The 207,871-nt window shown below is 32.0% G+C and overlaps 25 protein-coding genes and 2 non-coding genes across 39 annotated transcripts; 11 read left to right on the top strand and 16 right to left on the bottom strand.

Annotated features, from left to right (window-relative positions):
* The first annotated feature begins 4,064 nt into the window (after nucleotides 1–4,064).
* LOC114408480 lies at nucleotides 4,065–7,972 on the top strand. Of its 6 annotated transcripts, none has more exons than XM_028371537.1 (3): nucleotides 4,065–4,452; nucleotides 4,547–4,625; nucleotides 6,994–7,428. In XM_028371537.1, exons 1-2 carry the CDS (start codon nucleotides 4,210–4,212, stop codon nucleotides 4,604–4,606), a joined length of 303 nt encoding a protein of 100 aa, XP_028227338.1. In that variant the 5' UTR covers nucleotides 4,065–4,209; the 3' UTR covers nucleotides 4,607–4,625; nucleotides 6,994–7,428. The 6 variants fall into 6 exon arrangements, with proteins under 6 accessions (XP_028227338.1, XP_028227335.1, XP_028227334.1 ...); XM_028371534.1 differs by having other exon boundaries at nucleotides 4,070–4,452; nucleotides 6,959–7,428; XM_028371536.1 differs by lacking the exon at nucleotides 6,994–7,428 and adding an exon at nucleotides 4,761–5,075 and having other exon boundaries at nucleotides 4,134–4,452.
* Nucleotides 7,973–16,005: 8,033 nt separating this feature from the next.
* Nucleotides 16,006–24,915, bottom strand: LOC114408479 (AT-rich interactive domain-containing protein 5-like). Of its 2 annotated transcripts, none has more exons than XM_028371531.1 (14): nucleotides 24,597–24,915; nucleotides 24,123–24,440; nucleotides 23,904–24,037; nucleotides 23,721–23,760; nucleotides 22,678–22,730; nucleotides 21,392–21,437; nucleotides 20,909–21,001; nucleotides 19,058–19,180; nucleotides 18,889–18,940; nucleotides 18,738–18,813; nucleotides 18,068–18,134; nucleotides 17,892–17,942; nucleotides 16,624–16,716; nucleotides 16,006–16,504 (listed from the first exon to the last, which is right to left on the bottom strand). In XM_028371531.1, exons 2-14 carry the CDS (start codon nucleotides 24,432–24,434, stop codon nucleotides 16,400–16,402), a joined length of 1,245 nt encoding a protein of 414 aa, XP_028227332.1. In that variant the 5' UTR covers nucleotides 24,435–24,440; nucleotides 24,597–24,915; the 3' UTR covers nucleotides 16,006–16,399. The 2 variants fall into 2 exon arrangements, with proteins under 2 accessions (XP_028227332.1, XP_028227333.1); XM_028371532.1 differs by having other exon boundaries at nucleotides 24,123–24,443; nucleotides 24,601–24,915.
* An 8,590-nt stretch (nucleotides 24,916–33,505) lies between these two features.
* LOC114408478 (polyol transporter 5-like) lies at nucleotides 33,506–36,035 on the top strand. Its single transcript, XM_028371529.1, has 3 exons — nucleotides 33,506–33,920; nucleotides 34,294–34,640; nucleotides 34,719–36,035. Exons 1-3 carry the CDS (start codon nucleotides 33,791–33,793, stop codon nucleotides 35,769–35,771), a joined length of 1,530 nt encoding a protein of 509 aa, XP_028227330.1. The 5' UTR covers nucleotides 33,506–33,790; the 3' UTR covers nucleotides 35,772–36,035.
* A 744-nt stretch (nucleotides 36,036–36,779) lies between these two features.
* On the bottom strand, nucleotides 36,780–55,241 carry LOC114408477 (phosphatidylinositol 4-kinase alpha 1-like). The gene is made up of 26 exons (XM_028371528.1): nucleotides 54,023–55,241; nucleotides 53,336–53,677; nucleotides 53,055–53,216; nucleotides 52,509–52,679; nucleotides 52,203–52,361; nucleotides 51,979–52,106; nucleotides 51,518–51,824; nucleotides 51,061–51,229; nucleotides 49,702–49,919; nucleotides 48,937–49,095; nucleotides 48,636–48,818; nucleotides 47,522–48,061; nucleotides 47,054–47,413; nucleotides 45,570–45,784; nucleotides 43,597–43,780; nucleotides 43,281–43,417; nucleotides 43,040–43,190; nucleotides 40,788–41,054; nucleotides 40,235–40,312; nucleotides 40,024–40,068; nucleotides 39,403–39,575; nucleotides 39,102–39,297; nucleotides 38,581–38,721; nucleotides 37,668–37,876; nucleotides 37,297–37,458; nucleotides 36,780–37,202 (listed from the first exon to the last, which is right to left on the bottom strand). Exons 1-26 carry the CDS (start codon nucleotides 55,013–55,015, stop codon nucleotides 36,944–36,946), a joined length of 6,108 nt encoding a protein of 2,035 aa, XP_028227329.1. The 5' UTR covers nucleotides 55,016–55,241; the 3' UTR covers nucleotides 36,780–36,943.
* Nucleotides 55,242–59,338: 4,097 nt separating this feature from the next.
* On the top strand, nucleotides 59,339–61,260 carry LOC114408476 (protein TIFY 10A-like). Its single transcript, XM_028371527.1, has 5 exons — nucleotides 59,339–59,572; nucleotides 60,142–60,229; nucleotides 60,417–60,661; nucleotides 60,756–60,813; nucleotides 61,010–61,260. The coding sequence occupies exons 1-5, from the start codon at nucleotides 59,449–59,451 to the stop codon at nucleotides 61,098–61,100; spliced, it is 606 nt and encodes a 201-aa protein (XP_028227328.1). The 5' UTR covers nucleotides 59,339–59,448; the 3' UTR covers nucleotides 61,101–61,260.
* Nucleotides 61,261–62,660: 1,400 nt separating this feature from the next.
* LOC114408474 (phosphatidylinositol-glycan biosynthesis class X protein-like) lies at nucleotides 62,661–65,208 on the bottom strand. 3 transcript variants are annotated; one of them, XM_028371524.1, is made up of 5 exons: nucleotides 65,115–65,208; nucleotides 64,894–65,034; nucleotides 64,500–64,815; nucleotides 64,240–64,397; nucleotides 62,661–63,459 (listed from the first exon to the last, which is right to left on the bottom strand). In XM_028371524.1, the coding sequence occupies exons 2-5, from the start codon at nucleotides 64,972–64,974 to the stop codon at nucleotides 63,193–63,195; spliced, it is 822 nt and encodes a 273-aa protein (XP_028227325.1). In that variant the 5' UTR covers nucleotides 64,975–65,034; nucleotides 65,115–65,208; the 3' UTR covers nucleotides 62,661–63,192. The 3 variants fall into 3 exon arrangements, with proteins under 3 accessions (XP_028227325.1, XP_028227326.1, XP_028227327.1); XM_028371525.1 differs by having other exon boundaries at nucleotides 65,100–65,193; XM_028371526.1 differs by lacking the exon at nucleotides 65,115–65,208 and having other exon boundaries at nucleotides 64,894–65,074.
* A 2,390-nt stretch (nucleotides 65,209–67,598) lies between these two features.
* LOC114408278 lies at nucleotides 67,599–68,456 on the bottom strand. The gene has a single exon (XM_028371319.1). It carries the CDS (start codon nucleotides 68,454–68,456, stop codon nucleotides 67,599–67,601), a length of 858 nt encoding a protein of 285 aa, XP_028227120.1.
* Nucleotides 68,457–72,820: 4,364 nt separating this feature from the next.
* On the bottom strand, nucleotides 72,821–74,697 carry LOC114408473 (BURP domain-containing protein BNM2A-like). The gene is made up of 2 exons (XM_028371523.1): nucleotides 74,289–74,697; nucleotides 72,821–74,015 (listed from the first exon to the last, which is right to left on the bottom strand). Exons 1-2 carry the CDS (start codon nucleotides 74,343–74,345, stop codon nucleotides 73,032–73,034), a joined length of 1,041 nt encoding a protein of 346 aa, XP_028227324.1. The 5' UTR covers nucleotides 74,346–74,697; the 3' UTR covers nucleotides 72,821–73,031.
* Nucleotides 74,698–79,161: 4,464 nt separating this feature from the next.
* Nucleotides 79,162–80,081, top strand: LOC114408472 (organ-specific protein S2-like). Its single transcript, XM_028371521.1, has 2 exons — nucleotides 79,162–79,311; nucleotides 79,514–80,081. Exons 1-2 carry the CDS (start codon nucleotides 79,267–79,269, stop codon nucleotides 79,760–79,762), a joined length of 294 nt encoding a protein of 97 aa, XP_028227322.1. The 5' UTR covers nucleotides 79,162–79,266; the 3' UTR covers nucleotides 79,763–80,081.
* Nucleotides 80,082–86,386: 6,305 nt separating this feature from the next.
* LOC114408050 (proline-rich receptor-like protein kinase PERK7) lies at nucleotides 86,387–89,812 on the top strand. Its single transcript, XM_028371177.1, has 8 exons — nucleotides 86,387–87,037; nucleotides 87,254–87,781; nucleotides 87,935–88,021; nucleotides 88,278–88,348; nucleotides 88,439–88,515; nucleotides 88,647–88,791; nucleotides 88,979–89,140; nucleotides 89,221–89,812. Exons 1-8 carry the CDS (start codon nucleotides 86,488–86,490, stop codon nucleotides 89,506–89,508), a joined length of 1,908 nt encoding a protein of 635 aa, XP_028226978.1. The 5' UTR covers nucleotides 86,387–86,487; the 3' UTR covers nucleotides 89,509–89,812.
* A 2,245-nt stretch (nucleotides 89,813–92,057) lies between these two features.
* Nucleotides 92,058–99,294, top strand: LOC114408471 (coatomer subunit gamma-like). Its single transcript, XM_028371520.1, has 18 exons — nucleotides 92,058–92,252; nucleotides 92,712–92,809; nucleotides 92,912–92,962; nucleotides 93,053–93,166; nucleotides 93,277–93,477; nucleotides 93,551–93,652; nucleotides 94,418–94,525; nucleotides 94,604–94,834; nucleotides 95,094–95,344; nucleotides 95,454–95,625; nucleotides 95,735–95,890; nucleotides 95,991–96,041; nucleotides 96,628–96,768; nucleotides 96,838–97,035; nucleotides 97,118–97,249; nucleotides 97,332–97,505; nucleotides 97,689–97,928; nucleotides 98,776–99,294. The coding sequence occupies exons 1-18, from the start codon at nucleotides 92,207–92,209 to the stop codon at nucleotides 98,968–98,970; spliced, it is 2,661 nt and encodes an 886-aa protein (XP_028227321.1). The 5' UTR covers nucleotides 92,058–92,206; the 3' UTR covers nucleotides 98,971–99,294.
* Nucleotides 99,295–100,889: 1,595 nt separating this feature from the next.
* LOC114408470 (guanine nucleotide-binding protein subunit beta-2-like) lies at nucleotides 100,890–106,721 on the bottom strand. The gene is made up of 6 exons (XM_028371519.1): nucleotides 106,506–106,721; nucleotides 106,329–106,423; nucleotides 104,444–104,868; nucleotides 103,693–104,050; nucleotides 102,050–102,163; nucleotides 100,890–101,439 (listed from the first exon to the last, which is right to left on the bottom strand). Exons 1-6 carry the CDS (start codon nucleotides 106,609–106,611, stop codon nucleotides 101,404–101,406), a joined length of 1,134 nt encoding a protein of 377 aa, XP_028227320.1. The 5' UTR covers nucleotides 106,612–106,721; the 3' UTR covers nucleotides 100,890–101,403.
* A 2,067-nt stretch (nucleotides 106,722–108,788) lies between these two features.
* On the bottom strand, nucleotides 108,789–108,860 carry TRNAE-UUC. Its single transcript has one exon. It is a non-coding gene; the product is annotated as a tRNA-Glu (tRNA).
* A 1,878-nt stretch (nucleotides 108,861–110,738) lies between these two features.
* LOC114408468 (glucan endo-1,3-beta-D-glucosidase-like) lies at nucleotides 110,739–115,483 on the bottom strand. The gene is made up of 5 exons (XM_028371517.1): nucleotides 115,308–115,483; nucleotides 114,471–115,135; nucleotides 112,220–112,546; nucleotides 111,835–112,111; nucleotides 110,739–110,994 (listed from the first exon to the last, which is right to left on the bottom strand). The coding sequence occupies exons 1-5, from the start codon at nucleotides 115,378–115,380 to the stop codon at nucleotides 110,957–110,959; spliced, it is 1,380 nt and encodes a 459-aa protein (XP_028227318.1). The 5' UTR covers nucleotides 115,381–115,483; the 3' UTR covers nucleotides 110,739–110,956.
* Nucleotides 115,484–119,166: 3,683 nt separating this feature from the next.
* On the bottom strand, nucleotides 119,167–122,800 carry LOC114408469 (probable receptor-like serine/threonine-protein kinase At4g34500). Its single transcript, XM_028371518.1, has 7 exons — nucleotides 122,164–122,800; nucleotides 121,060–121,164; nucleotides 120,848–120,970; nucleotides 120,448–120,618; nucleotides 120,211–120,340; nucleotides 119,911–120,120; nucleotides 119,167–119,541 (listed from the first exon to the last, which is right to left on the bottom strand). Exons 1-7 carry the CDS (start codon nucleotides 122,631–122,633, stop codon nucleotides 119,443–119,445), a joined length of 1,308 nt encoding a protein of 435 aa, XP_028227319.1. The 5' UTR covers nucleotides 122,634–122,800; the 3' UTR covers nucleotides 119,167–119,442.
* A 2,619-nt stretch (nucleotides 122,801–125,419) lies between these two features.
* TRNAQ-CUG lies at nucleotides 125,420–125,491 on the top strand. Its single transcript has one exon. It is a non-coding gene; the product is annotated as a tRNA-Gln (tRNA).
* A 1,370-nt stretch (nucleotides 125,492–126,861) lies between these two features.
* LOC114408467 (probable LRR receptor-like serine/threonine-protein kinase At2g16250) lies at nucleotides 126,862–132,595 on the bottom strand. Its single transcript, XM_028371516.1, has 5 exons — nucleotides 132,074–132,595; nucleotides 129,951–131,936; nucleotides 129,268–129,396; nucleotides 128,792–128,814; nucleotides 126,862–127,932 (listed from the first exon to the last, which is right to left on the bottom strand). Exons 2-5 carry the CDS (start codon nucleotides 131,876–131,878, stop codon nucleotides 127,310–127,312), a joined length of 2,703 nt encoding a protein of 900 aa, XP_028227317.1. The 5' UTR covers nucleotides 131,879–131,936; nucleotides 132,074–132,595; the 3' UTR covers nucleotides 126,862–127,309.
* A 14,688-nt stretch (nucleotides 132,596–147,283) lies between these two features.
* LOC114408466 (glycine-rich RNA-binding protein GRP1A-like) lies at nucleotides 147,284–148,442 on the top strand. Its single transcript, XM_028371515.1, has 2 exons — nucleotides 147,284–147,456; nucleotides 147,721–148,442. Exons 1-2 carry the CDS (start codon nucleotides 147,343–147,345, stop codon nucleotides 148,162–148,164), a joined length of 558 nt encoding a protein of 185 aa, XP_028227316.1. The 5' UTR covers nucleotides 147,284–147,342; the 3' UTR covers nucleotides 148,165–148,442.
* A 9,957-nt stretch (nucleotides 148,443–158,399) lies between these two features.
* LOC114408049 (protein RADIALIS-like 3) lies at nucleotides 158,400–159,604 on the bottom strand. Of its 2 annotated transcripts, none has more exons than XM_028371175.1 (2): nucleotides 159,077–159,604; nucleotides 158,400–158,614 (listed from the first exon to the last, which is right to left on the bottom strand). In XM_028371175.1, the coding sequence occupies exons 1-2, from the start codon at nucleotides 159,351–159,353 to the stop codon at nucleotides 158,607–158,609; spliced, it is 285 nt and encodes a 94-aa protein (XP_028226976.1). In that variant the 5' UTR covers nucleotides 159,354–159,604; the 3' UTR covers nucleotides 158,400–158,606. The 2 variants fall into 2 exon arrangements, with proteins under 2 accessions (XP_028226976.1, XP_028226975.1); XM_028371174.1 differs by having other exon boundaries at nucleotides 159,081–159,604.
* Nucleotides 159,605–162,607: 3,003 nt separating this feature from the next.
* On the top strand, nucleotides 162,608–163,572 carry LOC114408277. The gene is made up of 2 exons (XM_028371318.1): nucleotides 162,608–162,749; nucleotides 162,824–163,572. The coding sequence occupies exons 1-2, from the start codon at nucleotides 162,608–162,610 to the stop codon at nucleotides 163,570–163,572; spliced, it is 891 nt and encodes a 296-aa protein (XP_028227119.1).
* A 10,965-nt stretch (nucleotides 163,573–174,537) lies between these two features.
* Nucleotides 174,538–176,997, top strand: LOC114408465 (transcription factor bHLH63-like). Its single transcript, XM_028371513.1, has 7 exons — nucleotides 174,538–175,092; nucleotides 175,180–175,407; nucleotides 175,523–175,657; nucleotides 175,739–175,810; nucleotides 175,886–176,104; nucleotides 176,195–176,297; nucleotides 176,826–176,997. Exons 1-7 carry the CDS (start codon nucleotides 174,691–174,693, stop codon nucleotides 176,861–176,863), a joined length of 1,197 nt encoding a protein of 398 aa, XP_028227314.1. The 5' UTR covers nucleotides 174,538–174,690; the 3' UTR covers nucleotides 176,864–176,997.
* Nucleotides 176,998–181,404: 4,407 nt separating this feature from the next.
* On the bottom strand, nucleotides 181,405–183,171 carry LOC114408464 (universal stress protein PHOS32). Its single transcript, XM_028371512.1, has 5 exons — nucleotides 182,805–183,171; nucleotides 182,638–182,717; nucleotides 181,887–182,005; nucleotides 181,734–181,810; nucleotides 181,405–181,647 (listed from the first exon to the last, which is right to left on the bottom strand). Exons 1-5 carry the CDS (start codon nucleotides 183,046–183,048, stop codon nucleotides 181,622–181,624), a joined length of 546 nt encoding a protein of 181 aa, XP_028227313.1. The 5' UTR covers nucleotides 183,049–183,171; the 3' UTR covers nucleotides 181,405–181,621.
* A 4,505-nt stretch (nucleotides 183,172–187,676) lies between these two features.
* Nucleotides 187,677–189,996, top strand: LOC114408460 (isoflavone reductase homolog PCBER-like). Its single transcript, XM_028371509.1, has 5 exons — nucleotides 187,677–188,026; nucleotides 188,109–188,243; nucleotides 189,028–189,265; nucleotides 189,368–189,571; nucleotides 189,643–189,996. The coding sequence occupies exons 1-5, from the start codon at nucleotides 187,838–187,840 to the stop codon at nucleotides 189,807–189,809; spliced, it is 933 nt and encodes a 310-aa protein (XP_028227310.1). The 5' UTR covers nucleotides 187,677–187,837; the 3' UTR covers nucleotides 189,810–189,996.
* A 1,304-nt stretch (nucleotides 189,997–191,300) lies between these two features.
* Nucleotides 191,301–194,876, bottom strand: LOC114408463 (protein RER1B-like). Its single transcript, XM_028371511.1, has 4 exons — nucleotides 194,722–194,876; nucleotides 194,238–194,607; nucleotides 191,806–191,986; nucleotides 191,301–191,653 (listed from the first exon to the last, which is right to left on the bottom strand). The coding sequence occupies exons 2-4, from the start codon at nucleotides 194,585–194,587 to the stop codon at nucleotides 191,600–191,602; spliced, it is 585 nt and encodes a 194-aa protein (XP_028227312.1). The 5' UTR covers nucleotides 194,588–194,607; nucleotides 194,722–194,876; the 3' UTR covers nucleotides 191,301–191,599.
* Nucleotides 194,877–195,680: 804 nt separating this feature from the next.
* On the bottom strand, nucleotides 195,681–197,959 carry LOC114408461 (protein RER1B-like). Its single transcript, XM_028371510.1, has 4 exons — nucleotides 197,785–197,959; nucleotides 197,181–197,556; nucleotides 196,150–196,330; nucleotides 195,681–196,055 (listed from the first exon to the last, which is right to left on the bottom strand). The coding sequence occupies exons 2-4, from the start codon at nucleotides 197,534–197,536 to the stop codon at nucleotides 196,002–196,004; spliced, it is 591 nt and encodes a 196-aa protein (XP_028227311.1). The 5' UTR covers nucleotides 197,537–197,556; nucleotides 197,785–197,959; the 3' UTR covers nucleotides 195,681–196,001.
* A 1,604-nt stretch (nucleotides 197,960–199,563) lies between these two features.
* Nucleotides 199,564–200,479, bottom strand: LOC114408276 (SNF1-related protein kinase regulatory subunit gamma-1-like). Its single transcript, XM_028371317.1, has 4 exons — nucleotides 200,372–200,479; nucleotides 200,206–200,288; nucleotides 199,964–200,091; nucleotides 199,564–199,760 (listed from the first exon to the last, which is right to left on the bottom strand). The coding sequence occupies exons 1-4, from the start codon at nucleotides 200,477–200,479 to the stop codon at nucleotides 199,564–199,566; spliced, it is 516 nt and encodes a 171-aa protein (XP_028227118.1).
* Nucleotides 200,480–201,666: 1,187 nt separating this feature from the next.
* On the bottom strand, nucleotides 201,667–206,191 carry LOC114408459 (glucose-1-phosphate adenylyltransferase large subunit 1-like). Of its 4 annotated transcripts, none has more exons than XM_028371508.1 (15): nucleotides 205,972–206,191; nucleotides 205,583–205,861; nucleotides 205,370–205,492; nucleotides 205,075–205,245; nucleotides 204,818–204,910; nucleotides 204,626–204,709; nucleotides 204,476–204,531; nucleotides 204,248–204,341; nucleotides 203,629–203,814; nucleotides 203,414–203,494; nucleotides 202,838–202,924; nucleotides 202,648–202,752; nucleotides 202,458–202,564; nucleotides 202,206–202,266; nucleotides 201,667–202,122 (listed from the first exon to the last, which is right to left on the bottom strand). In XM_028371508.1, the coding sequence occupies exons 2-15, from the start codon at nucleotides 205,790–205,792 to the stop codon at nucleotides 202,111–202,113; spliced, it is 1,470 nt and encodes a 489-aa protein (XP_028227309.1). In that variant the 5' UTR covers nucleotides 205,793–205,861; nucleotides 205,972–206,191; the 3' UTR covers nucleotides 201,667–202,110. The 4 variants fall into 4 exon arrangements, with proteins under 4 accessions (XP_028227309.1, XP_028227306.1, XP_028227308.1 ...); XM_028371505.1 differs by having other exon boundaries at nucleotides 201,667–202,110; nucleotides 205,972–206,190; XM_028371507.1 differs by having other exon boundaries at nucleotides 201,667–202,110; nucleotides 205,583–205,815; nucleotides 205,972–206,190.
* Between the last annotated feature and the right edge of the window lie 1,680 nt (nucleotides 206,192–207,871).

Raw genomic sequence — 207,871 nt, 5'->3', positions numbered from 1 at the left:
TACGTCGTACAAAAAATCATGATATATAATCAATTTATTGATTTTTATGATCATACTTTAGAATTCATATTAATATTAATTTTTAATAGATCAACCGCGTAAATTTTTTATACTAAATTATTAATAGTGTATAGAAAATAAACATTTTAATTATTTTATTATTTCACAATTATTTAATTTTATCTAAGAGTTAAAAAATATAATAGAAATGTGATATAACATTAATTTATATAATTTTGTAAACAATTGATATATTTTTATTTTAGTTTGAGATACATTAACGGTGTAAATAATTTACATGGTTAACTAATTAAAACTAATAATATTTCGAACAATATATTGAAGTTAAGGTAAGAATAAATACAAAATAAAGCTATGTCACACTTATATTATATTTCTAATAATTATTAAATAAAAAATAAAAATTGATATAAAGAATTTAAAAATCAGGAAAACTAAACCTAAATAGTTAAGATTTAAAGGAGTATTAAAATTGTGATGGTGTCGTACTAGTATTTGTTTTGGATTCGTCTATCTAAAAGCCAACGCGGCTGTGATGGATATGCTGCATCTCCGGTGCAAGTGTTGGTGACTTGCGAACAACGCTTTCTCAGAGTAAGCCGTTTGATTAATTGGACAGCAGAAGAAAAGGCACTATTAATGGACGAAAAAATTTGCGTTCAATTATGTTTTCTGAATGTTCCCCACAATCTAATTGGAACTCAATTATATGAATTTTATAAATATATATATATATATATATATATTATATAAACACGTGTGAACAATCAATAGGAGTAGTATTATTTTTCCTCATATGTATTTTTTTAGATAATATTGTTTCCGGCATAGTAAAATAGTACATGTGAACAACATGATTATCAAAATCTCGAGTTAAGTCGCTAATTCTTTTGTCCTTACGAGTTGATTCTTGATTAAACTCTTTTTTAATGAATCCCTGAACAAACTCGGTAGACTCTAAGTAAACTCGATAAACTCTCGAGTTTACCACGAGTTAACGAGTTAGCAAGTTAAAAAAAATTAGATCAAAATGAAAGTTATTTTTTATTATTTTTTGTCTAGCATTCAACATACTTTCATTTAGCTTGTTATTCTCAAATACAAAATTGTATGAAACCCTTGTTCTCTAATAACATCAAACCCTCAATGAGAATCATTTACCACTACTATAACCTAGTTATGATCTAGTAGTGATGTATTATTACTAAACTTGATTATTTAAATATTTTGAATTTTATGGTTTATTATTTTTATTTATTATATTGTTGAAATGTTTAATTAGTATGTTATTTTATAAATATTTTGATATTATTTTTATATGAAGTAGACTCTTATGAGTCTACGAGTTGAATCCAGAGTTGAGTCTATAAAACTCTCACGAGTCTGAGTAAACTTTCGTGTTTGATAACCTTGTATGTGAACATCTCTTCTAAGAGATATTCAAATTATATTTTGTCATATTAAGAGAAATTAATTATTTCTATAGGAGTATTTGATGAGAAATTATCTCCCAACAGACAATATAAAATTCTCTTTAAACATGTATACAATTTATTTTCTCAATGAAACATAATATAAAGCTATTTTAAAATGGATAAAATACATATTTACTCTAGGATTAGTGTAAATATAAATCTTGACCAATAAGGGATCTTAGCCGATTTGTCTCTTAATCATTTAAGTATCATTTGTTTTCCTTATCCTTTAAGTCCTCCTTATATTAGTCAAAAATACCCAATAATTTCTTCCCTTTGCCTTATTATTCCAATTCATGCATGACGAGGGCATTGTGGGGCAGTTGAGTAACTCCACTATAGTTGAGAGTCACTCTCAATGTATACATGTATGTGTGTTTAGGGATCATAACTATAATAAATCTTAATACACATATTAGGTGAGTTTAAATAATTTAATAAAAAAAATAAATAAAACAAAGAGTGATGAAGTGAGTTCACTCTGATGAGTTAACCCTCTAACTTAACAAATGATGGGACAAACTAGATAATTCAATCTATTAGTTTTTTAACTTGTCCAACATAACATGTTACCAACTACAAGACAAATTAATCCACCAAATTATTATTTTTTTTAAAAAAACTTTCACTTATATTAGAGTTAGTAACTTAGTATTATTCTATCCAAGTGTTTCTATTTCAAACTCACATAATATAACATTTTATTTTATTTTTCGTTTCTCACTCAAGTATAATTTTATCATACTTATGTAAACAATATATGTAATATCTCAGATCTTAACAAGTAAGGAGTGATTGTTGGAACAAAAGACAAAAGGAATAATTATTAGTGAAAAAATAATTTTTTATATAAAAAATATTGGATGATATAAATATAATTTTTTTTTGTACAACCAAACTTTTAATTTAAATTTCTCCCTTTTTATTTCAAAATTTGAAGTGAATCACAAACTTTTCGTGACGTCCAATCATAAATAATTAAATTTAATTAAAATATATTAATAGTATAAGAGTGTTTCACATAATTATTTAATTATTAATACATCATAAAATTAATTATTTTTTTAGTAATTATTTTAAAAACTATATTTAATATAATTTCTAATTGAATAATAATATAAAAATATTTCCAAAAAATATTATACCAAAGTGATAGTTTATCCAAATGTTGGAATAATGGTAGTTTGGGGACTTATGTTGTCTTCTAGCGTCAATAGTCGCAATTTTGCTTCCGAGGATGCCGTGTGATATCGTGCAATTGTACCGTGCTGTTTCATTGTTGCTTGCATATGGAATTTTTGCATGATCTTGATCGACTTGTGTTGCTTAATCATATTTCATAGGTTTCACAAATTTTTCCAGTAGTAGTTTTCACGTCACTTGTACAAATTTGTGCTGACATAAGTTGCTTTATGTTGTTTTAAACAAATTTAGGGTAATTTTCTCTATTATTAAATAACTGAATGTTAATATCTTTTATATATTTTTTCAATTAAAAATCAAGTTATTATTCTAAGAATAACCCAATCAAAGGATTAACACATTCGATTATTCTTATAAATTGTTAATCTTTTTTTACTTTCGTTGAATTCATCTATCTTTTTAAATTTAAATTTAATAAATAGAAATTTGAATTTTTATTTATTTTATAAGACTTATTGTATTCACATGTAAGAAAATAAATTATTTAACGAAAAAAATTCACATTTAATTCTTATCATATATACAATTCTCTTAAGCCAAATCACGAGCAGTGATATCTTTTGTTTGATATCTCATCTAATTGATTGAAAATATATGTGATATTTTTTTATTAAATATTTGTTAATATCTTTTATATTATGATTTTTATTAATTAAGTTATATTCTATAGGTTTTACAATGATATATATATATATATATATATATATATATATATATATATATATATATATATATATATATATATATAATGGTATTAAACACAACAAAAAATAGTAGTAGTATATTTTATGTTGAGTTAAACATATTTAGGGTAAGTCCATCATGGCCTTTGATTTAGAGTTAGTTGGGAAAAAAATTAAATGGTTCATGTAATGATGTAAAATCTAATTGCGTTCACATGTTGTAAGAACGATCTATTAGATAAGAATAATTATGTGCAAATTCTCTTAAATTGACGACAATCACATAATATTGATGAGATTAGTTTATAATTTAGTGGATAAAAAGAAAAATGTGATTTCCCATTTAGAAAAAAAGAATTTGTTGGGCCCATTTTGACCTAAATTAAAAATATATGATTTAAGCCTAATTTATATACCTATTAAAGACTTATCAAGTGTATGAGAGTGACCTATATAAAAGTTTATCGTAACCTATAAACTTATTTTAAGGGTTTAGTTTATGATAGTTTAACATTAAAAGAGATAAAAATATGTATTTAAAATTTCATAAGATTCAAATATATCTTATTTATATGATATAAACTTATTTAACTAAATAACAAAAGTTGTAAGCATCAATAGCAATATTCTTAACAAAATAGATTTTACTATAAATCACCTGACTTATTTTCTGAAAAAATCTGACTTAGCTGGGACTTGATATAGATTAGACCATAAATTTGTGTGGAGCGGACTCACCTAGTTGTGGGGAGAACATTAGGCAGTCCAAGGTGTCACTCGGAGAAATCTGTAATCTGAGAGTGACTTGGTTGGGGTTATAAAATAGAATGGCGAGTAGCTGGAGAAGAACGTTTGGCAACATGAGGTCCTTCGTAAGCAATTCGATGGGTGGTCTCAGGGGCGGAAGCAACCTTGCTTCTTGGGTCGTCGCCGGAACCCTAGCTTACTTCCTCTGGATCAAACCCTCCCAAGACCTCAAGCGTGAACAGCAGGAGAAGGCCGCTCTTGCCGCCGCCGAGTCTGATCCTTATCGTTACGTTGAGACTCGTAAACCCATTCCCGATCCTCAGGTTCGCTTTCCTCTTCAACTTCTTTATTCATATTCATATTCTCTTCAACACTTACAAGTAAGTTACAATTAGTTCTCAATTTCAACAATTCCAGGTTACGGGTTTGATATATGGAAACAAGAGCAAGGACAAACCAACCAAACCAGAGGATTGATTCATTCATTAGCATTCATGTGAGTTTGTTGCCTTACTTCTACTCAGTCCTATACAAATACACCATTCCGAAGATAGATAGATCATAGATGTGAGTGTGTTTGTGGGCATGACTTCCGGTTGATTCATTGCTACATTTATGATGTTCTTGGCAGGGTTCAAAATGGAGATAATTAATAATAAGGCATATCTCGTGTTTTCATGCACGCTCTTATTCATCTTTGCTAATATATTACTACTGTTTATTGTATTCACGTTTATGTGTTTATACTGTAAATTAGGTTGTCTGTTTTACATAGCAGCACTGCTCTTCCGGTCATATTTGTTATTATTTTTATTTATTTTAGTTTTGAGTAAGACTGTAATAATCCATCCTTCCGAAGACAGGAGGCAAGTTATTGTAATGAATAAGTTCTTCTGCCATTATTCATGAAGCAATGTTAAAGTTTGGTACATGCTTACTGTTTTCATATGAGTTGTGTCAGCTTTTGTAGAAATTTTAAAAAGTTGCATTGCACTCATTAGGCTTTGAACTAAGTGTGCTTGTGTTTGCGTATTCTTTGAAATACACAAAACTGGCATTTGATTATAGTTATACCTCTGGTTTGCTCTCTAAATTTTAGGCTTGCTGCCTATTAAGCATGGACACCCCTTCAAAATGGCATGTCGGCTTAGATGCTAACAGTTCTTGGATGTAGGAAACCCCTCAACGGTGTCTCACTTTTTTAGTTTGAACACCTCTCCAACACAGGCCAAGCGAGTGAGTAGGCATGACGAAACCTGCTCTTGGCTAGACACTACTATCATAAAAAATAGGCTTATATTATAAATATTAAAAATTATTTAAAAATTGAAATCATTTAAAATATTATGAAGCGCATAAATCTTTCTTCCATTGAACACAAACATTTTTGCACACAAAACCCTGTTTTTGTCATGGATGTTAGTGGTTGCTCTGCTCCAGTGTGGTGGTTGCCTGCATTTGCGTTTTTGTCAGTGTCAATTGTCATTGTTTTCCATCGTTACTAGCCATGCCTCCGCCATTTGTGGTTGTCGGTACACTCCTCCAACTGGTGGTTCCTTCAGCATGGTTGTTGCTGACGTCTGTGCTTTTGTCCTTCACCTTCGATATTTTCTTTTCATTGTTTGATGTGATTTTCATATCCATTTGTGAGGGTCTATCATATGAAAATTGTAAAGCTGTAAAACATTGTTTTTAGAAGGTAATATATACTGTCATGATGTCCTATATTTTTGACATTAACCTGTATCATGTCGGAGTCGCTCTTCATAGCTCCTGGTGATGTAATATTGTAATATCAATCTGAAAATTGCAAAATAGGCTGCTTGCATGCCAATGATATTTGATTGAGTAATGATTGATGAACATCTCTCAACTCTAAGCAGGAAACATCTCATTAACACCTATTATTTATTTTTATCTTTCTTTTCCTATCCCATCGTATCAACTATCATAACTATATTTTTCCTCCTAGGTGTCCACTAACAATTTTTGTATTTGATTTCCTATTTTCTTCTCTGTTCTTCAACCGTGAATTGGAAATCTTACAACATTTGATCCTACTCAGTAGAAATTTATTGGAGGAGCAACCGTGCAACAGTTCCTCTATGTTTTCCCTTTAGATGATTAGCAATGAATCAAAATGTATTTAGAGCCGGATATCCCTCAGTAGCAGAATTAAATACCATAAATACTCAGCTACTTTAGTGAGAAGAAAATGAGTTTCTATAAATGTCAATTGGGGGCGATCTGTGTAGGGTATTGTGGATACTGGAATTGACATTCTTATGCTATGAAGCTACCTAGTACTAGTAGGGTTTACCATGTTTAATTATTTGTCTCCATTAGTTCTTGAGGTTTGTCATGGCATAAGGACTTTCTCATTTTGTTGCTCTAGTTTATTGACTCTCTAATCTCTGTTTACTGTTTGTGCTCTGGTGTGCACTGGGTTTGCACTTGGTACTACTTCCATGGCTGACTGAATATACTCAGATGGTCCGTTTGGAAGAGAAGAAAGTGAAAGAAAAAAAAAATAAAGGAAAGCAAACACAGATCAGGATGTCATTTCCTTTATTTGATCTTATAGAAAGTGAAAGAAAAGCAAAAAGAATAGTTGACTTCATGAGACAAAAATTTTAACTTTTCTTTTCTTCTATTTTCTCTTCAATTCAAATTTCAATTTTTTCCTTCCTTTCTTTTGTTTCATCTCTACCAAATGTTGGGTAAATCTATAAGAATAAGATGTCGAGATAGATTTGATATTCTTCTTGCTCTTTCTGGATGTAGTAGAACGATTTTCACTTGTGTACTTGTGTTGTTGACACTGTGCAGTCAAATTCAACTGGGCATAAACTCTTGTAATGTAGGGGATCATTAACAACCAAAATACAATGAGGATGCTGTGGTTACTTTTTAGAGAACTTAGAAAAAATGGACAGCGAACTTGAACTTGGGAACATACAGTGTGACTGTTAGAGTATGCTATATTTTCTTGTTAGATTATATTATATTTTCTGATGTATTAGTGACAGCAATAAAGCTATTTTAGTTGTACTACTCTGACATAGTAGACTTAGGCTTGTCCCCTATGTAATCTTGCTTTTCTCTCTCTCTGTAATCAGACCTCTTTCTTCTCTTGTGCTCAATGACCTTGGGTCTATATATATGAAAGTCCTGTGGCTGAGTGTTGTAACTCAACTTACTCAGATCTTGTCCAGTAATTAAGACTCTTAACAATGTAGCCCATTAATTTCACAGTGACAATGTGACAAGCAATCAATGGATGTCGAATTTTTGTTTTATTTTATTTTCCTTTAAAGAAGTGTGCATTCACTATGGTAACCCTCTAGCCCTGGTTTCTGCATTGTCTTTAACTTTTGTTTATATACTACTGTATTTAAGAATATGTTCTCCCCGTTTGGCAATGGCAGGCAGATGGAAGAGTTGCTGGAAATCTACCATTTGGTCACAAATAGTCATGTTCATCTTGAGTTCTTATTGACAATATCATTTTTCTTTTAACCGTTATTGATTACATGTATAACATAGCACTCTTTAACAACCATGAAAACAATCCTTTCAAAAAAAAATAAAAATGAAAACAATGTTTGGAATCTTGGATTGTCTGATTTCTTCATTGTTTCCCTTCGTTTAACAATTTTGGTCCAAGAATGTCTGGAAGCATTGTTTTTTGGGTCCTAGAATGTTTAAGCTATTTTTTTGGCCCAAGAATGTCTGAAGCCTCTTGTTTTGGTCGAAGAATACGTGAAACTCTGAAGCCTTAAACTTGCTTGTATCCTGTATTCTGATTTGAGGCTTTAGGAAGCACTTTTCATTTGCTGTTAATTTTACCCTTTTCAGTACTATTATTATAGGGTATGAGTTTAAGAAATGCGACACAAGTTCTAAGAGACATAACGTGATGAAAGGAGAAAAACTATTTGCTTCTATCTCAACGGACGTTTGACTGTCTCAACTCTGAATGCAAAACGATCTCGTTCTTAATGTTGTTTCCAGTCTACCCGCGTTATATCTATGGTCTACTCGTAAAGACCAGTCGTCCAGTGTATAGGTATATGACAAGCTAGGTTTTGTTTAAGCTTGATTTGACCAGTTTTGTAGTTTCGCCGGTCAACCCCAGGGTTGTCTTCGTATTTTTTGGGCTTTCCAATTACAATTCAAATATATAGTATACAGAAATATGAAATTAAAGTGGGTTTGGACGAAACAATAGATAAGAGTTATTTATACACAAGTATGGTAAAAGTTTAAATATATTTTTAGTCTTTTAAATTTGGATTATTATTTTTTTCTTTCAAAAATCTGTTTTTTAGTCCCTTAATTAAAAAAATAGTTTTTTTTAGTTTCTTCTAGGTTCGAATTTTAAAAAAACCAAAAACATATTTAAATTTGTAGTAAAATATAAACTTGTTTGATAGAAAAGAACATACAATTTCGTTGAAATGATATATTGTATTATATACAAAATATTTTTTTCTACTAAAAGTACATATAAATATAAAATATTATATGCAAATATACGTTTAATTTTCTAGAGGAAGTTAATTTTTTAAAACTTTTATCTTTGGATAAGTTAAAATTGATAATTAAAAAAAACTTTAAAAAAACGCCAAGACTAAGTTATTATTTTTTAAAGAGAGACTAAGTTATTACTAAAATAATTGATTTTTTTTCTTTCTCTTCTCATTAAAGTTTTTTTAATTGTGTTTTTGTCTCATTTAATCATGGGTCCAGGATTATCTCACCTAAAAACGCCTCTTAAGGTCAAACCTGACCTATTAGTTTATTTAAAGGCTCATTTTATATTAAGATTTTAAATAGGCATATGGGTGTATTACTAAGAAGACTTTGGCAAGCTTATTGTTAAACAAATAAAAAAAAATTACGGTCAATGAACCTATTACATTATAGATCGAGGTTAGGGTGAAAAAATTAACAATGTCTAGTCTTCTATTGTGGGAAAGTCTTTTTGACCGACAGATATGATGATTTTAAAATCAATGGAAGACTTAATAATATCTCCTATCGTGCTTATAAAAAAAATCTCCTATCATGAAAAATTGTTTTTGACCGATAGATATTATGGTTTCAAATCAATGGTTGATATTTTTTTTTCATTTTTCTTAATCTTTCTTGATTTACTTTTTTTTTCGATTTCTCTTAAACATACTTTTAAGGGGTAATTAAACATAATATTAAACTGATTTTATTTTGAAACATACTTTTGGAGGATCCCACTAATACCATCCTATTACTAAATAAGAATAGAATAGAAAGAATTTATAAATTTATATCGGAACATATTAATATTCAATAGAATAATACTAATAGTAGTATATTCAGATACTAGTCTAACAAAATTTATACTTTATAATTTAAACTTTAGACTAATAATTAATACTAATCTGATATATTTTTTACATTAAGAGGAATATGTTTATGTTTCTTCTTTATGAATATAATATTTTTTGGACATTTCTAATAATATTAAGTTTTATTCCTATTTTTGACATTTCTAATTTCTGGAATTTTAGCCCCAACTGAAAATCCAAACATATCCTTAGAAATGTTACTAATTTTAATTTTAATAAGTTTATTTCTAAATTCGAAGAAAGAGAAATGGGTCACACCAAAATAAGTTAATAAAGAAAGTATTTGGAAATGCGTGTTAAAGAAAGTATTGACTGCTAGCATTCCTCCTGCAAGTTTATATGATATTTTAAACTATCAAGTTTAACCAACTAGCTTAGTGTCCCATGTCCTATACATGTAATAATTTTATAATTTATAATTTTTTATATATTACAACTTTTTTACTGTATTTATCTATTATATTTTAATTAATAAAAAATATATATTAGTATATATATACACACAATATTTAACGATATTAATATATAATAAATATTAAATGTCATAAGAATCACACGAAAATTTTGTGGGATGTATACTATATTTTCATATACATACATCAAGCTTGTGTTTTTATAAAACTTGTACTTCATAAAAAAATGTATCTCCATAAATTTTATTTTATATTTAATATATTTTCTAAATTATTATATTAAAAATTTATATATTATTAATCAAAGAGATTTGAACATTAATCAAATAAGTTAATTTAAAATATAAAATTTTCTTTAATGGAATAAATAAGAAAAAGATTGATTTAAACAAAAAACTTATTTCAAATAGGTGAATGTTATTATTGAAACTTTAAATATTATTTAATATTTGAAAATAATTTTATCAATTAATGTTTAAACATGATTCGAGAATTTAATATTTCCTTATTATACTTCATTCTTATAATTTTTAATTACATGATTTAAAATATGAGTTTATCCTTATTTTATAAAACTGATATAACTTAATATATATTACCTAAAAAGATATATTGTTAACTAAAAAATTATTAAAAATGAATAAAATAAACTGATCGGTTATTTTTCTAGTACATTATTAAACAATATTAAAATCATTATTTAAAAATGTTGAAAGAGGAATAAAATAATTGATTAAGACTAAAAATTGTAAAAGTAAAATTGTTTGCATTTAATAGAATAATAATTAAGTATAACTCTAATAGAATAAATAATAAAATATAATCTATTTACATAATAGAATAATATTGAATTAAATTAATAATTGAATTGAATAATACCATTTAATATTTTGGAAGGAAATAAATATACGATTATCACCTGATATCATCTTATAAAACAAAATCTTATGTAAATATATATATAATTTGATACAGTAAATTACAAGTTTTTAGGTTTTAAACTCTCGGAAATTACATTTTACACCGTCATAAACGGAATTAATAAATAAGGACAAAATTCACACATTTAAAAAAATGAAGGATTAATAAATTATAAAAAATTAAATAAGGATAAAACACATTTTTTTCCAAAAAAATAAAAATGCTACTACTTCCATGTTATAAATGATCGAGAATAATACTATCTAACCATTACATAATTAACATGATTCCTCTTTTTTTTTTTTTCTCCAGTATATCAAAGACGAGGATCAAACTGAGAAATTCATCGACATTGGCTTAATTGGTAACTAATAAAACACAAGAAAAAAATAATTTGAGTGTTTCCAGGATATGGTTAAAATCAAAACAGCCAATAGTGTGTCCATTCCCGAACAGTTGAATTTGTAGTGTCTGCTACTTATTTCTTTGTTTCCTTTTCTTGTAAATTTTTTCAGTGGATAACAAAGCTAAAAGAAAACATGCTCCGGTAAGGAGTGGTCTGTGATTATCGTTTATGTCTTCCCAATAAAGCACATATTAAGAAGAGTCCTATTTTTTAATACTTATAAATTTCAAAACACCTAATTAATATTCTTATTTTTTTTCTCTATTATTCGCTCTTCTCTCTCAAAATTTCAATAGTATTGATGTCAAAAAATCTTTATTTTTTTATTAAGAACTAAGAAGTGATTGAAGCTTACTTATGTAGATAATTGTGACACTGAAATGCAGACATGAACCTTGCCACCTTGGGGTTTGGAAATTGGGTAGCAACAACATATGGCAGGAGTATTATAAAGCTCACACTTTAAGAAACCGGCCCCGGTCAAGTAATTCGGGACATAAGACCAACTATTTAAAGAAACAAAAAGAGATGCATTCACGGTTCCAAGAATATATTTTTACTAGGAGTAGGGTTTTTTTACTAGATCGAGTACTAGTACATTTTTTATAATTTCAAGTTTCAATGTCACTGGTTCTGGTAATTCCTTGGCTCCTTCGTGCTTCGTCGAAGTTAGCGGATATGGGTTTTCGTGATTTGCTTAATTTGCGTTTCCTCGGCAAAGCAAGCCCAGAATTGACATTCAAGATGTGTATATTTAAATGAAGAGAGGATGCGAAGTATTAAAAAAAATGCATACATGTTAATTTTTTTATTTATTTATAAAATATCAGTTTCATTATTTCAGACCTAGACTTAATATAATTTTTTATATTAATATTTCTCACCTTATATGATACACACATAAAATAATAAAAATCATACATACTTTGACGCTAAAACATCATTTTCCAGAATACATTGATGTTTTTGTAACTTGCAAAAGTGCGTTTTTCTTCTACTAGTCGTTAACCCAAACAAATTAAGTGTGAGCCTAACACTTGATTTGGTCAGAAAACTTTCAGTTGGGAGTAGGAAAAAAAAAAAAAGAAGCAATATGTTTGAAGTTCAACATCGATTGCTTGTAGCAAGAAAGAAGAAAGAAAAGGTTCAACATCACTTGCCAATGTTGAGATACCGCAATAGCAGGAACTAGGGTTACGTTTTCTGTGCTGTGTTCGTTCTCGAAGGTGCTTTAAAACATCAAGATTCATGAAAATAAAACTAGCTAGGTAAAGCAGATAGGACCATTACTATATTATATTCTCTATGTAGCCCATTTCCGATATTTTGTTATGAATTAATTAACAAAACTAGCTAGGTAAAGCAGATAGGACCATGACATATAATACATTTGCAGGGTGGCCAAAACATGTGTTGCACATATAATAATATTGATGTATATATATAATTACTAGAAAGGATGAGTTTTGGGTGGTGCAGTTGATGTAGTTCCAGCCCATCCAAATAGTTCACCCTGCAGCGACGCGGGGAAGGGATAGTTGCTTCCATCTGCCACCTATCCAGTTCCCATGACGCCACGTGGTGCTTCATGAGGAACTTGATCATCATGAGAGCTACGTGGAGTTGAGTGCTTCTGATGATGATGGTGGTGATGAGTAAGAAGAGAGGGGGCCATTGTTAAAGGTAATTGCTGATTATTTTGAATGATGACTATTGTCTAGTAAATAGGGAGAGAATAAACCACAGGAATATGAATAGGATTCTATCTAGGAATAGGAATAGTGAGGTGGATGCGGGTGCAACATGTCACGTGAGCAAGGATTGTAGTAAAGTGGGGTTGGTGGAACTAAGAGAAGAGAAGAAAATGTTACAGAAAAACAAACACATCTCTGTTTCTCCATCTTGCCGCAATTGAAGGAAGCACGGTCTTTGCAACTTCCGTCACATTCACATGGCCGGTCTCATTCCACTCCTTTCTCCAATTCAATTGCATGCAATACTATCATTGTTAATAACAGATTAATCATTAGTGTTAACAACTAGAGTGGTATAATATAGTAACAGTTCATCCCCTATGATGACTAGAAAGATATAGTTGATTGATGGGAAAATGAGATAAAAAGGCATTTGATGAACTTAGAAATCTGAATGAATCTGATAAAGGTGTAAATGTTTATTTTTTATATGCAGAAACATCAGGGAAGATTGTCCAAAACAGCAACACAAGTACTCTGTAAAAGTTCTTAATGGTAACTGAATACAGTTGAATCCTCTCTGCTCCTTTTCTTCCCATTGCCTTGTTAATTGTTGTACACAATCTATGTTGTGTATGTGTAGCATTTAAACAAAAAAGAATAAAAAACAAATCTTATCGTATTCTATTTAATTCTTAAGATCTTATTTTTCCTTTTAACACACATTAAAAGATTAACCATTTCATGAAAACTTCATTGATAATGGCTATATAATCTTTTTGCATTCAGTATAACGATGACTGTATACAGTAGAGTATTTTAAAGAAAGCTTCAAGCTACAAAAATCCCATCTTTTTTATTAAGACGGGTAGCATTCTTACATCTTGCACATTGACTTGTATATAACTTATTAGTAAAATTAATTTAAATAGGGACATTCGTGGTGTGGCTGTTGATGGTGTTGAGGGAGAGCCAGTTAACCTCACTGAACCCGTTGCCGAAGCAATAGGAGCTGCTTTTGCTGCATGGTTAGTAGAGAAAAAGAAAGCTCATGATTCTCAGCATTTGAGAGTTTCTATTAGTCATGATTCCCGAATATCGGCCAAATTATTACAGGTTTAGATTGTTCCTTATCTGCAGCAAGATGATAAACGAAGAAGAAAGCCAATCTATTTTGGTTAGTGGAGAAAGTGGTGTTGGTAAAACTGAAAGTACAGAAATGCTTATGCATTGTCTTGCCTTTTTGGGAGGGAGAGCAGCAACTGAAGAGAGGTCTGTGGAGCAACAAGTTCTGGCGATAAGAAACAAAATATTAAGGCCATGTTTGATTGTGTTTTTCATTTTTAAAAATGTTCTATAAAACAAATTTCAAAAAATGATTGTTAGACAATAGAAGTGAGGGAAGAAACTGCGATAGCGAAAAGAAAATAGAAAACCAAAATGTTTTGGTTTTAAAAAAACTTCTCTTATCAACTAATTAAGCATTCACTTAGTCTCTGTGGTTAAATAAGTTTTAATCCCTAGGAGGTTAATATTTTCCACTAGTTATTTTTTGTCTATATTCAAGATATTTTTCTCTTTGTTCACATATATTGTTGTCTAGCTAGTTTCCTCGATCGGATCACCATCTGCGCAAGTATATATATTTAATTAATTTCTTAATACGTATATAGTTCTTAAAAGCTTTGCACCCGATGATCTAAACATCAACTATGGATTCAAACAAGACGATGATGGGCCTTAGATACGCTTTCAGATTTATTGAGTTATATACAAGAAACATGGGATCTGTTTGCTTCTGAAATCATTAAGAGCTTGGAAATGTTTGCAAAGGTGTGTTAAATGGATCTCAATTGTTTTTAACTTAATTATTATTTTTATTTATTATACAACACATCCTGCCATAATAATGGATCAATTGTATGCGCGCTGCTGGAGGTAGGAAACATAAAAATGCTGAATATAGGAAAACAACTAGTGGTAACTGTTTACTACTGCTATTTTTTAAGAGCATAAATGCTGGATCAATTGATCTTTTAGTTTTGTCTCCTATTTATCAAGCCAAACCCCTTATCATGTATATTTTTTACTACTATTTTGAGTGCAGTAACTAAATTATGTGCCATTATAGTTAATGATATATAATCTCCATTATAATACTTAAAGTTGCTGCAAGAATATTTTTATAGATATAGTTAATAATAAAAGGCTGGGATGTTGCTGCAGGGGCAGTAGGGCAGCAGTGAAGCCAAATTGGCTAACAGTTAAAGTTTATTAGTACTCCAGTCTACATCATATTATTATTATTTCAGAACTTGTGACCTTTTTTAGTTAATATACACTTTGCGCGTTCTCATAATTGGCAGCCACTTTTTACATGTTAATATACACTTTCCAAATAAGAGCATGCGAATATAATTTAGAACAAAAATGTTTCTTCCATAATTTGTAATGCTTACATACCCTAAACCTATGAATTTCTGTATGTATGTATGGTTGAAACTGATATGACATTGCTTGTGTAAAATTTTGGAATTCAAATGTAATTCTTATAAAATAATATATAATTATATGGTAGCAGACACTGCTTACTTTTCCTGTCAGTCAGTCACTGCTTAAAATATCAAATTCTATTAACATATGTTTCAAAATTCAAATTTACCAGTATTTAATTTATTATAACTAGAATTTTCCATGTAGATTTTTTTTCAATTATTGGGTAGAATCTATAAAATTACTGTTATTTTTCAAAAGGACATAATTACCATATTCTTTTATACTCATTCATTATTTTAAATTTTTTTATTTTTTTAAAAAAATATTCTAAAATAATTCTCTGGAATATTTTGAAGCATTTAATATATGTTCGTGTACTTTTATTAAAAGGAATAACATTACATCACTATATATAGGAAAGCTGGATCAAGGGAAGTTAGGACGCGTCAACTTCTTTTAAAAGGTATCATAGTAGTACAAAGCAAGTTTAAAACTTTAGGAGTTAAGTTTAAAAGGTTGACGCAATGTGGAAAAAAAAGGTCCTAAAGAGACATGCTGGAAAAGGAACCAAAATCATATATACGATTAAAAAACTTGACCTGGGTTAAGGTTTATTACATTTGGATCGGTAAGCAATCATGAAAATATTTTCTGTCCACATCCACACGTAATTGAAAGACGATATACAATAGTGTTTTTAGCCAGAGTAAGCAACGAGCTTTTGAACGAGTCCTCCACTCCACTTCTCGGACTCTTGTTAATGATGCGCCACAGCACACAAAGTCCACTTCTGTCGCATACGATAAAAAGGCGTTTGATGGAAAAATTCTAGCATATAATATTAGTGAAATTACGTATTTTTTCCTAAAAAAATGTTAAAATTGCTGGTAGTTTAAACTAATAATATTAAGGAGGAGATTTCATAAATCAATGATTCAAGGGAGGAACATTCACACAGCTCCCTGCTCAAAAGGAACGCGTACAAATAGTCGACCATGCAAACTAACAACAGCAGATGTCTGAAGCGAATCAATTCTTGTAGGTAAGTTCACAACCTGAAAAACATCAAATTTCAGTCAATCACTTTCAACGAAGATGCCACGTCCTTACGTGACAAATTCTATTATTACTCTCAGCGTCATACCAAGATCTCTGTTAAGAAAAGGTAGTTTACCTTTTTGAAGGGGGTAATTCCCCATGGATTGTCAAGGTGTTCTGGCACACCAGTTATAACAAGACGTCCAACCGGATCTGATTGGACTCGCACCTGGATTTATTATAACAAAGTCAACAATAAAAGTAGAAACCAAGGAAGCCATTATCAATCACAAAGGAAAATACTCATTTAAATCTAAAATGAACAAATAATGTTTGTATTCACTATTCAGAATTTAAATCATTCAATGTGCACTTCATAAAATTAAGGGTGAATACACCCTTGCTCACTTAGAAGAACTTTTTTCAATCATTAAATACAATTAGTTTTTACTTTTAACATGACGACAAATTATCCCAAACATATATAAAATATTTAATTACTAATTTGGTCCCATATAGTTTCACGATTCATACTTTTTACTCCTTATAGTTTGAAAGTGATTTTTTTAATCTCTATAATTTATATTTTAATTCTCTTTTAGTCTCTATAATTTAAAAATGATCTTTTTAGTCCTTATAATATTTTAATTCTCTTTTAGTCCCTATAGCTTAAAAGTGATATTTTTAGTTCCTATAATTTGTATCTTAATTATCTTTTAGTTCTTGCTAAAAAAAATAATTAGCTACAAAAAAAAATAAAAATAATTAACTACAAATTAGTTATAAATCATCAACTATTTTTTTATTACAAATTATCTCGTTAATATTTTTATAGTTAATTGTAATTAATAATGTTACTCATATTTTGATGGTAAAGACTAAAATATAAAGTATAAAAATTAAAAAGATCTCTTTCAAACTATAGAGACTAAAAGAGAATTAAAATATAAATTATAAGAACTAAAAAAACCACTTTCAAACTACAAGAACTCAAAGATAATTAAAATTCAAATTATAAGAACTTAAAAAACCACTTTCAAACAATAAAAATTAAAAGGTATAAATTATAAAATTATAGGGATCAAATGAGTAATTAAATCTATATAAAACTATATAGGTAAAATTTTCCTCCTCACAAAAAGGCATCGAAAAACAGCCAATATAGATCATTAGAAATTGTAAAAAGTGATTCTACATCCTATTTTATATAGTTATGCTCAAGAAGAAAAATCTAAGATAAGATTTAATAAATTCAAGGACATAATAATTATCTTTAATGGTTGTCATTGTTGGATAACTAGGAGTGAGGATTTGACAATTGCACGGGCATGTGTTTCGTCCAGCAGAATAAGCCAGTTTTTCTGCATAAAAATAAACAGGGGATAAAGACACCATGGTGCTTACCTCCTCACGAAGGAGCCCAGGAACAAGGGCATACACCTCAAAACCATCCTTCTGGACATGGATACAGAAAACAGTAAAATTTTATTATTAAATTCTATTTACAGGAGAAAAGATCTGTCATTATGATACATAAGAAGGACATAAACTAGGTAAAGAATACAACCAAACTGACTTACAGTTTCCCGCACATTGATCTTCACCCAGTCAGCTGGGGGTCCAACGTCCACTACCGCTGTGACCAATCTATCAGATGAAAAACTCAATTAGCCTTGGTTCATTAGATACACTGAAACTTTATCATATCTCACAGTGCACACGTATCTTTTTCAGATTGAAATAGGCATTGTATGTGGTTGGATTGATCGGAGAATCAGTAATAATGAACAGAATCCTGACTGACATTAAGAAAATGCCAAACTCCCAGGGCACATTCACTTTGTCAGTTTGTCTGTGTTTTGGCTCACAAAACTTTGGGGTGGGGTAGGAAAGATGTAGATATAGAAACCTTTAGGGAGGAAGAAAGCAGATATATCTCCAAGGACTTGAATAAGACATGTATAGGGTAGTATCATTAAGGTGCACCAACTTGTTCTGGTTAATTCCTTATTTTAATTTGCTGAAAACCTATGAATCTCATAGAAAATAGCATTTATTAATTGTGTAACAGCAAAATTAATTTACTCAACAGTAATTGTTATAATGAAGAGAACTTCAAGTGGTGGGTGGCCAATGCCATGAATTAAGAGATTGTGGATGGAGAAGCCAACACTGAAACTGATACAAAGATCATGACTCTACGCACAGGACTATTATAGGTCAATTAACAGAAAAGACCAGTAACTTAACTGTTGATCTCCTTCAATATTTGCAGATTTCTCAGCATGCTCCAGACCAGACAGTGTCCTCTGTTTATTGATCATACCTGATTCATTGAAGCATAAATAAATGAGATAGCTATTAATTTAGAGAAAGTTGGTGATGTTTGTAGTGACCATACCAATACTTTTTAGGTTCTTTTCACGCTTTTGTGTGGAACTGAAGTTCTTGTCCTGTGCAAGAAAAAACAAACACTCTATCAGTAGAAACATTGCTATAAGAGAGTTACAGTGATCAACAATAAAATGATGCTAAGAATAAAAATGAAAATTGTAAAGGTCTCAACAGACCTTAATAACTGGCTCAGCAACCTCACCATATCCAAGAAGGCGCTGAGCATGCCAACCTTGCATTGCACGTGCTGCGGAATCCCTTCTTGCTCTACCTGAGCCTGGAGTCTGGTAAACAGCAGGCTGCAAAAGAAACTCATTATTTGATATATACAAACAAATGGTAGAGGTTGAAATGTTGTTACATGCTCCCAAATCTGTCCCAAATGCTCTTTTCTGTAAAATTTCAACTCTCCTTGCTTAACCAGCAGCAGCAGACCACCTCTGATGATCCCAAGACGAAAGGTCTCTCAGATTGAGAACTTTGGGAATTGGTGGCTTAGAAGTCAGAACATCCTTCCATATTTGATGGCACCACCAACAATGGTTGCAATTTCAAGCATTGTTGGCAAATATTTTGGTTTCTCCTTTACATTTTCTTAAATTACTTAATATGATTAATATGATGATATGAAGAATTTGAGAGACAGACTAATGACTTATCCCCTATATGCTGTTAGCAATTGTCAATTATGTAGAAACTCTTTAACCTCCATATTTCAAGCTATATAATATTCTGCATTCATTTTTTCTCAAATATTCTACTCCTTTATAGCTTTTTTTTTTTTTTTTTACAAAACAGTTCTTCAGTTTTTTCTCTTTTAATACTGTGACTGTGTGTTGCAAATTTTACATATATAAATAAATACTTTAGATATTTTACTTAATATATAATATCATGTGAGAAGATTGCTCCAGTACCTATGTTTTTTAAGCCATAAGGTTATTAATATCCAAGGTGAGTTGTCAATCATTTATTGTTTAAGTCATTTAAACTGTCAAACATCTTTCTAAGCCAACAACCAACAAATATTTGACAATTCAACCCGGTATAGTACCCATACAGGCACGCATATGCATATCTCAAACTTTTTAAAAAAAAATCCATGTTTACATATTGGAAGGGAATGGGACACACATGTATTTCTGCATGTTTTTAAGAATGTTATAATTTTTTAGAACAAAAATAATAAAAAATAAATTAAATATTTGAAACAAAAAAGGTTCAGAAATTCTTAAATTTTCCATTTTGTCCTCACAGGAAGGAAATGCGGGGTAACTTGATTTGTAGCAAAAACTCCAGTCCTTATATAGTTTCAATCCTTGAAGATTAGGAAGATGGTGATTTAGGATTTCCAGCAGTTGCTGAGCTTGATCAGTAGATAAAGTGGGGAAGTTCTCCTTTGTTATCAATCTGCTCTGTTTGATTACTGCACATTCATGGGTTTTTGTGAAATGTAGTCGTTCTAATAGATGAGAAATTACATAGTATCTTCCCTTATATTCTATTCCAATTGCATCTATGACTATTTTCTTTTTGGAAAAGGTATGCTAACTGTAAAGGCATCACAATAGAGAATATTGCATCTATGATAAGTTAGCTTTTGTTGATGGAAAACTTATGTGCCAAATTTTTTTGGTTTCTGTTTCTTCTCTATCATGATACACTTCAAAAGTTATCATTGACAGCAATGATTAAAAATACTCCCATTGATTACCTTAATCTTTCTAATTACTAGTACTCAACAAAAAACCTAGGACTCTAGAATTTATTTATTTTTGTCTCACACATAACCATAAAAGCCCAATGTTAGCATTCTAGCAGTCATACTGTTCAAAGTTCAAATCCAGTGGCCTTTTCTTTACAACTCAACTTTTGTGTCTAGCAAAATAGGAGCATAACTAAAGAAAGAAGGAGCTTTATTCAAGTTCAAATGACAAAGGAAAACAATAGATATAATAAAAGTAATCTTCATTTGAGCATGAAATCAAGAAATAAAAACGGGAAAAAAGAAAGAACATTATACAAACCTCTTTTTCCACATTTGAAGATTGATGGAATGGTCCAACAGGGAGCTGTAGCTCCCCAATCTCTCTCTTATGCCTTTCATACTCTAAAAGTGCCTGCAAAAATTGAAAATTCAGGAAAAAGGAAACCAGATCATACAAGAAAAGTAACACTTGAAAACGTTTAAGGCAGAAAAGCAGATAATTATGGCAAATCTAGGTTTTGGTTTCATTGGTATCCAGTCCTGTGACAAAGACAGCACGCGCCATGGAAAGAAGTAGAGACAGCATACACACTTCCCTTCTTTTACCTTTGAATTTAGGAACATGAAATAGACATCAATTCAAGCTGAAAGCCTGATACTGACGCTCATCAGATATTTCAGAAAAAAAATATTAGCCAATTATAGTATCAACACTCAACAGAAGTATAAGTTTACTCTAATATATCAATTATAACAATAACAAAGATGAAATCATTCAAATAATTAGAGATGAGTGCACTACCTTCTCATAAAAAATTCTAAATGTCCATGAGACTGTAGTGCAGGTCCTGTGAGAAAAAAAAAATCAATATAATAATGAGCAAAGGGATATATTTTTAAATGAATTGTTTCGAAAGAGTTTTTATTTTGACTTTTGCATTTTCCCTAAGTATGGGACACACATGATCATAGTCCCCCTAATATTTTTTAAGCCAATCAAGTCCCCTTACTTTTAAAATTAAGCAAATGTGATCCATTTGTTAAGTTACCATCAAATTTTAACACTGACATCATGACATGGCAATGAAATTGCATATGTGGAAATCAATTTAATCATTTGATACTCAATATGCCACATAGGATTGAATATATAAAATATAAACAATTTACAAGATTTAAAAAAATGAAAGGAACTTAGATCAAATTAAACCTCATGAAACTCGAAACAGAAACAATTCTATGGGTTTGCTAACAGTGAGAAAAGAAACCAAAGACTCAATTTCCTAGAGTTCTCCCACGAGATTAGGAATAGGATATCTCACCAGATAGTGAAAAAGGCATCTGACAAGGGGGACCGCAATTTGCTCTGGGTGGGTGTAATCAATGGACCAAAACTCAAATGATACAGTAGCAGAGATATGGTTAATTTACAGTAATTTGGTACTGATTTGATTTGTTAAATGATCAATGGTATATGGTTAGTTTGGTGCCCTAGCTTTTGGTCCCAATATATGTTCAGACTTCATAGTGGTTTATTGATATTCGGTTCCTTATATGGTTAACTTGCTACTGGTATCACATCACCCACTTGATTTGTTCTTTCATTCAACTCTCAAGATGAACCAAGTTTCAGAAACCCCAAAACCATTAACCAAGAAGCTAGTTTATATTTTCCAAATATAACCACACCTCCTCATTTGGCATATTTTGATTGGTTATTAATCCAAATCAGCACAATGACTTGCTACATTGCAAATCTGACAGCCACTGCATCAGCTAACTCTATTAACAATTGGATGGAAACTTAACATGTGGACCACATTTGCTTAATTTTAAAATTAGGGGGACTTGATTGGCTCGGGAAATCTTAGGGGGACTAAAATACATAGTCCAAACCAGGGGGATCAAAAAAGCAATTAAGCCTTTTATTTTTTAGAAACTAAATTATACATGTTAATAACAATCAGTTATAAGCCACTCAGCAAACTATAAAGAGTTCAACAGTGACAGTAAATAGCTTAAATATAGTATGAGGAGGTTATGAAGGCTTAGTAAGAACTACAAAACAATAATATGTTTAGGCCTTACTTTGGGGGGTGGAAAGACTCTCCTACTTGCCGCCACAACTTGGATCCAGTTACCTAGATATAATCAATCAATAAGGTCAACTTTATCACTTATTGGTAATGAATAACTGACAAAGGGCCCAAAACATTTAGCACCAACTGAAATAGAACTTATGGATTTTGATGGAAATTATGTAATTATAGTAATATTGTAAATATGGTAGAGTATATGTTATGTAATTATGTTAATTAGAGTTGAAAAATAAAACAATTCTGTAGTAATAAAACATTTAGCACCAACTGTATATTCATGTAATTCTGACACAATTATCATGTCTCATTCTCTTTCATCATGTCAAATAAACTAAACATGCAATGACACATTCTGTTCCAAAATTTATAAAATAAATTGTCTGGTAATCAAAATCAAGTTACAGGACAAAAGAATAAAGAATCTGGGCCACGACCCTACTATAAGGAAAGTACAAGACCAAATCACATAGGTTGAAGCTGTTACGAGGTCTCCACAAGTCAGATAACAACTATTTGAAATTAGCCCTACCATATCTTTCAAAATTTAAAAGGGATTTATTAGATGAATGACAAATACTAAATGATAGGATCTTTGTAAAGCTGACAAGAGGACTGAGAACCAAGTTGAAAAATGCTTGACTTCCACGGCATCAGTTCTCTGTGCTACAGCCTACAACTAGTGTCTGCAATCATTTGTGTAGCTCTGAGTATATCCACACTACCTAGGCCATCAAAGATAGGGAAAGCATAACAAACAGTAGTACTGAAAGCATAACTACAGTATATCTGAGCCTCTGAAGTTTCAACAAAGCCATCAAACATAGGGAAATCACGTGGATAAATCATCTGGACGTTTGCTAAAATGTTGAAATCTATATTCAATGAAAACACCCCTTTTATCTTACAAAAGGCATGAATGGGATAGAACTATTTAGCAATAACATTAACAACAGTCTTGAGTTTGAAGTAAGATGGCCTATAGGCGTACAAAGAGATGAGCTGTTAATAATAACACAGAAGATTAATCCATACCACATCATAGCCGCCTAGTCTGATAACAGCTCTCCACAACCTGCAGCCCAAGGAAAAGTAAGGAATCCGCTATCAAAAGAGTTAGGTAACACATTCAAAATTAGTATCAAGGAGGAAGTCAGGCCCACTTAAACTAGCCTTAAAGAGATTACATCAATGCATCACAGGGGATATTATACGTACTTAAGGCAATTGAGTGGCTCTCCATAAAACTTAGGAGGCTTAAATTCCAAGGACCGCTCTCTGTAGAAAGTCTCAAGCTCTTTCATGAATGTTTCTCGATCCAGAGGCGTGCCATACTCATCATAATCAGTCATCTGTGGGTTAATGTCGAGATAATAAAAAATCTACAAAATAAGAACAACAACAAAATGCTCTAATATCTTTACTGGAAGTAAGTACCTCAGTATCATTTAGCACATTCTTCATTTCTCTGACGTTTTTTTCTTTAGGCTTTGGAGTGGTCAGTTCCTGATGCGAAACGGTCTGAGCATCTTCAACTTCAAACTGATTATTGTTAATTACACTGGCTTCTGGCAAATGAGCAGGACCAGAATCGCCGTTTTTGATATCATGACCCTGTTCGACCATTACTTGATCCTGTTGTAGCGGAGCAGGGGAAGAAGCAACACGTTGGCCTTGCAAAGCAGCATCAGCAACATCCATATCAGCAATGCCATGGGAGTTACCCGTGGGTTTCTCATCATCCTCCATCTTACACTACACAACCACGTAAACATAAATCACTACATTATTAGAATCATCCCATGACTCATGGGGAAGAAGACGAAAATACTAGCCCTAAGCTAAAGTAGTGTGTAATAAATAAGTTTCGATGGCGAAACAAACACGGCCTCGAAAGTAGAAGCAGCGTACCTTAATTGGTGAGTGAGGAATAGGGAAACTGATCCGCCGTTGGGCGAAAATGTAGGGTTTGGGAATCGACAATGGGGTGAGGAATTGGGAAGAACGGAGAGGAGTGTGTTTTGTTCCTATATAAATATGAAATTTGAATGAATGGAGCACAGAGTCTATTAAACTAACTTAGTAATGATGAAAATTAAACGTGACAGCGACAATTGGCTCCAACATGATATAGCGGCTCCGGTAGCGGTGGTATGAGGCCAGAGAGAGAGAGAGAAAGAGAATTTTACAAACGCCGGTTACCTTCACTTCACCGCTTCAGTTGTGGATGATATATTTTAAAAGAGAAAAGAGTAACTATTTCTTTAACTTTATCTATTTTATAAATAAATATTTTAAATTTTATTTCCCCACAATTTATTCTCCTAATCAGCTTTAATTTCACTCTTTTTGATCTTTTCTACAAATCGATTAAATTGAGAGTTAAATTATTAATAGAAAATGAACTTCAGTCATTTATAATTCATCTTAAATCTATTCATTCGTTAATTTTTTTATAAAACATTTTTCTTATATGTAAGACCGGTATTAAATTATCGCTATGTGTGATCATGTGACCAGCCATAGATTTTCCTCCTGCATTTAAAAAAAAAATGTTCATCCTCACCATGAGAAGTTCCTCTGCGTTTGGTGCAGGAGACAGGATTAATTTTCTTCGTTGTTGCCGGCAAGAGTGTAGTCAAAGTCAAAGCATGAGGCAGCAAATACTAAATGAAACTCACCATTGCATTGATGTTACAAAAAATATACAAGTGCGATTATCAAATTATTCAAAACAAGCTCCTGTGTTTATCGCTCTTTTCTGTCACTGGGAAATTGTCTGCTCAACGAATACCCAAATTTATACATCTAACAAGGTAAAGAATTGTCCAGTATTAAATCAGTATGATAGTGCAAAACCTCAAAGCATGTAAGCAGAAAGATTAATTTCAAGAAAGAGAACCATGCATAACTCACATAATAACATTTTATGTTATAAGAAAAACTTGCTCTTTCTCATTCTCGTTGATAAATCGAGTTTGAATATATATATATATATATATATATATATATATATATATATATATATATATATATGTATAGTTAGTTAGTTAATTAGTCAGTCGTTGTTACTTTTAAAGTTCAATTGATTATAATAATGAAATTCCTAAAATAATTAATTAATTGGTCAATTAATAAAGCGAAATATTATACAAACCTTATTCCTGATTTGTCTGTAATAATAAGCAAGTAAATTTGTCACTTAATAAGAAAATCACGCATAATGATGAAATCTGTCATTATGAGTACACTTGTCTCTTGACCTAATTTTTGTAAAGTATTTTTGTTAAAATTTTAAAAAGAGAGGGAGCGGTAATAAAAGCAAAAAAGATAATGCGAATAGCATAGACTTGATTAAAATAATAGAGCTCAAATAGTAGGGCCTTGACAACTTGGACAGGAGGCCTGCATTTTGAACGCAGGCCCAGAAACTGGTGCTTATCATTGGGTTGTGGTCTCACAGCTAGAAATGGGCAAGTTAAGCTTTCGATATCAAACAAAAAAAAATTACTTAAAGATTTGTAATACAAAATCACTTAAATTATAATCAAATCACTTTTTCAGAATAATTTTTTAAAAAATATTGAAAAATTTATAATATATTTCTATGTGTTATGTTTTTTTTTCGTAAATGATATGTTTCTTAAAAAGATAATTTTCAAACACAAATTCAAACTACCTTATTTACTTGATATAAACTTTTTTAAGTTAGTTTTTTTTTTTAAATTTAGACTCTTCTAAAATTTTATTTAGAAGTATATATTTTAAATAATTTAATAAATATATCTTCAAATAAATGTTATTCTAAAAAACAATATAATAATCATAACAGTTATAATTTGTTATATTTTATAAAAAGAATATTATTATATTTACTTAAATAGAAAAGTCAATTAAATTTAAAAACTCTTAAAATAATATAAACCTAACCATTTTTAACTATATGGATTTTTTTTTAAAAATAATTGCTGAGTAATGTCAAAAGAATATCAGTTAAATAAATAATAAATATTTTTTATATTAAAAGGCATGATACAATGTATTAATAAACTTAATTAAATTAAATTTAATAAATAAATAAATTTAAATTTCCCTTAATATGTGAGCAAGGAACCTTGAAAAGCAATACAACATTGAAAGACTACAGAAAGTAAAAAACTAGATAGAAGAATTAGATGATCAACGAAACTGAAAGAGTTGATTATACGAAAATATCTATCTATCTATTTCTATATATATATATATATATATATATATATATATATATATATATATATATATATATATATATATATATATATATATATAACATATTAGTTGTTTATGTTGATTCAAAACTTTTTTTTAAATACCAATGAGGTTTGAATCAGAATTGAACCCAGTTTGCATGGTCAAATATAAAAATAGTTGCCATGCAGGCTGAGATCCCAATAGTTAATTCAAATTTAACTATAAAATAATAATTTTGATTCTTAAATAAGAAAGCAAACACACAAAAATTATGATTTTCAATTATTTTTGAAAATAATTAAATGCATTTTTAAAAAGGTTAAATAAAAAGTATATTAATGTTATTTCTCATTTAACACGTTTTTGAAAATAATAAAAATATATGTTCAAAAACTTAAGATGAGCGTAATCCATGACAACCTATGGTGAGAGGTCGTTTAATGTGGACAACATGCAACAGAACATCTTTGATTGCTGGAAGGAGAATAATATATTGTTCATCATCACCACCCATAACTTTATGGCAGCACCTACATGCATGTTTAAGTTTTAATTCTTATAAAGTAAGAAGTCATTATAAAATAAATATAGAATTTTAATTATTAGTTAAAAATTAAGTTATATATATAACAGAATATGAATTAAAATATCAATCATTAATTCGTTAGCTTATAGTTAAAAAAGAAACTTTGCCATTCCACCCAGGTTGAACTCGGATAAATATAATTCCAACTGTGACTTTTAATTCTCATTGTTATCTCAAAACTTTCAATTGTACTGATATTTTCACTAAATTCTTCCATCTAATCAATTTCTTATTATAGTACATGAAAAATGAGAGTGTTAGGTACCTAGCTAGCTAATGATATTTCATTTTCTTGGGCTAAATTGATGTCACATGTATGTGGTACTAACTACCAAAAAAAAGTCTTGTAAAAAAAAATAACTGGAAAAGAGAAAAAATGATTGGCACCACCTAAACATATATGGCAACGCAATACCAAATACAGAGAATCCAAGGCCAGAATTTGAGTTTCGCGCAGATCCACGCGGAAATTGATCGATGTGCGACTTGCTACAGTACCTCATCAAATACAATATTGACACATCAAGTCACACCAACAGGCAACAGTGACTCGCATATGCTGATACAAACTTTTCTCAAAAGTGATTTACGTTATTCTATAGCTTCATAATCATATCCGCCAAAGATATATTTTATATGCATGATTCTAGTTCATTCGGTGGGAATTTCATCTCCCATTTTCCTGAAAAAGGCTGATAAGCTACACATCTAGGCAGTGGCAGAGGTACGCACATAATATCACAAAAATTCATTTGAAAGTGATCTTCATCAATTATCAAAGGGAGTTGCGTACCACATTTTTTGTTTAAGGCTGTTATAGCCCCAAAACTGGTCCACCCATTACTCAACCAGATGATAACAGCACCAGAAATGCCTTCTTTTCCACCACCACTATTGGTGCCACATGCCCAAAAAGAGAAGTTATACACAAACGTAAACGAGATTCTCTTGCTCTAATGTACCAAGAAAGAGCCAAAGAAGTCACAACACTGATAAGTTGGAGTGAAAATCTTTGATCCTCACACGTATGTTGTTGTATGTAATGGGTTTTTGGTCACTCTGCCTGCAGAGTCCAAGTGTCAGCTTCTTATAACCGCAACGAATAGTATGATGGGACGCCATACTGCAATATATCTCCATAGTCCCTACCAAAGTTTTGGGAAATTCGTTAGCTTGGGTTTCAAATGATCGTGGCGAGCATGATGATCTATGATATATATAATATTGATATTTGATAACACTTGTTGAAATAAATAAATAAAAAAAAGGATGCACCAATATATTTTATGTCACATATAGGTATAGTCATGAAGTTCAAAAAACTTTTTGCTTACTTGTGTGCATATGGGATGCTGCAGGTAGCGAGAAATTAAATATCCTTCACAAAAACTATTGTCATGCGGGGCAGTTTTAAAGGCATTCAAAGATTGCTAAGTGTGCCATGGAAAACCATCGACAGAAGTTTATCAATTTCAATATTTCTTGTTTCTTCATTAACACAGTCCATGATGACGCATCAAGTATATCAAGAAAGTTTTTTTTTTCTTCTAACTCTGAAATACCGTTTCGCTTTAATATTTTGTTTTTGCATGCATATATTCAATAGAAAAAAAAAATTACAGCATCAAGTATCCCTTGATAGGGAAATAAATCAGTGCATGTTTGGATTATATATATATTGAGAAAATTTAATACTTTTATTTCTAAAGAAATAAAAAAATCTTTTTACATTTTTTGGACAAAAAATCTTTCTTTATTTTGTGTATTAAAATTCATAAGTGTGCATTAAAATTCACAAAAAATTGTACTCTCTAAATTTTTATCCCAACTTAGTTTTAATCTTGGGACAAAGCGCATCTTGCATTGTGATGATTAATTATTATCGAAAACAAGTTATTGAGCCCACACGAGTATTATCAATGTATTAATTTTAATGTAATTTGATTTCTTTTACTAACTCCCAGTCCACAACACTGCAGTCTGCAGCAGCCTGAAGCCAAGATTTCTTTTATCGCAAGAGGATAATTTTTTAAATAAATATTTAAAGCAAAAGAAATAAAAGATAGATTAATATAAATTTAATGAGATAATTTTAATTTATTTTATAAATATTATATAATTCTTTTAATTTGAAAAAGAAATCCCTCTAAAATTCAACTTTCAAACATATTATGGTTTATTATCTTTAAAGTGTTATAACAAATATAATTTGAGTGTTTTATCTAAATTTTTAACCATTAAATATAATTAGACTGTTAAAACATGTGTTATGGACTTATGGTATGTAAATTTGTTACCAAACTAAACAAAACAGACACTAGCTAGTTTTTACGTAAGAATGTATCTATTATCTATATCTGTTAGCTATGGTACTAAATCCATGTCATGAGTCACTTACATCATATCACTAATTTGGACCACGCAGGGAGTGACCTGTTTCATTCTTGATTTCTCATAGTTTCTCTAATCATGTCAGAGGAGCTTTGGTCTCTCCTCGTAGTCTTTTTCTAATATAACCCGTAATAAATTAAATCAACTCAATATTAGTTTAACACTTAAGACATTAATTAACTCCATGAACATAATATAAATTAAAAGAAATACTAGCAACACATCATTTAATACATATTTTTCCATACACTCTCAAATCTCACTGACTAAAATGTGGGTCTGAAAATGAACTCACTCATGATTTATACATTTCAATAAATTTTAATTAATAAGAGACAGTACAAAAATAGTATTGCTAACACTCCTCTAAATGGGTTGAACATCTATGAGGTGTAATACAAGTGACTGATAATTTGGACATTTTAGGAATATGATTGGAGTATGTTATTGACCTTCCTCTTTTAACCTTATCCTTTTTTCTTTTACTGTTCGATAGATTTTCTTCTTTATTGTCTTTTGTTTCTTGTTGGGTCATTTGACCCCGCGCTTTAATTAAAAAGAAAATGATGTAAACCTTGACGACATGTATTATGAGAAGTTTGCTACCTACGGTGGGAACCTTCCAGCATACGTCCACCAAAGTGAAAATAAAAGATTTTAAACGCAGATGTTGACATGCACCTTAAAGTTGCACATACATAACCACGTGGACTATCTTATTTTCATGTCAAAATTATTAACTTTATGTGTATATATTTTATTACACACATATTCCAACTATTATTTGATAATGAATATCATCATATATCATGAACTGAATTTGGCCCATATTTGTGCATATCGCACAGCTATTTCTCTTTTTATTTTCACATTACTAGTTGATCACTTTCCTTCCCATATATATATTTTTTTCTTTTCACCAAAATATAGTATATAGATTGCAGCAACCTGAACGAAGCATACCGTGTACATGGTCTATCCTCGGAAATAAAAGAAACTTAAATAATTGATAAAAGATTTATATAGATACACCATTTGCAAAGTTGATTAATTATCTTAAAAAAAACAAAGTTGCCCACAGCCCTCCACTTTACCAGCTGGAAGAGATCAATGGCATACAGCTCAACCTGTACAACTACTATATATGCAAATAATTTATTATAAGAAAATAATATAATTAAACCGTTCCGCTAATTTTTTTATGTATTTTGTAAAAGGATTAGACAAAAAAAAATTAGAGGAAAATAGACCAAAAAATATATTAAGCATTAAATAGTTGGTTTAAAAGATATATGAACTGTTTTTATTATATTAAATTTATAGATTTGATTACGTATAGTATAAAAGCTTTTCTATTAATCCATTTGTTAGATTGATGAAATTTAATATTTAAAAAAATAAATAAAATAATGTTTACGTCGCTTTATCTTGAATTAATCAATTAAGTGGATTTTTATCCATATATATAAACTACGTAACTGTCAAAGATAATATGAAGAACTGTGCCATATGCATGATGTATTATTGTGGGGAGAGAGAGGGAGAAACAGAGAGAGCGTGTTGTCTTAATCAGAAATATAATTTCCAGTATCGATATAAAAATTCCCACTCGTAAACTTCAACAGATTGAGGAAGAGTAGATGCATGAGCATGGCATATGATGAACAGAACATCCTTGTGGAAATAGCCGTACGTTAGGCAATAGCGCTATCTAGGCTGGACTGAACCGGACCGACAATGAACCGGCCATGCATTGAGAGCATTAAGCCAAGCACTGCTCAATTCTGTTGGCATTTATCAATTGTGGCGTCACTACTATTTGTCATTTTTTCAGGCCACAACAAAGGCCAATTTTTTCAGTCTTCTCACTGGCATTTTTTTTTTAGACAAACGTAAGCATCTCTTTCATGGGGGAATTTGAACATTAATCCGTTATACTCTGAGAATTATTATTTTTTATAATAATCGTATTGGGATTTAAATTTAAGATATGATGTATATTACTCTAAAACCTCTCACTAGGTTGACCCTAGTGGTTCAAATAAATGACTTCAAAATTTGTGAGATTAATTTTTGGCTAAAACAGAATTTTAATCTCCTATTTATATTTTAGATTTTAGTTTAATTCTTTAAGTTTAAAAGGTTTTACTTTTGTCTCTTAAATTTGCTGTTAAATCAAATTGGTTCTTTCATTAGTTTATGACATTAATTTTGTCAATGATAAAGGGTAAAAAAAATCACATCAATCAAAACACAAAGATATTACAAGAGACTCAAGTGAAATTTTTAAAATTTAAGAGATCAAATTGAAATCTAAGGTTCTGTTTGGAGTGAATTTTACACTTGACTTTCAAAATTTTTATAAATAACAACCAATTTTTAGTTTTAGCTTTTAAAAATTTTAAAATATGATTAGTTTCAACAACGATGATAATGGTAATATCAACTACGATAACCATAGAGATACAAGTGGTGGTTGTGGTGACAGTGGCGATAGAGGTGACGGCGACAATGGTGATATATAACGATGTCAATAGTGTCAGTGATAATGGTGGTAGAAGCCAATGCTAGTGATGGTGACGACAATGACTATAGTGACAATGATGACATTGGTGGTGTTATAATAATATTGGTGATGATAATGGTGACAATGATGGTAGTGGTGGTGGTAGCAATGTTGGTGGTGGTTGTGGCAACAACGTTAGTGACGACAACGGTTGTGGTGACAGAGATAGAGATGGTATTGGTGATAATGGTGGCAATGACAATGGTGGTGATAGTGATAATAGTAATGTTGGTTGTGATAACAATAACAACAGTGATGGTGGTGTTGGTGTTAGCAGCCAGTGATGGTTGGTAGTGGTTGTAGTGATGATGACAAAGGTGATATTAGTGTTGGTAGTGACGGTGATGATGACAATGACAGTGTCAATGGCGATGTGATTGTAGTGATGACGGATGACGAAGGTGGTGATGGTGGTGGTGACGATAACATTGACAACAACAATGGTAGTGATAATAATGGTAGCAATAAAAAGTGTGATTGTCAAATGTGTGAGAAATGTATGTTTTTTTAAAACTAAATCATATTCATAAAATATTTTTTTCTTGGTTTTGAAAATGAGTGCAAAAGTATTTCGAAAATAATTTAAAAATCATTTTAACTTCATTTTTTCTAATTGTATTTTATTTTAAAAATTACATTTAAAAACCAAAAATTAAAATCTTGCAATCATCTCAAACAGACCCTAAAATATAGATTAAGGGTTAGGGATCCAATTATAAATTATAAGATATTATTTTAGGTGCAATATGTTTTTAGTTTTTATAAATTATAGATAAAGCACCAGTGGCATTTACATATTATCCGTATAATTGAATGATATTATATATAGGTTTGACAACTTATTTAAACTTGCATTTAAAATTTAAATATGGATTTATGATGTATACTTTAAAACTCTTTAAATTTCAAAATTGATGGTTTAATTATTTCAAAAGAATAAAAGTAAATGATGGGTGTACTCGTGACTAATGAGACTGGCCTACAACAAATTTAGGCAACCCCATTAGTTATTGTCGCAAATTTTGATAAGTCGTAACCTGAGAGAGAGTAGAGGTTTCACTCTTTCAACTATACATGCGGGAGGGACACCGCACCGTGGTCTAAGGTCATGTGCTTTCCTCTATATAAGCACGCATGCCAGCTGAGGCACACATCTATCTATCTGTCCTGCATAATTTTACTACCTCACTTCGACCATTGCTTCTTATCATACATCACATCTATTGTATGGCCACTGAAATATTATAGACTGCGTACTCATTCATAACATATCAGCTGTACGTGTTTCTGATATATATTTGCCTCTTAGTGGGTCGATATTAATTGAAGATCATGGCTGAGGGAAAAACAGCAACTCAAAAATCTCTTCAGGATTTTGATCCTCAAAAGACACCCAGAAGGAACAAGTATGCTTTCGCCTGTGCCATTTTGGCTTCCATGACTTCCATATTACTTGGCTATGGTGAGTACGTACGTGTTAATTATCATAACTACACGTGAATCGACATGCATAGCTAGGTTTAAGGTTTTGTTTTCTCTTTTTCTGCACCAAGTCCTATACTACATGCTATTTCAACTGATATAAATAGGTTACTTCCCTTATGTTGTAGTATGTAGAATAAAAAGGAGACATTTCTTCTTCGGGAAATTAATAATATATATATATATATATATATATATATATATATATGTATATATATGTATGTGTGTGTGTGCATAAAGAACAATATTATCGAGCTTCCTGTCATAATTTATTTCACTGCAAGAATATTGCATATCCACAATCAACATAAGATATTACATGATATGATGTTATGTTATATACTTGATTACAGATGTTGGGGTGATGAGTGGAGCGATTATATATATAAAGAGAGACTTGAAATTGACGGACGTGCAAATCGAGATCCTGGTAGGCATCATCAACCTTTACTCTCTGATAGGTTCATGCCTCGCCGGCAGAACCTCCGACTGGATCGGTCGGCGTTACACGATCGTCCTTGCCGGAAGCATCTTCTTCGCCGGAGCCATCCTGATGGGAATATCCCCGAACTATCCCTTTCTTATGTTCGCGCGCTTCATCGCCGGCGTCGGCATCGGTTATGCCCTCATGATCGCCCCCGTCTACACCACCGAAGTCTCCCCTCCTTCCTGTCGTGGCTTCCTCACCTCCTTCCCAGAGGTACCTAGCCCTACCTACACTCATTACAAGACTCCACTTAAGTTTGTTAAGATGTTAGTTTTATGATATTGAATTCAGGTATTCATAAATGGAGGGATATTGCTAGGATACATATCAAACTACGGATTTTCAAAGCTGTCACTTGAGCTGGGATGGAGGATGATGCTGGGAGTTGGGGCGGTTCCTTCAGTGATCCTAGCGCTGGGAGTGTTAGCCATGCCAGAGTCGCCACGCTGGCTGGTGATGCGAGGTAGGCTCGGCGAAGCCACCAAAGTCCTCAACAAAACCTCCGACTCCAAAGAAGAGGCTCAGCAGAGGCTAGCCGACATCAAAGCTGCCGCTGGCATCCCCGAGAGTTGCACCGACGACGTCGTTCAAGTAACCAACCGAAACCACGGCGGCGGTGTATGGAAAGAGTTCTTCCTTTACCCTACACCGGCGGTGCGCCACATCCTCATAGCCGCTCTCGGGATTCATTTCTTTCAGCAGGCTTCCGGAATAGACGCCGTGGTTTTGTACAGCCCCGAGATTTTCAAGAAGGCTGGGCTGGAATCCGATGGGGAACAGCTTCTGGCAACCGTGGCCGTTGGATTCGCCAAAACCGTATTCATCTTAGTGGCTACGTTTTTGTTGGATCGGGTGGGGCGTCGGCCGCTGTTGTTGACAAGTGTTGGCGGAATGGTGTTTTCTCTTCTGACGCTGGGGTTGAGTCTCACCGTCATTGACCACTCACGCGCCGTCCTCAAGTGGGCCATTGGGTTGAGCATAGGCATGGTTTTGTCCTACGTGTCCACTTTCTCCGTTGGAGCGGGTCCCATCACGTGGGTTTATAGCTCCGAGATCTTCCCCTTAAGGCTTCGCGCGCAGGGTGCGGCTATGGGAGTTGTCGTGAATAGGGTCACTAGTGGGGTCATCTCAATGACTTTCCTGTCCCTCTCTAATAAGATCACTATTGGTGGGGCATTCTTCCTCTTTGGGGGAATCGCAATGTGTGGATGGATCTTCTTCTATACCATGCTCCCCGAAACACAGGGCAAGACCCTTGAGGAAATGGAAGGCTCCTTTGGTAAATTCGCCTCATGGTCCAAGGGTAAGGACGGTGATAACGGAGAGATCCAATTAGCCAATTAGCCACCCATAATCGTGCTTAATACTTTTGAGCCAATATAATATAATAATATAATGGTGTGTAACAGATTAGATTAGCTTTCTAAGTAGTAACAAGTCTAGTATGCGACGCAAAATTATAGTACTACTTCTTTTCATGAATGAGGAGAGAGAGAGAGAGAGAGACGGGTAATAAGTGTGGTAAGCTATTCGAAAACTACATTGTTAATGTAACCTTTCCTTTTTCCGTGGATATTATTTGATCATTTGATGTAATTTTATTACCTACTCGGCTACTTTCTTCAAAATGAACATATTTTAAGTCTCTTAAAATAAGATGCGGAGTAATATTTATTTTTAGTCTACATAGACTAACGGTGTCAGGCCACACCATGTTTAAAAGAGATTAAACTGAAATTTTGTATATTTAAAGCAATAAAAGTTAAACTTTTACATATTCAAATCAAAAGGAATATTATCCTATTACCAAAAAAAAGGAATTTATCCTGCTAAGAAAAAACATTCCAAGAAATTAAAATTAAAGTTTTACATATTAAGAGACAAACAAAATTTTTACATAGTTAAGGCAAATCAAATTTATTCAGAGAAAAAAGAAATTGTAAGAAATATTATCTTTAAGACGCTGCAGTATCTGAACAGGAGAAAAATCACATTCTACCATATTAATTTGCGAAATAGGTACATATTTGGTTGCATGTGAATTAAATCAATTAATACATCATCTGTCATCATTCGCTATGGGTTAAATACACTTTTACGATTTTAGGGTACATTCTGGTAATGAAAAAGGATCCAAGCCCACCACCATTTCTCTAGTTTAGTCTGGTAAAAAAAACTATAGGCATTTTTAACGAATAATGATAAGTAACTGGAGCTTGTACCTATCACCTCAATGAATTGTATTTACCATTAATAAATAAGATTACAGAGCTGTATTTTTACACTACGAGGAACCCCCGCTCCCCCCCCCCCCCCCCCCCCCCCCAAAAAAAAAATATATATATATATATATATATATATATATTACAGAACTTTTGAATCTTCATTCGGCATTTACTACTATTCCCTCCCCAATACTATAACGGTGAAAATTCCTCAAAAAATCAAAGCATAAGACAACAATGAATGTAAAATTACAAGCAACAATGTACATGTTAGGTAAGCTCTATATTATCTCACTTCTCGATGCCTTGCTGCAGATACTGTATCAAGTCATAGCCAGCAGTGGTCCACTTATTATAAGCATCTTTACAAACATGGGTCATGAAATTGGCTGCTTCACGCTCACTCATCTCCGGATGAAATCTCTTCCGAAGATTGCCAATCGGGTCACCCCTGCTGAAGCAAGGTAACCCACTGTCTAGCATTAATGACACAGTAGTGATGATCCCATCCATTCGTCGACGGGCAGCAAGGTACCCCTTCACGCACAAACTACATGTACAATAAACAGCGAAAGAACGCTGAGTTTTATATGACATCCAGGAAAAAAAAAAGTTTGTGATCTAGATAGAAATGCCATTACTACCTTAAAAACTGGTTCCATGTATCACTCTTCATAACACCAGATGGATCTAGTAATTGTGTCATCTCATGGCTCAGCTTAAAATGAGCACTTTCAAAACGCATATTCCCACCCGGAGAAGTTTCTAGGATGAAACCGAAGTCAATATGAACAAGCCTCCCAACACTGCATCAGCATGCATATTAGTGATGCCATTTATCGGACCATAAAGCAGAAGAGGGCAGGGGGACTAAAGATCGCCAATAAATTGAACAAAGGGAGCCAAACAATGAGGATTTTCAAATGCTTCATAGGCATCTAAAGCTATATTCAGATCCGCTAGCAATAATAACTGACTTGCTGACAAAGTAATGAAATTAAAACAAAGATCTTACTTATCAAAGAGAAGGTTCCCATTGTGCCTATCCTTTGGTTGAAGCAAAAGACTAGCAACAGCATAACCAGCACTGCTAATGATAAAGTTCTGGCGTGCAGCCTCAAAACTGGCAGACCCAACAGGCCCATAATCTTGCTGAAATATCTCAAACAAACCTCCATCAGTTGTTTCCCCCATCTGACTTCTACTGCGCGTATTTGGCACAACCTGGAAAATGTGAAAAATAAAAAAATTACAAATCCACAAAACAATTACCCCATATATGACACGAGTAATTAACATTGAATCTTGTTCCCAAGGAAACTGATTGGAAGTCATTTGATATTGTTTTAGAAATACAAGGTCAAAAAATAAGTTATAGTATAAAATAATAACAAGGAAACTGATTGGAAGTCATTGGAAGTTTATATAAAATAATAATAACAGAACCTTTTGACCTAACCCTTATAGTATAGAATTAGCATCATAAACCATCATACACATGTTGCAGCAGAGGTACCCAACAAAATCAACCAAATTCTGTGCTATGGGCATGTTTGGGTAAGCATATCCAGAAGCACTTATAGAAGAAAAAAAATAAGAAAAACTGAAATGAACTTCTCCATAAGCTAATGTGTAAAAGCTCTCTCATGTTTGATAAAAAGATTTTATATGTGATTCAACTTGTTTGTGTCCTAGGATATCATAAAACTTGTGTTTAGCATGAGTTTGATAACCATGACAGTTCCATGTCCTAGACTGAGAATCCAATTGCTCAAAAAGAAATACATTGCTTAAAGTTACACTTCCAAGTACTACCATAATTTGGCAGTTATTACTGCAGTAGCATTCTTCATTCTCATCAAGAAAATACTTTGACAGATGAGCCACAAAATTTTCACGATGATATAGCATACTGAGAATAAACTCACCTCTATTATACCTCTCTCAGGACCAGTAGGCAGTACACCATAAGGAAATAGATAAAGATTTAAGCCAACGGCTTCAAATAAATCTCTAAGTAGTGCTATTACTTGAAGGGCAAGAACATCTTGTCTACAGTCATCTCCAACCTTAAATGCAAGAGAACAGTCAGCCCAAGAATGACAAAACACAAGCATATATTAAGCACAATTGACAAGAAGCAAGAAAATAAACATGCTACAAAAAAAAAATGGTTTATGTAACACTAGCCATACTCCAAACATATCACTACTCTTTATTTGGTTCATATTTCATTTGAAACTATCTCTAGCCATCTAACAACCCACACACAAAAAAAGGAAAAAAACTAAAGTATATTTTAAGAGAATATATATGTATAACTGGAGTAAAAATTAGCTGTATAAAAATATAATTAAAGAGGGCTAATTCGCTAAGCCCCAATAGCCTAATCTTCTGCAGTTTTGTTGACATGATAACAGGATATCATCATAAATACAACCCAGCTAACCTTGAAAATGCAAGCTTGTGGCTTTACATCATTCTCATCCCCATCTCGATCAATTACATTAAAAGTTATCATGATTGGGACTTTTGCAGCTGATTGTAAGGGAATACCACTATCTACTCGAATACCCCTAACAAGCTTGTTAGGAGCTGTCGGTAAATAAAGGTCCTCACCATCCATTTCAATTTTCTCCAACTCCCTACCACATATGGTAAAAATAAACATTAACTTCTATCAAAGACACATTGAAAATTTAACATAAAAATCCACAATAAAAATAAGCCTTCAGACATTTGGCCAGTACCTCCGGATACCAGCTCGGCGTTCTTCTTTAGGGAGTGGAAATAGTACACCAGAGATGGATGTAACTTTGTCAAAGAAATCAAACTCTCTTTTAAATATGTCAAGTGCCTTTGGATTAAAACCATCAATTATACGCTGCCTTACCGCTGGCAGCAGTTCTAGAAATGAACCATTCTGAAATAAAAATACAGAGATAAAATCTATAAAGTATGATTTAAAAAAAAAAAAGATTCTATAATGAAAACAAAGAATTCACTTTGAATATATTAATAAAGAGTGTGTTTGAAAGAGTGTGTTGCTAACATTTCTCAGTTGTATTTTCAGTTTTCACAAAGTACTAAAAGTAGTGCAACATATTCGAATGCTAGTTTCAAAGAGTAAAGACAAAACTAGAAACATGTATCTGCAAATTGAGGAACTTAATGTAATCTGAGCAAATGTCATCTTGATAATAAACTCAAGATAGTGTTTTCTAATTGCATATTCTAACACCTGACACACAAATCCTAACACTTGATGTGGACTAGAGTTCAAACTATTAACTATATTAGCAATAACTGATTAACTATTAACTATATTAGTTAAATTATACTAGATATACAGAAACATTCTTTTGGCATACCTTCCCACTGTTTGGGTCTTTTCCTGTCTCAGGTACAGTCTCACCCTGCCCAAAATAAAATCAGTGTTTAACCACTTATTAAATAAAAAACAAATAACTTGTAATGAATGCATATATTGACAAAGGGAGCATAATCTACAGGTAAGAAAAACACAATTATAAATAAGAATAAATTGTATAACAAGTAAAAAATAACAATCACAGGTTATACCTGCAAATGCCAGATAAGAATATGGGCAAATATGTCACTTCTTTGAGCAGCTCTAAGCAAATACCCTTCAACCAATTTCTGTAAAAATAAATGTATGCAATTGGTCACTAAGCAAAAACACATTGAAAGTCATTATTGGACTGATGTTATTTACACTTTTACATCAATTATTATTTATTAGAGATTAACTTAAGAAAATGTTCAATTTAAAAAACTTCAAAAAAGGTTAGAAATTTTCATTTGTGAAATGTCTGAGCTGAAGATGTTTCACTCAATGGGATCTTTTATGATGTCAAAATACTTTATATGTTTAAAGAAAAAAAATTGGAGAATGGACTAAAAAAATTCAGACAACAATGCATAATGAGATTCAACAGGGTGAAAAACATTAATATATTGACATTTTTGTTTGAGCACCCATGATCTTTTCAAAATCTCAATGTGATCACAACTTTAAAAACACAAGGATTCTTTATGCTGTAGAAATGGTGAAAGAAAAAAGGTAAAATCAGGTTTTACGTGACCATTGACAAACAGTAGGAGGAAAGCTGACCCCTTCATCATGTCGCAACGACTGCACCAGCTGTGGCATGAAAAAAGTTACTCGTTCAGGAGGATAGGATTCCAGAACCCTTAGAATGTATGCCATGACCCGTGGATGACCCTTGTATGCAGGAGAAAGAAACTCTAGAGCTTGTGTAATAGAACAAGGAGCCCAATGAGGCAATTGTTGCAAGAGCACTGAATTATCATCAACTGCCTTTGGGGTGATAAAGTAAGGTAATGCTTCTGGTATGTTGCGCACATCCACTATATTTGCCTGTAAAGCAAAGGTATTGTCTCATATTTTACAAGAAAATGAATTTGGACGAGTTAATGAGAGAGCGCAGCAAGAACCACAGGAATGAAAAAATAAAAAATAAAAAAGCTACACAACACAAGAATAAATTCTCCCCTTTGCAGGTAAATATAAATGTGTGTGTGTGTGTGGGTATAGAATTATCGGGCATGACAGAAAATAACTCGGGTAAGGATGATTATATTTACTCCTTGAACACAGAATATTGCTTTTGAGCAATAACTATATAACTGAAAGTTCTTATTAGAATTTAAAATGTATGAAATTTCAGTTTAGGACAACCAGTTCAACAGCATCCTATTAAGCAATAAATGTATTTGTTTACTTTAAGTTTCAATTTCCCATCTTCATCCAACCCAAATGTGTAACTAAAAATGCTTGTGAATAAGCCAAAATTTGTTGCAGCAGCTAGATATAAGATCAGACATAAAATCAAATATTTTTTCCATGTAAAATATTAGTTTTTTTATCATCAGCCAACACATTTCCTTTCTCTATTCCTTGCCTTCAAGATACACGACACAACATATACTATTATCAAGAAAGCATAAGCTACAAATCAAATCATCTCTATTTTGGTCTAGGTTTCATTTCGGTGCAGATTGTATGGTCCATAACCTTGCTAGATAACCTTATTGTTGGTTAATGATATTAGTAAGTTGCTGCATTATATAATGTGACATATAGAGAAATTATTATGTACAGGTACTGGGTTGTATTTGGGCTTTGGTTTTGTGTTATTTCAGTTTTTAGAGAAATAAAACAACTCATAAGCTACCATGGCACCATCCCAAAGTTAAGCAAGCTTATAGGTCGTGTTGGGCCATTACATGGTATTTGAGCCTTTGTGACCTAATGGTCAAGTGTTTGATCCTTGGCACCACGCCACCAGCATTCTTCATTAATTAAATAATTCCAACACAAGGTAACGTAGACTTGTGCCTCGTACATCCTTAAACACTAGAGGGCTCTTGTATGAGGAGGTTTATTAGATGATAAAACCAGCTGTGTTCTTCCTCCGAACAGCTTAAGCTTTTCAGGTTGAATTGATCCCCAATGTAGGTATTACCATATTACTGTATTTAGTTTTAGTGGCTGATAGACTTCTTAATGTGATTAGCAACCAACCCCAATTAAGAGTGTTTACATTAGGAGAAATAATGATAGTCCCAAGGAATCAAGCGGGCCAGCCTCGACTAGTTAGACCTTGTTAGTTAAAGTTGTTAGAAAAGTTTTAATTGTTAGCTAGTTAGCTCCACAACTGCAGTAGCAGAGGCAGGATATTAATAGAGGAAGATAATGTAAGTGTCTAAGTGAAGGCAGGCAGTTAGTCGACCAATTAGTTTCCCTATGCAATAGTAGTAGTCCATATCCTTGTGTGAATAGGATATTCATGGGAGGTCAATCTAAACACTTGTAATGCTTTCTTTTGATAGAATGATCAGCTTACGAATGCTGGCAGCAAACTGCTTTATTCGCAGCTGTGCAATGCAATCAAACTCTATGCCATTCCTAGGTTTGTTGTCACTACTATGGTTTTTTCACTTCACACCACCCAGACCTGACTTATTTGGCACTAGACAGAATATCATTCAAAACCGCAGTTGCCACACCTCAATCTTCTCTATCAAAACCAAAAACCTTTTGCAGAAGGTACTTTTACACTTCATGCCCAAAACCAATTGACCCCTCCTTAAACCACATTATATTACTTTAAGACACCTCTTGCAATTACCAACTCACTGTAACCCTCCAATCCTACATTTTCTACCATAAATCCAAGCCTAACCTTCCACTGTCTGACAAGAGAACATAGACAACAGTAGTTGCTAAAAACATTTAAATTTTAACTTATTAAAACAATTCCCATTTTGCAGACACTCAACTGACTAAGACTTCCTGTTCACAAACTCTATTATTGAAAAAACAAGAAGAAGAAAACTTACCTGTACAAGCTGAGTTACTTCAGTTTTTACAAATGCATTGGTCGGGAACCTTGAGGCCAAGGATAAAGCAAGCCTAGGATCCACAGAGAAGGCAGTCCTAGTATATTCTATCCATTTATCTGCACTAATCTTGGGTCGGGAACTACTTTCCCTGAAAATACATACCAGATATTTGAAAGCTTAGGACAAGAAAAACAAAACATATAACGAAATTCCAGTGGTCAGAAACAGATATTTATACTTTGTGTTAGTCGGCTGTGCCCAGACATCAAGCCTATCAGCCTCATGCTGGCAAAGCATTAAAAGTAGCTGCCTCCGTTTTTCTCTTCCTGCAGCATAGTTCCCCATTTGACCCCAAACAGGATGATGGTGATCACTCTATCACAAATGTAGAAATTAGGATTAGGATATTTTTAAGTCCAATGGGAATGTTAAAACCACTTTATAGAGAAAGATAAAAAAATTAAAAAGGACATGACAATTATTTAAAGTCAACAATTTAATGTTCCAAAGTCCCCAGTGTAAGCAGATGTTAATGCTAGACATTGAATTATTACCACATCAGCCAAAGGATTCCCATTTTCTTGTCCATTTCCTTTTGAACCAACTTGGACAGTATCTCCTTTCATATTTGTAAGGTATTGAACAAATAGAGAAACAGATTGAGCCTCACACTGAGCAAAGTTTGTATAGTTTGTGTCATACCATTCTGGCTCAAAAGAAAACCAACCCAAAGATGCCCTACAAATGAAGCAAAAAAAAAAAATCAATTAATAAGAATGGTGAACATCATGAATCCAATTTTGGTCCCTATCTTTGCAAGAAACTATTGCTCCAGCAGAATAGCCCATTAAAAATATTTATAATAGCCTAAAATCTACTTTAGTACAGAGCTAACATGAAATACCAGACAAGTCCTTTGCAGTTATACCATCCCCCCCCACCCACACACATTCAGCTGATTAATCTACCAAATGTTCCAACTCAAATTGAAATAAATAACAGATTTAACACTATTAACGGTGTGTTTGTTGGAAAATAGGTTATGATGTACCTAGAGTAGTAGCTTACATTTTATTTTTTGTCTTTTGTATACCTGTTGTACCTGCTATGTTCAGAGCTCTGTATTTTGTACTTACCTCTCTTTAGCTTACTGAGTAAGCTAAGTTTTCTAATATAATGGCTTTGAGGTACAGTACAAGGAGAACAGCACAGAACAAATTTTTGTCCAGTCTATTGTTTGGTGTACACTGGAGTCTGGACAGCACAGGAAAAATAATATAAAATTTACTATAATACCCTTTTTAAAATTAAATATCTTAATATAATTCATTATTATTATTATTATTACTATCATCATCATTATCAAAAAATAATATATTATTGTATTTCATAATATATATTATATAATATATTATCTTTGAAATATAAAAAATTTGTTCGTAATATTATTTATATATATGTATAATATATAATTAAAATTAAACAAATAAAAAAATTTATATATATAGATAAGTTTATTCATAATATCACTCAGTTGCATGTCTATTTCTTATATAATTTTAAAATTGTCACAACTTCTATATTTGTTATATCAGCTTTTTTATATTCTAGCGTAAAATGTTTACGTTTCAGTTTTTTAATGAAGAAGCAATGTGCAGCATCATATAACGTTGGCAGTTTCACGGGCAGTTATTTTATTATGATAGTGGGAAGAAGAAACTGAGGAGAGGGAGAGGTGGGGGAAAGAGAAGAGAGATATGTGGGTGTTTTGGTCTTTTGAATGTCTTGTACTGGGAACAAAAAGTTGTCCCATAGATAATTGAGTAACAAGAAAAGAAGTTTTTGTCCTGTCCCTCAACCTCTTTTTTGTTCTGTTCCATGTTCATTTTTAAAATCAAACATTGATGATTGAACAAATATTTTTGTCCTGTCTTGTCCTTACTTTTTAGCAAATCAAATGGACCCTAAGAGACATAAATATTTATTGTCAGTGGAACAGGGCTTGGTTCTTCTTGATTTTCAGTAGAAAAGATAAAATAAAAGAATACAAAAGATAAACTATTTACTTCCATCATCTCAGTAATTTCCTGAATATTTTTAAACAGGGCAAAGCATTCAGCTTGAATAAAAAATAAATTAGAGCTCACTTTCCAACCATTATTTATTGGTCAGAACTGAAAGATAAGGGGTGACAATTTATGATTATTAAATCATGGAGAACATAATGTGGCAGTGGGAGGGGGGCGCTCTAAAAAAGTAGTCCTAAGTTGTGCAGTTTCCAGAAAATGTTTCAAGCCGCCAAGATCAGGGAATTAAAACCATGCAAGAAGAGAGGAGCTGAGCAATGAATACAAAATGTATGCTTCATGAAGAAGAAGAAAGGCACAAATTGATGAATAAATAATAGCAAACAAAGTACTATTGCCAGCACTACTCTTAGCAGTTAGCACAGGTAAAGAAAAAGAACAATTTAGGAGAAATGCACCAAGAATGCCAAAAAAAAACTACAAGAGACACCCGTGTTCACCTATATATCCGATCTTCCAGCAGCTGAAGCCCCATCTGAAATTTTTGCAGATTGCCCTGAAACTGGCAAGAGCAGTACTTGAGCCCTAGAAGCATAAGAGTGAAAAAAGTGCCACTGGCCGCAGGATGGTGTGAAAAATTCCAGGGAAGCTTTGTTGTCCCCTGCAACATCCTACCAAAAAGCAGAAGTTGCTCCACACTTTGGTGTCGAATTGCCTACAAGAGACAGGATAAGAATGATTCAGGGAATTAATTTAAATAATTCCAATATTTGAAGCTGAAACTAGATTCAGTATTTAATACAGTAAAGGAAGTAAGGGTAAGGCAATGTGCCAATGCCTTCTTCGAGCAATTTATCTTACTTCAATAGGTCAATCACAAAGTTTATCAACATATTCATTCACAATTAGTCAACCAGCATAAAAAGCACTAGCAACTACTCCCTCCGTCCCATAATAAGAAAAAATAAGTCCCAAAATAATTGTCATCTTAGCTTTTAATATACTTTGACATTGTTAAATATTCTTTGACCTAAGAAATTATTCCAATTTAAATGTAAAATAAAAAAATTTCTTAGTAAGAAATTAAGTTCTGCCTCCATCTTGTTCTTGTCTTTCTTCTTCTTTATACCCTTATTATTCTTTTCACTGTCTGATCCTACATAATCGTTTTCAATATCTTTTTCTTGGTTTGAGATAGATAATTCAAGATTTCTTTGATCGGGGTATTCTGCTTTTGTCCGATTAACGTAACATTAATTATTTTTTTCCACTTATATCTCTCACAATATTAATGATGGGCAACAAAATCTATAAATGAATTAATGATGAGAAGGTTAATTTTTGTAAAATTACTACTATTTTTCATCTATTTATTGATTTTTCTTGGTCTAAGTAAAAAAAACCTAGTATGACAAATATTATGGGACAGAGCGAGTAACATTTGATGGCAATTTAACACTAAAATAATATCCCACAAGATCCACTAACCAAGAACTGACTATCAATCTTCAAATAAAGAGTGGTTCATGAATAAGTTCCTGAATTCATTAATTAATCCGCATCAAACAACTATAACATAATTGTTTACTAAAAATACAGTAGATTAATAGAGAAATCAAATACTCGACCCTACCAATTTCACATTTAACTATGCCCATTTATATATAGCACCAAACAAAATATAACTTCCATGTAAATGTAATCCTGACAGCAACTTCAACTAATGATTTATTGATTATTAATTTATTAACAATCGCAATGTGAACAGTGATTCAAAGGCAAATCTTAGGTTACTCAAACTAAACAATTTACCCAATAATCAGTCATGAATTAATGAATTTTGTTTATACAATAGGAATATGAAAACGCAGTATGGTCACCTAAGATCAAAACAAACATTTACAAAAGGCAATCATTATAATTTTTAGATAAAGTGGCAAAATGAGAAAATGTACATCAAAAAATATGGTGACCAATGCCTAACCTCAAAGCGATCAATTAGAAATCCAAGCCATAGTCGATGAGCAATTATCTGCTCCACGGGATCAGTCTCAGGCTGCAATTCAGGCTCCCCAGGGGATAGGTGAGGCCTGAGTTTTGCAGCAGGTCCAGAATACCTTGCTTCAGATGCAAAAAGACCCCGCTTGGTGTCAATTGTCCATAACCATGCATCAACAAGCTCAGCAAGAACGAGAGCTCCAAGTTCAGGTGCAGCAGAAACCAACCATGTCCATATGAAAACACCAGTTTCCATTGCATCATGAGTGGAAATGTAAGCAGGACACCAGCAAAGAAGACGAAGAAGTTGTGAGAAGCCCTCCACGTTTGATTTGGATCCAGAACTCTTGTCCATAAGAAAAACATAACTCAGATAAAGGTACAAAATATAGATTCCCTGAGAATTCTAACTTATAGTATTAACAACTAAAATACTAACAAGAAATGTGTTTACCAAATTTGATAAAAGCAGCACAGTGGCCTGAGAGCAAGTATCACGAAATTCAGACCTGACCACTTCCCCACCTTTCTCTGCTATGTTGACAAACTGTTGAAGTAAACGCACAAACTTATTAAGCAACATTCCATTGAACGAGTCATCCTCAGCTTGTGGCTGCTGAGGAAAAGCTCCAGATATAATTCTTTGAAGCCCAGCTCCAAGTCCAAGACCAGAAGGTGCAGTACTGGACTGAAATCCACCAATGCTGTTATACAACCTTCTCATCCCAGCAATTTCTCCAGCATGGTTGCACTTAACTGTCGCTGCAGCTTGGTTACACTTACCAGAACTAATAACATCCAAATTAAAAGACTCTGATGCTTTTAAATTTGCCCCTGAAGCTGCAGCTGCTGCAGCCGTGACTGCAGGAATATTTGCTGTTTGTATTGGCCAATTGTCATTTTTCCCGGTGCCAATTCTTATCTCAGATAAAAGTAAAACAACATCAATTGTGGGCTGTGCTCTTTGCCAAGTATTTGCTTTACAGAGTTTATCCTGACATGAAATGCATACAGAGATGGTGCAAAGAGAAAATTATGAGGACTTAATCAAAATAAAGATATTTTTACAATGTCACCTATAGAAAATTTAAACAGAAAGATATATGCATTAACAAGTGGAAGGAATTAAGGCACAATAAAATGTGTGCAACCACCACATTTTGGGAACAATTTCTGAATGAAAGTTAACAACAATCAGTAGTGTAGCCATATATGGACCATTACTTACGGTATGAAAACAAGGAGATAGAAGGGCAAATGAAGGGAATTAACAGAAGAAGCAAAAGCACAGAAAATCAAACCTCAAAGTTTCTATAAAAATTACTTTTTGTGCAGAGAATGATGCTCACCCCGAGGAAAAGAATATCATCCAACATTTGACACTAGCTTAAAATAGGGATTTGTATTTTAGTTTTCAAATAAAAATCATAATTCTAGTTACATACAGGAAACAGCATATCTTAGCACCCTTCAAAGCAAGCATGCACCCTTCTGTTGAGACAATGATGACAAGGAAACTATAAAAACTTTAAATACTGATTTTCATCAATGAAACAGATCAGTTCAACCTGAAGAAGGCCCTGGCTAGTGCACGGAGCACTAGAAACTGATTTTATTATCCATTCTCGAACAATTCTCTGATACAAGGTACGGACTGTTGCTGTCCAAGCAGGATCGTTGATGATGGTAGTGGAAGAGTCGTCATTAAATGAAAATAGCAAAGAGTCTATGCAAGGAGAATCCCATAAAACCTGCAAAGATACCATTAATCTTAAATATATTGCAGATGTTAAAAAAAGGCAGAGACACATTAGGCAATTAACTACATATACATTTAAGCATATTTATAACATACTGTTGAAAATTTACCTGTGGAAACTTATCTCTGAGTTGAGTCAACAAGTTCTCTGCAATATCTCGTATATGATCCTCCCTCTGGGACAGACTTTTTATTAGATAACAGGTATGCATTGTAAGTATTGAATCTCGGGTCTCAGCTTCATGGCCTATTTCAGAAACTCGATCTTCCTGAAGCCGGACCAAACAGTTGTGTACATAATCCATATAGTGCAAAGACATAGATAACAGCACAAAAACCAGTCTTTAACAAAAAGAAAAACATAAACAGGCACATAAATAAGAGCACCGGTAAATAAGCTATAACCACAACCATTAGGTCACATACGCCTAATCTAGATTAGATCACCATAAAAATTCATGATCACTTGAAAGGGCATGAACCCATTGAATTTGTCAATACAAGTATACAGATATAACAATGTTCAAATTTCTTTTGAACAAGTTCAATTTTGGACATAAAAATAAGTAAATGCAGATGCTAATTATCTAAAGAGTAACCCTTATGCTGTTTTACATAGATGAAAAGTAACATTCTTCAAACAAGAAACAGAGAACATAGACTTGTTTTACATATACATACATAGCTATTTTTCATACCACCTTAAATCTTTGGGATGAATAGTAAACAAATGCTAGCTCAATTTAGACAATAACTGCTTATCACTAAGTAAGCGTGTGTCCTAGCTTCGTGGGTTGAGGTTTATGGCCCTCATGAGTACACATAATGGGAAGTATTAGCAATAAATGTAGTAAAAAGGTCAAACTAATGTCTACCAGCCATGACACCGCTGTTTCAAAAGCCCTGTGGACGATTGCTGCTAAACACTGGAAGACAGCTGGCATTAAATTTGGAGTCTTGAGATATTCAAAGACACAAGTAAAGGCACTTCTTGCAGCATCCATAGTGGTGCCACCAGTTAAGATTCCACCATTGCTGCTGAAGCGGATGATCTCAAGAAAAGCTACAGCAAGAAGATAAGTAGCCTTCACTCCTGGCAAACAAATAAACAAAAGAAAAGCACCACAACAGTCATGATAGAGAGGAGGTTATACAAAAATGAATATCAGAGTTAAGAAGGGGGAAGGGAGTAACTCCAACCTAAATATAAAACAAGAAACCACATTATAAATTGTAATTTTCCTATTTGTCAGGCTAAAAAAGTGTAAATTTAACCAGCTGCAAAAAAATTGGACATAAGAACTTAAATATATAAAACAGTGGCAAATAAAAATCGTCAATACTCAACAGCACAAGGCTATAACGAGCTGTGGGTATAACCAATATGTAAAAATGATTAAATAATAAAAACAATCACATTAACCTTGAAAGGTTGATTCATGTTCACAAACCAATAATAGCTAAGTTCACACTTCTATATAATATGAAGTTGATCACAAAACATGTCATAGAAGAAATAATTAATTTTGCCGTTTATTAATGGCACATGGCTATGAACAAGTCATATGGAAAACACCGTCTAAGACATGCCAACCTATTCAAACACTGTCCAAGGTATGTGAAATATTGTTAGGATCCAATCGCTATGGAACTTGAGTCCCACATTAGGAGTATGGGATTCTAGTGTGGGGTTTATAAGCCCTTGAGCTCCCCAACTACAATAGCTAGCTTTTGTGGTGTGGTTCTCCCAAGGTTCTTATTAATTGATATCAGAGCCTTCCAACATGTCACTCAATTGCAAACAAGCAGCATGGGTGATGATGCCAACATTGCAGTGTTCACTCGGAACTAGTCAAAGGGCTAGTGCATAGCCAACCCTTGTGTGGGCGTTGGGACTGTGAAGCTTGGTGGGAATAGGGTATGGATGCAAGGTATGGGACCTGAGTCCCACATTGGAAGTATGGGATTCTAGTGGGGGGTTTACAAGTCCATGGGTTCCCCAATTACAACAACTAGCTTTAGTGGTATGATTCTCCCAAGGCTCTTGTCAAATATCATCCTGAACTTTACAATGAATTGTATCCAACAGCAATGTGTGTGACATGGAAAGGAGTGTTATACAAGCAAAGGATCTGATGAGCCTGACACAAGATGCGGCACCTTCCTAGAAATCTGAAGGTGTTGATAATTCATATACTTAGAGAATTACTAAATATAAAACAAGTGCAATCCACCTGAGATTGTGGTCATTGCTGTGACATCAACTCTCCCTCCTAAAGCTGCAGAAAGAGCAGCTCTTTGTGCAAGTGCAGCCTTTTCATTGCCACTGCCTTGACGACTGCCTGGGTTGTGCAAAGCATTTAGTTCTAACTCATCCTCGAGCCATTTCACTGAGCTAACAACCTGGGCAAAAACAGGAAGATATAAAAGTAAAGCTTCAGTATAGTGCACGGTAAACTATTAAATTTTGGGGGTGATAGAGAAAGCTATTGAATTCATAATAACCTAGGAAAGCACGGAAAAAAAAAACTAAATAGTACTGCACGATGAAGCATAAATATACTATAAGACAATAACAAGGCAAAGCAACAAATTTCACAATGTTATTATATAAAACTATAAACATGCACAGCAAAAAACTCCAATGGAATTGTTTACCCAAAATTTGAAGATCTTCTATGATCAACTTACTAGTGGAGGAGTCCCCTGAGAAATTCGTTGAACAGCAGAAGACCAGTCCACATTCCACATATATGGTCCATTTACAGCTTGAAGGGAAATTGCACCCATGCTTCCCACACTGTTCAGTGTACTTGAAACTGACTTTGTAGTTACTGGAGTCTTCTGTACCGGTGGCGCTAGGCCAAAAAGAGCAACATAGAACCATAGGTTGCGAAATAGTTTTAAAAGTGATGGCTCCACATTTAAAGTAGGATCAAAATCGGAACAAATTGCAGCAACTGCAGGGAGCAAAGGACCCAGGAAATCTGCTCCACTCCTGCAGTGAGTAAGCATCAGATGTGATATCTTCAGAAAGCATAACTCATCATGGAAATGAAGTTGAATTTATACCTATCCAAATTCTCAACAAAAATTTCAAACATTATTAGAACATTGACATTTCATGTGCTCGGCATAGAAAAAAGGAGTACCTTCCACTTTTAGCCTCAGCAGCTAAACCAACGTCTGAGCATAGGGAGAGCAATCGATGACGAAAATCTGAACGCAGTCTATCACTAGTAAGACCACTAGCAATAAGAAGAAATCCTGCAGGTAGAGTCTAGAATGTAATTCAACTAGTGAGAATCCATTTGACAGTTTATTACACCAAACAAACCAAATCGAACATGTTGACATTTTAAGATATACTACATACTTCAACTCGCTCAGTTGTGGCTTCAGTTGCCTCTGTTTTGCTTTCAGCTGATCCTACACTGGAAAGTTTGTTCAGGTAACTTCTAGTCATCAAAACCACTGTTTCACGGTAAGATTTCTCAAAACCTAAACTGGCCATTCGAGACACGGCATCAAGAAGCTGTATGGATCACAATAAAAATGTAAGAATCATAATAAAAGAAGCCAAAGGACTGACAGATTATTGAACAAAGAGGAGGGTCATAAAATATGTTGACAAATTTCATATCAATTTCAAAATACATGCTCTGAAGACAAAGTTCCATACTCGGAGTCTCAACAAACTAGGAGTTGAAGCATCACCCTCTTCTAGGCTTTCAATAAAAAGAGGTAATAACACGTCTACCAGCTCAGACTTGTTGACTGCAGCGCTCAGCTCAGCAAACAGGTGTATAACATTAAGCTGTACAAAAGGAACTGCAGGTTTCTCTTGGTTGTCCTGATGGCAAGACAAGATTCCATAAGCAAGCAAATAACTTAATACATTAATAGATACAATAAAATCTTAACAAACTTAAAAAGATGTCAGTAATTTTGGACAAGATACGATGCAGATGAAACAGGAAAAATCTACTATACTAACCATATGAATGGATATAATTACAATAGCAACTGATGAGATTAAAGGGAGTGAACACTGAAGTATAAGTCCATAATATATATGGAAACGTACAGACATGATGTTTTTTGCATAGATATGTACAAAAACAAAAACAAAAAAAGGACAGTACAGTGTTGACATGACCAGATATACATTTATTTTTATTTATAGCCAGTTTCTGCATAGTGCACATGTGACCATTAGTATATGTACCTGTTCTTCATAATCATTTCGTTCACGTATGCTTGTGGCTAATCCCATTATGTATGTGTCAACAGGGGCTCGCTCCTTATTCCAGCAGGATTCAATTATCTGACAGCTGACCTTCATGACACTCTCAAACATGCCTCCGTGGGTATTACTCCATGTATCAGGCTGCCACAAAAATATTTCAAAATTAAAAAAAAAAATCATGAAATTGAATGCCAATTGGATTGTAAGTTTGAAAAGAAATCATCAATGGAAATGTAATATTGAAAAGTGACAAAGCGTACCTGAGCACAAACGTTGAGAACAATTGGCTTTAGGCGAATGAGCAAAATACGCAGCGGCTGTCCTCCTCGGGCAATAGCAATATGTGCTACCCCAAGAAGCAATGAACTGAAGAGCTCTTCACACAATCTCAACTTACGCCATCCAGAGAGTAAGCACGCCTCGGCAGCATCTATCAATATCGCAACTGCCTCATAAACCAACCTCTTAACAGACCTCGAATCGGAATCCAGTGCTGAGAGGCTCTTGATTTTCAGGTTCACCGCTGCTTTATAAACTGACAGTTTGGTATTAATCCTAGCTTTTAAAAGAGACCCCTGCTCATGCCAATCCCTCTTCCTTATCTGCAAGAACATACAAACATGAAACACAGCTCACTCTTAAAATTAACCTAGATAGAAATGCTAGCAACACACTCTTTTGAAAACTCTCTATTATTAACTGAATTTTATTGGCAATCATAAAAAATTGTAGGTCTCACTTCTTATTTAACGAGTCTCACTCATAATTTTTGTAATTTCGAATTAATTTAAACCAATAGTAAAGAGTGAGATAAAAAATGTGTTACTAGCACTTCTCTTAACTACATTCCAAAAACCACAGTGAGTAAACCAAGACACTCACTAATTTACACAAGCATAACAAATAAAGTGACTACAGAGGGAAGCATAGTTAGGAACAAAATATACCTTCAGAAACACAGACATGGACTGTATCTGCTTCTTCCCGATTAACCTAACCTGCTCCAAAAGCGCAGGTTCAACGTGGGCCTTCTCCAACACGTGAGCAATCAACTTAAAAGCTATTTCCTGCCTCTCCAAGAACTCCACAGACTCTTCCTCGAACAAAACAACTTGTTGGCCAGACGAGAACGCGCCAAGACCACCATCATTTAAACCCAAATTCTGCGCCAATTGATCAGCACCGGTCCTCCAAACATGGTTTCCCCCATTCACCATCCCTCTCGACGACGCCGTGCTGACATCATCCGCGGCCTTAGAAGCCACACTGCTCGAGGAACCCGAAGCATTCTCATTCCCGGGACTGTCATTGTAATTGGTTAGGGATTGGTGGTTCACACTGATGGGCGAGCTCTGAGCCGAGGAATTTTCCGCAGCAAGTTGTTCCCTCGGCATGCCTGGAACAGGCCCCACCGTAGGCGCAGCGAATTGATCGATTAAACAAGTCACCAATCTGTTGGCATCGAAGGACGAAATTGGAAGAAAGTTCTGCGAGAGAGCGGCCAAGAAAGCCCTAGCAATGCCAGAGCGCTGTTCGCCGATCGCGGAAATCACTACTTCGCCGGCGAAGGCGGCGAGCTCCTCGGCGAAATCCGGTGAGGATTGTGCGGCCTTGGAGACGTAGCCGATGAAATCGAGGAAGAAAGAGGCGACGGAATCGAGGCTGAAAGGGTGGGGCCAGAAGGATTGAGTGAAGGAATGGGGAACGGAGCGGAGGAACTCGAGGACGACGGACTTTGGGCGCAGATCGGCGGAATCGGGGCAGTTGGAGAGGAAGCGCGCGACGGCGAGGACGGCATTGAGCTGAGAGCGCGAAACCCTAGGAGATCCCGCCGAGAGGTACTCCGGCGGGGGGCATTTGTCGCATATCCACGAGAGCTTGTCGGAGAATAGCGACGGATTCTGCGCAATGAGGTCGCATAACTCGATCAACGCTTCCATCACGATTTGCAGGGGAAATAAATTCGAACAAGGAAGGAGGGAAATTGGTCCCGACGTGAGAGTTGTTGCATTCGATTCTCTCTGTTTCTCTCTCTCACTGCTAACCACGCAGCAACATTGTTGCTGTTCTTCTGGTCATTGCCATGCCAATGCTATTAGAATTGGGATTACATTGAAGATTAGAATTAGAATTGGAAAACCAAAAAAATTAAATAGAGAATTAGGATTACATTTAAGATTAGAGTGACATTTACAATTTACAAATTTGAAATGGGGACTAAATACGGTCTTTGCCCTGCGCGGCAACCTTTCCCGCACGTGCTTTTTTTTTAAGTAATGGTAATAAATTTTTTCTTTTACTAAATTTAATATACTGTTTATTTTATGGTATTAGTATATTATGGTAAATATAATCTTTAAATAAATATTATAAAATTAAATAATTTTGTCATACATTAATGTAATTATTGAATGATAATGTAAAAGAAGAATTATTCTATAAATATGTGCTAATTAAATTAAATTCTTAATATACTAAGAATTATCGGTACACTGTAACAAAAAGAAAAATATTTATCAAGAATTATAATTCAGTAGTTGTAATTTATTTTATATATATTTATCTTTGATTCTTGTATATAAAGAAAATTCAAACATTTACTAGCATAGTACATAGATAGTCTTGTCTCTTAACAAATATTTAATGTGAATAGTATATAAGAAGTGTAAGATAGTGATAGATAAAAAAGAATATTAAAAAGGTTACCTACTATTTTCTTTAAATTTTAATAAATTAATTGTATTTTTTAATATTTATGTAAAAAATTTAAACATCATCTATTCTTGAAAGGGAAGGAGCAATATATTTGCTCGGTTCGAGAGTGATTGCTTTTATTACCTGTACTATGCAACTTTAAAGTTCATATAGGAGAAGCTAAAGGCAAGGCTGATATTAATTAGATGGATGGTGTTCCGTGACTTTGTCTAAATTTGTATTTGGATGTGAGGAAGGAAAAAAATGAATAGGAGAAAAAACAAAACAGGTGAGAAAGATAAAAGAAAATATTCTCTCGTTTTTATTTTTTTATAATTCTATCATTTAAATTATACTATAAATATAAAATTAATTTATAAATAATTACATTGTAATAGTAAGTATTAAATCTAAAACATTATTAATAATATTTGATAATATTTCAAATCATATTTTCTACTCAAATTAAATTATTATCTTCTATGATATTAATGTGTAGAATGTTAAATTAATAAATTAATCTATTTTATAGAACAATGTTAATGATAAAAGAAGTAGTTAAAAATATTTGACAATCACAAAATGAAGAAAAATAAAAGTGTTATGACCATTTCTTGCATGTCCTTTGTTTTTGCATTATTATTTATGGATTAAGTATTAAAGAACATAACCGATTATGAGTTAAAAATACAGGACCTGAAAAATTTAGTATAAACCATAATTCACTTATTACCTTCTCAATAAATAAGGTAATTATCATCTGAAAAATTAAGTATAAAATATAATTTGTTTATTACTTCTTAATAAATAAGGTAATTATCATTTTTTATGTTGAAATGTATAATATATATGACTTGCAAAATTGAATATAAAATATAATTCACTCGTTGTATTAGTTATATTGAAATATACAAAAAAAATATAATAAACGGTGAGAAACCAAAAATATTTAATTTTATCTTAAATTTTGGTTGAATAAAATATATATTTTTATTTCCTCCTTAATTAAACAAATGCACTAACTTTTAAAAATAAATAATTTGTTATTATCTATATATTTATATAATATCCATTATTAATTTGATTCTTATGGAAATTAATTTAATTTTATGTGTTTAGTTTTTTTTTAATTCAGTTATACTAAATGTTTATCAGTGTTATAATGTTATTTGTTTGAAATTTTAAATTAAAAATATATAATAAATAAATTAACAATAACTTCAAATATAAAATATAATATTTCTTATTTCTCTGCTTGACAATTACTTTTTATTCAATTTCTATCATTATAAATAATTATTATCCTCGAAAATAAATGTCATTTATTATGATTATGTTAATAATATATATATAGTGTTAGACTTAATTAAAAATTTAAAATAATTTTCAGATACCAAAATGATAATACATAGTTAAGTCCAGGAACCAAAATATTAATAAATAATTAAATTTAAGGATTAAAATGTCAATAAATTATTAAATTTAGAAACTAAATTAAAAAAATAATAATTCTTAGACACATGATAATCATGTAAATGATGCATGACAATCACGTGGAGACCATTAGTTATCATGTCATCATTGAAAGTGTTATTATGTAAGCACAACAAATTAATGGTATAATTAATTTGTTGTACTTTTTAAAAATATATGTACAAAAATTTAATTTTTCATCTTCCAAAGACCTAACTATCAAAGCTTAACAAATTCAAGAATGAAAATTAATATTTACCTTACATACGCATGTGTATAATTGTAGGACGCACAAAACAATTCAAACAAAACGTGGTGGAAATTTCTCCGAACAATTCCACGATACGTAAAAAATAAATAAATATTTTTTAATATATAAATTATATTATAATAAATAATTTTTGAACGTATAAAATATCTTTTATATGTGACATATTTATAAATAAATTCTTAGGGGTGGCTTGACGAGTTGGTGGCTTGGCTGCCAAATTTGAAGTTTTTTAGTGTATGTCTTTCATTTCATTTGGGAAAAAAATGTTTAAATATATCAAGTTTACAACTTTTGCAAAAAACTTTTAGACATTTTATTTGACACAAATATAATAAAACATTACACAACATAAAATAACACACATCATATACTTCAACAAAGCCATATGAATCTAATTTAACTAACCCGAGCCTATATTTGTATAGTATGTACACATATAAAGTCAAGACAATGGAAGTGATGGATTGTGATGGTGGTGATAGTTATGGATTAATGATAATCCAGAAGAAGAGTGGTGAGCTAATTTATAGATTTAATTATTTTTTTGTGAATCTTTTAAAGATTTGATGGTTATATTATATTTGAATTTGAATTTTTAAATATTGTAATATCAACTGGCATCTATTATTTTTAATCTTGTTATGATGGTTGTTGTTAGTTGTGTTTTCACATAAAAAAATTGTCACATGAGTCATTATATAAAGAGAGAGGTAGAAGAGGCATCAAAGATGACTATTACATCATTTTTTATAACTTAATAGAGAATGTGATTTTTATTGATTCAATAATTAAATTATATCTACATATTATCAAGATTATTCAAATTTTGTCAACATTGAATAATAATAAGAAAGTAATTAAATGATTCATATTTTATTATATTTTGAAAATTTTATATAAAACCAATTTTAATCTATATGAATAAGATAACAAATGATTTTGGATTAATATGAATTTTTACATATATGATCTATGTGAAAAAAAATTATAATTTGACGATGAGTTTCAAAAAAATATTATTTAATTAAAAGTTATAAAACAGTATAGTAATTATCAAAATTATATCAATATAATTTAATCTCTCATTTTATATATATATATATATATATATAATATTATTACAAATTAATAGTTACTAGTGACATGTTCAACTCAACTTTTATATTTCTAAGTCTTTAAAAAATGATGTTTAATTTATCTTGTGTCAATATACTTTTATTATATGCTATTGATTTGTTTAAAGAAACACAAAATTATAAATATTTATATAAATTAAGACATATATTTATTGGGTAAATTTTAATTTTTAAAATTGATCTTAATCTTTTAATCTTAGGTTTGTCTTGGTGATAATTATATAAAAGATAAAAAATGAAATTTATAAAATTGTTACATCTACTTTGTTCATAAACTCGCTAACATATACACACACAAATATCTAGGTTTCGGAATAAATTTTTAATTTTGCAAATTAAAAAAACACACATAAAATTAATAAAATAAAATAATTGGCGGGCCAATGAGCCAATTCACTCCGCCTATGGTTCTGGGCTTGCTGCTCCCTGCAAGGAGCTGGTGGGCTGAAGTATCTATACCAGATACATACATGATAGAGGTATGAAGTAAAAAAGAAACATTAGTAAAGTAGTTTTTGAAAACCTAAAAATTAATAGAGTTAGACGTTTATATAAATAAATAGAAAAAAATAAATTAACAATGTCATAGTGGAACTGCACAAGTGCAGTGCAGGGCACAAGAGACAACAAAATAAAGAACCCAAACATTAAAAAATAATACTCATATAGTCATATATTCCTCGTGCTTCAATTTCATTTTCCGTCCGCACCTAGATTTCACAATATATTAACCTCTCCTTCTCTGAACAGAGATACTAGTATCTATTTTCTCCTTTGGGATTTCACTTTCACGGCAAGAATGTCGAGCTCACTGGCGGAGAAGTCCACCTTCTCTCGGACTTGTACTCTTCTGAGGCAATACCTCAAGGAGAAGGGCAGCTTTGGAGACCTTACCCTCGGGATTGCATTGCCATGCACCAACGGTACTATATACCAATTTCATTTTTTTCCCCTATCAACCCTAAACTAAATAAATTGTTCTGAAATTAATCGCAATTTTTTCTATTAGAATTCAGAAGGAAGCAATTTGTGAAATCCCAGCTTTCGATTAAATCTTTCTTCTCTTAGGTTTGAACCTTTGTCTGACGTGTTCAATGTATTCAATTGCTCAACATACATATGTAAAGACGGGTCTAATGCATAGTTTCCAATTTTTCCATATCGGAGAGAGAGAGAAAAAAAAAATACTCAACCACTATGGAAAATGAGAAAAAGATACAAAAAAGAAAAAGTCAACTGAAAATATTTTCCTTTTGGATATGAGTTCTAAACTCACTGTCCATAATTTTCTCCTTGAATTGTTAGGCATTTCGGATTTTTCTCTTTGCAATTTGCAAAAATAAAGAAAGATAAGATTAGAGTTTTGAGATATTTTCAGTGCTAAGAATATTTCTGGGTAGGGGAATGCTACATAGCAGGAACTGTAGTAACATATGGACTCGGTGTTCTCTATGAGATATGAGATTATCCTGACAGATTCTACTTCTCACAGGTTCCCCTGACACATCATGTCACTCTGCAACAACCATGCAGTCTGTTTATTCTCGCCACTTGGAGATTCCAACTTTTATTAACCCAAGGTGTGTTTGTTTGGTTAATTGTAATTCTTTTTGTGAAAGAAAATTAATGAATGACAGACAATATGTAAATTCTCGCTTAGACCGGGGCGTATCTTCCTTAATATAAACTTTTTAAGTCACCAAAAAGAAAGAGTCATGGCTGCTTACAGTTTCATAATAATGATTAAGATGTGATCCTCTTTTTTAGCTCTACGGAGAAGGAGGCTAAAGCTGCTCAGTTGACTATCTTCTATGATGGGCAAGTTGTTGTGTTTGATGATTTTCCTGCTGATAAAGTGCAGGAGATGATGTCTTTGGCCTTGGCCACCAAGGGAATTTCCCAAAGCCAGAACTCCTCTGCATATGCTCAAACTCATAACCAGCAAGGAAATAATCATCCTTCAAGTATTCCTAATATCATTCCTCAAGCGCCATCCACACCAATTGTTAATGGTACTTTCTTTTGATCTTGAGATGATGGTAGAGAATAATACTTTTGTATTTTGGATCGCATTTTTTCCTGATCATAAATTACATTTCCATACAGACATGCCAATCGCCAGGAAAGCTTCCCTTCATCGGTTCCTTGAGAAGAGGAAAGATAGGTAAGCCTCTCAAGCAAGGAAATGTTGTTTGGTGAATCTGTTAATAATGAGTCTTAAGTTAAGATCTTCTGCTGATTCGCATAAGCATAGAAATTCATCTTGTCATGTTGCAATTTTACTTAAACTATATTCTCTGAATATTGCTCTTTTGGCCTACTTGATTAATTTTGTTATTTTTTTTATGCTGTGTTTGCAGAATTGCTGCCAAATCGCCATATCAAACAAACAGTCCTATCTCTGCTCCTAATAAGCAGGCCGAATCCCTAGATGCTAAACCACACATCTGATATATCTACGCTGCTATTAGATGTTTGTTTCAATTATTATGATTCCAAATATTTCCTGTAATTAGCGTTTCATTTTAGTTACATTCTGATAATTTCTTCATTTGTTGCTTTCTGTAGCTCCTTTTTCGGCTAAGAAAGAGAATCAGTTGATGGTATTAAACTGAACAACCAAAACAATCCCCGTCAAAGAAATCTAATGACTGAAATAGTGAAATTGTTGTTGGCGTTATACGTGAAACCAAACACATACAAAATCAATCAACGTTGTTGCAGAATTTTATTATAAAACTAAAAAGGACTTTCCAGAAAGTAGTAGGTGGCAAATTATCCTATAATTGACGTCTTTTTCTTTAAACTCTATAATAACAGTTAATTTTGATAAATTTAATTTCTTCAATGAAAAATAACTTTGATAAATGTCCTACTTAGACGCTTCGTAAAACCGTACCGATCTAAGAGAGGAGCTGATGGATGAGTAGGCTTCCCCTTTCGATTTACGGAATGCGATAATTTCTTATCTACCGACTTATTCACCATAGAAAATTGTATTTGCGGGGTCAAAATTTGCGCAAACAAATATTATATATTAAATTGACTTATTTTGAGAATAGGGAATAAATGTGTTGTTTGCAGCTGTAAATGAAATAGTTAATTATCTAAATTTATTACGATTGTTTACAAAATAAAAAACAAAACAGTTTATGTTTTTTTTTACGCTGAAGATTTTGCTTACTTCTTACCAGCAATGTTAGTTCAGGTGGTTGGGGATTGAACTCCTTTGCAACATTATGTGCAACAAAAAGAACTACCTAATTTTTTTGAAATAACCACTACATACTTTATTGAACGGTTTTTAGAATAGATTATTCAGATTTATAAAAGTGACTAATATTTTATTATAATTTCTTTTAATTTATTTTGATAAATTTTATAATCAAACTTAGGATACATTCTCATTTGATAGGAAGTTTTAAATGAATGATTAATTATCACCAAGAGAGAATCAACTAACACTAATTGTTTCATTATAACTAAAGGTCTTCAATTCGTTCTTGAGTATATAACAAGCATAAATATTTGAAGATTTTTTTTTTTTTATTGTGTATTCATATACAATGGTCATACTGAACTCAAACAAATTTCCTCTTATGAAAAACATATGTGGTCTATATAAAAAGGTTTAATTAAGTTGTTTACACAAATACATTGTTGATAAAAATCATAACCAAAAGGGCAAGAGACATATCAGGGAATTAACGAACAAAGGACAGGTGCGTCTCAACATTTTCTTGAACATGATTGGCATAGATGGTTGCTTAATAACCTGTCTAATCATAATGTTACTAACGGCAAGCCGTGGAGTTTGATCTTTGGTGCCGTGTTGAATATGTTGTGGTGGAGGTGCAATGAATCTACCTTTACCAATTCATTGTGGTCTGTGGAAGAAGTTATTGAGAGGATTTCTAGAATGTTTTCTGGAATCATAGCCGCTAGGCATTGTCTTGCCATTTCGGATAAAGCAATGTCGAGTAGAAGTAAGATCAAGTGGATTTTCCCGGCTAGTATAACAACTAAAAGCTAGCTGAAAATATTTGCCAAACATAACCCAAATGTTTACAACCATAAAAGAAAAATACATTTCAAAAAGCTTTTGGAGGGGAGGAGAAAAGAGAAGAGGAATTTCTATAAGGTTTTATTGTTGGTTCAATTTTAGGAGGAAAAAGAAGCAAAATTCCTCGGCGTCTAATCTTTTGCTCTCATTCAATATTGGAAAATTTGGAAGGGAGGTGTGATAATTTTAAAAAAGTCAAATGTATTGAATAAATACTCCTACTTATATTTTGAAATCCAAATTTTAAGAATACAAAAGTGAATTATTTTCTAAAATTTCTTCTTCCTCCTTGTGAGTCAAACAAGAAAAAGTCTATCTCTCTTCCCGTCTTTTTAACCAATAGTATAGAATGTTTAATCAAAGTTTTTTTTTTCTCGCCTTTCCTCTTACTCCGATCGTTAAAATTCCTCTTCCTTCCCCTTCCCCTTCCCCTCCTTTGAACCAATCATCTCCTTACCATTGTTTTAGTTCTTATCTCAGTCAGCTATTGGAATAATATAATGATGCAACAACAATTGCAAGAGTTGATAACAAAGCTGCAATAAATGTAGCTGCAGAAACAAGATCAGCATGTGCCTTTATTCCAGAAGGTATTCTCCAAACAGTATGAGGACCATACAGATTGGCGTCATCCTTTTCCAATTTGAAGAAGCAATAGTGGTTTTCCACCTTTCCTTTTGTGCCGCAGCGCACTAACATATCCGGTGCACCAAATTCAACCGTCGAGTACCCACTTTCATTAAGGGGCTGAAAAAGAAGACAGAAATAGATGAATTGAAGCAGTACTGCAATATACCTGCTAAGGGTCATGAAATAATATACTGGCATCTTAAATGTTACTACCACACTCTCCAACATTTTCTTTTTGATATATTCTCCTGGTTAGGTAAAAAAAAATTAATTTGACTAAATATGACTATACTAGTTAGTATGGAGTAATAAAAAAAAGAGAAAGGAATAAGGAGGAGAGAGAAAAGACACAAAGTTTTTAAAGTGGTTCGCTATACTAAGAAAACTTTCTTGTTACTTGCATATTTTAAAGCTTACAAGATGTTTATATATATATATATAATACTAATGAGACACAAGTTTTACAAACCAAGCGATGTGGGACAAAGGAACTAAGACCACAAAACTCTAATATATACGAGTCCCATTCCTCATTAGATAGGTTTCATCCTCAAACTAATAGGACTCATGTAAATTTCAATCAATAAAAAAGAAAAGAGTGTGTTGCCAGCAATCTTCATACTAGTACAGTATTTTTCTTTTTTCAAGCCACAACCATTTTGTTCTTGCAGAGGGGCAAAATAATAATATTAGTATTACAATATTAGCACTAATGGTTATAAAAAGCAATTGGCCACGGTGATGTTGCATATAATCATCATCATCTTAATCTCTAGCGGAGGCAATTCCTTAAAAAAATGTTACTTCTTTTGCAGAACATTAGATTCAAATAAATATAAAAGGCAAACAAGCTTAGCTAAAAATGGCATTGAGATAATTGAAGCATAATAGGCTTACTTGATATCGAGCATGCAATGGAAGCTCCATTTTTATATCAGTTGGCTCTTGCAATATATTTGGGTCAACAAGCAAGTGAATTTCAACAGCAGAACGATTGGACAAGAATGAAGGCAGCTCCAGATTTGTGTCACCAAAGACAGCTACATCACTGAAAACTGTAATAAAAAGTGTTAATCATTTGAAGAAATTAAAAATATGGATATTTTTTTTGCTTCTTCTATAAATATGAAAAGCAGGTGAAGGTGAAGAGTATTTACTGCCACGGTGAACAAGATGTTGTAACTCAAATGGATCAGCAAAAACTCCAGAAGGCAATCTTTCAATAATTATGAATTCACATGAGTAGCTTAACAGTTCAGACTTTAACTGTTGGGTCTGAAATTTGATTAATGTAGAGACACTACGATGTGAACCTTCACCAATAAGAGTGCGCTTTAAATCTGACAATCTCAACACAAATCCACACGAAGAACCAGAAGGGATTGCTTGAGACATAAAATTATCAAAATCCGAATCGTGTAAAATCGTGTATCTGTCGTAATAGGACTGCATCAGAAATTTGTTGACGGGCACCTGAAAAAGCAAGAAGAAATCATTTGGTAAAATTAAAAGAAAACAAAAAAGGCAGATAAAGAAAAGAGTTATACTAACCGGACTTGAAACTGAATCGGCAAGCGAAGAGCATGTAGCTAAGAAATAAATGAAGAGTTGAATGCATCGCCGAGTTGCCATGAAGATTAGGGTAGTTTAGAGAGGGATCAATTAGACGCACCCACCCACCCACCCTTGTAACTGTAAAAGATGCAGATTCAGAGAGGACACATATACTCATTCAAACAATTTAATGCAACACATACCTCCACTCTGATTACCTGAAGCTAGGACAGCGGTTCGGTTTCGGTTTCACGGATCCGAAACTTCTTACCTGATAACCCATTGTTATGTTCAAATCACAAAGTTATTCTTTTATTAAAATTATTACATATTTTTTCTTCTTCTAAATAATATCTTTCAATTTACTTCTTACAAATTATAAAAATTATAATTTTAACTATATATATTGTTATATTATAAATCAATATATATTAATTAGTATATATATATATATATATATATATATATATATATATATATATATATATATATATATATATATATATATATATATATATATATATATTATTACTATTATACACATATAACCACATTTTTTGGTTGAATATGGAATACCTATCATTCATTTCATTTCTCCAATCTTTCTACATGGAGGAGTGTTAAAAACACTCTCTCTAACTCTAACAATCGCTTTGATTGAAATTTTTTTAAATTACCTATTTTAATTTTTCATTTCATTTCATTTTGGGTTCTGGTAGTTTAAAGTTTTCTTATTTTGGATTTAATTCGTTTGCATCTTTATTTCTAGAAATGGTTTCAAGGTGGTCCAATTGAATTTTAAAGAGGCAAGGATACATGAAAAGGAAAAAAAGATGGACCTAGTAGAGCTCAAATGAATTTTGAAGCTTCCAGCACCTAAAAAAACTCAAGTAGCACCCGCTTTCATTACAGAAACGGAATATATAATCTACAATGTAAAACTACATTATGAATTAACCATTAAAATGAAAATGGGTGTTGGCTTGAAGTTATAGGGTGCAGGAAAAAAATGCCCAGAAACAAAAACAACATTGGGCCTTGTGGCCCAAATTATACAACAAAATAAAAGGATCTTACTATCTACACCCTTTGTTTCTATGTACACCCCATATCTCCTTTTTATCTCTCACTCATCCATTATACTTTTTTTCTTAAAGAAGTATACCTCTTTTACTTTCCAAAATTAGATATACCTAATCCAGAAATATATTTTCAGAATTATGATTCATAGTTTTAAAAATATATTTCTAAAATAGATATATATTTTTTCAGTAGAATAACATTTAAGAATTAAGATAGTTGAAGAGAAATAAAAAAAGATAATAAATGCTTATCTTATACTTATATTTGTTTATCTTATTTTTATTCTTATTAAGATAGTTGAGGAGAAATAAAAAAAAATAGTAAATGCTTATTTTATACTTATATTTGTTTAATAAATGCTTATCTTATTTTTAAGTATAAGTATAAGGATAACATGACTTTTTTTCCAAACCTTATTATGGTGAATTCTTCCCAATTTCACTATAAATGTGTGATGGGAAATTTATATTTTTATATTTTCTAATTCTAAGTGAAAACATAATATCTCTAAAATATCTAGATGTTTATGAGGTTCAGAAGCTTTTTGAAAGGGGAATTCCATGTTCAAGATTTCATTACTAAACATAATATTTTATAACAACGTCTTAATTAACTCTCAAGATGAAAAGACTTCATGTGAACATGCATGTGAATGGTTTTGGGTGGGTGACACACATTGAGAGTAAGAGTTCAATTGAGTTAGACAATACAATAAACAAGGATTTCTTATCATAACAAATGCAGCAATTAATAACTTAGCATAAGTTCTATTTACCAAACAAGAAATATAAAACAAGTTGAGATTGCATATTTACATCAGCAACAAATTGGGACAGTGAATAATCAGTGATAAGTATAAAGATGTTAATGTAATCACACAGACACACTCCAAATGCTCGGCACATCCAGGTTGCACCAAGAGGACAACGTTAGGCATGCCATGAGAAGTACCTACTTTATTCATCACTTTCTAACAGTACTGCATTCAGAAGTGAAGACGTGAAACATTAGATGGTCATATAATTAATGTAGCCTGGTCAACTTATATTCAAACACATGCATGCTGAAGTTTTGGAGGAAGAGACTTAGAATTCAATTATTTCATAATACATTTTTTGGAGAGGAAAAATAAATTCTAAATATGTCCAAGGCAGATCAAATGATAAAAATTTAGTCCTATAGTTAACCTAAAGACATAAAAGTTTGTAAAAATATCTAGAGATTCTCTCAATAAATTAAAGATCTTAATTATGATAACTCGAAGTTGATAATGACTTAATATTTGCATTTTCTAAATAAAAAAAACATAACCTGAATAAGTAAAATATCTAGAAGTACATAGATAAATAAGTAATATATAGGGATTCAATATATAGGATAGGAGGGTGAACATATCAGAAAGTAATACTAGAATACGTAAACAGTCTCCCTGTTGGAGATAATTAAACAGATACTAGATAAAGGTAATAGACTATCATCACATTGTTCCTGAAAGCATAAATAAAATACGATCTCTTGGAACTAACTTAAAATAAAAAAAAAATGGCCTAACATCCGAATTAAAATGACCTAAAGAAAACGGAAGCACACACTACGTCTTATGATGATGGATAGCTAAATTAATCGAACCACTCGGGAACAAGCTGTTTGCTGAGGGTCATGTAGGCACAATAAAGAAGGCGATCTTTGGCACCAGTTCGATGGTTATTGGTGTGCTTGCAGAAATATCTGAGTTGATTAAGGGTGCAGAAACCCAGCATTTGTCCCAGCAACAAGAACAACCAATTAATTGATCTTTTCTTAGTGTACACAAGGATTGGTTTGATGCAATTTTCTCGTCCGCAATGCACACATTTCGGCGTCACCGGATTCACCCACGCCGCCGGGGCTCTATCATGCATGGACCTGCTTTCTTTCTGAATGAATTTGCGCAACTCGTTCACTTTCTCCTCCAGATCAAGCGTCATCTCGAACTCCTGCTCGCACCTCTTGCACTGAACCCTTCCGGTGATGACGAGAACATTGTTTTCCAATAGATATTTGCGGTTGTGGACGGTGGCCCGGCGATCCGTCGCCCAAGGAAAAGGTGCAGGGATGGTTTCGCTCTTTCCTTGGCTCCGGCGGCGGCGTTGAGACGAGGCACGACGGGAGCGACGTGTCAAAACGGGTGTAGGAGCAGCAGCACCTGGAGCGCTGGAAGGTGACACCACCAACAAAGGGTCAATGTTATGGTTGGAAGATGACGCCAATGAAGGGTTAGTAGAGTTGTGGTTAGAACATGACTCAAATAAAGGGTTAATGTTGTGGTTAGAAGATGGCACCAAATAATTAGGGTAAGGCATTTGTAGTTCCATCAAGGAGATGTTTATTTGAGGAAGGGAAGGGGAAGAAGAGTGCGTGGTTCTCTTTGGACTACCACACCTGAGTGAGAGAGTGAGATCATGCTCATGATCTTCTAAGTCCCTTGCGTTCTTCATTCCTGCGGCACGGAAAAAATTATACATGGGAAAAGAGAGAAAGAGATGCGATATACGTATGGCTTGAAAGTTTAAACAACAGAAACTCGGAGCCTTTGAGAATATAAAGACCATCAGGAGTCATAAGATAGGGTTTGTTTTACTTTTTGATATCTCTTTGATAAATGATAAACCAATTAATGGCGATTCAAAATTTGTTTGAGGGTTGTGACTTTTTAAAGACTAATAGCTCCGAACATTGCGTCCATTCAAAGTTCGATGCTCGAAATCTTAACAGCGATTTTGATGCAACTGATTATATTCCTTGAATGTGATATTCTGTTAGAAATAACTGACTGTGTCCAAGAGATAACTTTACTCATGTACTGTACCCGAAGAAGACTCAATCGTAATATCTCTTTGAATTCTTAAATTTCAAAAACTAATAAACAAAGTAATTAATTAATACCTTTGAATCCTGACGGGTCCAAGATCAGATAACTTCTCCTGCACGCATTAGCATACGTGGAGTTTTAACCCATTTTCACCCGATTCATTGCATGTATGAAACCCTGTTCTTGCTCTCTTCTTACTTAAGTCCTATTTAATTTTTTTTCTTTAAAAAAAATGCGTCTAGTTATTACAGTGGTGGATACTGGCCAGCAGGCAACACTACGTTAGTCTATGCCTGTTAACTTTGCTGACAATTTGAGAATTGTAAGTAAGTCTATTTAAAGAATTGCTAGTAAAATCAACTTAACAAATTATCAAAACGAAATGAAAAAAAAAAAACCCTAGTAAGTTCAAGTTCATCAATCAAACTATTTTGGTTTCTAATATTTTTTTTAGTAGATTCACTAACCGCGAACAGAAAATAATAAAAATTGAACCAAATAAAGATAGAATAAGCACTCGCTTGCAGGGCTATGGAGAATGCAAGGTTATCAAGATACATGTCTAAGACTTCATTGGAAATGCAAGTTAGTTTTAATGGGCTTAATAGTGTAGTTAAGTACAGTATTTAAAGTTGAAAGCTTGTGTCGTTTTTCAAGATTCTAACAACTGTAGTAATTGTTATAGTAGTTTCTACATGTATTTGTCTTGGCCGAGCATCATCAAGAGTGCAAATCGAGTAATGTACTATTTTAGTTGGAAGCTTGTGTTCCAATATTTCAATATTTTAATAGTAATTAATATTTTAGTTTGTATGTTGTCTAGGACAAATCTTTACTAGTATTTTATAAAATTAAAATTTATAATAAATAAATAATTTTAATAAATTACTATATTATCATAAGTAAAATATTTAAATGATTATTTATGTTATAAATACACAATGAACAATTTAAATTATGATATAAGGATATCTTGAACTATTGATAATTTCTTAAAAATTAATTGAAATTCAATTTAAAGATAAAGATATAGATTAAAAGAGATACATGATTAATAAAAAGCAAATATAAAGATAGAAATAAATGGATGTTGGTTTGAAATGGCTGAGATCGAGATAACTTGTTTCACTAGTTGTGGAGATAATGACTTCACAAATAAAAGAAGAGAGGAGATAATATGTGAAAGTGGAATGCACAATCAAAAAGAAAGAAAATATAAAAAGAATGTCTAATTAAAAGAGTAGGAATAGGAAGACTATTCTTCAAGTTGTGTACTTCTATTTATAATATGAGTAAATTAGTGAATGAGAAAATAGTTAATTGACGTGCAATCAAAAGGTATAAGATGCATGGATTACAAAATTGAAGACTCACCCCTCATAATTATTTTATTTTCTCTCTCTACATATATTATAATTTTTAATACTTATAATTTAAATTTATTGCAAAAAAACACTTTTTCCATTGAATATTTTCTATACATATATAATAGATCAATCTATTTGTTCTATTAAGACTGAATCATTTCAACAAATCTTACCGTATAAAACTATTCTCGATTATATATTGGAATCCAAAAATATAAATTTTGGGTGAGGTTAAATTGGAAAAAAAATATTTCTCTTGGAAAATGTTTAAGATTTAGTAAATATTTTAATATTAATGGTACGGTCTTTATTATTTTCAGAATTATTGCTACAAACCAAATTCTACCATACCTTAAAAAAATCTACAAAAACACATGTCGAGCAGAGGCGAGAATTATGGCTTTTACTTATTACTTTTTGCATTTCCCATTTTGCTTCCTGCACTTCCAAAAAGACTTCAAGGAACAAAAATACCCCTTTCACCAGGCAATCCTATTCCGAAAGAGTATCAAATCCCATAATAACTATTTTGAAATATGATTTTTTGTATTCCAAATATCTATTTTGGAATAGGTCTCTCGATTACTTATCATATTTTAGAATAAGTATTTCAAAATAACTATTCCATAATAGGATAAATAATTTGAAGACCTATCCTATAATAGGTATTCTAAAATACAAAAAATCATATTCTTAAATAGTTATTTCAAAATACGATACTTTTATTAAATTACCAATCTAGAATAGGGAAATAGAGTGTTGGACTCCTATCCCATTCATTCTTCACTAACTTTCCCTTCTTTTCTTTCTCTCCCACATTAATAACACACACAAAAACCTCCTTTTGAGATGTTGCAACTCTCTCTGCCACCTCCACCATTCTCTTTTTTACATGCTTTTACTTGCGCTGCCTCAAACCTCTTCACTCGCAACCCCAAGCCCGTGCCACTATCGTCAATGATAGGAACATTGGCATGCGCGTGGGCATGTTTAAATACAGGCTGGGGAGGGCATTGAAGCTTGAGAGGGAGGGGTGGGAGTCGATGCTAGTGAATAGGATTGTCGATGTTTGGGGAGGATCTAAAGGGCACAAGTGCAATTAGATTGTCACGGTGGCATGAGTGCGGCGAAGTTGTTGCTGTTTAGGTTGTGACAACATGGAGGGGGAGTTGGCATCATTGAGGAAGAACATGTAGGGTATGCAATAGAGGTGCTTGGCGATGCAAGGAAGAGGATGTGCTAGGATTAAGGGTATTTTTGACTTTTCATTATTTTGGAGGTACTAGAAGCAAAATAGAGGGTCTAGATAGTAAAATTCGAGAATTATTTAGATTTGCATAGGCCCAAAAGAAGATTGCCACAAACCAAGTTCTACCAAAAAAAATTTCCCTAGGTTTACCAGAAACACAGTTCTAATTTTTTAAAATTTGAAGCATCTACGTCTAGTCTACCCCTTGATGCAGTGGACGAGAATTTCAAGTTGCTGAAATTTGTAACAATCTACGTATATCCATTACTCGTTGTGCACGGCTTGAAAGTTGATAATTATTAATAGGATTAATTAAGTTTTTAATCCCTTAATTTTATTTAGCTTTTAATTTTTAATTCCTTAAAATTTTTATGATAATTTTTTAGTTTTATCTTCAGTTTTAGAATCTTCCAAATTTTTTCATTTTTAATTTCTCATTTATTTTTATTGCTCAAAATTAGTCTCAAATATAAAATAAAAAAGACTAAAATTAAACAAAACAAAGAGTAATTTTGAGTAATAAAAATAAACAAATGACTAAACACGGGAAAAGAATAGAGGAACTAAAAATATTGATAGAAAATTAATAAAGGATTAAAAATTGTCAATTTTTTTAATGATTAAAAATTAGAATCTAAAAAATTTGAGAAATTAAAAAAATAATTAATCCTTATTGATATATCTCGTATCATAGGAAATGAATGAACAATCTCCTTTTCAAGTCAAATATAATTAATGTGAGCAACAAAATTCCTCTTTTAAGCATGTTTTACACCATTAAGAAAAATAATGACTAACACAGTTCTCTTTCTCTTTCAAAGGAAATAATTAGATGGTCTAAAATTATCTCTTATTCATGATCTAAATCAATCTTTATATAATGTATTAAAAAAGTTTGATAAACAAGAAAAAAAAATACTATATGATATATATGATATGGAGATCATATTAATCTAGGACCACCACATAATTTTTCCTTCCTTTTAATATTTAATACATCAATCAAGTTTATAAATTCTCTCGTTTTCATCCAGGAAATAATATTTGATACTCAAGACTCGTTTAAAATGATTGATTGAGCTGAAACAATCCTATGTAACATGCTCGATTGTCCATCCTCTTTATAGAGGAGGAATGTGGTTGTTGGCTGACAGCTGCTGGTTACTTCATTATTTGAGTACGAACATATTTTCTCTGACCCATAATTAATACTAGCTCATAGTATACTTTCTAGTTTGTAGGCCAACTTCAATCCTTCATCCATATCGAATATCGATATCAGGTTAGTTTTTTTCTTGTAAAAAAAAAAAACAAAATAAAATAAAGTGATTATTTATCTAAACTATGCTAAACCAAATATGCACAAAACGAGCATATGCAGAAGATAACGATTAGATTACATAAACGTTCTATTCTAAGGCACACCAGAGAATAACATCTTTATTAACGTAGATACATACATAGTTTTTCATCAAGGCGCGCTTTCCTAGCTAGTACACCAGGTCTAGAACTTATGTTATACCTGGCACATATATATATATATAACAAACTTTGATGAAGAAGAACATGAAACTATAGACTATAGTTATGGAGCCAGAGGCAAAGGCACCCAGACTAGATTATCAGGAGGGAAGAAATGACACACAGGTGAGGTTCCCGGCTCAACTTTGAGCACACGAAAGGACACGTGGTCTCGGTCCCACTTAGAGGTGTCCATGTGGCAAATAGCTGCAGCTTGAACTCTCCCTCCATTCTCACCTTCTACCATCACCTCATAGAGATTGGTGTCACTATGCTGGCTGTGGCAGTAAAAAACTGCATAAGGGTAAGGCATGGGGTGACACCCTATAACATTTGGAACTGAAATCACTTTCACTTCTGAGATTGTGTAGTTCTGTAGCAGGGTTGTTGAATTTGTGAGATGAACAGTGGTCAAAACTTTGAATTGTGCATTGGACCCGAACAGATAGTGTGCAAAATCAAACAAGGACTCCAGGGAAGTGGCACAGAACTTGGTCTCTCCTTCCATGGATTCAAATTCACATTGTTTGAGGGTATATTTCATTGCCTTGGCTTGGGGAGAGTGTTTTGGGATGGAGAAGAATTTGAGAAGCGATGGTAGGTGTTTTGATGAGAAAGGAATCTGATCAGCTTCTTCTCTGGTCAGAAATTTTGGAGATGTTGAGGAGTTTTTCTTGGAAAAATAGATGGGCATTATTTTCCCAACCTTCAAATCATTTGGGGTGAAAAACACATTCAGTTCAAGGTCCATGTGTTTGTGATCCTCATGAGATGGCTTATAACCATGCACATCCTTTCCAACTATCTTTTTGTGATCATTTTTATCCTCCTCTTCTTCTATGTCAAATCCTATTCCTTTCTTCACTCTAGCCTCGTCTTTATGGACATGCTTATTCTTCCTTTTTATATCAGCGCCTTCAAGCTGAATAATACTGTCAAGTACAAGACCCTCTGTTGCAAGCTTTTGCAAATCATAGGATACTTCCTTCAGTTGAACTTCATTCCCAGATGTTGTAGCTATCTTTCTAGCTACACTGTCTTGTAGAATCTGCAAAGTCAACGAGTTGAAAAATCAAGACGGAGGATCATGGAGAGATTCTCTTAAAAGTAACAGTTCTCAGATCAACAGGATGATGAAGATTAACTAAGGAACCAAAATCATTTCAAACAAATTAAGTTAATTTGCTTGAAAAAAAAGATGACGAAAAAGTAAAAATATTCCAGAAACAGTTGAATAAGACCTAAGTTGCAAATCTGTAAATGGAGAAAAAAAGAAAGTTTCAAGTCAACAAAGATATGGTTTAACATAGTTGGATCTTACCAAAAAGACAACTAGGGTGCATAGGATGAATCTCCAAGAAGCAAATCCAAGTCTCATTTCTTTGTTTTTCCTTGAAGCTTCTGGCAGAAAAGGAGCAGGAGCTAACTAAAGAGATTGGATGATAGGAAAACTAGAAAGCTCAGAATTCAGAATCAGAACCTTCTGGTGCCGTAGTTTTCTGTCAATTTATGCGTGTTGTTGGGGAGGTTTTACTGTTTTAGTTGGCAAAGTGTGCGTTTTTTCTTAAGTGATTTTTAAAATAAAAATTTGCTTAAGAATTTCTCAAGAGAAATTTGATTTGGGTGTTGTACACATGGGAGACCTTGGGCTCCTCGCAAAGCTTTGATTTACCTCATTGGGCTTCATTATGTTAATTAGTGTACTCTGTTTTTAATTGGCTATTTGATGTACTACGTGATCACGCAAACAACAATTTGCTTAAGTTAACATTACACGTAATTTAAATACATTATCACCATTTGATATATGCCACTCACTTAATTAGTCATCTGTGATTATGAGAGAGGTTAATTATATACTGTCTTTTACACTGTTTTTTATACAAAAAAATAGAAAAATTATGTAATAAATAAGTAAAGTAATAAATAAAAATAAAAATTAATGTTATAAAAAATATGATAAAAAGTATTATATAAATGATGTAATACAAACTTAATTACATTTAACAAATAGAAAAGAGAAAAGAGACATGTCATTTATATAATATTTTATACAATATATTTTTTGTTGAGTAATTTTTAGGTAGAATAAATCTAACACATCATTAAAAACTTTCTCTCTCCAATCCTCTCGTCTATGTCCAATAATATAAGTTACTCTTTTAGTTTATTTCTCTCTCCATTACATCATTTATTACCTTTCATGTTTTTTTTTTCTTCTATCACTTTTTCTCTTAGTTATAAAATTTGTGACACAGATAGCATTTCTCAATAGAAAATAATTATGATGCAAGAAAATGAAAGAATTTCGAATAGAAGGTAGACTTCGTCTTTTCTAATATTTGTATAGTGGAGTGAAGACGAAGCATATTTTGAATATGAAATAAGATATATAATATTATATAATAATATTTTTTATCATGCATTTTAATATATATGTTTTTTCTTTTTTCCTTCCTCTTTCTATTTCTAATTGTTTTAATTTAGTTATATCTTTACTCGATCTCCAAATTTTATGTATATTTTGAGTCCTTATGATGTTCATCTCAACTCAGATAAATAACATGTTGGCTCAACATCTATCAAATTGTTAGAGATTCTAGATCTTTGTCACAAATATTCTTTACCTTGAAATAACGTATAACAATATTTAATTTTGATTTCCATTATTTTAATTTCATCCCTTTTTTTTTTCAATTGATACAATTAGGTCTTTAAACCTAATTTTTGTCTTTGGTAATGAACTCATGACAATGGCCTATGACATGTCATTGTTTATTATGTCTGTTTTGTTAAAACTATTACTTATAATATCAAATTGATGTAAATTTTTAATAATCAAATTAACTCTTTGAGGGTTTTTTTAAAGACAAAAGATATTTTATTGATCTACCACTTAGTTTTGCACAAGAGGTGCCTAACCAAGCCAAAACACCTTACATCTGATTTTTCAAAAGAACAAAGGACCAAAAAAAATCGAAGAACAAAGACATCGAAAAGGAAAAATTAAGTAATTAACTCTTTGAGGTGAAAATCAAAGTTTAGTCTTTATTACTAAAAAGCCATTTAGCAAACTTTTTAACTATAAGGTACGAATAGAATAGTGGAGCATGCATCAAATCAGATGCCAATCTCTCCTTGCTGGCCAGCTTTCTAGGCATCATGGTGTGTCATAATCAATTCTTTTGACTATTGCAGGTGTCTGTCTCATGTATAGTGGGAATCCAAGAGCGTTGACAAAACTGTTCAATCTGCGGCAGTTGTCATGGTTTTGAAAACCCACTAAAACTTTTGTTGATGGCTGTGGTTGAATAAAGACTCTCAAACGGAACTCAAAACCTGTTACAAACCAATTAAAGTGCCAACCCTGATACATACCACACATTTTCTTATTATTCCCTCATCACACATACTATATAGGGTCACATCTATACATCGAGAAAAATACCATTATCATAAAATATTGCCTTTTCAAAGTCTTAGCCTACGATTCAATCTAGCTACTTTTATTCTTCTACCATATCTCTTTCGCTGTATACACGTGTGAAGCATTTCATTTCTTTGAAACCTTTTTTAAAGTCATTTTGACATTATCATATCAAATCATCAACCCAATATTTTGGTTTCGACCCAAACCAAAATGTGGCTCTGATTTCCCCCCGAGTTAAATGTAGGAAATGGTACAGAGCCAAAATGATAAAAAGAAAAATGTAGGGGAATTAGGTATAGCCAAACTTTCTTCCACTAATTAAGTGAATGTTTGCGGAAAAGCACGTAACCATAATTGGCTTCCTTCGAAGGATAACTCTCTCTTTTCCTACATATCCCTCACCTTGTTCTATTTCATTTTTTTCATTCTAATGATTAAGGATCTAATAATAATAATAATAAATAACAACAAAAGAATTACTGAAACCTCAAATAAAATTGGGCAGATAGAGTATTTTTTTTATTAACTTCAACACTACTTATTTAATGAACAAAATTAAACCAACGAAACTTGATCACAGTTGATACCATGATTAAATAGAGTCAATTTTCATTTAATTTTTGGGAGCAAGAAGGAAATAGCATTGTGTCTTTATTTATTTTGTTGCCCAGCGAAACATTGTGTCTTCTCCCATGTTTATTTAACATTAATCAATTAAGAACTGAACCGACAGAAACCCTTTTGAAACAATTAATTGTTATAATTACAAGTAGGCCATCTGATGCAGAAATATAGTTGACTTTGGATAGGTTTTCGGCAAAAAGAAGTAGAAGAGAAGCATATGCTAAATAGATATACCGTGCATGAATCTGTGCAAGGGAACAAAAGAAAATGCAACTAGATTTTGATTTGATATTTATTTATGACCATCAGTCCATCATAATCATTTCATTAGTGATGCAACGTTTGAAGTTGACTTTGGAAACAATCCAACCGAGCATTTTGGCGAACTCTTATTATCAACGTTGTGGGTTTAAGATAAAATAATTAAAATTAAAATTTTAGGTCCATCAATAAAATATTTTTTTATTTTTATAAAGAAAAAAATTATATATTTTAATAAAAAGGTTCAACATGTAACTCATATTTTTAAAATAAAATTTATTTCGAACTTGATTATCAAATCAGGATTTGTGTTGTTTTATATTGATCTTATCTCAACCTAACAAATAGACCCACTTATTACCTTGGAGTGCGGGCTTGTTCCATCTGATTACTATGAAATATAAAATATAACAAAATTAAGAAATATCGTGCAAAAATGTGTAACCGGTTGATGGGTCTCTCCCGTTGATTGGATAATTCTGTGAATAAGCGAATTTTCACAAAAGAGTTTAATGTTTTGTATTAATTGTGTAAATTTTTTTATATTATTTATGTATAATATTTTTTCTTTACTATAAAATTGAATTAATTAAGCACGTATAGAGACTTAAATTTAGTCTTTATTCATAATATAATATTAAGGAGTCAAGAGCTACATCAAGAATAATTTCATAAAAAATTTAAAGATCAAAATAAAAATAAATGCGATTTGGAGGAAATGAAGAATGGAAGAACTTTTTATAGACTTTTTTTTGTTTGGTTTAAAATTTTGAAAAATTAAAAAATTATGCACTTTACACCGTCATTTATTATAAACACAACTATCTACCTTAAAGAATAATTTTTTTATTGGTTGATAATATATAATTGTTTTAAACTATCGTGATCATGAAACTAAAAAAGAAAATTTATAATTTTTAAAAAAAAATTAAGAAAGTGCTTTGAGATCGAATTAAAAATTATTTCAGCATCATTTTTTCTAAAGACATTAAACTTCATTGTTACACAATTTCAGCTTCTCTTCAAAATTGAGGATTTAGAAGAAAAGTTATGCTTTACTTAATTTTTTTTTACCACCTAAAATATATGATTAAAATAATTTTTTTATTTTCTTTTTTGTTTCCTCTTACCTACTTAAAAAATTGTTTGTAGATTATTATAAACATACACTCATATTTATTTTATAATAAACTTTTTTTCTTTTTCACGATCATCACATTACTTAATGTATTTATTATTTTTCATTTTTTTTCTTTTCTATGTCTCTTCCTTCTAGATGTTTAGTATTTTTTTTCTTTATCTCCTCTCATTTGCTCCGTTGAATTTTGCAGCCTCCTTTATTAAACAATGCGTTAAGTAATTGACCCGTTGTATATAGGCACAGAGTGACGAATAGACTTGTCTTTTCTTTTGTCGGTCAAAACTTTTTCTATTATAGTATGCCCTATGTCTGCATGAACACGGGAAATCGAATCTGGGTGGTTATACGGCCTAGCCACTTTATCGTTCCCTACCTACCATCTCGACCTTGAAAATAACAAACGTGTATTCTATATATATTTGATTTCTTAACCAATGAATATTAGTCAAGAAATTAAAAAAGTATTTATTTAGTAAATTATAAAAGAGTGTAAAAAAATATAGATAATGTAATTTTTCCTTTTCTAATAAAAATGGTTATACTTTAAGGAGCATTTGTCTTTGGATCATATTGAAATAAATAAAAAGGAAGTAAAAAGAAAAAAATTATAAAATTTTAATAAATATAATAAGCAATAGTCTGTAATAAAAAGATGAAATAAATTCACGTCTGTAATAACCTTTTAATTAATGATGTACTTGATTTTTTTTCCCACTGTTATATATATATATATATATATATGATATAAATATATATGTGTTAATCGTGGGTCACTTGTGCCCTAAAGAAATATCCAGAAGCTGTAGACAACTCTAGCAAAAGTGTCCACAGATTAGTATACACATGAAGTCCAATTTTGCTGTTTTCGTAGTCTTCTCTCTTCTCCTGGTAACCTTATTTTCTGATCATTCTTCTGCTCTACGAAAATTCAGTTCCTCTTTCACCTGCGTTAATTATTAATAATTTTATTTTAGCAAATTATAGCTATATCTGTAGTTTCCTAATTCCTTTGAAGTTTACTTAATCCTTGTTGAAATATGAATTGATGAGTAACAATTGTTATACACGACCCTTTGAATTTTGTGAATAGATTGCCAACTTGAGCTGTGCAAGGAAAGACCTGGGATGGTATTGGAAGAATGTGATGAAGGAGCAACCTATGCCACAAGCAATTAAAGACCTTGTTGAGGATTCACAAGCATCAGCTGCAGGGAAGAAGGATCGTTTTATCAGGGACTTCGATGTAAAGCCTAATGTCATATTATATCACACCCATGTTGTGCCCATGAAGCAGAAGCATAAGCATAAGCAGAATCCTTTTGTCAAGAATCAAGATTGAAGTAAAGCACGATATGCCATGGTTGAACAAACTATATATATCAAAAAGGGTTGTAACCAGTTGAGACCATGATGCATATTGTCTTGTTTGGGCTAGCGATTGACGTTTGAGGCTTTATTATTTTGCAGGAAATTAATTAAGCTGTTAATTAGTGTTTCAAAACTTGTATTTTATTAAAAGCTTGAGCCCTTTAGTTATAGATAGATATAGCTTTAATTGTGGTTATCTAGTTATCGTTCCTTTTGCTGCATCTGCTTTTGATTGGTCTTGATGAAATTTATAACAATAATCATACTGTATCTTGTTCTTGTCAGGATTATTATTTTCTCTTCATAAATTCTTAAGCAACTTTCTCCAGATTGTTGAGAATTCTCACAAAAAGTTGTCTGTCAAAGTTCCAAAGGAATGACTTTTCATTCAAAATTTCGAATATTAAAATGTGATCTTAAAACTAAAAACCAAATGTCATGTGCTAATATTCCCTTCTTTTTTTTTTTTATGATGATGCAATTTAAACATCTGAGGGCGAGAGTGGGCAACGTGCCATGTTGCATGAATACAGGTATCGATATGAGTATTAATCAAAGAACATTGATAGTATATCAGTAAGAAACATTATTGAACTAACTTCATACCAAAAAACGTGGCTGCATATAATTGGTTAAATAATAAATTAAAGAATAAAAATAAATTAAACCACCCCAAATGTAATTGATATACAAGTTTGTGCTGTTCGTTTCGTACCGTTTAATATTTCTCTATATTTATGTTGATTTGCTATCATTACTATTTACTAATATTAATTTAATCTCTTACAAAATTTATTATAAAAAACATTATCATAGACAATTCTGAATAAACGTGATATAATTTAAATTACGATAATAAATATGTCTCAATCTTATTGGTCTAAACCAAATATGTCTCTATCTTAACGAATACATACATAATTACATATTAGATATATGTTTATCTAGAATATAAAATATCCAAATTCTAAATGCATGAGATGATGAGAAGATATATGCTTATCGGAATGCTAGTTTCCCTTTGAAATTAGGCTTGAGGCTACGTGTAGAATCAACTTTCCCTCCTTGCCTTCTTCCCCCGATGAGTTCTTCTACCCTTAATAAATAACAATATGAAATTAACAAAACACAAACACTTCAAAACATCACGTACTCAGGACGCTTTTTACAAATCGGTGGTTAAGAAAAGATGACATTTGTAAACTCTTTTTTAAAAGATGCTTAAGTCTGTTGTATACTTAGATTCGTTGCATTTAAAACACATAGAATTGATACAATGACTTCTTTTTACATAAACATGTGAAATAATGATAGATTTAATGGAAGAATTCGTATTTAATTCTTTGTGTCATTTTTTTTGAATCCGTAACATTGTACATTGCAAGTTGATTAATCTTTGATCTACTAAATTGGAAAACACTTAAAACCTCTAAAAAAAATCATTGCACTTAAATATCATTCACTTTATAATTTTGTCCTTTCAATGATCTCTGAGTAAATTAAAGGAGTATTATCACTGACCTTTACTCATATTCAATATAAGATTTGTGTGAAATGGAAAAAATATAAATAAAAATAGCATAATAATTGAATAAATTATAGTATCTTATTATTATGTTATAATCAATGATTTATGTTTATTTTTAAATATTAAAATTTTGATTTGATATTTGTTTGTTATATTAAATTTATATATTAAAAATTATTAACACGTATCTATTTGTTGTTTAGCTAGAAGAAGTATTTTAACAAGTTATAGTGTTATACATTTGAATACCTTTTAAAAGACTAAAATAATTATAACTTATTAACATGTTTTGAAAAGCGTGTAAGAATATGCTAAAAAATCATGAATGTTAACATACATTTACTTGTTTTAAAAAATATGTTTCAATAAGTTACACCTTTAAATATATTTTAACAAAGTTAAAATTATAACCTGATAACATACTCTTTCTAAAAATTAAATAAAAGTATATTAACAAATTCTTTATATATATAAATATATATTCTCTTTTTTTATATTTGAAATACATGAATATACCCATTGTCTCCCATTTGTACCCGTATTTTCTAGTACGATCAGCAGTCCAAAAGAGCATCAAAGTTTCTCCTTGCTCTGCAAATATTAATGATGTTGCCGCCACTCATGAACAAGAAACTACCCAATTTTTTAATTGGCAATTCTGGATAATTGACATTCTGGCAGCCTATACGGTTGAATGCGTTGATTTCTTTATGTTATACGGAGTGGTTAACGTGTTTCATAATGTCTTGAACCAACATAATAACATAAGCAGAAGAGAATATTCTTACTTGCTCTAGAATCAATTTTATTATAACATTTAGTAACTTACGCAATAAGAATCGACATGTAAGGTTAATATTAATTATTATATTAAACTGTATTTAATTAGAAATAAGTATTAGAAACTCCTGAAAACTTGTACTAGAACTTTCGCCTTTATTATATTAGTGTAATAACTTATGTCCTGGTATTTAATTTACAATTTACATTTTTTATTATGACTTTTAATTCATTTCTCTATTTTATATATATATATATATATTCACATGCACATGCTTTATATCATTTAAATTTATATAAACATATTTTTTAAAACAAATATGCGTTCATAAATATATGTATAATTTATTAATGAAAGAAATAATTAATATTAATTAATACAAAGATAGAATGATTAAATAGTAATTTTGTCATCGTATTTTATTTTGACTAACAACGAGAAACTCGTAATATACTTTTCTCTAATAATTTCAAGTTGGTTTTAACTACTACTTCCTCAAGCCCAATATGTTGGCCAATTCCTATAATGGGCTATAGCTTCATGCATTATCATGTTGGTTCCCGTATTTTTTCAGAAATATTTTTTAACCTTTTGGAATTATTATTCTAGAAATCAAAAAGGAAGTGCATTCCAAAATATAATTTTACATTGTGGATATTTTGAAAGGGAAAAAAAGTGCAGGAAGCAACATAGTAAGTGCAGGAAGCAATAGCCCCAATAATGACCCACTTCCGAACATTGCTAGTTGCTGGCTCGTACTCTAAAATATGTTAGCTTATTCTAATTTGTTATTTTTTTTGGTTTTGATGAGTGTTGGGCTTTATGTTGAAGCCCATTTTTGTTTTATTTCGGGTCATGGCTGATGGAATGAAATTACATGTTTCTATTTTTCCTAACTCTGCGCATTTAATTGGTGTGGATTATAATCGATGTTTATAAATTGCTTTTATAAAAAATACTAATAATCTCCTCTTTTGTTTGGTAGCAGTGGTGAAAATCAGATCACAACTTTAGATGATTATTTTTATAGTAAAGTTTTTTTTTTAAAAAAAAATAAACTAAAATTTGAAGATTGTAATTAGAAACTAATATATAAAATATTTTTTTGGCTAAATTTTGCTTTTTCTATTTTATACGAAACAATTTATTAATTTAAATATAAAATTAATTACTAAAAGTATTTTCAAACTCTTAATAATGATTATTCACACAGTACAAACCAAACTAAATAGATTATCTTAGAACAAATTTCACTTAATATATCTAAATATAAAATTTATTTGATATAACTAATTATTAAAATAATTTGTTTTTCACAACTAATCCAAATACACACTTAGTTGCTCTTTTTTTTTTTCTTGTTCAAACTTCATAAAAAGCATACTACTTAATATTCTTTTTCTTGAGATAAGGACGTAAATGAGTTGAATTATTGATGAATTATTTAAGTTCACTTTCGAATTCATTTGTTTAATTAAATGTTCAAGCTTTACAACCTCAACATTACAATTTATGAATAGTTCATTTATTTAAATTAATTATGATAATTTTACTGGCATTTGTTATTTATATATTTATTATGAAAATACATAGAACTTTGTTGAGGGCAATAAAATTGATTTTGAAGTTTTTTTTAATATTTGATAAATTATGATTTTTTTATTGAATTATGAAAATTTAATTGTTTATAATTTTTTTAATTTTATGTAGAAAATGTTATATACATATTTTTAGTTATAGATTATCATGTAATATTAAATGTTTATTAAATACTAAATTGATAAAACTAAAAACCAATTTAAGAAAAAAATTTATAATAGCAAAACCAATTAAGACTTCAATAAGTTTTTTTTTTTTTTTTGTCAAAATGGTATTCTATAGGGACAAAGAAAAAAAGAGATAAGCAAAGGTGATTTTGTTTCATGGTACGTTGACGTCTATTTGTTGAAGATAACAAGGTTAATTTGTCCGTCTTCCAATTCAAGCATATAAAAATTATTTCTCAGTTGTCACGTTTTAAGGTTAATTGAAGGTTTGTTAAGGCAGATAGAGAAGCTGGCCTGGTGAGGCATATCAACAAAGAAGGAATTCTTTATGCTGACAAAATGGCTAATCCATTAAACTATGATTATAGGCTTTTATCATTTGGGATGAACGCCGGTGGGAGACCCTGCTGATTCTTGATGCTACAAAAGTTGCACTTGTCTTTGTAATATGCTATTCTTTTTCTTGGGTCATCTGACTCGTGTCAAGTTGATACTTGATACATAGTATTATATAGCCACTGCAGCACTAAATAATTTTTTTTAAAATAATACCGGACACTTGATCACGAAAAAATACGTATACAAAAGGTTTGAATTTGATTATATAATATTTTAAATTTAATTCAATTACATAACACTGATTATATAATTTTTTATGTTTGACCGTGTTTTTTGAAAATTTGTTATCTGTTTTTATGGAGTTTTTTCTTTTAGAAGAAAACTTTGTTTGATTACAAAAACACTTTAAAAAATTTAAAATCATAATTCAATTCTTCTCCTTGTGATATTGCATTTATAGTTTGGTATTAGAGTTAAACCGAACACTTGATACTATTTAAAGAAAAAGATGACGACAACAACAACAAAAGTCAATTTAGTGAAAGAAACATCCCTCGCAAGACGACCAGGTCTCATAGATATTATTCACCACTTTGATGCCTAAGTTTATCTTTTTCCAAAAAAAAAAAGTCCCTTGGAGAAGAAAGGATATGCATAGTTGCTTGTTAATCTATGTTTAATTTAAAGACCGAGTTAGATAAACTCACTCTTAGTATTAATTCAAGTGAGTTTATTTTAGTATGATTTATCGGATTTTCGAGAAATAAAATCTGAAAATTAACGGCTCAAACCAACAAGAATCCAAAAAAATATACTCCATCAAAAGAGAACTCTGAAATTTGAACACGTTGAAAGATTGCGAGTGGCGAGGCTCCAATAATTGAAAACTGCTTCATGGAGAATCTACTTCTACGTCAATTCCGAGTCACCTTGGTGGAATCACGAGTAGTTTACAAATTTGAGATACATTAAAAATAATCAAACGGTTCAATTTTAGGATGAGGAGTACACACTCAAGCCAGGCAAAACATGCTACAAGTACTTCCAGATTCTTTATTACTCTGCCCAGGTTTTTCAGGATTGCTTCTTAGAGGAGAGCACAAGATTAATGCCAAACATAATTCGATGGAAAATTTGGCAATATTTATTATTTAAATAAAGTCCGTGCGATTCTGCAACTCCGCGCTTGCTGCCAGAAATGCAACAATACCATCAGACTTTATCCCGACAGACAAATCTTTACACTCACTAACAATAACATGTTCAATTACTTTTTTAGTTTTCGAATGTATTTTTAAAAAATGGTTTAATTTGGTCATTCTTTTTTAAAATATTCAATTAAGTTCTTTATGTTTTTAAAAAACATATTCAATTTAGTCCTATTTAAAATAATTTTGATCTTATTTTTAAAATTTTAGAACATTGAAGACAAATAGGGATCAAATTAATTAAATTCATTTAAAAAAAATAAAAAATTTAATTGAATCTTTTAAAAATAAAAAAAAAACCTAGTTGAATCATATTTAAAAATTTCATGACTTAATTAAATTTTTTTAATAATAAAGGATCAAATTAAAAAAAAATAGATACAAAAATGAATTAAACTTAATTGAATCATCTTTAAAAGTCATTTATCCATACACTAAATGTTAATATAATACATTATACTATTAATTTAATGTTTGTCAAAGAGTTTATCGCAAGTGATAATCGTCTAACACGAGTGATCATCATCATCATGCCAGACATTCACGTTGAACCATTATCGATTTAATTTGAACCTTTTGCATGAATTGGTTGCGAGAAACAGAATCCAGAACATTGACAACGCGTGATTTATCAAAGATTGTCAAGTTTTGGTTTAACTGTAAGTCTGTAAGTAGAAAAATTAAAACCATGGACAGTTAAGTTAAAAATAGGAATAAAATTAATATTGTGAAAAATCCGCTAGCTGCAATGTAGGAGCTAGCTAGGTGACATGGAAAGAAAACACGATTTCTCGGTTCCCTATTGCCATGCATAACTATTCGTCATGCTTCTCTCTTTCTTTTGTGAATCCTCCTGTCCTTTGCTCTCAGGTAACATTCTCTTTCAAAACGCCATGCATGCAAAATATCAATCGTATGTTCAAAATCAAAACATGTACAACAACACAGGATATACTTTGTTTTTTTGCAGGTTTGGCACCTAGCAGGGTAATTATTTGAGGGAGCGGGGTCAGGCTTAATTCTCCGGGTCTTTAACTTTAATAACTTTTGTTGGAGAAGAATTAAGACATCTAAATGGCTTCAAATTCCGATAAGGATTCCCCAACACCACCTTCACCTGATTCATCTTCATCCCAATCCCCGCCATCATCTCCTCCACCATCCCAAGATAGTTCATCGCCCCCACCATCGTCCCCCCCGCCATCATCCCCACCACCATCATCTTCGCCTCCTCCGTCCCCGCCACCGCCGTCATCAAATGATCAGAAATCCCCGCCTCCGCCATCTGACTCATCCTCCTCCCCCCCATCTCCACCACCGCCGCCACCTCCTGATAAGGATTCAGGCAGCCACCGGTCGCCACCGCCTCCGCCACATTCAAGACATGAGTTTTCTCCTCCTCCGCCTCCGAACCACCGGTTGTCTCCACCCAAGTCGTCATCATCAGGTTCCTCGGATGGATTGAAAGACAGTGAAAGCCATTCATTGAGCATGCCAGTTATAATAGGAATTGCAGCTGGAGCTGGCATTTTGCTCCTTCTCCTTCTCGTAGTCGTTTGTGCGTGTTCAAGAAGGAAGAAGAGATCTCAGCCTTCCGTTAGTTACTACGCTAATCAACCTTCAGGTATATACGCATTTATATATAAATATATTAACTCTACCATACACTCTTTTAAATAAGCAAGTGTGTTATTCAACCCATTATTAAATGTAGAAATAGAAAATTCATTATTCTTATTAAGTAAATATGGGTAAATGATGAATGAGAAATCTATCTACTATAATTAATGATGAAAAAAGATGACTTACAGCATGCTGGTGGATGAATGGCTACATGCAGATGATGGCTATTATAAAAGACCAAGGGGAGGTCAAAATCAGTATGGGTACAATAACAACGGCGAGCACGTTCTGAATATTCCTCCACCTCCAGGAGCAGGTTGGGGAGCAGCACCCCAACCTCCCCAGATGATTAGTAGTGACATGAGCAACTCCAGTTTCTCGGGTTCCCACGGTCCCGTTTTGCCACCTCCACACCCTACAGTGGCCCTTGGATTCAACCAAAGCTCCTTCACTTATGACGAGCTCTCAGCTGCCACCGGAGGGTTTAGCCAACGCAACTTGCTCGGTCAAGGTGGGTTCGGATATGTGCACAAAGGTGTTCTACCCAATGGTAAGGAAATTGCAGTGAAGAGCCTCAAGTCCACCGGGGGACAAGGTGACAGAGAATTCCAAGCTGAGGTTGATATTATTAGCCGTGTCCATCATCGCCATCTTGTGTCACTTGTTGGCTATTGCATGTCAGAAAGCAAAAAACTTCTGGTTTATGAGTTTGTGCCTAAAGGGACCCTTGAATTCCATCTTCATGGTTCGCTCTTTCTTCAAATTATATATATATATGCAAATTAGTTAGCCCTTTACTTAATTACTAGAATTTGTGTACGTCTTAACCTTAATTAATTGCACCAGTTTTATTTATATGTATCTATGATGAAAATCTGTTACATTTTTTTCTTTTCAGGAAAGGGCCGACCTGTCATGGATTGGAATACCAGGCTCAAAATTGCGATTGGATCGGCCAAAGGACTTGCTTATTTACATGAGGATTGTGAGTGACCTGCTTAGCTTCTCACAAATAATCAGTACAAACATCTTTTTTTTCTTTAATTAATACAATGTTGGGTGACACCGGGTCAAACCAGTTTTGTTGCATGACTGATCTATTTTAGTGGCTTGGACTGGTTAGGTGGCCAGTTCCGGGTCAATCAGGATTATCCGAGCTGAATTTGATAACACTGCTTTAATATGTTGATTAATGATGAAGTGAACATTAATAACATTTTATGATCTTAAACATTAACTAGGTCACCCTCGTATCATTCACCGAGACATAAAGGGTGCGAACATTCTACTTGAGAACAACTTCGAAGCCAAAGTACGTATATATATCGAATTTCATATCTAAGCCAAAGTGGCCCCCTGATTCGTCTGGTACTTAATTAAAAAAAAAATTCTATCCATTCAGGTGGCAGATTTTGGGTTGGCAAAGATTAGTCAAGACACTAACACTCATGTTTCTACTCGTGTAATGGGAACATTCGGGTAAGAAACCTGTAAACCAACCTATATATACTTGCGCGTGTTGTTTTATGTGTATGTATGCATTTTTATTTCAACTTTGAAGTAATGAAATAATGCCAATTTAGTCTAATCACTTTGTCTATAAAACTCAGTTATATGGCTCCAGAGTATGCATCAAGTGGTAAGCTAACTGACAAATCTGATGTGTTCTCGTTCGGTATTATGCTTTTGGAGCTCATAACTGGTAGGCGCCCTGTGAACAACACTGGGGAATATGAAGATACTTTGGTCGACTGGGTACGTATATTGATTGATTTCCCCAAAACTTTCCATGTTTAATTTGAACATTCCTTCATTTTATGAAAGTTTCCCACACTAATTACTAAATTAATCCATCCCATCTATATATATGTTGTCACTGTCATACATATATAATGAAAAGATATAATATAATATGTATCGTGTACTTGTTCTATATGAACAGGCAAGACCACTTTGTACAAAGGCAATGGAAAATGGAACTTTTGAAGGACTAGTGGATCCACGTTTAGAGGATAATTACGACAAGCAGCAAATGGCTTCTATGGTGGCTTGTGCTGCTTTTAGCGTTAGGCACTCAGCAAAGAGGCGCCCAAGAATGAGTCAGGTAATTAATATATTACTGTATTATCATAAGCATGTGGTGATAATTAGTTATTACATTAATTAATTTGAATATGATGATAGATTGTACGAGTACTGGAGGGTGATGTGTCACTAGATGCCCTTAATCATGAGGGAGTGAAACCTGGACAAAGTTCAATGTTCAGCAGCGCGAGCAGGGAGTATGGTGCGGAGGCATACGGTGCTGACATGATGAGATTCAGGAAACTAGCATTAGATAGTGGCGTGGGAAGCAGTGAGTATGGTGGAACCAGTGAGTATGGCCTTAACCCTTCCATCTCAAGCAGTGAACAATCATCTGCTGAATATGCCAGGAGGACCACAGGAGGAGGCCGGATGCACACTCCTTGAGAAAATTGAAATTGCATGCATGCATGTGTATGTGTGAAGAAGAAGAAATTACTACTAGTAACAGCTGATCTAGCCACATGTTTTTAATCAAGGCCATGCATGGTTGTTGCTGCAGAGAAAGAAATTACCATTCTTTTATGACTTTTTGTGATTAATTGATTGTGTAGGTTGTCAACATTGCACAGTGGAAGGGATATCTGTTGTAACTAAAAATTCCAATTAGAGGAAGCTCCTGTGTAAGTCTTTCGGGGATTTCGACTTGCATTTTGTGTATAATAAAAGATGAAGAAGTTGGAGGTGCATATATGAACAGTCTCTTTCGTGTTTCTTCATTGAAAGTTGCGATGATTAGTTTATAGGAAGTAACAAACAGATTCGTGGAAAATATTTGATTCTTTGTCACCAAAAAGTTTAGAGTAAAGGAAGCTAAAAATATATATGATCAGGAAGAATCAATTTTTTTAAAAGGATATGAGCAACTCCGAGGATTAACGTTATTCTAATTGATACTTGATCTATCGAGCAACTCAAATGAAATACAAATATTATTGGAGAGCAATTAATTAATTATATTGAAACCTATTCTATTGAAAACTATTAATAGAAACGTAAGTTTAATCTCTAAAAAAAAACATAATTTTAATAGAAATTACAAGCCTATCGTCTTAGATGACAAATGAAAACTTTAATAGTTTATCCACTAAAGGAATGTCTAGAGAATATTTAGAAAGCTCTTAAAAATTGTGTTACTTCACTTGGCGTTCTGCATTTGTTCTTCTGAGCTTTTATAGAAAGGTGAAAAATGTTTGTTACAATTAGTTGAAACTCTTCAATCCGTCCTTGATAATTTGAACGTTGTAACAATTAATAATTTTCACTATACTTTTGTATTATTTGTTGAAAGACGAAGCATTTGAATATTCTTTTGTAGGTAGGGATCGGTGTTGGTGGGACAGATTAATTTATCTCTTTAACCAACCTGAAATTTTGTTTGGATCAATTTTGTAAACTTAAATTCAACTTAATAATATTTGAGATAAGATGTGATGAATCCAACTTGTTGACATAATATGGTAATGTTAACATTATATATAACTAACATGTAAATTAAAAAAATGCAGTTAAGATATATTTTATAATATATGTTTTAAGACAAGTGATATTAATATAAATACAACATCATTTTAAACAAAATATTGTTTATTAAGTGAAAAAAATCTCTCTAAAAAGTCAAAAAGTTGTATTATTAATATATAATTATTTTAAAAATGTATTTTTTTTTAAAAAAATAATATATAACATGATAACGGGTTATGGGACGTACTTGAAGTTAACCCTAGTTTGTCAAAATCTATCAAATATAATTTCTTGGATCCAAATCCGTCAAAAGTCTCTTTGAGTTGGATAAGATGGGGGGATGGACCGAGTTATGAACATCTTTAGGATAAAATTATTTAAGCATTAATCAAACCAATATCTTAATAAACTATACTTGTACTTGTATTTGAGTGACTTATTTAATTATTTTTTTCAATAAAAAAATTCTTACATTTTTTTTTGTTAAAGTATACGTACTTAAGATCATTTTTAACCGAGTTATTGGGATGGTTGCCTTATATTTATTTTAAGCTATATTTTATTTAATCAAATAAGTCGACCTTACTTAAAAATTAAAATTAAATAAAAACTATCAAATAATGTGATATGCAAGATTTTTCATCAACAAGTTCGTTTATATATATATATATAACCTGAAATGCACTAAATGATTTTAATAAAATTAAAATTTATTAATACTACAACATATATAAATTAAATCAAATATATATTATTCAAATAATTTTGTTAGAACTTAAACAATCAATTTAAAATTTAATTGAATTTATAGATAAATAAATAAAAAATGATAAATATTATGTGGATATGTTCTTTTTAATTAATATTCAACATTGTTACATGTGATGTGATAAAATATGCATTTTTATAATTTATAAAAAAATAATTTTGATTAATTTAAAAAATTTATAGAAAATCAGATATATTTACAAGATTAGAAAATTAAAGTTAAAAATATAAATGAGGGGAATAATTAGTAGAAGTTTTACGTAAAAAAATATTTTTTTTTGTGTCGGTTGTAATGAAAGGACTTCCATGTAACGAAACAAAATTAAAAAGGAAATTTCATACTTTTTATAAATAGAAGGGATTGGATTTTTAAAGAGTGGGTGCATGATTAACCAAATGTAGATTTTTTTTCAAATACTATTTCTAAGATTTGATTTTTAATTTAATTATAATAATTACTAATGTGAACAATTTTAAACTTAAATTATAAATTACCTTTACATAACTACCAAAAATATTATCATTATATAAGCCATTATTAGCGAAAATACACTGATTGAATAAGATGTAACACGAAATTAAAAAGTATAAAAACATATTTACACATTCCTTTCAACGATTATGATTATATTGAAAGAGAGCGTAAAGAAAACTTAAATTAATTGTGATTAAATTTGAATTTTAATCGGAGGCTGAAAAATGTAACTGGATCTGCATCCTATAAGAGTAGAAAGCATTAGCAACTCGTGCGTTTAAAGAGCGAGCAGCATTTTCCTTCTTCAGCGCTGATTCATTTATAAACTTGAACAGAGATCTCATCTCACTTCTCAGAGATTCTCACCAGTGATTGGTGATGGCTCAGCCGCTTGTGAAGAAAGACGATGACCGCGACGACGAAGGTGCACTTCTTCTCCTTTCGTAATTCGATCCGCTTTCTCTCTCATTCGCGCTTTGCATTTTTGTTTCTCTCCGTTGCCGGATCAATCTCTTTCGCTTTCAGATCCGCGTTTCATTTCCATTTCCGAATGCTACAGTAGGGTTCGCCTAGTTAGATATCTCAATTCTCAACGTCCTTGTATTGGATCTTATGTTCCTCCCCTCCGACTTCCCTTACTCTCTCTCTCTCGTTTTATTCCTTTTCGTTTGTGAATACTTGAATTGATCATTCGCAATGCTGATCGTGGAATAAGTTTCCGGTGGTTACTTGATAGTGCTAGATTTTTTTAGCTCTTTGTTGCGATTTTCTTTTTTCTTTGGTCCCGAGTCAGGGTAATACCTATTAGTATTGATATAATTGCGAATTCATTGTATGTTACGATACTAATTGTGATGTGAATGTGATTTTGGTTGTCGAGCAGCTGACTATTCCCCCTTTCTTGGAATTGAAAAGGGGTCTGTTCTTCAGGAGGCCAGGGTTTTTAATGACCCTCAACTAGATGCTAGGAGATGTTCACAGGTTTGTGTCGTCAATGAGAGGATGTGTGTGTTTTCATCTAGTTTCTGTAAATGATTCAGTGGTTGAATTCTTGTGCTGCTTGTTTTGTTATCTTGTTTCCAGGTTATTACAAAACTCCTATACCTACTGAATCAGGGAGAGACGTTTACAAAGGTATAGAATGATATCCATCACCGTGCTTATTTGTGGAATTGTCTTAGAGACACCTATTAATTCCTTTTTGGGTAATTTTATTTTTGCTAGGTTGAAGCCACAGAAGTTTTCTTTGCTGTGACTAAGCTTTTCCAGTCTAAAGATACGGGATTAAGGAGAATGGTCTACCTGATGATAAAGGAGATCTCTCCCTCTGCAGATGAGGTTTCATTTTCTTATGCAACTTTTCTTTTATTTTAGATTCATGCGTATGGTATGTGATCTTTATTACTAACTTGGATTATAAATATTCTATCTCTTTAATTTTTAAATAGGTTATCATCGTCACAAGCTCTCTCATGAAGGATATGAACAGCAAGATTGATATGTACCGAGCAAATGCCATTCGAGTGCTGTGTTGTATCACTGACGGAACCCTCCTTTCACAAATTGAGAGGTATTTAAAACAAGCCATTGTAGATAAAAATCCAGTTGTTGCAAGTGCTGCTCTAGTTAGTGGCATTCATCTACTCCAGGTAATAGTCATACTAATTTCCTTTTGTAATCTGTATATATCCTCATATTCATTACGCTGATTGCTTATTACAGACAAATCCTGAAATTGTAAAAAGATGGAGCAATGAGGTTCAGGAAGCTGTTCAATCAAGAGCAGCCCTTGTACAATTTCATGCACTGGGTTTGCTGCATCAGGTATGCTTCCAAAATTATTTGGTTCTGTACAGGGTTTTTGGTGTATTAAAGCACCTCAAAACTTTGTCATCATTCTAGGGTCATTTAGTGTATCAAAGTTTGTGTGCTGGCTTGTATCTTTGTACTGCCAGTGCATTTTCTTGAATGGTCACTACACTTAATGGCTTATCACAGCCAAGCATCATAAATGAAGATGTCTTCATTCTTTCCTATTACAACTTCCACCAATTAAGTACTTTTCTTTCAGAGTATGACTATTTGAGTTTATGTGGGTGTTGAATTTGACTATACAAAGAGAAAGCTAAACTTCTTGAATTTAACTCATAGTTATACTTCTAGCTTCAACTTCAGCATCAATTTATAAGTGGCGTTTCTTTTAGTATAATGAAAAGTTTTCAAGGTAGAGTATTTGTTCAGATCTCTGTATTGCATTGTTGTTGAAGTTAGCTAAGTTTTGGATGCATTGAACCTCATGTTGGTAAATAAGTGGAAAGTTACCTGCATTGATTGTATACTTCTGTAAATTTTGGCACCATCCAACTCTTTACATGTCTAATGTAATTATCTTGTAGAGTTACAGTTCAAGCCGGACTATGATGGAGAATTATATGCATTAATCTCTATTCCTTTAAAGCCATCTTATAAACTTCTTACTGCACGTCATTTTATGTTTGCCTTCTTGGAAGCCTACTTTCCTTATCATACAAAACACAAGTATAAATTCTAAAGAGAGTTAGTGGTACATGGTGATTTGACCCATTCCAGATACGACAGAATGACCGGCTAGCAGTTAGCAAGCTGGTTACCAGCTTGACCAGGGGAACTGTTCGCTCACCTTTAGCGCAGTGCCTTTTGATCCGTTACACAAGTCAGGTGTGTTTCCTTTCATGTGTGCTTTATTACTGGAATGATATTTATTTTCTTAATCTGTATCTTCCATCATATATGTAGGTTATTCATGAATCAGGCCATACACAGTCAGGGGAACGCCCCTTCTATGATTATCTTGAGAGTTGCCTTCGCCACAAGTCCGACATGGTGATTTTTGAAGCTGCCAGGGCAATAACAGAGCTCAATGGTGTAACAAGCCGAGAATTAACTCCAGCGATTACTGTTCTTCAGCTATTCTTAAGTTCGACTAAGCCAGTCTTGAGATTTGCTGCTGTCCGCACCTTGAACAAGGTAAGTCAGGCTTTAATTACTCAAATATCACTAAAGTAATTTTTATGCTGTCGTAGAATGTGAAATAAAGAATATTTGACATGCCTCTCAAGTCTCACACCTCGCTGCCATTGGAATGAGTATTTTGATTTTTTCCTTCTAAGATTTGGAGTTGATAGAAAATCAAGACTTTCGCTGTTCCCTAAATATTCGAATGAGATTTGCCATGGTCAAACATGTCACGGTTTTTAATCATTAAGTGTGTCTTGAAACTTGACAGGTGGCAATGACGCATCCAATGGCAGTCACCAACTGCAACATTGATATGGAAAGTTTAATCTCTGACCAGAACAGAAGCATTGCTACCCTCGCTATTACTACACTTTTGAAAACAGGAAATGAATCTAGTGTGGATCGTCTTATGAAGCAGATCACAAATTTCATGTCTGATATTGCTGATGAGTTCAAAATTGTTGTTGTTGAAGCAATAAGATCATTGTGCCTGAAGTTTCCTTTAAAATATCGATCTCTGTATGTGTCCCTGAATATAGTTTTTGACTCCCCATACGCCTTATGTTGCATATTTATTTCCTAAAGGAATGTTTTATGCTGATGGTTTGTATTCTGCTATTATTTTCAGGATGAATTTCCTGAGTAATATTCTTAGGGAGGAAGGTGGTTTTGATTACAAGAAGGCAATTGTAGATTCAATTGTGATTCTCATTAGAGATATCCCTAATGCAAAGGAAGCTGGGTTGCTTCATCTTTGTGAGTTCATAGAAGATTGTGAGTTCACTTATTTGTCCACACAGGTATTACTTCCGACTTGTGCTTGTGCTTCATTATTCACTGTTTGTGCATTTCTTTTGTCTGGAATTCTACATCTTGGTTGTTAACGATTTTGTTCCCCTTGTACTGTAGATACTTCACTTCCTGGGAATTGAAGGACCAAAAACATCAGACCCGAGCAAATATATCCGTTACATTTATAATAGAGTACATCTTGAGAATGCAATTGTTAGGGCCAGTGCTGTGAGCACACTGGCAAAATTTGGTGCTGCTGTTGATGCGCTAAAGGTTTTACTTGATTATATTTGCAGTGGTTTTCTCTAAAATTTATATAACATTTTTGGGGATATTTGGTGTCTACTTAAAATCTCATACTTTACTCTTTCAGCCCCGCATATTTGTTCTGCTAAAGCGATGCCTTTTTGACAGTGATGATGAGGTGAATCTCTTTACCGTGTTTTAATGTATTATGTGGCATTTCTATAAAAATGTGGCTTGAGATGCATTAGTTGTGTGGGTTTTTTTGTACATCTTTAGTATTAGTTGCATGAACCTGTGAGTGTAAAATTTTAATTTTGAATTGTTTAAATCTTTCAAATATATGCATGTTTGTCTACAAATCAAAAGATTTTAAATACTTAAAACTATGAATGACATCCCCTGTTTGATACTTGGCCAAATATCAGCAATTAGTTAGAATAGCCTGAATAAATTGTCTACCGTATCGACACTCAACATTTAGTCAGTTAGAACAGTGGACATAGTATAGAATATGAGGGAAATAATAAAGGGGAGGTTTTAGACTTGCTTGGAGAGGGAGAGAAAGAATATGTGGGAATTAGAAAGACAGTTCCATGGTTCTGTATCATGCTGATACTGGTAAAGTCTGTTTCTGCAATAAAATCAATCTGTCCACCCCACTGCTGCTCCAATTTTACCCCCCCAAGGGTAGTTTTTTCACTTCTGGGTATTTTTAAAATTATTAACCTCTTTAATACATATTTGGTATTTTGATTTCTGTGCAGGTTCGTGATAGGGCAACACTTTACCTGAACACACTTGGAGGTGATGGTTCAGTTGTTGAGACTGATAAAGATGTAAAGGACTTCCTGTTTGGGCCATTTGATGTCCCACTTGTCAATCTGGAGACTAGTTTGAAAAATTATGTGAGTCTTCCTCTGCATCTTTCTTGCTTACAAATAGTTTATCATCTCATGTGTTTAATATGAATGTAGGAGCCTTCAGAAGAAGCTTTTGACATTAACTCTGTGCCTAAGGAGGTCAAGTTCCAGCCTCTTGCAGAAAAGAAAGCCCCTGGTAAAAAGCCAACTGGTTTGGGTGCTCCCCCAAGTGGTCCCCCATCAACTGCAGATGCATATGAGAGGATGCTTTCAACCATTCCAGAGTGTGCAAACTTTGGGAAGCTTTTCAAGGTTCTTTCACTTGATTCTGCTCCGACAATTCTATATTTTATGTAGTTCTTTTCTATATCTAAAATGTATTTTTTTTTACCAGTCCTCAGCACCTGTGGAGCTCACTGAAGCTGAGACAGAATATGCAGTTAATGTCATTAAACACATTTTTGATAGGCATGTTGTGTTCCAGTACAACTGCACAAACACGATACCAGAGCAATTGTTGGAAGATGTAATGAATATTATAGATGCTTCAAATTTTTCATAAAATAATCCAACTCCAAGGTCTTTGTAATTATTTTTCTCTATTACAGGTTATTGTGACTGTGGATGCTTCAGATGCAGATGAATTCTCAGAGGTGTTCTCCAAGCCTCTCAGGTCTCTTCCTTATGATTCACCTGGACAGACTTTTGTGGCATTTGAGAAGCCAGAGGGAGTGCCAACAGTTGGAAAATTTTCTAACGTTCTGAAATTTATTATTAAAGAGGTATTATCCTCTTTATTTTTGTGAAGCTTTCTGGTTTTTTTATTATTTGATATCATGATTATGTTTATATTATAATTCAAGCTTGAAGCTTGTTTTTATTTTTTTCATTTAGGGAATTTGTGGAAAATAATCTATAATATTTTTGTAGCAATCTCATCTCTAGATAAACTGAATCTTCTTCAGGTTGACCCAACCACGGGTGAGGCTGAAGATGACGGTGTTGAAGATGAATACCAGCTGGAGGATCTGGAGATTGTTGCAGCAGATTATGTGTTGAAAGTGGGGGTGTCTAATTTTAGGAATGCATGGGAAAGCTTGGGCCCTGATTTTGAGCGTGTGGATGAGTATGGTCTTGGTCCTAGAGAGAGTTTGGCTGAAGCTGTAAATACTGTTATCAACCTACTTGGCTTGGAGCCTTGTGAGGTAAGCTGATGATGTCAATTGCTGCTTTGATAAACTCTCTTTTGAGATCATTTTATTTAACTTGTATATTGCACGTGTTGCGTACAAAGGTTGCACAAAGTGTTTTACACAAACATTTCAACCTATGACCTCCTGTTAACTGCCTTAAACCCTCACCACTGACCACTATTAGTGCCTAATTTAATTAAACTGATTATGAGAAAGCAAGTTGATCTCACAATTTTTATAGTTTGGTTGTTCTACTTGTTAGATGCTGTTACAAATTCATTTTCTATACAATATTTAGTCAAAAGCTTAAACCGAAAGTTGGAGTGCTCATAGATAATTTTGTGCATTACTTGTTAGATGCTGTTACAAATTCATTTTCTATACAAGATTTAGTCAAAGCATAAACTGAAAGTTGAGTGTTCATAGATGATTTTATGTAAATGATTAATAAAAGATGGAAATACAGTTGGTGGATATAAAGAATGTAATGTTCGTACACGAAGCCTAATTGCCACTCACCCCTGTTCATTAGAAAGATTTGAAAGCTAACTTTCTGACATAGCCAAACACCAGCCTCAAGGTCGTCCGTGCATGTATATAAGGACGCAGTTGTATGTGCAGAGAACCTAAATGAGGAGTGATTCGTAGGTGCTTCTATTACTCCATGACACTAGAATCTCACCTCATGTTGACACTTGGCTTGTAGACTCGCCATGAGTCATTTCTCACTCCATGAGCACCTGACAAATTCTAAAAGAAAAGAGTATATTATCCTTGGTGTATGCTTTTCTGTTATTTACTGGTATCATCTGGGAAGGTGACATGTTTTTTATAATTTTTATTTGCTGATTGTGTGCAGGGCACAGAGGAGGTTCCACCCAATTCAAGATCACACACATGCTTATTGTCGGGTGTATTCACAGGGAATATAAAGGTGCTTGTACGGTTGTCTTTTGGACTTGATGGTCCAAAGGATATTGCAATGAAATTGTCTGTCAGATCTGAGGACGAAACTGTCAGCGATACCATTCATGAGATTGTGGCAAGCGGCTAGTCCATGAGTCAAGAAATATTGACTCAATTGGGCCCCTTTTTTGGTTAATGAAATTGGAGTTTAGCAGGCATATAGATGTTGACGTTTGTAAAGAATTTCAAAATTGCCCTTCTTCACTCACTGCATTCTTGTTAGACTAGCAACGATGCTGCAAGTATCGCGTCGGGTTTACTGCGGTACACTTCCTCAGAATGATACTTCATTTTTCGGTGTAGTCAATGTAAGATGAATTTTGGGGATTTAACTTAAATCAATGTTTGTGTCCTCAATGAATTGGATATTTGTTGAACAGCAATTGATAAGTACAGAAGACATGTTTCTTAACCTGGTCCAGATTTACGCGTTTTTGTATTATGATGACGACGAGGACATGGCTATTTTTGACTTTTTTTTTTTTTATCGAGAGAAGGTTTTGTTTGATTTAGCATTTAAAACATATAGAAGTCATTACTTTTTAAATAATAGAAATTATGCTCAAGGTTTCCAAATGTGATTTCTTTAGTCATATTATGTCATAAATTTAATAAATTTTAGAGATTAATTTTGCAAATCATGCTAGATACTAATTTAACTTCAATTTGACCAGCGAATCTTTCAATATACTACTTTGACTTTTGGCTTTTCCTTTAATTAGGTTTTAAAGTCGAATGATACAGAATAAATTGAAAGACAAGATGGATTCAAATTAAATGGAACAAAAATATTATTCTGTTATTTGAATATTTTAAAAAAATAGAATAAAACTAATATTTCCTTCTATCGCTTGGAAAAAGACTAAATAGAATATATTATATTTTTTTAATTTTCATATTATTCTTATTCTACATCCTTCCTTAAAAAATAATTTTTTGAAAAATAAAATTTTCTAAGAAAATTACTTTTAAAAATGGTTACAAAAAATATTCACAAGTAACGTTTTGTAAGAATAAATTTCTCTTTAATAAATACCCTGGATTATGTTTTGTAATAAAATACTATTTACAATAAAAATAATGTTTTAAAAGATTTATCACTTTAAATTTATTTTTAATACCCTGGATAATGTTTTTAAAATGTTTTATTTTAAAAATATCACTTTAACATTACTTTTAAAAATAATTTTTAAAAAGATATAAGCAGTATTTACAATCAAATTATTTTACTTTAACTCAAATCTAAAATCAATTATTTAAACTGAACCAAATAATAGGAATTTTTATTCCGAAGCTATTTGAAAATATTTCTTGCCATTAATTTTTGTCGTAACCCGTTCAAGTAATGAGTGGAGACAGATGGTAAGAATTGTATTAATTTGGGGAAATATCATTGACAATTGATTGAGGGAGCGTGAAGGAATACTAACTGGGAACAACTATGCATCATGCATGTCAAAATATCAAAGCATTGGAATCGGAACCATAAGCGGTGTGTGCGTGTGGAACATGGGCATGCATTGTGATCAAGGACATTCGACATTATAATGAAACGAATCTCTAGGAAAAAAATAATAATTAGAAAAGCAATTACATAGTAAGAAGAAAATTGAACAAAAATAAGGACAGTCGTATCTCATTCTTTTATAAGGTGTATAGAAGAAATGGGAGATGTAAAAAACAGAGAAGGAAATGAAGACGCGAAGAAGAAATGAGAGGTGCCACATAATCCAAAGACACCTATTTATGTGTAGGAAAAAATTAATACGAAAAACATAATCAATTTCATAATTCGGAAGTTTTGGCTTCATCAAGTGCACCCCATATTATATAAGGAAAATAAAAGAGTTAAGTAATGAAGGCTCTCATCCTCTTGCCTTATATTTTATCTTCATTTTTCCAAATAACTTCACCTTCAACTCTTTTTCATCACTAATCCAAAAATCCTTTTTCACTTCAAATATCCTAGACCGCCAAAAAAGGAAAAAAAAAAACTCCACAAGAAGATTCAATAATGTAATTGTCGTTCTCATGTATAAATATTTCAAGCAAAATCTATCGTCTGGTTCGCTATTTATAAGGTTATGAACATTAAGTTTTTCACTTTTTAACTCGACGACCTCAGCAAACTCATTTAGCTCCCTTTGTCTGTCACTCCATCATTCTTCACTGCGGTTTGAGGCAGGTGAAGTAGGTCGATCTTACTAAGTTGTAATGTCTTCAAATAAAATTGGTGTGACAAGAAAGTAAACAGTCCTTCATTTTGGTTCAAGATACAGGTATCAAAGCGATGAGTACAATGGAAAAACTACTAGATCACATACACGGACCAATAGGTACGGGGAGAAAAAAACCGCCGCACTAGTTCCATTGTTAAAGGCTATATATAGCCTTTGGCTTCCAATTTTTCTTCACATTCACCATCGAAAGCATCGCTATTGGGTTGTACTGAACCACAATACAGTGAAAGGAGAGGCCTAGACAAAGGTGGTAAAAAAAAGACTTTGCCTCCCTTAAGGGCTCAATTCACCCTCCTATACCCTCCAAAAGCCCATATCTGCAAGAAGCAAATAATTATGTCAAACTAACACCTAGATTTTCCAAGTGAGAAAAGGCACACGGGAAACACCATATCCCATGAATTTAACCAATAATTTCCACATAAATTAATACTCAAGGATACGATTGATACGATATCCACTGATTATTGCTGCCAGTGTCAAGACAATATTGGTAAAAGAAAAAGTTTCATCAACATCGCTAATTAAGCAGCCAATACCAGTGGTTAAATGATAAGGACCACAGGATGATGAAAAATGTGATTCCAGCACAAGAAAATCGTCTTGTTCAAGGATTTTACCATTGCCTAAGAATAAGTCCTAAAGCAATCAAGTTTTGAACTTCATCTCAATACATGTTTTCTATAAGCTCCTATGTGATCTGTCAATTTATTGTGTTTTCTGGCTTAAATCCTAATTCTTTTTTTTTTAACATTAGAAATAAATGAAAGATTGTAAGCCAACAAGACAAATATAATTATCCAAGTGACTTTAAAGAACATGAAAAAAATCAACCAACATAGAAGCTAACCTCCAAAATTGGTATATCTTCTATGTGTCACACACATAACCCATAAGCTTCTAAATCAAGCCAAAATGCATGCTCACCTTTAAGTTTGTATCCCAACTTCCTGTACACAAGGCACTTCCATCAGCTGACAAACCTAAACAGCTGATCCTGCCCTCATGAGTATTTTGAAGAGATCCTAAATTCAAGACCACCTGCAATAAAACGAAGAAACAGGTGTTGTTAATCGTAGTGCATGTTTGGATATGAATGGTCACAAAAGTAGCAATAGATATAAGTACATGAACAAGTACAAATTAATGAGGCAAAAAGCAACGTCTAAAAAGAAATTTGTTTCTGGTCAGTTCTCTCCTTTTCTTTGAGTGTGTGTGCACACAACATGCATGAGTGTCAACTGCTGGAAGTCAAAGATTTCATATAGTGCCGCTCTGCACAATTTAATCCAAGTTGGAACTCTTTTTCAACTTCCTTTGCCTTGCCTTTTTTCCAAAATAAGAAAAACCTCAATCAATCACTTCAAAACATTCATATTGACTCTTTTTTACTGACCCGCAAAGCAAGGTCGTGTATTAGGTAATGTCTTTAGACAAAGAAGCCAAACCTCTCAAAACCATAAGATCCAATATTCTGACATTCATAATAACTAGACCTAATTGAGTTACCTATAAAACAAAAAACACAACACCCAATTCAAGGAGCCAATTTTGTGACATCTACCACAGTTCTTAGATATAGTAACATGTAAAGGAAAATAACTGCTCCACACCCCAAGGCATTGATATTGATATGAAAATAAGCCTAAATTAATAATTTGGTCTTTATTTACATATGACATCATTTTTGTTTTAATCCTTAATGAAAAAATTCTACATTTTGATCCTTACATGAAATTTTTTTTTACCAATCAGTCATTATCATTTGCTGAAGTCATAACAGTGTTAATTTTTGCTGAGTTGGCAAGGTAACTTGAAAAGTTAGTTCCTATACCTGACACTGCTTTTCATTTTAATCCCTACACGCAAACACTCTATACTTCGTTTTGGCCTCTGCATTAATACAAAATAAAAAAAATCTCTACATACTGAATCTTTGATGCCTACATAAAAAGACAACTCGGCAAAATCTACCAGCATTATAACTTCAGCAAATGGTAGAAACTGACTTGTAAATGTTTTTTAATGTAAGAACCAAACCATATTGTTTTTTTAATGAAGGAACTACAACAAGAAATGGTGTTATATGTAGGGAAGAAATTATTAATTTAACCAAATAAGAATTTCATAAAGTTACAGGCACCAATTTTTAAGCAAGATAAACACCTTTTGAACCTATTATGATTTTGCAGGGTAGAGTACACCCTCAATTACTCTTTCTACACAAAATCACCACATGCTGAAATATTGAAAATCTATTGAACAAGAAACAAAGTGAAACAAAAACAAATCCCCATATTATATGTAAAGTAAAACCAAATTAACCAATTTATTATTAGGAATTAAAGACGATGTTTAATAAATTTGTTCCCCCATTCAAGGCAAATCCTCATTATCAGAAACATCATTTACCTATTTCTTTTATTATGTAAGTAAAACAATTCACACTAAAAATAAGCAATTGTATATGTTTGGTTAAAAAGTGAAGCTGGATTTAACCAAGGAACCAGGCTGTGAGCAGAAAGAAAGAGCCCTACTGTTTTTTACATTACAATAAAGCACCAGTTTACCTTTGCCAACAAAGTGTCCCAAACATAGCAATCACCATTTGTATATCCAGCAAAAAGAAGTCTTCCAGACATGGAGAATGCAATGGAGGTCACATGTGCAGCTTCATTGTCCCCATGTTGCCGATGATATACTTGTAGTTGGTGGCCGGTCCTAATGTCAAACAATCGGCAAGTTCCATCATCTGAGCCAGTTCCAAATCTATTTCCATCAGGAAAGAATTTGACAGTATTAACATCCCCCTGGTGCCCATGAAATGTCTGCACTGCTCGGCTTGCCACACGAGTGTCCCACAATCGGGCAGTTGAATCACAAGAACCAGATACAAACATTCTAGAGTTGGATCCATTAATGGAAATGCTGAGGGTGGGAAAAGCAAAAACATTTTCTTAGAAAATAATTAAGACTAAACAAATAATATTCAACTGAATCATGTTTTAGATAATACTGCAATTAAATCAACTTGAAGTGCACGTCATCCAACAGATTATTTGACAATGCAGAGGAACATGAGTATTCTATATGATATGAAGATGCTATGGATCAATATTAACCAGTGTGTTGACTGCCATTTAGATTTCATAATCTTATTAGTGTGTGTGTGCAGATTTTAGGAAACAGATTAAGCATTTATGCAGTTGCTTTGCATCTTGAAGCCGAAGGGACCATTCAGTTGCAAATAAGCTGTAAGTGTTCAAGAAATGAAAAACAATAAGTATTGGCTCAAATTAATCCAGTAATCTCCTATCATACCTAAGTACATCTGCAGTATGTCCAGACTGAAATTCACCACCAAAAACAGATGTTCTAAGGCCAGTAGTAATATCCCATAAAACACATGTCTGATCACCAGAACCAGTAATCAAGTGAGTATCTTCATCTGGAACATACTGACAAGAGGAAACATAACCTTTATGTCCACTAAGCATCCGTGAAACGGCTAGATTCCCATCCCTGTCAGTGGGGGAATTAAGATTAAAAAGGGAGCAAACACTGTCAAGGCCCCCACATGCAACAGATTGACCGGTTGGGGAGAAAGCACAGGTCATGACCCACGCACAGGGAAGCTTTATGGCATGTGTTTTCTGGCTTGTTAGAGCATTCCACACTATCAGTCTCCCATCTTGGGATGCACTAACAATTCGATTCTTTTCTGAAGTCCAATCCAATGAGTACACCTACAAATTCAAATGAATACATAGTAAATAATACTGTTTCTCCATGTTAACCTGGAGCGAAGAAGCAATTGGAGAAGTACACAATTCGATTCTTTTCAGACTTAATGAGTCCAAAAACCAACAATTATTATTTTCTATTTAAAAATTCTAACTATTTTACCCTCTTAACATTATAGTTACCAAGTTAGATGGCTATTTTTTAACAGTTGTCAACAAGGTGCTTGTTTCTTGTCTGTATGAAAAATGGCACACCTATAGTGCCAACGCAAGCCTCAACCAGCATGGCTTGCTAATTCCCCCTTCTGGGATAAATTATTAGCTAGTCCAGGACCACCACCAATCCAAGTCCCAACCAATATCTTCGTGACACATGGTTAAGACTTTCAACTTACAAGGAAAAAATAATAACACTTAACTATATGTCACATGGCGATCCAGGTTCACCTGATAATTTTTCCTCTTTTATCGCTTGGCCACGTTGCTTTACATGCTCCTCTTGCTGCTTTTTACTACACCTCCCTTGGTTTCAATGAAATTTATTGGCAAGCACGTGGCAGTGGATGTGGTGTAAACATACAATGCAAAATTTATTGAGTCGCATTAAAGATCAAGACATAATAATCAACGCATTATTTCATTTTGAGCCGCAAATGTTGGCACAGGGCCCAACGAAGGTTGGTTTTAGCAGAAGTGCCTAGTCCCCCACAATGTGACAAACCATGGTTTGAATCTTGGCAAGGAGAGGTGCTCATGTTTAGTGTCTAACAGTGTATTGAACCAAATTTTCTCCAAAAAAAGATTCCTGTAAACATTGGTGTACAGCTTTGCTTATAGTAACAAAACGACAATGCTTTTTACCTTAATATCATTTTTCATTTACAACTGTACCCTCCAGGATTTGGACCAACCTCTTTGAGCCGAGTTAATGCCAATCTCCTAGGCTGACCTAGTTGGACCAAGGGAGAGGGAGTGGTCGCACTAGATATCCCTCCAAGATGCAAGTAACCGCTCCCTCCTTTGCTTATAGTGAGTTTGGATATCTCCTAGAATCAATTCTAACACCCAAAACCATGGCGAAAAATTGAAAAAGTTGAAGCAACTATTTGTTGTTTTGGCCTTGAATTGAAAGCTAATCCACACACACACACTTATTGATTAATTCCCCTAACATCCAAATGGATAGGCATTCGGCAGAAGCAGAACACAACACAAAGTTGAATGGACTGATAATCATAATAGAAGATCTTGAGACTGATAGCGTGAGGGTTACGTGACTAGAACAGAAACAAGTTAACAACCTTGCACGGGATTCAATTTTAATCGCTGACCTAATTCATTTTGAATTCCTAAGGCTTTGCACAAGCACCTAAATGAAAAGTTGAATAAGTTACAGTGAAGGAATGCGAACGGATGAGAAGGTAATCCCCGTAAATAATAAAACAAAATAGTGAATTGAATACCTTTCCCGCATGACCCTGGAGAGTTCTACAACAAACGAGATCGGTGGGACCAAAGGTGACAGGGGATCTTCCTTGAGACCTGGCGTAGCCAGCAACTATATATATAACAGAAAGAAAAAGAAAGTTCGTGAGTTCAGAGAAAGAGAGATCTAAGACGAAACTGTGCAGTGCACTTACTATCTGTATCGAGCAATGAAAGACGCCTCTCCTTCAAGCGCTCCCTGAGACTGTTGACGGTTTCCGTCGCCGCCAAGTGACGCTCCTTCAGCTCCGTAACGGACATGTTAGGTCTTCCTCTGCTTCAATTAACAATCTTCTCTTCTCTTCTATTCTACTACATGTTCCGCTGCATGCACCATGCTTCCTAAATAAATTCAATTGTAAGACCAAGAACAACAACAATGAGAAACAGTACGCCGGGCCCACTTTAGGAAAAATAATTTAAATATCTGTATTCTTTTTTTTTTTATGTATTCACTTTAAACCATAGATAAATAAACTCCCGCTTTACATATTTCTTTATTTTAAAGAAAAAAAAATTATTAAAAATATGTGTGATGTTTCTTTAGCATTAATATCCCTGTACTCGGTAGGATGGACAGAAATTTATAGGAAAAAAATCAACGAAATAAACTATAGGAATTAAAATTTAAAAAACTTAATATATAGGATTCAAAATATAATAAAAAAATTATAAAAGAAAAAATAATATTTAAGTCCTAAAAAATAACTCTTATGCGTCATCAACGCCATATCATTCAAATAGGAGTACTAATTTGAATATAATCTTTTAACATGAGACATTAATTATTCGACATTATCACTTATTTATAGTTTTGATTAATTTTTATATGGTACATAATTAAAATTTTCAATTTAAAAAAATAATAAAGGTTAACTATATATTTTATATAAAGATTGACAGGAACTATGAATGTTTGGTGGTGTTAAACTACATAATAAATCTTCTAATACATCTTTTTAACACAATTTTTATTATTAATAAAAATTTATTAAAAAGTATAAAATTATAAGTAAAACCTACCAATTTTGTACACAATCTTCTAGTATGTCTTCCTAACACAACCTTTTTCATTTGACTATGCTTGTAAAAAGACCCCTGTTAAATTACAAGCAAGCTTCTTCTGTATATAAAAACCAAATTAAATGGCTCTCTTAAAAAAAATTAATGAAATATATTGAGTGATCAAAATTATTTTAAAAAATTGATATTAATATTGTAGTAGATAAATATAGTAGACCTAATGCGAATTCTAAAATCACTCTCTAAAATCAGAAGCAGAATTGATCAAAGCATCCACACGAGTTTCCTTCACAATAAATATGACAAATGCGAATTCTCATGAAAGAGCTCATCAATCTCCTGATCTCCCTAATCACTCTCCACCCGATATCATTGCTAGTTGAATTACTATGCAAACACTTCAAAAAAAAAAAAGAAGATAAATTTAATAGTATAAAAGAGCGGAGTTTTATCTAAATAAAATTTCGTTTTTTAACATGTCTAGTTTAATTATAAGTTTTTTACCATTCTATTTTGACCCCCAGTTAGTGAAAAAGTACTAATTCCATCCCTGCCTGCTCAAGATATATATGCAAGAACCTGCATGCATGCTAGATATATAACGTTGCAGTACATAAGATGAAAACGTTGAACTCGAATCCAAAGCTACTGCATGCTGTCATCAACTTTACCTAATTTCGTAGCTTGAAAAAGACAATTGCTGTGCTGGGCCAGTCTCAAACCAAGTGATCGAGTGCCTCACCTAATTCCACTATGTAAATACAGTAACGAATTTTCCGTACCTTACTTTTATTTTGTAGAAGATGCGATTGATGACATTGTTTGATTTCAAATCTTCCTCTGATCAGAGGTTGTTGGTTAGACGATTTTATTTCAAATCTTCCATTAATTTCCAAATGGTTTTTAATTTCTTTAGACCTTCACCACAACGTAGTCAATATGTAATTAATGTCCTAGCTAGCCTGCAGAATCTGGATCAGGTATATACGCATGAGCTTTCCATTTCACTCCCATTGCTGCAAGAGAAAGCATCAAATTAACTCATTTAACTGAATTTTTCCATAGTTAAGGAACTCATTAATGTTTCTTTTTCAAGCGTTGCCATAGCAAATCACGAACCCATGCAGTTTGAGGGTCCAGCAATGATCCTTTAATTTGTTATCTGGGTCATATATATTAATATTATCAATCAGTGTGATTTGAACAAGAACAAGATTGATAGAATATGTTGTATTATTCCAATCTTCAGCTTCGTTTGAATCAAAATCTGGCATTTTTATCTTAGGACCACTTGTCGAGGCCAAGTCACCCTCACAGTCATATTTGCTGCTGGACCTCGCGAACCTGTCTGTATTCACGGTTAGCAGCATATAAAAAAACAATTAAAAAATTACAAACTTTTTAAAATTTAAAATTTCCGTTGCCGGGAATCGAACCCGGGTCTCCTGGGTGAAAGCCAGATATCCTAACCGCTGGACGACAACGGATAACTGAACTTACAGTCGATGATTTTATATAAATACAAAGTAATCAATATCATCTAGCTCCATTCCAAACCTTTTACTAAAGGTATTCCCAATCCCATTTTGTTACTTTCAAATATAACATTAAATTCAAATCAATTAATTTTTTATGGTTTGACTTGGTTTAATTTCATAATTTTTTATTTTTTTAATCTATTATCATAATTTAAATCTATCAACTAAATTTATATAATTATTATATATGTTATATAATTTTAAAAATAAATTTTATTTAACATATTTTAAATAAAAATTATTATCTTCTATTTAGTATTAATATAAAACAATATTATAAACTCTTTTTGTAACATAATAATAGTGCTTCACTCTTGATATTTAAGATTATTAGTACATCCTTTTTAATATGTGAAAGTAAAATATATATATATATATATATATATATATTAATTATAAAACAAATGAAAACTAATAAATTATTCAATAGTTATTATTAATTATGACAATAAAAATTAATATAATTATAATATGTGATTTATTTGATTTGGTTCAAATTTTTATAATAATTAAAAATTGAAGCAAACCATAAAAGATATACAATTTTTTAGATTTTTTATTTTTGTGATTTTCAATTTAAATTATTTTTTATTATTTTTTAATTGATTTAGTGGTTTACAAATGATTTAGACTGGTTTTGAAGACCCTATCTTTTAGTTTCAGCTTCTACAATCTCTTGTCACAACGTCACCGAGATTTGTTTCGATAGATTACAACACAATTTATCAATTTCTCATAAGGAATATTGTATCCGTTGTCACTACTGCATCTTTGCAAGAAACCTCGCGATATTTACAGCACAGCATCTATACAAGATCATAAACAACGGTTTAGGAGAAAAATTTACTATATTCCAAAATTCTAAAAATAACTAATTGTAATATTAACATAGTTAGTACTCCTTCAGCCTTCTTGGTTGTACAAAGGAGGATCACATTTCAATTTTTTTACGTAATTGTGCATTCGTCGAGATTGTGAGACTATGTATTCTTTTTATCTTCTTTATCAGTTTTCACTCTTGAGGTGTCTCTTGGATATCAATCGATGTCCCTATGCTATCAGTCAAGCATCTCATTATGCACGTCATCAATCTTTAGCGGGTAAATAACCTTAAATGTCGATAATATGTGTTTCGGGATCTCGAAGCAATAGAAAAATTAAATATGATAAACCCTTGTAAGAATATTAGATTCGTAAGTTGCAACGCACTCCTGTGTAAACTCTAATGTTTGACCTAAAAGAATAAATTACACTTTACACTTAAATATTTTTGGACTATATCTCCTTACACAAAAACATGAGGACAATAACTTAATAATCAAACAAAATCATCTTATCTTTCTATTGCTTAACTTTCACTAGCTAATGAATAACTAGTTAAAATCCAAGCATAACTTGATATTTAATATTTCAATCATCAAGATTATCTTAAAAAGGTGTTTATTTCATGTCATTTATTAGATAGTTATGAAAATATATTTTATTCTCAAAAAAACACATTTTCATGTCTTCATAGTTTTATTCCAACAAGAGAAGGTAGAAAGTTATATTTTTATATATATAATGAAAATAAAATTTATTGAATAGAAATCCTAAAATACTCTCGTTACCTAGCAATACTCACTGTTCAACTACCTTTGTATATTTACTACCACATGCAAAGTAATGCCATTTTTCATGTAGCGGGTTTTTTTTATATTTTGGGGGTAATTTTTTTCAAAAAAAAAATTATGAAGAAATGGTTAAGTCGTGTACGGCATAATCGCTTTTGGAACTATATGGCCGAAAGAATATTTAACATTTAAAAAATGGGAGGGATTGGAATCGTAAAATTAAAGAAAACAATTGTGGATTGCCACACTAAAAAGTGGATATCATACACAACCAGAATCGGAATGCCTCTACAATTAAAGCTATATAAAATCGAAAGCCTATAACTAAAAGAGGGCAGAGTATAAGCCCTTATTCATTAATTTAATTCTAAAGATACACCTCTCTATCAACAAAATTTATTAGTTAACATCATCAAGCTAAAGCCTCTGTTTTCAGGTGCTCCCACCAGTGTAAATGCAAGCATTGTAACCTACGAAGAGGAGGAAATCGAGTTAGACAACCGACAATTATGCGATAGGAACTCACAGCATCATCTCCTTGCCATGCCATCGATTAGAAACCAGAACAACTGCCATAAAGCACAAAGCTAAAAGCCTATATTATATAATTCAATTTCCAATCATTTTCCACCAAACAAACGTCACCTAAAATATCAAAAGCTATAGTCTTTTGACATAGACCCAATATATAAAGATGACTTCTAGGTTGGAACTGTGACTTTAAGTGATCTACTATGAAGCAGTGTTTTGTGGCATGTGGTTGGTTTTTGTGTTTTCTAATTTTTCCAACCAGTCACCTTTAAAAAAAAACGTATATGTTGACAAGTATAACCTTAATGAAAAATTGTGTTGTGACCTTTATGCCCTCAATGTTAGCCCGGAAAAGAACAGTTGTTGTTGGATTACCTAGAACCTATTATTTAATTTTTACTTATTAAAATTATTTTATAGGCCCTCTATCAAAATATAAAGAATAGTACTACTTTTGCCAAATGGCTTTTGGTAACTTAAGCATCACACGTTTTTGCCAGCAAAGAATGTTATCTTTTCTCCCGATTCTATTCCCATCAAAATATAAAGAATATTACTACTTTTAACTATCAACTTATTCCCATCAAATGGCTATTGTTTTTGCCAGCAAAGACAATGTCTATCCAGTTGCACTTCTAATGGCTAGTTTTTCATTTTGGATTAAGCCTGAATGATTAAACAATTGTATCATTAAAATAAAAGAATAAGGGTTAGCAACACATTTTGTAATTTCTAATAAATTTTAATCAACAATAGAGAGTGACATTTAGAAAACTTACTTGGATTTTGGGATGTGAGTGTTGCTGATTGAGAGAAATCACAGTTCCATTGATTTTTGCCAGAAGTTTGGTAGTATAGATTCATGGAATATGCAGCATGGGATGCTACTGTGTTAGGCTCAAAACAAGCGCCTCCTGGTTGAATTGGCCCGCAATCTATACCTTGGCTACAGGCGTAGTCAATATTGGCCTGCAACTGAGCATCAGAAACTCCAGCTTTGGGTATACACCATCCAGCAGTTTTAGGTGCTGGAGTTGTTGGACTAGTTGATGGAGTCTGCGGACACACAAATAAGGCTACATTACTACATGTTACCAAAAATCATTCAAATATCTTATGAACCTTTTAAGACAGACATTCAAATAGTAGTAGCATTTTCCTCACCTGCTGGCTAGACTTGGTTAATCCAACGTCGTACGACACGGTGCGATCAGTTTTGAACATACCAAATGCACGCTCAGATCCTGGGCCTTGTTTGAGATCCTCATCATAGAGTGCAAAAATGTAAGTGTCCACAGACTTCCCAGGCATCAAAGGTGTCCCAACCAATGATCTAAGATGAGAAATCAGGTTCCCGTTATAGGCCTTTGCATTTTCAACACTGGGTCCCAATTCGTTGCTGTCACCACGTGAGGGCCATCCAGTCTCAGCAACCACAATCTCCACGTCCTGGAATCCCATGGCACTCAAAGCAGAATGTACAGCATCAACCTGCTCAAACATTCAAAACCCAAAATACAAAAGATTTACGCCACTATTAAAGGCCTTCCATTTTTATTTAATTAGCACCATAATGCATGTGTGCACCTACCAAATTTTGCTATTTGAATTTGAGGCCACTAAAGACTAGAGTTTGGGTTAAATTAGTTATTGCATATGCTTAAATCAAAAGGGCAATTGGACCTAGTGGTAGGTTGTTGGGAGAACAAAGTTATTCCCAGACATTGAAATTTTTTCTTAATTTTTATTCCATGAGATCAAAAAAAGAAAAAAAAAGGACAAGGGTTTACCTACCAATCTACCATATTCACTCACTCACTGTGACCCATTTTCTTTATCTACTATGCCCAACAATTATTGAAACTTTGGAAGGACTTGGTTTTGTGATCACATTATGCGTAGCCAGCCTGTCTCCAATAAAAGTGTGAGTGAGGGTATGCACTATTATTACTCAACTACACACAGATAAGAATGAATCCACTCTTATTTTGAGTTATGACAAATGACACCGGGGTAAAAATCCAGAATCCTCCTCAAAATTTTCTTTGCTTAGACATATCAAGTCATACATATTTCCTACTAACGCAAATCTATTATTGACAATTGTACACAATCTTACATACGTATTAGTAACTACGTCTACTTTCTAGTTTAACACGGAAAGTTCAAATCATCTAAACTCTACTGAAACATACTTCCCGATAAAATAACTCAAAATAACAATAATAATTTAATTTATAAAATAATTATTAAATGGTTAAATATTGTGAATCAACTTGTTGTATAAACAACATTACTCTCTCGTTGCAGCAGCACGGAAAAAATTTAAATGGTTAAACAACCTATTAAGTCATGCATGTAGCCCAATCAAATGACTTTCAATTTGAAAATTGGAAAGTAATCGCCATCATCATATTATATTAATCATCGCTACATTAATAACAGGAAGAAAAAAAAAACAAGCTGAGCAAAATGATCACGTCATTGGATAAAAAATATAAATTTGTGTCACCGTAACTTCAAGAATCAAGATTCAACACCTTTGTGGAGACCCAAGTCTTACAAAAATATTCAATTCCTCCCATCATCCATACATTTTAACATTAATTTGTGTAAGCGTAACGGTTTAAAGTTAATTTTATTAAAATAAATTCTAGTTAACTTTAAGACAAATGGTAGTAGCAGCATTTAGCGCCGAAAAATACGCGAAAGTGAAATTAGCATGGATTATTAACTATTAACTGTACTAATAAAAAATAATATTAAAATATATGTATAAGTACATGTTTAACCTTTAGGAGATGATTGATTATTTTTTTAAATATATGTATAAGTACATGTTTAACCTTTAGGAGGTGATTGATTGGGGGAGAAATTTTGAATTTCTTGCAAATCTTGGGTTCAAAATTTTACTTTTTCATGTTTAATATTCGTTCTAAAAAAATAAAATTCCTGATAAATAATATTTTTTGAAAATGATTTTTTATAAGTTTTTCACAAAAATTTTCCTATTAAGGAAGTGTGAATCTTAATTTTTTGAATTTAATTTTTTTATTACAATAAAAATATCAAATTATTCTTATTGATGTAATAAATAACTAAAATAATTAATAAGAATATCACGTAACATAATTTCCGAATATAAAAAAACTTTTTCCCTATCCGACGCTACCTTAATTCTTTTTTATAAATGTGAAGGCTGTGAAAGACAAGCTTATCAATGTATTTGGTTAGATTTTAAATCATGAACATATCATGAAATCAAAGGGCGAATACTGTAGCCACGTGGGTGGAATGTAGAAAGTAGAAAGTAGAAAACAGAGGATGCTTGTCTTTAGTTGACTCCCACGTCAACTTTGTCATTAAAAAATTATTATTACTAAAACCGAAGACACAGAGAAACATTGCTACTGACCTGAGCATCGAACATGTTGGTGTAAAGCTTCCCGTTGCCCGAGTCGACCCGGCCCGAGTTGGGCTGGAAGAGGCAAAACGCCAGCGTTTCAGGTCTCGGGTCGCTCTGGTAAGCGAAAAACGGGTACGGGTTGATCGTGAACGGCGATTTGTTGTCCTTGAGTAGCGCCAGCAGCTGTTTGAGCGTGTCTTGCAGCGCCGGGTTGAACAACCCGGACGAGGGCGGGTCCGACTGAGTCAACACGGCCATCGAGTGCACTGTGGAGACCTTGATCTTGCCGCCGAGCGAGGCCGCGCCGAGGGCATTTTGGACATTTCGCATCGCCGGGACGAGCTGCGACTTAAGACCCTGGTCGGCTAAGGTCAAAATCTCGTTTCCGACGGTGATCAGAGTGATGTTGCTCGCCGGGTAGTAGGGCAAGACGTTCGCGTTAACCCACTGGGTGGCCGCGTTGGGATCGCCGGCGAGACTCGCAATGTCGCCGTTGGAGGCGCCGATGACGATTCCGATGCCGGAGTTGGCGAGGGCCTTGATGATGGCGGGATCGGCGCCGTAGAGACGGACTTTTCCGATGGTGGTGGATTTGAGGAGGCTGGCCGTGTCCTCCGGCGCCGGAAGGTTGTCGGCGACCTGGCCGTAGTTTACTCCGATGAAAGATTGGGACTCTGCAAGAACAAGAAGCGAAGAAGAAGTTAATGAAATCGAGATGGAGAGAAACAGTTATGGTTTCACTTTTCCGGGAAAAGTAAGATAGCTTTTGTTGAAAGCAAGAAACATAAAAAGGTAACAGTAACAGTGACGGTTGCAAAAAGAAAAAAGAGAGGGAATTGAAGTAACCAGCGAGGGAGAGGGCGATGGCCAATAGAAAAAGGGAGAGGAGAATTGAAGAATTCGAAGGTGTATTAGCCATTGCTTTTGGTTACTCCAAAAACTAATCTTGAAGTGAAGAAGAATAGATGATCCCTTCTTATAAAGAGGAGCTAGAAAGGGAAAAGCAAAACCGACAAAATAAAATAACAAGAGTAGAGGCATGCATTAGAATTGTAACGGTAGAAACACATTAGCTGGATTGTTTGGTTTGGGTCCTCGTAGATGTTGTCCTTGTCAATTCCTGAGTTTCCTCCATTTTACGTAGACCCACTCGTGTATGCTTATATTAATACCTTTCATAAATTTAACGACCCGATTCAAAACTTTCAACCAAACATTTGTGGAAAAAGCTGCTTTAGAAATTTCTTACTCAATACAATTCCACTATTTTGTTTTTGGGTATTGACGCCAGAGGATAAATGACTAACCTTGAAATAACTTTGAAATTGCTTAGATAGTGTGTTTTTTGTTGATCCAGACGTTTTAGAAGACTGTACGGATGCCATGGACAAAATGCTGACATGCAAAATGTATTATTATATGGCTCAAGTCATTAACAATAATTGGGGTATATAAATGTATTTTACCTTACTCTCCGGTGTAGCTTGAGTTATACAAGGTTATTTAATTAGGATAAGATATAATCATTTCTTTATTTTTATGATTCCAGAAGAAATATGATATGATAGGGTAAGATATGATTGAATTATATCCCTTAATATTTTAGATATAAAATTAAGATATCCTCTATGTTCAAATGAGACTCAGTCAAATGCTCATTTGTTCTTTTCTTGCAGGAAATCTCTCCAAGTTTAGGTTCACATTCGTGATTTGACTCATTTCCGTTGGCGTTTCACTTCTTTACAGCGCATTACTGACTCTTTAATTAGGGGCAGATCCACATCAGGTGTTCAAGGAAAATTTCATTGTCTGGCTATAAAAATTACAGCCTGCTGCATCTGACTGTCTAGGAACAAACTGATTTTTGAAGATTATCAATTTTCTATAATAGAGGTTATTAACAAGATTAAGTTTCTTATGTATAGACAAGTGCACCTGTTGCATTTGTTTTAACATCTTGATATATGTCTTCTTGTATTAGGGAGACTTTTGATTTTCTCTAGCCGCGGGATATGCCCCGTTTATTGTTGTATCATTTTGGGTTTAATATAATTTATATTTTTTCCAAGATATTAATAGTAATACGGATATTATCTATGCTATGGGTGAGTCAATCAGGTCAACTCATTAGAGTTCAACTTAATAAAATCCAAATTGTACACCTATGCTATATCAAAATATTGGACTCAATCTTTGGGTCGACCATTTATGGTACAACTCCCCGTATCAAACACAATAGTGCTTAGAGGCTAAAAAATCCTAAGGTCATAATTTGGACTCGATCCAATGGAAATCGAAGGGTATATATATACTAGTACTCCATGCATTGCACAACATATTCAAGCACTGCAATCAAGAGTAAATGGAGAAAACGAGTGTAAAGTGTAAATAAATTACCAGAGGGAAGAGATGAAGGTAGTGGTGAGGAGGATGAGAAGGAGGAGCAGAGGAGTGTAAGCAGATACTGGAGCCTTTTTCACAAGTGGAATCCGTTGTTAATTGTTTCTTCGATCTTTCAGTTATGAATCTCTGCATCATCCTACTATATATTCTTGTTTAGTTTATAAAAAGAGAAGCTGAGTGAGTGATTCTGGTTGAGAAGGATACAAAGAGGGATGATGATGTGTAGTTTCAATGTTCATCGAATGTGTGGCGACGAGGACTTAAGGACCATTTTCAATTACTGATAATAATGCAGCAGAATATAAGTAGTGATTAGCACAAATTACCAACAACAATTATTGATTGATATTAATTAAGCATATCACAACAGTGGCAACCACTGTACACCAACCTTTTTAAATAAGAAAATACACCAAGGGGCATTTATGGAATTTTTAAAAAATGTTGGGTGCACCAGCAATCATGCTGGGTGCACCTAGCATCAGCCCTTTACTCAACTTAAGCATTGAGTTAATCAAGTCAGTCTACCGAACTTGGCCCATGTCGAGACTTCTAATCAACATCCACATTTGATGTGAATAATGGAATGCATGGACCTTTCTGAAAGGGCATTACTTTCTTTAACAAAATTGAATTGATTTCACGTTGAGTGTTCACGACCAGTTCATTAAGTGAGTCAAAGTCAAGGACATGGAAACTCAGTAATGAGATAACTTGCCTTATTGTGTATTTATTAAAAATTCTTGTGTCATGATCGACAATATATTTGATTTTTCATTGACACAAATTTTCGAACATATGCAAAGAAGCATCTTATATTTCTAGATAAACGTGTAATAAAGTACTTTTCAATGGAACATTAAACATAACAGGAACAACTCCATTACTTGCTTTTTAATTAGGTAACCGTATATAGAGAAAAAAATCATATCACCATTGGAGTGTGATCTAACAGTCAAATTTTATGAACTACTTACAGTTGAAAAGCAGTTGTAATGGGCCAGTTCAAATGAGCCCATTGTGTATGGTTTGCAATAGAAAGGTAGTGGTCATTTTTCTTTACAACAAATTACACTGAGATTTCCTGAGTTTAAGATTTATTATACGCCTTTTTCTTACTCATTTTTGCATTTATCTGACTTATTTTTATTAATTAATCAATAAAAATTACCATCATGAATTTATATTTTGTCTTATAAAAAAACACTATGATTTTATAAACATTCGTATTTAAATTTTTATACTAAAGAACATAGCACAATTTTGATTTTAACGGAAAATTTTCAATTTAAAAAAGTTAGCTAAAATAAATTTATTTTATTTTTAAATATCACACACACACACCCACACACAATGAAATAAAAATAAATACTATTGTAATCAATTTACTATCATTTCAAAATTATTCCATTAATCTTAAAATAAGCAGTTACTTAATTATATAAAATGAAAAAATACACTATTTTTCGTAAATTATTTCATACACAAATTCCAAATACATTGGTAGATTGAAACAACTGTTGACTTTTGTGAAAGTATTCTGTATGCAGAAGACTGTTCTTTGGACTTGTTTTTACGGAAGCAAATACAAAATGCAGATGCCACTGTGAATCTACCGACACGTTCCTTTCAGTTAGCAAATATGATTATATGAAACCTCCTTTTCTTATACGAGAGTTTTTATGGGGACTCAATAATTTAAGAGATTTTAATATTATTAATTTTTTAATCAATCAAATTACATGTTATCTTTTTAATAATTTTTTGTTTTTTTAAAATTAGTCCTTGATTATTTTTTTAAAAATATTAAAATTGTAACCTTTTTAAATTAGAAAATATAATTAAAGATAATTTTAGAAGTCTAAATGCTAAAATTTCTTTATTTATTTTCAACATTTTTTTATAAAACTTATGTTTAAGAAAAAATAATAAGAAATTTTTAAACCCTAAACCCCAAAATATTTTTTTTATATAAAAAGTGTTCAAAGTAAAAAAAAAAAAAAATAGGATTCAAACTTTTAAAGTTATCTTTAATCATATTTTTTGGTTTAAAAAAATTACAATTTTAATTTTTTTAAATAATAATCAAGAACTAATTTGAAAAAAAATAATGAGAATGACATGTAATTTGATTAGTTAAAAACCTAACAATATTAAAACCTTTAAAATTATTGGGTCACCATATAAACTCTCTTTCTTATAATATATTCTTCACAACGTACAACGTGTTTATAAAAATATAAAATATGGTGTGGCACAAAGGCATGCATGAATGAGATCAAGAGTCGAGAGACCAAATATATGAAGTACAGACGAAAAATTCCCTAAATAAATATCAGCATATTTATCTCATGTAGACTGATAAAATTTATATGTTGTGGGAAATTCATATTTACAAGGTTCATTTCTTGACAAGACAATGCCATACAATACAGCAAAATATATATTCAAACGGACCTACAGAGAAGAAACTACACTATTTATGCACAACGGCTCTTCTGACTTTTTCATAATAAATTGAAAATCGTTGGAACAAATAGTTTGATCTCCAGGTTGCCATGAGCAGCACAACAGACAATCATCTCCAGCTTGATTTATCTGCGGGCTCCACATGCCTGGTTGGATATGGAATCTTACTGGAAGCAGCAGGATCTTTCTCTCTATTTGTTCGAAGTTCCTAGCAAAGAAAGCAAGTTATACTATAATTTATTCTAAGAATATGTGGCTGCAGATAATATTTTAAAATTTTTGTAACATTAATTAATGATAAAACATTTCAACCATTGACACTGTAATTGGTGCAGTTGTTTGTTAAGCATGCGATATACTTTATCTACTTAACCACAAACATGTATTTCAAGGGTACAAACGTGATGTTATTTTTTCCTTCTTTCAGTGAGGTAGGAAGTCAGCATCAATTTATGACATTGAAATAACCTAGATTAGGATGTGACATTTAGTGTCAAAACTGTGTAACGTTAGAACTGCATCACATGGGTTTTGTTTTGTCTTGTAAAACAGAGGCCAAGCAAGGCATAGGGCTTACAGAACGGAAGGGGAAATCATCAGCCTCAAGCATATGAACAATTTGACCCATCTTTGGTCGCTTACTGACATCCAAGTCTATACAGCGCAGACAAACCAGTAAAGCTCGCTTCAAAGATCTTGGAGAGGGCTGAATATCAATTAATGGATCAACTAGCTCATCGCCATGTCGACTTGCAACCATTCCCTTAAACCAATCAACCAAGTTCATCTGAAACAACGACAAACAAAACACACACATAAGACTCATTGGATTTTCACGGGATACATTAAAGAAAATATGGAGAAATCCTTGAATCACCTCTCCAGGTGGTCTAGAATAATCAATGGGACTCCTTCCTGTAATTAACTCCATCAGTAGAATCCCAAAACTATACACATCGCTTCCCTCATTAAGCATACCAGTGCTTGCATACTCAGGTGAAACATATCTGCAGAAATTTGTGGTATGAACGATGAAATCATATAGGTAAATAGTATTATTCACTTCCACTAAGAGAAATGAAAAAATAACTCCAAGACTTGAGAAAGAACAAACCCGAATGTCCCCATTACGCGCGTTGTCACATAGCTTTTCTCAGACCCTAAGAGCTTGGCCAGTCCAAAGTCTGATACTTTAGCATTCCACTTTTTGTCCAAAAGAATGTTACTGGATTTTACATCTCGGTGGACAACTTTGGGTTCTAATCCTTCGTGCAAGTAGGCTAGCCTGTTTCGTAATGCAGGAAGGTTAATTAATACTCCATGAAAAAATATATATGGTATTAGAAATTTCATATTAACGGAGCATAATAACAGTTGGACTAGAAATACTTATTGTAAAAAATAGTAATATATTTGTTGTCAAGCATTATACTACATTTGGAGGTAGCTGGCATGAGTGAAACTTCGAGGTATATATGTTCAATAAAAAGAGACAGTAAACTCTATAAACACACCCTTTTGCAGTCCCAACAGCAATCTTCATTCTTATATCCCATGTCAAGGGGCTAGCAGGTCCTACATCACCATGCAGCCACTGTTCCAATGTTCCATTGTCAACATATTCATAAACAAGCATCCTGAATAGTCAGCAAAAGTTTCTTCATTAGAAAGAACATTAAATGAAAAGAATTACAGTAATGTATGGCATGCAAACAGAATATTTTACCTTTGAGCACCTTCTGCGCAATATCCAACTAACCCCACCAAATTCTTATGTTTCACTTTTCCAATGGCTTCAACCTCCACCTTAAACTCTTTCTCTGCCTGACCCCTTAGTTACAATTAAACAATACACATGAATTTCAATAAGCCATGGCGGGGGGAGAGAAAGATTATATCAAAGAAATGTTCCGTTATTTCAGGAAAGAGATATATATGCATATTTTCTTCTTAGTCTAAAGTTCAAATGTCATGCCGAATTTGTAGCTGCCATTTTTGTTAGATTTGGATCTCTTCTGATATAGAAAGAACACGGTTTTTATTAAACAAAAAGATCCACTAATTATATTTGACAAAAGTCATATTTCTCACTTTCTAACGAGATCACCGCGATCTAGTTAAAAACAAGAGAAGATTGAAGTTCATTTATGTTATTAAGGGTAATATGAAGCTACTGCTAATTAATTGCCAGTAGCTCTCTCTGGCCCACCTAAATCCCAGCCGCTGACACATGTTAGTTTGTTTAAACTTTGAACTAAAGTATTCTCCGGATTTAGATAAATTAACATGCCTCCAAAAGAAAAAGTTGAGATACAGAAAATCACAAACAATATAATAAATAAACGAAAAGCAAAAGTAGACAGAGAAAAAAAAAGTAAAATAACATCACCGAAACAAATAAAAATAAAAAAAGTAAAGAAGAAGAACATATTGACCATTTACTCTCCTTAATACCCCCCAAACAACTTGTTTTCTTTTTACACCGATGGCATTTTGTATCAGAGACAACTCTGCTCAAACCAATAAAATTATTATGAGTAGTGAAATTTTCAATTTAAATATTTAACGCAGATAGACATGCAACTCCAATTCAAGATCACTTGTTAAGTAAAATCACTGTCAGTTGATCCACGCCTAACAACTCATAATCACAAATAACTCCGCTTAATCCCGTTCTATAATTCAAGAGTGTAGGATCTCAAAACAGAAGACAGTTTCTACCAAACAAAAAATTCCACGGTGGCAACGTGAGAAAAACACAAACATGCGTAGCAGAAAAACACAAACAGGAAAAAGAAGAAAAAAAAAAAATGCCGACATTAATACATACTTGTTGTTGAGAAGATTTTTGACAGCCACGACAGAGCCATCCATGAGAATTCCTTTGTAGACAATCCCATAGCCTCCTTCTCCGATCACATTCTGTTCCGCAAAGCCTTCAGTGGCATTCTCAAGCTCCTTGAGGCTATACCAACGTCCCCACCCTATGTTCGGCGACTCCACCGACGCACTCTCTTCCATCTCCACCTCCTTCTTCTTCGGATCGATTTTCAGCTCCAGAGTATTCACCTCCACGATCTCCTTCGAGACCAGTGGGATCGCGCCGGAGCTGTGCTTCACTCGCATTTTCCGCTTCTTCGAGCTCCGGCTCCGGCGAACGAACACGAGGATCAGGACCACCGTTGCGATCACGATTAGAGCTACAATGAGGAGTAGGACGTAGAGTTTGAGGCCGAGTAAGGGAGTTCGGTTAGTTAGCTCCGGCAGCGCACCGCCGGTGGAGGTGGCGGATGCAGCCATTGCTGTTAGCTGACTGAGGAGTGAAGATGTGTTAATGGCGTTTGCTTGGTTGTTGCTGAGGAAACTGTGATCGAGTGAAGTTGTTGCTTTGCTTGAGAATTGAAAAATGAAAAGAAGAAAAAGAAAAGAAAAGAAGCGAGAATATTGGGAAAAGTGAGGCTTCAACTTTCATCAACGGATACAAAAGCGAAAGCGAGAAGAGACAGACCCAGGATTTCACTTGTTGCTTTTTGGGTCCGGATGGGCTTCTATTTACCCAAATGCCACTCTCACCATTCCCTCGTCGCGCCCACTGATGTCGTCACCGTGGGGGCTGCAACGTAATTACAAAGAAAGTAGATATTTTTAATTTTATAAATAAGAAAATAAAAGAAGGTACTGCTTCTAATACTTTTTTTATAAAAAAATTAAAGGTCATTTAATTATTTTTTATAATTTTTAAATTTATCTATTTTATTTTTTATAATTAATAAGTAAATTTTTTGTCCCTTAAATTTATATTTCAAATCTTAAAAGGTCTTTATTGTTAAAATTATTTATTTAACAGTTAAAAAAATTGAACAGTAAAAATACTTTTAGAATTAAGATATAAACTTTAAGATTAAAAAATTTACTAATTAATTATAATGACTAAAAGAAATGAATTTAAAAATTATAAAAAAAAAAATTAAACCTCTTAAAAAAATAAAAAATAAGAAACAAAATATTTTTTAAGAACTAAAAACAAATATTGTGATATTTACCTGGTTTAAGTTTTACACACTCTCTCTCTGGAAAAAAAAAATCTTTCTAATACACATTTTATTATTATTCAAAGTTATTAAAAATTACAAAGAAAGAAATTAGTTAAAAAAATTAAGATTTACAAAAGAATTGTAATTTTCAATCAGCTTCAACTAATAATAAAAAGTGTATTAAAAAGGATGGACTAACATTTCTCTTAAATGTTTTTTTACAGGAACGTTTCTCTTAAATGTTAATCCTGAGGAAATTGATCCATTATTTTATCTATGGTGTTATTATAATCACTTTTCAACGAATCCAGAGTTATGGTATTAGTTAAACTTTCTTTCAGTTTTAAGGATGACGAATTGTATGCGTATTTTTTTAGAGTAGGGCAGAATTAATACCAAACATATACGCTTTAATTCTAAAAAAAAAAAAAAAGTGTTGTGTATTAAGAGAGAATAAAATAGGGACACTGAAATTTATTTCATATAAGAATAGGCGAATAAATAATAGAATGGGTTTGTGTAGATGTGAACAAAATACGCATGATTTAAATGTCTTTTGCTTTGAATTGGAGCGATTGAAATACGGTCCTGGAAGTTGAAACATAATTATCTATTGTGATTTGGTGAAAGGATCAGACTTGGCTCTATATCTACAAGACAAATTGACTAGGTCGGTGTTCCATGTAAACGTGATTATCCAACGTAACAGACCACCAAACAATTTGTTTCAATATGCGATATTCATTCTCTTTTCATACTTGGCTATTAGTTTCACCAGCTAAACTAGCTCCACCTGCAGTAACTTCTAATCTAATGGCCTACAAATGCAACTGAAATGTGGCATTTGCATCAGTTCCATTGCTAAATCTTACTAGCATCTAAAACATACAGGTTGGTGACATTTACATCAGTTTTAATAAAATAAGGAACATGATTAGAAAGAAAAAATAGATGCTATTTATTTCTACTAGAATAAAAGCACAGAGGACATTATTTCTACAACAGATAGGAGTATTACTATCCCCCTCCGTCTGTTTCCACAAACAAGAGTGGGAAAGTTATTGAGCTCGGCTCCAAATAATAAAGGCCAACTCGAACTACGTGAAACAATAGCTACCTGTTCTTAGTTATTAAATGTTTTCAGATTAATTGCATTGCCACTTCAACCATATTTTCAAAATAATTCAAATTATAAGATCAGTGTCCACTGTGTCGCGTATACAAATAGGGGTTTTGTTAGCTATCCAGTGTTTAAACTAGAATTAATTATTCTAAATGAAAACCTGTAGCAGTACTATTCTTTAACCAGTGTTTTTCTTTAACAATAATAGATTTAGGAATTTTTTTTAACTACTAATAATCTCTTTCAATTTACTGTTATTTTTAATTTTTTTTATTCTAACTTAAATTTCAATGTTTTTTTTAAATATCAATAATCAAAAAAATATTACATCACAATATAAATATTTATTGTAAATCAAAAATATAATTTATATTGTCAATAATATTTATTTATTATAAATTTCAATTATAATATAATTTATATATTTAAAAGTATCTCTAAATTTTAAAGAAATTTCTCAAGTGAAGCCCCATGTATAAATGACAATCCTTAATGGCGATTCCTCCTGGGCTCGCATGCAAGTTCTTCGCCCTTAAATTAATGCAATGTCAAAAGATAAATTTTTTATTTATTTAAATATATTTTTCATATTAGTCCATTAAGTCATCACTTAATTAATGATATAATACTCCATTAATTTATTACATCATTACTTTACGATTTCTAACAAAATTAATAACTTAATATTTATTGTTAAAAAAATAAACTTGACGAACCTAACTGATGACCGCTACTAAATTAAACTTAAAACTATTTGAGGTAGTAAAATAAGAAAAATGAAATTTACATAATAAAACCAAAATGTATTATATCATAGGGATGAAAAATTATACCAGGGTCTTTTTTCCGCTTCAATAAAAAGTAGGGAAGGTATGTGCAAGAGAGATAGATCTGTAGAGATATATTAGTCATAAATACATCAACAATAAGGTCCCATGGTCTAGTGGTCAGGACATTGGACTCTGAATCCAGTAACCCGAGTTCAAATCTCGGTGGGACCTTTTTCTCACATTAAGTACGGACCAACTATATTTTTTAAATGCTTGTTTCACGAAATAAGTATAATCGAGGAAATTATATTTAGCTTTTTTTCAAAAGAGACATAAAGTATACTTTTTTCTTTCTCATTCTAAAATACATACTATTTCCTTGAAAGATCAGTATATATCATATTTTAATCTATCTATATACAAAGAGAATAAAAAAATTTGGTGTAAACATTTTTATTCCTATAATTACACTATGGATTACTATTTTTTTATATTTTATTTTTATAATTACTTTCGTAAATCACTTAATTTTATATAATCCTCATTATAACTTTTTGTTATTAAAAAAAAAATGGAGAGTCAGTGAGACATGAAGTGTCTCTTCTCTTATAGTCTATTACTGCTACAATATAAATAGTTTCATTTTTTTTCTAGCATCATTTTCAATTATTGACGACAAATTTTAAATATGTACTATTAATTTTATAAATTTATGAAATTAAATTTTATCTTTTTTTATAGATATTTAAATTATTTTTCCTTTTTCATTTTAAAATATACACTATTTTATTTATGATATATATATATATATGTTACATTTAATTTATTTTAATATAAAAAATAAATTATTTTTCTCTCATTATTAATCTTAGAGCATCTCCAATGCAAGAAATTCATATGAATTTCTTAATCATCTTTTTGTAGCCCCCGCATCATTTTTTGTAGTCGCACAGTGTCATGTTATTCATAAAAAAAACTCAGAATTTTACTGAGAAACAACAAGAAATCCAAACATTAGAGTTTCTTATATAAAAAATTATTCTTAGCAATAAAGATATTTTAGTATGTAATAAAGATATTTTAGTCAGATAAAATTATTTTATCTTAAAAATTAGTATAAATAATGATTTTCTTAAGACGTGCATTCCCTTAACTGACACCGTGAAATTGAGGGCATGATTGATATGCATAGCAGCAATATCGAACAAAGTTATCGTCTCCTCTTTAACGGCAAAGCCAACAACAAAGGATATGTTTGAATTTTTAGTAAAATGTTCTAAAAGTATGTTTAAGAATAAAATCAATTTGAAGTCATATTTGATTACTTCCTAAAAGTATCTTTGGATGTAAAAGTTTGTATGAATACTCAACTTAAAAAAAAAAAAAAAAAAAAAACAAGAATTGAGATACTTTTGTTTGCAGGCACTCAACCCTCCGTTTCCAGGAAACATCCCCTTGCTTGCTTTTACATTGAGGGTGTCTCGTACTTCGTGTGGCAGCAACTTCACTTACAATCTAAACACATTCTTTAACTCAGTTTGCAAACTTAAATTTAAGCTTGCAAACTTTAATCCAAACACACAAACTCAGTTAGGGCCAAGTGAATCAGTATAACTTGTTTCCTTTTTCATTCTTTCAAATTTTGATGCTGTCCCCCTTTTTTCCAGAATAAAAACAAATGTGATCTGAATGGAGAAAATCTAACGCAATAAAATTTACATTCCATAGGGGGGGGGGGACCTCGAGACAAAGGTAAAAAAATCAATTACAGCTAAAAAAAATGGGGCTTGTTTCTGTCCAAAACAAGCAGTCACAAAGTATCCATATCTACCATAGCACTTGGCCTTCTTGCTCTCTATACCTCTGTCACCTCCACTCCATCAGTTTGTGTCCAAAATCACTGAAAAGAAATACAATAACCCCCTTTGAAAGGAATTGAGAGCCGCTTTGTCTACTGACATGTACAATGAACACTTTCCAGTTCCAAATACCAAAAAGAAGAAAGGAGCAGTCTCATTACCACAAGAATTAAATTTATCACTCAAGTTTCTATTGAAGCTCCAACCTCTCTACATCATGTACCCCAGATGGCTCTGGGAATATCTCCTTTGAATGTCGTCTCCGCGATGACGAAATCTCACCTCCACCATTGTGGAAACTACCCTGTGACTGCGAACCGGTAGTTCCTGACAGCTTTAAACTGCTAGCTCTTTCGAGTTTTGTACCAGAGGCTGCTGGAGTAACTGTTACATCGGAAGAACTCTGACGCCAACTACCAAACAACGTAGCATTCCAAGAGCCTCTAGAAGAGGTTGCTCTAAGCCGCGCAGAACTGGAATTTTCTTCCCTCACAACCTTTAAAGGGTTTTCCAGAGCCTTGAGAACATATCTCATTGGGGGTCTCCTTGAAGGTTTAGGATTTAGGCAAGACCTGGCAACAATGGATATAGCCCATATTTCCTCTAAGAAATCCTCATCAACAACCATTGACGGATCAACAATTTTTGTTACTAGCTCCTTATCATACATACTAATGCAAGGTAGAATCTGATCAAACCATTCCTTTACTTCGGCCTCACTAGCTGCACTCATTCCCAGCTTACCCGTCACCAGCTCAAGTAAAACTTTTCCAAAACAATAAACGTCATAGGCACAAATTGATGTTGATGAACCTGTTTGACAGTAAATAAAATTCATGTCATAATAATAGATTGAAAGAAATATTTCTGACTATCTCCACGTCTATTTCTCTGCATTCTTACGCACCTCAAGACAGAAAAGAGGAAAACACAATCAACATAAGCACATAAAATAAACCACAAGATCAATCACCTAATATAAATGATTCATGAAAGTACTCAAATCTACACACTTGCACTTTTGAAAGACAGGCACAAACCAACCAAAGTTCTATGAGCTTTTTGTGTGAATGTAACAGTATAACTTCTCAAGCCAACAGGAATCAGTACATGTTCAATCACTCCACATATATCTTGACCACTTAAATACTTCAGAATGAAGAACATCTCATAATTCTAGATAATCAAAACGACTTCCAACTGACTTTCTGAAAATTTATTTTGCTAGCACAAAACAATCAGGACAAAATGGCAACAACTAAACACTGTTCCCTTTCAACTCTAGATGCCCAAAAAGTTGAGTCTGACACTAAAATCCCATATCTACTCTGAGACTTGCAGTCCACACCAACAGTGACAGATTGATAATCCATAAAAACACACCATTAGATATCAACTAATAGACAATAATTCCCACTGTTGCACAAAAGTGTGTGCTCTTACAGTTCTTCACACCATGGTCGAAATACAAAGCGTGTATTAGGATTAGTCTACTTTGTGTTCAAAACAGCATATAGTCCGAATCAATCCTAAAGGACTTTGGGTAGGGGACAAAACATTTTCTTAGTATGCAAGAAATATTTTTAAGACAGTAAGAGGTACAGAGAATGATAAAGGCATGCAATCAAGGATAGAACTGACTACAAATCTAAACCATTGAGTTTCTACTTACCAGATGTGCCTTGTTCAGAAGACCTGCACATTAAAAATAGAAATGAGAAATTAGATAATTTTATAACAAATAATATGCATTTGTAAATAAGGAATACAAAACTTGTTGAAAATTCATAATGCAAATAAACCACAAATTAATGACAGTGGCAGAATATGTGGAAGAAAGAGTAGGGTAAAGAAAAGGCTTCATAGTTGCAGAGACCAAAAATGTCACTTATGTAAGTTTGATGCAGTGATTATGAAAACCAAATGAGTGACATCTATTATTTAAAAACACCCACATTAAAAAAGACAACATGACAGGTCTAAAATAGATAAATAATTCCAAAAGCAAAAGTTTCAAAGTGTAAGCATTTTCCATCAAACAGCCAAAAGGATTAAGTCAAAAGAAGCACAATGTCTGTGCATAATGCATTGACCTTCAGACATAATTTTCATGAGATTCATTGAATATATTGTTGGTAGAGTACTTACTGAGGCAACCGCAGAAACCGGGTGATTTTACTTTGATGAATATCAGCTTCTTGAGCACAAACTTCACTTAAACTCCCTAACCGAACTTCATATTTGTCGTCTAGAAGTATACTGCTTGCTTGAATATCTCTACAATAATTAGAAGATAGACATGTCACTTCTAGCATGCCATTTAGCTTTTATAGATTGAACTTTTGTTATGCAAACTTGTGACTTATTCATCCCATGCTGGATTGAGATGCCTCAATCAGAGAGAATACACTCACATGTAGAACTTATTCCCAACCTTTCTTTCTCAGCTCCGTTATATGGAAAATGCATAGTCACACTTAATAATAAGACAAATTTTGGACACAAGGGAAATTTAAATTTAGTCATCTAAATGATATAAAAACAAATACCAATATTTATGACAGTAACATTCGCATTTAATGACATAAAAGGTATAGGAAAACGGTAATCTTGGCCGTATTATTTCAAACTATACAGATTGATATAAATTATAAAGAGGATCACTCCAGAAGGTTTGAACCCTTCACAAAGATGCATCCAAGGATTAAGTAGGAATGAGCTGTTGAGTATGAAATCAGGTACTGCATCAGGTTTCAGAATACAATGGCTTGTTAAAACAATCAAGAGGGAAATAAAAATAAAAACTGAGCAAGAAGGAAATATAGAAATACCTGTGAACAATCGGTGGAACACATTCATGATGTAGATATGATAGGGCCTCTGCTGCTCCAGTAGCAATTTTTAACCTAGTTATCCAATCCAATGATTGCGAAGTACCATCTTCAGATGTGTTTTTGTAGTACAAGCAATTAGACAAGTCCCCATTTGGCGTGCGTTTATAAACCAGGAACTTCTCATTCTCATTTTCAAAGCAATGACCTAACAAAGGAACAAATCTTTGATGAGAAACCTTATTGAAGAAGTCCAATTCCGACAGGTAAGCCTCCTTTTTAGCTGAGCGCGTGTCGATCCTTTTGATAACAATAGGAATCCCACTTTCCAGAACACCATTGAAGAAATCCCCAGTGTGGCCATGCTTGATAAGATTTGCATCATTGAAATCTCCTGTTGCCTGGAGCAACTGATGATAGGTAAATGAATCTCCGACATTTGGAAAGTCGATTGGTACACCGGGATTTGGAGGACTACTGCCAACAGGAGCAGGACCCACACCATTTCCTCTCTGATTTGAATTACCCCTCTTACGAGCACACAGAAGCAACAGAACTAGTAGAAACACCAAAATTGCAATTAAACCCACTCCACCCAAGACTGCTGCCAATATAATCTTAGTTTTATTGCTCTTCCCAGAGCTTTTGGCTGCGGCGGGAGGTTTTGTCGTATTTGGGCGTCCAAAATTGTCAAAACTGAGCCCCCTCTCTGCATAAAATGATGCACATTTCACCGTTGACCTCTGATTTGTCGCATTCTGGAGGCAGTTAATATCTAGAGATACATTACGCATGAAATCCAGAACCTTGCCCTCAAAATAATTGCTGGAAAGATCAACGAAAGCAAACCTTCTGAGAGCAGGAGTGAGGCCTCCATAAAACTTGTTATGTGAAATATTGAGCACCGCAACAGTAGCATTATTAGCAGCAGAACTGGAATTGGGAAGCAGACCACTGAAGTTATTGGCAGAGACATCAAGGAAGCTCAATCTTGGCAGAGACCACAACTCAACAGGCAAAGAACCACTAAAATTGTTTTGCCTCAGCACTAGGAACTGCAACGAATCACTAAACAACCTCCCGGGCAGAACTCCAGAGAGCATGCTGTTTGCGAGTATCATCCTCCTCAAGTTCCTCAACCCGGTCAAATCCAGAGGCAATCCAACACCAACGAAAGAATTCTCACTAAGATCAAGGTCAACTAAGCTAGCAAGACCCCCCAATTGGGCAGGCAAAGAAGCAAGGCCATTGTTGGAAAGATTCAAGTACTGCAGCCTGGAAAGAGTCCCTATGCCGGTGGGAACCGCCCCCGACAAAAAGTTAGCAGACAGGTCAAGGGAAGAAAGATTCGAAAGAAAGGCGAAAGAGGCTGGTACGGAGCCAGTAAGAGAATTCCTGGAAAGATCAAGAACCGAAAGGGCCAAGAGTTGACCCAAAGTCCCAGGAACATTCCCAATGAGGTTGTTGTCAGAGAGATAGAGACCAGTGAGGTTGGTTAAATTGCCAAGAGTGGAGGGAATAGCATCAACAATGGAGCAAAAACGAAGATCAAGCACTCTGAGCGAAGGGAGAGAGAGACCAAACCAATCAGGAATAGGGCCAGAAAGGACGAAATTGGAGGCATTGAAGGTCTGCAAGAGGGTGAAATTGGCCAAAGCATCCACTGCAAATTGCGGGTTCCTCCTCCCAATTCTGGTTCTTCTAAACCCAGAGATATTGATCCCAACGACTCGACCATTCTGGCACGTGATTCCAACCCAGATTAAACAAGGGTCTGGCTTTCTTGGCCACTCCTTGCTCCTCAACCCCAGAGAAGCCCTTAGTTCCAGCAACGATTCTCGCTCCTCAGCGGAACTCAGTGGCTCAATCTGCTCCAATGTCACCTGACTCAGCAGCAGCAACAAGAACCCAAACCACACTATGCCCATCTCTTTTCAACGCTGACCCAAAGATCCATCCATTTCAATCAAATCTCTCTCTCTCTCTCTACACACACCCAACACATTTTACATTTCTCTTTCTCTCAAAAAGTCTTCAACTTTCCAACATATTACAATTACATACCCCCCAAATATTAAATAATTAAATAAATAAATTAAAAAAGGGAACAAAAAAATAGTTACCGGAATCACAAGGCTTGTGTTGTTTTGGGTTTCTTCGGAGGAGTTTCGATGGGAAGCAAGTCTGTTTCACTTTCTGTGCTTTTCCTTTCTTCTGTATATGAGGTTCTATTGTTCTACCTACTCTCTCTCTCTCTCTGAATCCTTGTTCAGTTGACGGAAGACAGAGGGAAAAGGGAAAATTTTAAATTTGGAAAATGAAAATAAAAAGGAGAAAGATATTATTAATATGACGATGACGATGACGATGGAGGACTGAAATAAAAATAAGAAATTGGAGAGAGAGAATAGAGAATGGTTAAGCAGAAGTATTATTATGTGTAGGAAGGAAGAGTAGAATGCGAGCCGACACTGAATCCGGCACCGGAAATCCCGCCAAGTCCAGCAAAGCCCACGCTAATACGCTTAATATGCTTCTCTTCTCTTTCTCTTTTGCACCTTTGTCACTGTGTTATAATGTTAATGTTTTATTCTACCCCTCTGCTTTCGGACACCAGTTTCTTCTAACCTCTCTCTTAAGTACTTTTTCCACGACTAATTTACCAGGTCTACTTTATTATTCATCTTACAAATTTGTTTTACTCATTGTTTTGCAATGTGTTAGTAGTATTGCAGGAGTCTATCATGAAATTAAGTGAGCCTTTTAGAATGAATTTGACTAATTTTAATTCCCCAAGTGACTGCAAGTGATGGACTCACCACGATGTTGTGAAGCTCAATATTGGAGGTGGTAATATTTGTAGGATTTGTAACACTTGAATTAGTAAAAGCATGAGAACATTGTAATATAATATTGGGTTACTTTGGTGAGTAATAATATTAATATTTTTTAACATAAGCTCGAAATATTGGATTTGAGATGATTATCTACTTAAGTAATGTGATATCTGAGCGACAAATCGAAAAGTTCATAACGATAGTAACTTTTTCGGTTTATCGATCGATAAGAAAATGCAGGTAAATATCATAATTTACGATGTATATAAGCTAGTTTTTAGTAGAAAATCGAAGAGTTCATAACGACTCTGATTTTCAAGTAAGATTAACGACTCATTGATAGCGGAATACCAAATAAGTAATGTAATCTCTTAAGTATAACCGTATAAGTTAGTTTCAAGCTGAAAATTGAAGAGTTCATAACGATCTTGACCTTTCAGTAAGATTAACAATTATTTGATATACCTAGCATTCTTGTAATTGATTCGAGGTATACATCGACCTAAATAAGTATAAGACTTCTTTCTTTGCCATCTTGGAGCCCAATCCAGAAAGTTACTAATGTAAACATTTTATATTATTAAAATAAAAATACAATAATAATCACAAACTTATTCAAAGACGTAATAATTAAATATGAACTTGTGAGTACTCTCATTAAATCTCGATCTGACTTTCACAGGAAAATCTGAGTTGCCCCAACATGTAAAAGCACTACTGCATATGAAGATGTAACTCATCACTCTAAAGCTAAACTGTCTCATTATAAATATATAATATTAAAGATTATTTCTTCATATTTTATTTTTTATAATTATTAAAGATATAAATTATGTATTTTAATAGTTAAATAATTTGAATCATAACAATTGAATAATAAAGTTGAATTTATACATTTAAGTACAAATATAATTTAGTTTGCAAGATTTTGTTTTTAAGATTTTTATTATTTATTGGTTTTTATATACCATTTAAATTAAAATGTCATAAAAAATTAAATACATATTATTTTTTTAGTGACGTGGAGAAAAAGAGAAAAAAAAAACAAACTACAAAGATAAAACTATATTCTTTTAAAAATAAACAATAATTTTTTAAAAATATAAGGTACATTTTCTACAAATTTCTCTAAACCCGATAAAACTTGGTAAAAATGAAGTTTTCTGATAATAAAAAAACATGGTAAAAATGGAGTTAGGTTAAAATTTGTTAATTATCATCTCTTCCTAACTGGATCCTCAATCAGTTTTTTTTTTTTTTTGGAAAACAGAGAAAAAAATAGAAGTTAAACACATATCAACCCACCCCGTATCCATGCCTGTATGCGTCTCCCGTACTTTTGGTTTGTTTTAATTGAAACAAAAAGTATCTCATACCAATTACCATATGTTGTCGAAAGAAGACGATTAAGATAATTAAGAAAAGTAGGTTCTGTACTTTAACCATCGTAGTTCAAACTTAAGCAGGAATTTCATTTAAAGAAAAAAAAAAAGCCATGGAGTCAACGTGGTTAACTTTTGCGTCAAAAGAATCCTAATTAGTCGGGCTACTAATTATCCTTGAATATAACTTATAATAACCTATAAGAATGTATGGTCAAACAAAAAAAATAAAGGTAATTTAACTAATTTCAAATCAACGATTAAAGGATTCCCGTGGTTAAGATTTTTTTTTTTTATCATAAAGGATTCGTTATAATATTCTATCCATTACTAATGTTTTTACTCATGCTATGCTATGCATAGATATTATCTAAAAAGATGTCCACGGGTAAGTTATTATTAATAATACTTATTAAATAAAAAAATTTGATAAATATGTTATATAAATTTAAATATATTTATCTTTAAAAAATATTTTAAATTTTTGTTAGACTTAAGCTATATTAGGCTTGACTTTTTTTTACTTAAAAACAATTAAAAATTAAAGTTTTAAAAAGAGCTTTACAAATAAAGTAGAAGTTATTAAATATTTTTATTTTAAAAAAACAAACAAAAATAATAATATTTTTATCTTTTTAATATTATGTTTTTCAATAGAAACTTTCTATATATTAATTAAAGAATCTTAAGAGCATCTTCATCGGTCACTTTTTCACGGTTCTGATCTTACTAAGGACAGGTGTTTATTTGACGTAACTATTGGAGACGCTGCTTGTTAAATACTAGTGCTTAACATTATTATTGGGTCCTTTTAATAATAAATAATGATTATTATATAATAAAATAAAACAACTAAGAACGTTAATGGGAGTTGTTTAATAAAAAAAATATTATTTTAATGTGTTACATATAATTTTGAGTTATTGGGTCCTTTTAATAATAAATAATGATTATTATATAATAAAATAAAACTCTTATAAATTTTTTTTATCATAATTGACACTAGAGAAGCACGAGTCCGTTGTTTGTATCTATAACTAATGTATGTGAATTTTTTTATAACAACAATTAAATGAAAAGATCTTATTAAAAAAATGAAAACCCATTTAAAAAAAGATCAAAAACTTTATCGAAAATTTGATAAAAATATGAAGACTTGCTAATCATTTTTACCTATTTTATGTTAATTATTATTTTTATCTTAAAGATACTAATCAATTAAGTAATCAATAATAAAAATTACAATAAAATATGGCAATATCAATATTTAATAAAAAAAAACCACTTATAATTTTTTAACAGTGCACTAATGAGCATTAACATTTTAGGGCTGAAATATAATCCAGTTGTTTATTATAGTAGTATACCCATACATAGGGATTGATGCTAGTATAGAAGATAACAGTATAAGAAATAAAATAATTATTCCGATTTCAGATCTTCCGTCTTCACCCCACCTTTTACTCCAATTAGGAAATAATTACCTAATCCTACGTGGTGATTAGTGGCGTAATCCTGTACTAAAACCTCATTGACGTTATCCTACACTCACGACGAGTCACGAGACTAAAAGGAAATAAAACAGGGAAATAGAGGAGACAATAATAATGCTTTTTAACTGTTGGCTGATTGCCTCAGTAAACACAAGGAAGATTGGTTAAATTTTCATAATGAATCGGCAGCGTATGGATCAACTCGTTAATGGAGAAACGCGTATAAATAAATGATTGAGTAATTGAATTCTTGCATTACTATATGGTTCGCAATTTTAGTTACTATGGTTAAAGACTATAGCTTATATAGGTACACATTTATGTTGTTTTTTGAATCATAAAGAATATGTGCAGAGAAAAAACAAATCGAATCTTGCAAAAACAATTGCGCATTAATACATAGCAGAAATTTTTAAAAATGCTTAGCTTGTCTCTTCTATTTTTTGACAGATGCTTAGCTTTTATCTTGGAAAAACCAGAAAGGTATTAATATTTATAAAAGAAAACGAGGATTAAAAATAGAGAAAATAGGATATGTATTCAATTAATTACAAATTGTAATATATGGTAAATTTGGTAATTTTAATAGTAATTATCTTCCATCATATTAAATATAAATTCTAATTCATTAATGATATATTTTTTTTTATATTTACAATACATATCCATTAAACTTTAAAATCAACTTAATTTGGAAATCTAGACGAGGCATGTAATGCTAGCCATTTGGAATATAAGTTTTTTTATATATATTTCATTTGAATTTTTTCTCATATTACATGTCTCTCTCAATCCACTCGGATAAGAGACTATTTTTATTTATAATGTATAATTACTTTTTATCCAAAAAAAAATTACACACGAAAAAATCAAATGAATTTTTCTATTAAATAAATTATTTTCACACGTATGAACAAAATAAAATAAGACTTTATATCACTGCATTAATTTTATAGATTATTTTATTTAGAATATGAGTTAAATAAAGAGTAAAAGAATAAAAAATAGAAATGATAAGAAAAAACAATATTGTATTAAAGACTTAAGTAACTTTTGGTCCGTAAAAAATAAGATGTTTTTTTATATTTTAATCCTTTAGAGATTTTTTTCCGGATCATATTATTAAGTAACAACTTTAAGTGTGACATGCAATTTCTTTGTTGTAAACTGTATTTTTAAATCTTCCATCACTTTTTTTTCTAAAATAAATTTTGTATACCATTAATAAATAAAAATCTTGTTTCGTTACAATAACTAAAAAAATTCTTCATAGTAAAAAATATAATAAATTTTAATAAATGAATAATGATACCATATCATCTGTGGATATTATAAATTATGTACATTAATAATGATTTTAAATAATTCTCTTATTAAAACTACATCACCTACATGCAATGCTATCGTAAAGCAAAATGAATGACTTTGTGGGATGAAGAAAAGTTGTTTCTTTATTTAATTTATTTTCTGATGCAAAGTAGTTAGCGGCTACACTCATTAAAGTTTGGTCAAACAATAGGTGGCTCTTTGAAACACGAAACCGATCTTGATAGCGTACAATAAAAAATAAAAAGACAAATACTAGAACACTCATTAATAGGCTTAAAATGAAAATATTTTTATTGAAAAACGAAAAATTACATTATTTTTAACATTTTATATTTTTTTATAATTTATACACAAAATATATATTTTTTAGTTTTTTTAATCAGCATTCTTTTCTTAAGATCCAAATAAAAATATATGACGACAAAAAAGATGGACATATAAAACAGTTAACAAAAAAGGAAATGACATAATGATTATTACAATCATGAAGTCATGACTCGTGAGCATCAGTGTCAACGCCATTAAAAAGTCAAATCAAGTTTTTGCAGTTGATCTGTCGTTGTATCTTCCATGTTCAAAACTGAAAATAAATAACATTCACAAATGCGAAAGAGAAAGAGGCTTGTTTACGTAGCAAGTCTGCAAGTGGCCGTACAGTCTCTACACTCCTATAAAAAAAAAAAAAACATTAATTTTTTAAGAAAGTAAAACAAAAAAGAAATTAAATGCAACAAATATTTTATACCATTTTATGGAGAAAATGTTTTTTTAGACATGTGAATCGATCAGGAAGAGAAAAAAACTTGTTATTTTATTTATTTTCTCTAAAATAAACAGTAAAAGTTAATTGTATATTTGAATTTGATCTGATTGGTTTTGTGAATGAAAGGTAGGTACTAGCTTGCTAGTTGCGGATCTGATAGTCATAGGGGCTGTAGCTAAGTCTTCCCTTCCAAGTTTGATGGTAGAGCTTTGAAATTGAATTATGTTTTGTAAATAAAAGAGCACAGTTTACAGCGCGTGCCTTGTTTTGACTTTTGTCTCACGGGAAGGTATTGTTAGTTTTTGTGATAAAGACAGACTGTGGTACGACGGTACTTTGTTTTGGCTTCGGCCAGAGGAGATCGGAAGAAGATTACAATTATTCTAAATTTTTTGCTTTATAGTCTTGCAACCTAAGATATCTATTTCTTAACAATCCTTTGCCCACCAAAGACACGGCAAGCACAATAACTACATGGCTGATTTACTGCTAAGGGGGAAAAGTGAGAAATTAAAATATAAGAATAAAACAAAAAACTATAACTAGGAAAAACTGAGAAATAAAATAACTAAAAATAATTTACAACTTCGTGTCAACACTTATTCTTGTTTTTTTTTTTATTTCTCACTTTTTCCTAGTTATAGTTTTTTATTTTATTCTTATCTTTTTATCTGAAAATAACTAAGCACATGGGCCTTGAATATAATAATTAATAAGCTAGAAGCATGTTAGAGCATCTTCAATGGTGTTGATATAAATTATCAAATTTTAAGCAACTCAATTAAGTTTCTCTTCCATAAAGATTTCTATTTAACAAGTTGCTTAAGTCACAAATATTACATTTTTGTCTCTTACATTTAATACAAAAGTTAAACAACTCATGAGTAATAATTGTCTATATAAGTAACTCTCAAATTTTAAGCAACTTAAAATCACATGTGACACACAAAAATAATTTTTTTTTTTTGTTAAACAATTCTCATTATAGAATAGTCTTAATTAGTTAATAATGTGTATGTTTAATTTAGAGAAAAAAAGTGAAAATAGAAGGAAAAAAAAAGGTAACAAGTGAAATAACTAGCTAAGTTATTTGGTAGATAATAATAAACCAAAAGGAAAGAAACACAAAATTTATTTTCTACTATCTGATCGTGTAAAAATTATATATATATATATAATAACATAAACGTCTTAAAAAATATTTTTGTCTTTATATAAAAAGTACTCTTTCTTTCATATTAGTTTGGTTTGACGAAAGAACTAATGAATGATTGTGAGTGAAAAAAAAAAAAACATAACAATTTTTAACCCTTTTCATTGCTTGGAAGCTTCGAAAAGGATTTCAAAGAAAAAAATTAATAGGTCCACACAAAAATTCATTCCTTCTAATTCGAGGAATAAAAAAGGAGAGTAAAAGAGCACATAAATATATAAGGATTAGAGGCACAATTTTTAAAATACAAATAAACCGGTATGAAACTACGATTATTTAATATTTTAATATTACAATTTTATCTTATAAAAGTATTCGTAGTAATATTAAACGACTAGAGTATAATATGAAAAAATATGTAATCTCAAATAAAATATTTATCATCATTCTTTAATAATGTGGATTTTTGCCTTTATATGTCAAGCGAATATATATATTTTATTAATGAATATTAATTATTAATTTGTTATTAATAAAAAAAATTAAACATATAACTTCTCTCTTTTTTTTTCTTCACCAACAAACAACCTTATAACCTATATAATTCGTCATTATAGAGGGGGTAAAAGGCCTTTGAATGACTTTAGTCATAATACCACTTTTCTGATCTTGCTTCGAGCATTTTATTAATTTAGCAACCAACTAATTTCTTTCATAGCTTACTCGATTTTTTATTTATTTAAAATAACAACAATAACAACACGTGCAAATAGGCAGGTCTAATTTCTGCACGGCACTTTCGATTCAGTGGCACTATTATTTTATTAGTGGGTCAAACTAGAGAATCAACTCAATCAACTGGATCAGGTAATATTTTATTCTTTCTAATAAATTGATTACAAGTATATTACTACGTCGTTAATAATATTTATTTACTTAAATAATTTATTTATGCATATCTTATTTTCAAATATTTCTTCATCGATCCCCTCGCTTGTTTGAATATATTATTTTATATACCTATTTTTTTATTAATCTAATTCGAATGAATTCTTCTTTGCTTAGTTTGAAACAGACTATGTTCTTGCCTATATTATTTGTTAACGTCAATTTAAGGATGAATGTGAAAGTTAGAAAGAGTAGTTTTGTCATTGATGTTATTTTTCACGTCCTAAACGTGTTTCCAGACATAAATACTAGTTATAGAGAAAACTCTTCGGATCATATCCCAAGACAGAAACTGACTGGCTGACGTGACGGGCTTGGGAGATGTATTTTTGGCCTTTATTAAAGAAAATACTATAAGATTGTTGTTGTCATTAGGATTCACTCAAATGAAAATGAAGGAGAGCTTACCACTAAGCAACATTGCTTTGTCAGTAATAATATGACAAATTATGCATATGATATAATATATATATATATATATATATATACAAAAATTCATCATACTCTTATTGTAATTTTATTATTTCATACTAGTTATCACTACTTACTAATAAATAATTTCTATTTAATTCTTTTCAAAATCTCATGAATGTCAATGAATTTGAATTTAAAAAAAACTGCAAAATTGTATTAATTGTAATGTAAAACTTTTTTTTTGGCTTTATATAAAATTTTAATATATTTTTTTTATAAAAATTAAGTCATATGGGTGAATTAATAACTCACTAATTCGATTATTGATCCACTAATTTAGTATCTTGAAAGGCTCAAACACCAGTTCAATTTTTTAAACTATGAGTAGATCAAAGACACACCAAGAGGTAAGTTTTCGATACCAAGAGTTTGGGTGGCAGATCGGGGCAGCTAGGCGGGTGAGAATGCGGTGGAGACTGAAACAAGGAGTAGCGCGTTTAAGTCTTACTTTGAGGTTTTGTGTGAGGGAACTTTTAGGTTTTAGCTTTGTTAATTTTAATAAATTTAAAAATAAATAACAATGTCTTTAATCCACTATAATCTTTATTTTGATTACACTGGATTATGCTCACTGTAATTGATACTGTATTACTGTCAAAAAATTCCTTTATAATGATTTTGGCCAACAAAAAATTAATTAATAATTCGTAATTGATAAATAAAGACGGCAAAAACCTATTATAATTTTATTTTTATTAATGGCTAAGCTTACTGTATTATGTTGTTATTACCGACAAAAAAAACATCTATAATTTATAAGTATCAAGTCTACTGTAAATTATCTGTGTTACAGACAAAATCCGTGACTCGTTGTAACAAAAACCTACTGCAATAGTTAACATTCTTATTGCAGTGAATAAAGGTAAAATGAAATCTATTTTCTTAATCCTACCATATCTACCTAAACATGTGAGTGAAATCATATGAATAAATTTAAGTTGATTCTTAGTAGTAGTTTGGACAACGAATCAACATTCTATCACTTCTTCATATAGTTTCCTTTTCCTTTCTTTTTTATTTTTAATCTATATCCCTACACATGGATTTAAATAGTGATTTCATGCATTTTGACCTTTAAAGTATGCACTCCTAGTTAAGATTCTATAATATATATAGTATTATTGTGAAAGTAGTTGGCGCGCAAGGAATTAAGATGAGATTAGCATTAGTCTTAGTTAGAGCCTGAGATGATACAAACCATATATAAATAAGAGTTTTTATATTATTCTTTTAAAAATGAGTTTTTTTTATATTAATCTTTAAAAAGAGTTTTTATAATATTACTCAATCACAATTTGATCTATATGATAAATTCATTATTTTTTATAACAATTACTTTTAAAATTATATTAATCATAAATTTATAATTAATTGACGATGTAAATTTTATGCTAATAAATCTATAAAAATTAAACTCTTTTTAAACTATCTAATATACTTGAGAAGTGAATAAAAAGAATAATTAAAAAATAATAGAAATTAAAACTCACTGTAACAGTATTATAATGTAGTAATTTTACGTGCATTTATTAATTCATTGAATGTGTGCACTGCAGGAGCTGGGTAGGGGACAGAAGTATATGATATTTATGTAGACCAGTGTTGATTTCACTAAAACCCCCATGACGATATATAAATGTATAATAGCCATAAAATATATAAGCAAATGGAAGCAAGCTGGAGCACTATAATCGGTTTAATTAATTATATGTCTCTCAATTAAGATGCCACCATCTAAGTAGGTGACCACTTTCCCCTCCCAAACAAAGCAAGGAATGGAAGGATATCTTTCGTCTAATCAATCTTACCTGCCATGGTAAGTGCGTAATAATTCCTTTCTAAAAATGATTAAAGCCTAGTGTGTGTAATTTGGAAGTATACATATAAAACTCCAATTAGCAAAGGTCCCCAAAGCTTAAATAAATGGGGAAAATTTGAAGACCCACTAAAATTACTAAATAGAGTAAGCTTGTTGTGGATTAAAATAATGGCATTATTACTTTAATAATACTTTTTTTTTTTGCGTATATTGCCTTTAAAGCCGTCATTTGAATTTGTCACTCAACGTGAGTAGGTGACACTCGTCATTTTAAAGTAATTATTGCTGTCTCTGTTCTTTTCGTACCTTTTCATTAGTTATTAATTATATAAATTATACTAGAAATAAAATAATCTCTTAACAAAAATGCTTTTATTAATAAAATTAAAATATAATTAATTCATTTAAAAAAAACTAAGCGATATACTAATATATGACAATATTAGTAAAAAATAATTAATATCTTTTACTTTTGAAGTAATAAATATCGCAAGACAAATTAAAATATCTAAAGAAACATGTATAATATGCACTAGGTGCATAATATAGGAAAATCATTCTATTATTAAGTGGAACTTAGGTAAATCTTACTAATTAATATAAGTCTCACTCTTTTTATTATCAAACTAATTGTATTAATTTGTCTTAAATTCATGACTAATTATACTTACACTTTTCTGAATTAAAAATTATACTTTTGATGATACAATGTGGAAGTTTTTATACTAATGGTGCCTCTTTTAAAATAAAAAATACTAATAGTCTGCGTGACCAATAAACTTTTGATTGGTATTTCCTTTCTAGATTAACTGCTACCTTATGCCCTTGTGAAATCGTCAGTTTGATTTTGAAAGAAGAAAAGGAGCAAAGTACTGTCCAAAGGATTGATATTCTTTCTTGAAAATTAGATAGTAATCAACTAAACAATTTAAATTAAAATACATTTTCTTCCATCGATCCGATGCTGTCAGTGATCCTTCCGCGTATTACTGACCAACTTATCCTCTATGCTTATTTATTTAAGACTATTACAATTCAAACACCACATTAAATATTTAACATATTTAAATTAGAGTCCAATAGAATTACTATAGCCGATATTTAAAATTAAAAAGAATATATTTAAAATACTTTTTTGCCTCCAACATCCGTCCACATTTTTAATCTACCAAAGGGATGCTACAAGAAAATTTCTCAAAAGGTTATCAAAAGAGGAAAATGTCTAAAAAAGAAGATCAACACAAAACCACGGCAATGTAAAACGGAAGATTTCGTCGAAAGCGATGGAACTTTACACTAAACAGTGACGTGCCGCCATTTATTGAACGCTGAAGTTGAACTTCAGTCCAATAACTTTTTATTTTCGTTGAATCCAATATCTGATACGTTACTAATGTGGCCAGCTAAGTAATTATTATGAATTTTTAGTCAAATACGTTGCTTGTATAAACAACTCCGTTCGAAAGCCAATAACTTTGACTTTATACATACACATGTTCAGTTGAGCAGGTGTGAATTTAATAATCTTTTAATATACAATTAAGATACGTTTTTACTTTGATATATTCAACTAAATATTATAAAAACTCCGAGTATCATTCTTCGATTAGTTATAGTATTTTTTTTAATCATCTGTGAGTCTTATACTCTGTATCCATTGCAAACAAATGCTGTTAGAGACTTTTTTTTAGATGAAATGCTGCTAGACTTGTTATAAAACTATATATATATATATATATATATATATATATATATATTTACAAATTTTCTATCTTATGAATCTAATGATGCATAAATTAATGGATAAAAAAATAGTATTATAATTTTTTATTTTCAATATTATTATCTTTTTTATAAGCAAAATTTTTATTTCTAACTCTTTAACATATGTAATTGGTGCATAAGATAAAAGAAAATCGAATTATCTAATACAAAAGCCGAATACCTTTCATAAAAAAAGTTATGGGTTAGGCCGCATGCTTTGCCTTCAGACATTAGGCCCAAGTTATTCGTTAACATCATAATTTCGCTCGAGCCAATAGCCCAGATATATTCCCGGAGCCCGAATACACTTCAAATGGCGAGACATTCTGCTCAGCCCAATAGCCCAGCCATACTCGCACGCATTTTCCAATGATGAACCGTTGGCATCCCATAAAACATTATCATTTTTTAAGGTGACTAAATGTATTTTTCCTTTTCTTTTGTGTCTATAAGGAGAGCCTCGTAACAAATATTTTGAAAAAAAAAAGAAATAAGAATTCGAAAAAGGGACGAAACATATTTGACATATAGAACCTATATATTCATTATTTTTATATATTTTTTTTTACTCAAAAAGTCTAGATAAGTTGATTGAGGAACATTGTGCATGGCTTATTGTAAATTTCTTTATACTTGGGGTTTAATTTTACAAATAAAAAAATTACATTTTTTTACATTCTCCATTTCTATTTGTTCAAGGATGTCTATCTTAAAAAAGTATACTAGCCACACTTGATAAATAATATTAAAGAGTAACCTCACCATTTATTTTCTTTTAATGCTATTATATAAATTAAGGGTTTTCTTAAAGTTTCATGCACGTATCACGATCAAGTTGTGTTTCCAAGGTTCACTCAATCTGTTTAGAGAGGTAATGATATATGTGTTAGTTTAGAATAATACTCCAACGTTTCGGTCAGTATATAAAATCAATAGAGTAATAGTAAATAGAAAGTGAATTTACTTAATCTTTGTGCAATTGGCCTGTTAAGAGGGTTTGACTGTAGCTAAGTTGCAGATAAGCTAGCTAAGTGTAACTATATAGTAAACCTCGTTAGCATGGATTTCGTTAAACAATATTCTAAAATTTCTTACATGAGCTTGAGAGATGTGAACGGGCACGAAATTTTTTCCCAATATGAACATATAAGGGGTGTTTGATTTGGTTTTTTTTTGTTTTCATTTTCACTCAAAATAAAAAATGGTGATAGAAATGTGTTTGGTTAAATTTTTTAAAACATTTTTAGTAAAAATATTTTTTCAAACGAACAAAAAATGAAAACAATAAAATCTCGTTTTTAGTGTTTTCAGTTTCTTTTTTCTCACCCCTTCCAATTTTTCTCATACGCTTCTCTCTCTCTTTTTTTTTTTTGACACCAAACCCAACTCAGTCCCATACGCTTCTCTCTCTTACAATCACATTTTTCCTCTCTCAAATCAAACATGTTTTCAGAATTCTAATATTTTAAAAATGAAAATAGTTTTCAGAAAATGAAAATATAAAATAAAAATACAAATCAAACACACCTTAAAATACCAAATAAAATGTGCTTGAGCAATTGGTTGCCCATTAGATGAATTCTCTTGATCCAATGTGAGTTGTACTCTCTTAATCTTAAGGATGTATCATAACTCTGTTATCATTTTAATAGTCGATTTTTTTTCTTTCTCAAAATATGTTTTTGTAAATTTGGTATCAGTTTATCTTTTGGTCTTTGAATGCATATCTTCAAAGACATAATTGTAAAACTAATACTCAACAAGTGATGATAAATAAGTAAAAAAATGAATTAAAATGAAAATTCTAAAATTTAAATTATAATAAAATAAATAAAATAATATTAAAAACACATATTTTGTTGCAATTAATCATAACTATTTATCTTTTTTTGGTATAAATCAAAGTAACATTTATAAAACACAATCTTATTTGAATTGAATATAATATTATAAGTGACAAATATTTTTTTTATAAATATTTAACACAATTGCATTATTAAAACTCAAACTTGAAATCAATAATTAGACTTAAACAATTGCGTGCTAATTGATTTGTGTGCACGGTTCAGAACAAATATTTTAACATGTGTATCATATAAGATAAATGCTTATTATATATAATTAAAATTTATAATATTTTTAATATGTAATATAATTAAATTCATAAGAAATAAATATCTTTTGAATGTATAAATTATACTATTTTTCCTGCATAATGGTTTCTTAGCTAGGAACGGGGTATTGATCCTTAGAGGTTTGACTTAAGGGCCTTAACCACCTTTGTAGCAGATATCTAATTCATTAGGAAGATGCTATTCTCAACCTCAAAATTACTATTCTCATAACCAATGTGAATGATTTGTTACTAAATTTCAAACATGTACTTCTCACAGAAGTATGATTACTTTGTACAAGTGTACAGCGTAAACATACTTATGTTGCCAATGTATGGGGTGGGAAATAAATATATACAACGAAAGTAAGAATATGTTGCACACATGTACGTGTTATAGATTTAAAATTTAAATACATTTCAAAAAAATATATTTCAAGGACTTTAATTTTTATTAATAAAAATAGAATTAAATGTTCAAAGCATATAAATTGTGTAAATTAATAAACTAAAACAACTTTAAAAATTATTTTTGAGCCTTATAACATGAAAGTAAATTCAATAACTTTTTTTTCGTCAACAAAAATTAAACAACTTAACATGATTATTCTAAGTAGGGTGCCGACGCTTCACAATGATCAAGTCCAAAGTTTCAACAGCAGGCCAGAGCCCAAAGGTCGTGATTACTGAAGATGTCGTTTTCCAAGCCAGGGACACAACTGTAATTGCGCCTACAAGATATTTTTCTATGAACAAAAGTCAGATATTTAAGAAGCCATTCAAATATCAGCACCTCCCTTTCCCAATCCAAAATAATCAGACCATTTTATTAGTAATAAGGTACCTATGATTAGCAGATAATTACAAAAAAAAAATCAGATCTTTAATTTAAAGCTTGAATTTAATTTTCGTCATCGTCCAAATCTTCTTCTTATTTATTATACATCCCATTCATTTAATTTGTTTTTATTTAGATAAATTGGCATACGTACAACATACGCGAGTTAGAGCTTCCTCAAAAAAATAAAAAAATAAATTGAAAACCAATGAACTTGTCTGGTCCTAATTTAATAAATGCAAATGAATAAAGAAGCAAGTGGAGAGTGATATTGTTTTAATTTTTAACAGAATAAAAATCAACGACAATTGACCAGAGTACAGTTTGAGTTTGAGAACGCTGCTAGATTAACCCTGGTTGCGCGGTGGAGGTTAACCCTAGTTAAGACATTGGACGTTATATAAGTAGGCGTGAAGGGTAGCCATTTTTCTTCGTGCTAATCATCTATCCTTGTGTTTTTCCTTTCGGGATTGGTTTCTATGGCTTCTGAAGTAATAGAGTACCGATGCTTTGTCGGTGGGCTTGCTTGGGCCACCGACAGCGATGCTCTCGAGAAAGCCTTCTCTCATTATGGTGAGATCGTCGAATCGAAGGTCCGTTAGTCGCAGGGATTGGATCGGATCTGACACCATTCGGATTTGGATTCTCTCTCATCTGTTTTGCGTTACTTGATCTATGATACTTCTTGTGTTACTATAATGATTCTTTTATTACTCACACCAATCGGTACGTTCATCTTCATCTTTGATCCAAAGGCGAAGATCGATCGGTTCTAATTAATCTGTTTTTTTTTTTTTTTCTGAATTTCGTGATTCGGTTCCCGATCTGATGCGGTTCGATGTTTTTTGTGTGTTCAGGTTATCATCGATCGTGAAACTGGAAGATCGAGAGGGTTTGGATTTGTGACCTTCGCCTCGGAGCAGGCGATGAAAGACGCAATCGAAGGAATGAACGGTCAGAACCTCGACGGTCGTAGTATCACAGTGAACGAAGCACAATCCCGTGGAAGAGGCGGTGGTGGCGGTGGATACGGAGGTGGTGGTGGTTATGGCGGCGGCGGTTACAGCCGCGGTGGAGGAGGATATGGAGGAGGAGGCCGCCGTGAAGGTGGTGGAGGTGGCTATAACCGCAACGGTGGAGGTGGTGGATATGGTGGTGGTGGAGGTTATGGTGGTGGTGGAGGTCATGGTGGCGGTGGAGGTTATGGTGGCGGTGGGAGAGACCGTGGATATGGTGGTGACGGCGGGTCCCGCTACTCGAGAGGAGGCGGTGCTTCGGATGGAGGAAGCTGGAGGAATTAGGATTAGGTTTTTTAGTGGGTGAAAAAATGGGGGGAGGTTCTGTTGGAGTAATATCATCCCCTTGATATTAATTGTGGTAATTTTAGGTTTGGAATATGCGTTGTGGTTTGAGCATATGTTACTGTTATGGTTGGTTGGTTTCCGTGTTACTCCTGTCCTGTGGTTCTCGTTTTTGACCTCTGATAATGAATCTGTGTTCTTGAAGGAATGAAATGAATGGCAAGAAATTATGATCCTAAGATTTTTACAAATAACGGGAAATCTGTTTGGCCATGCGACGATAACTTTTATCCTTGCTGTTAGGGACCTGCTTTGTCAAATCAAATTTGTTTTCAATTTGATAATCATCAATCAATCCCTTTAAAGTTTAAACAGTTCTTTTATACTCATTTTAAATTTCTCAACCGGCTATTCTTTAAGTTACGTTTTATAGGAAGGAATGAAAATAAAGAAAGGGAAAAAAATACTAATAGTATATTTTCCTTTGTTTAGATTGAATTTGTGTTCGAAGAAATAGGGAAAAAAAAGGAAAAATGATGTATGTATCTCACATTTTTTTTTTAATTTTAATTCAAATATTTTTTTTTTATTTTTTTTATTTGCATAATAAAAAAATTTAGAGAGAGAAAATGGAAAGATAAAATAAGTTAACTTAATAGAAATAAATATTTACATTTTTCTTTCTTTTCCACTTTTTGTCTAATTTAAATTTTAAATTATTTTTTCCTTTTCATTATTTTTTCCTTATTCCAAACATAGGGTAAATGTTTTTTTTTTTTTTTTATCAAATCTAAGTGCTCACGGACAAATGGTTTTAAAACTCGTATGGATTGCATCTTATTCTATGGGTTACTATAAATTGTCTAATATTATTTTAAATTTTACGGATAAAAGTATCCTATTATACTTGATGAAAAATTGGTTAAAAAGTCCGCATCAATTTGGCTCTTCTCTCAAAATATTGCATAATTTTATAATGAAAGTGTATTGTACCATCTATGAATTTAGAACTTAATCACAACTCGATCACAACTCACCACAACTAAGTCATAACTTACCTAGAACTCGATCCCAACTCAGTCGAAACTCGATCACAATTCGTCGAAACTTGATCACAATTACTCAACTGGAACTCGACCCCAACTCGATCAAAACTCGACCACAACTTGTTAGAACTCAACATGAACAATTGGCGTCCACCATGGGATCGAGGAAAATTTTTCCTTTGGCCATTAGATGGTAGAAACAAGGAGAGGCTATCCTTCCACTCGAGTAAAGGCATTACCAATGCATGAAATCTAAGCAAAGATGGAACAATTACTCAAGAAAGCTGAGGTTGACTTAGAAGCCTTGAGACAAAAGCACCAAGCAAACATGTGATGGTTAAAGGAGGAGAATGTGAACCTCAGAGCAAGGCTTGCCATCCATCATCCACCTCCACCACCCCCACAATACTCTCCATCCTTTAAAGCACCCACCCATGCCGAAACGAGAAACCAGGAAAATTATACTCAACTCTCCTTCTACAGTAATTAGTAGGAAACCCCAGTCCACTCCAGACCTAGGTTCCTTAATATCCACAATGATGTCATTCACTTGCACCCATTTGTCGATGGCATCATGAACATACCTCTGCCTATAACCCGAAAGTCATTGAATATTGCAAGATATGATGGTATATCAGATCTGAACAAACATTTGAACACATTTGCCACTCAAGTAAACTTATATTCAAACAACAATGTCATATTGTGCAAGGTCTATCCCACATCCCTCAAGGGACCATGGGTAACGTGGTACAACCGATTACCACCACAATCTATTAATCCATTCACAACCTTAGCCCAATGTTTCAGAGCGTAATATGCAACCAGTCGTCCTCATCACACAACATCTGTAGCTTGGTCAATTTGCGTCAAGCTAATGACGAATTGTTGCGTTCATTCATGGAGAGATACACGACCATCTTTGTCAAGATTAGAGCTTAACTATAGATAAAAAGAAGATATGAGTTTTAAAAACTAGTGAACAACTCTCTTGCTTGACAAATATTGACTTCACTCTCAGATTGATACAAGATGCAAGAGTTGAATTTGTCTACTACATCTTACTGCCATGCTCCATAGAAACATTATGCATAGAATTATTGATTTTGAGCCAAATCATTTCACTTAAAAATCATGTATTCTTATTTATGTTTTTTTTCCACTTTTGATAAACTTATTTGTTTGTTTTAAATTTACATCTTTAATGGATTTATTTAAAATAATTAATAACTATAACTTGATTTTTAAACTATCTAATCAATAATTAAAAAAAATTTAATCATTCCCGTTAAATTCGGGTTAGATATATTTAACTTTTTTTTAACCAATAATTATGAATGCATTTAAGTGTCTCCTTTAAATTCAAACTACATGTACATTCAACCAAGTGATTGGATGCAACTTGTTAATATGTTCACGTTAATGTTAAAATTTTTGGATATTATTTAAATTTGATCCTTAGCAAAAATAATTTTTAACAATTTTACTTACTTCTTTGTCGAACTTTAGATTGATAAATCATAAGACAAAAAAAAAAACCTTACATATATCTTCACTTTTGACTTTCCACACTTTTTATTTTATTTTAGTGGATTTAAATTCATTTTGAATTAAATATATTTATTTTTTTGACTTGAATGTATTTTTAATAGTTATGATTCACCATCTCACTCAATGAAAAATTCAAACAATATTGCATCATATTTTGAGAAAGAATACTGAGTCTTGGCCATCCAGATTGGAAGACCTGAAAATCCTTGCTACCTATACATCTCAATCTGCTTCGCAGCTTGGTTAGAAAACGATAATGCCAAACAAGTGTTCAATGTTCTTTTGTTACCAATTTGATATCAACATTATATTAAAACCAATATTATACTCGAGTGAATTTGCTAACTCATAATAAAATGACCACAATTTTCAGGGGATATATTGAGCAAGACTTCTGCAAAACAAAGGTTTTATTTGAATTGTATTGCTTGAGTCTTATGAGAAGCGAAAAATTATTTTCAGAAGCATGCTCTCCATGAATTATTGGATTTTTTATAGATTCTACCACCAAGATAAAGTTGAAACTAATTCTCAAACCTGTTTGTGAATCAATATCAGAACAATGAGCAAAGCAACAACTTTGGTCTATTCACACAATTTTTGAAGAAGTCTACCAATATACACATCCTTCTGCAGACACTTAATTGGTAACATTTATTAATCGTTATCATTAAATTAACAAGCGAGTTATAATGTAGGGCAAACTAAAATTGCAGACAAAGCAAAGTCTCACACCAATGTACCATCCATATACGATTAATTGATATCAAACACTCAAACAGATTGCTCCTAGGCAGGCTTGGTTTGAAATAGTTCTCGCGCAGGGTTGGTCGAAATGAAATTCTCTCGGTTCAACATTCTCAATTTTGGCATATTTTTGGAATTTCTTAGGATTAGTCATGGATGGTTTACAAATGTGTTCAATAACCAGTCAACAATAACCACCAATTCCATCCAGCAAGTTGAACAACTTTCAAATAAAAAAAAAAAAAACAGGTTTTCTTTTTGTAAAGATACTACAAGGGTGAGTGATGAGTAGCTCACTACTTGAGGGCTAATGTTCAATGAAGCAAACAAAGTTTTCACAATAAGAATGTCATCACAAAATCACATACAAAGTAATATGCTTTTATGTTTTTTCGTCGTCAGTTTCGTCACCATTTAGGATTTTAATGTTATGGGAGTCAAGGGGTAGGAAGCTGATAATTGCTCTGCCTTATGCTTTGTGAATTTTTTTGTTGAGAAAAATTGATGAGAAGCCCTTCATCATAGAACTAAATTCGGAATGTATCAAAATGAAATAAATTAATAGCGTACATCTAGATGTGGTTGCAGTATTCTGCATTAAGATACAGTTTCTTTCTTGTACAAAGCAACAAGCATTTTTATATTTTTAATTTGGAATATCATGATTTGTATTAACGATTTAGATTTGATGTGAGTCTTTAGACGTACATACAATGTCAATGGATCCCGTCATATACATAGGTGTGCGTGCGACACACAATTAGCTATAGCCAATAAAATCATCTAAGAAAGCAACCAAACTAAGGAACCACCAAATGTCTAGGTTACATGATATAACATAAATTCATATAAGCAAAAGTGGCTTAATTTCGATAAGGCAAAACCCAACTTTGAACATAATCATAGTTATCAGCCAAGAAAAGAAAATGCAACCAAAACCAAAGTAGGTACACAATACCAACGCAGACAAAAAATTAGCTATAGCCAATAGAATCATCTAACAAAGCAACCAAACTAAGAAACCACCAAATGTCAGGGGGTTACATGATATAACATAAATTCATACAAGCAAAGGGTAGATTAATTTCAATAGGGCAAAACCAAGCTTTCAATAAAAAATGAGTCAGTTGAACTAAATCTCAAATAAATTAACGATATTTTAGATATAATAACATTAAATGAAATAAAATTAATTGAATTTTTTTATATTTGAGACTAAGAAAAACTATTTTTTTTTCTTATATTTAAAATTAGAGAAAGTATTTGCTACAAAAAATAAAAATGCATTTTCTTAAAGGTCAAAAATATTTTTAAAAAAAATATAATAGATAGAAATAAAAAAAATGTGTGAAAATAATTAAAAAATAAAATAGAAATAAAATATATTTGATTGAAGATAAATAAAGAAGAGATGAAAAGAGATAAAAAAAAGAGTAAATAACAGTATAATAGGTTCTACAGATTTTAAAATTTTCTCAACTCTAGTTTTTTTTTTTTACCAAACAATTAAATAATTTTAATCTTTCCTCCTCCTCCCAAATTCTTCTCTAAAAAAAGCATAACGGACAGACGATTAGCAATTATAAATAATAAATTGAAAAAAGCTTATTACAGAATCAGATTTGGAACAAAAATAGAAACCTTGATTTTAGCTTCCCCTTTCTTTCTCTCATTCATTTTTTCATTTTTGTTTTCCTTCTCCGGACAAGTCCAGAACAATAATAACAACACATCCCGATCTAAAAACGCAACACAAAGAAAAATCGAAATGTCGAAACGCCTCCAGATATGAATCTGGCGACGATGTTTGGTGGTTGCGCTAATGAGCGGGACCTTGGTCGACGACGCTGTGAGGGAGATGCCTTGGTGCACAACCACGATGGTGAGAAAATAATAAAGGGCGAAATGGGAAAGAGAAGGAGAAAATATAAAAGAATCTAAGGTTGAAACATTTCTTATTGAAAATATAAAGGGAGACTTTTGTTTTCTGCAGTAGTCCTATCATCCTAGTATTTTAATACTTATGGGCAATGCCTCTAATTAAAATTTATATTTTATTACTTCTTACACATATACTTAATTTATGTATATCAAGAAAAAATAAAAATAATAAATAAATAAACAATAATGATATGATCATCTATGTTATTTTAACACTAACCATATAAATACAAATGAAAAAACTCTAACTATATAAAAGCATTAAAAATCAAATGGTTTAATTACATTTTTATTCTTCAATTATAATTAGTAGGAGATTTTGGTCAGTCACTTAATAACTTTTTTAACTCAATTTTAATCCCCCACTTTCTTTAATTTCCATAATCAATTTTTTTCTGAGTATTCTTCTTCTTTATTTTTGTTTAACTGCTATCATTTTTAGTCTCAGTTTTTTTTAATAAATTGTATTAATTTGAACTCTTTTTTTCACTCATAAATCACAAATTAAAATATTTAAGAATAAAAAAGAAGTGATTTTGATATAAACTAATTTAGTGGTTTTTGTTTGGAGACTTTTTCTAAAATGATAGAAGAAGAATCTAATTTATGTTTGTTTACAATACTAAAAACCAACTTTTTTTAATAAATAGATATTTTATGGGAAGATTTTAAAATAACTTATAATTTTAATCATATTTTAGCTTTTGTTCAGCTTTTAATTAGTTTGAAAAGCTGTAATAAATACCTGAATAACTAAACGAAGTTATTGTTTTTTTTTTAAAAAAAAACTTATTCTCTTAAAAAAAATGTAACAAATTGACCCATTATATTTCATAAAAAATAAAGTAAAAAATTATTTTTTCCTTACTTTCACATCTCATGTAACTGTTTAAATTTTATGAACTTTTAAACTCATATATGAACTTTTAGCATCATTGTGTAACTTTTTTTAAAGAATAATTTTGTAACCTTACATTACCCTAAATGATCTATTATTTAAGTGAAAATATGAAAAAATTGGGAATTTTATATAATGGAAAAATGCCAAATGACTTTTATAACAATTACTACAAAGATACTAACCAAGTAACCATGCTTTTTTTTTTAGATTCCCGTGGATGAAAAAAAAATGGAATCAAGATCAACCACCCATATATGTGTGTGCACATGAAGTTTTGTTTTTTTTTTTTTTTTTTTAGTGTTAAAAGCATAACGTAAGTTTGTTATTTGGAGCTAAATCGAATTGATTTAAGTTATATAATTCAAATTATTAGAATTTTGGAAAGGGTCAAATAAGGTAAAAATTTAAGGTAAATGAAAAAAACGGTAAAGTGTTAAAAGAAATAAAGATTTCAATCCACTAAAATCGGCTTACTGATAGAATTTTGAATAATAAAATAATTTTAAGTTAAATATTAGTATGCTGTTAAAATTTTAATAAAAATTATTTATTGTGACATATTTATAATTAGGTGATATTCATATGTGAATGTGATAATTTGATATATATATTGACATGACATTAATAATGTATCAATGTGAAGTTGATCTGTTTTAATGTAATATATGTGTGTCAGACTATCATATTATCATATCATTACTAACATGTGATATTACCAATTTATTAAAATTTATATTTTAAAGATTTTAGGGATCAAATGTCTAATAAAAATTTGTTGATATACTAATCTGGTGCCTGTAGGTTAGCATCGGTTGGAAATGCAGTCAAACGCACTCTAATTTTAATAAAATATACTGTATATTTTAGTTACTTAAAATGAGTATGATTTGAATGAAAAAAAATGTTGAATTAAAGAGGACTTTTTTGGGGGGGAATTAAAAAGGACTTATTACACTGTTATAACAAACATTTTCTCCTTTGCTTATTTATTAATTAAAATAAGCCCGTATCTTAACAAAACCGTTAAATAAAAGCACTTTTGGTTTTCATTAATCCGAAAACAGAGTGAAGAGAAGTGACCTTGAAGGCTGCGGTCGCCGCTTCTTTCTCCGCCATCCGAGTTCTCTTCAGCCAAGGGCCACATTGCGAGTGGGTTTAAGTGCAACAGTGCGGTGTGATTGAGCTTTCAACATGACTGTATTGTGATTTGATTACATCATTTTTTTCTTCTTCGGATTAGTGTTAATATGAATATCTATCTTGTGTCGGTATTTTCTTTGTTGCTGGGTTCGAACGATGTGGCCAGAGAACTCGTGTTGTAACCGTATAGTTTTTTTTTTTAATCCATAAGAAACTAACTGAGTTAGCCTCTACTGTTTAGATTTGGTTAGAAATTTGTTGGAGCTTCATTAACCCGAGAGATTAGCTTTTGGTTGTGCATAAAGCTGCGCATTAAGTATGCAAAGAATAAGTCTTTAAAACTGAAACTGAATACATAGCACCAATTAAGAATATGGAAAGCTAGGAGGCATAAAGAAAGTATAACGGATAAGAGTATCTTATTCCCAATGTGTGTGTATTTAAAGGGTCTCTCATGCATTCTAGTTTTAAAATGCTTGCTTTGTGAAATGGCACATGGCCACCCGCATCGCACGGGATTTGACTTCTGTTGTCTTTTCCTGTTCTCTAAAGTTAGATCGTTGTGATTTTTAAAATTAAATATTACCATTAAATATTAACATAACTCATATATATTATTATTTTAACGAGGCTAATATAAAAAAAGATAATAAAGAAGTTAGATCTTATTGCACGCCGCGTCTTTTATTTTAGGTTTATATTTTTCTTTTGTGTATAATATTAAAAGTTAGTAATGGTTGGATTGATATTATTATTATTAGATGTAGAGATATAAGTGTTTATAAATCGATCAAATTCACTGTGGATAAAAAAATTGATAAAAGAATGAAAATCATTCGGATAAAAAATTTGAAAAATTTAATTTTTTTTTGCGATTTGATTTTGGATTTAAACTTAGAAATGAGTTCAAACCGAAATTATATACATGTATATATTTTTATTTATAAATTTATAATATTACTCATTTTTATTTTTTATTTCTTACATATTTATAAAATTATTATATAACTTATATCTATTTATGAAAAATATACTTAATTAAAGATATTTATACTAATAATTTGAGTTATGATGCATAAATATTCTATTATTCATTATATAATTATATCTAAATAAAATATTTGATATTTTAAATTATTTTTTATTATATATTTTATCTTTTATTTAGTATTTCTAAAAAAAGTTAAAATAATATTAAAATCTAAAATCAATCAAATCTAAATAGCTTTAAATTAGATGAAATCAAATTAAAAGTTTAAAATAAATTAATTAAATGATAAATTAATAAAATTAAGATGGTTGGATCAAATAATTTTTCTCCAAAATTAATCTAATCCTATTCATGAACACTCCTAGATCAAATAAGATTGTAAATGACAAAGTCTTGTCCAGCAGCCAACAATCAACAAATGAAAATTTGTCAATTGTTTAATGAGATCTAATATCCATGAGATGTGCTGAAATTCTCTTAGAATATTTTGTTTGAGAAAAAATGATTGTTTATGCTTTTAATCTCCATTTAAATTTTATTTATTTTGAAATTAATTACTTGTAACACTAATCGTAATCATCCCATAATTATGAATTTATGATTGTGTTAAAAATATAATATGATTGGGCAACTTATTTTTTTTAAGTACTTTTTATCCTACTATTGATGTATAATATTTATCAGTTTTATTGGCAAGTAACATATTACTTTTAGTTGGACTGTCCGTTTCAATCATATTTTTTCATTTATAAAATTGGTTCTTAATATTAAAAAAAAAATCACGATATTTTAATAAGTTGATTCGGTATCCTTACTTCCCATCACATGCTGAATCTTAACTTTAAAATTACCCAAAAATACAAACCATTGTTTTTTTTTTTATCTTGTGATTGTTCAACTTGATTGTTTTTTTATAACAAAAATCATGTCTTTGGTAACATTCAAAAGAAAAGTGATATTACTATCAGACTTCACTGTGTTTACCACGTGTTTCCTATACAAATACAGAGTGAAGTCTGATAGCAAAGAAACAGAATGTGTTTCCTATACAAACAAGCTTGAGCTCATTTTCTGTGCTGACACATGAAGTGTTTCATGAATAAAATATTCTTCTTCTTTGACCCCCTCCCACCTACAATTGTTTAATTTCAGCCTCTTGTTAGCGATAGGGAGACACTCCTCCTTTTCTAAGCGCGTGTTTCATATGGCGTCGCGTTTTCACTCTCTGTTATATAAGTTATTCTTTTTAACTTCTGATATTTACGTATTTTACGGACATTAAAAAACCTCAGGACTGAACCAAGCACAATGCTGTGTATACGAAGACAAGACGTATGATTAGATTATAGGAGGTCATTTTTTTTTTTAAATTATAAAACATCTAATTTCACAGAAAAGAAAACATCTCATTACTTTTATCTTTTTTTCTATTCACAAAAAATGTATAAAAAATAAAAAAGATAGTATAATATTATTTCAATATTTTATATATAAATATTTAAAAAAGGAAAATAAAATAATGTAACATTTTTATAACTAAATAACAAATATTTGGGAATAAAAAAAATAACGGTCAGTTTCTTTTGAAAAAAATGTTTTCTATTTCATTCTTCATTTTCAGTTTTAATTACAAACTTATTACTTTGCTTTCAACGAATTTCTGTTTTTAAAGGTTTATATCAGAAACAAAGAAAGTAAAAAAAAAGTTATATTTTTAATAAATATTATAGAAAAATGAAAATAAAAAAAAATTAAAAATAAGGCAGCAAATTTTGTAAGTAAAAGTGAAAACAGAAAATCACAATAGAAAATGTTTAAGATGAGTATTTACATGAGTTATCGTCAAAAAGAGCGAAGTGGTTAGAGGTGGACCTTCTCAGATTATTCCCTCTAAACATTATCTACCCCAGTGAAGAACTTGACAAAATAACATGTTTCTAAAATATCATAGTTCATTAAAATTACCTATATTACAAGTTACAACTGTAGGATAAGGAGTAGGAAGATGGGGAAAGAGACAGAAGAAGATATGCAGATTCATATAGTAGTACACTACACACACATATGCTTTACACAGCTGGTGTTGACGCAGGCATTGCTTCAAACCATTTCAGCTTTAGATACTTCAGAAGCCTGGGGCAAGCAGATAAGCTAAAACAAATCAAACAAAATCATGAACAAGTAATTATATATCAAAATGGAAACATGAACAGAATATAGTATCAGATTGCGGAGTGCATGATCAATTTGGTGCATGTCACGTAATGGAGACCACGAGTTATATACATATATGGTTGTATGTTGTTGAATAACTTTGGAAGGGACAGTGAAAAAGTTAGTTAGTTAGTGCAAAGGTAGGAGTAAGCATAGAGACGGAGAAATTATTAGGTGATGTAAAATTATTATTGTTCATACTAATCTATACGTAACATTTAATACAATGTTATTAATTTTTTATCGTAAATTAAAAAATTTGAGTATATGCCACATAAAAATTGGTTAGTATTATAAACATGTGATAGATTTGGACCATCTAATAATTTCTTAATTTGTCGTAGAGAGAAGAAAAAAAACAATTGTAATTTGGAAGACGACCTACGAGTGTTGTTGAAAGAGGAAAGGTAGTTGGTGTTGATTTGTAATTGGGAATGGGAACATGGCCAGACTCAATGTGCCTGAGATCCTCCAAGAGTATCTGATAGTGTCTCTTAACATCATCTTCTGATTTACCACCAATTGCTTTGGCTACATTGTGCCAGCGGTCAGGGGTATCCTTGTCATACTTTGCAAGTGCCTTTTCAAACACCTTGTTCTGTTTTGGGGTCCAACACGAATCATAAGGCTTTTGTTTGCTCAAAGTGCTGGAGGCCATAAGGAAGAAACAAGTTGGAAGGGATAGATAGCTTGAGCATCAAAATGCTGTGGTCCTTCACTTATAATGGCTTGAGCCTTGAGGAGGATTAGTGGGTTGTAGCTCACTCATGAGCGAATCTGAGTTGCCAAAAGTTTTCTGCTTTGGAACCACGAAATGAAGAAGGACAAGGTACAGCTACTGGCCAAAGACAAAGAGGGGAATCGGTTTCAAATGAATCTGGTTCCGCTTGTTCAGATTAATTTCTTTTCTTTCTCGTTCTAAATAAAGTTGTTCCGCTTGGCTAGTTATGTTGTATATATATATGGGTTAAAGTTGTTTTTGCTTAGGAATTTTGCAACTGCGCTTCACCTAGACCAAGTATTAATTCTATAACCAACTTGACAGAATTAAGATGACTCAAGTGATCGAGTTGGGCAGGTACTAATAATCTTGATAGCATCTTGACATTATTCATTTATTCTACATAGTACATGGCATCAAGGAGGGCCATCGTTTTTGCTCTGAAGTTGAAAAAAAGAAAGAAATCGTAAATATCTGTAATGAATAAAGATGCATGAACGGAAGAAAACAAAAGAGCCATAAAATAGAGCATGCCGAACAAATTAAAGAGCTGAATAGAAGTATATTCATATTTGTCAATTCACTTGCTGCGATTTTATGCTTTATTTACTCTTCATTTACTATAAAAAGGCTGCTTCCGAATTCGTAATGTTAGACAGAATATTTCTCTAAATTTATAAAATTTCTAACTCCTCAAAGTGAGGTTTACTGAGGTGAAAGTGATTATTTTCTTTCCCCTGAATGTGAAAGGGAAGATGAGCTCCGATAGCAACATTATAATTATATTACCTTCGGTCTTCTGTGTAAGAAACAAATTGTGTAGTATAATTTATCCTTCAACTTATTTCTTATAAATAAGACGAGATAATAGTTTATTTAGTCTGGTTCCGATACATAATGAATCCATTAACACCAATTTTTGTATAAAAAGAAAATAGCACACAATGCAACTATATATATGAATTGTATGTGGTACATGGGATTATATAACAAATTAGAGGATGAAGATACTTGCTTCATGCCCCCCTTTTTATTTGGTGCTAGAGATAAGAGTCAATCAAATATCTAAAAGGGGTGGTCATCAGTCAGCACTGGCGCCATCAGTTGAACTGGTAAAATAAGCTGACAAGAAACCAAAATTAGAGTTATCTGGTAACTGATGGCAGAGAATAATTCATACAAGAAAAGTACTCGTCTAAAAATAATTTAGAATTTTAAGGTATACAACCCAAAATTTGAATAACTGAATTTTATTTTAAAAGTTTTCAATTCTATTTCTTTCATACCATATGTATATGATTCCATGCTTCTTTTCCTTCTTTATATATATATCATTTTCGTAATGTTAAAAAAATGAGAATAACATTATTATAAAAAATCACATTAACTCTCGCAGCTTCTGTTCAAAAGGGTACGCGAGTTGCGCTGTGGTTAAAGTCTGGCGCGCTTAAACGGAGTGTGGGAAAAGGAGTCTCTAGAATATCAAAATAAAGAAAATGGGTGACTTTGTTTATATTTATTTATAGAAATAAGTGTTTATTTAATTAAAATAAATATATATATTTTTTAATTTTTAGTATGTTTATTTAAATTACTTCTACTGAAAAAAAATGTTTATTTTAAAAAGCAAATTTGATCTTGTTTCTTAAAAAAATTACTTATATAAATTTTTTTATTTTAAAATTATTTTTTTAACAAAATTTAAACAAGCTCACTCATATATAACTATGAAAAGGTGTTTTTAGTGCTGATAATGTATTTGTGGTATAAAATTGTTTCTACGGATATGGTGCTTTTCCACGAGGTGCAAATTGAGACATAAAAGTTTATTACCAAGTTGAAAACATGGGAATTAATTTCTCTGCATGTGAAGTATCTTTTAATATACAAACTTACGATTAACATTTATTTTATTAAACTTTTAAATAAATGAATTCTAAATCATCTTACTTGGTTTGAGTCTGAGCAAAGCTAAGATATCAATATTATACACCTTTTAACATATATACTTCTTTTAATACAATATTTTTTATGAGAATTTCATTAAATAATACATGCATAGGCGGTTTCAAGGCCCGGCTACCCTGGGCAATTGCCCAGGCTCTGGCATAACCCTTTTAATTTTATGTTACTAATATTTTTTTTTTGGTGCTGTACTATTATTTTTCTTTATTAATGAATTAAACGGGCAACTATAATGTTTAGCACGCAGATTCAACAAAAAGTATCTTGATGTTAAATAGTTAGTTGAACTAGCTGGCATAACCCTTTTTGTGGACTGTGTATTCTTATCCTTCACTCTTTTTTTTTTTTTTTGGTAGAATTTTCCTTCTCATTTATTTACCCTTTGTAAACAATAATTACGATAATTCATGCAATAGGGTAATAACAACTATAGAAACACCAATCACATGAATTCATTATTATTGGTCAGCTTTTTCACAAATTTACTATGAGCTTAAAGCAAATATCATGTGATGTTGTTCTATAAATCTAAGTTGTACATTTATCAATTACTAGTATTTTAGTGAATGTTTATTTTATATAACTAAAATTTATAATTTATAATAAATAAATACTTATATATAAATTATGAAATAATTTTACACAAACATAAAAATGGAGAAAATTAAAAGAAAAATATTAAAGAAAGGGCAAGAAATTGAAAGGGCAAAACAATTGTAAGAGTTAAAAATTAAAAGGGCAAAAATATAGGTAACAGAAACAAAAGAAGTAAAGCTTCGTCACCGCTGTAGAAACCTTAAAGCTTCCGCCATCGACACCTACTGGTTCTTTTCCGACTACCGCCTTCCCCTTTTTTTTCGGTTAGTAATTGTTTAATTTCAACTGATTGTGATTTTAAATTGAAACTAAAGTGTGTATCTAGTAATATTATAAGCATATAGTATTATTTATAATAGCAATAAAAAGAGATCTTTTACAGTGGAATCATACCACTTGTAAATTTGTTTATTGATAGATAAATTATCTACAATAAAGGTTTCTTTTGGTTATCTAATTTTATTAGTTTCTATAATGGTGTTTAAGTGAATATAATATAATGCTTGTTCCTACTCTTTATAAATCATAAGAGATTACTTTTATTTTGAAAAACTATTCTTATTTAAATTTTGATTCTTATGATTTTAATTGTTAATTGAGTATTAACTTAAGATCATTTAATTTCAGAGATGAGGAGATTTTTGGTTGATAGATTTTTGGTTGATAGAGAAAGTATTGAGAATGTGAATGTTGTACAACAAGAAGCCGAATTAGAACCGCCACCTAATGTGGTTAATGAGTTTAACCCAAATGAGATTGTGCGTGATCCAGGTCATAGGAAACAAATGAGCTTTCAAATATATTGCAAAGAAAAGATCTTAATATTGTGAATGCCATGGAATTAGTTGATGTTGTCAAAGCTCGGTTGGGCACAATGAGAGAGAGTGGCTGGAATAATTTTTTTGCCGATGTCCAAGGATTTTGTGTTGCTAAAAGTATTCTGGTACCAAATATGGATGACGAAATACCAGTTCGGGGTCGTTCAAGAGCAGAAGGGAGGACTATCATTAATCTTCATCATTACCGTGCAGAGATTTTTTATGTTGCCATTGATAAAATATGTGTGGAGATGGATCACCGCTTTAGTGAAGGAAGTAACATTATACTTGATTGCTTCTCATGTCTTGACCCCAAGAACTCTTTCTCCAAGTTTGATGTTGATAAGCTTGCTCGTCTTGCTGATCTTTATCATGCAAACTTTTCTGATGATGACCGAGGAACAATTAGGGATCAACTTGAAACTTATGTGCTTCAAGTGAGAAGAAATGCTTCTTTTTCCACTTGTGAAGATGTTCAAAGTTTGGCTATGAAGATGGTTCAAACTGAGAAACATTTGGTATTTCCATTGGTTTATAAACTTATTGAGCTAGCTTTGATATTGCCGGTGTCGACAGCATCCGTTGAAAGAGCTTTTTCAGCAATGAAGATTATCAAGTCTAAATTGCGCAATAAGATCAACGATGTGTGGTTCAATGACTTGATGGTATGTTACACCGAGCGGGAGATATTCAAGTCACTTGATGATATTGATATTATTCGAACATTTATCGCAAAGAAGTCTCGGAAAGGACACTTGCCTCGTAATTTTATTTAACCCGCTATTGTAAGATTATGTTTATCTCTTTTATTTTAAACTATATTTTTGTTGACAAAATGACGAGTCTCTTTTATTTTGATTGATTACTATTTACATATTATATACAATGTGAATTTGCTATCTTTAAATTTTTGCCCAGGCTTTATAATTTTTCTGGCTCCGCCACTGAATACATGAATTTTATTAAATAGTGATAAGATTGAATCATTAGTGAAGTTGTTCATGAATCTCAAATTAATAAAGAATATTTTAGTTCCATCTTAATTATGTCCATTTCATCTAACAACTAACTGATAAAAAAATTTATATCCAATTATACTCATATAATTAAATAAAACAAACAAGTTGACTTAAAGATTATTAAACCTAGAAGCTTTTATAGACAGGGACGGAGATACGTTGGGTTTAGACCTTTTTTTTTTTTTTCCCTCTGTTTTATATATCATTTTTTTATACATGATAAAAAGATAAAAAGCTTTATAAAAATTTATGATATAGGATGAAAAATATTTATTAAAAATCACTTAATTTTACAATCTAATTTGATAAATCACCCACTACTACATATAGGTTGTCCTCTATAGTTTAAAAATTATAATTTAATATAAAAATACCTATATATCAAAAAGAAAATTTAACAAAGTACCATTGACTTCCAATAACAATTTTATGGCTCAAATCTCTGGGCTTATAAGGCGGTAATTTATTTTACATATAAATTACGTAGTGTAACTTGCAAATATTTTCTAGACGTGTTAATATCTATCCAATTAGAATTACATCTTCAAATTATGTAAGCCTACTTTAATATATATGTGAAACTTGTGTATAAGTGTATAAAATTCTAAAGTTTAATTTGGTTTCTTTAACTAACCCTATATATAAAATTGTCTTAATATGTTTTTACGTGTTAAATGACTATTATAATTATGATTTTATAAAATAATTATTGCCTAACATATAAAATTCTAAAACAATAAAAAAATAGAAGTAGTCTCCTCTCTATTTCTAATTAGTTTAGACTAATGCTGAACCGTTTTAAAAAACAATTACACTGATATTTCTCTTTCTACATATGTAAGGGCTTGGACAAATTCGTGTTTGAGAATTTTAGATTTAAGCAAAATGTTGCTAAATTTTTATATCTTTTATTTTACTTTAACTTTTTAAGTTGTAATAGTGTTGCCAAATTTTTATAATCTTATATTTTTATCATTTTACTTTCAATGAATAATACAATTAATTGTTTATTTTATTTTGTAAATAATTAATTTCAAATCTAATTTTAAGTGGTTTTATTTTTTAAGAAAATCTCACAATAATAATAACAAAAAGATATTGTTATTCAGAAAAAAAAACAAATATTTTATGTTAATAATGTTATATCGATGCTGATAAAGGAATATCTATTATCATTAATGCATGTATTAATAATAGAATTTAATCTTTTAATATGATATAATACCTATTATTATAATAAAACTACTATTCAATTATTTAAGTTAATAATATTTTTTTCAAACTTTATTGTGTTAGTCCGTACAAAATGTGGGATCCTGGCAAAGGAAATGTCTTAGCGGCGCGAAGCAAGCTCAAGCTGGGCCTGGACTTACGTTAAACCTACACTTAATTCATGGGCATTTTTTAAAATTAAATTGACTCAAATCTTGTTTAATTTATATTAACTATACTAAATGATAGATTGAATGAATTTTAAAATTTATATATTGAGAGCGACATATCATAAATGTATGATTATAAAATTTTGATTAATAATTTTGTAGTCGACAAAAAAATAAAATGAGAATTTTTGAATTATAGTAAACACAATTTTTAAAATGAATTCTACTAGAATCTTAAAACTTGACCTGCCTGTGAAGCAATTTCCATAGTTGTTAAAATTCTTTTTTGTCTGAATTCTCTTTATTCATCTCATAAGGAAAAAATATCCTAATTAATCTGAAATTTGACCGACTAATAAAATTTGATAAACTCGAATACTATTGGAATGATTCAATCTTAACTTCAATTTATTAATTATTTATATCAAATCACTTGGTTAGATAGTTATTAAAATAAAATAAAAAACTGGAAGGCCATCGTTCGCTGATAGAGTCGATAATGGATAATGCAATTTTAGCCCTTAAGTTAAAATTAATTTATACACACTTTAAAAAATAGCTAATTTTAGTTTGTAAAAAAATAAGATGCACAAATGAAACAAATTTATCCCATAAGTTAAAGTTAGTCTATGCATACTTAAAAATAGCTAATTTTAGTTTGTAAAAAAATATTTTATTTTATTTTCATTTAGTAAATACGTAATTATTGGAAAAGTTGAATAGAATTATTTCAAAGCTATGTGCCTTTCTTGGTGCGCTTCATTTTGCTTTCGTAACAGTTATGGTAGTTTAGGGCAGTTGGACCTGATTACCAAAATGTCAAAGTAGAAATCTGGTTATGTAGACTTTGATGAGCAGTATGACTAGGTACAGAAAGATTACATTTGTACTTCATTTTTCAAGATCAAATCAAAATGAACATATAATACTGGCAATTTCTGATGTATTTCCACCAATGGATCGGAGTGGCATACAGATGTGTTATTTTGTAGATATCACGCGTTACAACTGGCCATCGGAAAATAATATTGACTTTGCTTATATAACCATACAAATGAAGGACTTGTTCATTCCCATCACCCTTTATTATGAACTCAAAAGGCACACGTATTTCCAATTGCACATATACTTTTCTCCCTCAACAGTCTCCCCAGTCCCCACCCCTCCCTGGCCCAAATATTTTTTTCCTCAATAGTGGGCTAGAAGTATGTTTTCGAGGATGAAAAATGCATGTAATATAATATGAACGACGTGTGATCACATGTCTCGAATAAATGATGATAAACATTATTTTTAAAATTACAATTTTTAAGGATGACATGAAAACCAAAAAATATTTAGAGGGTTAAAACTAATTTTACTCGTATATGTTTATACTAAAAATATATTTAAGTCTCTTATTTATATATACTGAAATTACTTAAGGTACATTGTTCAAGAAAATGGTATTCTAAGCCAAACAAAACATCACCTATCTTTGTTAGGGAGGGGAGCTGTGTGTGATCTAACAACGAATGTAACGTGGGAAAGTTAAGAAATCTTGATGGCGTTGCATCTCTCTTGACCTGTTTGTTTGTTTTTTATGTTTTTAATTTTCTTATAGTTGGTGCCTGACCTCTAGCCTTAGCCTAGGTGAATTTTTCCCCATTTCGAACATTAGAATATGAATAAGCAAAGGTATCTGTCTGCTACTTGCCATTTATTTAATCCATACAGGACATTTTATATTGCCACTTGCTAATAAAGTAGATAATGATCAAACATAATTGATTATTGATGTGTCATGTGTGTATTAATATTCAGGGAGAGAAAAGAGGGTCTGATATATATATATATATATATATATATATATATATATAGGCAACTATTATCTTTAGTAGGTATACAAGGGATTTGGAGGGGAACACAAATACATACTAAATTGTTGCACATAAAACAACTCGAGAATACAATGACATGAGGTAGTTTAGTGCCTGTAAGAAACAGGAACAAACCCATATGCTTTGTGAATTAAATGCATCATATATAGATACTCAAAACACTGATTGAGATCTCATGGTCTCTCTCTTCACAGTCACATTTGTCTGTAGTCCATAATCTTCTCAAGAGTCCCTCCCTCACTTCGCCGACTTTAAAATTCTATCTTTTTCAAGCAAATTAAATGGTATTGTCTTAAGGCTTTTGTGTCTTTGTTCTTAGTGATTGTTCCAAAACCATCATGTGATATTGCCCCTCTTTATCCATTCACATCTTATTTTTCTCTAGTTACGTTTTCAAGCTATATATGGGCTTCCTTCTTTCATGTATATAATTCTGGGAGCATCATTAATTAAAGTCATAGGACGATGTAGGGTCACTCTAAAATTAAATATCAGAGTTGTTGGTGAACACTATGCAGAGCACCTATATGATGACGAGTTTGAAGGTGCTTGATATGAGAACTGCCATATGTTAACAAAGGAATTAGTATTTGGCAAAATTTCTCAAATTATTTGGAATAATTGGAATCTAACAGGGAGATGAAGGTGTTATAAGATAAAGGCTGCTATATTCATGTGAGCAGTCGTTACAAGTGCATCTTATCCCTATATAAGAGTTATATAGGCATCAGTTAAATGAATTGAAAAAATTGCTTTTGAATGTGTTTGTCCAAAACACTTGTTCAATTGAGAAATTTACAGGTGCACCGAACTTGGGTAAAATGACCAAAAGCTCTTAAAAAGTAAAAAAAACGTGAGACTCGTTGCATGTTGCCACTGTCATGCCATTAACTGCGTGTACGTCAGTATCTTCTTATACATGCATTTGTACATTGGATTTTTTATGAACAAAAGTAGAATGGCCACGCTTTTAATTTTTAAGGACACGAATAAATTTTTCTAAAAGAATTTATAAAAAAAGAAATAAATTGATTCTCTAAGCTAAAAATAGCTTATATACAAGATTTTAGAGAAGATAATTGTTTTTTACTTTTTTAAAAAAAAAACTTATTTTAAGTTATGTATAAGTGATTTTTAACTTGTAAAAGAAATTTAGTTTTATTATTTCTTCTTATTTTCGTCTACTGAGAAACTTTTCTAAAAACCAGAGTAATTAAGTTTTGTTCAGCTTCACCTTCTCGCAGATAGCTGACAAGGGACCAGATATATCACGCTGCAGCTGCAGCGGTACTGCTTAGCAATTGTAAGTTTGGCATGTTTAATTTCCACCGCTTATGTTGTGAATTTTTATCATTTGCATATTTTCCATTACGGTCAAAAAGCTATAATAAACTGTATTTCGTCCACATTCGAGAATTATTGAGGCTGCAACAGACAACAAAATTAAGAATTACATATGTTGTCAGAAGTAGGCTTAATGGCTAGCTAGGGTCGGCATTGAGCACAAAGTATAGCTTGAATGTAGTACAGACTCCATCTAACATGAGCACAAAGTATATATATCCAAGGATCCTTTCATTCTATCAAGTATTAATCAAAAAAAACAGCGGTCAAAATGGTCAAATCTTTAATAAGGGTATAGTTCAAGGTGCATGAATCGTGAATGTACGTACCCAAACACACCAGGTGCATGTATGCTTCAATCTGTGGTCCAATATAGAACATAGTATGTGTTTTCTTGAAACAGAAACAGAATTGCCAACGCAGAGTGGTGAAATCAGCACAAGACAGGGGTAGAGAATATATATAGCCATCAAATGACTTTAGTAAGCCATGCGGGCATCCTTCTAGGATATTTTGGCCTCAATAGTCAATGGAACAGATATCATGCATTTGATTTTTCATTTTTTTTTTTGTTGAGAAAATTCTGTCTTTTCAAATAAAATTATTTTAAATATAAACCATCCCTAGTACATATGTGACGGATAGATCCAACACATGTATAACATGTTTGAAGGGGATGAAAATCAAAGCAAAAGAAATATATTGAGATGAAATGTGGAGAGCTCGAGAGAAATTGTGCATATGCATGCTAACAGCTAGCCAGCACGCAGCTAGCTTGTTGCTTGTCTATTCTGGATTCTTCTAAAATCTTGTTATGTCTTTTTGCCCAACTGTCCACCTGATTAAACTGTAGATTATTATAGATATCATAACAAAATTTCGTAAAAAAATATCTCGAGAAATTTTTTATGATCAAATGAATTTTCAAAGAGAGAATAAGTGTTTTAGTTTACTATCAACCACAAGTTTCACATTCTTTTCTTTGATCCATAAGAACTAAAGATACCTATCGGAATGTTTACAATAATTCTCATGCATCTACTCACCCAATTGAGTTAGACTTCATTAATCACTAGTTTCACATTTGATGCAGTACTCATACAATCGATAACGGTTAAGAAATATTTATCAACTGTGCCACATTTTTCTATTAAAAAAAAAGTTCAGTATCCCTATGAAACTAGTAAAGACACGAGGAATGTTGTGTTTGTGGAAGATTTTCGGGATTTTGGATCCCGTTTAATTGTTTATTTAGTCTTTATACTAGTAGTGTCTTTGAATGGTGGGAGATCTAATTTGAATTGTAAGCTAGTATGAGTATCAGTATTTTTCATCTTTTAATTATTAACTATTATTCTTTATTTCCCTTCTTTTGACAATGTATAAGTTTGGTTTGTCACACTCAAAGGAGCATCCTTCACGATATCTTTCCAGCGATGTAAATGTTAGAGGAGAATATTTGTGTTTCAAATTTTAATTTACACGGCAGCAAAATCTATAATTAGATTAATTAGATGTTGATACTAATGTAACATTATTCGTCAAATTTATTTTTATGATTGACTGTTGTGAGAAAGAAATTTATTGCTAGCTGTTGCATATAGTCATAGTCATATAGAACAGAAGACAAAAAACACTATTCTGCTGCCATTAAAGTAGAGTATATCATAATATTCACATGCATTGGCCGCCAGCATGACAAGTAGGGGAAACTTTCGGTGCGAACTTAAAGGTGGGTTCGAACGTCAGTTGGTTGGAACTTTAAAAGAGATTCAACCTATGGATGAAGAATAAGAGAAATGCTAACAATGTATTGTTTAACATGCTCTTTTGAGTATTTTTTTATTACTTAAACCAAGTTAGAGTAATTTTCTTTTTGACATTTTAAAAGTAGTAAGATTTTATTAAAAACATTTATTAGGTACTTAAAATATAAATGTATAATAATTAAAGTTTAATTTTTAAACAAGGTTAGCGTAAATTTTGTTTACACTGTTAATTAATTAAAAATAACCCAAATATGACTTAAAATAATTATAATAAAAAGCAACAATCATCTTAACATATATGGTACACTATAATTTTTGACACATACTTACTTAGAGAAGGGAACTCTTGCACTGATTGGCTTGCAGAAAATGGAGCCAGGAACAAGCACATGTGATTCACAATTCTTGTCCATGACATTTGCTTTCTGTTATTTAATTTTAGCATATGCTTTTTAGGTGTTTTCTTTGTTAGGCCTCAGCTGATTCTTTCTTTTCACACTGATAAAAGAATACCTAAAATTCATATAGTTTTTTCTTTTTTAACCAAATCTTACTGCTTTTAAGAAGGGAATTTGGTGTGAATGTAGTGTTGAGCACGTCTGGCATTTAAGAAGTCAATGATTTATCTGTTCTTTGTATATATACTGATCAATTGCAAGTGGACCAGACCAAAGTAGATATGGATAGTAACAGGCGCTTCCAAGTACCAAGAAAATGGATTCTCTCATTTAGAATTTTCACAAACTTTTTACATTAAAAAATTTGCCTTCATAAAATATGACAAAGTTGTACTTATTTATTGTTGATTAGAAAAGAAATAAATGCAGAATTGTTACTACATACTAACAAAGTTCATTCTCCGACTTCTTCCTTTCTGTGTACATTGGATCTGCTGCTCTTCTGCGTTGCCACATGCCAATCTGATAAGATAAGGAGAGAAGAAGAGATCTTCTTCCCAATCATCATTGGGATTTTAATTGCGTGATTGGTCCGAACATCAGATTCTCTACCGACAGTAGCAAATGGAAAATCGAAAAGAAAAGGAAACTGGGGGGGAAAAACAAGAGACCTGAAACTCTGAAACTGATATCGCAGGGTAGTATGATCCAATTAAAGTCGTGACGTTTTTCATCAATAGTTTGATTGACAATATTAATTCTAACTTATAATAATAGTACTTATTTGATTGCGATAGTTTAATTTACTAAACCTATACTAATTTTTTGGAGGTGTCATATGATATGATGTACCCCCCTGAAGAATAGGGAACGTGCCTAATTAGTTAGCACGATAGCAATATATATATATATACATCCGGCGTTTATCTAGGGTGAGGTTCCAAAAAAATAAAGCCCTTTGACGGAGGATAATTAAATTTTACAGTATGAAGAAAAGGAGGTTGTCAAAGAGGTACATAAGACAAAAAAACGCCCCCAGATTACATAAGGTTGATTTTATAATTAATAAAATCAACCATTAAAAATAGGAAGGAACGGAACCATTTACCTGTTGGCTGTTGCTGTGCTTTTAGTTTTAAGCTCATTTCCTACTGCATGCAAAACCAGTGACAGTGTGAGGCCATTCAATTTTAAATATGTGGCAATTTTAACTAGTTGATAGTTCGATGCGGAAAAATGTTAAGCTAACGTGTATTATAAATTGTTTGATAAAATTAAATGCTGAACTAGTTGATAAATAAAAAAATAACAGAAATAGATATATTCATATGATATTTTTATATAAATTTTAATTTATTAATAAAAAATTATTTTACTATTCATCTCATTAATAATAATATATTTTAATTTTACTATTCATAAAAATGACATATTTCTTTTTTTCATATTATGTATTTTAAAATACATTAAAATATTTAACATCAAATTTAAAATAAAATGAAAAAAATACTTTTAAGTAGACATAAATGGTTTCAGAAAAATAAAAGTAAACATAATACTTTTATTATATATGTTAATCAGTGATGGTTAAAATATCTTAAAGTATAATTTTAAAAATAACAGAAAATAAACAGTATAATATAAAATATTTAAAAATTATATTTATTATAAATTTGAGTTATAATATAATAAACAATATATTTAAAATATTTATTTATTATAATTTATTAATTTAAAAATATTTATTTATTATAAAATATATATTACAATTATGTATATATAATAGATACACTAATATGCTAGTTATAAAATAAATAAATGAAATATCGAAAAAACCGTTATCCAACTCAGAGGTGTTATAAACTCAAATTCCACTTGTCTAAGAATGGAAGCAAGAGACAAATATAATAATGCCTAAACAGTAAACAGTGTTGGACACAAGTTGATGAAATAAAACTAACGATCGGAATGATGCTCTTAATTTGGTCTGAGAATTGAAGTTAAATGGCATTAAACATGGGTAGAAACTAGAATTGGGAGAGTACAGTGGAAATGATGCTCTTAATTTGGTCTGAGAATTGAAGTTGTCGTCTGTAGGAGGATGCTGGGTGATTTCGCTTGGCGGAGGAGCAACTTGTGACTTGTGAGTTGGCTGCGACTACAAGGGAAATAGTTTCTCTGCTTTCTTATGGCAGCATATTTTTATTTTGCTGATCCAAATTAATTAACAAGGTGGTGACAGTGACTTGAAGCATGATAAAGGTGGAGAGAGGAGAGGCCCATTAAGTCATGCCACTCTCATATTATATTTCCTCCAAATGGCACCATAAATTTGCTAGCAAAGCATGATTTAGACTATTGACTCTTCATTTCAAGCTGTTGTGGGCCTTTTGCATGGCAACCAGATGCTGTGCACGCTACCCTCAAATTATCTCACTAACCTTGCAACAACTGGTTCCAACCCATGACTTCCTTCCCTATTTTAGAAATTAAGATCAATTAATTATTTTTAAGAGAAAATTTAAATTAATAATATATATAGTTAATTTTATTAATGATGAAATTCTATGTTGACAAATAAATTTTATGATAAATAATAAAAAAATAAATAGAAAATTCACCTGATATTTTTAAAAATGTATTTAACTTTAATTTGATCTCATACTTATTTGTAGGGTAAAAAAATTAATCTCATACTTTGAATTACTATTTAATCATAGTTAATTATATATGATTTGATAATTAAAGTATTATATTCTCATTTTTATTTATATAATCATCTAATCAGAACCTATTATATATATGATAAATTTATTAAGTTTGATGATAATTATTTTAAAAATTATATTAATAAAAAACTAGGTATAAAAATATTTTATACAAGTGCGTGCAGAGTATTAAATTTTATTTTAGTATTAATCTTCTCTTTGTATTTTTCGCATAATAAAAGTAGGAATTGTAACTGAATAGGAATAGCATCCACAACAGAACGGATTTTGAAGCCGTCCCATAGGGGTGGTGGGGCAAGTTTAGTACCTATGGCTGAATCGAAATCAAGTTGCCAAGCTTCGATTTCGATATCAACGGGGGTTTCTATTTTTGGAACGGACTAACAAGAGCTTAAGAATCTTCACCTGCTATTGCTAATCATCAACCAACTGTGCTTTGTACCTTAAAACACACGCGCGTGGCTTGCACGCCCTTTATGTTTGGACAGTATAAAACACGCGCCGCCTGTCTTTGTCGGGGATTTCTGCAACTTGGTGGGTAAGTCATGAGAGGACTCATTCTTCGTTTCCCCACGTCACGTGACACGCATCATCTGACATGTCAAATCCGAAGCTCGACGAATCACCACGTGGAAGAACCCCACGTGGGCGAAGAAGTAGATTGGACATATTTCCACGGGGCCCACAAAAAACATCCAACACAAATGCTCTGATTCGTCTCAATAATAGCTAATTAAGGAATAAGTGTGTTGAATGATCACAAATTAATCCCACATTCTTGCAATTGAAAGACTTGTACATTTTTAATTTAGACACTGATGCATTGTTTGGTTTCGTAAATGTTAAAATGTGTAAATCAAAGATTCTATGTGGAGACGTAATGTTTGACTAGATAAATTTTCAACACTAGTATAATTAACAAAAAGGATGGTTTGGTTGATGAGTGATGATGATTTAGTATTAAGTAGTGGGTGGTGCATTAGGGAGGGAAAGGGCATGGCCCGTTTTGGGAGGGGTGAGAGTGAGACAGGCCCACGTGGCAGTCATGTCAATGGGGTCCAACGCCCACAGGCTCGTTTTTTGGACGGATCTCTCTCTTTCTCAACTTCTAATCTAATCCAATTCTTGTCTCTCTTCAATTAATTCACACTCATTTTTTTATTCTCGTCATTACTTATTATTTTTCCTCCTCCACTTTATATATACCCCATCCCTTTTCCACTTGAGCCTTAACAACATTTCACTCCTAATTCTCCTTCACTTGACAAAAGCTTCGTGTGTATCCACCTCTGTCTTTCCTTTCCTCTAAAGTATTCTTTTACAATATATAACTGTAACTACTTATTTCCTAAGAATTATAACTTACGTAAAACATGTTGGGCTATGCGAACCCGTCGGGGAATCTGGCTGTGGATGGAGACATGACAGTGTTGGAAAGACAGAGGGCGAGGATGAAGTGGCAAGAAGAGCAAGAGTACTTTTCTGGAAACAGCTTCAACGGTGTTTTTTCTTCTTCTTCTTCTCTGCACGTTCCAGATTCCATTATGGTGGCTGCTGACTCCGGTTGTGCACTTGCTGAGGTCGTGGCTCAGGCTCAGCCTCGCTCAATCAATAAGCCATCTGCTGCTCCTGGGCTTCATGCCAATTCTTCTTCTATTTCAAGGACTTTTAGTTGTCCACCTGCTCTGGTGGACCCCGAGCCCAAGCCCACTGACTCCTCAATTGGGAAAGACAGTTTCAAGAAGAGGAAAACTGACAAGCCTCACAATCCCAAGGTAGGTGTGTGCAATTTTGCCTAGAGAAAAAACAGAACATGTTGTGTCAGAATTGGCTAAACTAACCCATGAGAATTTTTTGTTTAGGTTGTTGCAGAAAATGAGAACAAAGACAAGAGGATCAAAGTCGGCGCTGATGATGGAGAATCCAAAATCACCAAGTGTAACACAATAAACACAAATACCAACAACAAAGAAACTTGCACAGATACTTCAAATTCAAAGCAAAATTCAAAAGCCTCCGAAAAACCTGATTACATTCATGTCCGAGCACGTCGGGGCCAAGCCACCGATAGTCATAGCTTAGCCGAAAGAGTGAGTAGTAACCTTTTTTTTTTTTTTTGTTCTTTCTTTCTCTTCAATGCATTTCTCTCTCTAGATTTTGCTTCTAGGATAGTAAAGTAATCATTCTATTTCGGTGTTTATGCAGGTTAGAAGGGAAAAAATTAGTGAGAGAATGAACTATTTGCAAGATTTAGTACCCGGTTGCAACAAAGTCACGGGAAAAGCTGGAATGCTTGATGAAATCATCAACTATGTTCAATCTCTTCAACGACAAGTTGAGGTAATTAAGAGTTAGGTTGATTCCTCTTTGCCTTTCACATTGATCTATTCAAAATTCATGTAAACCTCACTTCATATGCAGTTTCTCTCAATGAAATTAGCTGCTGTGAACCCAAGGCTTGACTTCAGTATGGATGATCTATTTGACAAAGATGTAAGGGATCTTAATGTTTTTTCTTTTAGCTAGCTCAATTGTGTTCTCAGATTCTGACATATTTGATCTGAACAGGTGTTTCCTACTTGTGCTGCAAATTTTCCAAACATTGGAATGTCATCAACATCATCAGACATTACTAACCCTGCCTATCTTCCGTTTAATTCACCGCAGCAAATTTTTCAATATGATGGATTAGACACGGGGATTAACCCTTCTGATGTGGGGCTTAGAAGGACCATAAGTGCCCCCGTATCAATGCCTGAAACATATCTTCAATCGTCCTGTTTCACAGTAGGTTTCCTCTCTGTCTTTACCTACTCCTTGTTTGTTATATTGGTCACTTTTTTTTCTCAATTTGATCTTATTTATGTGTGTTTGCAGCAAATGCTACCCTCCTCAACATGGGAAGGTGATTTCCAAAACCTTTGCAATTTTGATGTTGATCAAGCACGAGCCACATCTTTCCCTTCTCAGCTGTTATCAGGTAACTATAAATTTGTGCCGTGTCGGATCACTTTTTTTCCTTAGCTTGCTATCTTAAAAGCAGAAAGCAGAAAGCAGAAAGCATAAAGCTAAACAGAGTGGATTTTAATAAATGCGGAGACCTTTTTTATTAATCAAAATAATGATAACTTTTAATATGGATCTGTTAAATCATTCAATTATACAACTTAGTTTTCTTTTATGTGCTGTTTTTTTTTTCTTTCCCTTCACCACTATTTTTTACTCCCCACTATTTAGAAAGTTAATTGTATTTTACCAAATAAAATGGATAATATTAAACAGGAAGCTAGCAATTAAGTTCTTAGGCAAGTTGGATGAATAGGGTAGGACAAGGATCAATGGTTTTCTTGAAGCATCTTACCTAGGGGATTGCAAATTGGACCTGTTTCTGCTTGTCATTTCACAATCTTTCTTTTAAAGACCAATCAAAATAATTACCCAGTTCGGAAGTAGTTACACTTGAGTACTCAATATAAATGCTAAAAAAAGTTGTTTGACATCTCTGCAGGTCTGGTTGAAGCTGGCAATCTAAAGATGGAGATGTAGACTAGAGCTTCTATTTCCTACTGCAACTTATCAAGATTCTTTTTGTTTTATTTTCAAGTACATAGCATATATAAATTGTTTGTAACTGCTCCATAATATAAATAAAATTTATTAATTAATACCTGTTAACTTCACTCACCTTCTTTTGGACGTTCAAATTATAATATTATCAATGAAAAAAAAACATAAAGGTTGATAACGATCAGCAGCCTAATGAGGGACCCAAAAACTAATCTCAGTTTACATAAGAGCGTTAGTCTCCCCTTGTCTTTACTATCTCCCAGTATTAAGAAATTTTGGTAAAGCGGAAATCAACATGAACTGGAAACGCATTTCATGTTAAAGTGTAAAGCATAAACAAATACTTAGTTGATTACACAAGCCTTTATATCCACAAACTTATAAGGGATCCACAAACTTACAAGAAGAGCATTCGGAGAATTAATTTTAAATGAAATTAATTTTATAAAATTGAACTGTTAAAATTCATTTCTAAGTAATTTATGTTTGATTATTTTTATCCTTAAAGTAAGTTTGATACAAAAATTTAGTATAACTTATTTAACTTTATTTTTTTTATGACTCCTACTTAAATAGTGGTTTTGAGGTAAAATCAATTTTATCTAATAATAACCAAACATCTCTTATTATGTTTGAATAAAAATTGGTCTATCAATTCCTGTACACAATTTCAAATTTGAATACACAAAATGAAGAACGAAGAAATGCGTGTTTGAATCCCACGTGAATCAGACTTGAATGTGTGATTATAAAAAGACACTCCTTATAATTTTAAACCAATTTTCAAACATGTTGGAAATTATTGCTTTTGAAGTAAAAATATTTTTGAGTTCTCAAATCCAAATATACTCTCTACATTTTTACAAAATCAAGTTCGACAGAAGTCAAAATCAATTCTTATGGAAACCAAACACACTCTTTAAATCAACAATCCCTTAAAAAGAATTCATATTAAATCTATGTTGGCAGGCAATACCTGCAAATCATGTTCAAAACCAAATTAACTGAAAGAACCTTGGAGATACCTTTGTTTGTCTCTGTGTATCTATATTTGTTCCCTTCAAATCCAAATGATTACAGAATAAGATGTTAAACTAAGATATTACTCTTTAAGGAACTAAATGAACCCTGGATCCATGATTGAATTAAGTATCACTTACCCATCCCATTTAGTTAGGTGAAGCAGAAAGAAAACACAAAACATGCAAGGGAGAGAGGGAAGACATGAGGTTGATAGTGGACCTTCACAAAGCAGCAGCTTTTGCCCGTTTGGGGACAGAATAAGGGGCCTCTTGATTGGGACAGTGATAGCTAGGCCACAGAATGATGAATACATAGCTCTAAATATGGGGTGGAGAAGAGGGGGGATGGGCAGACACTTCAATTTATTAGAATGATCTTTTGTCTCTCAAGTACCCTAAACAATTGTGACTCACTTCAATCAAAACTCCCATTTCTTCTCACGTCTCAATGGTTAAAAGGATACAATATGGTCACCCCAGTTTTTAAAATGTTTAGAATAGTATCGACAAAGGACACTCCCGCGAAAAGGAAACGATGTTATTGTTAGCATTGTTCGTTTTGAGTTCTTCAATTGCTTACACTTCGGGACATGTAGTCATGGCAACCAAAAGCCAAATCTCCTAGTTCATTGATGTTGTGTTCCTGTTTCTATAGTTGAAGAAGTTCATGACATGATTAATACGTACGTGAAATTGGATTAGTTAATCATCTTGATATATAGTTAATAATATCTAGCTAGTAAGTTCATTGATATGCCCTTCCAAATAATTAACAGACATAAATATTGGGCGTAGATTCATTCATTCATGTCTTAATATGCATGAAAGGAACATTTCAATGTTTGGTTGCATCAAGGGTGAATTTAATTTATCTTGGAGTGACTAGTGCCTAAGCTAAACTTCACTTTCACAGTGACAATGGTGGACCTGTCTCATTCATACCAAAGATTTTGTTGATTCTTTGTTCCTGCGGATAGGGAGAGATGATATTGGAAATTGCTTTCACTGGCCCATCTTCACTGTTTCTCTTCTTGTGTCTCGCTCTCTGCCCTTTCGTTCACATGGGGCGCCGTTCACCACTTCCTACCTCATAGAGGCTAACCAAAACCCACAAAGATTCCCTTCCTAGCGTAGCGGCATCAAAATATATTTTATTATATTATATAACTTAAAAACCCAAAATCAACTTATATATAGCTTCCATGTTTCATGTTTGTGTCTTCTTCTTCTTTCAAATATTCGAAATCTTAATCACATCCCCATGCTGGATCAGGTTCTAAGGAGTGGAAGTGGAAGCATTTGGCCTATAACATTCTCAATATATACTCACTATTGTAAAATATTTTTTCAGAAAAGATATACTTCCATTCCCTGCATACATCAGAAAAATAATTTCTTACATTAGATATGATAGTTGTTGGGATTCCTCCTTAATTGGAGAGGATCTAGAAAATTCTAGAGTTTTCTAGAAAAGTATAGAATTTTTTAGAACATTTTAGAGAACTCTAGAATAGTGTAAAATATGGAAGAATATGGAAGGGAGTAAAATAGTGTAGAGACTCCTAGAATATGTGAAACATCCTAGAGAATTAATCTCCACCCTAGGATACAAGTAATCTCCATCATTCATTGTGGAGGTGGAGTAGTATAAATAAGGATAAGAACCTTCATTTCTAACCATCCAAGAGTGAATCCACTCTTTAGAGTGAGAAAACTAAAAAGTTAGAGAACCTCTTTGAGAGAGAATTATAACCCTATTATTATTTTGTACAGTGGAAGAATCTCCATATTGGAGAATTATAATCGTGTAGTGGAAAAGTCTGAATTTTTCCCAACAATAGTCATATATAACTTTTTTTTAAGAAGATATAATATTGATTGAGTGATTAAGAAAGAAGAAAATAAAGAAAAAATGGTAGATTTAATTTTCTCTTATTAAAAAAAATTAACAAACTAACAAATAATATTTGTCAATAAACAATATATAGGTTATTTTTATGCCGTGGAATCATATATAGGTTTGAATTCTTTTTAGGGGACATTTTTGTTTAATAAAATTTCAACTCTTAAAAGAGACATTTGATAGAAAGAAATTTTTTCATGTTCAAAGATCATGATTATTGAAAACCATGAATTATGTGATCATGTTACCTGAGAATACATAAAATTTGTTTGGTTGGAATTATATATACGTTTTCTTTTATGCAGTGGAATCATATATAAGTTTGAATTCCTTTGTGACATTTTTCTCTAATAAAATTTCAAACCCTTAAAAATGAGAGAAAACTTAAATAGTAAGAAAAGAAAGGTGTGAGATTTCGATGGTGGTATTTTGACCGAAGAACAATCTAACTTAAGAGGATCCATTTCCTCAATTTAAAATATACTCTCTTAATTTAACTTATTAGTCTACTTTCTTAATTTTAATTTAACTTTTAAAATATTATAAGTAAATTTTTATAATGTCAATTTTTTTCCTTTTAATTTTTAATTTATCTGAAAAACTATACATATCTCCCCTTATAACTTAAATATTTCATAAACACTTTTAAATTTATATTTTTAAAATTTTTAGAAAATGAATCACACGAGGAAAAAAACACAGAATATGTCTTTTTTCACATGGTTTTAAATGTTTATCCCCGTTTTTAGTCCAAACGTTAGTCGAATTTCATAGTTTCATGTAGAGAAATCTAACTGGACAAGCTTTATGTCTTGTTTGTTGATAAAAAAAATGTTTCATGTCTTAAAATAATATTAAAAAATTCAATATTGTGTCTTTAAATGAAAAATAATCACTATTTTAAAAGGAAAACATTAATTCAAATTAAAAATTAAAGAACCAAAATAAATATTTTAAAAGATAAAGAAACAAAACAATTAAATTACAACAAAATAAAGAATAAAATTATATTTTAGCCTAGCCTATTTATTACTTAACTACTAGTTGTATGAGCCCCTATTTTATTTATATCAACTAGGCTTCGAATATTCTGGTAACTTTTTTAAAACCCAAACAACATTGGGCTTTAAACCACTAATTGAGAAAGGCACGACAACCGAAGCTATCCAACTCAGGACTCATCTTTTAAATATATATATATATATATATATATATATATATATAGGAAACCCAATTTAACTTTTAATTGGAGAAAGGTGCCTATGGTATTTGTGCAGCTGAAATCTAAGCTGTTAAAAAATTTGAAATCAATTATACAGCAGATAAAACAGAAAATATAGGAAGAGTCACTGGATTAGTTGTAAGAACTGATAACTATACTATGTATGTTAGTTAACATGATACATTAAATTTTTTTATATCGAGCTCTATGTCTATGTATGCAAACTATTCCAGACGGTTTGATAAGGGCATTCAATATGCTCGTAAAAGCCTTGTCAAGTAAGATTGGAGATGCCATCTCCTTGACTCCTTTATACCAATTTTATCCAATGGAAAATATACTCGTAAAAGCAAACAGAGACAGACCATGGTGGTGGAATTAATAGTTACAATTAGATTTTTGAAAATGGGAACATGGGCAACCAATCAATTGTGACTTTCCAGAAAAGAATATTAATAATCACAGCATGTGATGCTCTTTTTTCTTGTTCTAATGAATTAGAAACAATCTTCACACTAGTATTTGATAATAGATACACACGATAAAACAAATGCGATAATAAAAACACAGCCTTTTACAACATAATTCGACTAGAGGATTGACGCATCTCCAGCCTCTGTGAATCAAAGAAATGAAACTCCTTTAATATTCGGCTGCAAGAAAAAAATGTTGAAAAGAAAGACTAAGGCAACGATGGCACACCTTTTCCAGGAACAATAACAACAGGTGCTGCTTTACAGTGGTGAAAGCAGTACTCACCAACACTTCCCTGTAGCACACTGAAGAAAATCACAAGAAGATGCTTCAGTAACATGATAACTGCTGGTTTCAGATAGAGGGATTGTTGAACCAAACCTTTGAATCAAGCTTCTGCCTCGGGTCCCCATAACCACAGCTGCAGGTTTGATCCTCTCTGCTTCCTTGCAAATTACTTTTCCTGGATCACCTTCCACAATTCGAGCTACTGTTTTCACCTGTATTTTATATCTTATCAATTGTGATCAATCATAAAAGTGAATTCACAAGACGTGGAATTCCTTGTATTCAACTAATAAAATGCTGGAAGGGATTAATAGTTTCATACTACATGCTAAGAGAATCATCATCTCAACTATTAAAAAGATGTTTCAACTTATGGCATCAAATCTGAACAATATTGGGGAATGTGGAATTTCTTAGAAAATTGATGCCCGCGGTTCATGTGTTTCGGGCAATAGATATTTTGGCACAACACATTTCGTAGTCAAGTTAATATCAGCAGCTATATTTTAGAATAAAAATCATCCATATATTGCGGAATCTCTAATTAACAAGTTATTACCCATAATTCAGGCCTTCAACAAAAATCTCTTAATAACAATCCACATCATTGTTCATTGCAATAATATGATATGGTTTTATTATATACGAGTCTCAACTCTCAAGTGTCAAACAGAATATGAAGTCCGAAGATATATGGCAAATGACAATACTTGTGGCCAAATTGCCCAACATAGTTTCTTTTGCGGTCAATAGTTTAACAATTATTTTTGTATAAAAAATGGTAAGATTTGAATAATAGTCAAAACAATTCATAAAAGAAAAGAAAAGAAAAGAAGATGCTAACCATTAGTACTTGAAAAGCCTCAATGGCTAATTTCTCCATAAGACCCTGGGTTATGTCGTAGACAACTTGGTTATGCAAGTCTGAAAAAATATTAAAGAAAAGATAAATGAATTTCCACAATAAGAGACAAAAAAAAAGTGGTGGAGTAAGTAAAGTAAGGAAGGAACCGGAAACGGCGTGAACGAGATGGATGGTATCAGCGAGCCTGCAAAGGTGAACCAGAGCCCAATCGAAAGCATGTTTGGTATTGGGGCCATGATCTATGGCTATTATTATGTCCCTTCCTCTTCTCCTTTCCCCTGTTTCCCTCCCCAGCTCTGGCTCGCCCACCACTGCTATCAGAGAAGGAAGCCTCACTTCTCTATAGTTGTATTCTTCCTCTTCCATCACTGTCTCCATTCCTATACTCATAAGACAATTAAACAAACATAAGTTACTTTTTTTTTTGGGCAGTTAAGGGTATTGCTCAAAACATTTATCCTATGTATGTTTTTGATAGACAGGAAAAGCAATTTTTTTGTTTATTGAAGTTAACTTTCTTATGATTTATCTTTTTTTTTTCTTTTCAATCAAATAAAAAAAACATCGTTATACTTATTTTCTCTTAATTTTTTCTTTTTTTTTTTCCTCATTCTAAACTGATCTTTAGAGTATAAATTATTGAAAGACCAAAAATCACATTTATAATTTAAATAATAATTACTTTTCTCTTATGTTACTTAACAAATGTCCTTTAAATCAATGAGCTGGCCCTTTCTCTTTATCCTGTCCATAGCCGTCTAAACAGTCGTGTCCAAATTGAAAACGTTTCCTGCATGCACCCGTTCATTCTTCATTGGCCTCCACTTTAAATCTTTCTTCATTTCTATTATTTATACGCTACTTTCTCTCCCAAGATTCTCTATAAGATATTAATAATGACTAAGGATAAAGTTTAGAATAAGATATGTAAAAAATATAATTTATCGAAACAAATGGATGGCAGCCTTTCCACTACCCTCGTGTAGTTGACTCATAATTTATATTGACAACGGCACCACAATACAACATGTGGGACTGTTAAAGAAATACTTAAATTTTATAAATTTCTAATTTAGGATAGGTTATAACTCTACATAACAAGCCATTCATATTTGAAAGAAATGAAATGTATGCACGCGTTGCTATGTGATTTTGTTGAAATTCCAATTATTTACTCTCATAAATCATATGAAAGACATCAAAAGCTGGGGGATTTGACAATTTTGGGTGTTTTTGAAAAACATTTAATTGATATGGGTTGATTTTCGAATTATTTACTTGTCATAAGTGATTTTTATCATGTCAAATTTAGATGATGTTAGTCAATATAGTGTCACCAATTCCTTTTTTATCATGTAATGAATGACTATTTATTTGTCATAAGTGACTTTTGGACTTGTCAAATCAATTGATTTTATCCAGTGTTCATATAGTGATATATCATCTTGTTTCATGTCATCCCTTCTAGCTTGTCACAATAGGTCGTGTCACCCCGATAAGTGTTACACAAGAAACATCACCCTAATGGTTGTCTCCTTTTCATTTTATATTTAATAATTATAATTAAATAATTTTAATAGTTAATGTAATTTAAGTAATTTTAATTTTAATACAAATGACTTTAATTAATTTAATTTAAGTAATTTTAATAATTGAATAATTTAAGTGATTTTAGGTTTTAATAATTTAAATGAAATGAATTAGTCCAAATATCAATGTGCACCACCTATTCATCCAAATTGTCCACAAGAGTACACCAAAATCAATTGTCCAGAAGATTGACATCAATTTGTGGTAATTTCATCCAAATTGTCATTGTAATTATTATAATGAATTTCAATTTATTTTTTATTTCATATATATATATATATTACTATTTAATAGAAAAAATTATCAATAAATAGAAACATATACCTAATAAAACCATTAATCCTAAATCATAATCAATATCTCTAAAGCCTAAAGACCAAAAATTTATAAAATTAAAAATAAAATTCAAAATTAATTAAAAACACTTAAATTAAAATTATTAAATCCTAAAAAAACCACTTAAATTATTTAATTAATAAAATTACTTAAATTAAATTAATTATTAAAATTATTTAATTATAATTATTAAATACAAAATAAAAAGAAGATAACCTTGAAGATGATATAACACCAGTTAGGATGATACCATCTCATCTAACATGAAATAGAAACAAACTATATGTTATAACAAATATTATTATAAAAGTTACTTAAAAAAGTGACATAAAGTAAAGTGTTATCACTCATTACATGACAAAAAATAAATTAATAAAGTCACATTAATTGATAACATACAAATTTGATGTGACAAAAATCACTCATTATATGTAAATAGTTTGAACACCAACCCATATTGATAAAATGTTTTTCAAAAACATCCAAAATAGTCAAATGCCCCAATAAGGTTTCGTACTCTGTGCATACCTGTATCTTAACGAAAGGAAGGAAGAAAATGGTCATCATAGGAAGAATCAATTTGTTATGGTATAATACTTTTATATATATATATATATATATATATATATATATATATATATATATATATATATATATATATATATATATGACATTCTGGGACCTTGCCCCTATTGGATACTTGCTTCTTTTTCTTTTTCGAACAGCAAATCAATTTATATTAAGATGAAAGCATTGAGAATAGCACAAGTAGTGGCATCTCACATGCAAAGCATTAGAGAGTTATAAAACAAAGAACCAGTACAAGTGCATGTGCATAAGCAATTACAACCCTTTGCCCCTATTGGATACTTGCTTCTCTTAGTTTTTCTAGGAAGCAACTTTTATCTAATTCTTAAATAATCGCTTTTAAGAATCACTTTTTTCAAAATTATTTTTTTAAAAGTTTAAATAAACGGATCCATTATAAGATTAGAAAAGTATTATATGCAGTTTTTTCTATTTTTCCTTTGTTTTTATCTATTTAAACAATATATTTCAATTATATTTTTTCTTTAAACATATTTTTAATTGCTATGAATATGATATGCTTTTTTTATATATAAAAAAATTAGTGCATATATAATTACAATTCTTAACATTATAAAAATCATACATTTAGTTTTTAGTAAGGTAGGTAGGTGATCAGGCAAGCAGATGATTAAATAAGATGAGTATAGGTCAGACCCGCAATTATGAGCCTATGAAGCATCCAATGTTATTAATCATTGAATTTAAGGAAACACAATTTTTTTAAAAAATTCATTTAAATTCCTAAAATTAGTTATTTTTCATTTTAGTCCCTAGTGTACAAACTTAACCTGTGTTTGAATTAAAGTTTGAAAAACATTTCTACAAATTTCAATATATAATTGCAAATTCTGATATACATATGATGAAGAAGAAAATTATTGCTTTGAGAATAAAACTAAATTTGAGTTCTCTCAATTTTAATCTAAACATGTATTTAAATAATAATAATAAATATGTTTAGAGACTAAAATAATAATAAAATGATTAATTTTAAAAGCTTAGAAGCTAAAGTCCGACCCGCCCTCACTCATTTTGATTGTAATGGAACGGGTGAATTTATTTTGTAGCATGTAAATCTGAGTGCTCACAAGATATTACTAAAATACAAACTTTGACGATACAAAATTTATATCTATTTAATCTTGCAACCTTTTCCTTTTAAATTTATATCTATTTAATCTTGCAAAGTGTGACCTATTTTACTATAACTTTGACTACGTTGCTGACATGTTATCCGGGGTTCCTTTTTTTTTTTTCAATTACCTAACTAGAGGCCTGTTTATTTAACCTTTTTTTAAGAAAATATTTTTTAAAAAAAACAAGTATTTTTTTTTAATTTTTCGTATGCGGTTGTATAAACTACTTTTTTATTTTTTTAAGAAGCAATTTTTATCTATTTCTTAAAAAATATTTTTTTAGAATATTTTTTTAAGTTTAAACAAATTGACTCTAATTTGGGCCTCTTTGTTTAAGTTTTTTTTTAATTGTATATTTTATCACTTAACCACTATCATTTTTTGCAAATTCTACCATCCAGGTTTTTATATTTTTTTATTTTTTGCACATATTACTATCATGTTTATAAGAAAACGATGTTATTTCATGCATAAAAATTAATAATAAGAAAACGATGTTATTTCATGCATAAAAATTAATAACAAAATGGTATTATTTTTAGGGGACACATCAACACTTTTGTTGCCTATTTAATGGATCAATGAAATGCTCAAAAAATAAAAAAAAATGATAAAATATGTGGAAAAAAACATTGATGACAAAATTCACATAATTAGGTTATAAAATGTACTATTAAACTTTTTTGTTTTAATCAAATGAGCCTGTTAACAGGCAACCACAAATTATGATTGTCATTAGAATTAGAATTCTTTGTTGTGAAATACATTAATTTATTTTAAAATAGTATTATTTCCCGTCTTTAATTATAAGAATCTTTCAACTCATATTTTTTAAGAAAAATAATTTATTTAGTTAATCACATTAATCTATCAATTAATTATATTATTATTCTAAAATTATCATTTTTTTATCTCTTTATCTATTTAATTATTTCTCATTAATATTTGGAGAGAGAATAACTAAGTAAAAATATGTAAGAAAAAAATAATTAATACATATAAAAATTAAAAAACAATCTTATAAAAAAGATAATTTTTTTTTTAAAAAAAAATCTTATAATTTAGGACAAATGAAATAAGTTTAACAGATGCAATCCAACATTAATTTATTTTAATGGATATAATAAATGAATATTAATTCATTTTTTGACTAATCAAGTACAACTCCACTTAGTTCTATATTTTCTATAATATTATTATTAACTTAAAATAAGTTAGTAAAAACCAAAAAGAAAAGATGAACAAGTGATACAAATCAGGCTCCATACACCATACATCAGTTTCATGAAAAAAAAAATATTATTTCGCAATATTTAGGATTTTTATGAAAATATGGTACAACTTCCTTTCGCCACCTACCATATTTCAATCTAACAATGAATGGGGACTTGTTATGTGTTGAAATACATTGGTTTATGGGAAGAGAGCAAGGCAGGAAGTCAGTGTTTATAAAACGACAGTAGGAGCCTGGTCTGGTCGGTGTGGCACTCAAACATTGTTTGTTGTAGGAAGAGGAATCTTGAGAAATGGCAGGGGACAGCAAGAGCAAGATTCTGTTCATCGGAGGGACTGGTTACATCGGAAAATTCATCGTGGAAGCCAGCGCCAAAGCTGGCCACCCAACTTTCCTTTTGGTGAGGGAGTCCACTCTCTCCAACCCCGCAAAATCACCCCTCATCGACAATTTCAAAGGCCTCGGTGTCAATCTTGTTTTAGTAAGTTAAATAAAATCCTCTATCGCTTTCTCATGTCTGAGACTGTCAATTAAACGGATATTGACCTTATAATTATATGCAGGGAGATCTATACGATCACCAAAGTTTGGTGAGTGCTATAAAGCAGGTCGATGTGGTAATTTCTACTGTAGGACACCTGCAGCTAGCTGATCAAGATAAGATCATTTCTGCAATTAAAGAAGCAGGAAATGTTAAGGTATACTTTTTTTCTCTTCCTTTTGGTGTGTGTATACCTTTTAAATTCTGAAGTGGAGCACTTGTAGTGATACTCTGTTGCACCGAAATATATATATTGGCTATGATTGTGATGTTCATTTTGTTTGTCAACGTTTTAAATAAAAAAATTGGCAACAATGAAGGTGTAAATAAAATAGTCCAGATTTCCTAATATTTAGAAACCATTTCAGATTAGTGTCATGGTGTGAGATTTCCTTGAAATGATTTACATATAACAGTCATAAAATCAACCTTTGGATTTTAATCATAACTCCTAAGAAATCTTACAAATAAAATGTTATTCAATTGTGTAGAACTGATGTAATTTTATAACACAGCGTCAAAAGATCCTTCTTATCCATGTGTATGTGGGTATGACCGTATGATTATTTGCCCACTTTGTATTTTGTTTTCGGCAAATTTGTTTCTGTGCTTTGTAGCACTGTCTGATGCTTATATTGTTTCATAACCAAAGTCAAGCCGTTTTGTAAGTGTAGAAAAAAGCAAAGGTGATATTGGTGGCTTGTTTTGGATTCACAGCCAGGTTACACAACTTCTGTGTTTTTGGATTGACCTTTACCTTGTTAATTGAAGATTTTATGAAAAATTGTGACAAGCTAAAATGCTAATTTGATTGTTCTAATTTGATAGAAACTGTGGTGACTGCTTTGTTGTACAATTCTAGATGACATATTACATATATTATAAACTAGAGATATATATTTTGCCAAGACTCTAACACTTAACACTAATCTGTTTTACAGAAGTTCTATCCATCTGAGTTTGGAAATGATGTGGACCGGACTCATGCAGTTGAACCAGCCAAGTCTGCATTTGCAACAAAGGCCAAAGTTCGCCGAGCTATTGAGGCTGAAGGAATTCCCTTCACTTATGTGTCAAGCAACTTCTTTGCTGGTTACTTCCTGCCCAACTTGTCACAGCCTGGAGCCACAGCTGCCCCCAGAGACAGAGTTATTATCCTAGGAGATGGAAACCCCAAAGGTAGTGTAGTATGAATGATACAGTATTGTATCAAAGATTGACTAGAAATTACTATAAATTTACTTGTCACCTTTTTCCTATTAACATTTGCTTCATTAACAGCTGTTTTTAACAAGGAAGAGGATATTGGAACTTATACAATCAATTCTGTGGATGATCCAAGAACCTTGAACAAAATTCTCTACATTAGACCACCAGCTAATACCTTGTCGTTTAATGAGCTTGTTACTCTCTGGGAGGGAAAGATTGGTAAAACTCTTGAAAGAATCTATGTTCCAGAAGAACAACTCCTGAAGCAAATTGAAGGTTAGTAAGTGATCATTATTCAGGTTATGTGCTGGATTTAACAGTGATAACTTATTTCCTTCTTTTTTCAGAGTCCGCACCACCCGTGAATGTGATCCTGTCAATTAACCACTCTTCTTATGTAAAGGGGGATCATACTAACTTTGAAATTGAGTCTTCTTTTGGAGTGGAAGCTTCAGCTCTATATCCTGATGTGAAATACATCACTGTGGATGAGTACCTTAATCAGTTTGTCTAAGGTGCAAAGCCTAGCTGATAAGTTTGTTTAATTGGTAAAACTTTGTTTTCTAAATAAAGAGAATCATGTAGTAAGACTGAATTGCTGCATGTGCTCCTCAAAAGAACAATGTATGAAATACCTATGCTATGCTATATGCTATGATACCTTTATTACATGCATATTGGTGTCATCGATTTTAATTTTATTTAAGTTCTATCACACGAATCATTGGTGGAGTAATTACGTTACATAATGTGTCAGATCAAGCTGAACAAAATATTAGAAAAGTAAACTTTTACTAGTGAAAAAAAAAAATTCATGTTGACCAATTATTAAAATGAATAATATATGAAAGTTAAAACTTGTTTAAAATATGAAATATTGTTAAATTTATTTAATGTCCTTGTTTTTTTTTTATCAAATATTTGCTTGGATTATTTCACTCTATCAATTTAGTATTTAGTTGTATTATAAAATTAGGTAAAACTAAAATATTTTATATTTATAAAATAACTTCAAATTAAATTAAATGGTGGAATATATTATAATAGAAATAAAAAAATTAATGAAGGAAGCTGATGATTACTTATTTAAAAGGACTCTTTAAAAATATGTTAATGATAAATAAAATATTAATTATTTAGATAAATATAATAAATAAAATATTATTTTAATAAATGCCTGAAGGGATATTTAAAACATAAAAAATAGAAATATATTAATATACATTTTCGTACTCTTTTTACTTCTTAAGACTTTTTAACTAGTGTCCTATACATAGATATTAATTAAAGATTTATATGTTTTTTGTCTTTCAATTTTGGGTTACTTTTATTTGTGGACCCCCAAATTTAAACTTTTTTTTAGTCTCTTTAATTTCAAAATTTATTCTTTCGTCCCTTAAAAACATTTAAATCTTTTTTAAAATTTTATAACTTAGTAACACCATCCATTAAAGTGTTTCATAAAGACTAAGCAAGCTAATACGTTTTCCTAAAATAATAAAAACCATGAAATTAAGTTATCATCTTGGTATTTTATTTTCTTAGTATTTCATCTCTTAAATTAAAGAAATAATTATCTTTTTAGAGAAAAATACTTCTTGATACTGTAAAATAGCACATAGTAAAGGATTTCTTTTATTTTGCAAATTATTAAAGTCAACTTAAAACTAGACTTATTTAAACAAAAAAGTTCAACTTATTTGGTAATTAGTGGCAGCTCTCCAAAACAATATGGTATGTTTAGTAGCGAATAATTAAAAGATAACTCTCATTTGTGAAACGGCACAAGTACCTGTGTAAACCGATCGGTATATGCAAAACGACCAATACTCAAATCAAATGGACAATGCCTAACAGCTTAGAAGAATATTATTGGCTATCAACAGCATCCTAAGCAACGGGCCCAAAATAAACGAAACCTGAACCGATCCAATCTCTCAACTTTCGCTGATGGTGTTCAAAACCCTATCTAATCTGAACGATGTAGCAGAGGCAGACAGAAAGCGATAGATGAACTTTGCCTTAATATTGAAGTAGAAGCCACCAGGCATGGAAAAATTACAGCATCACAAATGCACAATACAAGCTGAGATTTACAAGGAAATCCAATCAATACATGTGTACCGACAATGAAACTCACTACCAATATTAGCACGTATTTCTGTAACTGCATAATGTATAGTGCATACTGGCATCCATAATGCCCAGAATACAATTTCTTTCATTAAAAAAGGGGGAAAATTAACTAGCCTGAATGTTCACAAAACCTAACTTAGTAGATCTTCAAATCATAAGAATCAAGTTTCAGTCTGCACGAGAGCCACTGCTACTTGCAGAAGACTTCTTACCGCTATACTTCTGCCAATATTAAAAGAAATAGTGCGTTATATTTCAGGCAGTAAGGACACAAAAACGAAGCAAATCTTACTTGTGGGGGATTCAAGGTACAAAGAAATAATAGTTGCAAAAAATAAATGATAGAATGGCAATTTAAGCATAAGAAAACAAACCTGCTTCCCCAAGTTGAAGGGGATATATTTGTATTTCATCATGTGTGCAACTTGGCGCCTCATTGTAAGGACAAAGAGAACAACCCAGTAACAGAGTAGTATAGGCCAAAAGACAGGAACATCAAACATGGAAAAAAAGGTCATCACAAACGCTATGCAGAGAGCCTTGGTGAAAGAATACCTGCGCTCATCACAAAAATTCACGCGCATGAATAGCAGCAACCACTTCAAATACATACAAGTGAACTCACCACTGAAAATCACTACTCACTACATAAGTTTAAGTTGATTTTAATTTCTGGGAGAAGTTTAAGGCCTTGTTTGACTAAAAATATCAATAAACACTATAAAGAGGAGAAAATAAAGGGTAAAATGAGTTAAGCCATGTTTGGATAAACTTCTCCATTAAAAGAAGAAATGAAAAGGTAAAATAATTTGAGTTGCTCCCACAAGTTGAAGTCAAATTATAAACTTAATTTTATAGAAAGTCTTGCATTTAATTTCCCCAAAAGTTGAGATGCATAAGTTGATTTTAGTTTATAAGAGAAGCTCAATTCATTTTGCCTTCCAAATTTCTTATCCTGAGCACCAATCCAGTGTTATTAAATAGCAGTTATAAAGGGTTTTAAACCGTTAAGAGAACCCCAATAGAAAAGGCTCTATCTAGTGCAACTCTTCGCTTGTTAAAGTTATGGCTCCAGTTGTTAGAGTGCTTCACTTTGTGGATGATGAAAAGAAACTGGCCATGGCTTTACACCATCCACAAAGTGAAGCACTTTAACATGGATTTGGAATTAGATTGTATCATTGCATTAGAAAGTTGGTTCCACAATCTGTTGGGCAACAGAAGATTCTATCTTAGTTGTATCTTTACAAGATTGGAGCTAAACACTTCAGTTCTGAATTTGCCATGACACAAAGGAAAACCCATTATCCTAGAAAGAAACTACTAATAACAGATTTTTTGAAAAATTTTAATGTTACAATTCAGAATTCGAAGTGACGCTCTTGGTTTTGTAGCTTATTGGTGGCGAATGTATGGGCCCCAAGCTCCAAATTTGCAAAGGCTAGCTATCAGAATTTTGAGCCTGACCTTCCTGCAGTGCTTCAGGATATGAAGGAAATTGGAGTGTACTTGAGCAAGTAATTGCCTTAAGGCTCATAACTATGCCTTTTATTTTATTTTCATAGTCAAGTTTTATTTGGAGAGTATATGAGATTTTGAGCAAATTTTATTTATGATGCATGTTCATTCCAAAAAAGAAATAGGCTTGAGCACAAGAAGTTGCATGATTTGGTGTTTGTCAAATACAGCCAACAACTCAAACAAAGATATAATGCTAGAAATTAAATTGATTCAATTTCTCTCAATGTGATTGATGTTGCGAATGGTTAGTGGGAGAGATGGATGATCATGATAATGGTGCTGGTAATGAGTTGGTATTTGAAGATGATGATGCACTAAATTGGGCAACTACGCATGAGGCTTCGGGAGTTGGAGAGCCTAGAATATATATTAGGTGCAAAACAAAGAAAAGAAAGGAACCAACAAGTGGTAGTGTTACTCTCATTGTTGCCCAAACATCTAAAAACACAGGCAGTGGGTGCATCTTCAAAAAAGAAGCAAGTAGCAGTCCAAGAAAATGACAAGGATGTGGAGTTTGGAGGATGTGGAATCCAAAGAAGAGGTCATGATTAATTTTGAGGAGTCCGATGAGGAAGAGGGAGAGGGATATGCTTCACTACTTGATGATAACAATGAAGAGGATTATGTTGGGGTTGAGGAAGAGGATTAGAGACTCTTTGTTAGGCATTGGTTATTGTGAACTCATAAAATTTGTAATGTTTGCTAGGAATGCAATCCATTGTCATTGGTATCTACTGTTTTTTAGTATCTATATCTGCTGTTAAATTTATATCTACTGTTTATACACACAGAAAAACCCATATATATTGGTCCACCATGGCTTCATATGGTGGATTTTGGGCTTTCGGCCGTCTGCTATTAACAACAGTGCACGTATCCTCTCCAGTTTTTCTCAACTGGAGAGTGAGCAATTTACAAATCTTGCCATTCAATACATACTTTCTATTTTTTATATATTAATATGATATGATTAAATATTAAAATTAATCAAGTGCTAAGATCGTATCCAGTTTTTCCAAAAGTGGAGAAATTTTATTTCCCCTATATGAGAGAATTACTATAAATCAGCTTATGAATAAGATAATTTTAACTAATGGGAGAAACTGCATTCATTTTAACAGTTTATCCAACCAGAGTCTCAATCATTGTATCTCCTCTTCCTGTAAACGCTTATGAAGAGGTTTATCCAAAGGGGACTATATAGTCATTAATTATCGTTTATGATGTCATTATAATTGCAGTCATACAAAAGAATTTAAAATTGAGGAATAGAAATGGAAATTACCAGAACTTGAACTCAGGGAGGCGGCGAATGAAGGGTTTGAACTCATCGGAGCCTTTGGTAGGAAGCATAGGGGCGTTGGAGGGATCGAGTTCTGGATCAACCAAAGGGGAGAGAAAGCCAATCAAGAGATTGAGGAGGTAGATTCCGAGGCCATAAGAGACAATGTAAAACCCCTGCACATAAACAACACGCAAAACGTAGATGGATGCAATGACGAAAGTCCCAATCCACCTGTAGGGGGGATGGGGAGTGGATTTATCCAGATAGTACTGAAACAGCTTCGAGAATTCCTGTAAGTATTGCTTCAACGGTGCAGACGGTGAAGCACCGCCACCTCCACTTCCCTCCATTCAAATCACAATAACCTCACCTGTGATCCCAAAATTAGGGTTTTGTTTCCGAACAAAGCAAAACAATAGGATATTATTGGTAAGGGATCTGGATGGATAAGGAGAAAAGAACAAAAGAAACCCTTGGAGCTGACCTGCTGGTGCCTGCGCGAGCTAGCGGATGCGGATGGATCTACAATCTACAATACATGCTCGGGGTTCGCTTTTATTTTATTTTATTATTATTTCCGTCAAATTCAGAAAGCTTCGCTCAAATGGGCTTTACAGGCCCAATACATCATCATGATTTTGCCTCCAGCTTTCTTATGCCCAAACCAGCCGATAGATCGATTGTATCAAAGCCTTTCCTTCTCTGTCCAACTTTGTACGGCGTTTCACATTTACACAATAAAGCATCTTCATGCATATTTATTTCTTATATTTTACCCATACAATACGAGTCTCGCTATTTTTTCTTCTTCTCATTTTCCAATATTTAAATAACTCTTTTGTTTCTAAATAATCATGATTTTTCCAAATAATTATATCATCCCACCAAAACCAAGCAATCCACTCCATGGAGGAATTTACTAAAACAACACTTATTTTAAAATGTAAGAAATACTTGCATTAAGGATTTTATTTTTTTTGCAAATTATTAATTTAAAATGTGCAAATTATTACTTGCATGACTTGTTAAACAAAATTTTTAACTTTAAACTTGGACTAGTATGTTTAGTGGCGAGTTTGATCAGCCTTTTAGCAAGTAGAAATAGAATAATTAAAAAAAATTGCTCTCGTTTATTAAATGGTTCAAGTTCTTCTTTCGCTTAAAATAGCGACACCCACCGTCATTTGCACAAGTCCCTGTGAAAAAATAACTGATTGGTATATGCAAAACGTCCAATACTCACAAACCAAATGGACACTATCTGAAGTCTGAAAAGCTTAGAAACACATCTGCTATCAACAGCATCCTAAGAAATGGGCCCAAAATTTGACTTACTTTAAGAGCTAAGCCTGAACCTATCCGATCTCTCAACTTTCGGTGATGATGTTCAAAACCCTACCTAATCTGAACGATGTAGTTGAGGCAGACAGAGAGCGAAAGCGATAGATAAACTTTGCCTTAATATTGAGATAGAAGCTACCGGGCAAGGAAAAATTACAGCATCACAAATTCACAATACAAGCTGAGATTTACAAGAAAAATCCAATCAATAACATGTGTACCGACAATGAGATTCACTATCAATCACCAATTCTTCATGTATAATAAAACGAGTGGACATTAAGATTTTCTGTAACTGCATAATGCATACTGGCATCCATAATACCATGAATACAAATTCTTTCATAGAAAGGGGGGGAATTAACTACCCTGAATGTTCACAAAACCTAACTAAGTAGATCTTTGAATCGTGAGAAGCAAGTTTCAGTCTGCACGAGAGCCACTGCTACTTGCAGAAGATTTCTTACCGCTATACTTCTGCCAAATATTAAAAGAAACAGTGTTATATTTCAGGCAGAAAGTAAATCCAAGGTATATGATGGAAGGGAAATTTAAGCATAAGAAAATCAACCTGCTTCCCCAAGTTGAAGGGGATATATTTGTATTTCATCATGTGTGCAACTTGGCGTCTCATTGTAAGGACAAAGAGAACAAACCAGTAACAGAGTAATATAGGCCAAAAGACAGGAACATCAAACAGGGAAAAAAAAGTCATCACAAATGCTATGCAGAGAGCCTTCGTGAAAGAATACCTGCGCCCATTACAAGAATTCACGCACATTAATAGCAGCAGCCACTTTAAATAAATAAATTGCACATACAAGTGAAACTCACACCACTGAAAATCACTACTCATTACATAGGATGATTTTAATTTATAGGAGAAGCTTAAGGTCCTATTTGACTAAAAATCTTAACAAACACTTATAAGAGGAGAAAACAAAGGGTAAAATGAATTAAGCCATATTTGAATAAACTTATAAACACTTGTTTAAATCAACTTATACACTTAGCTTATATAGAAACGATTTGAGTTTTTCTCACAAGTTAAAATCAACTTATACACATTTAGCTTATATAGAAACTCTTGCATTTAATTTCTCCACAAGCTGAGATGCATAAGTTGATTTTAATTCATAGGAGAAGCTCAATTCATTTTGCCTTCCTATTTTCTTCTCCTACATACAAGTGTTTACACTCCTATTAGTTAGAATTAGATTATGCAAAAGTTAAAATCAGCTTTTAGAGAAGCTAAATAAGGAGCACGGATCCTCAGTCTCCACTTGAGAAAAACTAGAGAGCGTGCAATTTAAAAATCTCACCATTTAATACACGTTTTTCTATTTTTTACATATTAACATGATTAAATATTAAAAATTAATCAAGGCCTATATGAGAGAATTTCTATAAACCAACTTAAGAGAAACTCAGATCATTTTAACAGTTTATCAATCAGAGACTGAATCATTTTATCTTATCTTCTTGTAAATGCTTATGAAAAGGTTTATCCAAACAAGACTATAGTAATTATTATAATTGCAGTCATGCAAAAGAATACTGAATGAACAGAACTTAAAATTAAGGAATAGAAATGGAAATTACCAGAACTTGAACTCGGGGAGGCGGCGAATGAAGGGTTTGAACTCATCGGAGCCTTTGGTGGGAAGCAAAGGGGAATCGGAGGGATCGAGCTCTGGATCGACCAAAGGGGAGAGAAAACCAATCAAGAGATTCAGAAGGTAGATTCCGAGGCCATAAGAGACAATGTAAAACCCCTGCACATAAACAACGCGTAAAACGTAGATGGATGCTATCACAAAAGTCCCAATCCATCTGTACGTGGAATGTGGAGTGGATTTATCCAGATAGTACTGAAACAGCTTCGAGAAATCGTGCAGATATTGCTTCACTGGTGCAGACGGTGAAGCACCGCCACCGCCACCTCCACTTGCCTCCATTCAAATCACAACAACCACACCTGATGCCACCGACAAACAAGTAACAGCCTAAGATTAGGGTTCTGAAGTTTTAAGATTGAAATCGCAACAAAACAAAAAGGCCGGGTATTGTTATTATTATTGTAGCAATAATTTTATTTATCGGGGAAATGAGATTCTGGAAAGAAGAAACCCTAAGACGGTGGGAAAGGGGAGAAGGAGAAAGAAAATTGAAAATGAAATGAAATGATGAAAGAATGGGAGCTGACCTGGTGGCAGATCGGACAAGGTGGGTTGGGTTTGATTTGGTTTTCCTTTCCGTCAACCCTTTCTCTGTCTCATGTTATTGTTAAGAGGGTGCAAGTATCAGCCAATACTCGCTACTCCTTAGTGCTTACTGCGTTCAGCTCAGCCTCACCATCTATACCCTTCCCAGGCTAGATTAAAACTAAAAACAAAATTAATTAGATTTTAAGTGATGGTGGGTTAAAATTTCTCATGGCCTCCAAATAAATTGCTATAACTTTTTTCTTATGAAAACTATATTTTTTTCATAATAATCTTGTCTTACCAGTATATTCCAATTGAAGCTGAATTTGATCTACATAAACAAAATTGGATTTACTCTCCTTACGTAAAACTTTATACTTAAATTTTGTGAATGAAAAAATAATTATAAAACTTTATACTTAAATTTTGTGAATAAAAAAATAATTAAAAAGAGAAATCTTAGTACATGTGACTAATCAAGTACTCTAATGAACATTAGTGATCAACAAATAGATATTTCAGATCATATTATAGTAACAACAAATAATAATAATCTTGTCTTTGTTTTTGCAAGGTGCCAATAAATTTGAGAAAGGTTGTTGAAATGCTCTTGACAAGCCCAATAGAGAATGGATGTGATTGACCTGCCTTTGTTGTTTTTCTGGCAGTTGTTTCCTACACCTGCAATGTGGCTTCCTGTGTCTAGCCCAATAGGAAAAGACATTCCAACTATGTTAGTACTTCTTTTCCTGCTAACATTCCATTTATAATAGTATACTGTACGTAGTATATATATTGGTGGCTGATTGCAAAACTTCTTAAGGTGTGATGTTAACGAAAGAACATGTGAAATAAGAGTTTGTTATATGATATAGCTAGGTGTCTAGCCCAATATATATTCGAGGATTCAGTAATGATGTTTGCATGAAGTACTATAGGATTCACCTTTCATGTTATCCCTTTTTTTCTTTTTTGTTCTTTTTCTTGATAATGGATAGTTCTTGACTCGTTGTTCTTGCATAGTTAGTTTCCTCTGTTATTGTTGAGAATAAAGGCAGTAAACATTATAGATCTACATCAATGAGTTATGAATAGCTTATATAAGTGAACAGACACCACATTTTAACTCAAACATTTAATGTTCAGATTATACTTCCTTTTTTTACTTATATTTTGCTCAACTTTTTCATTACTATCTAATCTGTGACTTCATCTTATACTTCTATCAAATAATGATGCAAAGTCAAAAAATTTGTTATGTGTGGTAATTGTTCTTTGGAAGAAGGAGAAAGAAGCAAACGGATTAAGGGACTATTATTTAGGCCGACCAGATTTTTCTCAGAGTGCCAAAAGTGAAAAAATTGAATATAATCATAAGACTTGAGCAAAATTTTGAAATGAACCAAGAACTTGGAAATAGGTCATGCAGAAACAATATTAAGTTATTAACAAATGGCGAGTCATCTTTTGCCAAGGTGAGGCAAACTGTATAAATTACATTCTCACGTCTCTCTAGAGTCATACAATCATGCTGCATCTTCCCAAAAGTGGTTTGAATTAGTACAGCTTAATGAGCCAAAATCTTCAAACACTACTATATAAGATCAATGATTATGAATAATAGCTCCATATTTCACTTGACATCCACTTTGCTCTAAGACAAATTCGAAAAACCCACCTCCATTAATGCTAGAATTCATATTTGGAGGTGCAAACTGCAAACTGTAGAATTATATCTCTCAGTGTGAGCAATCCTGTAACTTGCTCATTAGTATTGATCAGAAAGCTGAAACTGTCTCAGTTGTATGCTCCATTGTTTGCTTGAGTGTTTCATTTTCCTTGTTTGCAACGGGCAAGTCCATTCTGGGTATGAAGCTGTTTTTAAGCCGGAGACTTCCTGCTGTGAGAAAAACCCCATGGTCATGTTCAATGGCTCGTTCAGTTTCTACTTTGTCAGTCTCTATGTGAATGAATTCTTCCACAGTTAAAATCCTGTTATGGCATAAAAACAGGCAATTTTGTCATATTGGTTACATTAATATTGTAGCCTACATTAGCCCGTTGGCTTATTTTCAAAAGGCTAAAGGCAAAGAGAGGACATGTTTTGAACTTAAGCTCTATTTCTTAGGAGCTCATTAATCTTTACAAGATTATAAACGTCACTGTTCCTCACATTACCCAGGAGCTTCTTAGTTTGTCGATCTACAACAGCAACCGGACAAGTTTGGTTTTGCCAGAGCATATCTAATGCATTTGCAACAGTTTGGTCCCCATATACACAACTAGGATTTTCTTGGCTTTCAAATCTGTGGAAGGATAAGAAAGGGGTGAAAATCAACACACAAGATTGCCAATTCACTTGAACAAGTGGCAAATGGATGTATCATGTATGTACATTAAAGAATGTGAGAGTTGAATACCGGAAATCTGATAAGTTCTTATCTGCAATGTTATCAAACCACTCTAGTTCACTTGATTGAAGAAGGTGCTCGACTACTGCATTCTAGCAGAAAGACTAAGCATATTAAAAGAAGATACATGTGCTTCAATCCATTATTCTAAACTTGTGCTTAACTCAGCATATACCTGTGTAGCAAAACCGATAAATCCAGCTTCAGGTTCCTGTATGACTGGCAAAACGTGCACTCGATGCTTAGAGAGAAGTAGCAAAGCATGCAAAACCGTGTCATCCATGCTTACTGGGAAAAATGGTTCATAGAGGAATGACTTAGCCGACTCGCTAACCTAGAAATATTGTAGTAGTAACTCAAATTAAAAATGTGCTCAATTGGACAGTTTTGCAGCATGCTTTATGATGAGATTCATTCCTAATATCGTACATCAATGCAAAATTCAAACACAATTTTTTTGCCATGGTTTGTTAGGAATGACCAAGTAAAGAAAGGTCACAGAAAGAAAACACGAGAAACCTTGGTTTGCCCAATCTGAGGAACCTGATCCAGGATGGAGAAAAAGCCATTGTTCTATATTCAAGAGATGGCTTTACCTGGTATCATTCTTGATCTGATCAAATTCCTTGAAAATCCACATAGTTAGTGAGAAGGTGTAACTTAGTGGGGGTTATACCTCAAGGCACCAAAGAACCATGCTTGTAAAATCAATGAGACCAATATAACGATCTGAAAACCTTATGTCTGACATATCCACAATTGCTGCAGAAAAGATGTCGTTTTCGTACAACATATGAATTGCATCCATTATACTGTCTCCAGCTTTCAATTCCAAAACTTAGGATAGAAGGGACAGGACATGCATTGAATCATATAAGAATCATGTGGGCATATTGATACTGATTCTTAAACAAAAAGTTGTCAACAACTATAAATAAAAGTACCAGGTGAATTTTTTATGCCAGCTATTGAAATAATGGGTATGTGATCAAGAAATTGTTGGAGGGCAAAGCCAGAATCAATCTGCACGTGTTGGTTTTGGTTATCATCTTTGTGGAGGCTAGAACTGCGGTTCTTTTGCTTCTTGTCTTCTAACCCACCCTCCGAGACCTTCAACACGTCCGCAATTTTCCGAGATTGCATTGTTTTTGTTTCTTGTTCCCGATTCGCTAAACACCATGCATTTAATTTTAGCTTGACTATTAACTTTTCCATATGCCTCACACTCACCACCTGTGCCCCTCACCGCCAACTTAGGACTTTGACCTGTCTACAAAGTCACAAGTCCCACGTGTCAATCTCTTGGTAGTGACTTACCCTGATCTTGCCACGTGGCATTGGGCATTTCCATTTACCATGCATGCATCCTAAGTCATTTTTTCCTATCACTATTTTCATCACATGCTCGTTAAATTTAAGATTACGTAGGGGCTTCAGTTCACGTATAATAGCAAACAGAAAACAGAAAGATGATGCCAATGAATCAATTCAGCCATTCACTGATACCTTAGTAATACAAATAATTTAGAAAGTGTCTTTTACAAGGGGGTAAAGCAACTTTGTAGCTAGCTCAGGGTCAGCCCTTTAATTTATTTACTCCTCATGCATCTTGATTTTCATGGTTTTATTCATTCTATTTTTACATGTATTGAGTAGTGGGGGAGCCTTCTATTTTACATATAGCAAATGGGGTGATGTGCTGCTTCCTCCATTGTAACACAGCATTGCAAACAGATACCCTTCTGTCCCCAAAGATGGGAGCATTCCTCTTCCAGCGCCTTTGGATAATCAGCCCAGAAATGAGCTATCCATTTATACGATAGTGCCATCTTCTATGGTTGCCTTCTCCATTATGATGGTGATTCCTGATCGAATGTAGAATCCATCTTCTGGTCTATCTGCTTCTTGAACGCCCTACAGAGAAAGCTAATGAGTTGGTAAGACATGAATAGGTTGTGCTTATGATAGGTCTTACATACTGGCATTAATCAAACAGGATCATTGCTTACATCTTTGTTTGCGATGATGACATCTTTCCCGATCTTAGCATTCTTGTCAATAATACAGTTTCTTCAACAAAGATAACAAATTTTGTAACAATATTTCATGACTATCAGTTGGCAATAAATAAATAGAGTTGATACGTGACAATGCTAATTCTTTATCGTGATACTCATTCAATATTTATATTTACTTTTTAACTTTCTAGACCCATGAAATGATTTAAATAATCTAGTTTCAGTTAACTGAGTTAAAATTACCTAATTTTGGTATTCCTTCCAATACCAATTGGGACCTTCCCCTCTGCCAGCAGAGAAGCAATTTCAGATTCAGTTTGGTAATAGTCTGCTCCCATCATTACAGTGTCCTATAAAAGGTGGTTTTAATTAGGAGGAGGAATCATAAATGGAGTGGTTTAGCATCAGAGGTCTAGAATGTTTAGTAGTTTACCAGGAGCTCAACACCATAATCCAAACGTGAACGTTCACCCACAATGGAGTGTTGGACTGTGCATTCTCGCAGGAAACATCCATGGGAAATAATAGCATCCACAATCTACCAAAGAAAACCAAACAGAATGACTAAGACATTTCATGAAGTTACTAACATATAAGATAAATTATTATCAATGTTATCATACCTGGCATTTGTCAATCTTTGTTGGTGGTAAGAATCCTGGAGATGTGTAAATGGGAATCTTGGGGTCATAAAATTCAAACTTGTGACTCTGCAAGAGAGTGCCATAAAGCAGATAAGTATTAGTTTCAATCAACTGAGAAATGACATTGACAATTTTCAACATTCTTGCAGCTTTCTGTAAAAAAAAATAAAAAAATCTAAAGCTAATTGAGCTGAGTTTCACTGTAACTACTAATTAGGCCTCTGGGCCATGTGCCATAACAAAGGTACTATTACTGTTAGGAAGTCCCATTTCGGCTGTCTAAATTCTCGGGATACATTTCATATATCTATCAGACAATTTCATTTAGTGTCCGATTAGTTTTAAGCTGAAATCGAACAATTGTTTATTAACTAACACTACAGTGATTCATGCCTCCTCCGGTTTAGTATGGTACAATTTGCCATTTCCTAGTGGCCTATAATACTGAACACTGGATGGAAAACAAGGGCTAGTAGTATATCTTTAGTATTTGTGACTTGTTAATAATGCATAGTTCCTCCACTCATAATGGGGAAACCATTATATTGAACCCACCTCTTCAGTAAGGGCCAAGTTAGCATCGTAAAACGATTTTATCGTTCCAATGTCTTCCCAATAGTCTTCAAAAAAATACGACTGCAAAAAACAACAACCACATAACTTTGCATTGTTACCTCTGTCACAGGTGTAATTCTAAATAAATGGCAGATAAACCTCTAAAGTGTATAAAAACATTTGAAAAACGATACATTCATGGAATTTTCTCTTACTTGGACATCGTGATCCCTCACAGCTGCAGGGATGATTTCAGATCCGAAGTCATTGGAGGTAGGATATCTCCATTTCAGAAGATTGAGTAAAACATCTGTCTTGAATACATAAACCCCCATAGATGCAATATATGGTGACTTCAATGCATCTTGGGGAGACAACCCAAGAAGAGAGGTATCTGCTTGCTGCAGAGAATAACACAGACAAATATATTATGAACATATTATTATGGTGGCAGCAAGTTTTATAGAAAATTTAAATAACTATGGCAAAAAGAAAAGGATGAAACATAAGGATTTGGGGCTTTTTTTTGTAGGGAAGTTTGCAAATTCAGCCTTTATAACTTGTACCTTCTAAATCTACGTCTTCATATTTTTACATGCTAAGCTTATCAAATATTTGTTATCCTTTGATGTATTATTAGTCATACTAGATTTAAAGATGCAAAAATGCTATAGTGCTAAGATGTTCACTCTTAGAAGGATAAGGAAAGACTCTTGAAATTAAGAATGGTATTTTTTTTTTCCTTTTCCTTCTGGTAGTGAACAACCACAGTAGAATTACCAGACAACATGAAAACAGAAAGAAGATGCATCATTAGATTAGCTTGTGAGTTACCATTGCTTTCAGATCATCACCATTTGGTTTTTCAGAAAATTGAATGATGCGGCCTCTGTCATCTACTTTAACCAATCCATAATCTGATGCACGGCTGAAAAACAGGCAACTAAATTTGTAAATATTTTGTCTTCAGGAAGTTAGTTGTTTCTATTCACTCACCCTAGAAAGAAATTAAGCATAAATATTGACTCAGCAGCAAAAAGAAACAAATCTTAGAGAACACACCTGTCACCCACAGCAGCACATGAAACTGTAATATCAGCATTTCTATCAACGTGACTCTGTTCATTTGTAACCAAAATAAATCAGATTTTTTTTTTTTGAAAATGAAATGAAGAAATTATACATTCTATAAAACAATATTACACCATATACCTGCACAAGGTCCATGTAATCCATACGATATAGATGATCTCCAGCCAAGATCAATACATTCTCAACATTTGTATTCTTGGCATCCTACAACAATGCCCTATTACTTATTGAGAAGTTCAAAAAGTGATAGTGACAAACAAAAAAGACAAAAAGAAAAAAGTGAAGCAGTATATAAAAAAATTGCATGTCCACCTCAAATACCCAAGTGAATTGCCTCACAGCATCTGCAGTTCCTTGGAACCAATTCTTTCCAGCCTCTCCTGGTGTTTGAGTAGCCGCCAGAACCTGTTTTACGTTTTGATTGGCTTAATTAGTCATCACCATGAATCATTAAAAAAAAAAAAACTTACTTGAAAGTGGTCAACAAGAACCTCTCAAGTGGTTTATATTTCCCTATCAATCAATCACAGTAACCAAAGGGGCACACACAGTGATGGTGATGCACATACCTCCACAATCCCATCCCCAAAGTTGATGCCATTTCCAAAATAGGTGCGGGCAATGTGACGGTTGAGGGATGCAGAGTTGAACTGTGTCAGCACAAATATTTTGTTGATGCCACTGTTGAGGCAGTTGCTCATAGGGATGTCTATAAGCCTGTAGCATCCACCCACAGGAACCTGAAAACACAATGCATGCCACACCATCACAACAACAACAACATGGAACTGTTAGAAAATTTTCACAGGAACTACAGCAACAACTTAGGATTCAGATTTCAGACAAAAACCATGATTCACTAACCGCAGGTGTGGCAGCACGTTTGGTGAGAGGAAAGAGTTGTGTCCCAGGTCCTCCTCCCAATATGATGGAAATAACATTTTTTGGATCAGCCCTTCTTCTTAAAAAGGAAGGCACTTGCAAGGTCTGAAACTCAAAACCACACCAAATAAATAAATAAAAAAATGCAACCACACCAAGTTAAAAGACCAAGAAGTAGAATGAAATTCAGCTTACCAGTGATTCTTTGGCATTGTTTGAAGTGAGAACAGCAGATACAACACCAACACCATGTTTCACCCTCTTGTGGCTTCTAGAACGTATAGCCAACTGATTCATTACCAAGGCACTGTTGTTGAAGCCACCTTTTATTCTTTCTCCTAGAAAGCCCTTCTCAGAGTTTGCTAAATGGGTATTGGATTTCAAGGTCACACAAGCAGAAGCCATTGCAGTCACCTCACTTCACCTCACTGCTAAGAAGATGGTGATGGATCAAATGTTTAGAGTTCTTGCAAACTGCAAAGACCTCAATAATTTCAGTTACAAACCGTGAAGTGAAGTGTGCATTACACAAAGATCATGAGAAACTGTAAATAATTATTAATTAACATAAAGAAAAGCCTTACCCTGCCACCAAGGAAGGTGAACCTGAAGAGGATTAAATTAATTAAGTTATAAGTGTGCAATAAAGTGGAAATCTGGAGAATCAATCACACAGTGATTTTTTATTTTTAAGATTATTGAAGGTCAATTATTAGACTTTTAATGCGATCGAGTGGTGATGAAGGTACTAGAGGTTGCCTTTATTGGCTTGTGAGCCAGACCCCTCACGAGAAAAATCTTATATGGTTTTGATAAGTATTAATTTCCAAAAACTATAGAAAACAATAGCATATATATATATATATATATATATATATATAAAATGATGTTGGTTTGGCACTATAGTCCATGGCCCTCAATTCCCTACTTAGTCCAAGTTTCTAGGTGCCTGTTCCACGTGGGAAAGGCATTAAGGAACAAAGACATGTCAATTACGGGCACTGTACGTACATGAAATCAAAAGAAATAAAATAATAATATATAGATTCGTTCCAAAAATTTTGGCGTGAATTTTTACGGTTGTTATTTGCTTGAAATGTATCATAGTACCAAAGAGAGCCTGCTCTAATCTGACATATGATCGCCAGCCTTGGAGCTATGCAAGCCACTTCATATGCTGCAAAATTTGTCACTAATAATTATTCTGATGTTCAGTTTGGTTGAGTTTGATAAATGATAAAAACACTTCCATGCTAGCAATTTCCATTTAACTGTCAAATTATTTCGTACATTTATAAATTTAAGATTGAAGCCCGATGTTTATATTTATAAAAACAACTTAATTTTTTTGGCGTGGATTTTTATAAAACTATTTCTAAAATAATTAGTTTATATTTAAAAAGTAATTTTTTTTAAAAATGTTAGGAAAAATCATGTTATTTGAATAGAATAAAGTGAAGGTGTGTATTTGATTTGTCTAAAATAGTAGTAATAAAAACGTCTACATAACTTATAAACCATTTAGCAAACCAATCTAGATTGTATCCAAATCAACCACCAAATGGAAGGCGTAACAAACTACGTTATGATTCAGTTTCTTCATTCTTTTATGATGTTGTCATGTTTCTATTATTCCTTAAAGTACATGCATCTTAAAAATACTCTTTAAGTTTAAATTAACCTTAAAAAGTATAGAGTATTGGTTTTATATCAAGCAAAAAAAAAACAAATTATTGTTGTGATTTGAGAATAATATGGTGAAATTTTTCTGAATGTATAATATATTCGTTATTGCGTCTACTTCAAAAATTAATGAGATAATCATTCTTGTTGGGTAAATAGTTATTCTCTACTCCGTACAGGTAGAATTCATTATGTCAATTCACCAGAAACAACATTGACACAGGGAGGGGTGATTTGGTGGCAATTCTACACAGATCACGTGTATCTTTTACAATAATCAATAGTGCTAAAGTTGAATAAAATCATTTAACTTAACTCCGTACTTAGTTTTCAACCCAAGATCATTAATTAAATAATTTCATGCATATTAATCTACGCACTCAATAATATTTTATTGATCTAATCTATTCTTTCTTTTATAGGTTATTTGATAAAAATATTTTTTTTCAAATTTTATTTATTTATTTACTGAATTTCGAATAGTCAAAGTCTTTTTCTTCTAATAAACTGAAAGATTAAGATGAAAAAAATTAATTTATACGCTTAATAATATTTTATTGATCTTCTTTCTCTTATAGGCTACTTTTATACTTATACAGGTATATGTTTATTTTTACTCAGAAATATATATTATATCTTAAAATTCTTATATATATTATACACTTAAATTTTCATTTTTAATTTTTATTTTGTGTCTTGACCCCCTTAATTAAAATTTTACTTCCACCCCTAATGCAGAATTAATTTCATGTCAAACTAAAAAATTGCACTTTCTGAACCTAATGAGGTGAGAAGAATCCA

The sequence above is a fragment of the Glycine soja genome, chromosome 4, assembly GCF_004193775.1.
Source record: "Glycine soja cultivar W05 chromosome 4, ASM419377v2, whole genome shotgun sequence".
In the NCBI taxonomy this organism is placed as follows: domain Eukaryota; kingdom Viridiplantae; phylum Streptophyta; class Magnoliopsida; order Fabales; family Fabaceae; genus Glycine; species Glycine soja.
This window is presented reverse-complemented; position numbering and strand designations above follow the sequence as displayed.

Coding starts and splice junctions, on each gene's coding strand:
- LOC114408480 (XM_028371535.1), top strand. CDS start 4,210: ATGGCGAGTAGCTGGAGAAGAACGTTTGGCAACATGAGGTCCTTCGTA. Junction 4,453..4,546: donor AACCCATTCCCGATCCTCAG/GTTCGCTTTCCT, acceptor CAACAATTCCAG/GTTACGGGTTTGATATATGG.
- LOC114408479 (XM_028371531.1), bottom strand. CDS start 24,434: ATGGAGGATGATGAGAAACCCACGGGTAACTCCCATGGCATTGCTGAT. Junction 23,761..23,903: donor GAGCCACTCAATTGCCTTAA/GTACGTATAATA, acceptor CTTGGGCTGCAG/GTTGTGGAGAGCTGTTATCA. Junction 21,002..21,391: donor TTAGAATTTTTTATGAGAAG/GTAGTGCACTCA, acceptor CAATTTTTGCAG/GCACTTTTAGAGTATGAAAG.
- LOC114408478 (XM_028371529.1), top strand. CDS start 33,791: ATGGCTGAGGGAAAAACAGCAACTCAAAAATCTCTTCAGGATTTTGAT. Junction 33,921..34,293: donor TTCCATATTACTTGGCTATG/GTGAGTACGTAC, acceptor ACTTGATTACAG/ATGTTGGGGTGATGAGTGGA. Junction 34,641..34,718: donor TCCTCACCTCCTTCCCAGAG/GTACCTAGCCCT, acceptor TATTGAATTCAG/GTATTCATAAATGGAGGGAT.
- LOC114408477 (XM_028371528.1), bottom strand. CDS start 55,015: ATGGAAGCGTTGATCGAGTTATGCGACCTCATTGCGCAGAATCCGTCG. Junction 47,414..47,521: donor TGCTGCTTTTATCAAATTTG/GTAAACACATTT, acceptor CTTATGGACAAG/AGTTCTGGATCCAAATCAAA. Junction 40,313..40,787: donor CGTTGCGACATGATGAAGGG/GTCAGCTTTCCT, acceptor TTATTTTTACAG/AAATTGGTTGAAGGGTATTT.
- LOC114408476 (XM_028371527.1), top strand. CDS start 59,449: ATGTCGAGCTCACTGGCGGAGAAGTCCACCTTCTCTCGGACTTGTACT. Junction 60,662..60,755: donor ATCCACACCAATTGTTAATG/GTACTTTCTTTT, acceptor ATTTCCATACAG/ACATGCCAATCGCCAGGAAA. Junction 60,814..61,009: donor CTTGAGAAGAGGAAAGATAG/GTAAGCCTCTCA, acceptor CTGTGTTTGCAG/AATTGCTGCCAAATCGCCAT.
- LOC114408474 (XM_028371524.1), bottom strand. CDS start 64,974: ATGGCAACTCGGCGATGCATTCAACTCTTCATTTATTTCTTAGCTACA. Junction 64,398..64,499: donor ACATCTTGTTCACCGTGGCA/GTAAATACTCTT, acceptor TTTTTATTACAG/TTTTCAGTGATGTAGCTGTC. Junction 63,460..64,239: donor CATTGCATGCTCGATATCAA/GTAAGCCTATTA, acceptor CTTCTTTTTCAG/CCCCTTAATGAAAGTGGGTA.
- LOC114408278 (XM_028371319.1), bottom strand. CDS start 68,456: ATGAAGAACGCAAGGGACTTAGAAGATCATGAGCATGATCTCACTCTC.
- LOC114408473 (XM_028371523.1), bottom strand. CDS start 74,345: ATGAGACTTGGATTTGCTTCTTGGAGATTCATCCTATGCACCCTAGTT. Junction 74,016..74,288: donor GCACCCTAGTTGTCTTTTTG/GTAAGATCCAAC, acceptor TTGACTTTGCAG/ATTCTACAAGACAGTGTAGC.
- LOC114408472 (XM_028371521.1), top strand. CDS start 79,267: ATGAAGTCCAATTTTGCTGTTTTCGTAGTCTTCTCTCTTCTCCTG. Junction 79,312..79,513: donor TAGTCTTCTCTCTTCTCCTG/GTAACCTTATTT, acceptor TTTTGTGAATAG/ATTGCCAACTTGAGCTGTGC.
- LOC114408050 (XM_028371177.1), top strand. CDS start 86,488: ATGGCTTCAAATTCCGATAAGGATTCCCCAACACCACCTTCACCTGAT. Junction 87,782..87,934: donor CCTTGAATTCCATCTTCATG/GTTCGCTCTTTC, acceptor TTTTCTTTTCAG/GAAAGGGCCGACCTGTCATG. Junction 88,349..88,438: donor AGAACAACTTCGAAGCCAAA/GTACGTATATAT, acceptor CTATCCATTCAG/GTGGCAGATTTTGGGTTGGC.
- LOC114408471 (XM_028371520.1), top strand. CDS start 92,207: ATGGCTCAGCCGCTTGTGAAGAAAGACGATGACCGCGACGACGAAG. Junction 92,253..92,711: donor CGATGACCGCGACGACGAAG/GTGCACTTCTTC, acceptor GTTGTCGAGCAG/CTGACTATTCCCCCTTTCTT. Junction 97,506..97,688: donor TGAAATTTATTATTAAAGAG/GTATTATCCTCT, acceptor AATCTTCTTCAG/GTTGACCCAACCACGGGTGA.
- LOC114408470 (XM_028371519.1), bottom strand. CDS start 106,611: ATGTCCGTTACGGAGCTGAAGGAGCGTCACTTGGCGGCGACGGAAACC. Junction 104,051..104,443: donor CATACTGCAGATGTACTTAG/GTATGATAGGAG, acceptor TCCCACCCTCAG/CATTTCCATTAATGGATCCA. Junction 101,440..102,049: donor GTTGGGATACAAACTTAAAG/GTGAGCATGCAT, acceptor TGCTTCTTGCAG/ATATGGGCTTTTGGAGGGTA.
- LOC114408468 (XM_028371517.1), bottom strand. CDS start 115,380: ATGGCTAATACACCTTCGAATTCTTCAATTCTCCTCTCCCTTTTTCTA. Junction 115,136..115,307: donor CATCGCCCTCTCCCTCGCTG/GTTACTTCAATT, acceptor TTGTTCTTGCAG/AGTCCCAATCTTTCATCGGA. Junction 112,547..114,470: donor CCAACATGTTCGATGCTCAG/GTCAGTAGCAAT, acceptor ATGTTTGAGCAG/GTTGATGCTGTACATTCTGC.
- LOC114408469 (XM_028371518.1), bottom strand. CDS start 122,633: ATGGCTGCATCCGCCACCTCCACCGGCGGTGCGCTGCCGGAGCTAACT. Junction 120,341..120,447: donor CGCGTAATGGGGACATTCGG/GTTTGTTCTTTC, acceptor AAATTTCTGCAG/ATATGTTTCACCTGAGTATG. Junction 120,121..120,210: donor ATTCTAGACCACCTGGAGAG/GTGATTCAAGGA, acceptor TCGTTGTTTCAG/ATGAACTTGGTTGATTGGTT.
- LOC114408467 (XM_028371516.1), bottom strand. CDS start 131,878: ATGGGCATAGTGTGGTTTGGGTTCTTGTTGCTGCTGCTGAGTCAGGTG. Junction 129,397..129,950: donor GTTCCACCGATTGTTCACAG/GTATTTCTATAT, acceptor TAATTATTGTAG/AGATATTCAAGCAAGCAGTA. Junction 127,933..128,791: donor TTCTGAACAAGGCACATCTG/GTAAGTAGAAAC, acceptor ACTGTCAAACAG/GTTCATCAACATCAATTTGT.
- LOC114408466 (XM_028371515.1), top strand. CDS start 147,343: ATGGCTTCTGAAGTAATAGAGTACCGATGCTTTGTCGGTGGGCTTGCT. Junction 147,457..147,720: donor GTGAGATCGTCGAATCGAAG/GTCCGTTAGTCG, acceptor TTGTGTGTTCAG/GTTATCATCGATCGTGAAAC.
- LOC114408049 (XM_028371174.1), bottom strand. CDS start 159,353: ATGGCCTCCAGCACTTTGAGCAAACAAAAGCCTTATGATTCGTGTTGG. Junction 158,615..159,080: donor TTCCTCTTTCAACAACACTC/GTAGGTCGTCTT, acceptor TGCTTGCCCCAG/GCTTCTGAAGTATCTAAAGC.
- LOC114408277 (XM_028371318.1), top strand. CDS start 162,608: ATGAGGAGATTTTTGGTTGATAGATTTTTGGTTGATAGAGAAAGTATT. Junction 162,750..162,823: donor TGAGATTGTGCGTGATCCAG/GTCATAGGAAAC, acceptor CCATGGAATTAG/TTGATGTTGTCAAAGCTCGG.
- LOC114408465 (XM_028371513.1), top strand. CDS start 174,691: ATGTTGGGCTATGCGAACCCGTCGGGGAATCTGGCTGTGGATGGAGAC. Junction 175,408..175,522: donor GTCATAGCTTAGCCGAAAGA/GTGAGTAGTAAC, acceptor GTGTTTATGCAG/GTTAGAAGGGAAAAAATTAG. Junction 176,105..176,194: donor TTCAATCGTCCTGTTTCACA/GTAGGTTTCCTC, acceptor GTGTGTTTGCAG/CAAATGCTACCCTCCTCAAC.
- LOC114408464 (XM_028371512.1), bottom strand. CDS start 183,048: ATGAGTATAGGAATGGAGACAGTGATGGAAGAGGAAGAATACAACTAT. Junction 182,006..182,637: donor AGGCTTTTCAAGTACTAATG/GTTAGCATCTTC, acceptor TATAAAATACAG/GTGAAAACAGTAGCTCGAAT. Junction 181,648..181,733: donor TGTTATTGTTCCTGGAAAAG/GTGTGCCATCGT, acceptor TTTGATTCACAG/AGGCTGGAGATGCGTCAATC.
- LOC114408460 (XM_028371509.1), top strand. CDS start 187,838: ATGGCAGGGGACAGCAAGAGCAAGATTCTGTTCATCGGAGGGACTGGT. Junction 188,244..189,027: donor AAGAAGCAGGAAATGTTAAG/GTATACTTTTTT, acceptor TCTGTTTTACAG/AAGTTCTATCCATCTGAGTT. Junction 189,572..189,642: donor ACTCCTGAAGCAAATTGAAG/GTTAGTAAGTGA, acceptor TTCTTTTTTCAG/AGTCCGCACCACCCGTGAAT.
- LOC114408463 (XM_028371511.1), bottom strand. CDS start 194,587: ATGGAGGGAAGTGGAGGTGGCGGTGCTTCACCGTCTGCACCGTTGAAG. Junction 191,987..194,237: donor CTCCCTGAGTTCAAGTTCTG/GTAATTTCCATT, acceptor TGATGAGCGCAG/GTATTCTTTCACCAAGGCTC. Junction 191,654..191,805: donor CCTTCAACTTGGGGAAGCAG/GTTTGTTTTCTT, acceptor TAATATTGGCAG/AAGTATAGCGGTAAGAAGTC.
- LOC114408461 (XM_028371510.1), bottom strand. CDS start 197,536: ATGGAGGCAAGTGGAGGTGGCGGTGGCGGTGCTTCACCGTCTGCACCA. Junction 196,331..197,180: donor CTCCCCGAGTTCAAGTTCTG/GTAATTTCCATT, acceptor TAATGGGCGCAG/GTATTCTTTCACGAAGGCTC. Junction 196,056..196,149: donor CCTTCAACTTGGGGAAGCAG/GTTGATTTTCTT, acceptor AATATTTGGCAG/AAGTATAGCGGTAAGAAATC.
- LOC114408276 (XM_028371317.1), bottom strand. CDS start 200,479: ATGGATGACACGGTTTTGCATGCTTTGCTACTTCTCTCTAAGCATCGA. Junction 200,289..200,371: donor TTATCGGTTTTGCTACACAG/GTATATGCTGAG, acceptor TCTTTCTGCTAG/AATGCAGTAGTCGAGCACCT. Junction 200,092..200,205: donor AAGAACTTATCAGATTTCCG/GTATTCAACTCT, acceptor ATCCTTCCACAG/ATTTGAAAGCCAAGAAAATC.
- LOC114408459 (XM_028371505.1), bottom strand. CDS start 205,792: ATGGCTTCTGCTTGTGTGACCTTGAAATCCAATACCCATTTAGCAAAC. Junction 202,753..202,837: donor CAAAGATTGACAAATGCCAG/GTATGATAACAT, acceptor TTTCTTTGGTAG/ATTGTGGATGCTATTATTTC. Junction 202,111..202,205: donor TCATCATCGCAAACAAAGAT/GTAAGCAATGAT, acceptor CTTTCTCTGTAG/GGCGTTCAAGAAGCAGATAG.